This window comes from Symphalangus syndactylus, chromosome 6, assembly GCF_028878055.3.
Source record: "Symphalangus syndactylus isolate Jambi chromosome 6, NHGRI_mSymSyn1-v2.1_pri, whole genome shotgun sequence".
In the NCBI taxonomy this organism is placed as follows: domain Eukaryota; kingdom Metazoa; phylum Chordata; class Mammalia; order Primates; family Hylobatidae; genus Symphalangus; species Symphalangus syndactylus.
This window is the reverse complement of record NC_072428.2, coordinates 106,736,760-107,014,218: the sequence shown is the minus strand read 5'-3', so window position 1 is coordinate 107,014,218 and position 277,459 is coordinate 106,736,760. Positions and strand designations below refer to the sequence as shown.

At 39.2% G+C, this 277,459-nt stretch overlaps 1 protein-coding gene, 1 long non-coding RNA gene and 1 pseudogene across 2 annotated transcripts; 2 read left to right on the top strand and 1 right to left on the bottom strand.

Annotated features, from left to right (window-relative positions):
• Nucleotides 1–43,008: 43,008 nt before the first annotated feature.
• Nucleotides 43,009–143,261, bottom strand: MET (MET proto-oncogene, receptor tyrosine kinase). Its single transcript, XM_055283760.2, has 21 exons — nucleotides 143,216–143,261; nucleotides 138,708–139,921; nucleotides 113,405–113,596; nucleotides 101,886–102,020; nucleotides 100,945–101,118; nucleotides 86,417–86,577; nucleotides 84,384–84,486; nucleotides 84,148–84,284; nucleotides 83,303–83,464; nucleotides 82,433–82,586; nucleotides 78,662–78,880; nucleotides 72,172–72,318; nucleotides 70,324–70,480; nucleotides 69,989–70,129; nucleotides 66,861–67,091; nucleotides 64,508–64,588; nucleotides 63,020–63,201; nucleotides 59,481–59,590; nucleotides 58,111–58,276; nucleotides 45,591–45,727; nucleotides 43,009–45,495 (listed from the first exon to the last, which is right to left on the bottom strand). The coding sequence occupies exons 1-21, from the start codon at nucleotides 143,256–143,258 to the stop codon at nucleotides 45,258–45,260; spliced, it is 4,284 nt and encodes a 1,427-aa protein (XP_055139735.2). The 5' UTR covers nucleotides 143,259–143,261; the 3' UTR covers nucleotides 43,009–45,257.
• LOC129485547 (uncharacterized) lies at nucleotides 114,300–114,351 on the top strand (annotated as a pseudogene).
• A 7,700-nt stretch (nucleotides 143,262–150,961) lies between the features above and the next one.
• LOC129484918 (uncharacterized) lies at nucleotides 150,962–276,330 on the top strand. Its single transcript, XR_008658563.1, has 4 exons — nucleotides 150,962–151,047; nucleotides 175,012–175,314; nucleotides 268,708–268,817; nucleotides 275,759–276,330. It is a non-coding gene; the product is annotated as an uncharacterized lncRNA (long non-coding RNA).
• The last annotated feature ends 1,129 nt before the right edge of the window (nucleotides 276,331–277,459 follow it).

The following is a 277,459-nucleotide window of genomic DNA, read 5'->3' as shown; positions in this document are numbered from 1 at the left end:
TTTAAAAAAAGCTTCTCAGGTGATTCTAAAGTATAACTAGATTTGAGAACCAGAAGACTCAGCCTGTGAGCTTCTTGAGGGTAGAAATGGTGACTGCTTGTTAATACAGCTCAGGACTCAATGCTGGACACTGTGGTGCTTCATAATCACCGGGTGATTTTTGATGAATTTAGTTCATCTTTCCAAGATCATCTCAAATTCCATCTTTTCTATGAATCCTTCTTCACATTATTACCAATAGTCTTATTCTCAGAATATTTTGCCCTGTAAGTGTTTCTTAACTGCTGTATTAGTCCATTTTCACACTACTATAAAGAACTACCTGAGACTGGCTAAATTATAAAGAAAAGAGGTCTAATTGACTCACAGTTCCACCTGGCTGGGGAGGCCTCAGGAAACTCACAATCACGGCTGAAGTCAAAGGGGAAGCAAGACACGTCTCACATGGCACAGGAGAGAGAGTGCAAAGCGGGAGGTGCCACACACTTTTAAACCATCAGATCTCGTGAGAACTCACTCATGAGCCATCGCTAGGGAGATGGTACTAAACAATTAGAAACCACCCCCATGATCTAATCACTTCCCACCAGGCCCCACCTTCAACACGTGGGGATTACAGTTTGAGATGAGATTTGGGTGGGGAGACAGAGCCAAACCATATCAATTGCTTTAAGTATTTACACCTTCCCTCCCCAACCAATTTGCAAAACTGTTAGGATAAAGAATGTTTATGGGAAGCCCTTATTGTCTCTTTCTCCTGTTTCTATGAGGAGATTTGGCTCCAGTCTCTGGAAGGAACAGTATCTTTGTCCATTTGGACTACTATAACAAAGTACCATGAACTGGGTAGCTTATAAACAACAGAAATTTGTTTCTCACACAACTAGAGGATACGAAGTCCAAGATCAAGACACTTGCAGGTTTGGGTTTTGGCAAGGGCTTTCTGCTTCGTAGATAGTGTCTTCTTGCTGTGTCTTCACGCTGTGGAAGGGGCTATACAGCTCTCTGGGGTCTCTTCTATAAGGACATTAATCCCAGTCCGAAGTCTTCACCCTCATGATGTACTTTCCTCCCACAGGTCCCACCTCTTAAATATCATGCCTATGGGGTTAGGATTTTAACATACGAATTTTGGGGAAATGGAAACATTCACACCATAGTAAACCATTTTGAAATATTATTTCCACCTTCCCTCTCCATCCCCTCATCTTTCCTCTTCCTCATCCTCCCTCCCCTGAGAAGTAACTAACATGCTGGTAAGATGGAGAGAGAGTCCAGTGGGCCTCCCACTCCATGGAGAGTGAAAAACAGGATTCCTCTTATTCTCTCTCTTCCCCTACCTGCTGCACATATTACTAAGAGGATGCCAGGGCCCTCTTGGCCTCTTCTATGTAGTTAAAATATGAAATTTAGTTAGCCAATTAAACTTCTCTACCTGGATTTGGTTGGGGAGGTTATATTCATGCAGATTCTGAGGATCAGGGTATCAGAGTATGATGAGACTATCATCGCATATTAAAAATAAAAAAGACAAAATTGAATGGATTGTTAAGCATAGTAAAGGGGGCACAGTCTCTTGGAGCAGACTGCTAATTTATATAGAGTCTCACGGAAGTGTGAAGTTCAGTGATTGGTGAAGTTGCAGAGGCTTAAAGCTTCAACATCATCTGCAGAGGTGTGGGTACACAGATGAGGCTATTGCTAATTGGTTGTCACTATAGCGTATTTATTGAGGTGAGTCTGTGATTGGCTGGCTTTCAGAAGTAAGCAGCTAATGCTGGTTGTAAACAACTTGTAAAAGCTCTTCACCAAAGCAAATTGCTGTTGCAGGCTAGACCAGGTTCCAAACCGGTTCTGAGTGCCACTTAGTGATATGGCTGTAGGACAACCAGGCCTTTCCAAGGGGGTGGGACTTTATTTTCTTCCCCATTCAGCTTTACTGGTAGAAAAACTGGCACTGTCCTTTTATCACCTTCAGGCTCCTAGTGCACATTTCTCCAACCGGTTAGAAGCTGGAGAGAAGTGATTGATGCTGCCAAACTTCCCGAGGCCAGGAGGATTAGGGCTGAAATAGGCCACTTACATCAGGGAGGAACTTATGAGTTCATTCAATTTAGAGAGTTTTCAAACATTTCGAAACAATGCAAACACCTCTTTAAGAAGAAAACTTAATGTAACCTAAGAACTAGCACCCATCTCCCTTTTATCTAGGACACAGGGAGAAAGCAGATGTTTCTTTCACCCCCACTAAGGTGGTTACTTGGAAGCTGAAGGTAGGTGTCTCCCAATCTTCTGCATTGATTTTGGCTTCGCTGTGCGCCTCGGTCACTTTGCTGCTGGTCACCTCCTTGAAGCCCTGTGCACAGGCCCTTGTTGGGATGTGACCTCCTCAATCTGGGGCTAGATAGGGGAAGAGAATGTGGTACAATGCAGATTTTGATTCAGTAGGTCTTAGGTGGGGCTAGAGATGATGCATTTTTACCAAGTCTCCAGGTGATGCCCATCCTGTCAATCTGCCACCACAGTTTGAATAGAAAGGGATCACATTCATAGGCAAGGGATCATTGGGAAAAACAGGAGGCTGTGGACACAGCTAAGTCAACACATTGCACGGACTTGACACTTAAGGTGGAGTCTAAGCTGGGCTTGGTTTGCACAGCAGGTCCCCGTTGTGACCCTTTCACTGCAGTGAGTTGCAGTCATCAGGACAGATTTATGACTTTAGGGGGCTGTGGGCACTTTGCTTTCATAAACCCTATGACTACACTGGCCCAAAGAGGAGGGTAATCCAGGCTGAATTCATTATTATATGTAATTGTATACGTATATACATATATTTGGATTTTAATAGAAATGAAAGTTACAACATTTTTGTGGATCCCTAAAAGTGTCATGGGCCCTAGGCACCACGCCTAACAGAGAAGTCAACTGTAGTGAGTCTGCCTGCTGGACCAAACGTACACAACTGCCAGGAGAAAAGCACTTTTCAGAAGCAGTGCTGTCTAAATTACTAAGAAGCATAAAAATATTTTCTTAACTGCCTTAAATTTGCAAAGCATCTCCCTTTCTGTGGCACGATATTAATATTCAGCATAGAAATTAATTCAATTTGTTCATTCCCCTCCCTGCTGCTTTCCAAATTGTGCTCATTTGGATTTATCATGAATAAAAGAAAAGGGTGTAATATTTTAATGGCTGCGTCCTTAATTACAAAAAGAGGAGCTTTGAGACTCTTCTCCAGGAAGAGCTTGATTACATTTTTCATCAGGGGCCTGCTCCATTTCCATCTACAGGTATTTTATTCTTACAGTTACAATGTAGAAAACAGATGCAAGTGGAGCTGTTCTGGCTGAAGTGGGGGCTGGGGTCCTGCCTGCATGGCTTCCCCTCCATACGTCCTGGGAGGCCAGTACACCTTTGGGGAATACCAGGGCTCTGCAGAACCCAATTTGTGAGCCCCCAGTGGAATCCACAATCCCTACCACACTTTACACATAAGGAATCATAGGGCCAGAGAGTGTGATTGTGTCTTCTATTTTTAATTTTTATTACTTTATTTATTTATTTTGCTTTTTTAGAGACAAAGTGTTGCTTTGTTGCCCAGGCTGGAGTGCAATAGCACCATCATAGCTCATTGTAACTTTGAACTCCTGGGCTCAAGTGATCCTCCCACCTCAGCCTCCTGAGTAGCAGGTGTGTGCCACCAAGTCCGACTTCTTCTGTTTTTTAAACCATAAAGTTTGATGTATTTCCAGGTATACTTGCTTATTAGTGTAGATACTTGCCTTCCTTCTAGACAGAATGATGACTCACTGTTCTGTTACTCTGAATGATTTTGATCCCCGAACCACACCCTGACTTCCTGGAGGAAAAAAAGAAAGGCTGGGATGGAATTGTCAAGGTGAACAATGATGTCCTTCTACCTAGAAAGAAGTAGGGATTGCTAAAAATTATAGCACATAGGTACTTAAAACAGGTAAGGCCCTGTTCTAAACACTTGACAGGTGTTGCTGTATACACTTGGCGGCAGTGCTAGGAGGTGGGTGTCCATGCTAACGAAGGTACAGAGAGTTTCAGTAACTTTTCTAGGGTCACTCATTACCCAATTTTGGAGTTAGGTCATTGACCTAGCCAGTTTGCCTCCAGGGTCTGGCTGTTAATCCATCTTCAGTGGGAATAACCCTAAAAGTTCCCATCCTAGTGTTGACATTTTCTGCTTCAGAGAAGACATTTTTTCCTTTTGATTTTTCACTTAGCTTCTGTTGCCTCTCCAAGGAATTAAGAAACCTTCAGCATCCTTCCTTGTCTAGTGGTATTGCTCACCTCACTCTCAAAATCCATCTCCAGACAAGAACTTCAGGTCATGATTCTAGTTGATCCCCATATTTGTGCTCATGAGGAGTGAATTCCCATGTGGAACTGTCTTGGGGGTTTGGAGTGGAGATCCTGGGGGCTGCTTTGGAGTCAGAGCTGGAGCCACGTTAAGATTGTGTCCAGATCTCAGAGCCCTTGCTGTCTGTCCCCACCAGCATTCTCCCCACAGGCATGCCCTCCATGCCTGGACGCTACGTCTGCATCTCAGCACTGAGCCCTTCCTACTTGACCAGTAAGTCAAGCTGTATCCATGCCTAGAGAATTGTGCAACACATGCAGCTCTTGTCAAAACCGAGCTTGATGCCCTCCTATCTCTGGCAGGCAGTGAAGTGTTCAGACAAAAGATAGCCTCTGGGGCAGCCAGCCTACCAACAGTGCTGGTCTTATTACTTACTAGCTTGGAGACATTGAGTAAGCAATTGAAGCACATGCAATTGTACCTCCCATTTGTTATCAACACAATAGAAAATATTGATAGTATCCGTGTCATTTAGCTGTTGTAAAGAATGACTGAGATAACACAGGTAAAGCACTTAGGACAGTGCCTGATTCATAGCAAAGAATTAATAAACAGTAGCTTTTATTCCTATGAGATGGTTGGCAATGGGAAAGAAGACGAAGTGGCCTCCTATGATGATTTGAGTATATTTTAACACTAGAATTCTCAAGGTATCTTTCAGCACCCGAGTGGACCCTCTTCCATTGTATAATCAAAGAAACACACATCTCTCAGCCTGAGGATAAAAGTCTCCATCCACAGGCCAGGTGCAGTGGCTCATGCCTGTAATTCCAGCACTTTGGGAGACCGAGGCAGGTGGATCACCTGAGGCCAGGAATTTGAGACCAGCCTGGACAACATGGTGAAACCCCATCTCTACTAAAAGTACAAAAAAATTAGCCAGGCATGGTGGCACACACCAGTAATTCCAACTACTCGGGAGGCTGAGCCAGGAGAATCGCTTGAACCCAGGAGATGGAGGTTGCAGTGAACCAAGATCGCGCCATTGTGCTCCAGCCTGGGAGACAAGAGTAAAACTTCACCTCAAACAAACAAACAAAAAGTCTCTATCTACTTATGCTCCTTACAGTTGGGTGGGGACCAAGCAGAGGCCAGTTAGCAACATTAGTTTTCTGGGAGTTGTCAAACTAACTCACCCCAGTGAAGCTGACTCCACGATGTCTGTTAGTCATAGTCTGGGTTATATTACCGAATCACATCTGATTCACTGGTTTCACCTCCACCAGCGGAAAACCTGTGTACAACTCCATGGGCAGACACTCCCAACCCTGCACTCAGCTTTCTTCCACATCGGTATTCCTCCAGCTATGCTCTTGACTTCGTTTTGTCTGAGATTTTGTACCACTCCTAAAGGATGCCCTTTTATAGCTTGGCCTTCTTGCCTTAACCATTTTCTTTTTTTAAATAACAACTTTTATTGTGAAAAATATATAAATATATAAACCCGTGTTGTGGTGGACACTGTGAGGTGCTTCTCAATTCCTTTCAGGAACGAAGGACTTTGTCTCGGCTGCTGGGAACGTTGCCAGCAAAAAGCCTCTAGTTGTCAGCACCCTGTGTGGATGGCCTCAGCTGATGAGAGCTTCTTTTCCCAAGGTCAAGATCTTCTCCCAGGCGGGCTGCATGCAGTGACTGACTAACATGGTGCATAAAGAGCTGTCTCCCGTCACCAAATCAGGACAACTCCAAAGGGCCATCCGAGGTTCAAAACTCTCTATGTGGTTGACCAAGACCTCCACTGAGGCTGCTTTGCCGATCAACTTCTTCCCCTACTGGATTCTGCTTCCTTCAATTTCCTCCCACAGTTGTTGATTCCAAGAACACACCCTGATAAATCTCTTACATAATAATCTCCATCTCAGAGGCTGTTTCCTATAATCGCAACTTCCGATAGGTGTATAAAGCATTTACATTGTTTAAAGAAGAATAAACATTCATGCACCCTCCATCCATCCAGCTAATGACATATTTTACCAGTGCTTTGAAGCCACCATGTCCCCCTTCCCCCCATTGCATCCCCTTCCTGTCTGCACCTTCACCCCAGGTAACTACTATCCTGAGTTTTGTGTTAATCATTGTTTTGTTTTTCTTTATATTATTATCCTAAATAATAGGATAAATGTCCCAAAATATTTATCCCAAGAGGTAAGTGTTTATTTGGGGTAATAATATAAAAAAAGCAAAATAATGATATGTGTATATATATATATATATATATAAAATATACACACACATTTTATATATGCGTGTGTGTATATATATATATATATATATGTGTGTATGTGTGTATATTTCAGTCCTTTCCTTCAATATTATGTTTTTGAGCTTAGCATGGAAGCTTGCACAAAAGATGCTCCGTTACTGTTTATTATCATTTTTTTTCATAATTACAGATTATTTCTCATAGCCCTCCGCAGGAACTAACCCTATTGACTCTTTGATCTCAGGCTTCTGGCCTCTAGAACTATGGGAGAATCCATTTCTGTCGTGTAAGCAAACCCGTTGGTTTGTGGTACTTTTTTTTTTTTTTTTTTTTGAGACGGAGTCTCCCTCTGTTGCCCAGGCTGGAGTGCAATGTTGTGATCTTGGCTCACTGCAACCCCCACCTCCTGAGTTCAAGCGATTCTCCTGCCTCAGCCTCCTGAGTAGCTGGGATTACAGGTGCCTGCCACCACACCCGGATCATTTTTGTATTTTTAGTAGAGATGGGGTTTCACCATGTTGGTCAAGCTGGTCTCGAACTCCTGACCTCAGGTGATCCACCCACCTTGGCCTCCCAAATTACTGGGATTACAGGCGTGAGCCACCCTGCCTGGCCTGTTTGTGGTACTTTGTTATGGCAGTCCCAGGAAATTAATATACTCTCTCATCTTCTCTGCCTCCCTTCTGTCTGTATGTTCTACGGGCCCAATTGTGAGAGGAAAGCAGTCATACAGGGTATACATGTTTTGATAAGTCTGAGCTTCTGTCAAAGGAAGTAGTCTAAAAATGCTGGACAACTTTTCAAAGTAAATCCTTGTTAAAGTTGGGAAAATTGAGTACTGATTCAGCTTTTCGGTTTCTGGGGAAAAAAATAAGAAAGGCAGCAGACACTAAAAACAGAAGCATTCTGACACCAGAGCTAGGCTGAGAGGAGTGTTAAGAGACAGGTGCCGCTGAAATTGTTGATTCTGAGCTTCAGGAGCAGGAAGTGTGGCCGTCAGGTAGATGCTGGGCAACAGGAGCTGACAGGTAGAAAGGGGCTAATTCGCGCCCAGCTAGAGGGGAACTCAGGTGCTGGAGAAGCTGGAGGTCAGAACAATTAGACCCCAGGCAAGGTGCTGAGGGTGGAGCGAGGGGTTGCAGGGCAAGGACTTTGGCTGAGACAGTAGCTGAGCCTCCACTGAGCCTTCCTCTTCTGATTTATCTAAGTGGGTTTCATTAATCACAGCAGCATCCATGTTCCCTTGAAAAACAGTAATATGTATGAATGTATATCTGTATTCACATTATGTACCATGTATCAGGTGTTCAATCTATGAACAATACTTGGATTGTTCATGGCAGTGCTTCTCAAACTCTTATGCTGGAGTATTTTCAATGGCAAAAGAAGTGTAACCAGGAGCCTGAAAGTGTACTTCACTTTGAAATTTGTATTCTATGATGTATTTTTAAACCTAACCACTAACTCCTTCTCCTCGTGTGCTGAACCAATCTTCCAGTAAAATTGTCATGTGACTTCACTCATTTGCTGGTGTGTTGCCACTGACTCAAGGGTTATATGCACCTGGCTGAGAAACACAGGCACATAAATTGGGGATCCCTTACCATTACTTAGGGCCTTCTGAAGGATCTACAGACCACAAATTGATACTTGGGGTAATCAGATAAGAGAAATTTTATATAAATGAAACTATGCCAACATGTTACTTTCTCCAGTTTACATTTATTTTCCAATAAATATTTCACAAATGACCCTGAGTGATACAATGGTCAGGACAGGTCAGCAGGGGAAAAATACAGGTAGATACATTTAGTTTTTAAAAATAAACTTTTACTTTTAGAACAGTTTTAGATATACAAAAAAATATGGCCGGGTGTGATGGCTCATGCCTGTAATCCCAGAACTTTGTGAAGCCAAGGAGGGCAGATCACTTGAGACCAGGTGTTTGAGACCAGCCTGAGCATCATAGCAAGATCCCCATCTCTACAGATAATTTTAAAAATTAGCTGGGCATGGTGAGGGCACCTGTAATTCCAGCTACTCAAGAGGCGGAGGCAGGAGAATTGCTTGAACCTAGGAGGCAGAGGTTGCAGTGAGTCAAGATCGCGCCACTGCACTCCAGCCTGGGCGACACAGCGACACTCCGTCTCAAAAAAAAAAAAAAAAAATTGATGTACAGAAGAATGTGAAGATAGTACACAGTGTTTGCCCATACACCACACCTAGTTTCCCATACGCCACACCTAGTTTCCCATATTATTAACATAAGACATTAGTATGCTACATTTGTCACAACTGTTAAACCAAAATTGATATACTATTATTAACTGAAGCCTCTAGTTTATTCAGATTTCCTCAGTTTTTAGGTAATGTTCTTTTTTTTTCTTTTTTTCTTTTTGAAACAGGGTCTCACTCCGTCACTCAGGCTAGAGTGCGGTAGCACAATCACGGCTCACTGCAGCTGTGATCTCCTAGGCTCAGGTGATCCCCCTACCTCGGCCATCTGAGCAGCTGGGACCACAGGTACATGCCACCATGCTGGCTAATTTTTAAAATTATTTGTAGAGATGGGTATCTTGCTATGTTGCTCAGGCTGGTCTCGAACTCCTGGGCTTAAGTGATCTGCCTTCCTTGGCCTCCCAAAGTGCTGGGATTACAAGCGTGAGTCATCACAGCTGGCCACATTTTTCTGTATATCTAAAACTGTTCTAAAAGTAAAAGCTTATTTTTAAAAACAAAATGTATCTACCTATATTTTTTCCCTGCTGACCTGTCCTGACCATTATATCACTCAGGGTCATTTGTGAAATATTCATTGGAAAATAAATGCAAACTGGAGAAAGTAACATGTTGGCATAGTTTCATTTATATAAAATTTCTCTTATCTGATTACCCCAAGTCTCAATGCTAGGAGTACAGGCGGGAGCCACCATGCCATGCCATCATGTTCTTTTTCTGTTCTAAGATCTCATCTAGGACACTGCATTATAGTTAGACCTCACGTCTCCTTAGGTCCCCTCGGCTGTAACAGTCTTTCAGACTTTCATTGTTCTTGATGACCTTGGTAGTTTTGAGGAGCACTGGTTAGATATTTTGAAGACTGTCCCTCATTAGGGATTTATCTGACATTTTCCCCATGATTAGACTGGGGTTGTGTGTTTTCAGGAGGAAGACCACAGAGGTCAAGTGCTGTTTTCACCATATCATATTAAGGCTGCCTATGACCAACATGACTTAGCATTGTTGATGCTGATTTTGATCACCTGGCTGAGGTAGTGTCTGCCAGGTTTCTCTACCGTAAAATTCTCATTCTCTCCCCGTTTCCATAACTGTACTCTTTGGAAGGAAGTCACTATGCTCAGATCCTACTTAGGGAATGGGGGATTATGCTTGACTTTTTGAGGGAGGAGAGGCTATGTAAATTATCTGGAATTCTGCATGGGAGACTTTTCCCTTCTCCTCCATTTATTTATTCAATCATTTATATTACTACTGATTTATGAATATTTATTTTGTACTTTAGGTTATAATATGATATTTCGTTTTATTTATTTATTTATTTTTTATTTTTGTGACGGAGTCTCATTCTGTTGCCCAGGCTGGGGAGCAGTGGTGCGATCTTGGCTCACTGCAACCTCTGCCCTCTGGGTTCAAGCGATTCTCCTGCCTCAGCCTCCCAAGTAGCTGGGATCACAGGTGCCTGCCACCACGCTCGGCTAATTTTTGTGTTTTTAGTAGAGACAGGGTTTCACCATCTTGGACAGGCTGGTCTTGAACTCCTGACCTCGTGATCCACCCGCCTCGGCCTCTCAAAGTGCTGAGCCACCACACCAGGCCTATGATATTTCTTTATATTGTTGCTCAAATTGTACCAGCTTTGGCTACTGGGCACTCTTTCAGTTAGGTTTTATGTCCCCATCATTGTGTATCTTTACACAATGTATACATGTATCTTTATTTTAGGATTTTCTTACTTTTCTAGCACTGGAAAATGCTCCAGGATCATCTTGTTTGGTGGGTATTTTCAGGACTTACCAAAATAACATCAAGCATCTTTCTTTCTTTAGGGATTTGCCCAATTACTGTGTATTTCCAAAAGGACTATCTTATTTATTTCCTGCCCCAGTCTCAAATGCATGAGTTAATGACCTATAAAAATCCACAGTAGGCTGGGCGTGGTGGCTTACGCTTGTAATCCCAGCACTTTGGGAGGCGGAGGTGGCAGATAACCTGAGGTCAGGAGTATGAGACCGGCCTGGCCAACATGATGAAACCCCATCTCTACTAAAAAAATACAAAAATTAGCTGGGTGTGGTGGCAGGCTCCTGTAATCCCAGCTACTTGGGAGGCTGAGGCAGGAGAATTGCTTGAACCCAGGAGGCAAAGGTTGCAGTGAGGCAGAGGTTGCAGTGAGCCAAGGCTGTGCCATTGCACTCTAGCCTGGGCGACAAGATCAAAACTCCATCTCAAAGCAAAAAAACAAAAAACACCACAGTAATGAAATACTTTTCTTGTGACAAAGCAAGAAACAAGACAAAACAGAACTGCCGGTACATACTATACCACAGCAGAACAGACCCCCACAGCCAACAGATTCCAGAAAGAACAGCATGAAATCAATGGGAGATATTACAAGTTCAAAATGGTAGGTACATAGAACAGGCCACTGAAGACTGATCACCTTTGAGGTAGAAACGAGTGGCAATGTAGGAAGCAGGAAATGGAGAAATTAAAAAGCAGACCAGCCAAACTTGTTACAATAGGCAAAGTTGTCTTTGCCAGAAGCAGGATGGATTCTAATATTGTTATCAAGTACAATCATTTACTTAAACTTTCATTTTATAAAAGATACTGTGGATTTTCCTCCTAGTTCTGACATTTTAGGAAGAGTTCTTGGTTTTCTCAGACTTTCATTAAAAATGAAAATGTAGAGTGGTTTCATTTAGCCAGGTCTCATGGAAGGCTCTATAAGTGAAGCCCACCCCAAGCTAGGAATTCTGTTTATTGCTCTTAATCTTCAATGCTTTTGCAGACCATTAACTCAGGAGTCCTCACTTAGTTACTGAAGTAAGTAAGCACAAAACAAAGGTTGCATTTCTTTGGAGAACTGAGAATCATCTGGGGCCCAGAGACTCTTGAGGTTGAATCTGAAACTCTAATCAGAATATCTTTTTTTTTTTTTTTTTTTTTTGAGACGGAGTCTTGCTCTGTCACCCAGACTGGAGTGCAGTGGCACGATCTCAGCTCACTGCAAGCTCCGCCTCCTGGGTTCCCACCATTCTCCTGCCTCAGCCTCCCAAGTAGGTGGAACTACAGGCGTTCGCCGCCACACCCGGCTAATTTTTTGTATTTTTAGTAGAGACGAGGTTTCACCGTGTTAGCCAGGATGGTCTCGATCTCCTGACCTCGTGATCCGTTCACCTCAGCCTCCCAAAGTGCTGGGATTACAGGCGTGAGCCACCGCGCCCGGCCTAATCTGGGTATCTTTAGGAAGCGACAGCTTTGGTTTCTTGATATTCAGTTTTTAAAATCACCACATCTTTATGTAAAAACCGCTTTTGCCTTAGTCAAAAGCAGACAGAATTTTTGCCTCGTCTTATCCTTCTCTTTTCAGACTTCCTTTTCTAGCTCCAACTTCTTGTTTCTTACCATTCGTATCTCTTTGGGTTTTGCTGTCACTTTGAAAATCTGACAAACGAAGTGGCCAACACAGTAACGATAATTATTTTTTGCATGGGAGAAACTTTCCTAGGTACTTTTTAGCAGGGATTTTATAAAGACGATATGCTAATTTTAATGGTAGGAAGAACAGATCTTAAGAGGTAGGGAAGATTGTTTGGGGCAGACGAGGCCTAATGCTACAGTTGAGATGCATATCCTGCTTTCGTCTTTCAGATATTTTTAGGGAATAAAAGCCTCTCCACTCCCTGCAAAAAAGAGAGTTATATTAATAGCGCATTTTCACCATTAGTGGTGACTCTGCTATTTAACAGTTCTAGCAGTTATTAGTGTTCCCAGTGTTTTCAGGACCCACCAAAAGAATACCAAGCATCTCCCTTCCTTTTGGCATCTACTCAGATGCTCTGTGTTTCCAAGGACTATTAAAAGAACGGATTTATATGTTTGGTCCAGGAATTCCAAAATAACCTGGAACTGTCATAATAAACAGATTTCTGGGCTGGGAGCGGTGGCTCATGCCTGTAATCCCAGGACTTTGGGAAGTCTAGGTGGGCAGATCACCTGAGGTCAGGAATTTGAGACCAGCCTGGTCATCATGGAGAAACCCCGTCTCTACTAAAACAAACAAACAAAAAACAAAACAAAACAAAAAACAGAAATAAGCTGGACATGGTGGCACATACCTGTAGCCCCCACCTAGCTGCTTGGGAGGCTGAGGCAGGAGAATTGCTTAAACCTGGGAGGCAGAGGTTGCAGTGCTGAGATCGTGCCACTGTACTCCAGCCTGGGCAATAGAGTGGTAGAGTGAGACTCTGCCTCAAGAAAGAAAACAAAAAAACAGATGACTGGCTTTTTTTTTTTTTTTTTTTAACTAACTAATTATAAGATACATGCAAAGTAAAGAATGTTGTTAACTGGTCATTTTCAAAGTGGCAAACAGAGAAGACAGGAGGTGATGACTATCAGTTCTCAAACACCAGATTTCAAAGTGTTTGAGATTTAACCTAAATTATTAAGTAAGGGTTCCAGAATATATGATTTCTATTCTTCATCACTTTTTGAATTAGAAATACTAAAAAGTAACTATGTATGACTTATCTTCTGTGTATACTTCTAAAATGATAATTTGGAACCACAACTTCTTTATAATGCGTGTTTAATGAGTGGCTGTATGTATTTATCTTTAGTGTCTTTATTTTCTCCATCAACTAGTGTTTATTAGTAACATATTATTATATCCCAAGAAGACTGATAGAGATGCAAAAATAAAACATAAGCTCACAATATAGCAACAAGTTAATAAATAATTGTCATATAGCTTGAAAAGTAAAATTACAAACGTATGTATTAGGGAAAGTGGCAGCACAGAAAAATCAGGGCCAGTGTGGAATTTGGTAGATTGGGGAAGATTTTGCAGAAGAGGAGATCCTTGAGTTGGGTATTAAAGGAAGAGTGTGAGTTTAACATCTGCCAGACAGATGGGAGGGGTGGGGGGCTGATGGAAAGGCATTTACAGATGAAGGAACAGTCTGTATGAGAGCAAAGACAGGAAAATGGAGGACATGTAAAAGTCTTTTGGAGTGGCTGGAGCATAGGTGAATATGGAAGACCTGTGAACTGTGGTGCTCAGGGAGGCAGGGGCCTAATCACTGAGGTCCTTTTCAAACTTTACTTAGGACTGTGAGGTTAACTGAAAATGTGTGTATTAGAAAAATTGGAAATTGAATTTAGAGATGGTGAAACTGGAGGGAGAAAGACCAACTAGGAGACCATTTAAGAGGTTAAGGTAAAAGTTAACGAAAGCCTGAGGTAAGGCAGTAGAAAAACAAAAGAAGTCAAAGACATAAGAGATATTTAAGTGATAGAGTTTTAGGCAGGGCCTGGTGGCTCATACTTAGAATCTCAGTGCTTTGGGAGGGTGAGGTGGGAAGATCACTTGAGCCCAGGAGTTTGAGACCAGCCTGGGAAACATAGGGAGAGCCTGTGTCTACAAAAAATAATAATAATAAATTTAGCCAGGTGTGGTGGTGTGCATCTGTGGTCCCAGCTATTGAGGAGGCTGAGGTGGAAGGATGGCTTGAGCCTGGGAGGTTGAGGCTGCAGTGAGCCATGATTGTTCTACTACACACCAGCCTGGATGATAAAGTGAGACCCCATCACAAAAAAAGAAAAAAAAAAGATATAAAATTTTAATAACTACTTGAGCCTTGGGAAACACTAACATTTAAAGTGTGGGTGCTGTTGCTGCAGTGGTACTGCCCTTGCTGCCCTCTGACCAGGGAAGGATCAAAAACCCTGAGTGCTTTAGCCACGCCTCCAGCAAGCTGCAGTTGCCCTAAGGAGAGGCCAGTTTGTCTCCCCCAGGTGTCATCCACCCTGCTGCTTATTACCAGGCAGGGTCTTACCGGCTTGGGCCCACAGCACAGCCAACCCATTCTGGGCTGATCATACGATTGATAGCTGGTCTGCATCTTTCTGGGGTGGAGCCCCAAGAGACAAGTGAAAGCCCCTCTGCCACAACCACTGCTAAAGTCCCTTCCCCTGTTGCCTCCAAGCTGGGGAGGGAACATAAAGCCCAAGATAGCCCTGGAGCTGCAGTGTGCAACCTGTGGGTGCCAAGCTGAGATCTGTAGCCAGCAATCAAGTGGGAGAGGAACCTACACTTTCAGAGCACTGAAAGGTAGATGGCTGCAATTATGAGAAAATACAGAGGAGCCACATGACTGAGCAAGAGCCACCTACTTCCATTGTGTTTAAGTGCCACCTACTGAATCACAGCCCCAAACTTCAACACCAAAAATGCTTTGCCAATATATCCCTCTGTGAAACCAAGGACAATAATTCAGCTACAAATAAAGACTCTACACAAATTCTCGATCCTCTGAAAACATCCAGGAAATAAGTCTACTGACTATATTCAATTTATACCACAGTTAAAGGCCACCAGCTCACACAGATGAGAAACAACCAGAGCAAGAACTCTGGCAACTCAAAAAGCCACAGTGTCTTCTTTCCTCCAAATGACTAAACTTGTTTCCCAGTAAGGGTTCTTAACTGGACTGAAATGGCTGAAATGACAGAAATAGAATTCAGAATATGGATAGAAATTAAGTCCATTGAGATCCAGGAGAATGTCAAAATTCAATCCAAGGAAGCCAAGAATTACAATAAAATGATACAGGAGCTCATAAGCAAAATAGCCACTATAAAAAGAACCTAACGGACCTAATAGAGCTGAAAAATAGGTCAAACTGAGGAAAGAATCTCAGAACTCTCTGAAATAGTCAGACAAGAAAAAAGAATAAAAAATAGTGAACAAAACCTTTAAGAAATATGGGATTATGTAAATCTACAGCTCATTGGCATCCCTGAAAGAGATGGGCATAAAGCAAGCAATTTGGAAAATATATTTTAGTGTATTATCCATGAAAACTTCCCCAACTTCACTAGAGAGGCCAACATTCAAACTCAGGAAATGCAGAGAACTCCTGCAAGATATTACACAAGAAGACCATTCCCAAGACACATAATTATCAGATTCTCCAAGGTCAAAATGAAAGAAAAAATCTTAAAGACAGCTAGCAAGAAGGGGCAGATTACCTACAAAGGAAATTTCATCAGGCTAACAGCAGACCTGCCTTACAAAAGGTCCTGAAAGGAGCACTAAATATGGAAAGGAAAGACTGTTACCAACCACTACAAGAACACACTTAAGTACACAGACCAGTGACATTATAAACAACTATGCAAACAAGTCTCCATAAAAAATCAGCTAACAACATGATGATAGGATCAAATCCACACATATCAATACTAACCTTGAATGTAAGTGGGTTAAATGCTTCAATTAAAAGGCACAGAGTGGCAAGTTCGATGAAAAAGCAAGACCCAATGGTATGCTGTCTTTGAGAGACCCATCTTACATACAGTGACATCCATTGGATCAAAATAAAGGGTTGGAGAAAAATCTACCAAGCAAATGAAAAACAGAAAAAAGCAGGGGTTGCTATCTGAATTTCAGGCAAAACAGATTTTAAACTAAAAAAGACTTAAAAAAAAAAAAACATAAAGAAGGCCATTATATAATGGTAAAGGACTCTATTCAACAAGAAGACCTAACTATCCTAAATATACATGGACCCAACACAGGAGCACCCAGATTCATAAAGCAAGTTCTTAGAGACCTATGAAGAGACTTAGCTTCCCACATAATAATTCTGGGAGACTTCAACACCCCACTGACAGTATTAGAGAGATCATTGAGGCAGAAAATTAACAAAGATATTCAGGACATGAACTCAGCACTTGACCAAATGGACCTATTGTACATCTACAGAACTCTCCACCCCAAAATGCCAGAATATACATTCTTCCCATCAACACATTGCACATAATCTAAAGTTGACCACTCAATTGGACATAAAACAATCCTCAGCAAATGCAAAAAAGCCCGAAATCATACCAACCACACTCTCGGACCACAGTGTAATAAAAATAGAAGTCAAGACTAAAAATCACTCAAAACCATACGTGGAAATTACACAACCTGCTCCTGAATGACTTTTGAGTTAATAATGAAGTTAAGGGAGAAACCAGAAAGTTCTTTGAAACTAATGAGAACAAAGATAAAACATGAAGAATCTCTGGGATGTAGCTAAGGCAGTGTTAAGAGGGAAGCTTATAGCACTAAACACCCGCATCAAAAAGTTAGGAAGATCTCAAATCAACAACCTAACATCACAACTAGAAGAAATAGAGAAGCAAGAGTGTACCAACCCCAAAGCTAGCAGACGACCAGAAATAACCAAAATCAGAGGTGAACTGAAGGAGATTGAAATGTGAAAAACCCTACAAAAAATCAACAAATCCAGGAGTTGGTTATTGGAAAAAAATAATAAGATAGACTGCTAGCTAGGCTAATAAAAAAAGAGAGAAGATCCAAATAAACACAATTAGAAATGACAAAGGGGATGTTACCACTGACCCCACAGAACTACAAAAATTAATCAGAGACTACTATGTACACCTCTATGCACACAAACTAGAAAATCTAGAAGAAATGGATAAGTTTCTGGACACATACAACCTCCCAAGACTGAACCAGGAAGAAATTGAATCCCTGAACAGACCAATAATGAAACCGAATCAGTAATAAAAAGCCTCCCAACCAAAAGAAGTCCAGGACAGATGGATTCACAGCCAAATTCTACTAGATGTGTAAAGAAGAGCTGAGACTCTTTCAGAAAATTGAGGAGGAGGGACTCCTTCCCAACTCATTCTATGAGGCCAGCCAGCATCATCGTGATACTGAAACCTGGCAGAGACACCAAAAAAAGAAAACTTCAGGCCAATACCTTTGATGAACATAGATGCAAAAATCCTCCACAAAATACTAGCAAACTGGATCCAGCAGGACATCAAAAACCAATCCGCCATAATCAAGTAGGCTTTATCTCCAGGATGCAAAATTGGTTCAACATACGCAAATCAATAAATGTGATTCACCACATAAACAGAACTAAAAACAAAAACTACATGATTATCTCAATAGGTGCAGAAAAGGCTTTTGATAAAATTCAACATCTATTCACATTAAAAATTCTCAATAAACTAGGCATAGAAGGAACATGCTTCAAAACAATAAAAGCCATCTATGGCAAACCCACAGCCCACATCATATTGAATGGGCAAAAGCTGGAAGCATTCTCTTTGAAAACCAGCACAAGACAAGGATGCCCCCTCTCACCAATCCTGTTCAACATAGTATTGGAATTTCTGGCCAGAGCAATCAGGCAAGAGAAATAAATAAAAGGCATCTAAATAGGGAGAGAGGAAGTCAAAATATCCTTGTTTGCAAATGACATGATTCTATATTTAGAAAACTCCATAGCTTCTGCCCCAAAGCTCCTTGATCTGAGAAACAATTTCAACAAATTTTAAGAATACGAAATCAATGTACAAAAATCAGTAGCATTCCCACAAAGAGAATAAAATACCTAGGAATACAGCTAACCAGGGAGGTGAAATATCTGTACAATAAGAATTACAAAACACTGTCCAAAGAAATCAGAGATGACAAATGAAAAAACATTCCATGCTCATGGATAGGAAGAATCAATATAATTAAAATGGCCATACTACCCAAAGTGATTTACAGATTCAATGCTATTCCTATAAAACTACCAATGACATTCTTCACAGAATTAAAAAAAACTATTTTAAAACTCATATGGGACCAAAAAAAGGGTGCAAATAGCCAAGGCAATCCCAAGCAAAAGGAACAAAGCTGGAGGCATCATATTATCTGACTTCAAATCATACTACAGGGCTACAGTAACCAAAACAGAATGTTACTGTTACAAAAACAGAGACATAGACCAATGGAACAGAATAGAGAGCCCAGAAATAATGGCACACACCTACAACCATCTAATCTTTGACAAAACTGACAAAAAACAACAACAAGCAATGGGGAAAGGATTCCCCATTCAGTAAATGGTGCGTAGTAAAAGGTAGAGGCCAACCTATGGGGGGAAGGAGGATGGAAAAATGGGGCTCTAGGACTGAGCCAACCTCTACCTTACACCACATACAAGAGCTTCTGTATGTGGCTAGCCAGTACGCCAATGTTTACCTTACACCACATCCAAAAATCAACTCAAGATGGATTGAAAACTTAAATGTAAAACCTAAAACTATAAAAACCCTAGAAGCCCTTTGTCAGCAATTCAGAATCTACAAGGGACTTAAACAAATTTACAAGAAATATATAAACAACCCCATCAAAAAGTGGGTGAAGGGTATGAACAGACACTTCTCAAAAGAAGACATTTATGCTGCCAACAAACATGAAAAACAGCTCATCATCACTGGTCATTAGAGAAATGCAAATCAAAACTACAATGAGATACCATCTCATACCAGTTAGAATGGTGAGCATCAAAAAGTCAGAGAATAACAGATGCTGGAGAGGAGGTGGAGAAATAGGGAATGCTTTTACACTGTTGGTGGGAGTGTAAATTAGTTCAACCATTGTGGAAGACAGTGTGCCAATTCCTTAAGGATCTAGAACTAGAAATACTTTTGACCCAGCAATCCCATTACTGGGTATATACCCAAAGGATTATAAATCATTCTACTATAAAGACACATGCACATGTATGTTTACTGCAGCACTATTCACACCAGCAAATACTCGGAACCAACCCAAATGTCCATCAATGATAGACTGGATAAAGAAAATGTGGCACATATACACCATGGAATACTACGCAGCCATAAAAAAGAAAGAGTTCATGACCTTTGCGAGGACGTGGATGAAACTGGAAACCATAATTCTCAGCAAGCTAACATAGGAACAGAAAACCAAACACTGCATGTTTTCACTCATAAGTGAGAGTTGAACAATGAGAACATATGGGCACAGGGAGGGGTACATCACACACTGGGGCCTGTCATTTAGGGGTGGGGGCAAGGGGAGGGATAGCATTAGAAGAAATACCTAATGTAGATGACAGGTTGATGGGTGCAGCAACCATGGCACATGTATACCTATGTAACAAACCTGCACGTTCTGCACTTGTATCCCAGAACTTAAAGTATAATAAAAACATTAATTAATTAATTAAAAAAACCCTAGAAGATAACCTAGGAAATACCATGCTGTACATAGGACTTGGCAAAGATTTCATGATGAAGATGACAAAAGCAATTGCAACTGAAACAAAAATTGGAAAATGGAATCTAATTAAACTAAAGAGTTTCTGCACACCAAAACAAACTATCAACAGAATAAACAGACAACCTACAGAATGGGAGAAAATATTTGCAAACCATGCATCCAACAAAGGTCTAATATCCAGAATCTATAAGAAACTTAAGCAAATTTACAAGCAAAAAACATATGACTCCATTAATAAGTGGGCAAAAGACATGAACAATCACTTTTCAAAAGAAAACATACATGAGGCCAACAAGCATATAAAAATGCTCAACATTTTAAAAAATATTTATTTATTTATTTGTTTTTTGAGACGGAGTCTCGCTCTGTCGCCCAGGCTGGAGTGCAGTGGCGTGATCTCGGCTCACTGCAACCTTCGCCTCCCGGGTTCATGCCTTTCTCCTGCCTCGGCCTCCCGAGTAGCTGGGACTATAGGCTCCGGCCACCACGCCCGGCTGTTTTTGTATTTTTAGTAGAGATGGGGTTTCACAGTGTTAGCCAGGATGGTCTCGATCTCCTGACCTCGTGATCCACCTGCCTCGGCCTCCCAAAGTGCTGGGATTACAGTCAACATTATTAATTATTAGAGGAATGCAAATCAAAACCACAATGATATACCATTTCACACCAGTCAGATGGCTGTTATTAAAAAGTCAAAAAATAACAGATGCTGGCGAGACTGTGAAGAAAAGGGAATGATTATACACTGCTGGTGGGAGTGTAAATTAGTTCAGCCATTGTGGAAAGCAGTGTGTCGATTCCTCAAAGAACTTGAAACAGAATTACCATTCGATGTAGCAATCCCATTATTGGGCATATACCCAAAGGAGTATAAATCATTCTACCATAAAGACACATGCACACATATGTTCATTGCAGTATTATTCACAGTAGCAAAGACATGAAATCAACCTAAATGCCCATCAATGGTAGGCCGGATAAAGAAAATGTGGTACATCAACACCATGAAATGCTACACAGCTATAAAAAAGAACAAGATCATATCCTTTGCAGGAACATGGATGGAGCTGGAGGCCATTGTCCTTAGCAAACTAACACAGGAACAGAATACCAAATACTGCATGTTCTCACTTATAAGTAAGAGCTAAGTGATGAGAACACATGGATGTAAAGAGGGGAACAACAGATATTGGGGCCTACTGGAAGGTAAAGGGTGGGAGGAGGAAAGGGATCAGAAAAAATACCCATCAGGTACTATGCTTATTACCTGGGTGACAACATAATCTGTATGCTAAACCCTTGTGACATGTAGCTTACCTATATAACAAACCTGCACATATGCCACTGAACCTAAAATAGAAGTTAAAATAAATAAATAAATAAATAAATAAATAAATAAATAAATACAATGTGGGTGGAAGCAGATAGAGAGAAGAAAACACAGTTGGTTAAAGTGGAAGGAGCTGGCCAGGTGGCAAAAATGGAACCAAGTAGAGGGTGGTATTCCGTACCACCTGTGCCACAGATTTGTACATAGCAGGGCAATGACAACTACTGTGAATTCGTTCATTCACTCATTTGACAAATATTTTTGAATGTCTATTATATGTCAGCTCTGTGTAGGCGCTATACAGAGATGAGTGAGAAATCAGTTCCTGTTCTCCTGGAGCATATATTCTAGTGGAGGAGAGAGAGAACACAGATGTAAACACATAGATCAACAAAGTGATTTCAAGTAATTACACATAATAAAAAGAAAATAACACAGGGTTACATGACAGGGCATCACTAGAGAGTGAAAGCTATTTGAGACTGGATGGAGGGAAGGCCTCTCTGAGAATTATGAGAAGGGGCCAGCCAATGGAAAGATCTGGAGCAGAGAGTTCCAGGCAGAGGAAACAATTAGGGTAAGATCCTGAATTGGGGGAAGGCAGTGTGCTAGAGGGGGTGGTGAAAGGAGACGGCTCGGAGAGGAAGCTGAAGCCCCACCATGTAAGCCTTAATGAACTGTGGTAAACAACTTGGATTTCATTCTAAGTGCAACAGAAAGCCATGGAAAGATTTTAGATGGGAAAGTTACATGGCCTGATTTATGTTTTCAAAATATCACAATGTCTCATATGGAAGAATGGATTGAAGTGGAAGCCTGAAACCCTGAGAAATGATGGTGCCCTGATCTTGGGGTTTGGAAGCAGAGTTGAGACAGATTGTGGCTGTATTTTAGGAATGGAGCTAATAGTATGTACTTATAGGTAGGATTTTGACAGAGCACCATTGGATGGATAATGATGCCATTTGCTGAATGGTGGAAGACTTGAGGAACAGCTGTTGGTGGTCAAGAGTTCTATTTTTACTTGTTAAACTGGAGGTGCTTGTCACATGAAGATGCCAAAGAGACAATTAAATATATGAATTTAGAGTTCAGGGAAAGATGTGAATTTGGGATTTGATAGATGTTATTTAAACTATAGGACGGGATAATGTTATCTATGGGGGGAGGGAGGATGGAAAAAATGAGGCTCTAGGACAGCCTAAGTTCTCCAACATTTAGCATTTCTGCTTGGGAAAACGGTTGAGCAAAGGAGACTGAGAAGGATCTTTCTGTGACATACGTGGAAAATCCGGATGGTATGGTGTCACTGAAGCTGAGAAGAAAGCTAACCAAGGAAGAAGAAGTGATCAATTGGGTTAAATGCTGTTGAGAAGGAGTATAAAACTGAAGGCAAAATCAACACCATTGGTGACTTTGACCAGAGCAGATCCAGTGGAATGAGAGACGGGAAATGACTGGAGTGAATCCAGGAAAGAAGGAGGCCTCCAAGTAGAGGTTGTGTCTTTCAAGACATTTTACCGTGCAAAAAAAGAGAGAAATTTAATATTGCTACTACTTACTAATTCTAGCCTGTGCTAGACATTTTTGCAGATGTTATTTACATTGTTCACAACAACCCTCAAGGTATTTTTAAATTTCCATTGTATAGATAATTAAAAAGAGGATCAAACGGGTAAAGAAACTTTCATAAGGCTACATCATTAGCAATGGCAGAGCTGGAATTCAAGCCCATGTCCTTAGTTCAAGTCCTATCTCATTCTGTTACACCATTTTCTCACTGGAGCAGTGGGTTACTCCATTGGGATGATTTGCAGGGACCTAAGAATTCCCTCTTAATTTCTGGGTGGAAATATATTTTTTGAAACTTATTGCCTTCCTGAAATTTCACTATTTGGGATTAAAGAAAACCTGTTCTTGAAGGTTTTTCAGACTTGTTAAACAGAATATTTTTTTTTTTCTGAGATGGAGGTTTGCTCTTGTTGCCCAGGCTGGAGTGCAATGGCGCGATCTCAGCTCACTGCAACCTCTGCCTCCCAGGTTCAAGCAATTCTCCTGCCTCAGCCTCCCGAGTAGCTGGGATTACAGGCATGCGCCACCATGCCCAGCTAATTTTGTATTTTTAGTAGAGACAGGGTTTCTCCATGTTGGTCAGGCTGGCCTTGAACTCCCGACCTCAGGTGGTCCACCCACCTCAGCCTCCCAAAGTGCTGGGATTACAGGTGTGAGCCACCGTGCCTGGCCTAAACAGAATGTTAACATGATTTTAAATACTCTCTATAAGCTCATGACATCTCACCTTTTTCTCAATCCAGAACTTTCCTTTGGGTTCTGGGCTCATAAGTTCAATTTGACATTTGAATGTCTTACAGGCATTTGAAAAGTGACATATCCCAAATGGTATTATTGACTTCCACACCCCCCTCTTCCAATTGTCCACATATGAGTAAATGGTGACAGGGACCTTGTCCTTTAATTGCTTATTGCAGAAACCTAGTAGTCATCTCCTAATCCTCTCTTTCCTCATCCTCTACATCGGATCCATCAATAAGTATGTCCATTCTTCCTTTAAAAGATGCCTCAAATCTGTCTGTCCTTTTCCACCTTCAGCATTCCCATTCTTGCTACTGCCCACCTGAAGTGGGTCTTTCCCACACCAGCATCTCGCCTGTCAATGTTAATTTCCTTCTAGCACTTATCCCATGCTGTTATAACTTAGTTTCATGTGTTGTCTGTTACATGTCTCCCTCTCTAGAATGTAAGTTCTATGAGGATAGGGAATCTATTTTCATTACTGTTGTGTCCCCAGTGTTTAACATAATTAACACAATGCCAGGCACACGGTAGATGCACACCACATATTTTGGTACATGAATGAGAGGATGAATGAAAACATAATTTCCATGTGGAAGGTGGGGGCCGAAGTCAAGGAAATAGCCCCAGCCAACTGTGACTAAAACAACGCTTTCCCCCAAAATAACCCACCCAAAGTCAGCAAAGTCAGTCTCTCCACAGTCTTTGGGACACTGTGGACCCAGAGCTGGCTCCCTGCCCATGACATCCTTTCCTTCTCCTTCTCCTGGGTAAGTTGCGCATTATTCTTCTTTGACACGGCAATTTCAAAGTATAATAATGTTGTAAGGTCAATATTGTGTGATTTGCCTAAGCATAGAAACCTTTCTGTTGAAAATGGTCATCTACTTAAGAATTTTACTTAGGTTTCAGCTTGTTCATTTCTGAAAACTAGGAAATAAGCTAAAGATTGTAGTGATTTATAACTTACTGAGACTTTTTTTTTTTTTAAAAAAGAGACACGGTCTCACTCTGTTGCCCAGGGGCATGATCATAGCTCACTATAGCCTTGAACTCCTGTGCCCAAGCAATCCTCCTGCTTCAGCCTCCCGAGTAGCTGGGACTATAGGCATGCGACACCATGCCCTGCTAATTTTTTAATTTTAATTTTTGTAGAGATGGGGTCTCACTATGTTGCCCAGGCTGGTCTTGAACTCCTGGCATCAAGTGATTCTCTTGCCTCGGCTTCCCAAAGTGCTGGGATTACAGGCGTGGGTCATTGTGCCCAGCCTATTGAGACCTTTACATGCAATGATCTCACTTGTTCCTCAAAATAACCAAGGGAAATAGGTAGAATCGGTTTTATTATCCTCATGTTTGAGACAAGTTATCTGAGCCTTAGGAAGGAAAGGGCTTAAGGTTATCCGTTTACAGGACATTGATTAAAAGCATGAATTCCTAGAGGAACACTACCTGTGTTTGGTTTCTGGTAGTAATACAATCTTGGGTGAATTCTATAATCCTCTGTGGCCTAGTTTTTTTTAAAAATCAAAATGAGGATAATAATAGTATGTAGCTCATCAGATGGGGTAAAGATTATATTTGTTAATCAATGTAAAGCATTTTATGTAATGTTTGGCACATGGTAATCTCTCAATAAATGCTGACTATTAAAAAGTGACTAAGCCAGGCCTTGGACAAGTTCTTTGCTCTAACTTTGTGTCATTCCATTTGTCATATACTTATAAAATCAAGTGGCAACAAATTTCTTTTGAAATGCTCTTTTGGGGAGCATCTTAGGCCCAAGAATGTCTTGTTTAGATTTTTACTTAACTCGTACCTGAATTGCAGAACAAAGATAAAAATTTAATGTTGCTACATCTTATGAAATCACTGCATAGGAAGTAATTTTGGCAGAGAGTATGCTGAAGATCATGATATCAACATAAAAAGTTGTTCTTTTTCATTTTTAGTTTTCTCCCCAACCTTAAGAATGTGGCAAGGTCTTTTTATTATGACACATGATCAGACTTATTGTGTGTCAAAGGAGAAAAATTTTCTTTCAACATTGCATGTTTAACATATCAGAGGCTGCATCAATTATTTATCACTTTTTCTGTCTCTTTGATTTCTGTGCAGAATATGTTATTCCAAGACCCGGATTAATTTAATCAATATATTTGAAAAAAGAAAACCAATGGAGTGATACCAAGAACAGAAGCCATGGTCCTCAGAACCTGGGAACTTATAAATTATTATGACCGTGGTTACCTCCCCAGGAAAATTCACATAAAACAAATCAATATTATCTGTCCTTATTAACAGGTTACTTCATTCAAACAAAAGCTCTTATGGAGCAGATACTGCTTTCTTCAAATTCCCATGTTTGGCAAAATCGTAATCTTTGCCATGGGTGTTCAGTTTCTCAGAAGGAGAGAAATGACATTCCTTTCTCAAAGAAACTGCTTTGATCACCACTCTATTCTCCTTTTTGGTTTGTCTGCAATCTCTGTAGCTTGTCTGGCCACACATCTTTCTAAGGCTCTCCTATGCGAGCATGAAGCTGAAGGGCAGATCCTCAGTACTTGAGGTTGGCGCTGGTTAATTTTGAGTTTTCAGCCACTGCTACCTCCTTATCCCAAGAGAACTCCATGCCATTCCCATACTTCACACTGGAAAAGTCTTCCCTGATGTCCAGTGACAATTTTAATTTTGAGGTTAATACTGAATTGGATAGTAATCTTCATCTCTGACATGTGGAAAGTCTCATCTAGTTTTATATTTCTGTTTTTATTTTTTATTTTTTTGTTTTGAGACAGTCTTGCTCTTTCACCCAGGCTGGAGTACAGTGGCTTGATCTTGGCTCACTGCAACCTCCACCTCCTGGGTGCAGGCGATTCTCCTGCCTCAGTCTCCTGAGTAGCTGGAATCCCAGGCGCCTGCCGCCATGCCCAGCTAATTTTTGTATTTTTATTAGAGATGGAGTTTCACCATATTGGCCAGGCTGGTCTGGAATTCCTGACCTCAAGTGATCCACCCACCTCAGCCTCCCAAAGTGCTGGGATTACAGGCGTGAGCCACTGTGGCCGGCGGAGTTCTGCATTTCAAACAATGCTGGAGATGCCCTTTAAGATCTTTACAGTTCACTTTCTAAAAAGTGGGAAAATAAAGATGACCTTCTACTTTGGAATTTCATGAGAGTTATAGAATGATAAGGTTGGAAGAGCTACTCTTTAGAGCTGGAAAAACTGGGTTGAAATCTTGGCTCTCTTACTAGCTGGTTAATGTGGATAAATTTTTAATCCATCCTTAATTTCAGTTTTCTTACCTGTAAAATGATCATACTAACACTAAGTGGTAAGCTATTTTGAGGATTAAAAAAATGATGTATACGAGTTTCAATGCCCGATGCATAGTAAATCCTTGGCTTTTTTTTCTCTCATAGTGCAAGTACCACGAGTAACTAAGCTTTATATCAGGGGCTCACAGACACATTTGGTTTGGCCTGAGCAATTTTATTTTTTAAAAAATGGGTTGGCCGGGCACAGTGGCTAGCGCCTGTAATCCTAGCACTTTGGGAGGCCAAGGCAGGCCGATCATGTGGTCAGGAATTTGAGATCAGCCTGGCCAACATGGTGAAACCCCGTATCTATTAAAAATACAAAAATTAGCTGGGTGTGGTGGCGTGCACTTGTAATCCTAGCTACTTGGGAGACGGAGGCAGGAGAATGCTTGAACCCAAGAGGTGGAGGTTGCAGTGAGCCAAGATCAATGCCACTATACTCCAGCCTGGGCGACAGTGCAAGACTCAGTCTCAGGGGGATAAAAAATGGATTAAGGCCAGGCATGGTTGCTCATGCCTGTGAACCTAGCACTTTGGGAGGTCACAGCAGGAGGATACCTTGAGCCCGGGAGTTTGAGACCAGCCTGGGCAATATAGTGAAACTCCACCTCTACAAAAACGTTTAAAAAATGAGCCAAGTGTGGTGGCGTGTATTGGTGGTTCTAGCTACTCAGGAGGCTGAGGTGAGAGGGTCACTTGAGCCCAGTAAGTCAAGGCTGCAGTGAGCCATGATCGTGCCACTGCATTCCAGCCTGGGTGATAGAGTGAGACGCTGTTCCAAATAAATAAATAATAAAAAGGGCTAACATATATTTTAAAGTTGGGAAATTTTATATAAAATTCTGGTTAGCTGGCTTTTCTCAGAGAGAAAAATAAGATGTGGTAATATTTAGCCTGAATTACTCAAGGGCCAATCTTGACTGGAGTTTAGAACTATGAAAATAAATGTAACTTAGAAGCTGCTGGAGGCTGGGCGCAGTGGCTCACACCTGTAATTCCAGCACTTTGGGAGGCCAAGACAGGCAGATCACCTGAGATCAGGAGTTCAAAACCAGCCTGGCCAATATGGTGAAACCCCATCTCTACTAAAAGTACACAAAATTAGCTGGGTGTGGTGGTGGGCAATCCCAGCTACTTGGAAGGCTGAGGCAGAACAGCTTGAACCTGGGAGGTGGAAGTTGCAGTAAGCCAAGATCCCACCACTGCACTCCAGCCTGGGCAACAAGAGTGAAACTCCATCTAAAAAAAAAAAAAAAAAGCTGCTGGAATCCCTCAAACACTTTAAGTCTTGAAAGAGATGTGACTGTGATCTGAGTCACATGTAGTTACAACTTCTGTTTTTCAGATTATAGATTAACTTGCTATTTTATTTTTCTTGTTCTGTACAGTGACTGGAGAGAATTAAGTGATGTCAGGGACAAAAACCTCCTGCCTTCTTAGTTAATGGTCCTTATTACAGATTAACTTTCCCTTTATTGTCCTGCTTTGCTTAGAACACATGACAAAAATCCCATGACTCTTACACTGTCTGTAAAAAATGTTAAATGTATCTTCCCAAAAGAAATGCTGCCTGTAACATATTAAATTGCTGTAACTATGCATCAACCTTGTATGAAAAATGTCATAATCTTGCTAAAAACTCTCTAATTCTGTATGAATAAGTGAAACCTTAACTTCCGTATTTTGAAGCACTGATTCCTTCCTTTGGAGTTTGTGTTTCCATGTAGGCCATCCTCAAACTTTGCGCTCGAATAAACTCTCTTTAAATTAAACCCTGATCCTTTTGGTTATTTTAGGTTGACAGTACTGACTGTCTCCTTTAGATGGGGTGTACATGCTGTATTTTATCACAGCCCCCAGTATACCCTGTTTTTCTTATTGGTTGGGTATCATAACTTTCCATGACCTGCCAGACTTCTGTGGGGGTTTGTTTGAGATCCCTGGATTAAAAGTCCATCTTTAAGGTATGTATTTGAAATTGCTTTTCTACAATATTGGGTCTGGGAAGACTCTCCAAGACCTTTTAAGGGTGGAGGACATAATGCCAGAAAAGACAGATATATTGGATTACATATAAATTTAAAATTTTTGTATGGCAAAAGACATAAACATAGTCAAAGGACAAATGATTGTCGGGAAACTAATTTGTAATAAAGACAAAGGTAAAGACAAAGGGTTAATCTTTCTTTCTTTCATTCTTTTTTTTTTTTTTTGAGACAAAGTCTCACTCTGCTGCCCAGGCTGGGTTACAGTGGTGTGATCTCGGCTCACTGCAACCTCCACCTCCTGGATTCAAGCAATTCTCCTGCCTCAGCCTTCCGAGTAGCTGGGATTACAGGCGTGCACCACCACGCCCAGCTAACTTTTGTATTTTTAGTAATTACAGGGTTTCACCATGTTGGCCAGGCTGGTCCGAATCTCCTGACCTCAAGTGATCTGCCTGCCTCAGCCTCCCAAAGTGCTGGGATTACAAGCGTGAGCCACTGCGCCCAGCCAAAAGGTTAATATATCTATTTTACAAGAAGATTTTGCCACCTGCTGAAAGACAAACAATTGAATTAAAAAATGAGGAAAGAATAAATGGGGCAAAGGCTGTGGAAAGGCAATTTAAAGAAATGCAGATGGCTACAAAACACATAAACACAGGAAGTCAACTTCACTGTTAATCATGGAAAAGCAAATTATGACAACAGTAAGAAACCATTGTTTACTTAATTGGCAGTAATGAAAAAGAGTGCTGATGTCCCACGCTGGTACAAAATAGGGAAATAAGTATTTTCAAATATCGTTGGGAGTGTAAAAAAGTGCAGCCTTTGGGGAAAATAACTTGCCTTATATCTAATAAAATACAAACAGCGTTTGACTTAGTGACCACATTTTTGGGACTGTATCCTAGAATAAAAGGCCAATATATTAGATTATATGTAAAAGTTTGTTTTTTGTAGCATTGTTTGTAACAGTAAACAAAATAAACAAACAAACAAAAAACTGGAAACAGCCTGAGTGGATTGTAACATCCATTCTACAGATGGTCAGGTAGCAATGAGAAAGACCAAATTATAAACTGGAGGAATACCTGTGATATGCTGCAAAGTCAAAATAAACTGTTGCAAATTATGTATACAGCATGATCCTATTATTATTTAAAACTCTAAAATCAACATATGTGTATATCTTTCTATAAAAATGAGAGGCATGTAAATATGGAGGTGAGAGAATCTATGAGAACAGAGGGGATGCGGGAGGAGATTGTTAGGGTCTGCAAGAATGTTAGCTTTAAAAAAATCACATCTTATTTTGCACATAGAAGGCATACATTCCTTATGTAAAAAAAAGTCAAATAAAAACATTTAAAACATGTTTTTTTTTAGCAGTGGGCATCTTATATGTTCACTGTCCTAAAGCCCCTTGATCTTGAGGAAGCATAATGATAAAGTGCTTTCAGGCACCCAACAGTGAAGCTGTCTGTCCTGATTAGGCATCAAACCTTTGGCTTTAGTCTCCACAGCACAAAGTTCCAACTGAACAAATGCCCTCTGTTTACACATCATTATAGCAAACTCAGAGACTGCTTGCAAATTATGCAAATATACACTGATAGAGGATCACACACCTCCTTAGTCAACTATGCTTTTATTATATGTTAGGCCTTTTAGTTCATAAACAATTATGATACTGCATTTTAGTATAGTGTGAAGGTAAAAGTACACAGTCTTGGCTGCAGATATAATAAATGTAATTGTACTTTTTTTACTGATTTACCCAGTGTTCATTAAAATGTGGATTTGATGTCATGTAAGCCATATCTGCTATTGTCACAACCACCTATAGGTTTCAGATTAGTGAAGTCTTTGAAATATGACTCTCTTCAGCAGAAAGGGATCTGCAGCACTTGGCATAAAGATTATAATCTTTGGCCTTCCTGTGGTAAGATTTATAACTGTGACCTTAGGCTCTATTTCTTTTGGAGTGTAGTCACTTTAAGTTACCAGTGATGATTGCTGTGAGTTACTAGGTCAGCGTGAATTGCCTAATACAATGTCAGCTTCGTGCTTCCCAAGGGCTGGGCGGTATTAGGGACACGAAACAAAGTGAATTTTAATGTCCGCAGAAGGCAGTGCTCTGATATATGAGCCACCTCAGTAACAATGAATTTCCACGGCAGGAGATTTCAACACCAGTTGTTAACCTCTTCTATGTTCTCCATTCTTTAATTCATGAAATATTATGAGTTCATTTTTAATTAGGTGAAATAGTCTGAAACTAACTGGTAAAAGGGAGGAAAAGGAGGAGTTACATGCTAGCTTTACCTTAGGGCTAACTTTTTCCTGGAATGACAAAAAGAGTTGTGTGAGCTAAACTCAACGCCCTCCAATTCTGTTAACGCACCTTGACCTAGAAGCTGAAATGAAGGCTTCCTCCCACTGAAGTTCAAAAATGAAGATTCATGTTAATACCCGGGTGGCAAGCAACAAAGGCAGGGCAAGTTTGGTTTTTTACTATTCAAACATTACCTGCTTTCAACAATTAAGTCACCTACAATGTAAGAAACCAGACCCTTCTTTGATACACTACATTTAAATGTGTTGTCAACACTAGATGGCACTCAAGGGTTGCTTTTCTAGCATGTTCCTCCAGTTCCAAAGTCCTTTGCCATTAATTACCTCCTTTAAAAAGAGCAAACATGCTGTTTAAACAAGGGGTCCCTGTAGTTACTCTGTAGTTCTGTTTTTATATTTATAGTCATGTAATCAATATGTTGGAAGAGTAATTAATTTTTAACCTCAACCTATGGGGAGATCAAATGTTAGTGGAGTTAATGGATGGAACAGGCTTCATTATTCTAAAGTAATGCTAATGATAAAGCAGAGAAGAAAGTTGAGGGTTGCAAACAATCATGCCATCAAACACAATCATATAAAGCAACAGTGCAACGTGATCACGGGATGCTGACCTCTTGCCAGTCTTCTTCAATATGACTGTTGTTTCTGTTTTAGTTACCTAGACCCTCCTGTGTGATTGAAATAGTCTCCTAACTCATCTTTTAAGATATTTCCTCTTCCAATTAATGCTGTTGGAGTTACTATTCCAAATAATAGTTCTGATTTTGTTGCCCCGCTGTTTTGAAAGCCTCTCCTCATTCCCCATTTCCCAACACCTTAGAGTGATATTAAAGGTGCATCTTGATTTGGGCTCTCTCTACACTCCTGGAGCATGCACCCTAGTTTCTAGATTCTTCATCCACAATATTTCTGCAGTGCTTACTGTGCACCAGCCTGTGTGCTTGTGTTCTTCCAAGAGAGATAACCCAGTGCACAGCATTGCAGCATGTCCATGGGCATGAAGGGTTCTGGGCGGACTCGCTCCAGGAAAGGGGTGCATTGGCATGGCCAGAGCTGAGGGGCTGGAAGACCAAAAGAACAAAAAACTCATTCTCTTTATTCTGATTATATTTTCCTATTACTCCACCCCTGCCTTGAATTACCAAACCTACTTCCCCAGATCATGAGAAAATAAGAGAATTATTCTGTTATAGGTGGGGAGGCTTGTAGTCAATTTTACCCCAAGGCTCATCATCGATAGACACATTACTATTTTTCCCAAATATTATTATATTGAGATGAATCTTTCTTGTTCCTTAACCATACTTGTACTTTTCTGACTTCATTGCTGAAGTTATCCACTCTATGGAGGATGTCCTTTTCCTACCTGTCCATCTGGGCCCAACTCAGAAGCATCTTCCACACGACCTTCTATTATAAGGAAGGTTTGTAAAGTGTGTTGACTCAGGCTTTCCCTCCTCCTTCCTGAAGGACAGGAAGCCATCTGGACCACAAGGTGACCTTGAGGATAGAAGGCATGCCTTGGGATAGTGGAGTAGAAGGATGGGAGCCTGGGTTCCTGCTAACATCGTGCAGCTTCTACACCAGCCCCCAACTGCCCATCCTCCAACCTGTTTTGTGTAAGAGAAAAAGCTCATCTCCTGTAAGCCACAGTTGTTTTGGGATTTTCTGAACCTAATTCTGATATACACACTGTAGATTAATTGTGTGTCATTGCTTTTTTTGTTTTTAGGAAATTTCTCTAATTAAGATCAATGCTTTCATACAAGTGTAAGCAGGAGTTAAGATGTTTAAAGGGAACAGGTAAATGAGGAATGCACAATTTTCCCCTTTTAAAATAGAAGACAGTAGTGGATATAATTTGTGTAATTTAAGATGCAGACTTTGGAACAATTTCAATGAAAGGAAATTGAGAACAGAGGGGACCTGTCATTCGGGATTACTAGTTGTGATCTATAATGATTTGCTATTGTATAATCTTTGCTCACTATTACATTCAGTGGGGCCTAGATAAATTGAGCTAAAGGAAGTGTTAGTTTTTTATTCCTTTGGTATGCAGGGGCTCAGTTGTCTTTTTTTTAGAACCAGAGATTAATTATATTTGCATGGTGGGAGTTGGTGAGGAGGGAGAGGATTTAAAAAAAAAAAAAAAGGAAGAAATTAACATTTGTTGGGTATCTTTAATAGGCTAGTAGCAAAATGTACATAATTTTAAAAAAATCGGCCAGGCTCAGTGGCTCATGCTTGTAATCCCAGTACTTTGGGAGGCTGAGGTGGGCAGATCACTTGAAACCAGGAGTTTGAGACTAGCCTGGCCAACGTGGCAAAACACCGTCCCTACTAAAAATACAAAAATTAGCCGGGCATGGTGGCGTGCAACTGTAATCCCAGCTCCTCGGGAGGCTGAGGCACGAGAATTGCTTGAACCTGAGAGGCAGAGGTTGCAGTGAGCCGAGATTACACCACTGCACTCCAGCCTAGGCGATAGAGCAAGACTCAGTCTCAAAAAAAAAAAAAAAAAAAAATTAGCGGGGAATGGTGGTGCACACCTGTAATCCCAGCTCAGGAGGCTGAGGCAGGAGAATCGCTTGAACCCAGGAGGTGGAGGCTGCAGTGAGCTGAGATCAAGCCATTGCACTCCAGCCTGGGCCACATAGCAAGACCTTATCTCAAAAAAAAAAAAAAATCTTTGTAGGTGATAACCTAGCATTTTATGATGAGATAAGTAAGGCCTCTTCAATCTCACCTCCCTGACCTCTAAGCACTGTAGTGCCCTAAGGCTGCATCCTTGGCCCTCTCTGGTATGGATCCCTAGATAGTCTCATTCTGGTTCCATGGCTTCATACCACCAAATGTTGATAGTTTTGTTGTTTATCTGTCATCTTTCTCTTTTTTCTCTTTCATTCCTTTCCCCTTTTCTCCCTTCCTTCTTCCCTCCCCGTGCCTTTTGTCTTTCTTTCTCCCTGCTTTGGAATAAATGCCCCTTGGGAGCAACAGTCTTGGGTAGTATATTGCCTGCTGTATCTTCCTTCTTTGCAATAGCACCTATCATGTAGAAAGGTCTCAGTAATATTTTTAAATCAAATAAATGAAAAATCAAATTTGCTGTTGGGCAAATGATGAGTAGATGGCAGAGCTGAGATAGGCACCTGGCCCTAACTTGCTTCAAACCTTTGTTCTTTTGATACAACTCCTCACTAGCAGTCAACCAGGACTCAGGTCTTCTCTGGTATTAAAGCAAGAACAAGCAATTTTAGCTAAAAAAGTAAAGAATTTCAGTAGTGATTTGGTTAATTTGTGTTCCTTCTAAATGATTTTACCTGAACTCCACGGATGCTTTAGTTAAGTACACATTTTAAAATTGGAATTATTTAAATAATTGCCTAACTTGCATTTTTTGGCTCCCATTTATTATTCTTTCTATGTATGAAGAACCATTTCCTTTTAAAAATAATGTTACCCATACCCTTATGAACTAGTTAATTTTCTTTCCAACATTTTCTTTTGGGCCATGTAGATATGACCTAATAGTCACTGCAATAATGCTGTCGTTTCAAAGGGTAGAGACCTTTTTTCTTATACAAATTGAATGTGAAGAAAAAAAAACCCACTCATACAGTGTGAGAATGCCTGTTTTTCTTGGTAATATTTCATTTCCTTAGCGAGACTATTTTCTTCTGCTTTCCATTGTCAGCAGACAAAAAATATACAATTAAATCAAGGAAACCTGGCAGGGCCGATTTGGGAAAATCGAGTGAAATCAGTTTCTGATTTGAACAAAGAGCAGTTTATTATGTTGGAAAAACACTGCTCTGATGAGATTCACACTCAACATGTCTCATGTTAACACCGGACACCACCTCGGAGCTCCATTTGTGTTTATCTTTGAGAGGGGGTAGTGATTTTACCCCCAAACTTTGAACTCCAAAGAGGACATGGAGTTGTTTAAGGGTCAGCTAGCGACCAGCACCCAGAATGTTCAAGCAGAGGCCCAGGGCCAGATTCCCTGCCTTCTCCAGCCTTGAGCTCTTTGATTCTGAGTACAGATTTGTGTAAACAACGCCAGCAATTATATGGGAGCAAATGAAGTGCTGGGGTTGGTTAGAGGGAGTTTTGTGAATCAGATGAGTTCTATGGAGATTTTTAAAGTAAAAAAAAATACATTCTGATGAACCATAATAACACCTTGTACTTGTATAAAATCTTATACAATTTAATATTTACAATCAATGCTGTGAGGTATAATCTTAATTTTTTATAGACAAGAAAAGCACAACTTTTAAGTAATGTGGAAGGTCACATATAGCCAGTAAAGTCAGACTGGATCAGGACCCTGGTCCAGTTTCTATGAGGTTGATACTACCAAAAAGAATGAAGAAAATCAATGTCTGTTTTCACGATTTTTACCTTCAGACTTTTCTGAACTGTGCCAAACTTTGGACATCTGTGGAGGTAATTTTATTCTAGAGTCTTGAATAAAAATTAAAAAAGTAAAATCAAGGTCTCCAGCAATAATGACTGCCACCCTTTGAGAGCTTTGCACACATTGCTTCATTCAAACTTTGCACAATTTTATGAGGAAGCCACTGTTAGTATTTCTACTTTATGGATTCAGAAACTGAGGCTTAGGCGGGTTACACAATTGGTCCAAAATCGCACTACCGGTAAGTGGTGGAAATGAGTCTGACCTAGCGTGTCTGATTCCCAAGTGTGTCCAGCTAACCTCTGTACTATCATGAATACATCCAGAGTGAGAGTGGGGGGCGGGTGGGCCTGCCAGGCGGTCTCTGGGCGCTGAATTATGACTGGATTAAGTCAGTAATATGATGTCAGGCGACTCAGGTTTCCACATGTGGCTCTTTATGTAACAGGCAAAATTAGATTGGTGTGCTTCTGCCAAAAGGACAGTTGGACTGAAGGCAAGTAACTTGCTACAGTAAACAACCCATCTCTATGATGCATGTTTGCCACACTTAAGTACAGTTCAGCCTCCTAAAAGTTGTCAGTCAGCTGAGATTCTGAAATAATCTTTCACAGAGTGCTGCTTATCATAAATGGGTGATTTATTTTTATTACCTAAGTTTAAAACTTTTTATAACTTCCAAGCATCTGGAAACTTTCACTGCAAATTTCCATTGAAAAACAGAACTAAAATTTTAGAAAAGCATAATATTTTGTTGATTAAAAAGATATTTATTCTGCTTTGGCAAATAGAAACAAGTGAATCTGTTTCTTTAATTTTTTATTAAGAGAAAATCATTTAAATCTCCTCTCCATTTAAATAAAAGTTGGGCAAAACAAATGTAAAGGATACTGGTTTGAAGCAATATCAAATTATAAGTCAGTGGGGGAGGGGGCAGTTCACAGAGCTTGGTCTAGCCCTGTTTATATGGCTCATACCCCAAAGGGGGATATTTCTGTTGGAAGTTCAAAGTCACAGATGTAGAAGAACAATCTTCTTGACTGGGGAAGGGTGTGCTAAGTCATAGTTCGGTCAATAAGACAAAAGTTATTGAAAGATTACTAAAGTGTCTGGTTTAGTTCAGTTCCACTGATGCAGAGTGGAACATTTCTGAAAAAGTGCGTTAATATTAGCTACTCATGGGGAATGAGGATGGAGGGGGAGAGAAAGTGGTTGGAGGATATTTCCTGTTCACTTTACATCTTTTTGTCCAATTTAAATTTTTTTTCTCAAAAATATATTTTATAATAAAAATAAACAAAACGAAACAATAAAGGATCTGCGCAGAGAACATCTAGGAATGGGCATAGGTTTTTAAGCAGGAAAGTGAAGTGATCAGATATATAATTTTGGTAGCTGTTTTGGGGTTATAAGGAAGAGGCAATACGGAAAGGTAGAATCAAGAAATCAGCTGTTAGAATACTCTTGAAATAAGGTGTTGAGTAATAAGTTCTAAGTGAAGTATAATTTTGAGACACTATTCTAAAGCCCACGTGGAAGATCCACTTCTTTTTTGTTTTGTTTTGAGACAAAGTCTCGCTCTGTCGCCCAAGCTGGAGTGCAGCGGTGCAATCTCGGCTCACTGCAACCTCTGCCTCCCGGGTTCAAGTGATTCTCCTGCCTCAGCCTCCCGAGTAGCTGGGATTACAGGCACCTGCCACCACGCCCAGCCAATTTTGGTATTTTTAGTAGGAGACGGGGTTTCACCATGTTGGCCAGGCTAGTCTCAAACTCCTGACCTCAGGTGATCCACCCGCCTCAGCCTCCCAAAGGGCTGGAGTTACAGACGTGAGCCACTGAGCCTCGCCAAGGATCCACATTTTCTTCAGATCAGAGTATTTCAAATAAAACGATTTGAAGCAAACATAATGTTAGATCTTTGATATGCCTGCACTAGAGGGAGTTGCATTTTTATTAACAGATTACTTCTCTGTCAATAAAACAATGCATAAGTAAACATATCCTTAGAGTAAAAGTACAAAAGAACAAAAGTAAAAGTACATACAGATACATGAAAGAAAAAAATGATAAAGGATCTGTAATTTGTGAACAACAAACACATTTTAAAAATTGAGTAAGAACAAATGATCAAATGATGCATTTTTTTTTCTTTTTTGCTTTAGCTTCTCCCCCGACCCCCCTTTGAATCAACCAGGCTCCATAATGGCAGCCCTGATTTTTTACTTTCTGTCACTGTAAGCGTTCGTTTACTAAACCAATAGCAGTTCATTAAACAAGACTAATTCCTGAGAGCATTACCTTAGACCATTAGCTTTTAGGCAGTCATTAATTCCTGTGACATGTCCTGGGATTAGATCATTATTGTTATCATTATTATTTTTCTCAATTCAATTTGTTTTCAAAAATGCATCTATGTTTTTTTAACGCTGGATATTTCCTTTCTGAAATATGATTTTTAGTGACTTTGGGACAGTGATTTGCTGCTTCATCCAGGTGTTTCCATAGGCCCTTTCTCACAGCTTAACAAAAAATTAGAAACAATTTTGCAACAGTATCACACTAGGATATTTGAGTGTCTCTGTAATTTTTCTTTACTGAGACTTCTAAAAATCATTTGAGGACCACGTGACTGACTTTAGACATGTGGCCTCTTGGGGGCAGGATTTCACAAAGCCTTTGAATTCAGTGTTTCTTGTTTACAAGAATTGTTGCCACTGATGAATATGGTGGTTGTTTAGTCACAGTTCTGCAGAAGGAAAGCCCCAGTTTGTCTATAATGGAAAGAGCAGATGTCCCAGGAACAAAGTGGCCAACGTCAAAGTAAGGGTTTTGATTGGCAAAGAGCGGGCTGTCTATTACCACATCTCTACACTTAGGCTTAGAGACATAGAGAAGAAAACTCGTAAAAACAGCGGTGAAAATTATAAACCATCAAGAAAGGTAAATGAAATATGGTGCTTAAAAATTCCAGGCTGCCCAATAAAAGTAGGAACTGACATTACAGATCCCCTGGACCATAAATGAAGAACACAAATGGTTTGGAGAACCAGCGAAAAACAGTTCTGACATGTTTGGATGCCAAAGATTTTTAAAGTTGATCTCTTTTGGCCTGGTAAGATTTTATGCATTTTTGTCGTTCCAGCCAAGAGGTCTAAGGATTAGTGGATGTTTCTGCCAGCCTGGGACTCATGTGGTGAAAAGAATGTACTCATGTGACAGTGAAAAATTGAATGCACAAAGACAAAGGGCTTCTTTTCAAGAAAGGAATAAGAATTAATTCTCATTGTAATTTGGGCCCAGTGCTTCAAAAATAACGTTAAATTAGTAGTTAATTTAAATCAGAGATTTCTGTTTATGCATCCCAAATATGGCCATTTTCATCTCAGAATTGCTTCTCTAAGAGTACCTAGTTTTCCACCAGGTGTGGTGGCTCACACCTGTAATCCCAGCACTTTGGAAGGCTGAGGTGGGTGATCACTTGAGGCCAGGAACTGGAGATCAGCCTGGCCAACATGGCAAAACCCCATCTCTACTGAAAATACAAAAATTAACTGGGTGTGGTGATGCATGCCTGTAATTCCAGCTACTTGGGATGTTGAGGCAGGAGAATCACTTGAACCCAGGAGGTGGAGGTTGCAGTGAGCCGAGATCGAACCACTGCACTCCAGCCTGGCTGACAGAGAGAGACTCCATTTAAAAAAAAAAAAAAAAAAGTAACTAGTTTTCAGAATGCTTAACCAGGTAGGGTTTAACTAAGCAGGAGAATTGGACTTGAGCCGTATTCTAAACTGGTCTACATGAGGAGCTAACTCCTTATTAAAATAATGATAGTAATAATAAAGGAGTAGGAGCTATTTGAATATTTGGATGCTAATTTATATAGGCTAATAATTATAAATATATTCGCTTATTTTAACCTACATGTTTTATTGATAAGAACAAAAACACATTCATCAGAATAGCTCGGGAACATCAGTGGAAGATAAAAGGGAGAAGACAGAAGTGCTTTCTGTTTCAAATGTTTGTTAAATATTTGCCTTGAAGCCAACATAGTACTAGTTGGATGACAAGATAGTAAGTCCTATTAATGATGGGCTTTTCATTACAGTAGATATGCTTTTGCAGTTTTCCTAGATTTCTGCCCTGGGGTCACATGGTAAGTCAATAGTAGTTATAAACCTCTCAGCATTGTGATCAATATCTTTGGCTGACGTAATCTAGATCTCTGGAATAATTTACAACAAAGGACAGTTTGGGCAAGCATCCATTTTATTACCTTCAATTCACCAACTGAAATATTTCATTGGTTTATGACTGAAGTTCTTTCCAATTCTTTGATAGATAAGGAATTGAGATAGTCCTGAAAGAACCCCTCAAATATGAAAAAGAAAAACAGCAATAAGCATTTCTTCCTTTGGGGCATAACGTCTGCATACCTCTCTGTGTCTTGAAACTGTCTGAAGTGCTACAACAGTGAGTCATGTGTGCCTGTGTAACTTGCTATGTGTGTCTAGTCATGTATTCCTTGTCTTCAAACACATAGCACATAACTAAAACAATACTTAGTACTTAGTTTACTTTTTCTTCAACCTGAATGATCATTAACCATCCATTAACATTTGAGCAAAAATAAGGAATAATAGTAACTTCTAGACACCAATACTGAAGACTATGGCTCTTATTCTTGCACCTTCGTGCAACATGCCTGTTATTTAGACAGAATGTTCTCTTCCATGTCTGTTGTGTATTCCAAGTCTAAAGGCTAAAACAGAAAAAAGAAACCTGTCACAGGAGAAGTGATTAAAGTGATAGCGGGGAGTGTAGAGAAAGAAGTGAGGGAGTTCTCTTGCCAGTGCCACTGTCTTGCCACCTTTCTCCTCTCTCACCCTCACTGTCATATGCAGGATGAGGCAGAATCACAGCTGTTTCTACAGTATGTAAAGCAGGTGTGAGGTGAAGAATGGGGTAAGAAGTTGGCTGGGCATGGTGGCTCATGCCTGTAATCCCATAACTTTGGGAGGCTGAGGCGGGCAGATCACCTGAGGTCAGGAGTTCAAGACCAGCCTGGCCAACATGGTGAAACCCCGTTTCTACTAAAAATGCAAAAATTAGCTGTTGTGGTGGCGGACACCTCTAATCCCAGCTACTCAGGAGGCTGAGGCAGGAGAATCACTTGAACCCGGGAGGTGGAGGTTGCAGTGAGCAAAGATCATGCCACTGCACTCCAGCCTGGGCAACAGAGTGAGACTCTGTCTCAAAACAAAACAAAACAAAACAAACAAACAACAACAAAAAACAAAACAAAAAAACAAAAACAAAAAGAAAAGAATGGGGTAAGAATTTGGATTTAAACATCTGCAATGCCCCTCCAAGTCTCATTTCCCTTTAGCCAACTAAGGCTACCTATACATGGGCTTTTATTGTCTAAGACTAAAGATAATAATGATATTATGATTATTCAGCAACTATGGTGTACAAGGTGCCTTTATAATACACTTTTTTTTTAAAGTCCTCAAACAACTTTGTGGGGGTAACCGTGATTAACATATTTGACAGATGAGAACACAGGTTTAGAGAAGTCCAATATGTTGCCCAATCTGAGTTAGGGCTTGGTCTGTTGCCCAGGAGCCTGAACTTTGTGTATGTTTAAACTGTGATATCTCTTTAAGACAACTCACAAATCTAAGAAATGAATAATTTTAATATTCATTAATTATGTAATTTTGTCTGTCTGTTTCATCAAATTCTTTGGGGTGAGAGGGACTGTTTATTTTTATATCCCCATTACCTAGCAGTGTCTGACATGTATAGGTGCTTGATAAATATTCGTTGAATTAAATAAAATACTAATCAATATCTTTTATATAATGCTAACTGGTTTTCTGAACTAAATCAGGTAGATTAACAATGCCAGATGTCAGCATTCAAGCATTTGATGTATTTCTACACATTATATATCCCTTCTCCCTATTTCTTTAAAGATGGAATCCACTGTGTAAGTCAGAGAGCAAAAATGTAATTGATGCTTATATCGTGAAGCGCAAACCCTGTGATAATTAAAAATGCGTAGCACCAAGCCAAACTTCTTAAAGGTCTTTCTATTTCTCTTTCCCCAGAAAAGTCTGCATTCTCCATATCAGTGTTCTCCAAACATCATGGGAGCTACATAGGCAATAACTCTATCCATGGTGGTTTAAAGTAGGCTGAGTGTGGTGGCTCACGCCTGTAATCCCAGCACTTTGGGAGGCTGAGGCAGGTGGATCACTTGAGGGAGCAGTTTGAGACCAGCTTGGCCAACATGGCGAGACCCTGTCTCTACTAAAAATACAAAAATCAGCTGGGCGTGATGGCATGTGCCTGTAATTCCAGCTACTCAGGAGGCTGAGGCAGGAGAATGGCTTGAACCCAGGAGGTGGAGGTTGCAGTGAGCCAAGATCATGCCACTGCACTCCAGCTGGGGGAGTCAGAGTGGGACCCTGTCTCAAATATAAATAAATAAATAAATAAATAAAGTGATGGGGAATAAGAAAATGCTGTTTCGGTTCAGCAATTATTTGAGAATCTACTAAGTGCCGGATTCTAGAGATGTAAAGATGACAGGTTCTTCTCCTTATGGGAGAGAGTTGGATTGAACTTCCTGTGGAAATGCATCTTTTGAGTGGGAGAGTTTGGCTGTAAGTGGGGGGTTGAATTATCTCCCAGTAAAGGATCAGTGTCCATTGTATTTTGTAGGCATTATTTTAAATTGGGTTCTTTTAAAATTAGATTATCCCCAAAGTGTCACACAATTCTTAGATGGCTGAAATTACCACCTTTGAATTCCCTTACCATTACAAGAATATACATGGAGATAACCTGAAGGTAATTTCTCTGGTAACTGGGGGTAAAAGGGTGGGCACCTGTGTAGATAAAAAGTAGTTTTGATGGGGCAAGAAGGCCTCTCTCTCCAACCCATACCTAGGTATCTGTGTGCCAACGGTGTGGCTGCTGCTCCATTTTTGTGTCTTCTAGTCGAAGGACACACCTTGCTGGAGAATAGCACCATGCTAAAACAGGAACCAGATGCTCTAGCAGTTGAAAGATCGTCAGAAAAATCCAGGTAATCAGCAACTTAGACCAAACCCTTGGAAAGACAGAGACTTCCTGAGATTCAGGGATGCATGCTGTTTTACTGCTTCCTCAGCATTCACTTGACTAAGGCTCTCCTATATGGATGAGCTCTATGCAGCCAGGTGAAATCAATCTTAGGCTTCCTCTATCATTATGCAAATGTAGGTAATCAAGCATGACTGGCAATAACCAACTATCAGTATACAAGATGTTGCATCACTTTATTTTAATTGCATGATTTATCAGAACAACTATTAACATACAAAGTACCATTCAGTTCAGCTGCAGGTATAGGCAGTGACAAGTATCTAATTCTTAGAAGAATCACTTACTCCCACAATCTGTCCAGACACATTAATCTAAGGACAAGTTTATGAATAGCAAACGTGATTTTCACATTGCAGTGTTCTCAAGAATGTATATACAAGTGTGAGGTCCTGTTGATGGGATGTTTCCCCGAGTTCTTTCTATTGATGCGTTCATGCTCTTGACCCCGGTAGAGATAGTTCTTTCTTTCCACAGAGCAGATTTTCTTTTGTCATCCACCACTTACAATACTCTGTGAATTAGTATTACTTGTTACATTTATGAAACAGCAATATTTGGATTGTAATAGCTCTTCAGTACAATTCCTTGTGTCTTCTGGTAAGTCTCTGCACTATCAGAGAGCTTTTAGTTATAATCATTTTCCTGCAACAACAGCCAAACTCAACTATTGAGTTTCAGTGTGACACACCCTCTTTGCAGCTTGCTGGGTTAACCCTTGGCTTCAAGTCCTGGTGATGTAATGAGGGTGGGGTGTATTGGCAATCAGTACATTTCCTTATCGCAATTTACAGTCATTGAAAATCATGCTGTCATTAATCCCAGTCTGACATACCTTTTCTAAAATGTTCACAGTGCAGTGTTTTTGTGGCCTAACAAAATTTTTCTCATATCATTAAAAATAAACATTTTTATAAAAAATATAACACTTTGAATGTTTACATCGACAAAACCAGTTAGAGTAACCTACACCACATGCACTATACAGTAGTAAGCACAAAATTCCACAGAATGAAACATCACAAAGTCCTGCTCAGGGTGGCTATTCCATCCAGGTGAAATAGCCGGGATTTTCAATTGCCTTTTTCATTTGTTTCTAAAGTATGTTTTGCTTAACACAAAACACACCCTAATGCAAAATAAAACTCCCCAAAAGTTTTGTTTCCAATTGCTTGTGAGGTGGGAAGCTGCCACCGAGACAGAGGCTAATCTTTTCAATCCATCCACCCTTTCTTTGCTCTACCTATGAGCTTTGATTGGAACCAATGAACCTTTTAGTAAAATGTATCCTGCTTTACAAACATGCTGAGTTACCTTTAAAAATATTTATCAACAAATTACTTGTCTTATTTTGAGTTTTCATTTAAAAAAATACACACAAAACATCTACATGTTCACATTCATTAGATCAGAGTAGCATCATTCTCAGTGGGTTTTTATATGACAACTAAATATTTCATGATGACTAAATTATTTCATACAAATCTTCTTAATGTCATCTATGTACATTACATCCTGTTCATTTATAAACACATTTTGTGTGATGCTATTTTGAAACTTTGACTGTATTGCCTATAAATATTCTTCCAACCAAAGGAATGTCTATACAAAAATTTATAAGGGCTGGGCGCAGTGGCTCATGCCTGTAATCCTAGCACTTTGGGAGGCTGAGGTGGGTGGATTTCTTGAGTCCAGGAGTTTGAAACCAGCCTTGGCAACATGGCAAAACCCCGTCTCTACAAAAAATACAAAAATTAGCCGGGAATGATGGTGTGTGCCTATAGTCCCAGCTATTCGGGAGGCTTGAGCCTGGGAGGTGGAGGTTGCAGTGAGCTATGATAACGCCACTGCACTCCAGCCCTGGCAACAGAGTGAGACCCTGTCTCAAAAAACAAACAAGAATTTAAAAGGGAATGTTTACCTAATGGGTGAATGACACCATCAGTAATGAAAAATGTTATTGACCATACAACACACAAAAGTGTTTTGAAACACTAGAATTCTAAATGAGTGGCCTGTTCTGGGGCTGCCGCTCTTGTCCTGAACATTACTATTTCTTCTGAGTTTTCTGTGATCAAGAAGCCCTCAAAATTCCCTGCTTCAGTTTCCCATATGAAATGAAGTGGCACCTGATTTTTAAAAAATTCAACCCAGAATTCAAGTTTTGGACTCCAATATGACAGGAGTGTTGTCACGGCTGCAGGCCATTGGTCCGTGGCCTGTGGGACCAAGCCTCTGGTTCTGATGCTCTGTCAGATAAGAAATTCCTTAGAATCCAGTAATTTAAATAACAATACAAGTCCTGTAATAGTGCAATTTTGGCAAGAGCAAAGAATATCGATGGTCTTTTAAAGGTCAGGCAGTGAAAAAACCATTGGACAAAGTGTGGACTGTTGCTTTGACATAGTACTAGCACTATGATGTCTCCCAGAAGGAGGCTGGTCGTGTGTCCACCTCATTATCAGCGTTATCTTCTGATGACAACAGAGAAGGATATGGAGCAACACATTTTACATTCACATAAGTAGCGTTCACATGGACATAGTGCTCCCCAATGAAAGTAGAGAAGATCGCTGATATCCGGGACACCAGTTCAGAAAACGATGGGCGCATTTCGGCTTTAGGGTGCCAGCATTTTAGCATTACTTCATATCTGTTCCAAAAAGAAAGACATGTTGTAAGAGACCCTTTGAAGGCAGGCATTTCTGTAAAAGTAAAGAACGTAAGAGGTACAGAAAGACTACTTACAAGGGGTCTGGGCAGTATTCGGGTTGTAGGAGCCTTCTCCCTTGCAACAAGTAAACAGTTATATCAAAGGTGTTCACGTCAGGATAAGGTGGGGCTCCTCTTGTCATCAGCTCCCAGAGGAGCACGCCAAAGGACCACTAGTAAAACAAGAAACAGGACAGTCCGGGTGAGAGATATGACCATACAAATATGAAAGGAAATCAGTAGGTCTTGGTAACTAAACTTGGCTTTGCATACTCAATACGGTTTCTGTTTTGGGCAACAACTTTTTTAAAGGCAATTATTAAGCTATGTATTTCATGACTTGTTTAAACAGGTAAGGTTTAGATTGTAAGTAAATGTAAAGTTTTCTAAAAGAATATCTGGAGTCTACATGATGATGAAGATTCCATCTGTAGTTGGTAGAATATCTCTTCCAAATTCTCTCCCGCTGTGTCAAAGCACTAACATGTTTCTATCCTTTTCTTTTCCAATAGCTTCACTACAATTTTACATTACTTGTAAAAGAAGAAGAAAGCCTCCCAAAATTTAAATTTGTGTGGTTTCAAACTGAACATAAATACCCTTTAAGAAATGTAACCACATTGAAAGGTTAATATTAAATGGGAAGATCTAAATCAGCATAAGTAAAAATACATATTAAAAATCAGAAATAATAAAACTGCAAGGCAACAAGTCTCTCTATTGAAAATTAATTTCAATAAAACTGTCACATGAAGATGTTAAAGTACTAGATTCTTATAAAATAGCCGTATCAGTACTATATAGGAAGATCACAGGGACACGGAGAGGTTAAGTGACTTGCTAAAAATTCCCCAATACATCTGAGTCCACACTGGGATAAACATTTAAGAGTTCCCGACCCTTAGGTCTTGTTTGGTCTACTGAACTTCAATAAACATGCAATTTCTTGATTTAAAACACTGTGCTCAGGATAGACCAGGTCATACATATTATCTCCCCCTGGACATGTGCCCATGCAAGAATGACACGAGGAGAATCAGCATGGGCAGAGGCCGCCCCTGTGGACAGGACCCAGGGGGGCAGTTCTTGCCCAGCAACACTTCCAGGCCACTCTAAGAGCAGGAAGCATGAGGAGGAAGAAATGAAGGAAGCTTGGAGCAGAAGAAAAATCCACACCAGACAGCGGGAGTAGGAAGACATAAAACTGAGAGGCAAGTGTAGCTTGTAGTACCCAGCAAGAAGGAGAATAAAGCCTGCCTCTGAACACTGCAACTGAAAGAAAGAAATGAGGTAGATGCTGTAATTGCTGATACAAATTACCATTAATGACTTCTTTGCCCAAGTGCGAGAACCCTTGATGGCTGCTGACTGCCTTGATCCCAACAGAAAACTCAAACTCCTTGCCAGGAGGGAGCTACAGAACTTTGCTGTCTAATCCAGCTTTGCAAAATAGAAGTTTTCAAAGTCCAAAAATCTTAACAATCAATAGTCACTTCTGACAACATCATCGTGTTAACTTTCAAGCCCCAGAATATGCATTAATATTTAAAATCAATTTAACAAGTATCAATTGACCCTTGATCACATACGAGTAGGTTACTGTTCATGTTACTAGATAGGTCCCAGGGCTGAACGAACAGGGTTAAGAGAATTGAGCAGGTAACTGTCACACAGGACAATAAGATAACAGCTGTAATATAGAGCAGTAATATCAAAGAGATACAAAGGTTGCCAAAAGTCAAAGAGATAATAGTAGGGTACTGAGAAAGGCTGCAGGAAGAGAGTGACAGTAAGGTGGGTCTTGAGGAACAGGGAGACTTTGTTTTATAGGTGCAGGTAATATGAGGGCAGAGACAGAGTTTTGGGTGGAGCGGGTGGGGCCAGGAGTAACAGTACACATGTGTTCTTTCTTTCTTTTCTTTTCTTTCTCTTTCTTTTTCTTTCTCTCTCTCTCTTTCTTTCTTTCTTTCTTTCTTTCTTTCTTTCTTTCTTTCTTTCTTTCTTTCTCTCTTCCTTTCTTTCTCTTTCTTTCTTTCCTTCCTTCTTTCTTTTCCTTCCTTCCTTCTTTCTTTCTCTTTCTTTCTCTTTCTTTCTTTCTTTCTTTCTTTCTTTCTTTCTTTCTTTCTTTCTTCTCTTTCTCTCTCTCTTTCCCCTTCCTTCCTTCCTTCCTTCCTTCCTTCCTTCCTTCCTTCCTTCCTTCCTTCCTTCCTTCCTTTTTTGAGATGGAGTTTTGCTCTTTCGCCCAGGCTGGAGTGAAGCAGCGCAATCTTGGAGCACTGCAACCTCTTCCTCCCGGGTTCAAGTGATTCTCCTGCCTCAGCCTCCTGAGTAGCTGGGATTATAGGCACCTGCCACCATGCCTGGCTAATTTTTGTATATTTAGTAGAGACGGGGTTTCGCCATGTTGGCCAGGCTGGTCTCTAACTCCTGACCTCAGGTGATCCACCCTCCTCGGCCTCCCAAAGTGCTAGGATTACAGGCATGAGCCACCACGTCTGGCTGCATATGTGTTCTTATTAAACCATAAGTATAATAGTTCACGTTGCTTGACATGTTGGAGTAGGGGAAGAGATTAGGGACCCATAAGATTGAAATGGGTCTGTGCTGTGGAGGTTTTTAAATGTTGAAAGTGGGTTAGACAGGGCGGGACAAGGTGGTTCACATCTGTAATCCCAGCACTTTAGGAGGCTGAGGTTGTCAGATCACTTGAGGTCAGGAGTTCCGGACCAGCCTGGCCAACATGGTGAAACCCTGTCTCTACTAAAAATACAAAAATTAGCCAGGCATGGTGGTGCGCACCTGTAATCCCAGCTACTTGGGAGGCTGAAGCAGGACAGTCGCTTGAACCTGGGAGGTGGAAGTTGCAGTGAGCTGAGATCGCACCCCTGCACTCCAGCTTGGGCGACAGAGCGAGACTCTGTCTCAAAAAAAAAAAAAAAAAAAGTGCGTTAGACTGAAATCAATGGGACAAGGCTGAGTTGTGCTTAGGGAGATGGCATCTGTAAGCGCCATGCTTAGAACAGAAAGGAGAAACTGATTCACAATATGGAGGCCAGTTAGGAGGTTTCTGAATAAGAATAGGTGAGGGACACTACTGCATACCTACAACATGGAAGCCTATGAGGCTTTACTCTGGAATTAGGGTGGTGAAAGAGTGTATTTGTCATATAATGATTCATGCATAGGCATTATATCCTTTACAAAACATCTTATTTAATCCTTATAATGGATTGTACTTGGTTACAACCCTGTAATGTAATTGGTTTTATTTTAGGATGAGGAAGCCAAAGTTCTGTGATCAGGTCTCCCTATCTGACAGTCTAGGCTACATATAGATTTGTCTGGAGACAAAGTCCCATAAAAGGTGGATGGAGTTGGGTAATTTTCCAAGGAATGAAAGGACATGGACAATAACTGGGTATCAGAAGATAGCTGGAGGACTCATGGGACAGGGGTAAGAGGAAGAAGGTTTCCAGGAAGAGCATTGTATTATCTGCACTCCACACTCCCCTGAACGCATTGTGGGGCTGACAGCAGGGTGAGGGGAGGGACAGTGAAAGAGGAGGTGATGCTGATTAGGATGATGACCAAGAAGAGAGAAGCTGGGGTGTGTGTGTGTGTGTGTGTGTCGGTTAGGGGTGGGGCGGGGGTGAGGGGAGGGAGGTGTACAATTCATGTGCATTAGGAAACAAGTCAGTTTTAGTTTCAAGCCATGAGAGCGCTATCATCCATGCTTACTGTATGGCATTGGTCAAGCCATTTTGAACATCTGAGCACCAGCAATAAGCTCATCTGGAGAATATCTGGCCTAACTTTACTGAAGGTGATGATCAAAGAAATGATTAAATGCGAAAGATGGTTGTAAGCTATGAAAAGTGATAGAGAGGGTTGCTGCTGAGGTAAGTAAGCAAGGAATGATGATAGGCAAATCTGACCATTCAAGAGTAGATGCATGGAGATACAACATCGACACCAGGATTGATAAAATAATAAAAAAAAGAATAAATTGATAAAGGTTTATTAATTGATAAACTGATAAAAATTTCAACAAAATCAAACACTCTTGCTTTTTGAAGGATACCATTAAATAAACGAAAAGGTAATCCACAGACTAGAAAAATGCATTTGTGGGCCAGGCGTGGTGGCTCATGCCTGTAATCCCAGCACTTTGGGAGGCCAAGGCAGGCGGATCACTTGAAGTCAGGAGCCTGGCCAACATGGTAAAACCCTGTCTCTACTAAAAATACAAAAATTAGCTGGGCATGGTGGCTTATGCCTGCAATCCCAGCTACTGGCAAGGCTGAGGTACAAGAATCACTTGAACCCAAGAAGCAGAGGTAGCAGTGAGCCAAGATTGCACCACTGCACTCCAGGCTGGGTGACAGAGTGAGACTTCGTCCCAGAAGAAAAAAAAATGCATTTGCAAAAGTGTATCGCATAAGATATGCTTGTATCCAGAATATACAGAGAACTCGAACAATTCAATAATAAGAAACAAAAACAAGCCAATAAAATAACCCCTAACTAAATTAAGTATTAATAAATACATAGGCAAAAGATTTGAGTAGACACTTTACTAAAGGTGATATAAGGATGGCAAATAAGCTCATGAAAAGAGGCTCGACATCACTAGCCATTAGGGAAATAAACATTAAAAAGAAAATGAGACACCACTACAACCAATTAGAATGACTAACAATCAGAAAACTGACAATGTCAAGTGCGGGAGAGGATGCTGAAAAACTGGAACTCTTATGGATCGCTGGTGGGGACATAAAATGATACAGCCATTTTGAAAAATAGTTGGCAGTTTCTCATAAAGTTGAATGTACACTTACCTTACAACCCAGTTAGTTACTCTTACACCTAGATATTCACCCAAGAGAAATAAAAATTACGTTCACAGAAAAACCTTCAAGCAAATGTCATAGCCATTACAATTATGTATAAGTAATTGCCTGAAACTGGAAAGAACTCAAATGTTCTTTATTATTATTATTTTTGAGACGGGTCTCACTCTGTCATCCAGGCTGGAGTGCAGTGGCATGATCTCAGCTCACTGCAACCTAAGCCATCCAGGGTTCAAGCGACTGTCCCGCCGCAGCCTCCTGAATAGTTGGGATTACAGGCATGTGCCACCACTCCCGGCTAATTTTTTGTATTTTTAGTGGAGATGGGGTTTTACCATGTTGGCTAGGCTGGTCTCGAACTCCTAACATCAAGTGATCTGCCCTCCTCGGCCTCCCAACTTGCTAGGATTACAGGCATGAGCCAACTCTCCTGGCCCCAAATGTTCTTTAGCTGGTGAATGGATAAATAAAACGTGGCACATCTGTACAATGGAATACTACCCAAAAACAAAAAGGGATGAACTAGTCTGCTGTGGAAAACAGTAGAGAGGTCCCCAAAAAATTGAAAATAAAATTACCATATGATCCAGCAATCCTATCTCTGTGTGTATATACAAAAGAATTGAAAAAAAGGATCTCAAAGAGAATTTTTACATCCATGGCCACTGCAGCACTATTCACAATAGCCAAGAGGTATAAGAAACCTAAATGTCCATTGACAGATGAGCGGATAAAGAAAATGTGGCATATATATACAATGGAATATTATTCTGCCTTTAAAAAGAAGGAAATCTTGTCATATACCACAACATGGATGAAGATTGAGAATATTTTGCTAAATGAAATAAGTCGGTCCTAAAAAGACAAATACTGCATAATTCCACTTATATGAGGTGTCTGAAGTAGTCAAACTCTTAGACAATGTAGAATGGTGGTTGCCAGGGCCTGGGGGAGAGAGAGGAGAATTGTTGTTTAATGGATACAGAGTTTCAGTTTTTCTAAGATGAAAAAGTTCTAGAGATCTATTGCACAACAATGTTTGTATAGTTAATGATACTGTACTGTGTATTTAAAAATGGTTCTATGCAGCCATTAAAAGGAACAAGATCATGTCTTTTGCAGGGACATGGATGAAGCTGGAAGCTGTTATCCTTAGCAAACTAACGCAGGAACAGAAAACCAAACACCGCAAGTTCTCACTAAGTGGGAGCTGAACAATGAGAGCACATGAACACAGGGAGGGGAACAACACACAATGGGGCCTATCAAGGGAGGGGAGGAGCATCAGGAAAAACAGCTAATGCATGCCGAGCTTAATACCCAGGTGATGGGTTGATAGGTGCAGCAAACCACCATGGCACATGTTTACCTATGTAACAAATCTGCACATCTTGCACATGTACCCTGGAACTTAACATAAAATAAAAATGGTTCAGATGGTAAATTTTATGTATTTTTTTGACACAATAAGAAAGGAATGAATTACCGATACATTACTACTACTGATACAACAACATGGATGGCTCTCAAATGTAATATGCGAAGTAAAAGGAGACAGACTCATAAGACTACTGACTGCCTGATTCCATTTATATGACATTTTAGAAAAAGTAAAACTCTAGAGACAGAAAATAAATCCGATTTTCTGATTTCCAGGTCCTGGGGATAGGGTAGAAGTTGACTACAAAGGAGCATAAGGAAATTTTCTGAGATGATAGAACTGTTCTATGTCCTGATTGTTGGGGTGGTGGTTACACAATGGCATGCATTTGTCAAACACTGAAAAGAATGAGGAGTGGGTAAATTACACAATGGTGATGCCATTAATCAAAGCCAGGAGGTGAGAAATTGAGGGTTTGGTGGGAAAGAATTTGATTTTGGATGTGGTAAATTTGTGACACTGATGATGACATCCAGGTAGAGAGAATCAAAGGTGGTTATTGATGGGAATGGTTCCAACTGTTGGTGGAGGATGACCCCTAAAGACAAAGATCCTGGGAGACAGCTACATCTGAGAGAAGGAAGACAGAAGGAAGAGAAGCCATTGAGGATAAAGAAAACAACCTAGAAACAGGGGGAAAACTGGAAGTTTCAGTGTCCCAGAAACCAAAGGAAGAGGAAATTTCAAGAAAAATGAGGGTTACAATAATTTTAAACGCTTCAGAAAGATGAGGCAGATAAGGGCTGAGAACAAGAAAGTCAATACACAGTTTAATGGAAGAACTTGTATTAAGTGTGGAACAATGTATAATACAATTACAACACCCATTGCAAAAGGGTTCAGAGGAGGGTGTGAGTGATTTCCAGTGTAGTGACACTCCGATTTTGTTTGAATGGACTTAAAGAGTATTCAGACTTTAGCCAACCTCCATTTGGACATTTTCTAGAAAGAAAACCCAATCTACAAGCAGGCAAGTTTTTGGTCGTAGGTTTCAACATACACACAGCTCATTACATGCTTTTGGAAATGTTCCATGTCAACATTCAAGATTGTGCTGTCCTGGAAGTAAAACACTGTGCAAATTTATCCATGCAATCAGTAACCATTTCCCAAAGCAGCATTAAGTACAGATTATTCAGGTTCAGCCTTTATGTAGCACAAAATAGTGGCTTTCGACGAGAGTGAGAAAGAAATAGCACCATCCTATCTGCAGAAACCTACGTACATTTCCAGTCAAGTATCTGAGTGACTGTGGCTATGGGGGTAGCCTTGGCCTTTGTGCTGTCTGTGTGTGTTTGTTGGGGAGGTGGTGGTATTGCTGTGTGTGTGTGGCTGCCAAGAAGCTTAGAATCCCAACACTTGCCCTAAACATCCAAAATTTCATCAGGCTGTTTTTTATAAATCAGCTTTGTTGAGGTATAATTTATAGATCATAAAACTCACCAATTTTAAGTGATTGGTGAAGTTTAGTAAATTAAAGTGATTAAATGATGTTTAGTAAATTTACATAGACGTGCAGCTATCATATCATCACAGTCCAGTTTTAGATCATCTCAACATTCCAGAAAATTCCTTCATGCACATTTGTGGTTTATCCTCACTCCTTCTCTCAGCCCCAGGAAACCACTGATTTGTTTTCTGACTCTATAGTTCTGCCTCTTTCTAGAAATTTCATATAAATGGGACCATTCAACATGTAATTTTTTTATTTGCCTTTTTTCACTTTACATAATGTTTCTGAGGTTTATCATGCTGTAGTAGGCATCAGTAATTCCTTTATGTTGATGAATGTTTTAGTCCATTGTATGGACACACCACATTTTGTTTATCCACTCACCTGTTGATGGACATTAAGATTGCTTCTGGTTTTTGGCTATTATGAAGAAAACTACTGTGATCGTTCATGTACAAATCTTCATGTGAGCATATGTTTCATTTCACGTGCTCATTAGCTAGCTATTCATACGTCCCTTTGGTAAAATGTCTATTCAAATCTTCTGCTTACTTAAAAAAATTGAGTAATTTTGCCTTCGCTATGGTTTGAATGTGTCCCTGAAAGTTCATGTGTTGGACACTTAATCCCTTCCCAATGCAACAGTGCTCAGAGGAGGGACCTTTAAGAGGTAATTAGGTCATGAGGCTCTACTCTCACGAGTGGATTAATGTCATTATCTTGGGAGTTAGTTCATTATTGTGGAAGGGGGTTTGTTATAACAGAGAGTCTGGTCACCTCTTGCTCTCTCTTGCACTCTCTCACACCCATGTGATGCCTTCTACCATGTTATGACACAGCAAGAAGACCTTCAGCAGATGTGGCCCCTTGATCTTGGACTTCCTGGCCTCCAGAACTGTGGGCCAAATACATTTCTGTTCATTACAAATCCCCCAATTTGTGGTATTGTGTTATAGCAGCACAAAACAGACTAAGACAGTCTTATTACTGAGTTGTAAGAGTTGGCTCTGGCTTCTTAATGGCAGACTAACACTCAAGTCTGAATGAACAGTATGTTCTTGGAGGATGGGTTAATTCTCCCTATCTTTTGCCTTCACCTGCCACTGTCACTAACATGTCCCCAGTCTCCCTCTCTAGCACCCACTTCTTTCACCTCTTTCAGAATCTTTCAGGATCAAAATCTGAGACATTAAGCTCTACACGGCACTATCACTTTCTCTTACCAATCTCATGCATGCTGAAGTCCTGGTCCTCCACCATGACCTATGACCTACTTACTCATTGAAAACAAACTCCCAATCACCTCAACTTATTCTCTAATAGTTCCCCTACCTCCTCACAGGAACTGAAACTCAGCTTTCACTTGAAGTCACAATTTCTTTGAAACTCTTGCCAATAGGGGCCACACCTCTCCCTTTTGCTGATTCACAGAGAGGTCTTATTGCTTCCCATGCCACACACTCAGATCTCTGACCCATCATCTCTCAAAAGCTACCAACCCTTTCTCTTCAAGTGCATGTTCCCCGTGAACATTATTTTCTGACTACTTTGTTTGCACATTTTCCTTTTTTAGTTGTTAATCTCAAGGACTGAAACATCAAATGTTTCTCTATCTCCAGGCATCACAGTCCTCTGACTTACAACATGTGAATAGAATAAGTGTACTCTCCATTCCGTTCAACACCTGTGCTTCTCAGCACACTCTAGACCTCCAAATCACTCAAGCTACTCAGCTTCCAAGACCCTTCCGGTGTACTGAGTAGCAGTGGACTCTGTAGAGCACCCAATTTCTCCTTGAAACTTTCTCTTCCTCTGACTTTCATAGTGGTCTCTGCTTCTGGGTCCCTTACCTCACTGTTTTTCTCTTTCACTTTATATATGTAGGATCTATTGAATAATTGCTTTTGGACTCTCAAAAGCATATTCCCAGCCTTGACCCCTGCTATAGACTGAATTGTGTTCCCCAGAAATTCATATGTTGAAGCTCTAAGCCCCACTGTGACAGTGTTTAACGATGGGGCCATTTAGAGGTAATTCAGTTTAGACAAGGTCATGAGGGTGGGCCTTCATGCTGGGATTAGTGCCCTTCTAAGAAGAGATACTGGAGAACTGACTCTCATTCTTTTAGCCATGTGAGGACACAGCAAGAAGGTGGCCATCTACAGGCCAGGAAGAGAGCCCTCAACAGAGCCCAACCATGCTGGCACCCTGATCTTGGACTTCGAGCTTTCAGAATGGTTAGAAATAAATTTTTATTGTTTAAGCCAACCAGTCTGTGGTCTATTGTATGACAGCCCAGGCTGAATAATACATTTTTTACAAGTTGCAGATTCACATTTTGAATTGCCTGATGGACTTCTCTGCCTGAACATTCTACTCCCAAGGCAAACTCAGTGTGTTTAAGGCTCAACTTGTTATTTTTCTTCTGAGTCCAGCTTTTGCTTCTGTGCTTCACATATGTGTTATTGCACCAGCATATACCTTTGCTCATCTTTGACTTTTTATCAATTCCTTGGTAAATACTTTTGATTCTACCTCTGAGATGCTCCTCCTTTCATCTCTTCCTTTCCATTCTCATTGTGTCTGTATTATTTCAAGTTGCACCTCTCACTTCATCTTCCTGCTTCTACTCCTTTCAAGTTGTCTTAGAGAATGATTGATATGGTTTGGATTTGTGTCCCCATTCAAATCTCATGTTGAATTATAATCCCCAGTGTGGGAGCTGAGGCCTGGTGGGAGGCGACTGCATCATGGAAGTAGATTTCTCCCTTTGGTGCTGTTCTCATGATAGAATTCTAAGGAGATCTGGTTGTTTAAAAGTGTGTGGCACCTCTCCCCTTGGTGAAAGCTTGTCCCCACCTTGGTCCTGTTCTTGCCATGTAAGATGCCTGCTCCTGCTTTGCCTTCTGCCATGGGTAAAAAGCTCCCTGAGACCTCCCCTTAGTGCTGGGGCATTGCCAGGTGGGGCTGTGAGAAGAGGGCCACCATCCTCCAGACCCCAGAATGGTAGGTCCACTGACAGTTTGCACCGTGTGCCTGGAAAAGCTGCAGGCACTCAATGCCAGCTGATGAAAGCAGCCATGGGGCTGAGCCCTGCAGAGCCACATGAGCAGAGCTGCCCAAGGCCTTGGGAGCCCATCCCTTGCATCAGTGTGCCCTGGATATGAGACATGGAGTCAAAAAAATTATTTCGGAGCTTTAAGATTTAATAACTGCCTTAAGATTTAATAACTGCCTTGCTGGGTTTCAGACTTGCACAGGGCCTCGGACTTCCATAGGGCCTGGAGCCAATTTTGGCCAATTTCTCCCATTTGGAATGGGAGCATTCACCCAATGCCTGTACCCGCATTGTATCTTGTAAGCAACTAACTTGTTTTTGATTTTACAGGCTCATAGGCAGAAGGGACTTGCCTTGTCTCAGATGAGACTTTGGACTTGTACTTTTTAGCTGACGCTGCAATGAGTTAAGACTTTGGGGGACTGTTGGGAAGGCATGATTGTGTTTTGAAATGTGAGAAGGACGTGAGATTTGGGAGGAACCAGGGCGGAATGATATGGTTTGACTCTGTGTTCCCACCCAACTCTCATGTTAAATTGTAATCCCCAATGCTGAGGGAGGGGTGTGGCTGGAGGTGATTGGATCATGGGGGCAGATTTCTTCCTTTGGTGCTGTTCTTGTGATAGAGTTCTCAGGAGATCTGGTTGTTTAAAAGTGCATGGCACTTCCCACAGCCCCGTTGGTCCTGCTCCTGCCATGTAAAATGCCTGCTCCTATTTTGCCTTCTGCTATGGGTAAAAGCTCCCTGCGGCCTCCCCAGCTATGCTTCCTGTAGAGTCTGCAGAACTGTGAGCCAATTAAATCTGTTTTTATAAGTTACCCAGGCTCAGTATTTCTTTATAGCAGTGCGAGAACGGACTAATACAATGATGAAAGATTGCAGTCTAATCTGATTACGTTTTTGTTTCCACATTACCAGAGAATAAACTCCATACTCTCTAGTTCGGTTTTCAAGGAACTCTATGACCTAGTATAAGTATATTTTTCTCTGTTTATTCTCATAACTTCCCTCTGTGTGTTCTGTTCTTGACAAATAATCAACTAAGTACTGTTTCCGTATAACTTTACAGGTGCTTATACTTTCCTGCTTTTCTGCCACACCTGGATCGGTATTTCCATTGCCCAGCTGCCCAAGTCCAAACCTGCTATCTTTTAACCCAATTCAAATGCCACTTCTCCTTGGGTGGAAGGGGAATGTGGTGAATCTGGCTGCCCAGGTGAGTATTTCTCCCAGCCTCAGCACTCAGGTGCATGCCTTTTGAGGGCTTGTTCTGTGCAAGAAGGATGGCCTTTGCAGATAAGGGAAGGTACTTTACTAGCTACGCCCACGGATCATGCCCTCACTGCTAGACTGCCTCAGTTACAGCTTCCAGATTTCTTGATGTGGAATTCTTGCTCACCTGGGGCTATGAGAATCAGGGCTCATTCCAGGCCACCTGTGTCACAGTCATTGTTGACCATCTCATCTCTTCCCTTCTGAGCCAAAGTTCTTGGCCGACAGGGTTCATGCCTAGTTCAGCTCTGGGCTTCCTAAGGAGCTGCTATGTTGCACCATTCAACAAATATTTTTGAATAAATGAGTGAATTTATGAAAATATACAATGTGTACATATCAGACAAGTCCATTTTTACATATGAAGAAAACTGGAATTCGTGGTGTTGAATTTTTTTTTAAATTAAGTAGTGATAAAACTTCAAAAAAAGTTGGATATGAAAGTAAAAGAGGAGAAACTCAGAGATAACCAATACATTACCACATCTGACTTGGTGGTAAACTTTTGAGTTTGCAGACTTTCCAAAGCCATCCACTTCACTGGCAGCTTTGCACCTGTTTTGTTGTGTACACTATAGTATTCTTTATCATACATGTCTCTGGCAAGACCAAAATCAGCAACCTTGACTGTGAATTTTTCATCCAGCCTACAGAAAGGACAAAAATTATTACCCATGGCTGAAATAGAATAATTTACAATGATGCTGAATATCTACAGATTAAACAAGTGGCTTCAGTATTTGAAATCCATAAATTCTGAAGGAAATATTTCATTTGGCCTCTATTGACTAACGCTAAATTACAACAGAATTCTTGAATAAAAATGCTTGACATTGACATTGCCAATTCAACAGGCTGAGGAAAGAGATCATGAATTGTATGGCGTAAGAAAGTCCTTTTTGCTTTAATGTAGATCTGCAGTAGTAAGGCTGTCTCCCCTGTGGGTTTACTTTGGTTGCTAAATGAAGTATGCTAATTGACTACCCAAGCAATCACGAATCTTCACTTGTCAACTGATTAGTGATACTCAGTTTTATGGGAGAGCATGACAGGGGACTGATACTTTACTTTTTCATTCTTAAATGAGCTAGGTTAGCATACAAAACTCATGTATCCCACCACTGAGGTAATAGAGAACTAGGATACACAGTAAAGCATCTAAGAAAAACAGCGAAGTTCAACAAAAATCAATTTCTGCTATCTGGGGCTATGCATCCTCTGTTTAAGCTGGCTTTTATGTTGTTACATTGACCAAAACCAAGGTAGGAAATTAATAGCACAGCTCTTTCATTCACACATACCATAAGTCATGAATCAGTGCTATGCAAGGGAAAACATGAACTCAGTTACAAACTGTTGACTGTTGTATTATATAGCCAGGCAGCCAGACACAAATAAAGTTCTTTGTATATTCATTGCCAATACCATTTTTGGTAGGGCTTCAGCAGGCTGGCTTCAAATCCACTCTTGGGAAGTTGCAATATGTTGGTATTTGTGTTCCCAGCCCTCTCCTTTTCACTGTCAAATGCTGAAGATCAAATTCTCCCTCCCCAACACTAATGCAGTGTGAAACCACAACATTGAGAACTACTGGAGGGAAGGACTGAGAAAAGCAAAAGTACATAACAGCTGTTTAAGACCCCCTATGGAGAATCCTTTTAAATTCTCTGTTGGATAAAGTCTGAAAGTCCCACCCACATCCCCAGGGCTTACACATCGATTTAAGATTGTAACAGAAATAAAGGACTTTTGCATAAGAAGAGAAAACAGCCTAACTAGCATTGAACAGTGGGAAACAGATTCCTCCTTGTCACTTAATTTGGACTGTGGCACAGAGATTCTAATACTTACATACAGTTTCTTGCAGCCAAGTCTCTGTGGACAAACTTTTTGCTTGCAAGATATTTCATGCCTTTGGCTACTTGAAGACCAAAGCCAATAAGATCTTTTACAGTTGGATTCTGCAATCAAAGAGAGTTAGAAAAGCATAAACTAAGCATCTACTGTTCTAATTTTGACCTTAGAATTCTGAAATGTTTATTTATAAAAAATTATCTTGTCTCAAAAATTAGTTTGGTCTTAATGGCTCAAGCCTGTAATCCCAGAACTTTGAGAGGCCAAGGCGAGAGGATGGCTTGAGGCCAGGAGTTTGAGATCAGCCTGGGCAACACAGTGAGATCCTGTCTTTACTCCCATCCACCGACCACAAAAAAGTTAGCCTGGTGCGGTGGTGTGCACCTGTAGTCCCAGCTGCTTAGGAGTCTGAGGAAGGAGGATTGCTTGAGCCCAGGAGTTGGATACTGCAGTGCACTGTGACTGTGCCACTGCACTCCAGCCTGGGTGACAGAGACCTTGTCTCCAAAAACAAGAAACAAAACAACAACAACAAAAAATGTGCCCCATTGACAGATCAACCATTTGTTAAGTATTTATTGTATGCAAAACACCAGGCTAATTGTTTTCATAAATTACAGCTACTTCTACACTTCTGTCAGGCAGGTGTTACAGGCTCCATTTTCCAGATGGGAAAATGGAAGTGTTTTAAAACGTAGTTTTGTTATTTTCCGGGTATGATGAGGCCAACAGAACAGGAGACAACTGCCATTGAAAAGTTAGTTTGCTACTCACAGTTTGCAAGAGGAGGGGGCACACCCTGTCATGCAGGGTCACATGGGGGAAACCCCGGGGTCTGGAGGCAGAGAGAGTGAGGGGAAAAACATGAGCAAGAGCCTTCATTGCAGTTTCCCTGGGAAGAAACTGGTAAGGCAGGGTAAGCAGGTTTGGAGCTGGCCAATCTGGAGTATTTCAGCAGGCTCCAAGGATAGTTCTAGTTGTCTGGAACTGGGCCCTGGGGTGATTAGGGCAGGTGGACAGTGGCCCAAAGTGTAAGAGCCTGATAAAGGAGGAGGTTAGATAAGGGCTCTGGATTGGTAGGTTTGCACATGACAGGTATGCTTTGAAGGCAAGCTGTTTACTATTTGTAGGAATTAGCTAGCCTTGGGAGGGACAGTTCCTCCAGGGTCAGTAAGGCCCAAGATGTTAGAACATCAGAAGCAGAGTGAATAGAGGAGGCTCAGAAAGAAATCACCCCAAACCACTCAGCTGTCAAGTCTGGTGATGTCACTGGCTGGCAATCAGGAGCGGGGGAGTTTGTCAGTGCAAGATGTAGTCAGTGAGGACCCTGCAAAACTGGGACCCTGCAAAAGGGGACCCAGTGGGGACCCTGTTAAGTATTAAATAAATACTTAACAAAAGGGCTGTAGCCCCCCTCAGTGCACACAGCATAGAGAAAGGCCAGTTCCTGGTTTTAGGTTTCTCTTTAAGACACATCTGGGTTTGTGGTTGCTCTCAGTATCAGCTCCTTGGATTAAAAAAGGCCATGGCAGTGTTCTGTTCTGGATAACAGGAAATCTCTATCATGCTTTAATCCTGGGGTAACAGTACCCTAGAGAAGGTAGCACCTCCAGCCACATTAATCCATCAGGGTAATAACAAAAGTTGAAGTGGGAAAGTGGGGTCTGTCAGGGCAGCTGTGTGCTTTGTAAGGTCAATTCGCCTTATCTGCAAAAGTTCACTGCCAGGGAATGTTTTATTCCGTTGGCTGAGTAATATCTCATTACTCTCCTAGAGCTTATTTTCTCTGATAATTTGACCCCATATTTATAAAGTTGCTTTTGATCAACTTCATTACCTCCCACAGAGACCTGGAGAGCAGGAACCCCGACGGAGCCTGAGGCCATCTATGAATTCAGGTCTTGAGATTCTTATTCCCACCCTCCCTGGTCCTGGCTTGGTGACTTTTAGGTCCTGGCATAAATGTCAAGAAAAAAATCTACCACTTGCAAGAGCCTAAGAACCTTTTTTTGTAACCCTTAGCTGATTCATTCAACAATTATTTACTGAGAGTCTATGTGCTAAACACTGTTTTAGGTGTTGGAGCCACAGCAGTGAACAAAATACACAAAAATCCTACCCTCATGAGCTTCCATTCTAATGGGATGAGAGTGTGTGTACATATATATGCATACATATACATTTATATAGCTATTGTTTATTTGTTTATTATCTACTACAGTGCTATTCAATAGAAATATAAAGCAAGACACACATGTAATATAAAATTTTCTAGTAGCCATACTCAAAAGTAAAAAGAAACAGGTGAAATTAGTTTTCACAATATATTTTTCAACCCCCAAAATCCAAAATATTTCAGCATGTAATCAATATAAACAACTACTGGCTGGGCGCGGTGGCTCATGCTTGTAATCCCAGCACTTTGGGAGGCCGAGGCGGGTGGATCACGAGGTCAGGAGATCGAGACCACGGTGAAACCCCGTCTCTACTAAAAATACAAAAAATTAGCTGGGCGTGGTTGCGGGCGCCTGTAGTCCCAGCTACTCGGAGAGGCTGAGGCAGGAGAATGGCATGAACCCGGGAGGCGGAGCTTGCAGTGAGCCGAGATCGCGCCACCGCACTCCAGCCTGGGTGACAGTGAGAGACTCCGTCTCAGAAAAAAAAAAAAAAAAAAAAAAAAAAAAAAAAAAAAAAAAAAAATTATATATATATATATATATATATATATATATATATATATATAAACAATTACTAGTGAGATATTTCACCTTCTTTTTTTTTTATACTAAGTATTCAGAATCTCGGATGTATTCTACACCATGCAGCACATTTCAGTTTGAACTAGCCTCCTTTTTCACGTGGCTCATGGCCGTAGCATTGGACAGCTCAGGCCTCGTGTATCAGATGACGGTAAGTGTGATGGAGGAAAATAGAGCAGGGAAGAGGAGTCTGAAACCATGAGGGTGGGTGGTCAGTTGCAATTTTAAACAGATTAGGGAAGGCTTATGTTGAAGATGACATTACGGCCAAGAGCTGAAGAAGATGAGGAAGTGAGATATGTGGCTATTTGCGGGGAGAGTGTTCCAGGCTGAGGGAGCACAAGTGCAAAGTTCCTGAGGTGTGAGAGTGGATGGCAAGGGTGAGGAACAGCAAGGGACGCATCTGGAGCTAATTTTTCAATGCCTTCTAGAGTTAACATTCCATATGGGCTGAGGCTTGCTCTGCTTCCACTTCTCCTGTGCTGTGCACAGTTTCTGGCACATAGTAGACATGCAAAGATGACTAAATGTCCCTATCGGGGGAAGGTAGAGCAAGGTTGCTTGCAGAGCAAGTAAGAATCATTGCTCCAGGAAACCCTTCCAGGTGTCACTATTTCCCACCAGGATAGAAGACTTTGAGGTACATTTGAATGATGCTAACATTTTAAATGTGCATCTTTGACTACTAGCTTTTTAAAGACTCAGAGCAGGCCTATTTTGAAGGGATGGCTGGCTTACAGCTAGTTTGCCAGTTAGTAAGCTTGGCAGTCAACTTACATGAGTCTCATTTCGAATGAAATTTCGAAGATCTCCATGTTTCATGTATGGTAGGACCACCAGCGGAGACCCTTCACTTCGCAGGCAGATTCCCAGGAGCGAGAGGACATTGGGATGACTAAAATCTTTCATGATGATTCCCTCCGTCAGAAATTGGGAAACTTCTCCTATGTCAGTGATTCCTAAGAAATCCAGTGGTGGAGATATTAACTTCATTACAGAACAGTGAATACTTTTGTCAAATTTAGATAGGAAGAGCAATGAAATGGAAAACCACACAGTTAGCATCTTGTCCTGAGGGTTTGACTCTAGAGCGTTCTTTTTACAACACATCTGAGTGAATGATGCCACCCTGCACTATGCCTTCCAGTCACCACCTACACCCACTTTTGCAGGATAGAGTCCAGCCAGCCACCAGATTGCCTCCTATAAACTTAGTGCAAAGTTTGTACTTAGGTTTCATAAAGACTGTCCCTTTATTTCCCTCGTGGTCAGGCTTCCAACAAAATTAACCATGTAGAACACTGCTTGGCACGTTGATTTATATTTTAAAAAGACTGAAATAGTTGTGACAGTAAAGTGTCTTGCAGGAAAATCTTTCATTTGTGCACTTAAACCTTATTAAGTCCCATATAAAGTTTGTAGTAAAGCTGGTTAACATTTTTCAGGCTGCTGCAATTTGCAAGCAGAAAATGAGAAATGGGAGTAGAAAACGCAAGCATGTGAGACCTGTCAACACAGGCGGAGCCAGGAACACTATGTATGTGGAATACACTGTTTGTGTAATATAGTAATTTATGGCTGTAATTATGGCTTGGGGTCACCAATAAAGACTTAGTTTGTATTTGGAAGCATTCCCTTAAACAGAGTATGCATTTCATCTTAAAAAGATTTTCTCAATAACAGCTAAAATTTTAAGTAATGTCCCAGCATTAAAAAGGGGTAAGTTTCATTTATTTAGGAAGTTCATGTATGTGGAATGCCTCATTCTCCAAAAATGTGGATAAATGAGGTATTACCATACTTATGCTTTTTCAATTTTTGGCCAGCATAGTTTTCTCCTGTTTGTCTTATTTCATTTTTTATCTTTTTAATGGAAGTCATGGTTAAAAAATAATTACAGTAATGCCTCAGGGTAAAATGAGTCATTACTACTGTATGTGCCAACATGCTTCCAATAGTTTCCAGAAATGTCACTTGCAAAACAAATATTATAAACCAAACATAGTTATAGTTAAATGATACTCAGTTCATCCAAGAACCTCATTTCTCCTACCCTCTTACTAATGAGGGCTCTGAGGGATCATTTCAGAGGAAGTAGTTCAATAAAAGTCTAGAACAAAACAAATTTTCAGGATTAGGCCCATAATTTCAGTGGTAGCTGATTTTTCCACGAGGGGAAAGTGTAAATCAACATTTTATTATAAGCTATTTATTGGGTTGCAAACCACAAAAGTATACTCCACGGTTAAATAAAATGCCACTTACTGTTCAAGGATTTCACAGCACAGTGAATTTTCTTGCCATCATTGTCCAACAAAGTCCCATGATATACACAACCAAAATGCCCTGTGCAAAAGAAAGAACTTGGTTAGCACTGCATAACATTTAATTATGAAATAATTATTTATCAAGCCCTTATTAGCTTCATTTTATTCTTTCTTCTTTCTATACAGCAAAAGAGTACATTTAAAGAATACTTTTAACAGTACCACTGTAGGCATGTAGGTGTGTTTGTAAATACATATGTAGATGCAACACATTTCACCCAAGGATATAAGCAACGTGATTATTTAATTCATGAATAAGTAGTAGATGATATGACTCATAATAAAGCCTAATCTAATAAAATATTCAACCATAGTGGAACCACTGAAAAGGTCAGTAACATCTGCCTCATCAAATAAATTTTTTTAAAGGATGACATAGTATTTTAAAATATGAAAATAAAGTTAACCCACATGAAGAACTATAATAAGTTCTCTATATTCTAATAAACCAAAGTGAAATAAAAATGCTACCATTAAAAATAGGATTAGTATTATAGAATAAGGATTTCCCCATTAGTCACTGGTTAATACGTAATCCAGGTTGGCAGAAACTGAAAGGCAGTTGCCCAAATGAAGCAAATTCACCCTGACTCACTTCATCCAGTTCTCTCTGGCTTTAACCACATCATTTTCCCAATGGTAGCCTTTTATCCAGTGGCAGTAATTTTCCCCAGAGGTGCCAAATGTCTGATAGCTGTGTAAGTCATTCACTAATTAATTCATCCAGCTGGCCAAGACACCATGAGTGCCTAGTATGTGAGTGTCAGGCATTAGGCTACCCTCTAGTAATGCAAAGAAGAATAAAATAAAACTTATGTTTTTGAGTGCTCCTGTTCTCCTGGAGAAAGACATATAAATACATAGTAGCTAATATTTATAGAGCTGTTAATGATTATAACTTCAAAAGAGAAATAATTGCCATTTTAGTACCTTTCATGATAAAAAATTCTAGTTTTCCCAATGTGTAGAATTAGAACACAATTAGTGAGTCCACACACTCTAAAATTGATGCAATTACTGGGATTTATAGGCCTATGACAGAACTATATATTACTCTGAAGAGAAATGGAAAGATGTTAACAGTGAAGCCACTCTTGGGGAAGAAGGAGCACACGAACGATTACGCTCTGGGGTGTTTGACAGAAGAATGTGTGGATGCTACCACAGGAAAGTGAGAAGGCCTTGTGTTCATATAAGGGAAATCACGCCATCAGCTTCTCTTGTATCACACTGGCAGATGCCTGTACAACCTCTTGTAGCACATATAGAATAAAAGGGATCAGAGGCCATTCAGTATTAAGGGTAAAAGCTTTTTAGAAAAAAAAAAAAAAAAAAAAAAAAGAACAGTGAAGTTCGTTTCCCAGTTTTTGATTGGTTTCTTTTCCTGCTAAATATTTCCACAAATACTGTTTATGCTAGCTGTTATTGCTGCTTTGGCTAGCTTATTACAAATATTCATTTATCTTTGTATAAAGAAATTGGAGTGCATTGTAGAGATGATATATGTTGCTTTAGATCAGGGGAATGCTATAAATTCTCTGTCTTCTGATGCTGTCCAGCAGTGTACAAACTGCTATAAACCAGGCTTCATAGAGTTTGTCACTGTTCTCAGGGTAAAGAAAGACTGGAGAGAGATTGAATAAAAATATTCAAAATTAAAGGAGTGATATTTATTTATTTATAAGTATTTATTTTTTTGAGATGGAGTCTCGCTCTGTCACCCAGACTGGAGTGCTGTGGCACAACCTTGGTTCACTGCAACTTCCACCTCCTGGGTTCAAGCAATTCTCCTTGCCTCAGCCTCCCCAGTAGTTAGGATTAAAGGCACCTGCCACCACGCCTGGCTAATTTTTGTATTTTTTAGTAGAGATGGAGTTTTGCCATGTTGGCCAGGATGGTTTTGAACTCCTGACCTCAGGTGATCTGCCTGCCTCGGCCTCCCAAAGTGCTGGGATTACAGGTGTGAGCCACTGCACCCCGCCCTGATTTTTAGAAGAAAGTAAATGGCACCTTCGAAGAAACTATAGTTGCTAGTACACACAGGATGAGGATGAATTGTGATTTAGTTCTAATATGTTTGGGGGATTATCCAATTGCTTCCATGCACAAGGGCAAATCCCCACGGATATGATTTACAGGGCTGCATTTCTATAGAACAGAAATCAAGTACACTTGTTATCACTGCTCTGTCAGTTGCTTTCACCATTGTCTAAGTTCCTAATCTGCAAAGCCGAAGATAAAATGCTTACTGGAAAATTGTATTTAACAAAAAGCTGAGTGGAAATACTTACCTCTTCCTATGACTTCATTGAAATGCACAATCAGGCTACTGGGCCCAATCACTACATGCTGCACTGCCTGGACCAGCTCTGGATTTAGAGCACTGAGGTCAATGTGGACAGTATTTTGCAGTAATGGACTGGATATATCAGAGTCCCCACTAGTTAGGATGGGGGACATGTCTGTCAGAGGATACTGCACTTGTCGGCATGAACCGTTCTGAGATGAATTAGGAAACTGATCTGTAAGATGAAGGAAAATTATTAAAGAACAACAGTAAAACCTCATTTAATGGGGACTGAAACAGGAAGAGCTTTTATAATGGAATTAGTTTGATAAAAATGATAATAAGTTGGGAAAAGATACTAAGTTATATATACAAGCATTTCATAAAATGTTTACAGATTTTCATTTAAGTAGACTAAGTGCTAACTTTGAAAGCTTTTTACCCTCATTTCCTTAGACATTTCTCTTTTTATCAGTAGCAAAAAGCCATGCTTGTGGTTTATTTTTGAATATACTATGTCCTTAAGAATGGAAGCAGCAAAGATAGTTGAGCAATTGCCTGGTCTCACAAAAATCCAGCTCAAATATAAGAAAATGAAAAAGATGCCTTTTGAGAGACTACTATTTATTAATGGAATTAATTACTGTTGTGCAAAACCTATGGATTCCTGGCCAAGGGAAAAATACACATACGATTAGAAATAAATAATGGCTATATTCCCAGAACTGAAAGCTTTTCACATTAGTGGTAAATTCTCCACTGTGCAGTGATGGCACTGGATTTAGTGTTACTGTTGTTTAGAGAAGGCAGGTTAGATCTCAGTTAGTGGACCATCCTGGTTGTTTAGTTAAGGACACTATGAAAGGGGTAAGCATTCTTTATAAGTTGATCTTCATAATCAAAGCTCTGTAAGAACCTCAGGCAAAGTTCCCTTTTGCAAGGAGAAATTTTTTTCATTTCAGGGGAAGAAATTGTGCTGATAGTCAATTTCTTAATGCCAAATAGGGCATTTCCACTTTCCCTTTCTCTTTCCACTGGGAATTCACACATATCAAGGAGGGGGCATCATAGCCACAGCAACTGACGTGAAGATAAACTAGGCATAGTATTGAAATGTATTAGTATGTAACATAGAGGGTTATGTGGGGGTTCCTTATTGGCACCAAAACATATCATTTGTTTGCAAATAAGCAGGAGAATCAGAATCTGAGAGAAGGGCATAAAAAGAATGCTGTTAGTACCTTGACTATTCCTAATCCCACTTGAGCATTTTTAGTATTTTCTACAGTGGACAGTTTGATTAATAATAAATGAACTTGGCCAAAAGTGGTTCCAGAAAAGCTTTGGGCATCAATTACAGTTAAAGTAGACACTAGCCAGAAAAAAGACAGGAGCAACCTTTAAAAGAAGGATGTGGAACATCAGTGAAGTACCTGAAATGTTGGGCGAGTGAGGAAGGAAGGAGCCTAGTTGGGTACTTGCTCCCTTAATTCCAAGAAGTCAGGGTCTCTAAACCTTCCCCAGGGGATTGGGAATGCCAATCAGCCTCTCTAAACTCAGGTCTTTCATCCTCACTTCCCAAGCCTTTGCATCTGGAGATCAGAGCTCTAAATGCTTAAGGGTGCAGAGATTGAGGGAAATCCTTGGTGAGACACGGATAAAAGTCCTTTGACATGAAAACGTGACTCTTCAGCTAAATTCAAACATGTGCAGAAACCAGTTGAAACCATCAGTGTGCAACCCTGATGTCACACCGCATAGAACTCTAGGTCTTTGTGAAAAAGACTGATGAGAATGCTGTCCCCACCAGATGTAGAGAGGAAAGCTCTGCAGTTGCCTCTTCATTAGGTTTTGGCTGTACACCTATTTTCTCATTCTCTCTATATGACCCTCTTTTACCTGTTTTCTTTTCATATCTCCAAGGAGCAGGCTCAATGGAGAAAAGAGTGTGAAACTCAACCTTCTTAGCAGTGATGACGGAGCTTTGGTGAGTAAGGAGGTTCAAAGAAGATTAGGTAAGTTTTTTTTTTCAAAGAAAATTTGTAAATTTTAATGATCTCAGATTAGAACTATGAAATGTGCATATAAAATACTGAATGTGCATATAAAATACTAAATAGATGCACTAAACGTGCATATAAAATACTAAATAGATCTAAATTTCAAAACAATAAACTAGGTTTGATTTTTCAACATGGTTAAAGGAATGGATTTTTAAAGGGGAATGGAATCAGGGCAAAGACAATGTTTACTATGTGTATCTCCATAGAAATAACATAAACTTCAAAACATAAGAGGTAGTAAGTGTTGAAAATGTTAAAATGTTAAGTGCTTCATTGCTCTTGAACTTGTTTGGATGAGCAACTTCTAACTTTTCCAGTATCCTCAATGATCTGTGACTCATTTTATTTGTCCAATGGTAAATATTCAACCAAGGAAATGCTTGTACTTGACTCACATCCTGTAACTTCTAAAGATAATGGAGCTGATACAATACAGACCTTTTGCTTTTACCAGGAGATTTAAATAAAACAACATGAAAACTCTGGTTAACCTGAACATTACTAGGCATAGTGTTTTACAAAGCTGATGATATTGACCCCTCCTTTTTTTCATAGCATAATTGAAGGTTTTCCTTGGCTAAGTCTCAAAATACATTCAAGTCCTAGAATATTGTGGGAAAAAGCCTGTGTACTAACAGTTCATTGAGAACACTTCGAAGAATTACTAACAGTATAATTTCAATGTTTGGGCTTCAACAGGTAAAAAATGTAGCAGTTCCAACTTACATTTAAATAAGTATATTTTGTAACTTAACTCTTCCTGGATTGTAAAAGAGAGCTTCACAGTTTCTTACTATTGCACTTAGATGATAAACAAATTACTTTTGCTCAAATTAACCTTTTAGTGAGATGAGAGCTTATGGGCTCTAAAATCATAATGTAATATATACATGGGTTCTTTTAAAAATAAGAGCCATGTAATTTTGTGTCAAATACTTATTTGGCAGAGGTAAATACTTCCTTAAGGTTTTTATAAAAATATGAATGCAAAACCAAAAATAAACAACAATGTCACAACCCACTGAGGTATATGTATAGGTATTTCTCAGAACAATAAACTGAAATATACCTTCTGGAAAAGTAGCTCGGTAGTCTACAGATTCATTTGAAACCATTTCTGTAGTTGGGCTTACACTTCGGGCACTTACAAGCCTATCCAAATGAGGAGTGTGTACTCTTGCATCATAGCGAACTAATTCACTGCCCAGATCTTAAAACAGAGAGAAAGAAAGAGCTTGTTAAAGACGGCTATCATGGGCCCCAGGAGACTTTGACCCAGTGCCCAGAACTCATGGGTTTTATGGACTACATATAAGACAGCACACAAGAATCTATGACAATCTTAAACTGTAATGACTGTGCTCTTAAGGTAACTTCTAAAAACGAACAGTAACAAAAATGTACCTTTAATTTGTTTCCTCTTTTTCAGCCACAGGAAAAACCCAAGTAGTAATAACAGTGCTACTGATATTGAGACAACACCAGCAATCAATCCTGTGAAATTCTGATCTGGTTGAACTATTACTTTTCCAAGGACGGTTGAAGAAATTGCTTGCTTCCACTAAAAATGACAAATAAAGAAAAGTCAGCATTTAGCCATGATAGATATTTGTACTACACAGGTTGTAGCACTTTGGGCCCCAAATACCACCTGGTTATTGCCATTCTACCAATGGCATAACTGCCTTCAGGATAATAAGAGATTCCTCAATTTTGCTCCAGTGTTCAAATAATTAGGGGGCACTGATCCCTGAAGTACTTATATGGTACTTAGCTGTTTGTATTTGTAACTAGGTATTAGGGATAAAAAGATCTACAAAAAACAGGAACTGAAGTGTAGAAGGGGAGAGAGACATATAAATAAATGATTACAGTACAGTGTGGTATGTACCATAGAAGTATGACTAAACAATAATCAACAGAGACAATGGGACATTAATTCTGTCCTGGACGGTGGGGTGGAGGGCAGAGAAGACTTCCCATAAGAGGTAAATAATTGTACTGTTATGATGGAACAATTAAGTCTCAGAATATTTTTACTTCAGTTTCGATACACAGCAGAAATCTTTGAAGTCCCTTCTGGCTCTAACATTTTATGATTTTTAGGATTTATGGTCCTTCTGAAATTCCAACTCTGATCTCATGATTCAGCCTTTTATTTTCTAATTTTTGTGTGTTTTTACATTTCATAACTTTTCAGAAGACTTCAGGAACCCTTTAAAAATCACTTACTCTTGGATAAATGTGGGATATATACAATGGAATATTATTCATCCACAAAAAGGAATGAAGTACCGACACAGGCTACAACATGGATGAACCTTGAAAACATCATGTCAAGTAAAATAGGCCCCACATAAAGAGACAAATATTGTATAATTCCACTCACATGAAATATCTAGAATAGGCAAATTCGAGAGGGAAAGAGTAGATTAGAAGTTATGAGGAGCTGGGGAGAGAAGAGTATGTGGAGCTGCTGCTTATTGGTTATAGAGTATCTGTTTGGGGTGACGAAAAAGTTCTGGAATTAGGTAATGCTGATGGTTATACAACACTGTGAATGAAATTAATGCAACTGAATTGTACATTTAAAAATGGTTAAAATGGCAAACATTACATTACATATATTTTACCACAATTCAAAAAAATTGACAACATAATATACCAAAACCCATTGAACTGCGCACTTTCAATGGGTGAATTGCATGGTATGTGAATTACATCACAATAAAGCTGTTAAAAAAAGAATGAAAAAGATCACTCGCTTTGGTTCTAGGTTGTTTGATTCAGTTGTCTACACGGAAAAAGTTACTGTAAAGTAGTTTAATCCTTATTTTACTTTGTTCAATGCATGCATCTTCCTTTATTTATGGGACTCTATGCATTAGTGATCACTGTGGTTGGCAGTGGAACACCGGCTCTGGCCTCCTGGGGTGGTGGGAGGCCGTAGAAGGACACTCTTGGATGCATCCTTATTTCTTCTGAGAATTACAGCAAATTTTGGGAAGAGTGTGGCATGATGGAGAAGCAGTGTGGGTAGAAGGAACTTTTGAGATCTACCTCCCAAGCTTGGGGAAGGAGACAATGTGACAAAAAGCTCACTATTTCTAAAATAACAACTAGGGATGGAGGCTGAGTTGATGAGCCAAAACCCACACATAAATGAGCTTTAATGATTTATTTTAAGCCTGAGAATGACATAATTACACTGGCTTCCTTATTTACATCATGAGAGGAATGCAGGAATCCCACCTCTATATTTAGCTCGCTGTTCAATTTCAGCAGGTCATTGGGGACCGTGCATAAAACGGCTTCAGAATGTAAGTGTATATTCTCACAGCTCTTATTTCCAACTTTTAACACTTCACCTTTAACTGCTTCAGGGTCAATATCATTTCCCTGAAAGGAAAAAAAAAGAAGGTTGTTAACACTTCACAGTTCTGCAGGAATGCTAACAATGGCAAAGGAATATAAATATACTGCAAACACAGGCCATGTTGTTTGCCAAGGCACATGACTGTATGATACTAATTTTCATGGGAATTGGGATGGCTAAAGGGGAGCATGACCATTTCAGGGCACGTGTTAGTTAGGAATTATAGCATATAGCTTTTGCATCAAATCGTACCTTAGGGAAAAGTAAAGAGGTTCTTGCTTCACATCCTTAAATGTGGAATGATGTCTTACCTATCATCACCTCACCATTGTCTTCAGGGAGTATCAATGTTTGCCAAAAAAGACGCAATGTAGAGATTCAGTTGTTGCACTATCTAACACTGCCCAGTGCAGAGATTCTCAGCCTTGACTTTGCTTTTGGAATCACCGTGAGAACTTTAAAAATTACTGATGTCTGGGTCTCATCTCCAGAGATCTGATGTTAAATTGTTGTTAATGTATTAACACTGTATTATGTTATGTTAATATTAATACATTCTTTTTTTTGTTTGAGTTGGGTAGTTTACTTTCATCCTTCTTGCACACTTGAGTCCTATATATAAGTGAATTCATTTTTAAAGAAATTTATGTGAGATGCTGTATGACCAAAATTTGAGAGCACAATTCTATTATTTTGAACAATTACATAGTTACACAAAAATTTTTAAAAAATTAGTTAATGTGACATATTTAGTTAACTGAAGTTACCATCAGGCATTTTAAAAACATCAACGTTTTGTTTGAGAAACCAATAATTAGCCTTGCAAAAGAAGTGCAAACCTAGGTATAATTTCTCATATCAAGACCTAATGAGGACAGTTATTTATTGAGCAAGCTATTATTTTGAGGTGACATATATCAAAACATATTACTATTTTTCTTACTAACAAAGAGCAGCCTGTAATAGCTAAAATGCTTCTACTTTGTTTTATATAATCTTTAGTACTCAGCAAACTCCATTCACATACATGGTCTCATATGGATCTCAATAGATTGATTGGTCAGGCAGTTATTATTCTAGGAAAAGAAGTGGGAAGAAAATACTTCTTATAACCTGATGTTGGAGTTTCAGATAAAATGGATATAGACAAACCCTATCCTTATGATACTTCTAGAAGGAGTATGTGTAGTCCATTGAACCAGGTCAGCCACACAGGCCAACACAACACAGAAGCACATCAATCTAAGAGATGACTTCAGGGCTTCAAACAACAACTTGTTGGCTAGGTCTGAAGGGGGATAAAACCCTTATCCACATATTGGAGGGAATTCAGGGAATGACAAAGAAAAGAGATTAAAGAGCTGTAGGGTTTGATTTATGAGAAAATGTCTAAAATATGTCTTGCTTGCTTAGATAATAACTAAGGTTGGGGGAAGGGATGAATGTACAACATTTGCGTTTCCAATACTTATGGTTTCAGGCTTAGGATCTCCCTGGTTGTTGCATAAAGGCTTCTCTAAAACAAAAACAGATCACACATCCACTGTGTCTCATTTTATATGTAGATATCAAAGGACACATGGTAAGTAGTGACTTATATAAGCAACTACTATCAGATATATATATATATATATATATATATATATATATATACATATATATATATACACACATATGGAGTGTAAAATCCCAGATATTACAAAAGTGATACCGGTAGCTCACTTCTATATAAAAATGTGGCCCAAAAAAGGAAAAATTTTAAAAGGTGTAGGCTAATTTTTGTCATTTAAAATAAAAGAAAATAAACATAGCTTTTTTGAGATGCTAAAAAACATATTTAGAAATTTTACTATTAATTATATTAATATTTATTATTGAATATTAACTATTATTAAATAAAAGTCATTCAACTGCTTCAGGGTGATTTCAGTCACTAAAATGGTAATATGTGGGTTTAAAAATAAAGCAGCAAAAGAGAGAGAGCTTTCTGATCTTTAATCTCCAACAGACATAGAGCAATTTAGTTATAATCATCTCATATTATCCTGCAAAGATACTCCCCCTGAAGTAGGTATTATTGTCATTTCTGCTTTACATATGGAGAACTATTATCCAGAAAGGGGCTAGATCATGAAGCAAATCAAATTCCCTTTGACACAAAATCTACTTACCGTCTACTGTGTGTTAGACACAGTTCTAGTCATTGAGAATACAAGGATGAGTAAGGATTTCTTCCTCTCACTGCAATGTCAAAATGGATTCATTTCAAAAATGCAAACTAATTACTCCCAATGTGCTATATCAGGATGTACCATGTCTCTTTCCTCGCCAACTCTGGCCAGGTGTGACATGTTTCTATCCAGTATTCACGCCCGGGGACTCATGTCTGAGATGGCTACAGAACCGAGCAGATGGGAGTGGAAGTGGGTAGAATCTGAAAAATAACACTATGAGAGGAGGGGTCCTTCAAGTTTTCATACACCCAGGTGGCCACGGGCTGGGTCTGGGCAAGTCAGTACAGTTTGGTAGCAGGACCCAGCCAGGTGAGGGTCCAAAGTCCAGGGAGATCAGCAGTAGGAAATTAGTGAGGCGGTGGTGAAGGGGTGAGATTTACACTTCACATAGAGGACACAAGTCCCTCAACTGAGGAACCAAGCAATGAACCTCACAGACAGCTTCAGAACTGGGTTCCACCAGACATTAATAGGCATTTTGGGGAAAACTTCCCTGACCATTTGGGAAAAGCTGGGCAAACCAAAATTAAACTGGTGCCTTTGCTGGCTAGTTGGGGACCTTTACTACTAGGTACTATGAAACCAAAGGAATATATTTTTTACTATCTTTACTATTAGGTACTATGAAACTGCCCTGGAAAAAAATATATATATATTTTGCAGAATGCCTATTAACCTGGGCAGCACAAAGAAATACTAGTTTGAGTGTAAGCTATGAGCCCCATTAATAAGAACAGGTCTTGACACTGGGCCAAATAACCTCTGAGAAAAGAATCCTTCACTTTTATCCTGTCTGGACTCAGAACTGAGTTCATGGTGGTTTTGACTGAGATTGAGGGGGAGAGTTGCACATAAATTATTCAAAGGGAGAAGGACAACATCTGGCTGGCTCTGGGCAGCAGGTGGATTGGGATGGTTCAAAACCATGCTTCCTTTTTGATCCTTCCAATGCCCACACACTGATGCTTCACCTCCTCCTGAGCTCTCAGCATTTGTTCTTGTGATGACAGTGTCATAGACCAAGTCCCCGCTCCCTGCCCTGGCTCATCTTCCTGTGCTCCTTTTTCCTGTTTGACCTGACTTCTCCAGATTGAACGTTTGAAGCATCTTTATTCCCATATATTCCTATATGCTGCAGAATAAGATAAACCCTCAAGGCAATGTCAGGCAGTCCTTGTTCCAGCATGAAACAGAACACTTCTCTACTTTTCATAAGACATGCTCATGCATAAAAAGTCAGAAATAAGACACTCAGGGAGAAATACAGAGTTTCTTTAAACAGAATCAATTTTTAGATATTTACAAAAAGTTAAGAGCTATTCTCTTTCAAGAATTGCATAGATATATAAAGAGTATATGATAGAAAAGTGTCTCTATAATGGTATTTTAGTATACATTAAATGAGAGTTAATATAAGAAATACTGTAATTTAGTGTATGCAGTGACAGAAGACCAAATTTGGAATCAAGAAGCCTGAGTGTGGGCCCCAGTTCTGCTGTTTGCTCCCTGGGTAACCCAAGACAAATCAGCTAATCTTCCTAAACCTCCGTTACCTATCTATAAATGAGGATAATCATCACTGACCTCACAACCTCACGGGTCCACATGAGACTCAAATGAAATAAAATATGCCAAAGTACAGTGTCAACTGTAAAATTCCATACAAACATGAGCTGTCGTTGAGAGAGGCATTTGGGGAGTCATGTATACCCACAAAGAGGTGCCTACTTTTGATGACCACTGTCTACAACTGGTCTTGGGGGACTTGAAGCCTTGGCCAAAAACTTTCTTCTCCATCTATGGGGCTTAGGATTCATTCTGAGGGGTGGCTTATGATTGACCCCTATTGTGTTCTCTCATCCAGACTTGGCTCGCCCTTTTGCCCATGGTGTAGTCACTGGGCTTACTACGAATTGAGGGACTCTCACAACTAGGGCAGGAAATGATCACAATCTCTTTTCAGCCTAGGAACTCTTGCATGCATGGCTGCATGAGGAGCATGAACTTTTCCTGGCAATAAAGAGCATATCTCATTCTAAACACATGATTCTCTCCAGAGCACTTTCATTGATGAAGTACATGGTTTTTGTTTTGTTTTGTTTTGTTTTGTTTTTTTTTGCTCTGTTTCCCAGGCTGGAGTGCAGTGGTGCCATCCTGGCTCACTGCAACCTCTGCCTTCAGGACTCAGGTCACCTCCATCCCTCAGCCTCCTGAGTAGCTGGGATTACAGGCACCCACCACCATGCCCAGCTAATATTTGTATTTTTAGTGGAGATGGGGTTTTGCCATTTTGGCCAGGCTGGTCTTGAACTCCTGATCTCAAGTGATTCACCCGCCTCGGCCTCCCAAAGTACTGGGATTACAGGCATGAGCCACCGTGCCTGGCCGAGAGGTAGAAGTTTTAATGTGATCAACTTAACGTATTGATAGTTAGATTGCTGACACAACAAATATTCTCTTACGCCTTTGCTTTCCTCTCATAAATAAGAAAAATGAAGTATGAAAACATATTGAATCATGATACTAAAATAATCTCCCTGAATTGCCGCTGCTCCCACAAGATTACTATTCTGTCACGTAGCAGGTGCTATACACTTGTTAGAGAAAGAATTATTCTATATATAGGCAAGAAAATAAAGTGTTTTGTGCCAGTCTCTAGAAGACCCTCTTGCCATGTTGGGAACACCATTGACAGGCCGAAGATGATGCCAAATTATGTTTTTCTTGGTCCAACATTTTGTAGGATGTTGAATAAAGGGTATTTAATTTACGGAAAAAGAAGTTTTCTCTTCCATAAAGACTGTGCTTGGAAGGGTAGATAAAGAACTGTTTATCTCTAATCCCTTCATCATAGATACAGGAACAGAAAAATAGAGTTTCTCTGAATGTAAAGCTATTTGCACATAAACCTTTGTTATCATCAAGAAAAACCAAATGAAATCTTTCAAATGGCAAACACAGTAATTGTTGAAAGCAAAAGGTCACACTAGATTAGTTTTATTGGAAAAAAAAGAAGTGATAAAAGTTTGTTTCTCCCTTTCTAAAACTAATTAAAGAAGCAGATGAAAGAACTTTGCTGTTGTAAACACACTGTTCATTGAAGCGGGCTTCCATTCAATTTCATGCTGGGCTTGCTTAATTATTGTACAAAACACAATAATGAGGTTAGTAAACTTGTATGAGCGTGAACATATGCATAAGTTGTGCTGTAGTTAAATTTTTATTGAAAAAGTCAGAAAAATTTCAATGGAAACATATTATTACTTAGATGGAGATGACCCATGAAAGCCTGTATTACAACCAAATAAAGACTATCCTATTGCTTTATGTTTGTTCATATTTGCATTCAGATCATCTTTCAGGAAAAAAAATTCTAAATGTTTTAACAACATGTTGAAGGATAAATATTTTGCTGTTTCTAGTGACTGGAGCTATGAATAATTCAAGTCTTGAGCATTTTGCCTGTGTTATTATTTGACGTAGAAACAACTGAAGGGACATAAAAAAGCTGCACTCTAGTCTTTATTATTCTGCCACTATTTTGTCACTTGTCAATCACTTAACCTTTCTGGGTCTTAGTGTTCTTTGTTTGCAACAGGCTTGCTTTAGAAAAGATGATCTGTTATTCTCTATTAAATTACATTTAGAAGCCAGTATGTTCCTAAGGTGGCAGATATCTAGTTCCATTTACAAATTAGCTTAGAGATGACCATACCCAGACACAAAATTCCAAGTATTACAAGGAAGAACGGAGATACAATTGATGCATTTACTTTCACAGCTCTTATGTTTTATCTTATAATGAGCACATTTAGGTAAAATGTCCGGGGAAATGTATAACATCAGCAAGAGAACGCATCATGCGGATCCTCTTTAATGGATGATTTGTGTCCCACATTTGCTACGTTTTAATACATACACAAGAAAGGGTTTTTTAATGCTTCATTAAAATGCAGTCCACGGTTATTCTTATCTTTTAGTTTTATGCCAAAAAGATTTGTTTTTCAGAGCTTATATATTTGCTGGTTTTGTATAAGATACAATGGCCAAGTACAACAATTGTATTCACATAGCTATGAAGTCAATTAAGTTTGAGCTGATGATTTAAGACAGCGTTTAAAGCATTTCTTACCTTAATTTCCAGTACATTTTCATTGCCCATTGAGATCATCACTGGCTTTTCAAAAGGCTTAAACACAGGATTATGTACATAAATGAGATCAAAGTATTTGGAAAGGATCCCATCTAACATGAAAAAGGCTTTGGTTTTCAGGGGGAGTTGCAGATTCAGCTGTTGCAGGGAAGGAGTGGTACAGCAGATTATCTCTGAATTAGAGCGATGTTGACATGCCTAGAGAAAGACACAATTATCCACTGTAAACAGAATATGACTTGGCAACATCCATAGCAACTTTATAATTTACTACTCCAATCAATTGAAAATATATAATTGTTGAAAAGAATCTGTATTTAACTTCCTACTGCTAGACTACACATTTCTGGAAACACGATACATGCAAAATTATCCAAACAACCCAACCTTCAAAGAAACACAGAGCTCCACCTGCCCAGCATAAGCTATGCTGATCTATCTGAAGCTGGCCCTCATCCCATCATTTTATTTTCCTTAAGAAGACAGGACAGTCACCTGCAGGAACTGCCCCTTGTTGTGTGAGGCAGTCAGGCAGACTGGGAGCTCGGCTTTGTGGGGTTAGAAGGCCTCGGCTCATCTCCTAGCTTTAACCCAAGCTATGGGAAATAAGGTAGGGCCCACACTGAATAACTCAGTTTCCTCATTTAGGAATTAAGATGAAAATGCTATTTACCATGTTGGATACCACATGGTAAAGTGCTTTGTAAAGTACCAAGCACCATATGGTGAACATGATAATTAACTGTGCTGTTAGGTAATCTTATTAGTGTCTTTTAAGCTATTAATTATTGAATGCCAGGTTCTGTGCAAAATACTTTACAAAGTTGGTCTCATTTAATTCTCATGATAATCCTATAGGTGGGTATTATGATTACCCACAGTTTACAAATGAAGAAACTGAGCTTTGCAAACTCATGTCATTAGGCCAGGTCACACAGCTTGGAGTGGCAGAATAGTGAATATAAATCCTAGGCCATTAACTCCAAAATTCAATGTCTTCACTCCCATGCTATCTTTTTGTCTATGACATATTTTATATTGAAACCTTTTCCTATGCTCTCTATTTTACAAAGCCTTTGCTATTATTATTTCATGCTCTTTCATGTCTCATTTCAAATTTTCCTCTTTGGAATTCTGATTTATGGAATTTTGGAAAATGTAGCTTCCTCTTGATTGTACTTAGACTAAACCAGCAACACATAGTGGTACATCTAAGGTTAACGGTTGCATTTTTTTCCCCCAAGGAAAAGACAAACAAGCAACAACATCCCTTAGATTTCCTTTTCTTTGACAAGTATAGTTGGAGATAAAACAATTACTTGTGTCCACAATAGAAAAAGGACTCAGGATATACACAAAAAGGACAAACAGAATTTGTTATTTGCTGTTTTCTTTAAAAAATAATTTAAAAAATGATCTTACATTAAAAATGTACATCGGCAGCAGATAAAACTGACAGATATAATATGGATAAAATTATACTATTTAGTTTTATATAAAATTAATATTATAATGCTAAAAGTTATTTATTCCTAATGGACATGAACAATTTTACTGTCATCACAATAATTGTTTACATAACAAGAAATTTGAGAACTACACGATAAACTGCAGGCTTCTAGGTCATAATGCACACGTTAACAATTTAATATACATTTTGTTGTGAAGATGATTGTTTTTGTTTTGAAAGGATTCAAGTTTATTGGACTTAAAGTTATTGTAGCTGGACCTATATATCTAAATCAGACCTGACCAAGAGTTTTTATTTGTTAAATAATAAATGGGTTCAGTTCATCATGGTCAGCTTTAAATTCTGTAAGTGGCAGGGAACATGGAATGAATACATATCTCTTTATAAAGTAGTTTTCACAAACGACAGTAAAATAAATAGTAAATAGTAAAATAGATCCACTGAATTTTTCACTCTTGTCCGATTCTAATGCATAGTTCTACTGTACTAACATGTTTGTGGCTAAAACAACAGAAGTTTATATTTCCAGATATATAAACAAGATTTTTATCGTCTATCATTGTTTGAATCATCCTTGGGATATGTAACTGTCATGTGTGACAACTAAAAATTTTTAATAAATATTTGATTACAAATGAATGACTGAAGCTAAGAGGCATTCTGAGTGTCACTTTAATGCCAGTGAGGGAGAAGAAAGGAAATTCAGTCATTATCTTAATAATGTAGGCTCAGCATTAATTAGATAAACTAATAATTTCTCAGATTTCTACTTTAAAAGGTCTCATACCAACACCAAAGAGGGTTACTGTCATTCTTATTTGGTTAATGAAAAATTGTTATGCTTAGTTGTGGAGAACTGATGTCCTTTAAATTAATAGCAGTGGTACTCTAACTTTGTTTGTGGCCATGTGTGGGGATTGGTTTCAAAATCCTTTGCTTCATATGGTGACTCCCTAGAGTACAATCTCTCAGGAATATGATAAAAATCTAATAATACTCTTTAGAGGTGATGCAATGTGGCTGATTGAGAAGGCCAAGAAAAATCCTATTTGAAATGACCTTATTATTTGGTGATTTGGCTTGACATTTTTAGCCCCAAATTGGTTTTTGTAATTAAAGAACATTGTGGCTTTAGTCTTCAAGAAATATTGGATGGGGACTCTAAAAGGAAGTGCTGTAATTCAATCTATCACCTGACCAATCAAGACCTTGCTTGAGCAAGAGCACTTGGAACTTTCATTCTGAGTTGAGTGCTCAAGTCCTACGAGATTATGGTATTTTATATTAGAGAAAAACATCAACAAAATGTATGGAATCTTTGGAAATAACTCCAACCTTTCTAAGGTCTAAACTAAAACCACCACTTTAATGTGACCTATATCAAATAAGGATAGGTGGAGAAACAGCAAATAACATTCACAGTTTAGGACATAACATAAATATTCTAATACTCTTTCTTGTTACTTTATAATGTGCTAACAAAGGGACAAGAAGAATGGTAAGAAGAACAGGGGGCTGTAAGAAAGCATATGTCTGCTGCTTAGAAAGGCAAGAATACTGCTGCAAGATCAGCAACTTTTTCCAAGGATTTTATTAGAGCAAAAGGGTCCACGTTCTATGATGCATTAAAAAGGGACTAGGGAAATGCTGTGATTTCCATTTGTACTGACTGTCTGTAAAAACACTGCCTCAGGCCAGGCGCAGTAGCACCTGTAATCCCAGCACTTTGGGAGGCCGAGGTGGGCAGATCATTTGAGGTCAGGAGTTCGAGACCAGCCTGGCCAACGTGGTGAAACCTCATCTCTACCAAAAAATACAAAAATTAGCCAGGCATGATGGCTCGTGCCTGTAGTCCCAGCTATTCGGGAGGCTGAGGTGGAGAATCGCTTGAACCTGGGAGGGGGAAATTGCAGTGAGCCGAGATCGTGCCCTTGCACTCCAGCCTGGATGACAGGGTGAGATACTGTCTCAAAAAAACCCTCAAAACCAACCAACCAACCAACAAACATAAAAAAAACACTGTCTCAAATTGGTAATCTTCATTCTTGTCTAAACATTATATATGCATGTGTGTATGTGTATGTATTTTTTCCACATGGTTAGCCCAAGACTCTAGATAATTTCAGTTGTTAAATAAAAAATACTACTTGGCTACATTGCAAGGAAATTACCTAGCAAACCTAAAAGGTGAAACTGAGATGTCCCAGGTACCATGAAAGCCACGTGGTTAGAGGCAGAGATGCAGAGCTCTGAGTAGAACCATTGCTCAAAGCACTTACCACTGTAAAGTTCCTTCCTGCTTCGTGCACATTTATGACCATCCTCGGGACACTAACTGAATTCAGGTTTTTCCCAACACCTGTTATTGTGCTCCCACCACTGGCAAAGCAAAATAGAAAACTGACAATGTTGAGAGGTTCTTTCCACCAAGTACTGTAAGAGAGGGATTCAATTTAATCACCTGCATTGATTACAGGTTAGAGGCACAGTCAACATCAAATGGAAGTTCATGGGTAACTGTTCTTTGGAAACAACTTATTTAACTTGAAAATATTTTTAAAATTCATATTTCATAACTTAAGAAATGCATTTGTATTTTATTCACCGAATTACACAAAATAAATATTTCACCTCTGAAAAAAATACAAAGAAAACCGAACTTAACTATTGTTGCTAGACTGATAGAATTAATGGAAACAGGGCAGATTGAACTGGGTCCAATGAGATACCAATTCAAAGAGAGTCTGGCATAAAGAAAAGCTGTGTGTAAAGCAGGCAGGACAAAAAATACTCTAGAGAATGGAAGAAAAAAGGTGATTCCACTTCTGGGCACTAAGGTTAGTATAGAATTGATATGTACATAATGTAAGTGCATGTATACTACAACGCCACATTAAACAATTTTGCTATAATCTGTTTAAATATAATAGAACAGGATAAAATACTTCTTGGAATGAACTAGCATTGATAAGTTAAACTGTACTCAGAACCTGAATGTAGTTTTCTCTCCTGAATTGGAAAGGAAGCCTTCAAAAGCAACATAACAGCATCAAATCCAGAGATAAAACTGCAATTCCTCTTGACTATTCTACAGCAAAATCATCCTTGTATTCATTGTTTTCTTATACCCATCAGAAGCTTCTACTTACCTAATAAAAGATTTGGTTGGATGAATTTCATAGACAATGGGATCTTCCCGGTAACTGAAGATGTTAGTCTCTCGGTTGGCTAAGTCAATTTTCAATTTAACAGCAAACTCAGTTGAAATGGTTTGGGCTGGGGTATAACATTCAAGGATACTGTTTGACACACTGAACAAAAAAAATTAAGAAAATGAATCTTAGCTATTAGAGATACACATATTTTAGAATTATATCCATGAATCAAAAGGATATAACTCAATGGCTCCTAAGTGGGAATTTCCTGAGTGGAAGCATTTTCTAGAGTAGGCTGTTTAATCTGACTGGATCTCAAACTTAGCTTTGTTGTAGACAAGCTATCCTTGACTGGAAAACATTTGAGATTTAAAAAAAAACCTTTAAAGTACTTTTGGTACTCGATTAAACTGAGCTCTTCCAACTCTAAGAAGCAGAAACATAACTGTCTTCCAAACCCAATTTTCCCCATTTCTTCCTTCCCCAGAGTGACTTAGTCTAATTACAAATCTTGATGAAAATGTTTATTTTAAATTATTATCAATGACCAGACTCTCACAGCTCATAGTATAGCTAAGATCCTAAGCTATAACAATAAAGAGGGTAGATGGGAAGACAAAAGTGAAAAGTAGGATTGCTAAAAAACAAGAGAAAGGAAGAAAAATCAGCAAAAGGAGTAGATGAATTTTGGAAGGAGGAAGTTTTGTCAGCAGGAGTGTAAAGAAATAAACATCTTGATTTTTTTTCTTCACACACACATACAAAACAATCTACTTAATTTTTAAGGTACAGATATTAATTCAAATTGATAGATGCAAGAAAAAATAAATTTACAACACCTTTTTAAAGTACATGTTTTTCCACCAATTGAAATGTGTCTAGAATTCCCACTGTTTAGGTAATTTCCAGTTAAAGTAAGTAAAGTGCCACCAGCCATAGGACCGTATTTTGGCGAAATACTTGTTATTACAGGATCCTGGAGGGGAGATAAAAACAAAACAAAGTAACTTGTTCATCTTATAATTCTAAATAGATTAAGTAAAAATCAAACATGATAGGATAGAATTTTCCTTACCACATAGGAGAATGTACTGTATTGTGTTGTCCCATGGCCATTTGAAATAGTTATGGACATATTGAAATGCTTATTCATGGCAGGACCAACTGTGCATTTCAATCTGGAAGAAAATCCCGAAGTTTAATACATGACAAATCCAAGGCATTTTCTGGTTAGGTTGCTTTACAGGAAGTGACATTAACTGTAAATGGTGAGCTGACTGCTTTGAATAGCAAGCAGAGTTTCAAGAAAAGCATTAAGGCCAAAAATTATATAATTCTATTTCTATACTATGATAAACTTAATTTTTATTTTTATTTAAAAAGAGACAGGATCTTGCTCTGTCACCCAGGCTGGAGGGCAGTGGTATAGTCATAGCTCACTGCAGCCTTGAACTCCTGGGCTCAAGGGATCCTCTGGACTCAGGAGTTGGAACTAGAGGTGCGTGCCACGGCATCTGGTTAATTAAAAAAAATTTTTTTTTTTTTGGTAGAGATGGAGTCTCACTATGTTGCCCAGGCTGGTCTTGAATTCCTGGGCTCAGGTGATCCTCCTGCCTTGGTCTGCCAAAGTGCTGGGATCACAGGCATGAGCCACTGCACCCTGCCTATACTAAACTTCATATTAACGGTACTATAGTACTTATACAGACAAACAGGAAATATCAGACCTTATCCACGCAGACCTCACCAATTGAATGGTGCATAATAATCTAAGTTTGGATAATATTAATATTTAGGGATAATGTTTGGTCTACTTCAGATAGTATCTCAGTTGCATATGAAACAACGGGCTAACTACAAATAGGCCAATCTCTTCATTGAAGTATGTCAACAGGTACATTTCTGTGGTTATACTTGTACAAGCTTATTTAAATTACTTAAATGATAATGAAATTGTGATGGCGTTCCATAGAATTATTTCTGAATGAATAATCATATAGTTCTGAAAAAATTTAAATAAAATTTGATTTATTAAATAACTTTTTAAAGAAGAGAATGAATTATGCTTTACTTTTACAGGTCCTGATTTATATGCAGTGATTAAGAGTTTTGGAGATTTTACAAGGGAGATTTCTAGAAAAAATTTGTTTTGCCATTCAGCTAACAAATATTACCTTCATTAGTGTTTTGGTCTCAGTAAAATGGATAGATATGGACCTTTGTGTAACCCTGAAACGAATTCTATTAGATATAAAATAACCACCTGATAGAATGGGTTCAACCATAAAGATTCAGCCTTAAAACTTTAAATGTTTGGGTGTTGTTATTATGTGATAATGAACAATTTCTGGATTCTCTGATGATTATGGAATTCAAAGCTTGTAGAAGAGTGCATGTAGAATACAGTAGAACCAGCACGGGTCTTGGATCAGAAGCTGATCAGAGCTGAGCTGAAGGCTTGTTCAGCTCTTACTCTCTGGATTACCTCTGTGAAGCCACACTTCACCTCTCTGAACTTCGGGTACCTCCTTTGTATTATAGGAATGATACTGCTCCCTCCCAGGACCGTGGGGATGGTTCAGTGAGATACAGCCCATATATTGCAGTGCCAGTAAATATAAGCTGAATATAAATTTTAACTCATCTAAAAAAGTCTCAGACACGTGACTCAGCTGCCTCACTATATTTCTGAGGTTTAGAAAGTGAATTTAAAAGAGAGGATCCATGCTGAGCCGTTTACTGATTTCTGTAGAAAAAGCCTTTGGAGACTCTACCTTTGAAGACTCCAAGGATGAAGTGATCCTAACTAGTGCTACCCTTGCAAATCTACTCAGACAACACCTGAAGACTAGTCGCATAAATGGTTGCGATACTCCCATATCTGGCCTCTTCTCTTCACCTAGGCCATGTCACCTTTCTCTCTCTTCAAATCCAATGAGTAAATGGGATTGCAAGAACAAAACAGAACAGACCCACAAGGCATGTGATAGGCCAAGACCCTTTTTAATTCAAGAGATGAGCTTCTTGAGCAATTTTAAAACAAATATTCATTCAAAAACAAAACCTATTTTCCAAGCACACCCCAGCAAAGCATTTTAAGTTCCTTACGTATTCATCGTGCTCTCACTTAAAGTCAAGGTGCAGCTCTCATTTCCAAGGAGAACTCTAGTTTTCTTTAAATCAAATTTATTATTCCTCCGAAATCCAAAGTCCCAGCCACATATGGTCAGCCTTGTCCCTCCTTCAAGGGGTGCACTATTTGGGAAAACCTACAAGGACAACATAGAACTTAAAAAAAAATCCAATATATTATAATTTTTCACATATATGGAAAATGAACAAACAAAATGTGTATCCTTAGTCTGAAATTCTTTCATTTTCCCACAGTTTAGTAAAAATTTAATTTTCACTAAAGGAAAAAGGGTCACAAATTTCAGAGCATCTGGAACAAACATTAAAACTACATGACATGCTAATGTAACAAATTGTTTTCAGGAGATCCAGAGATGGGACAAAGAGCAGATGCAGCTTGGTAGGAATAAAGGGGCTTTTCGAGTCCTTCCGTTTTGTCTGTCTTTCTTTCCTTCCTTCCTTCCTTCCTTCCTTCCTTCCTTCCTTCCTTCCTTCCTTCCTTCCTCCTTCCCTCCCTTCCTTCCTTTCTTTTCTTTCTCTTCTTTCTTTCTTTCTTTCTTTCTTTCTTTCTTTCTTTCTTTCTTTCTTTCTTTCTTTCTTTCTTTCTTCTTTCTTTTTCTTTCTTTCTTCTTTCCTCTCTCTCTCTCTTTCTTTCTTTCTTTTTCTTTCTCTCCCTTCCTTCCTTCCTTCTTTCATTTCTTTTCTTTTCTTTTTCAGATACAGTCTGGCTCTGTTGTTCAGGCTGGAGTGCAGTGGCATGATCATGGCTCACTGCAGCCTCAACCTCTTGAGCTCAAGCAATCCTCCCGCATTAGCCTCCTGAGTAGCTGGGATCACAGGCGTGGGCCACCACGCTTGGCTATTTTTTTTTTTTTCTAGAGACAGGGTCTCACTACGTTGCCCAGCTGGTCTCAACCTCCTGGGCTCAAGTGATCCTCCTGCCTTGGCCTCCCAAAGTGCTAGGATTACAAGCACGAGCCATTGGACCTGGCCCTTTTTGGGCCATTCTGAAGTGAATTTATCTTCTAGGGCTCTTTAGGGCTGGAGTAGAAACACGTTGGGCCCAGACTTTTACTTGCTCATAACTCTGATTGTAACTCCTCATCAGCCTTCAGACTGAGCTCTGATCAAACTCCTTCATGTGCCCTATAAGCCAAGGTCCAGCCATTATATGCCTTGCTCTGTGCACTGGCTGCGTGCACTACATTTTGGTTGCTATGGTATTCCCCACCCAGAGACAAAAGTTGCACAGTAAAAATACTTCATTTGGTATCCAGTGTTTGCCCAGTTGCATTCAGCAGCTAGCATAATATGAAACTTGTAGATGGTTTTTGAACACATATCTGTCAATCATTCATTCATTCATTAATTATTTACTTATCTATTTTTAGAGATGGGGGTCTCACTCTTGCCCAGTCTGCAGTGCAGTGGCATAGTTCTAGCTCACTGCAGCCTCCAACTCCTGGGCTCAAGCAATCCTCCCGCCTCAGCCTCTCTAGTAGGCAGGACTACAGGTGTGCGCCACCTCACCCAGGTAATTTTTAAATTTTCTGTAGAGACGGGGTCTTGTTATGCTGCCCAGGTTTCATTAATTATTTCTTAATAAAGCACCTCCTATGCACCAGGCACTAACAAATGAAAAGTGACTCTACTTCTTAATACCTATTAGTTTACATTTTTTAATGATTGAAGACTTTTCCTTGTTCTTTAAACATGGTCACTATTTGATGTATACCAGGCTGGTTAGTTGACACACTCAGCCTTTTAAAAATTATGTAATATTGAATACATATGTTATGTTGTTTCTTTTAGAAATAGATAAAAACAGAACCAGAGAGGGCCCCAAATCAGCATTGTAACAATTTTTCCTAATTATCTTCATTGGTATTGTTTTAAATCTCATTTTTAGGATTAGATTTTTCCCCCTGATGGTTGATGTTAAGCAAATAACAGGCTCATTTTATTATTGCAGACTCATTTTTGGTGTGTTATCAATGGATTTATTGATAAAACTTGGTCAGTCATGATTTAAGACAGCATTAGGCACCTATAAAGTGTGTAAGATAATTGCTCTCAGGCTAAAACTATTAAAACAAAACACATTTCCAAGTTAAAAATAAGCTTCTTCTCAGCAGCTTTGTGACAATTGAGAAAGGAAATGCTCTTTTGGGGGTGGGGACATATTGTAAATTGTGCTGTAAAGTACAATGGTGGGAAAACTAAGATAGAGGCAACTCAAGAACCAGTAAAGGTATTTGCTAAAGCTCAGTTTGTGAACATCTAAAAGTGATTCTTTTACAATTAAGAAGGGCTTTTAGCCAAATTCAAACTTGCAAACATTTCCATCCTTCCTAAGTAAATAACTGCAAACCAAAGTCTTAACTTACCCTTGTTATCGAACCCCTTTAAAGTTTTAGCTTAAAGTTTTTATGATAGCCATTTTACCCATAAAAATCCATTACACTGTTGTGCCTTTCCTGAAAATTTACCTCATCCATGTCTAGCCAAATGAGAACTACTAGAAAAATAAACCTGTTTATTATTATTATGGTAGAAATCCAGTAGGAGAAAACAAGACATCCAACCCTCCCAGGACTCTCTTCAGCCTGAGGCAGTCACACAGCTACTGTGGGCTCTTCTAATGAGGAGGCTTCCCCACTGAAAACGCTGCCCAAGGCTGATGTTGGCCGGATCCCACTGCCTACCTCCCGTCTTTCTGTGTAAAAACTGAAGTCTGTCACTCTACGCACATCATCACCATCACTTTCTATAAAAGGCAAAGGGATTGGGTGATGATTTGAGAAAAGATGCAGAGAGCTGCGCAACTGGGGCACTGGCAATAGGAAGAGATATTATAAGCCCTCTGCTAGCCCCTCAGGATCCAAAAGGCTGGCTCTGCTTAGCTTTTCTCTCTGGGCTGGGCATTTTTCCCCTTAGCTTATGGAGTAACCTTTACCCTTCTAGGGAAAAAGGAAGGAAGCAGTTGTGAACTACACACCCTTGGATAGACCCAACAATGGCTGGCAAACTCTGAGTTATCCTGAAGGGCAGAGAAACTCTGTGGGCAGGAAATGAGCGTCCTGCATAAAGCCACAGAGGCTGGGTCTCCTACCTGTCTGGATAGGGGAGATATAGCCACAAAAGTAGCCCTTGTCTTTTCACAAGTGAAAGATCACATCACTGATGGGCCCATTCCAACAGTATTTTAAATGATCATGTTTTCAAAACCCATTAGGATAAAACATGAGAAAACTAAAAAACAAAAACAAAACAGAACAAAAAAACTCCAAAAGGGGTCTCCTTTCCTCTTTAGTAGAGGACACAAATATATTTACTGGTGGCAGTATACTGCCTGTCTACCCTCCTACCCCCATATAATACTGTTTCTCTGAGTATTCTGATCAATAAATAGTTCTGTTGTCTCACTGGGGTTGAATTTTCTTTCTTTCTTTTGTTTTTTTTTTATTGAGACGGAGTCTTGTTCTGTTGCCCAGGCTGGAGTGCAATGGAGCAATCTTGGCTCACTGCAATCTCCGCCTCCCAGGTTCACGCCATTCTCCTGCCTCAGCCTCTCCGAGTACCTGGGACTACAGGCGCCTGCCACCATGCCCGGCTAATTTTTCCTATTTTTAGTGAAGACAGGGTTTCACCATATTAGCCAGGATGGTCTTGATCTCCTGACCTTGTGATCTGCCCGCCTTGGCCTCCCAAAGGGCTGGGATTACAGGCATGAGCCACCGTGCCCGGCCTGAATTTTCAACCCTACAAGATATGATAACTTCATCCTAATACATTCAGAATATATTAAAAAGTGCTCTCCCTTTTCTGAAGCATTTCTCATTGCTCTTTAAGTATGAGATCAGATACCATGTTTGAAGCAAAATAATGGGCTTTCAATCCTGAAATCTCTCATATCTAGAACTGTAAAGAATTTTAGCCACTGAACATTATGTACCTTGAAAAGCAGGTTAACTTGCATGTATTAGAAAGTGAAACTCTATACATTAGCTGGATTTTGTGCCTGCAAAGTTTAAGACACATAAGATTATCTGTCATCTACATTAGGTATTTCTCCTAATGCTATCCCTCCCCTAGACCCCCGCCACCCAACAGGCCCCTCTGTGTGATGTTCCCCTCCTTGTGTCCATGTGTTCTCATGGTTCAACTCCCACTTATGAGTGAGAACATGCAGTGTCTGGTTTTCTTTTCCTGTGTTAGCTTGCTGGGAATTATGGTTTCCAGCTTCATCTATGTCCCTGCAAAGGACATGAACTCATCCTTTTTTATGGCTGCATAGCATTCCATGGCATATATGTGCCACATTTTCTTTATCCAGTCTATCATTGATGGGCATTTGGGTTGGTTCCAAGTCTTTGCTATTGTGAGTAGTGCTGCAGTAAACATACATGTGCATGTATCTTTATATTAGAATGACTTATAATCCTTTGGGTATATACCCAGTAACAGGATTGCTGGGTCAAATGGTATTTCTGGTTCTAGATCCTTGAGGAATCGCCATACTGTCTTCCACAATGGTTGAACTAATTTACACTCCCACCAACAGTGTAAAAGCAATCCCTATTTCTCCACATCGTCTCCAGCATCTGTTGTTTCCTGACTTTTTAATGATCACCATTCTAATTGGTGTGAGATGGGATCTCACTGTGGTTTTCATTTGCATTTTTCTAATAACCAGTGATGATGAGCTTTTTTTCACATGTTTGTTGGCCACCTAAATGTCTTCTTTTGAGAAGTGTCTGTTTATATCCTTGGCCCACTTTTTGATGTTTTTTTTTTCTTGTGAATTTGTTTAAGTTCCTTGTAGATTCTGGATATTAGCCCTTAGTCAGATGAATAGATTGCAACAATTTAATCCTGTTCTGTAGGTTGCCTGTTCACTCTGATGATAGTTTCTTTTGCTGTGAAGAAGCTCTTTAATTAGATCCCATTTGTCAATTTAGACTTTTGTTGCCATTGCTTTTGGTGTTTTAGTCATGAAGTCTTTGCCCATGCGTATGTCCTGAATGGTATTGCCTAGGTTTTCTTCCACGGTTTTTATGGTTTTTAGGTCTTATGTTTAAGTCTTTAATCTATCTTGAGTTAATTTTTGTATAAGGTGTAAGGAAGGGGTCCAGTTTCAGTTTTCTGCATATGGCTAGCCAGTTTTCCCAACATCATTTATTAAATAGGGAATCCTTTCCCCATTGCTTGTTTTTGTCAGGTTTGTAAAAGACCAGATGGTTGCAAATGTGTGGTGTTATTTCTGAGGCCTCTGTTCTGTTCCATTGGTCTATATCTCTGTTTTGGTACCAGTATCATGCTGTTTTGGTTACTGCAACCTTGTAGTATAGTTTGAAGTCAGGTAGTGTGATGCCACCAGCTTTGTTCTTTTTGCTTAGGATTGTCTTGGCTATGTGGGCTCTTTTTTGGTTCCATATGAAATTTAAAGTAGCTTTTTCTAATTCTGTGAAGAAAATCAATGGTAGCTTTATGGGGATAGCATGGAATGTATAAATTACTTTGGGCAATATGGCCATTTTCACAATATTGAGTCTTCCTACCCATGAGCATGGAATGTTTTTCCATTTGCTTGTGGTTTATAGTTCTTGAAGAGGTCCTTTACATCCCTTGTAAGTTGTATTCCTAGGTATTTTATTCTCTTTGTAGCAATTGTGAATGGGAGTTCACTCAGGATTTGGCTGTTTGTCTATTATTGGTATATAGGAATGCTTGTGATTTTTGCACATTGATTTTGTATCCTGAGAATTTGCCGAAGTTGCTTATCAGCTTAAGGAGATTTTGGGCTGAGACGATGGGGTTTTCTAAATATACAATCATGTCATCTGCAAACAGAGACAATTTGACTTCCTCTATTCCTATCTGAATATGCTTTATTTGTTTCCCCTGCCTGATTGCCCTGGCCAGAACTTCCAATGTTATGTTGAATAGGAGTGGTGAGAGAGGGCATCCTTGGCTTGTGCCGGTTTTCAAAGGGAATGTTTCCAGCTTTTGCCCATTCAATATGATATTGGCTGTGGGTTTATCATAAATAGCTCTTATTATTTTGAGATATGTTCCATTAATACCTAGTTTATTGAGAGTTTTTAGCACGAAGGGGTGTTGAATTTTATCAAAGGCCTTTTCTGCGTCTATTGCAATAATCATGTGGTTTTTGTCATTGGTTCTGTTTATGTGATGGATTATGTTTACTGATTTGCCTATGTTGAACCAGCCTTGCATCCCAGGGATGAAGCCAACTTGATTGTGGTGGATAAGCTTTTTGATGTGCTGCTGGATTTTGTTTGCCAGTATTTTATTGAGGATGTTCGCATTGATGTTCATCAGGGATATTGGCCTGAAATTTTCTTTTTTTGTGTTGTGTCTATGTCTGGTTTTGGTATCAGGATGATGCTGGCCTCATAAAATTAGGGAGGAGTCCCTTTTTTTTTTTCTATTGTTTGGAATAGTTTCAGAAGGAATGGTACCAGCTCCTCTTTGTACCTCTGGTAGAATTCGGCTGTGAATCTGTCTGGTCCTGGGCTTTTTTTGGTTGGTAGGCTGTTAATTACTGCCTCAATTGCAGAACTTGTTATTGGTCTATTCAGGGATTCGACTTCTTCCTAGTTTAGTCTTGGGAGGCTGTATGTGTCCAGGAATTTATCCATTTCTTCTAGATTTTCTAGTTATTTGCATGGAGATGTTTATAGTATTCTCTGATGGTAGTTTGTATTTCTGTGGGATCAGTGGTGATATCCCCTTTATCATTTTATACTGTGTCTATTTGATTCTTCTCTCTTTTCTTCTTGATGATTCTGGCTAGTGGTCTGTCAATTTTGTTGATCTTTTCAAAAAACCAGCTCCTGAGGTTTTTTGTGTCTCTATGTCCTTCAGTTCTGCTCTGATCTTAGTTATTTCTTGTCTTCTGTTAGCCTTTGAATTTGTTTGCTCTTGCTTCTCTAGTTCTTTTAATTGTGATGTTAGGGGTTGATTTTAGATCTTTCCCACTTTCTCCTGTGGGCATTTAGTGCCACAAATTTCCCTCTCAACACTGCTTTAGCTGTGTCCCAGAGATTCTGATATGTTGTGTCTTTGTCTTTGTTCTTATTGGTTTCAAAGAACTTATTTATTTCTGCCTTAATTTCGTTATTTAACTTGAAAAATAACAAATGTACCAGTTATTTACCCAGTAGTCATTCAGGAGCTGGTTGTTCAGTTTCCAGGTAGTTGTGTGGTTTTGAGCGAGTTTCTTTTTTTCTTTTTTTTTTTTTTTTTGTTGTTGTTTTTGTTTTTGACATGGAGTCTCGCTCTGTTGCCCAGGCTGGAGTGCAGTGGCACAATTGTGGCTCACTACAAGCTCTGCCTCCTGGGTTCACGCCATTCTCTTGCCTCAGCCTCCCGAGTAGCTGGGACTACAGGCACCTGCCACCACACCCAGCTAATTTTTAGTATTTTTCGTGGAGGTGGGGTTTCACCATGTTAGTCAGGATGGTCTCAATCTCCTGACCTTGTGATCCACCTGCCTCAGCCTCCCAAAGTGCTGGGATTACAGGGGTGAGCCACTGCACCTGGCCTTGAGTGAGTTTCTTAAACTTGAGTTCTAATTTGATTGTAATGTGGTCTGAGAGACTGTTTGTTTGCATTTGCTAAGGAGTGTTTTACTTCCAATTATGTGGTCAATTTTAGAATAAGTGCTATGTGGTGCTGAGAAGAACGTATATTCTATTGATTTGGAATGGAGAGTTCTGTAGATGTCTATTAGGTCTGCTTGGTCCAGAGCTGAGTTCAAGTCCTGGATATCCTTGTTAACTTTCTGTCTCGTTGATCTGTCTAATGTTGACAGTGGGGTGTTAAAGTCTTCCATTATTATTGTGTGGGAGTCTAAGTCTCTTTGTAGGTCTCTAAGGACTTGCTTTACGAATCTGGGTGCTCTTGTACTGGATGCATATACATTTAGGAGAGTTAGCTCTTCTGGTTGTGTTGATCCTTTTACCATCATGTAATGCCCTTCTTTGTCTTTTTTGATCTTTGTTGGTTTGAAGTCTGTTTTATCAGAGACTAGGATTGCAACCCCTGCTTTTTTTGCTTTCCATTTGCTTGGTAAATCTTCCTCCATCCCTTTATTTTGAGCGTATGTGTGTCTTTGCATGTGAGATGGGTCTCCTGAATACAGCACACCAATGGGTCTTGACTCTTTATCCAATTTGCCAGTCTGTGTCTTTTAATTGGGGCATTTAGCCTATTTACATTTAAGGTTAATAGTGCTATGTGTGAATTTGATCCTAGCTGGTTATTTTGCCCATTGGTTGATGTAGTTTCTTCATAGTGTCGATGGTCTTTACAATTTGGTATGTTTCTGCAGTAGGTGGTACCAGTTTTTTCTTTCTATATTTAGAGCTTCCTTCAGGAGCTCTTGTAAGACAGGCCTGATGGTGACAAAATCTCTCAGAATTTACTTGTCTGTAAAGGATTTTATTTCTCCTTCACTTATGAAGCTTAGTTTGGCTGGATATGAAATTCTGGGTAGGAAATTATTTTCTTTAAGAATGTTGAGTATTGGCCCCCACTCTCTTCTGGCTTGTAGGGTTTCTTTTTTTTATATATACTTTTTATTATACTTTAAGTTCTAGGGTACATGTGCACAACGTGCAGGTTTGTTACATATGTATATATGTGCCATGCTGGTGTGCTGCACCCATTAACTCGTCATTTACATTAGGTATATCTCCTAATGCTAACTCTCCCCCCTCCCCCCACCCCACAACAGGCCCTGGTGTGTGATATTCCCCTTCCTGTGTCCAAGTGTTCTCATTGTTCAATTCCCACCTGTGAGTGAGAACATGTGGTGCTTGGTTTTTTGTCCTTGCGATAGTTTGCTGAGAATGATGGTTTCCAGCTTCATCCATGTCCCTACAAAGGACATGAACTCATCCTTTTTTATGGCTGCATAGTATTCCATGGCGTACATGTGCCACATTTTCTTAATCCAGTCTATCATTGTTGGACATTTGGGCTGGTTCCAAGTCTTTGCTATTGTGAATAGTGCCGCAATAAACATACATGTGCATGTGTCTTTATGGCAGCATGATTTATAATCCTTTGGGTATATACCCAGTAATGGGATGGCTGGGTCAAACGGTATGTCTAGTTCTAGATCCCTGAGGAATGGCCACACTGTCTTCCACAATGGTTGAACTAGTTTACAGTCCCACCAACAGTGTAAAAGTGTTCCTATTTCTCCACATCCTCTCCAGCACATATTGTTTCCTGACTTTTTAATGATTGCCTTTCTAACTGGTGTGAGATGGTATCTCATTGTGGTTTTGATTTGCATTTCTCTGATGGCCAGTGATGATGAGCATTTTTTCATGTGTCTTTTGGCTGCATAAATGTCTTCTTTTGAGAAGTGTCTGTTCATATCCTTTGCCCACTTGTTGATGGGGTTGTTAGTTTTTTTCTTGTAAATTTGTTTGAGTTCATTGTAGATTCTGGATATTAGCCCTTTGTCAGATGAGTAGATTGCAAAAATTTTCTCCCATTCTGTAGGTTGCCTGTTCACTCTGATGGTAGTTTCTTTTGCTGTGCAGAAGCTCTTTAGTTTAATTAGATCCCATTTGTCAGTTTTGGCTTTTGTTGCCATTGCTTTTGGTGTTTTAGACATGAAGTCCTTGCCCATGACTATGTCCTTAATGGTATTGCCTAGGTTTTCTTCTAGGATTTTTATGGTTTTAGGTCTAACATTTACATCTTTAATCCATCTTGAATTAATTTTTGTATAAGGTGTAAGGAAGGGATCCAGTTTCAGTTTTCTACTTATGGCTAGCCAGTTTTTCCAGCACCATTTGTTAAATAGAGAATCATTTCCCCATTTCTTCTTTTGTCAGGTTTGTCAAAGATCAGATAGTTGTAGATGTGTGGTATTATTTCTGAGGGCTCTGTTCTGTTCCATTGGTTTATATCTCTGTTTTGGTACCAGTACCATGCTGTTTTGGTTACTGTAGCCTTGTAGTACAGTTTGAAGTCAGGTAGCGTGATGCCTCCAGCTTTGTTCTTTTGGCTTAGGATTGACTTGACAATGTGGGCTCTTTTTTGGTTCCATATGAACTTTAAAGTAGTTTTTTCCAATTCTGTGAAGAAAGTAATTGGTAGCTTGATGGGGATGGCATTGAATCTATAAATTACTTTGGGCAGAATGGCCATTTTCATGATATTGATTCTTCCTATCCATGAGCATGGAATGTTCTTCCATTTGTTTGTATCCTCTTTTATTTCGTTGAGCAGTGGTTTGTAGTTCTCCTTGAAGAGGTCCTTCACATCCCTTGTAAGTTGGATTCCTAGGTATTTTATTCTCTTTGAAGCAATTGTGAATGGGAGTTCACTCGTGATTTGGCTCTCTGTTTGTCTGTTATTGGTGTATAAGAATGCTTGTGATTTTTGCACATTGAATTTGTATCCTGAGACTTTGCTAAAGTTGCTTATCAGCTTAAGGAGATTTTGGGCTGAGACGATGGGGTTTTCTAGATATAAAATCATGTCATCTGCAAACAGAGACAATTTGACTTCCTCTTTTCGTAACTGAATACCCTTTATTTCTTTCTCCTGCCTGATTGTCCTGGCCAGAAATTCCAACACTATGTTGAATAGGAGTGGTGAGAGAGGGCATCCTTGTCTTGTGTCTGGCTTGTAGGGTTTCTGCAGAAACAGACTGTTAGTCTGATGGGCTTCCTTTTGTGGGTAACCCGACTTTTCTCTCCAGCTGCCCTTAACATTTTTTCCTTCATTGCAACCTTGGTGAATCTGACGATTATGTGTCTTGGGGTTGCTCTTCTTGAGGAGTATTTTCGTGGTGTTCTCTGTATTTCCTGAATTTGAATGTTGGACTGTCTTGCCAGGTTGGGGAAGTTCTCCTGGATAATATTCTGAAGAGTGTTTTCCAACTTGGTTCCATTCTCCCTGTAACTTTCAGGTACAACAATCAAATGTAGGTTTGGTCTTTTCACGTAGTCCCATATTTCTTGGAGGTTTTGTTCATTCCTTTTCATTCTTTTTTCTCTAATCTTGTCTTCACACTTTATTTCATTAAGGTGATATTCATTAAGTTGATCTTCAATCTCTGATATCCTTTCTTCCACTTGATTGATTTGGCTATTGATACTTGTGTATGCTTCATGAAGTTCTCATGCTGTGTTTTTCAGCTCCATCAGGTCATTTATGTTTTTCTCTAAACTGGTTATTCTAGTTAGCAATTCCTCTAAATTTTTTTTCAAGGTTCTTAGCCTCCTTGCATTGGGTTAGAACATGCTCCTTTAGCTTGGAGGAGTTTGTTATTACCCAACTTCTGAAGCCTGCTGATGTCAATTTGTCAAACTCATTCTCCATCCAATTTTGTTTCCTTGCTGGCAAGGAGTTGTGATCCTTTGGAGGAGAAGAGGTGTTCTGGTTTTTGGAATTTTCAGCCTTTTTGCGCTGGTTTTTCCTCATCTTCACGGATTTATCTACCTTTGGTCTTTGATGTTGGTGACCTTTGAATGGGGTTTTTGTGTGGATGTTCTCTTTGTTTATGTTGATGCTATTCCTTTCTGTTTGTTAGTTTTTCTTCTAACAGTCAGGCCTCACTGCTGCAGGTCTTCTGGAGTTTGCTGGAGGTCCACTCCAGACCCTGTTTGCCAGGGTATCACCAGCAGAGGCTGTAGAAAAGCAAACATTGCTGCCTATTCCTTCGTCTGGAAGCTTCATCCTAGAGGGGCACCTACCAGATGCCAGCTGGGGCTCTCCTGTGTGAGGTGTCTGTTGACCCCTGCTGGGAGGTGTCTCCCAGTCAGGAGGCACAGGGGTCAGGGACCCACTTGAGGAGGCAATCTGTCCCTTAGCAGAGCTAGAGCAGTGTGCTGGGAGATTTGCTACTCTCTTCAGAGCCAGCAGGCAGGAATGTTTAAGTCTGCTGAAGCTGTACCCTTTACAGTGCGAGGGGAAAATAGCCCATTCAAGCCTCAGTAATGGTGGACACCCCTCTCTGAACCAAGCTCCAGCATCCCAGGTCAACTTCAGACTCCTGTGCTGGCAGTGAGAATTTCAAGCCAGTGCATCTTAGCTTGCTGGTCTCTGTGGGAGTGGGATCCACTGAGCTAGACCACTTGGCTCCCTGGCTTCAACCCCCTTTCCAGGGGAGTGAATGGTTCTGTCCTGCTGGCATTCCAGGCGCCACTGTGGTATGAAAAAAATCTCCTGCAGCTAGCTCGGTGTCTGCCCAAATGGTCGCCCAGTTTTGTGTTTGAAACCCAGGGCCCTGGTGGTGTAGGCAAATGAGGGAATCTCCTGGTCTGTTAGTTGCCAAAACTGTAGGGAAAGTGTAGTATCTGGGCCAGAATACACTGTTCCTCACAACACAGTTCCTCAAGGATTCCCTTTGCTAGGAGAGGGAGTTCCCCAATCCCTTGCCCTTCCCAGGTGAGGCAACATCCCACCCTGCTTCAGCTCGACCTCCGTGGGCTGCACCCACTGTCTAACCAGTCCCAATGAGATGAGCTGTGTACCTCTGTTGGACATGCAGAAATCACCTGCCTTCTGCATTGATCTTGCTGGGAGCTGCAGACCGGAGCTGTTCCTACTCGGCCATCTTAACAGCCACCTCAAATCTGTCTTATTTTTTGCAGGAAGAATGCTAACTGTCACAGTCTAGTGCAGCATGAAATCTTCCTAACAACTATGAACCTGGAGGGATTTATGGACTCAGCTGCCCTACCTTCCCAACTGCAGCTTAAGCCTCACTGACTTGTGCATGGTAGCATGCAACCTTTGAGAATCATCAACTATAGAATGCTAGAGTTAGGAAGGGTGAGAGAGGAGGGAGATTTAAATATTGCAAGAGATTCTCTGCTTCCAGAAAATTCTGAAATATTTACTTTATTTTTAAGCATTTTAGTATAGCTTTTATGCTTAGTAAAAGGAAGCACATTAGTAAAAATTAAATGTTTCATTTGTGCAGGTTATCAAACCATTTTCTTTACTTAAAATACCAGCTTGGTTATTTCTGAAATGAAATTGTTGTGATTTAATTGCATGGGCACACACACATATATTTTCCATATCTATTTCATGGAATAGCAGAGTTCAGATTCCTAGTGTCTCAAATTTCTGAAGTTCTTTGTTTATAAAAGTATAAAATTGCACACGGTTCCAAAAGTATACTGAACAACAAAAAAGTGCACAAATACTACGGTATAGATTTAAATTGGTTTTGTTACTGTCTTTATTCTCTGGTCGATCAAGCTAAGTCTTAATAACTGTGTCACACCTAACAGAAAATAACTTGGTTTAAAACCAAGTCACCCACTACAAATCTTGCTCCAAACCGTAACTAAATGAAAACAGCCATGCACTTGGGGGTGGTTCTTGTTCTGACTTGCACATTTTGTTTACTTGGGCATGAACCAGGTGACCGAGACCTTTAACTTGAATCTTTCATAAGAACTATTTACTAAAGTCCAAGTTTTCTACATGCACACAGAGAAAAATACATACTGGGTTCTCACCAGGGAAGTGTTTTTAAGCAAGATGTTTTGGACTAAGAAATTTTTTAAAATTGCATGGAGATTTTCATAGTGCCGAATACATGCTTAAGCAAATAAGGCAACACAGTTAGCATGGCTGTGATGTTAGAGCTGATGTCCGTTGCCAGAAACTGAGTTCTCTATCAGCAAGAGATGTGCTTGTCTTGTTCTGGACTATATCTCCCCAGGGACTAGAGGGCAGCCTGCTAAATGGCATGCACTCAATAAATATTTTTGGAATGAATTAAAGAGTGGCATGGCTTACAGAAGTATAGATGTTAGTATAGTCATCCGTTGAGCCTTTGCTTTTTTTCTGGGAACACTGAAGGAAGACTCACAGCCACCCATGGGTGTTGACCCTCCACTTGCCTCCCACCTCACCCTGGGAAATAATCTTCAGTCTCATCTGTGAACAGACAAGGCCATCATCTATGCATCGGACAGGAAGAAAACTGTCCTGTGTGCCCCAGCATGGCAGGGATCACCAGTTTGCAGGATTCAGCTCAGGGTTCCAGGATATGCCATGAGCAGATCTGTTTCTGTGATGGAGGCTCATGTCTGGGCACTTGGCCGATATAGGAAGTGGCGAGGAATCACGAAGTGGGTGAGTCAGGAGGGAACAGGCCCCAGTGTGAGAAAATGGGGAGCACTGTTGCTTATTCGCCACCACTCTTTTATTCACACAGCACTAAAGGTGAGCAGCTGCCCAGGGAGAGAACCTAGACAATGTGAAGCAAGCACTTCAGGTGCAGGACTCGGGGGATGCCCAAACACCACCCCCTCCCCACCCAAGGGATAAAGCCAAGAGAGAGATGGTGCTTTAGCTGATGACTCACAGCTAAATGAGTAAATTGATTTTTAAATTTTTTTCATTAGTAGGATTTGTATCTAAAAAAACCAAAAACCAAAAAACAAAACAAAACAAAAACATGTATGCCAGCTGTTAGAGATTCCTACCTTGTAGATTGCAGGCAGACAGATCTGTTGAGTCCATGTCCCGCTCGGGCATTCCTCCGATCGCACACATTTGTCGTGGCACCAGCCACACTGAACAAAGGGCGGGGCAGAGAGGCACTGACTGCAGGACTGGAAATGTCTGCAGCCCAAGCCACTCAATGGGATCTTCGTGATCTGTGAAGAGAAGGGGTAGAAAGAGCTTCCAGAGGGGTATCTAGTTTATTCATTAATTATAAAGTAAGTACACAAAAGGTACATGTAAATATCATTTGATGGAATTTTCTAGACATAGCAACTATGTGTGCAAATCTTGTCATAACAGTGATTAAAATTTTAAAAATCTGATTCCTTCCTTTCCTTTATTGTTAGCAGGTATGTGAAAAAGTAACACTATTGTCCAGTGAGCATAGCATTGCCATGCAATGTTAGAGGTTCTACATAGTAGGGACATTGTGCCCTGTCTGAGATGATTTTAAAATAACAAGAGAGTATAATTTAAGTGGTGGGAAAACACACTTGAACCTCTGGAAAATTCTAAGTAAGGCTGCATATCATTCTGGCATGAAGATGCACTTTCTTCTCTAGGAGAAAAGGGATTATTGGTTGGAGTCGGATTCCAATGTACATTTCCAGGATTTATCTGCCTGCACTAGAGCTCTGTCATTAGGAATGTAATTCTCATTCTGTGTGTTTATTTTTCTTGTTGAGAAATATAGGACAAAAGGAGAAGTTTTGAAAAAGACCTCCCTTAGGTCTAGTCTTTCTTGAATAACAAATTAACTCGATCTCAGAAGATCTCTGGAATACTCACTAAAGAACTTAATAGAGGAGGGGTAAATTTAAGATGAAGAGAGACATTATAAAGGGCCAAGTGACACTGGTTGTAAATATCCATTTGGGAAAAACCACGTCTATGGAAATTCCCTGTGAGAACAGCTTACCTTCTTCCCAGTGACAACCAGTGTGTAGCCATTCTGGTTTAATGGATGCTCCACAATCACTTCTGGAGACACCGGATGGGAGTCCAGGAGAAAATTAACATGAGGGGTTGATGGTCCTGATCGAGAAACCACAACCTAAAAAGCAAAAAAGTTATAACACCCTTATTCCAACAAGCTCACTTTAAATATAAGTGGAAAATGTAGATGATAATGGCAATAGCAGATTAGCAGGGCTTGTGGGTGTTTGAACTGAAGACCCAACAGTTTCCCTCATTGTAAATCAATATGTCATCTTCTAATCTCTTGCCTTGAAGCCAAATTATCTGAACCCCCAAGACAGACTTTGCCTATGATCTTTTAATGGTTTCAAGGGAAAGAGATCTTTCAATCAATTGGCAGCACATACAGACAAATCCCTGCAATTGTATTGGGAAATGGAGGAACCAAAACTCTCTCCAGAAAGAAGACACCACACATGCTACAATGATTCTGGATTATTTTTTAAATATATCCTCTTAATCCTCCCCGCCAGGCAGTTTCCCTTGACGTAATGGTTAAGAGTAGTGGACGGGGAGTCTGGAATACTGGAGCCAGTTCCAGCTGTGCTACTCTTAAGCCATATTTATAGATCTTTTCAGGTCAAAACAGGCCCCCAGCTACTTTGAAATGATGTGTTGTATTTTTTTATAATCCACTGTCCCACAATATATTATTACTTGGATTATAAAACTCTGCTTCTTGGTCTGGCTTTAAAATAAGGCCTGATGGTTTTAACAATGCCTGGGAAATGAGGTTTGATGATTGATGTCATTTTTGCTTTCAGGTTTTTAAAATTTGGGATGTTTCCCACCTATCTAATTTCCATCTGTCCTGTTCCTAGAACCCAGTAATAATAAAGTTCAGAGCATAATTGACAACAGTTTGGATAAAATCCAAATTATTATCTTATATGAACACTTAGATTTTTAGGAGGGTGCTGGAGTTCTCAGAAAAACTTTCACTCTTAAGTAGGCCACTGGGTTGCATATACATGAAGGTGGAGGAGGCTTAGCACAGCCCTAGACTTGAAATCTACTTTGTGAAATTGTCCAACATCTCTAATAGTCTTTTACATTGCATTGAACACGCATTTACTCGCAATGGGTATGAAATCACAGGACAAACATGGACATCTGTGAGATTACGATTACATAGTCACTCCCTCTACCTCAGCTTTCTCATTCGTATAATGGGAATGAAAATTACAGGAATAATTAACTGCTTTGTACTCTAACAAACACATACAACATATAAATGTTCTGGGGAACAACTGTAAATTTTTTCTTCAGCATAATAAAGGAGCCAAGTATCCTGAAGCAATTTGGGAAGATTCTCAAAATACCTAATTTGTTCTCAGAGAGTGGATTGTTGATAGAGAAACTAATCAAGCTCACATACAGCCGTAAAAGTTAAACATCATGACATTTGTGCTCTTATGTTTGTTCTACCCTAAACACTCAACGCTTTCAAAACATCTCCATTAGAAAGGGTGGTTATATTTGCACAGAAGTTAAGTGATGGATCAAGGGTCACTTGGTCAGGATGGGAAAGGTTGGAAACTATTGCTATTTCCTAAAGTTAGGGCCCAATAGGTATTGGTGACCTTTGCAGGCAAAGTGAACAGAAATTCAATTACCAGTCCCACCTCCCTTTGGGTATTGGTTACAAGCAGAATATCAGATGTCAGACTTCCAAAGCTTCTATTTCAAATTCTCCAGATTTTGGTTACCCAATTTTGCAACCTTAACTCCCTTCGGGTGCTCACCACGTCTCATTTTTCCTATACTCCTGCCCAATATCACCTCAAACTGCAAAGGTAAAACAAAAAACAAAACAAAAACACAAAAGCAAAAAAACTCCTTTTCTCACACACAGGTCAAAAGTAACACAGAACACCAGTCTGTCTTAATACCCTGACTTTGTTTTCCATCTCATTCTATGCTTTGCACTTCACTGAAGATTATTCATCACTATGAACCTTGCAATGGACATCTGCATTTTGTGTCTGTCTCCCTGGTTTCCTCCGTTCTACTTAGACTGGCTACATAACAATCACCTCCTAGAGCCCTTTTTTTCTCCTATCTTCTTGCTCTCTTTAATACCATTTCCCAAATCCATAATAAGCAATCCCTTCTTAATTACTAGGTCATCATCTTTGACTTTATGAAATATCTGAAGCCCATCCAGGTAGTCCTTTCCCAGAAATAATTAACCTTTCTCTTTCTTTTCGGAAGCTCTTTGCACCTCTGGGCTTGGATTGATTGATATGTGTATCCTCTGTTAAAGAGCTTTGTCTGAAAAGCACCAAATGTATGGTACTTTCATAACAGGTAACTGGGTCACATATTGTGCTAAGTGCTTTAAATGGAGATTTTATTTACTCTTCACAATACTCCTATAAGGTAGGTACTATTGTTTTCCTTAAAAAAAAACACAACATAGAATTTCAGCTAGAAAGTACAAGAGTCAGATTTCCACAGAGCTTTATCTGAGGCCAGAATCCATGTGCTTGACCTCTTAAACACTCAACTGCTAGGCCTTTGGAGCACCAGAGTAAATACCATTGAAAAAGCTTCAACTCTGAGCTCCCAAGAGCCACTCGTGAGTAAAAGTACTAAAACAAATTTCACAATATATTTGCCTTGCCAGTTACTCCGTGTTTCAGTAATTTTTGCTGCACAAGTTAAGTGTGCCAAAGGAGAAAGTCTCTGCATCTAAATAGTTTCTGACGGCATAGAGAAAATGTTACTAGCACACTTCGCCAAGCTCTACTTTTGATCATGAATTAGCACGAATGTTGCTTGCTACAGAAAATGGGATGAAGATGAGAAGACACAAAGGCACATGGAAAAGTGAGGTGACTTGGAAGTGAGAATGCCATTTGGAATTTTGCGCAGAGGTTGTACCACAGATGCAAATGCCTTTTTAGTTGGTCATTAGCTCATTCTCTGCAGGGATACCTACTGCTATAAATGTTTTCCTACCCTTAATTCTTTTCTTTCTCTTATTGCTAGGATTCTAAATAATCGATTAAACACTTTAACTCTCAAAATACCCCTGAAGCAATGCGTGCCAGAAATTAGGAGTTCTTTTTGGTTGTCATGGAGATATTTCTAGGAACAGAACTAAATTTGGCATGTACATGTAATTTTTATGATAAATAACCTGGTAATCTTAGAAAAATTAGCATAAAATAGAAGACCAACAATTATCTTTGAGTTTCTACTGTTCAACAACTAATCTTTAGCATTTAGGTCACAGGATATTTTTTCTTTAATGGCCTTGAAAATACAGGACTAATACATTTGGGGCAGGGCAGAATCTGAATTTACTGGATGGTTGTGGTTTTGATCTCACATAGCCCCTTGTAGATAGGACATGGGGAAGAAATACATGTACAAATAAAACTGTTGTGGCTAAGCCTCCAAATCTGTAAACCTGAACAAAGTAACTCTGTGTGAGATATCCACAAATATGTAAAGGCCATATCTCCTTACCTCCCATATACAGTTTTATCTTTAATTAAACTGTTTTATTAATATAATTAAATTTTAAGAATGATGAATACAATTTAACATAAGATGTTTGTATGCAGTTTCTGTATACCTCCCCCATTGTTTTTAAAGTGGACAATTGAACAGTTTTAGATTTTTTTATTTTTTGAGACAGGGTTGTAGAATGCTTTCATTATCTCAAAAAGAAGCCCCACATCCCTTAGCTGTCATTCCCAGTCTCCCCATATTCTCTTAGTCCTTGACTACCACTAATCTACTTTCTATCTCTATAGGTTTTCCTATTCTAGATATTTCATATAAATGGAATCCTATAATATGTGGTCTTTCTGTGCCTGGCAACTTTCACTTAACACAAAGTTTTCTTTTTCTTTCTTTTTTCTTTAATTTATTTTAATTTATTTTTATTTTTTTGAGATGGAGTTTCATTCTGTTGCCCAGGCTGGAGTGCAGTGGTGCAATCTCAGTTCGCTGCAACCTCTGCCTCCTGGGTTCAAGTGATTCTCCTGCCTCAGCCTCCCGAGTAGCTAGGATTACATGCATGGGCCACCATGCCCAGCTAATTTTTGTATTTTTAGTAGAGACAGGGTATCCCCATATTAGCCAGGCTGGTCTTGAACTCCTGACCTCAAGCGATCTGCCTGCTTTGGCTTTCCAAGGTGCTGGGATTACAGGTGTGAGCCACCATGCCTGGCTTTAATATAATGTTTTCAAGGTTATTCATGCTCCTTTTTATCACCAAAATAATATTTCATTATATGGATATGCCACCTTTTATTTATCTATTCATCACTCAATGGACGTTTGGGTTTTCCACTTTTTGCCTATTGTGAATAATGCTGCTATGTATATTAATAACTTTTTGTATGAACATATATTTTCGCATCTCTTGGGTACCTAGAAGTGGAATTGCTGGGTCTTATGACAACTCTATTTAACCCTTTAAGGCAGGGCCAAGCCATTTTCTGTAGTGGCTGCCCCATTCTACATCCCCATCAGCAGGGTATGAAGGCTGCAATTTCTTGACATCCTCACTTATACTTGTTATTTTTTATTTTCTTGATTCTAGCCATTCTACCGGGTGTGAAGTGGTACTTCATTGTAGTTTTGGTTTATAGTTCTCTGCCAAAATGTTTTCTTAAATTAAGTAAGAGGGTTCACAGACTTCCTCCCATTCCTCCTGCCCAAGATAATACTTGGGCATCCCCTGCTTGATATGCCAGTCAGTGTTCTGAAGAACAGTCCTTCATGGTCAGACTAGTCTTCCATGAAACAGGGTCCCGGAGGGGCTGGAGGCAGGGGAGGGGTGGAAGGAACAAAAGTGGCTTCTCCTTAGGAAAAGCAGTCAGAGCAGGAGACGAGGCACTCCCCAGGCGCCTGTGCTTGGCAGAGGTGGTGAAGGGTTGGGGGCATATCCTATAGGTGGGTGCAGAGCAGAGGTGTTGGAGGCGGTGCATGGTGGGGCTGGAACAGTGTGTGTGAGAGTGGACCTCTTGAAGGAGAGGGAGAGACCACTGGAAGTTGAAGGTAGAACAAGACATGGGGTTTAATCAGAGTTGCTTCGGACTAAGAACATTTCATATCCTTTAATATTCTTGGAGAGATCTGAGTAACCACTGGAATGCTTGTTGGCATCGTACTACTTTCATCGAGACACTGACATCCAACTCTACAGGTATGGGTTCTACACGTGACATCTCGGTGGCCTTCAGTGCATCTGAACTGGATGGAAAGCACGTTAGAAAACATGCAACACGGCCCTTCTTCGCATAGTTATCCTGGGATCAAATAACAGTAGGGCCAGGTGTGGTGGCTCACACCTGTAATCTCAGCACTTTGGGAGGCTGAGGCAGCAGAATCGCTTGAGCCCAGGAGTTCAAGACCAGCCTGAGCAACATAGGGAAACCCCATCCCTATAACAAATCAAACAACTCTCCCCCCCAAAACACAGTAAATCTTATTGTAAATGATTCAGTCTTACAGAAATACAGATTAAAATGTAGCCAAGAAGCCTACATACAATCTTTTGGAGATTGAAGTTTCCTTTTATATGAACAGAAAACACCAATTTCTATTTTAAGGCCAATAAAACTGAACAGGAGCTTTGATATCATCTAGATTGATTCTAATTTAGAAGTTGAGAATAATAGAGGATTTCTGTTGGGGAATAAGAAAAGCTTCATTCTTAATGAAAGATGTTGCAAATTATTGGATTTTCTTTTCTTTTAAGAGACAGGGTCTTGCTCTGTCATTCAGGCTGGAATGTAGTGATATGATCATAGCTTACTGTAATCTCGAACTCCCGGGCTCAGGTGATCCTCCCACCTCAGCTTCCCAAATGGCTAGGACTACAGGCATGCACCACCACACATGCCTAAGTTTTTTATGTCTTGTAGAGACAGGGTCTTGCTGTGTTGCCCAGGCTTGTCTGGAACTCCTGGCCTCAAGCAATCCTCCATCCTCTACCTCCCAAAATGTTGGGATTACAGGCATAAGCCACCATGACTGGCCAATTATTGGAAATTGAGGCTCAACGAAAAAAATATGAGTGAAGAAGATGACACTATTCATAAATGGATCGGGTTATAGCAGGATGTGACCTATGAATTCAGGGAGTATATTTGTTTACCCCGGAGTTCCCAATACAGAATACAGACTCTGGTCCTCAAGACATATCTGTTGCCTTAATATACAAAAAGGCTGAAATAAGAAGCTTATTTAAGCCTTAATGAAGTCATGAGGTTTTTAAATGTTTCAGAATCTAGATTAACCTAAAAGAGTTTAATCTGCATTTTCAAGGTATTTCTGATGCTTCTTTCTGCTTTGCTGTTTCAGGTTTCCTATTTTCTTCAGTATGTGATAGAAATTGGTGTTTATTTAGAAAGAAATCAGAATATGAAGAGTAGAGTTATCTGTTTCAATTATGGTAAATATCTAGTTTTTTTGTAAAAAAAATAAAAAATAAGAAGTAGAAATTGCTGATTGGTACTGATAGCTCAGAAAATGGTAAGACAAAGTGCCAGGTAGCAAACGGTGAATTAAATGAAGTTTACTCTGTTCTTTCCTTTCTTCTTTTTGGTAAATGGGTATGAGTGCTTCTATACCAACTTGACATTTTAAAGGCCAGATACATCCAAAAGGCAAAACAATTTTCCTCTCTGTTACAATACTGATGTGTGTACTTCAACCTTCTGAGATAAGTCAAAATGAGTCAATACCAGATTGAGGCATTTGTAAAAAAAAATATTTTGAACATCTAAAAACCAAATAAGCTAGGAAATTTGTTAAAATTTTAAAATAACCATTTCTTTCAAATCAGTATTTCAAACATGTTGATTGTAGAATTAGCCAATTTATACACAGAGTATACCTGTTTCTGAAATTAAAAAGTCATAAAAGTTCAAGAAACTACTGAGACATATATATTTCATGTCTTAAAATGTCTCTCTGCTCTTTCCAAAAGCACCCATGCAAGAAATCTCATTTGTTCCTTGCTACCAAAAGCCAAAACAAAAGCTTCGCATTGTCCTATGATTTCAAATATTTATGATATTTTAAATTTCTATGCATGTAACAATGTATAAGGTATGTCTTTCAAGAGCATGTGTCAATTCATTTTGGGAGACTAAACATAAACTGGACTTGATTTTTAGTTATGGACATAACTGAAATTATTATTTATAAAAAGTTCTTTCTTACACAAAAGAAATTTCAGAACTCTTGAGTGTATTCTCCTCTAAAGAAATACACCAAATCTTCTGGGCACGGTGACTCATACCTGTAATCTCAGCATTTTGGGAGGCCAAGGCGGGCAGATCACTTGAGGCCAGGATTTCTAGATCAGCCTGGCCAACATGGCGAAAAACCCGTCTCTACTAAAAGTACAAAAATTAGCTGGGCATGGTGGTACGTGCCTGTAATCCCAGCTACTCAGGAGGCTAAGGCACAAGAATTGCTTGAATCCTGGAGGTGGGGGTTGCAGTGAAACAAAGATTGTGCCACCACACTCCAGCCTGGGCAACAAAGCGAGTCTCTGTGAAAAAAAAAAAAAAAAGCCAAAGCTAACTTTCTTTACGGTTAAAACTAAGTTAATGATGTACACACAAAAAAAGGCAGATAATATTTTTATCTGATCATTTTATAAAAGAGATGGGTAAGTTAGAAATCCCTAAAGAGAATCACTGTTCAAGTTGAAGCTTCCTTCAGTTGTGTCTCTGCCAGTGAATCTGCGTCTACATACTCTAAAATGGCAGTAATTCCAAACATGATGCATACTACAGGCTTCTCACAGACAGCGCTGACATGCCACGATGGGGGCACGGGAACTGAAGGAATTTGAAGACAGGAGGTCAATAGATAAACAAACTTTTCTTATTGGAAGTGAGTAATTATTCTTAGGTTCACTGATTACTAACACAATCCTTTAAGTAATGATCTTGAACACGGGACATCTTTTTAGGTGATCTTTACCTCCTTGGGTTTCTTACTTAAGATCCAACTAGTCCAGTTAAGAGGCAGAAGAGAACAGGAGTGATGAGTGGGTGGTAACAACATTTAGGAACTTGGAGAGGGGAAAGGGGCATGCGGGAAGAGCTAGGATGGAACCACGAAGCCCAGTAGCAGCAGTGACAGTGCCCAGGCCGTGGCCATTGGAAGCAGGCACAGTGTAGTGCACATAGTAGTTGCCCAGTGAATATCTGTGGAGCTGAACTTGAAATAATTCTTGAAAGGGCCTCCCCACCCCCTCCCGCATCCCTGATCCACTCACTCTCCCTGGCCTGACAGTCATGCACAGATATTTTAATAGCAATGCTTTGCATTTAGAGATTAAAAGCCTTATACAAGTGCTGTTTAAAAAAAATCAAGGAAGCATTGTTTTGGATGTAGATTAGACGAGGCGCTCAGAAGGGAGACGTGGACAATCCCTGTGATTAGTCCTGTGATCTTCATGAGAATCCCTCTTCCCTCTCCCACGTAGCTGTGTACACTGTGTTAATGTTCCCAAGTCTGGCTCTGTTCTACATCTCCTTCCCCAGTTTGTAAGAAGGCACGTTCTCATGGTTCACTTACACTATCTCAAACATTGCTTACCCTACTAATTTACTTCAAAGTATCAAGAGAGTGATCATGCAAATAAAAATTGTTTTTAAATCTTCACCTACATTGACATGGCTCTACAGATATTGAGACTTTATAAATATATGTATGCATCAGTATTTTCAGATATAGCTGCACCTGTACAAGATAAGTTACACATCATTAAATGTTAGGAACATGTCAAAAATGTCTTCCCTGCCATACACAAAATATTGTTAACTAAACAATGTAATTCTTTCTAATCAAATGACCACTGTGAAATAACTGATTCACTTTGCACCCAACAGCTGGGGCTGTAGCTTGTGTTCCCAGCCAGAGCTGAACACAAGCACAATAGGAAAGACAGAAACAGCTGCAAATGCTTGGGAGAAAAAAATTTGCAAAGCAACTTTGCCATTAGGCTTCAGGGTAGGAAGGAAGTAAAATCATTTTTCTGTTCCCTTTTGTGTAGGGCAGCTGTCTTTCGGAAAAAAAAAAAATGTCCATTCTATTTTGTAACAGAAACTTCATCGTATTTACTAAAACACGAGTTGTAGAAACTTAGGCCTAGCCATACATTTAGCACTGTGGTGCAGTCAAAACATTTACAGAACTTTGTAGGAAGTCACTGCTCTGACAGATTAAAGTGGGAGGTCGCCATATCTGTGCTCCACTTCTGACTCGTCCCCCACTATTATTTACTGTAAATATCTGGACTTCAGTGATGTTGATTGTTTGATCCTTCAAATGCCTCAGGTTTCTTTATAAAATTTAACGGAATGAAATTCTCTTAGGCAAGCGTCAGAGAAATAGATCCTCTGTGGTTTTGAATAGCCCTTTGTCTGTATGTACTATTATTATCAGGTAAATATGTTTATCTTTCCTACTAAAATTTAATTTCTTAAAGGTAGGTTCTGTGTCACTCTTTCCTTTGCTTCATTCGTTTGTCTAGTAAAGCAAAGTTAGGTAGTTCTTGATACTTATTTGATAAATTAAAAGCCACTTTTTAAAAAAAGTCAGTGATACCAGTACTTTTCATAAAATAAGCATTTATTTTTACCTTTTGTTTTGGATGAATAGTTACTGGGCAAAATATAGTTTCCTTTACACAAAGGCTGGGAGACAAGAATAAAACATTTGCTACAGCATTTCTATAATGAGACTGATGCATGACGTATCCCTCAGGCGATGGACTCTGTCACACAGCAGAATTTACTCAGTTAATAAAGCAACATATTTAAATAAGGAATTGTATTACAACTTTAGAATGTGGAAATAGGCCAGGGAACTTTTGATGTTAAAAAAAGTCGGAGCTAAAGTAATCATAAAAAGCTTATTCATACAAAACTGGATTGGTGAGGTAATGGATGATTTTGAAAAAACAAAAACAAAGAAAGCAGAAATAAAGATAAAAGGGGCAAATCAACATAATGAACACATGAGGAAATCAATAGATGCCAGCTTCTCTAGTCCTTCTTTGTATTTTTGCAATTCTATAGAATGCCACTGATGTAAATTAAAAACATGTATAAACACAGAATAATACTACATATTTTACGTATAATAGATATGACCATATTTCAAATACATTTGAGTGCATGTCTCTGTGGGAGGGGTGAGGCATCCCTCCTTCAGGTTTGAGAAGTTAAGGATAGAATTAAATGGTCAAGATGGATGAGTTGGATAAATAAGCACAGTGGAATGGACAGAGGAAAGGGGGAGAAAAGGCATAGTTCACTGTGAAGCAATAGAAGGGAGATTACTACGGGAATAATTAGATAACAGGAGCTGTATGATTAGTTTTGAGCTAGGAAGGTTTTATTTACATGGTTTTTGACCTTGAAAAAATTCCACCATGCCCATTAGTACCAGAAAAACACAGCTTACAGGTTTTAAAATATGGCAAGGATCAATAACCAGGCTGCTATAAAAAGAGTGGTAATTAAAAAAAGTTTTGTAGAAGAAAACACATATAGGATGTATAGATAGGCAAGTTATAGGAAAAGCTTATCATTCTCAGTTGGTTTACTAGAGGTTATTTTCTAATGAGGGTATTAACTACATCAGACAATTATGAAATCTCCCTTTAAAAGAAATTTCTAGTATTCATAGAAGTTCAAGATTTCCATAGATGCTATTGTCATTCTTCACTCAACAAGAATCTACTAACAACTCATGTTAAAAGCACCAATAACTAGAAAACAGCAAAAACTAACCCTACAAGAGAGTATTTTAATTTCTGCAAAGTGCTATGGTTCTTGTATCTGGGAAACACAGTAAGTTGAAATGGAAACTTTTGTTGTACAGAAGTACTGTTGCTATCCGTTACAACCATTTCTTAATAAAATCTGGATTTTTTTTTTTGTATTTGAACTTATTTGCATCCAACCCTACCATTTTACAGAATCAGGAGAGCTTGAGTTACAATGGGATTTTGATGATAATGTTGTCCCTTCCTAACTCCTGCCAATATTTCTCAATGATGTGAATGTTTCTTCTCATGGAGACGCATGGTTCACACAATAGCTCTCCTTTGATCTGTAGCTTCCCTTGAAATAAAAAAAAAATTGCCTAGAAGTGCTTTAATTGTTTCATTTTATTTTCCAATCATGTGACAGAAATTATGAATGGAAAAAAAAAACCCACACCATTCTGGACGAGAAAATTAAAGCAACCAGATTCAAACTGAAAGCTTTAAGAACTTAATGAAAAGAGACCACACATTTAACAGAAAGTGGACCAGGCTTCATTGTTTGGCTTTCAGTCTGTGTTCCAGTTTCTACTACGATTTGGACTTTACAGTATTTGCAAATACCTTACTGCAAAAACGAAAACAAATTAATTGCACAATACCAGATAGAACAGACACAGCTACTCTCAGAAAGCACTTACCTGCATGAAGCGACCCTCTGATGTCCCAAGATTAGCTATGGTGAGGTCTCCTTTAATGAAGGTGGATACAGATGTTAAGAGGACTTCGCTGAATTGACCCATGAATAAGTCAACGCGCTGCAAAGCTGTAGTAAACTCGGTTCGATATTCATCACGGCGCGCTTCACAGCCTGATGAATTTCTCAGAAGTGTCTGGAATAAAATATGGTCATAGAGTTAATGTGAGTCCAGACGTGAACAAGCTGGTAAGAAACCTTTCAGTGTGTCTTTTCAGAGCCTGGAGGAGAATGGCGAGGATAATCATGCAAATAGACAAACAGCCACAGATAGGCATAAATATTTCTAGTGACTGAATGGCTCCAGTTTCACTAGGCATTATTTATAGACTGTAAAACCTTACCATCGCAATTCACACTATGGTTCAATACGTGCATGCCCAAAGATGGAACTTAGTTGCTGTTATTATAAGAGAAACAAAACTTTTAAATGTCTCAGCCCTTGAAACAAAGGTAATGCTTCTAGCAGGCAAGTCTGATGAGATGAATTTCAACTGGAATAATAATAAATGTTACAGGCATGCTCTGACATTATATTTTTAAATGTGTGCCTTTGTGTGTTCTTGTGCAGAGAGATGGTAGGGAGTGGTGGTTAACGGATAACTCACTGGGAGGCCACAGGGCACTGACCCAAGTGCTTGCATCAAATCCTGGCCCCTAATGTTTACTTGCTTTATGTAATAATCTTTCCGTATTCAGAAAATCATGTAATTTCTGTGTTTTATACCCCCTCAATCTGTAAAATAGAGAGAACTAAAAAAATAGTACTTACCTTATAGAGCTTGTGTAGCTATTAAACAAGCTAGTTTATATAAATCTCTCACAACAGAACCCAGCATAAGTGTTATATTTCTTTTAGAATTTGTCTAGCAGGTTTTCTGGAAGACCTCCCATGCAATAAAAACAAAACAAACAAACAAAGAGCCCAGCACTTGTAGATAACATCACTTAAGTATCTCCATTCACATGTCTCAGAGACCTCAGATTCAACAACACGCCCATCTTAGAAAACACAATCTTCCCCCTGCCTGATCTTAGGGTACTACACACCTCAGTGAATGGCTCTACCATTCCTCCAGGTGCACAGTCCTGCACCTGGTGCAGAAATCTAAGTGTCATCCCCAATTCCTCCCTCTCCCTCCGTCCGTCCCCATATACAGTCCCCATACACAGTCCATCACCAATTCCCAACAATTTCATTTCTAAATGCCTCCTAGACCCATCCAGTCTTCTCCTTCATGCCCTTCCTCCCAGTTTTCATCCTGGCCACCTCACTCCTTCCTGAACTACTACAGTGGCTTCCTAACTAGCCCCACCACATCCACTGTTACCCTTGCCAGGTGATCTGTTCTTTACACTGCAGCAGGATTTTCTTTTTCAAACACAAATCTGACCATATCCCTCTCTATTTAAAACACTCAATGCTTCCCCATTGTTGTTAGGATAAAGAACAACATTTTTTAACATGGCCTGTATGGCTCCCTTCCCATCATCCGGCCCCACCCCAGCTTCTCCAGATCTGTGTTCTTAGCGCTCCAGCGAGCAGGCCTTCTTTCAGCTCTCCAAATATGTCACGTGTTCTCCCATTAAGGGCCTCTGCAGATGCTATTTCCCTGCTTGAAATGCTCCTTCCACCTTCATTCACCTTGTTAACTCCTACATCTCCTTCAGATCTTAGCTTATCACCATTTCTTCAGGAGGCCTGCCCTGACCCCACTATCTAAGTCAAATGCTTCTAGTATAGATTCTCATAATACCATTTACCTGTGTACCCATAGCAGAGCTGTAACATAGTTACAAGCTGCAACTTAACATTTGCTTGTGTGATTTATAAGGTAATGTGAAACTTCTCCCAAGTAGCTCGCTGCGATCAGGGACCCTACTCATTCACCATAGTATTGCTAGTAGTTGATTAACTATCATGCATAGTAGATGTTTAGTAAATATTAATTGAATGAATGAACAAGTGAATCAATTATAGGGAGATGGGGGATGAGTATGGAGATATAAAACTATACTATTAAAGCTTTTTTTTTTTTTTCCAGAAATTGGGGAAGTTAAAAGAGTTTATAAGGGACAAATGGGAGTATTTGGCTCTTGACTGTCCTGAGGAGATAGCTGGGAATTGGTAACTCTGGGGTAGACGATGGGGACAGGACAAGGTACTAAGGAAAATCATGTATACCTTGGAAGAAAAGGAGAGCAAATTTCATTACATCTTTGTATGTAACTATAAGTGTAGGAAAATGATTAGGAAGTAAGAAATTCTCTATTATCATCCCATATGATAATAATCACAAAATGATCAAAGTATATTTCAAATCATTTTATTATTTAAGAACAAACAAATAAAAGTTTAGTTATCCTTCTGTATAGCGACCTTATTCCTTAAGGTCAAATGTCTGCCACATGCAATGCAGAGTTTTTACATCTACTGACTTTTATGATTAAAAACCACCTAAAATGCTCTATTTTATATATCAACAACAATGTCTTCATTTTCAGTGGCAATAAATTAGCAAATAGAATCTTAGAGATGCTAAACCCACTGACTCTTGTAATTAATACAAATGTTTTAGGTCTAGTCATTTACTTTGATATATTAGTTAAGTGCTATTTCCCTGTTTAATTAGAAGCATTTCTTCACTAAAGTACTATGGATTACTCTGAGGAGTAGCAGATAACTGAGATGTACCAGCAATTCGATAGCAACCGATTAATTGATAATTAAGTTTCTATTGGTGATCAATCATCCATTTTGCAGAGATAGCTAGAGCTAAGGGAATCTGCTTAAAGGAGAAAAGACCAATTTTAAATCTAAGGCCATTTGAAGTATTCCATTACAGAGGTGGCAGCTCTTGAGGGTCAGGTTTTTGTGGTTGTCTTGTTTCTTCTTTTGTTAGTGTTTCTTCATCTCTAAGTCTAGGTGACATCCTGGGAACTTTAAAGCCTCAAACTTGACCTGGTGTGTCATGCTGCCAGAGATATAATGGATTCATTGGGATATAAAAACAATTTGGTGGGTGTGAATGAGAGTCTTTGACCATAAACTAGCTGCCTTCTATCAACAAGAGGACAGGAATTGTCTTATCATCTTTTATCCCCAGGACCCTGTATTATGCCTAACACACACTAGGCATTTAATGACAGCCTGCTGAAAAATTAGTGCATCTGCAAAGTCACCAGAGATAAAGCTCATTTGCCTACTCAGTTTGCTTTGTGGTTGGTCTTGCTGAATGGGGCCAGCAGAAGAATGAAGAGGAGATGACCATTAAGGGTCTCCTCAGAGAATCTGCAAGCTTGCAGGAACTCACTGATCTTTCGTAAATGGAGGGAGAGCAATACAACCAGAACTTTAGCCTCTGTGCACCTGTTTGCACACGTTAAGGCATAAATGTAGAACTCTGTATTCGAGTTAATGCAACATTTATATTGCACACTTCAAGTCTTCTCTTTCAGGACAGGAATTAGTGAGATCTCTAAACAGTATCTCCTCAAGAACTAATAGGATTAAATTATGTCTCTTTTGCCCCCCACCAAATAAAATTTGTAAATATAGAGACATTGCACAATGTTGGAATAGGATCTGCAGAACTTCTTGATCTTGTGTGATTTAGAGCTAAAAAATAAACATGTCAGGTTCAAGTGGCATTCAAATTTCATAAGCCAGGAGACTCTAACCTTTTTCTTTTTCATTTTCTCCATAGCTGAGATTTGCACAAGAGGTGTTGAGGCACTAGCTTCTAGGAAAAAGTAACACTCCAGCATTTACTGCAGGAGAGGTGCTCCTTGTCTCTTCCTGTGGAGAATCCTGATAAACCCAATGATTGGGATCAAGGCATCAGGGACTGGCTTACAGAGCTGCACCCTGTCTTTGAGCTCTAACAGTAGGACTTCAACTAACAGAGAAACCTTGGATTAAGCTTTCACTATCTCAGATGTAAAGCATTGTGCAAATATGACTAAATCTCAGTCTGATTCATTATGTCGCTCAAAGATAATCAGCAAATATGTTTGCTGCTCATTTGTGTGGAAAAGATGGGGTTGCTTTATCTCAGCACGGTAGACACAGTGCCTGGATGTGGCATTTAGGGTGGGACTGGGGCCTAGCTTGAAGAACAACTACACATTTCCTGCCAGGGGTCCCCTTGCTACCTGTGCTTCCCTCAAAGCCAGGAGTTATCGTGTCTTACGGTAAAACTGAGCATTGCTGGCAGAAAGCAGTTCTCTGGGACAGTAGCTGCTTTGGGGAACTGCAGAAGAGTCTAAAGAGCAGGTTTCACACCACCACCAGCAGGGAACCAGCCTGACTCTCTCCTATGGTAACAAAGGGAGGAAAAAGGAAGGAAGGAAGGAAGGGAGGGAGGAAATCAAACTTTTTCCTGCACCCAGAATGTGCCAGGCACTGAGGTGAGTATTTTCATGTACAATAAGACCCACAGCAGCCCTGTGAGGTTTTATCACACTCCTCAGGAGGAGACTCAGTGAGCCGAGGGCTCAGTCACAGTGACCAGTTCCCATTGGAACAGGCATCAGAAAACAGCTCTCTCTGATGTTCAAACTCCTGAATTTCTTTTGCTTCTGCTTACTATTCTGGGCAATGTTCTGAGGATTGCACAATTACAAAAATGGAAAGGGCTTCAAGATCATCTCATTTAAGTCCCTGACTTTCAGGCTGAAATTAATCTTTATTTTCTGGATAACAGCAGAGATAACCACTCGCATTCTGTACTAATCAGCTTGGCTCTCAAACTTAGCTCTCCTTGCTACCTATTTTGGTTATGAACATACCGTGCTTGCATTTAGGTAACTCTGAAATTTCAGTCATCACCACCTCCTCTTTCTCTGGCATTTCCTGTATCTAACCAGTCACTCAGTCCTGCTCAGCCTCGTCCACAGTGCTGCTTCCGGGCAGCCCTTCCAGCCGCACCTGCACCCCTGGCCCAGCCTAGGTGCTTCCTCACTGGCCTTCTGGTCTCCTATCTCTTCTGCCTTGAAGCAGTCTCAAGCTATCATTCCCTTCTTCAAAGCTTCAATTGCTTCCCAAAGGCCTGCAGGAAAAGTCCAAGCTCCTTAGTATAGCTTCCACATCTGCCTTATCTTTTTATCCTTTTCTCCCTTAAGGTGTAAGGCAAGGCAACCATCTAGGACATCCAATGAATCTCAGAGTGGTTATCCCGAGTCAAGACCTTCCCATTTCTTGGGTCCTTGCACTGCTTTGGCAGCGGTGCTCCACTTTCCACAGTCACCGACACCCATTCCTTGCTCAGGTGAACCTGAGGTGAACCAGCTCTTTTCTAAAATCTCTCTTTACGAGTTCATTTGAATGACAGAGGTAATGTGCTTTATTGGCTGGGAAAGGGAAATAGTGACAAAGAATAAAGTGGACACTATAAGTCCGCAGGAAGGTACACTGTAGCTTGAGATCTCTGAGTCAAGAAGGAAACCCCATGCATCCAGTAAAGAATATTCTCTGGGCACACACATGTGTAGCGCAACTACACGCAAAGGAAAGACAAACACACGACTTAGAATTGTTGTTTACCCACTTTTCCAGGAGGGGGAGGAATATTGCTAGGATGGGATATTCAGGGGACTTCAAAGGTAATATTCCCTTTTTGAGCCTGGTGGTAGAGATATGAGTATTTGTTTTATATCATATCATATATATATATATATACACACACACACACACACAACACATATGTATATGCTTGTGTGTGTGTATACATAGTGTGTATACATACATATATATACACATATATCTAGTCATGTGCTGCATAATGACATTTCAATCAATGATTGAATATATTATGGTGGTTCCATAAGATTCTATTTTTTTGTTTTAGTTTCTTTTTTGAGAGATAGGTTCTCCCTCTGTCACCCATGCTGGAGTGCAGTGATGTGATCGTAGCTCATTGTAACCTCAAACTCCAGGGCTCAAGTAATTCTCCCACCTTAGCCTCCCAAAGTGCTGGGATTACAGGCATGAGCTACCACACCCCGCTAATAATATCATATTTGTACTGTGCCTTTTCTAGTCTATAAATATACATACTAATACATCTATAGATATATTTATACATTTATATCTATAAATATATGCTAGTATATTTAAAGATATATTTATATCTTTAGATATATTTAGATACACAAATACTTACCATTGTGTTACAATTGCCTACAGTATTCAGCAGAGTAACATGCTGTACAGGTTTGTGGCCTAGGGGCAAAAGGCCATACCATACAGCCTAGGTGTGTAGTAGGCTATATCACCTAGGTTTGCATAAGTACACTCTATGATGTTCGTACAATGACAAAATTGCCTATTCACACATTTCTCAGAATGCAAGCAATGCATGACTGTACATAATTCTTTTGTATCTATGTATCTGTCTATCTATCTATCTATAAAAGTATATCATAAGAAAAATAAATTTTAAAACAATGAATACATGGAAAATGAGGATGTGGAGAGAGCCTATTAAGAATTTTCCCCACCCCAACTTCTTGATGTCCTAAGCAGTTTTGAAACATTCTCACAGCTTTGCTGAACTCAGAATTATAATGTTACATAACATTTGCAGAGTAGATTATGGTTTTCAAAGTACATTATCTCATTTGCTCCTCTGAACAAGTCTGTGACTTGGGCTTGTTATGATCATTATAATTTTACAGATGAAGAAACTAAGATTCAGAGAGTTGAGTCAATAAATATTAGCATTTGAATCCTAATTGTTGATTTTGAATCCTATATTCCTTACACTACATCATACTTCCTATGTATAGGCATAGGAAGGCCAACCCACACTCTAGAGATGCCTAAGAGCCTGGTCTAAAAGAAGAATGAGCATGCCCATGGGCCAGGGCTGGTTCTACCCCAGGGAGGCGTTGATGAGATGCATGACCTTAGCACTTGTTCCTAGTGTTTACAATGTGTTAGACACAGTTCTAAGCATTTTACATATATTAATTCATGGAATCTCAGAACAAGAAGCCTAGAATGAAACTGAGGCACTGAGTGTTCACATTACTTTCAGTGCAGGGCTAGGACTAAACCTAGGCTATCTGGCTCCAGGGTCTTCACCTCCAATCTAGCACATTTTCTGCCTGTAAAGGGAGGGGTTAAGCGAATTGATTTCGAAATTCTCTTCCAGCTCTACAGGGTGGCTTCCAAAAGCTTCCCTTGCTGATTTTTTTTCAACTCCAAGGAGTAAAAAAAACTGTTGTCAGTCTGCTGTCAGAACAAATCATTGCTTGGGATGTTTAGGTGACCAAATGAGTAAACAATCACGGTCCTCCAACCACTACAGGCTGCCCAAAAATCTAGATAGATTCTGGATTTTATAGGAAATTTTTAAAAAGTATTGAGCCTTTTAAAGCTTATCCACTTCTAAAATAATTGTATATCTCTGAGAAACAATGGTAAACAATGTGTTTTATTTTTTATTTTATTTATTTTTTAAAATTTTTATTTATTTATTTATTTTGAGATGGAGTCTAGCTCTGTCACCCAGGTTAGAGTGCAGTAGAGTGATCTCGGCTCACTACAACCTCCGCCTCCTGGGTTCAAGCAATTCTCTGCTTCAGCCTCCTGAGTAGCTGAGATTACAGGTGCCCACCACCACACCTGGCTAATTTTTCTGTATTTTTAGTAGAGACAGGGTTTCACCATTTTGGACAGGCTGGTCTTGAACTCCTGACCTTGTGATCCACCTGTCTCGGTCTCCCAAAGTGCTAGGATTACAGGCATGAGCCACCATGCCCTGCCTCCTGTTTTATTTTATTATTTTTTAAAAACTTGTTGCAAACTTGTTTCCTTAACCCAAAGTCTTATATACTATCATAGAGTTAAAGAATAAGAATTCCTCTACAATTTGTAAGCCTTGATGTGATACGTCAATTAATCTAGTCTTTCTTTACCTTTCTATGAGTACTTGCCAGATTTTTTTTACCTGACTCAGTTATATAGCTTTTTTTATAAAAAGAAAATTGAAGTGCTATATATCTCAATATATTTGATTCAAAATGTTTCCCCTAATTAACATTATGATGTATGCAGTGAATATGTAATTATGTTTAATTCAGTGTAATTAAGAATGTGATATATTTAAAATAGTGATTCATTTAATTGATCTATAGGACAGATTTAGCTCATCTATAGATAATTTAAATCAGTCTTGCAAATAAAATTTTTAAAAATGTATTATCTTGTAAAATCTTTGCCAGTTCACTTGTATCACCTTTCTCTCCTCTTTGACCATGACTAAATTACCAGAAGCATTTGAATATATACTTTATTCATAATCATTCTTTGTACAAATTCTAGCTAGATATAGTAATGGTTTTCTGGGAAATACATATTTCGAAATAGAAAGTACCTCTTTGTCTAGAGTTTTTCATGCAGTTGACTGAAAACTTAATTGCTTTAATTTCAGGAATTCTTATTTCCCTAAATTTCACTCGTGTTTTTTTTTATTAAGTAGAACTGGGAGAGAGGACAGTGTGGAACTGACTGCATGCAGGGAGGCACAGAGCTTTCAATTTCAGGGTCTGGCTCTGTTTCTTATAGACATATTTTAACTCTTTACTGTCTGTACTGAGATGTCTAAGATGTTGACATTGAATCCAGAATTGTCTGTAAAATACAGAAGAGTCAGTTCTCTGGCAAAGCAGATCCTTCTCTTTGGGGTCCTTAATGCATGGCCAGACTGTTAGGGTGCCGTGGTCAAACCCTAAGAATCTGACCAAGTTGTTTTGTGCTGTGAAGAGGACTCCGTCTGATGTGCGCAGGGCACAGTTGAAAAGAAAGAGGCTTCCTCAACACATCTGTTTCCACTAACTCCCCTTGAGGAAGTAATCCTGCCCTATGGCTTCAATAGTCATGGCCTGGAAGTCCTAGCAAGGGAGCAAAGCTGGGGCACAAAATTTAAGAGGCTTCAATTTCTTTCTGCCCTAGCCAGTGATGGCATGCTCTGCGGTTGTGTGTGCAGCCAGACAGCCGTGAGCACAGCATAAGCAGGCATCTGGCCAAGCAGCCACGGGCTGAGCACTTGTGATTCACAAGGTGATGGAAGCTACTGTGGCTCTGCCCTCACAGCCTCGTGGTGATGACCTAACTCTACACACCCCGTTGCCCTCTCTTCCGAGGACCAGCCCTGTCTCTGCAACTGCCTTCAAGCTATGTTTGAATATGCCATCGATGATGTTCAAAGTCATCACTTTTCTCTCCAAACTGATTTCCTCTTCCAGCTTCCTATTTCTCGATGCATCAATAGCTACCCTTTCTGTAAGTTTGAGATCTGAACCATCTTTGAGTCTTTCCTTTATTTTTCATATCTTCTTTCTCTTTCTTTCCCTTCCTTTCTTTCTTTCTCTTTCTTTTCTTTCTTTCTTTCTTTCTTTTTCTTTCTTTCTCTTTCTTTTTCTTTCTTTCTTTCTTTCTCTTTCTTTCTTTCTTTCTTTCTTTCTTTCTTTCTTTCTTTCTTTCTTTCTTTCTTTCTTCCTTCCTTCCTTCCTTCCTTCCTTCCTTCCTTCCTCTCTCTCTCTTTCTTTCTCTTTTTCCCTCCTTCCTTCCCTCCCTCCCTCTCTCTCCGTTTCTTTTCTTTCTCTCTCTCTTTCTCTCTCTCCCTCCCTCCCTCCTTCCCTCTTGCTTGCTTGCTTGAAAGGCTCTGGCTCTGTCACCCAGGCTGCAGTGCAGTGGCACAATCTTGGCTCACTGCAACCTCTTCCCTCCTGGGCTCAAGAGATCCTCCCTCCTCAACCTCCAGAGTAGCTGAGACTATAGGCATGTGCCACCATACCTGGCTAATTTTTGTATTTCTTTGTAGAGATGGGATTTTGCCATGTTGCCCAGGCTGGTCTTGAATTCACGGGCTCTAGCAATCTTTCGACCTCGACCTCCCAAAGTGTTAGGATTATAGGCATGAGCCACCATGCCTGGCTGATTCTTATACTCTCTTCTATTGAATTAAAGGAAATCGCCTACATGGCCTCCTACAATCTGATTCCTTTGATTTTAGAATCTTCTTCCTTAAGCCCACTTCTACAACTTTTTAGTGTAATGCTCCCTAAATACCTTCTCAGCATGTCCTGTGACAACCAAGCTAACCTGGCAGAGAACTTGGGTCAGGAGTGGCCCTGCCCTTCCTGGCTGTGCAGCTTTAGGATTCCTAGATCTCTAAACCTCGGTTCTTCACTTGTAAAGTGGGAAGACACATATCTATATAACAGATTTGTTTTGAGGCTTAAATGAAATGAATCCAGTGCCAGAAACAAATTAAATGGTCACTTCATTTAGAAGACCTACAGTAGGCCGAATAAGATCTTCCCAAAATTCATGTCCACCTGGAAAGTCAGACTGTGACCTTATTTGAAAATAAGCTCTTCGATATGGAATTAGTTAAGGATCTTGAGACGAAATCATCCTGGATTTAGAGTATGCCCTGAATTCAATGACTGTTGTCCTTATAAGAAGAGGGGACACAGAGAGACATGGTGGACTGCCACGTAAAGACGGAGGCAGAGATGGGAGTAAAGCTGTCACAACCTAAGATGCCTGGGACACCAGAATTGCAAGAGGCAAGGAAGGAGTCCTCCCTAGAGCATCCAGAGGGAGCATGGCCCTGGCTGATGCCTTGATTTCACACATCTGGCCTCCAGAACCATGTGAGGATAAATTTCTGTTGTTTTCAGCCGCCCAGTTTGTGGTAATTTGTTATGGGAGCTCTGGAAAATGAATACAATACCATACCATGTGACAGACTGTTCTAGGTGCTGAAGGATATGGCAGCAAATAAAAAAGACATAAATCCCTGCCTTGTGCAACTAAACAGTTATTATTATCACTATTGTTGGTCTAGTGAGTCCTCATAATGCCTATGAAGACAAAGTCCAGTTGTGTAGATCAATGAGCCTCAATTTTGTCATCTGTAAAATGGAAACACTCACACCTATTGAAGAGAATTACTTAAGTTCATAAGTAAGGTCATCCATGGCTCTCCAAAATTTGTGGACCTGTTATCTGTCCACTATTATTTTACACTATTCTCTAATGCAGGGGTTGGTGCATGTTTTTTGGGAAAGGGCTAGATAGAAAATGGGCTAGTCTTTGAGGGCCATAGGGCCCCTGTGGCCTGTGTGTGTGTGTGTGTGTGTGCGCGCACGTGTGTGTGTGTGTATGTGAGTGTTTAACTGTATAAAAAGGGAAAAAATGTAAACAAAATAAGTTTTCACTTGTTGAGAATATAAAAACAGGCTATTGTTTGTCAATCCTGGCAAATGCTTCTACCTTGGGTCTAGCCTCTACATAGGGAGACAAAAGATCGACACGTACAATAGCTAACTGATGCAAAGTATAAGAACTCAGTTGATAGTTACATTCTGAAAACACTATACTGGCAGTAAATCCTCTAAGACTAGGAAAAGAATAAGATTCTTGTGGGCTTAAACAGCTGGAGAAGGCTCACAGCAGAGGTCGAAGTTGAGCCAGTTCTTAATAGAAGCTGGATTAGTAAAGAGAAAAGAGAGATAAATACTTGGAGCAGAATATATTTTATGTATATATGTGTATGGGTTTATATACATATGTGTACAAACGCATTTAAATATAAACAAAATAAACAAATCCTTTCTTCTTGAGGTACCACCACAATTCAAAAGAATCAATTCTACAATGATATGGACTTTGGAATTCTAAGTGTTAAAACTTTTGCTTCTTTATCATCATTTCCTAAGGTGAATCAGATCTGAAACAGACAGTGTCCATGTGTTTTCGGTTAGCAGCCTTCATACTGCACTTCAATCATAGCCAGGAGTGACAGAGTGATTCATAAAGAAAATTGTTCCAAGCTAGGAAGGTTTTAATGCTTAGTGCAAAGAGGTTTTCTGCTTTCCTCTACTTAGTTAACAGAAACAATTTCAATGAACTTACTCATAGAAGTATAAGAGATTTTCAGAAGACACAACACCAATTACCCTGCGCTAACAAACAAAACAGAAGTAGCTCTTCTTGGAGGTGATAAGAGCCATGGTCTGTTTATGTGCCTAACAGTGTCACACTCAATAGAAACAGGTGATAAATGTCTTTACAGAGGGCCAGGAGAGATGAACGACGGATGAAACAAGAGTCCTTCAATTGTGCCCCAATATATCGTTCAAGCCCATGACTATATTCTAGCCTGCCATTAATCCAACTGTCATGACCTCTTATCCCTCCTTTCCATCTTGCCACCGTGGAGTGAGACTCTTTACTTATCTGCTCCCCTTGTTTCTGATAGGACCTGTTGATCAGAAACCTCCATCTGTGGGCTCCCCTTCTCAGCAGCCAAGGTCCCTGCCAGAGGCCCTTACTCAGTTCTCACTGCGTCTACACCAAGGCCAAGCTCAGGAAAGCTTCTCTCTGTACCAGGCACATACTTGGTGCCTTTGAAGGTTGCCACTGGGATTACGATCCTGTGGCCACAGGAAGGATGGTGTTGATAAAGACCTTTGCCCTTAACTTCTTTTCCTTAACCCATATATCATTTTCAACTTGAAATCATAGATTGGTGACCAATAGCGAAAATCTGTGGACTTCAAATGAAAGCTTCAAGGGGGTATCTCTACTGGTGTCACTGCTCAAGCCACGCCCACTAAAGCATTGCGTAAAGTCCCTCTTACAGATAGTATCAACCGCTCAAAGAGTGAATGCTGTTGAAAGGCTTGAGAAAACCTTACCGGAGCAGAGAAAGTATTCCCTCTTTCTCCTTTTAATGACTTTAATTCTGAGTTCCAAATTTTGATTACCAAACTCTGGAATTCCTATCTATTCACCTTCCCTAGCTTAATCTTTCCTTTTCCTTTCATTTTTCTCCTTCTTTGTTCTTTGATCAATCTTCATTGCAGACTGGTGAATAAAGGAGGGTGTGTGTGGTGGGGAGGGGAGGGGCATAGGTAATAGTGAAACTCCCCAGTTTTTCTTCAGTGCTAATTTAACTCTTGAAAACTCCCCAATTCTACAAATTAGTTTTTAGGGATTTAGGGGAGAGACTGAAAAACTGTTTTATCTAAATAATTATTTTTATGAATCAGCATTCTATTTATAGTAATAAATTTTACAAACAGGGCTCTGTCATACTTCCTTGCTCATGCGATAAATGTATATATTGTTCAAGCTATTGTATTAGGTGCTGGGACTGTGGAGATAAATGGCATAGTTCATCCCCTCTGGGGGCTAACGATGGAACTGTTGGACACATTACCACGGAGTGTGGTAAGAGACATGGTAGAAATAAGCAGAGTGCTACTGGTGTGCTCAGGAAAGGCCACAAATCCAGAATATGGGGGGCAGGGGATGAGTTGAAGGCTAAGGAAAATGTCCTGGGGAAGGAAATACCAGCGTGGAAGTTTTAAAGAATAGGGAAAAAGTGTTAACCTGACAAAATGAGTGTTAAAGGGAATCTGAAGCAGACCAAGCTACATGTGTTAAGGCAGGGTTGTGAGGGAGGCTGATGGATTCTGGGAACTACAAGAATGACAGGTTGCAGGTAGGACAGGGTGGCAGTGCTGTGCTTGAACCATCTCATAACAGTTCACAGAGCCAAGTGTGCACATCTCTTCCTCATTGTTGTTCAGTGACTAATGCTGTTTCAGTGGTACCTTGAAACTGGCTCAGTGGGGTATTTACACCATAGAAATTGGCAAATGCTACAAATTAGGGGCTTCTGCTGCCCCTGCCCCCAGAGTTTAACATTTACCAGCACATCACTGGGCGTGAAGGAGGACCAGGAAATAGTCAGGGCCAAGGACAGAAACTCCTTAAATATCATATTATTATCCCTCAGATTATCATCAGATACACAAATAGGTTTGCTCTTAACAAAGATTACTTACTCCAACAGCACTTTGGAGACAAATAGATTGGGTGGAGGTGAGGAGGAGCCACTGAGGTCGAGTTTTATCTTATTGGCATCATTGTCAGTACATGAAACAACAAAAAAACCTGTCTGGAATGATAATATACAATTTTCTCTTTCTGCTTTGTGTGTATAGAGAAGAAAAGAAGTAAACATTTTTAAGCTTCATATTTACTATGAATGAAACCAGGCTTTATTTTGAAGAAGGAATACAAGACTGAATTAGATTATGCTAATGAAGAAGTCTGAGATAGGATAAATGATTCCTTGGAAATATTAAATTTCTTGATTAAATAGGTGTTGTTACTTGTCACCAAACCAGCAGCTGGATAGAGTGCTTAAGAAACTCTTAAATGAGGCTAGAACACAAGAATGAGAAAGTCAACATGGGTTAATGACTGAGCAAGGTTGTGTAAACTATTACTTAATCCCAATTGATGGTTTTCTGAGCCACTGGGGAACTGAGTTCAGGTTGATAGACAAGAATAAGGGTAGCAGGAAACACAGCATTAAACAAACAACAGCTCAGTTTAATTTGTGATTTACCCGTACTTCAGAGTACAAAAGGAAAGCTTTGCTAATAGCAAGAAAGGTAAAATGAAGCCATGCCAACATCGTTATTAAAATAATTGGCCAGCCATTCACTGGAACAGAGATTTTATTACACATTGGCAGTGAAAATAGAAAATGTGACTGTTTCTTAACTAGTTCTGAACCACCAGCATATAGGGTATTAACTAAGGTGCTGGAAGTTTAACAGCTAGTTCCAAGAGCCAAGTGCATGCAGGGGAAGCTTTCATATCTAAAGATCACACAAATGCTTAATTAATATTTACTTATGAAAATTTAGGTGTTTACTTTCCAAATATTTCATAATCCTTCTTTTTTCATGAGTTCATCTGCATTCAATTGGATTGTTATCTTATCACCAGGGTTATAAGACATCAAATAGCATATAGTTAACACCATGGTTACCCTAGATCTCACAATAAGTTGGAGGGTTTGTTTTTAATAAGAAAACTTTCTTTTGTTAGGTGTGGTGAAGTCCTGTTGCACATTTTTTTTCTGTGATCTGTAACTGTGCCACAAATAGTGAACTCCAAAATTTCAATACCAAGGTCAACTTGTTTTTCTGTGCAGAATCTACTAAAAACAAATGGAGACAGGAGACAGGCATGAGGCAATTATGCTACCTACTCAGCCTAAAAAATGTAATTGCTACTCACGTCTCATGTTTTTTTCTTAAGCATTTGGTTTTAAAAAGAATCTAGACAGAAAATCTCAGAAGTAGTCACAATTTACCATACTATGGTATTACTTTTCAAAGCAGGCATATATAAAGCGGGTCCTCTTTGTACATGTCAATAATCTCTGCTTTGACCTTTTGAAATTAATTACAAGTTTTACCTACTTTGTTAAACTACTACTTATATATTACAAATCATTTTTCAAACACTGACTAATATCCTTAATATCAGGCCAGTAACAGAATTGATCTTGTGCTTTGCATGCCCAACTCTACTTGAATCAATATCTTTCCTATAACAGTTCTGAAAGTGAGAGTAAGTTTAGTTGAGAGTAAGAAATATTGCTCATTTATTTCCACATTGGCGCCAGATAAACCCAATGTAATTGGTGTTTTTCACATTAGAAATACTTCTCAATTACTCGTACTAATACATTTATTCATTCTTGTTTACCATGATGTTGGAGCCACAAATAAGTTTACATTTAACAAATCATCAGTTAGATTATGCCCTATTAGAAATTCCTCTTCTTTATTCATTTAATTCAGTTCCTTAAGCCCCAGGATCACCTAATTTGACCTCATATTCATCTCTATTATTGTACTTTAGAACATTTCCAGAGTCTTGGACCTTCTCATATGATTGAATACATAAAGAAAAATAGTCTCACTTTCCTATTATTTTTCCTGAGGTTGTGTGTAACCCCTATACACAGTGTACTCTTGTAAACAGTTTTTTACACTCAAGATTCTGGTCGCCTTACGGGAAAATAAATAGTCCTCTGCCTGTAATTACAGCCTTCAGGAAGGGGCAAGCCAGTGACCTCTCTGACTTGTAGGCACAGGAATAAGCCCTGAAGCCTCCTATTCCCTTGGAAAACACCCCTTCTTTCTTGGCCAAGCAAAAATAAAGAAAATGAACACAAAGAAAGGTGAATATTTCTTTTGATGCCTCACACATCTTTTTACACCTGTATTTCAAATCTTCCTGGTCTGCAGAGATGACTAAAACAATACTGCTTATGATTCAGTCGCACTTCAGCAATTCAGATGGTCTCTGTTTATTGTGTGAACACATAGATTTCTTTTGAGAATCCAAGTTTTTATATAAAATAAAATCAACACCATTGTTTATGATTTGCAAAGCATATGCTTAGGTACAAAGAAGCATGACAAAGTGCCTGCCCTACAAGACATAAACTTATTTAGATATTTGCATGATTAAATATATATAGATGAACTGGATTAAAATGAAAGAGAAGGGCAAAATGTGTCCGTAGGTAAAGATGAAGGCATTGCCTATAAACCGGAACAATATAAAGATGGCACTAACTGGAGAGCACTCATTCGTACATTCATAGGTGCTCATGATATCCTTGTGAGCACTTGTCTCTCCTTTGGCCTTCCATGCACATGATTCTCATGAGAAGGAAATGGTCTAAAAATGGATGTAATTGTGCAGAGTACAGTGCACAGAGGCAGAAAGACAATGTGACTTGGGATCACTTCAGCATCACATTCCCTTGAATTCTATTAATGTTTATAATTTTGACAGTTTCAAAAGAGCCTGTTTTCTGTGTTCTCAGATTCTTATGTTTCTTTTGGTCATAAAACTTATTGGTAATAGGACAATCCCCTCCTCCCGCAAGAGGAACATGTTCTTCTGACAAATGGGGTCCCAAGTGTTGGCCATAGAAGGAAGAAGAGGGAAACAAGGAAGAAACAACTTGGCCCATGTAAGAAATAGTGATTTTCAAAGAAGCCGATTAAGGTGACAGGCCAGGAAAGGCAGTGAGTGTGAGCATGATCTAAAGTATGTTCTTAGCTTCTAGTAATCTACATATTATTTTCTTCGTATGAAGAAGAACCACATAATAAAAAGTAACTTAATTCATTTAGAAATCAAAAGAATGTTTAAACACATTTACAGCTGTTTATTTTAAGGCAGGAAATGTTTTAAAAAGTTAAATTCTCCAGCATCGTACTACTCCTTGTGATGTTTTTCTAAGTGTAAGATAGTATGCACTAATGACCACAAACCACTTAAGAAAGCTGATTTAATGTTGCAGCTTGTAGTTAAGATGTAAGCTTGTGAAATAAGTAATGACTGTTAGTTTATATATTTGCCTCTGTACTAAAGACATATTGCTTTTTTAAAGTTTTAAGCTTTATATAAAAGTTAGCTTTCACCTCCTCAGGACAGCCTTTTGTGACTCAACTACAAAATTTAGATATTCCCTCTTATTTGCATTCACAGATGTTTATTTCCCTCACAGCATATTTCATAAATTATCATGATGTATTTCTTCATTGGTGTGATTGAATGTTTACTGTCATCTTCACTATTCTATCTGCTTGTTGAAGACAGGTACAGTCTAGCTCATTCTCCATTGTAATACTATCAGGTTTAGAGACTAAATAAATATCTGTTGAATTTCTGGTTGAATCTTGGTTACATGAATTAATCCTTTCCTCTGTCTCCTGCTGAAAACAATGATTACAAGGTTTTGGCCCTTTTATGCACTAAATAAAATGGTTAGGCTTCTAGCACTTGGCTTAAACTAATAAGATGAAAGAACAAGCAGGTAATGTAATTAGCTTAAGATAAATGGAAAATATTGCACATTTTATTGTCAAGATATTTTTTAGAGATATTCGTTTTCACTATTGACTGCTACTGCATTAGTGTTTGTAATCTCCTTAGTGCATTAGCACTAAATACTATTGATTCACTCAGAGCTAACAGACCAATTTAATCTGTGCATTTTCCCCATTTCCTGAGCATGACTTCACCTATAGTTAGTAGACTGGTTGCTAGATGCAAGTGTTAATCGGACATTTTAAATTTAAAACATTGTTAGAAAATTTAATATCATACAAATTTACTTCTTTGATACGCAGACACAAATTCTAGCTAATCATGAATAACTATATATTTTGAGATGATGACTCAGCAAACTTAATTTTTATAAAATCAGCCTTAGAAGAGAATGGTTTACAAATCAAAACTAACCTTAATTCACTCCTTTTATCTAGGGCATGATTTGAAGTATCATCTACCATTTTAATGTCCTCTGACTGATGAACATTTTGCTGATTTACCCAAATAAGACAAATGAAGTCAGACTTTACTCTGAATTCACAATGGTTTTTGTTTGTTTGTTTTACAGTTATACTGTTCATAAATCATTTTTCCCCATTTGTGATCACCAAGAATGGTTAAAACAAAGCTTTAGTCTAAATTAGCATGCAATTGCTAGACATTTTTCTTTCCTCTTGTGGGGAGACTGGAAAATATTTTTGAAGTATATATGGGTAGCTACACTTTGTCTGCTCCAACATTAGACTAGGTCTAGGGTGAAGTGCAGTAAACTGCTTCCCAAGGCAGAGTGAGGCTTTTAGAATAGGAAGTCAACATGGCTCAGCAAGTAATTCACATGCAAATGAACCCGCTTGGAACATTTTAGTTAGAAAAAAATATGTAATTAGCAGACTGGAATGTATCCAGGATCCTAGATTTGGTTACCACATATATTATTTAAAAAAAAAAAAAAATCAAGGGAAGGAGTTTTAATGATTTCAGGAGTAGCTGAGCCCTTGGTTTCATTTTCCTGATAACGAGCACTTTCCAGTCCTCCTTGGATGCTGGAGATGTGACTTAGGGCACATATCTGGGCTCTGAATCATTCTGAACTCCGTGTGCCCACTGAATCAGTGTCTGTGCCAACCCATGAATAAGCAGTGGCAGAAATTCCTGGAGGGTCTTCTATCCAAATTCTGACGGGTCCCCATTTTTCTTTTTAGACTGAGGAGATAAGAACATAGGGTGGAATGGCCACTGATAAGGCAGAAGTCTGAAGTAAGGATGTAACACCCAAAATGTGAAACAGTATTTGGAGTAAAAAAATCCATTATTACTCAAGTAAGTTCATCTCCTTATTAATGCAGCATCCCATATGCTTCCAGAAATCTCTAATCATGTTTATGTCAATGAAAATATCATGTATCAGAGTTGTGGATTCAAAGTTTTTAATTAACATTTGGGCTTTACAAAAATCAACTTTAAGATTTATTTCATTTTGTACAAACTCCTTCCCGTTTGCGATATCAGTTTTATCAGATGAATCTCCATGTAGAAATCAACTACCTAAATAAGACACGGGTTATAATGCCACCTGCTTGAAAGGACATTAAGAAGAATGTCAAATCAATTTAAAATGCATGTGGCATAGTTAACGCTTCATTCCCCACACAAGTGAGAGATATTATCAATCATATCACGAATAAATATAACCCACTGGTAAAACCTACCCACAGTTTTGGTGACAGTTTCAGCACTGTGTTCTCTTGCTATTAGGTTATAAAAACATCATGCCTTTGCTTTTTCATCTTTCCTGGGGTAGAGAGACCTGTGAATGAGCCACGTAATGGTTTAAAGAGCAGTCAGCAAGAGGAAGGGAAAAAGCAAAAGGAATTAGTGGTTCATTTTGTAACATGTTTTCTAACACTGCAAGGGTGTGCCCAGTGATCTCAGGGGGCGTTACAAAATTCTGGAAAGAAACTAATTTTAAATTTCTTTTAATAAAATAATGCAATATGCCACTTTTCGTGGAATGAGTAGCATGGATAATTAAAATAAAGAAGTTAGGAAGCAGTGACTCCCTGAGCCTAGAAGAGGATGAAGTAGTGTCTAGAGAAGAAAAAGAAATGAAATGTAAAATTAATAACCTTTTACTTACATTTTTTAAAAAGTACATTGAATCTTTATACCTCAAGGATTTTCTTTCTTGCAAGATTTTGCTTTGGTAGCTATTACATTTGGCATATGGCCAAGATATTTAATATTTAGGTTTGGAAGTCTGTCTAATATTAAGAATGAAGAATCCTTAACAACATTTTTCATATTGGATAACATTTTCTCATTTTCGAGCACAATAAGTAAAAAACTCTATAATCTGACTTCACATTTTTCATCCCTAATACAAAATACATTCTCTTGAGAGTGCTAGATTGTTTAAATAAGGCATGCCAAACCAGCATAATCACATGGACGTTATTTGTAACATTGACTCCACATTCACAGTTCAAGTGGTGTGGGAGATTATAGATATGTGGCCTATAAAAGTTATAAATCTTTGTTTATTTTATTAAATATTACGAGACATGCCCTGAGGATGACAGATCAATAACGGTCCTTGTGGTTTCCTGATGGAAGGCTGCAATTATTTTCTTCCATTACAACTTAAATGTAACTCGATTTTACTCATCTATCATCTTTATAATCATAATAAAGAAACATCACTGTATGTTTATTTTTCTTCCTATTCCTATTATTCTTTGTTTGCATCCTGTTTTGATTTTTGTCCTCCTTTAAAATTGTTCTCATCACTTTGCTTTCTTCCTTTGATGGCTCTGAGTAGTGACTCTTTAACTTTGGCATTCTGTGAAACGGATATGGAAAATTACTACCTTAAGTTTCCTTTATTTTGGGAAGCAGTTGGCTACTCTTTGAATTTGAGTATAAATGATATTTAAAAACAAGGAGGCCCAATACAAACAACCTATGAGGTTGACTTTTTCTAAAACTGCATTATCTGCAAATTCTTGAATGCAAGATATGACAAAGTACATAAGAGTAATATCTTATGTCATGGATAGTTAGGATTGAAAGTGAGAGGAAGGAGAACAACTTTTACCTTCTAACTTGACTATAGTACAATTTTGATTCAATTGTCTTCCTCCCCATCCTCTGCCCCCTCAAACTACCACCACTCCTCACCCCATCTTTTTTTTGGAACTATTAAATCTTAAGAACAACATAACACAAATTAAGCATTATGGAGGTAGGTCACTCATAACAGTTAGAGAAAGAAGTGAAAGACCCTTGTAAACAATAGAACCAGAACGTGCCTCTTCCAGAACATAATCCAATCATTTGAATTTGCCTTTCTTTACGCAAGTATTCCTTACAATAATAGCTGCTATTTATTTTGTGCCAAGGACCAAGTTGGGACCTTTTACAGACATTATTAATATACTTGTGCACACAATAGTCCTGCATGCAGGACGATGGGTTCAGAGTTTAAATAATGCTTTCATGGCCATCCAGGTAGAAGATGGTGGGCTTCAGATTTTAACCCACATTTCTGACTTTAGTCTCTTTCCATTAGCCCATGCTGTCTCCCAACAGGCTAAATTTATAGTCATCTTGTGCCAGGTACCTCATATACATTATCCCAAATTTTCACAAAATCCTGTGAAGTAGGTATTGTCATCTGCATGTTACCAATGAGACTCAGCCTCTAAGAAGTTAGGTAATGTGGCAGAAGTCAAATGGTTGGTATGCAGTAAACCAGGACTTCCACCCAGGTGTGTCTGGCACCAAATGCTTTTCCCCTTCACTTGATCCAACTTTGGTCATTAAGGTCATCAAGATGTTGGTGAAAATATTTGCTACAAGTCTTTCAAATGCTTATCTATAGAGCAAAACTTTGATAATAGAACTTCAAGAAAAACAGTGTTGCGTGTTAACTGTGTTTTCTGAGAGGCGAGAGCTATTTCAAGAACCCTTTTCTAATTTCAACTTTGATTAAAATTTTTTCTAAAATGCACTATTTCACTTGTTTTAATAAATATTCTATAACTTAGGGAACAGGATCTTTGCTGATTTGGGGATTTAAAAAATTCTCTTATTCTGTATTGATTCTCATTTGTAGGAGATTGGGCCAATGTGTACTGATTCTCGCTTTTTTTCCTGAAATTGTCACATTAATCAATCCCTTATATGTAAAAGACTGTTAGAGATTCCACAGTCTTAAAATTAAATTCCACTTAATTTTAAACAAGTTAATGAAATTTTTGCTACTGCTTATCCTCAAATAGAGATGAGGGTTTTTTCTCCCTACATATGGGTCTTTACAAAGGTTCCATCCATATTATGGGACAGTTTTCTCAATTATTTTATTTTGAATAATAATGGGCTATTTAGAGTATATGCCTTAGCCTAAAACAACTTCAATCAATACTAATTTAGGATGCTTATAGAGGTTGATTGATGAATGGGTAAAGGAGGAGGTAAAGATATTTAAACAGATTTAGTAATTATTTGTGGGTGTATAATCTCATAGTACTCAATGTTGGAAGTCACTGTAAACAAATTCTTTAGAATCACTTTCAAAAGCAACATAAAAAATGGACACATTATGAGGATCAAGAATATATTCTTATAGAACAACTGACATAATCAACAACATTGGTATTCTATAAGTGGGCATTTGTGGCTTGGGATAAGTTTCCAGAAACAGCATCGTATGTGGAGACAAAGAGTTCTGAAGCACAAATAGCTTATGGGTGAAGATGACGAGCACTGGGAATTATCAAATGACTCAAAAGAGGGCTTTTGTGATGTCATCAATATGAGAAGATGCATGTGAAGAGTTTGCATAGACGTATTTCATGAAATGTGAGACTGGGAAAAGCAACATAATATGTGATCCTAAATAAGCAAGTCAGGCCTGGTACACCTGCTGGACCCCTAAAATGTAAAAGGCCCATCCCTGGCACTCCCATTATCCGATCTTGTGATAGAAACGCTTTTTGCACATGGCGGAGAGCTCAAGGAGTGCCAGGAAATCCCTCTTTCAGCAATGTGTCAACACTGAGGACTGGGCAGAAGCATAAGTGGAAAGTTACTGCTGCAGCTCAGCTTTCTTAACCTTGTCCACAAGAGTCCCTTTATAAATGTATTAGAGATGTTAATAACAAAACTACAATATGTGTGTCTTTTCACCAAACTTGATGCCAAAGTAAAAACTCAGTTCCAAGAAATTATTAAAAGGGTCACTTGATTTCTGGCCAAGTAAATCTGCCAAGACAAAATGGAGTCATCTTATTGCTTGAGAGTCCTGCTAAACAGCTTTGATCTTGTAATCATTTTGTTTTTTTGTGTGTGATGAATGGCTCTAGGTGCCTTCATTTTGGCATTAAGCTAGGAAATGATTTTACGCTCATTATTGGAACAATCTGAGGTCTGGATGGGGTATATGAAGAGAGAGAATATGTGTAGTCTCAGTCTCAGAAGAAGTTTGATCTTTGTAACCAGAGAAGATAAACAGGCAAATAAATAGAGGAGGTTTGAAGGTATTTGTCTATGGAATTTGGCTAGTGTAAAAGTTGGCTTCCTTTGTAAGAAGACTATGTTGGCAAGTTCCATCTTGTTTCCCGCAAGAATTTTTGTGATGGGAGTGATAATGGTTTCAGGTGTGGCTAGTGCATTTTGGGAATTTTTCCTGGGCGATAAAACTGACCTGAATTTCATTGGATAATCCTGTCTCTTTGTCTCCCTTGAAACACTAAAAAAGTCAAAGGAATAGGATAAAATTCAGATGTGTTTTGAGAATTTCTAGAATTGATAAGTATTTTTACATCTAAGGATTGAAATGTACAAAATTTAAAAAATGAGATATCAATATACCTTTATGAATTCTCTTTTTGATTTTTTTCTTGCCCCACCCTTCTTTTTAATTTTTAACAAAGAAAGATTTAAATAGCAAATCCATGTGCTCTAGGAGCCCTGGAGGAATTCCTAATAGACTCTTTTATAACTTGTGTCTCAGAATCAACTTACTGGATGCAGAAAAATATCTTCTCTGTAATGCTATTAATATCATATTTTTATTTCCTTATCCCAGGTTTCTGAAAATCGTTTTGTTTCCTTTCACTCTTTTGTAGTTTCTAGTAAAGAAAAGGGGGAGCTTCATGAGGAATTCTACTGCTTCTTTGCAACATATATTAAATGTATGCAGGGGGAAATAAGTCTTAGTTGGAATGTATGTGCATTTATGTTATGTATATTCACAGACTTTGGAAGAGAGAGGAAGGAAGTTTTGTTTTTAGTTCACCAAAAGATGAACTGACTTTCCTGGAAGTATTTTCCTAGCATCATAAAAAGTTAACTACAGTTTCCATCTAGAGAAGTGTCCCAGACATTTCAGCAAAAGTCAACCAAATGTTTCTGAATTCATATGCCCTTACCCCTCAGCAAATTATATACTTTATGCTACCTGATTGCAATTATAACCTTTATATCTTAGATTGAAACTGCTAAAGTAAGTGAAACATACCATGCCAAAGTCAAACTGTCTTTAGAAAAGCTACAGTATTTGTTCATTCAATTATGGTCATAGTCAGGTCCGTATTCCAAATCTGGCCTAGATCAAGAAACTCAAAGCCACAATAAACACTCAGACCAGGTGATCAACTGACTAGCAGGATAAATCTCCAGGTATAGCTGATAGCTGTTACTATATTTAAATCACAGCACCAAGAATACCTCTAACAGCTCCTATGAAAATACCATTTCATATAAGTATAAATAATCATCAATCAAAATATTTATGCTTATAAATAACAAATACCAACCAGGTAAAGTGCCAAGCTAGAACTTGGTAGACACAAGTCTTTTCCAGAAGGAAGTCCGTGATTAAAGTCAAGCTCTAAAGGAAGGACTTGGGAGCAAACATTTCCTCTCTACTCTTACAGGTTATTTAGAGAAGTATACTAGCTCATTTAAAAATGTTTTGTTTACCAGCATTTCAGAAGAGATTTTTTAAAGTTAAGTTCCTTTAAGTAATGTCAAGAATATATATTAATCATTTTGTATCAGTGAGAGAATATAATCTCATAAGGAACAATTCTTTAAGGGGTACAAATTAGCTTGAGTATCTTGTAAATGTTGCAGAGATTATATAGAAATGTCAATAATTATGTTTTATGGGAATTACTGTTGTGATAAGATCTGTGTAAATCTGATCAGAACTACAAAAGCTTATATGGGAAATAACTTTAATATAATCTGAAATGTCACGAACATGCAAATCTGAATTGTGAAAATATTTTTCTTTTAGTTACCATATTACATTTTAAAGATATAATTTTAGGTGTAAATGAAGATTCAATTTCTCAATTTTCTTGGAAAAAATCTGCAACTATTTTGGATAAATACCATTTACCATGCACAAAAGAAGCCCTGGATATTCTTTTTGAGACTGATAGTTATTTCTAATTTATACCTCACAGTTTGTAAGTGGGGAACTGATGTGACTTACCCTATTAAAACAGTGCTCATGATTGGGTCCGTAAAAATGCTGGAGACATCTCACATTGTTTTTGTTGACGATCTTGTTGAAGAAGTCGTTGACATATTTGATAGGGAATGCACACATGGCAGATCGATCCATTGGTTCGGCAGAATCTGGCTTGCTTTGTGCGAACACCCCAAAGAGAATGTCATCATTCAGGCTGGCTCCTATTTGTCTAGCAAGTTGGGCCCCAGGCTTGCTGACATATGCAGCCTGAAGGATATTAAACACTTCCTTCTTTGTGGATCTCTTTTTTCTCTTTTCTGTGAGAATACACTCCAGAGGCATTTCCATGTAGGAATGCAATCCAGAGTTTATGGAACAGAACCTGATTATTCTTGTGTGAAAAGTCTGAGCATCTAGAGTTTCCCTTTGGACCGTCAAGAAGTAAATAAAATTGTTGCTTTCAAAGGCATGGACATACTTAATGGGGTAAGAATCTCTGAACTCAGGTAAAACATCAATGTAGGACTGGTCCGTCAAAAACATAAAACCATCTTTCGTTTCCTTTAGCCTTCTCACTGATATCGAATGCAACGGATGATCTGGGAAATAAGAGGAATTTATGGTATTGCCTACAAAGAAGTTGATGAACCGGTCCTTTACAGATGAAAGGACTTTGGCTCCCAGGGCGCTCACCACGCAGTCAGGACACTGGCTGGGCTCTTCTATCTGTGGGGAGAATATGCAGTGAACCTCCGACTGTATGTCAGCAGTATGATTGTGGGGAAAGACATGTCGCTGGCAGGTCCCTCTATTGATGCTGCCACAGCTAATGAGTTGATCATCATAGTAGGTGTCGACAACCAGAGCCATGTTGATGTTATCTTTCCAAACACCTCCTGATAAATTGGCTTTGCTGCTGCAGTCCTGACATGGGAAACAATCTGGGTGTTCCAGCACAGGCCCGGTCTTGTACTCAGCAACCTTCTGAAGGTCTTCCTCGTTTAAAACATAAATGTAGTTAGTGGCACCGAGGAAAATGTGATGCTCATGTAGAATGACATTCTGGATGGGTGTTTCCGCGGTGAAGTTGGGAAGCTGATACTTCATATTCACATTCATCTTGGACTTTGCTAGTGCCTCTTTACACTCCCCATTGCTCCTCTGCACCAAGGTAAACAAGAGCACGAGGATGCCAGGTGCAAGCACAGCGGGAGTCTTCATTATGAGAGGTTTATCTGCCAAAACAGGTTCAAGGCAAGAGCAGTTCAGTTGTCAGAAATGAAGAGAAAACTGAAAGACCTATACCATTTAAACTATCAGAAACAAAGCTTCCCAACTGGACTTTTACATAGAAGGAAAACAAAAACTCTAGCTAGTTTCACATAAAGATGCATTGTGCAGTTGGACATGACTCCACATAGTTTAATTTTAGAACTCAAGCCATGAACGAATAATTTTAGAGAACCATTGAGATGCAAACAATGTTCTGTATTAAGGTTGATACAGTAACTAAGTTAGACTCATTCAGCAATGAAAGAAAAAACATAGCAACTTTCTTTCTTAACCCCTTGCTGGTTGTTTAATGTGGTTTAATAACTGTGGTTAATGACTAGGTTGATATTTAAACTTTCTCTGTTAGTCAAGTAAAGGAACTGTGGTTCAGATTCATTTACTCTAGAAATCACAGCAGGCATTGTTTTCTTGGGAGCATGTAGAATTACTAGGCTAAATTTAGCTTCCTTTTGGAAGAAAACAATCATAAATTCTAGAAGCAATATGATCACATGCTGTTTATAGGATTTTGTGTGGAGAGGAATGGTATGGTTATAATTTGGCTATAGTTAACCTATTGTTTTAGACAGACAAATGTTTAATGTAAGATCACAGGGAACTGAAAAACAGGAGGCTGAAAATGTATAAAATAAAACATAATCTTCAGAACTAAAGTCCTAGAACTACTTCTCAGGGAAAAACAACATATTGTTCATTACCAAGTCAAAAAGCTATTTAGTAAAAAGAACATTATTTTAACATTTCATTGTATGTATATAGACAGTATTTCTATGAGGAAACATGAATGGGCTTGTTATTCAGTTTTTAAAACTTAAGGTGCACAAGTTATAAACATTGTGAGTTCTCCTTATAATAATTATAGGCAGGGTAGTAGGTTGGAAAGGAGAGGCCTTAGAATGAATATAAACTAAATAGGTATGACTTTTTTTTTAAATAGCATAATTCTGGTAGGACAAAGGGAGCCTCTAAAAACATACTAGGCATCATGACTGTGCCAAAGACTTAACGCTGGATCTACAAAAACCACATCAGAAATCACTGAGCAGCTGGTATGTGCACGGCACTGTGCTTGCACTATGGGAAATGGGACATAGCCCCTGCCCTTCAGTGAAGCTGCAATGTGGCTGAGTGATAACACATATATGCTGATTATTGTGGCACTGTACATGATATTATAATACCCTGCATAGCACAAACCAAAAGCTACAAGCATCAAGGGAAAAAAGCACAGCCTGTACTTAGGATTATTATGATCATAAGAAATAGAGACAAGTTCATTATGTTGTGAGGTCCAGGAGAGCAAGGACAAGGTCTGTTTGGCTCATCATTGTATCCCAAGTACCTAGTACAGAGCCTGAGATGCAGAAGGTGTTAAACAAATAGATACTGAATAAATGATGAATAAAAATTAAGGCAAAATTCGAAGTTACATAACAGTTAAGTGTAGTAGCCAAAATTTGCATCCAAAACTTTTTGACTCCAAATCAAAAATAATTTTACTCTACTAATCGTCTAAGAATTGGGGACTTTAAGAGGTGATTGATAATCATTAAGGAATTTTGAGCTAGAGAGTCATACAATGAAGGTTTTACTCTAGGAAGATTGATCTGGAGGCAGGGTGGCTTAGAACAGAGAGAACCTGGCAATGGAAAGACCAGTTGACAGGCTATTTTTATATCCCATAATGAGGTAACAAGGGCTAGAATAAATATGGTAGCCCCAAGGATAGAAGGAATGAATAAGGGACATATTTGAATAAGTAGGATTTGATACCCTAATATATCAAACACGGTGCAAAAAAGAAAGCAAAGACAAACAAAGATGATTAGCAGTTATCTGGAAAAAGTAGAACAAGTTATAAAACTAGGGTAGACTGCACTGGGAAGTTAGGCTGAATATATGGGAATGGTAGATTGGTTTTAACCATGTTGAGTCGGATGTGCTGCTGGGAAATGAGTGCATATTCTCCTATAAGGATGACTAGTAGGTTTTTCATTATTCACCAGGAAGCAGGTGCCTGGAACAAGTGAAGAATGAAAACTCTGAGCAGACACAGCATTAGTGCCAAAGAACAGAGGCGGAAATGAGAAGGATTCTAAGAAGCCTGCCTTGACTGGGAAAGTGGCATGATCAGTCTTGGGTGAAACAGTATCTGTCTTGAGTGAGACACATGAGTGTCAGATATTTGCCACTGCTGCACTAGAAGGAATAAAAATTTAGAATTTGATTGGCAAAGTAACAGAGACTCCACTCGGACTAGAAATAAACTTTGCACATTATCTGCATAGAGGTGATGGTTAAAACCAGGAATGGGTGTGTTCATGAATGGACTAGATGAAAGAAGAGAAGGCAAATGACCGAAATCTTAGGGGATACCCACAGTTGAGAAATCTGTGGAGGAGTCAAGGAAGGTTAAGGTCAGTGAGGCATCAAGAGAGCAAATATTGCACTGTGTCACAAAAGCCAGGCGAGGGTCTCAAGAAGGAAGACGTTGGTCCACATGGAACCTCTTTGTTGATCTTCAAGGCAGTAGTTTCTATAGTGGTATCAGATGTTAAATTGAGGGAATGGATGATGAAGAAGTAGAATGTTTGTCAAAGGGAAGACAAGCAAAAAGTAGTAACAGGGTGAAAAGGAGTTTATTCTTAAATTGTGAGAAAGACATATGATTATTGGCAGGACCCCCCTTTCTTCTACTAACATTTATTGGATGTCTACAAAGACACGATGCCCTTCCCCAGGAAGCTCAAGTCACCTGATGGAGGCAGTGGGTTAACAGTTATCAGAATGCAGAGGAAGGGAGACCAACTCGACTGGAAATGATGCTAGAGCCGAGTCTCAAAGGAGGATAAAGAATGAAAATTCCTGGCTGAGCGCGGTGGCTCATGCCTGTAATCCTAGCACTTTGGGAGGCTGAGGTGGGCGGATCACTTGAGGTCAGGAGTTTGAACTCAGGCTGATCAATACAGTGAAACCCCATCTCTACTACAAAAAAATTAGCTGGGTGTGGTGACAGGTGCCTGTAATCCTAGCTACTTGGGAGGCTGAGGCAGGAAAATTGCTTAAACTCGGGAAGCAGAGGTTGTAGTGAGCCAAGATCGTGCCACTGGGGGTAGAGGCTATGAAGGGATAAGCAAAGCTAGAGAACTGTAGTTGGACCAGAGGACAAGATGAAGCCTCAGTAAGGCAAAGCCATGTAATAATAAAAATAACAAGAACATGTATTGAGTGCTTACCATGTACGAGGCATTCTGCTAAACTCTTTGATTTACTCTTCATTACCACCCTGTGAAGAAGGAAGTATTATTATCCTTCTCTTCTAGATAAGCAAACTTGCTAAAATCATACAGTCAGAACCAAGATTCAATTCCACGTCTGGCTAATAAGAACCCATCCATGCTCTTAAGTGCTTCACTATACTGAAGCAACTTCCCAAGCGAGCCAGGAGCATGCACTAGAACAGAAGTCAGACAATCAGACCTCTGATTCTAGCCCTTTCCCTCTCTAGCTGTGTGACTCCAGGTAATCATCCACCTCTGAGTCCCAGGGTCGGATATTCTCACATAACCATTTTAAGGATCAAAAAGAGGTCTCATCTCTAAAAGCACTTTGATCAATATAGAGTATATATAAATGCTTGCTATTTTATCTGTAATTCTCATTGTTTTGCAATGTACTAGCAAATTTTTGGTGCTGGTAGAGGGAATAACAAGGAATAGAATAAAAGGATTAGGGACAATTTGTTGTGCTAGAGGGAAAATACAAACTGTAAACCAAACTGCAAATATGTATCTAAACCATCTAGAGCACAATGGGAAAAATAAATATTATGTGAAAAGTTAACTGCACTTATCCATATGGTATCAGTGTATCTAACAAAATTGAGCTTAATATATAATTTATTGCTGTATTTTCTGTAGAAATTATAATGAAAGAAAGGAAACAAATGAATTATTATTGCCAAAAGGGAGAAAAGTATTATAACCAATTTGCATGTTAGTTGATGTCCATTAATGCAGTGTGAAGTGTGAATGGCATTTTTTCTTCTAGGCTTTTTGAAGGAGCCTTCAAAATAATCTGTATTCCTAGCACTTTGGGAGGCAGAGGTGGGCGGATCACGTGGTCAGGAGATCGAGACCATCCTGGCCAATAGGGTGAAACCCCGTCTCTACTAAAAGTACAAAAATTAGCTGGGCGTGGTGGCACGTGCCTGTAATCCCAGCTACTTGGGAGGCTGAGGCAGGAGAATCTCTTGAACCAGGGAGTTGGAGGTTGCAGTGAGTTGAGATTGCACCACTGCACTCCAGCCTGGTGACACAGTGAGACTCCATCTAAAGAAAACAAAAACAAAAACAAAAAAATTAGAGATATTAAATTATGTTTTTAAAATAAGATTCATATCTTAAGGTTCGCACATAAGTCACACACTGTACTAAATCTCAGTGGACAAGAATCCAAGAAAATGTACACATGTAGAAATAGGCTTTTTGTTATTTCATTTGATGAGATGGAAAATCAGTGGGGAAGAAGAATATATTTTCTATTTAAAGAAAAACCCTCACAGAACACAGTTGGAGTTAGTACCTTAATCTCCTACACCTTCTTTACATTATCTGTTACCATATGGTGATGCCATTTTTCAAGTGAATACATCAAAAAAAGGTTAACTTTTTAATTAAAGAAAAAAATGGGACTAGGGCCTATTGTCGACAACAGAAATTTTAATTAAAATAGAGGTTTCTGTTTAAACCTCAGATGAGAAAACGTAATCACCAAAAACGCCCCATTTCCTTGATCATTCCCATTAATAAAGGCCCTTCCCCATTAACAAAGGTGTGTGTTGGTCAGATCAGATCCTTTCTGGGAAATGTTTTGTGTCCTTCCTAAGGAAAGGAGGGAGACCTTTTAGAAGTATTTGGTGCTGAGCTGGGCACTATGATAACTGCTAGTTAAATGAGTGACAGCTGAGAGGCCAAGTGCACAGGCACTGGCCAGATTTTAGGGTTTAAATCCAATCACTGTCTATGTTACCTTAGGCAAATAAGTCTAAGCCTCTATTTTCTCATCTAAAATATGGGCAGGATTATAGTACCTACCTCACTCGTGAGACTTATTCTAAGGATTCAATGAGTTAATACATGTAAACCACTAAGAACACTGCCTGGCACATAGTAGGTTAATGCATGTTCTCTATTGTTTGTACATGGCCCCCAACAAACACTTATAAGCATCTAAGTGTCAGATACTGTACAGAGTGCTGAAGACACAAAGGTAAATAAAACACTTTCCAAATGTCAGTGAGATCTCAGGCCAGTAGTGGAGATAGACAGACTATAGTTTAAACTCAATGTAGAAATGTCTACAGAGGGCCTTAAAGGGGAACTTAACTAGGACAGAAAGTCACGTGGGCTTACCAATCAATCAATCATGGTGCTTTCCTCATAATGCATTCACAATTCTGAGGTCAAACACTGGGACCTAGTTTTAGTTGTGGCAGTGCAGCTAATTATTTGTATGACCCAGGCAAGTCACCCAACTCCTCTGAAGTCAACTGCTTTCTTATTTGAAAATTATAATGCTAAACCAGCTAGCTGTGTGCTGGCTCATGACAGCCTACTATGTGCATCTCTTCCCAACTTGTGTTTCAGTGACCTCATCTTGGTAGCCTAAAATCAGCCATGGTGGCTGTATTGACACCATAAAGATTGGCAAACACTACAAATCAGGGCTTGTTATTAAAGCCCGCAGAGGGATGGTTATTAAATATTTAACGGTATACTCCTGGGTGGAACTAAAGAACTTCAAAGTGTTTTCCAATTCTAATAATTTTCAACTCTGAGATTGTTCCTCTATGATTACATTTTACACCAATGCCATTGACTTGGCATATTATTGCTTTCACTTCCTCATCTATATAACTTGCCAGATCTGGCTGTGTGAGCATTTTAATATTTATATTGGTAGTGAAATACTCCAGAAATACTTTCACTTTTCGTATATTTTTGTCCTGATATATTTATTCCCCCATGATGTGTCTGGATCAGGCTTTCAATATAGACTGTCTTTTCACTGTTTCTGTTATTTTTGCTTTCTGAAATAGAGCTAGCCGTTTAACCAACTTTGAGTTCCCTGCTAAAAGGAACACGTAAAGATGATTCAAACAGACTGACTAATTCCTTCTCTTAAAATGTTGTGCACATATCAGGTGAAAGTGAATCATCTATAAAACATTTCTTTATTTCTTTTCAGATGAAAGTTAAGGTAATATCACTGGCAAAACATTTCCTAGGAGTGATCATCTCAATGGCACCTTGGCCACTAAACTATTGATATTTAGGAGTACTTCCTTTAAAGAAGATGGCTGTTATTAATAGCTACAAATATCAGTTCAGCCTACCTTTAAAACCAGTGACTTGATCTGTCCACCATCTGCCCACCTCTAGTTTTCTCATTCAACTAGCTTACATTGGTCTTTTCATTTCCCAGAAATCTAGCGATACATTTAAATCTCTAAGTATTCATTGAGTAATTGTCAACGCTATCACTGTCCTCATCATAAAAACATTGCAGAGCCTACAAAAATGTATATTGCATTCAAACACTGATTCCTCAGGAAAAAACCCAACAGAGGCAATAGAATAAGTTTTTTCTTGAGAGAGAGACTTTCTAAACCGTGACATAGGTAATTTTGCTTTCTTTAGGGATTAATTTCTTAGCTGTCGTAATTTATAACTATGTAGATAGCACTTTATAGTACATAGATATGGTCAGTTCCATCATCTCTTCTAATAATGATTATCTTATAAGGTAAGCATTATCCTTTGTTTCCAGATGACAAAACTGAGGTTCAAAGAGGAGAAAATATTATCTGAAATCTACTAAACAAGCAATTCAGTTCTTCTGCATGTATTTCTAATTGTTTTAAAACATATGATGCTTATTTGAATTGTTTTAAATTATTTGCATTTCCTGGAAAAGATTTTTATTCCAAAGGCACAGTATTTTAATAAATACCTCTTTTTACCTTCCCAGAATCTACTGTCTCTTATACTGGCAACGCTTTTGAAAACTCTCCCTCTCCTGTCTGCTGGGACTGTCAATCACATGGTCTACATCTTTCAACACAGAATGAGTGTGCAAACCAGGCTGGCCTTTCAACGAACTCTATTCTCTTGACACGGAGCTTGCTCAGGGGTGAGTATGTGGCCAAAGCAAGACCAAACAGAATCTCTTTGGAGATGTAATATGGATGCTGGGAGAGGGCCTCTTTCCTTCTGACAGCATGAGCACTAAAGATGATGTTAACTTGGGATGTCTGATGCCCATCTTTGCTACTATGTGGAGAAAGCCAGCCTGAGCATGAAACTGACCCAAGAGGCCAGAGAGCCCAGACATGGAGGGAGGCAGGGTCCTGATGTGATTGTTTGAGCATCTGTATCCAGCCATGTCTTAAGCTAAGGGGAGCCAGTAAAATTTCTTCTTTTCTTCCTTATTTCTTTTTTTAAATAAGTTTAAAAATGATTCTTTTATTCCTTGCTCCTGAAAAAGTCCAGAGCTAACAATGTCCAGTAGACAATACTACAACCTTGAGTTTAAACACAAAGTCAAGTGCATAAAACCAACTTTATGTAAAATATTCAAGTAATTGGGATAAAGATGGTCTCTTTATTTACTTGAATAATTACTTTAAATATTTCACTTTGCATTTGAGAACATATCTATTAGCTAAGATTTCTGAGGTGGAATACTAGTTTTTTCTTATTATATAATTCCAAAATCTTCTACAATATTTACATAAGATAATCTCAAAATGGAAATAATGGATCTAAGTAAAGAGTTAAGATATAGAAACTGGAAAATATTTCAACATTGCTTTTAAGTGCGAGAAAGGGATTTATGATGATGGAATATGGCTGAGGCCCCATATTAAGGAAATTACAGTCATAAAAACAGCCATGGCTAAATCTCCAGGAAGACTTGCCAGAGTGAAATCTTAAGGAAAAATCTTAGCCCTGTCCACGTTTATATTATGTTTATTAACTTTAAAAGTAGGCCTATTAAAATAGAGTTAAGATTCCAATAGAAGATTCCTAATGACATTTAAAATACTGTATTTATAAACACTCACTGTTTATGAAGAATCATATTACATTATATCATATGATATTAATCAAGTATTTGGGAGCACTCATTGCATGCCATGTACTTGACTAGATACTAAGAGTTTCTTCCCTCAAAGAGTGTACAGTCCGTGGATTTGAAGATAACAGGATAAACTCTGAAATCTAAATGTGTAACCTAAATGGAAAAGTGGATAGATCCACTGGGCTGAAAGCAAATTTGTAAACATGCTTAGTTGAATGTTTGATTCTTATGCCTAAAGACTTAACAGTTAGTGTTATGATCATCAAAAGCACCTACATTGACTTTAAAAAGATAAAACAATAGGCTGTGTCAAAAATCCCTTCTATCATAGCCAGACACTACCTTGACAATGGTTTCCAACAGGGATTCAAAGGGACAGGAGGAATCTTCAGAATTTTTCAGCGCATTCAACTGCTCTTTGGTATAATCACATTTAAACACCCCAAAACAATCTGGAGACAAGGTGGAGTGTAGTGGAGAGAGTGTGGGCTTTAGTGTCAGACAGACTTAGATGGGATGTGAATATGGCCTTTTTCGCTGACATGCCTTCTGATTTGAGTGTCAGTTTCTTACATTCAAAACATGGGGATAATGATATACATCTCATGGGTTGGCCATGAGAGTTGGAGATAAACTGTGAGAAACACTGTCATTCAGTTATGCAGCACACCCTAGCATTTAATAATAGCTACTATGCTTATTATCCTAACTTGCGTTTTGGCCAGTTTTTGCCTGCCCTCATAAAAAATGAGGAAGTTGGCACAATCCCTTGGGTGAGACCACTCCAAATACCTGGTGACTGTTTCATCACTTTAGTCTTCTCATCTACAGTTTAAATAGTGTTATTTCTTCTTTTCCCATCCTTTAGCCATCTTGTGGTTTTCCTCTAACCTTGGTTCAAGTTCTTGAAGCCCTTCGAAAATTGCCCCCCAAGACAGAAGCCACAGTAACGGCCTCCCATACTAGAGAAGTAAAAACAAATAGGAACCAGTATTTTAACTCTTTAAAAAAGAGTTAGCCCAGGCCAGGCACTGTGACTCACGCCAGCAATCCCAGCACTTCAGGAGGCTGAGGCCAGACGATTGCTTGAGTTCAGGAGTTTGAGACCAGCCTGAGCAAACCCCATCTCTACAAAAAAGAAAAAAATTAGCCAGGCATGGTGGCTTGTGCCTGTAGTCCCAGCTACTGTGGAAGCTGAGGTGGGAGAATCACTTGAGCTAGGGAGGTTGAGGCTGCAGTGAGCTGTGATCACACCACTGCACTCCAGCCTGGATGACAGAGCCAGATTCTGTCTCAAAAAAAAAGAGTAAGCCCATATCCCAACTGAGATTTAGCAAGTAAAGATATAGGATGCTGAGTTAAATTTGAATTTCAGATAAACAGTGGACAATTTGTTTAGTATAAGCATGTCCCGTGAATGTATTTTATATGACAATCCTAGTTGTCAGCAAATGGGGAAAAATAAGGGAACAATAATCTTTTTTACCCACAAAACTCAGATTAAAAAGATTTGGGCCAAACCTATTTATCTGTTGGGGCAGAATGTTTTTTAAGCTTTCTGTGGTATATATGTATTGCAAAACTGCATAGCATTTTTTCATTCGGGTTTGCTTCTGTGCATCTAAAACATGTTTTAAAAGTTCCTGGCAGGTAGTTTTAAGTGTCATATGAAGGTGTAACTATGTGAAAGGGAGTAAAGAAACTTTTTCCTCCTACAGTTGTACTGTATGTGGCAGCCTGTCATTTACATGAAATTTCTGAAACAGAAAAGGTATTCCCAGATTGATTTACATGCTTTATTTATAATAAATGAGCTTATTAAAAAATTCAAATACAGGTGGCTATAGGAGATAAACAAGTTAAGCTTCGTACAGGAATGATTTGCATGTGTTATAATTAATGTTTCCAGGGGGTGCTCTAAACAGTTTCTTGATTATTACACAAATGTTGTTTCTTTGACAGATAGTGCTTTTATTCAGATTCTTATCTGCTTTTGCATCCCCTCTTAGTCCTATAATCATTTAAAAGGTTGAAAATGGCTGCCTCTTAGCATAAGAAAAAGCCAATTGTGCATTTTCTAGTTGTAACATATGATTGAGACCATTATCCAACTCTGATATAGCAAGAGTAAAGATAAAAAGAATAGAATGCCATTATATCCTCAAGATTATCCTTTATAAATTCATATTCTGTCAGCAAACATCTTTGTCCTTTTAAGAATGGTTGAAAGTACTCAACTTCTGGGAAAGAAGAATAAATGGACATTTGTTTTTACCATTGTGCATAATGTAAAAAATATTTTTCAGAAAATACATTGAACTCTCAGAGCCCTGATTGACAGATGGGCTTTTGTCCCATTAATAAATTGTAGGTCAGACAAAAATGTTTCATTGCCCTTGAAGGTGTGAAGGTTGAACTTCCCCAATGTAAAGAAAGTGCTAAAATGCATGAAAACTTACACAAGTATTTTTTTTCATATTTTTCAGCTAAATGGATGGACATAATTTTGTGATTCAGACTGTGTAGCGGTGTTACCAGTTTTTGTTCAATTAATCCAGGAACACTGAATAACATAAATCCACAAATCACATTTGAGAAACATCTTTCCAAGTCTATATATTAAAAAAAAAAATAAGCCAAGCAACCTTTGCCAGTTGCATTCAAATACAGGGTTTGGAATGGATAAACCCACTGAATAGTCAGAATGTGAACCACTGAAGGGAAACAAGTTGGAGAGGAAGCTGGTACATTACTCGCGAATGAATCAGACATTCCCTCTCTCCGTGTTTGAAAATGTCCTCGGCATAAAGCATGGTACAATTCCAAACGAGGAACTGTGCTCAGGATTGGATTTATATGACTGATCAGTTTCCTCTGGTGTTATCGAAAGCAGATATCAAATGGCTGTGGAGGAATGCAGGTGGTGAGTGGACCCCATTCTTTTCATAGTGGCTGTCACACAAAGAAAGAGAAATCAGCACCCAGGGACAGAGAGACAAAGGGGAGAGGTGTGAGGGTGCCAGAGGCCAGGCCCCCTCTAGCCTCAAAATGCAGAGCGTTTGAATGAGGTGGGCATTCTTTGTAATGCTATTTTCTCTTAGGTCTGAATTTATTTTGCTTATTTTGCTCACACCTGAGAAATTTTCTTGGAAATCAATGTTTGCAAGTAGACTCTGACACTGGAATGAACTAAGGTCTCTTTTTCATTATCAAAAGTGTCAGTTTATGACATTTTCTTATTTAGGCAAAGTAGACAAGAATTGTTAGAAATCATGAGAATACTGTGAATGTGAAGGAATAGCCAAACCTGGCCACATTTTGTACAGATGTGGATTCCTTGGGTGAACATAATGCAATCCTAACAGTGTTGAAAGAAGAATTAAAAGCATATAAATAGCATTATGTTGAGATCAATGTCACCAGAAAATAAAGAACCAAATAAAACTGTTTACAAAAATCTTAAACACTTTTGAAAGAATAGAGAATGCTGAGCAAATAGATTCTCGTAAAACTAGGATAGTACAGAAAAATAAGTACAGAATCCAATTTCTGAAACTCAGTAAACACTCTGGATCCTTGAAAAATCAATAAAGCAAAAGGTTAGGACAACCTGAAAACAACTGTGCTTAGGATTGCATTTACGTAATTCATCAATTCAAGGAAAACAATTCAGGGCAGGTTGTGTGTATATAGGCAGCATGTGTGTTTATGGGAGAGGAAAGAAATAGAAGAGAGAAGAGAGGGCAAGAAATTAAAACAAACAACTTTTCCAACCATACAGGTGTTGCCCCTTGACTGGGAATCTCCACCTTTCACCTGCAACACTCCCAGGCTGTGCTGTAAAGGTGTGCGCATGTCAGTGGAGTAGCAGGGGGGAGAAGAGCTAACTACGCAGACAGAAAGCGGGGCCAAGGAGTATTTCAGAGGGGATACTACTTGAGCTTTGTCTTGCAGGATAAGTTGGAGCTGCTCAGGTGCAGCTGAGGTAGGGGACAGACACTTCGGGTGGAGTGGACTCACACACAGGCACCTGGGGAGAAGATGCAGGGTTGTCCAGGAAGCTGCAATTAGCATAGAGGCCAGGTGGGCTGGGTTGACAGTGGAGGAAGGTATAAGGTTAGGCTGTGGCCACATTACAGAAAGTCTGATATGTTTTGTTGAAGGATCTCCAGAGAATTCCAAAATCCATCTCTCTGATATCACTTTTGTCTATGCAACAGCTATTTAAGATCAAATTTGACAAATATTTACTGGGGTCCTACTATGCATCAGATGCTTGGGATACATCAGTAAACAAAACCCAACACCCCTGCTCTTGTGGAACTTACTTTTTAGCTGGGGACAACAATTAATACCCATAACAAGCTGAAGATGTAGTGTTTCAGCAGTTGATGTGTGTTACAGGGAAAAACAAAAAGTAGGGCTGGGGCATCAGAACTGCCTGGAGGAGAGGTACAGGGATAGGTTTGTAGCTTGGAAATTGGGAAGATGGCTTTTGTGGACCCAGATGTCTGAGATGGGAAAAGAGATTTCTGGGCAGAGGCAAGAAGGAAGAACTAAGTGTGGCTGGTGTGTCTGAAGCACAGCAAGGGGGCCAGTAAGCCTGGACTTTGTTGACCGGGAGCTGAGATTAGAGAGGACAAAGAAGCAGAGCATCTAAGGCCTTGCAGGCCCCTGGGAGATTCAGGTTTTCATTGGAGCGAAAAGGGGGGTCATTGCAGGGTGTTGAACAAGGCGGGGATTATGTTGGAATGTAATCACCTCGATCATGTGGGAGATAAGACTGCTAGTGGCTTGGGGGCAGTTCAGGGCAAAGGTGGGTGGTGAGGCCAGGTGGGAGGCTCCTGTGGTGTTCCAGGAGGGGGACTCTGGTGGCCTGGGCCAGGAAGGAAGGGGACAGTGAGGAGATGTGGCCGAATTCTGGTTCTATTTTGAAGACAGAGCTATTTTGTCACATGCCTCAGATCGAACTCCATCCGGATTTACTGATGGAGTCAGATCTGAGGCATGTGAGAAAAAAAGAATATGCCAAGGATTTTGACTTTTTTTTAACAGAGAGAATGGCTTTGCCAGTTACCGACATGCAGACTCTGGTTGGTGAAGCATGTTTGTAGGATATGAGGAGACCAGGAATGTAGTTTTGCCCACAATGGAGGTTTTTTTATTTTTATTTTTTTGACATGGAGTCTCGCTCTGTTGCCCAGGCTGGAGTGCAGTGATGCGGTCTTGGCTCACTGCAACCTCTGCCTCCTAAGTTCAAGCGATTCTCCTGCCTCAGCCTCCTGAGTAGCTGGGATTACAGGCGCGCATCACCACATCCAGCTGAATTTTGTATTTTTAGTAGAAACGAGGTTTCACCATGTTGGCCAGGCTGGTCTTGAACTCCTGACCTCAAGTGATCCACCCGCCTCAGCCTCCCAAAGTGCTGGGATTACAGGCATGAGCCACTGCACTCAGCCTGACATATATTTTTTAGGCATCTAAGTGGAGATGCTGGGCATGCAGTTGGATGTTTGAGTCCCGGGGTTAAGGAGAAAGGTCTGGGCTAGAGATTTAAATTAAGAAGTTGTCAGCATGTAGACGTCATGAAAAGCCATGAGAGTGGATGGGACCTCCGAGGAGACGGACTGTAGAGAATGAAGAGAGGAGGACTGAGTGCCGGGGCCACCAAAGCTAATAGGCCGAGAGACAAAGACAGACGGGACAAGAGACCAAGAAGGAGCAGTTGGATATCCTTCTGGTATCTCCATCTACTCCCACAAAACCTGGTCTCCCTCTCTGGATCCTACCTCAGTGCTGAACATGTCCCATATTTCTAGGACATCATCTTTGACACCCACCTACGAGTATTTTAAACATGTCCATCTCCTTATTGGCTTCCATGCCCATGGTCAGGGCAGTGTCACTTCATACCTGGACAGCTTCCTTGCTGGTCTTCCCTCTCCATTCTCACCCTGATCATCTGCCCCCTAGCATACCAGAGATACCTTTCTAAACTGACAATTTGAATATGTCACTTCTTTGCTGAAAAAAAAGGTCAACCCCTTGGCAGAGCTTACAAACCACATATCATTTGTTTCTGCCCCACTCTCCAGTCTTGCCTCTTGTCATCACACCATTAGAAATCTAGGCTCTGGCCACTCTGCCCTCTTCCAGTTCTTGAAGCAAGCCATGTGCTCAGCCACTCTGAGTTTCAGCACGTGTGGATCCCTCTTTATGGATATTCTTGCCCTCAACTTCACATAGATAAGTTGTCCTCTCTCTTCAAGCCTCATCTTAGGGAACGGTTCTGGGAAGCCTTTTCTGATGCCTCTCTTACCCTCTAGTAAGGAATTAGGAACTCTCCTAAGTGCTCAAACATCAAACCTATCTTCCCCTTATCTAGCCTTTACCACGCTATATAGTAACTTATTTATCTGTGTCTCCCATCAGAGTGTAAGCTCCACTTTTAGCCCTTAGCATAGTGTCATTACATGGCACTTAGCATTTATTGAATGAATGGAAAACATAATCCATTAATATACGAAAGAATGTTCCTGAACAAAGTTTCTAGCATTATGGAAAGAAAGGAAGGACTAGATTACACAGATATTAAAGTGAGAAAAATTATGCGGGAATGATTCAATATGGATTTTGATTGTAGAGGAGACTGAAAAGCCAAGAATGGCTAAAAAAATGTCTATCTGGGTATCATAAACCAAGGTAAGGAAAATAGGGAGAGGAGACTTTGAAGGTAAAAGTAATTAGTTGAGTTAATCACCCTGACGTAGCTTCCGGTCATCTAAGTGGTGGAGTCTATAAGGTAGCTGACAACATGAAAGTGGTGGTCTAGAGAAAAGAGGAAGTAAGAAAGAGCGCTTTGTGAACCACTCGTCCATCGGTGTATTGGAAGTCACTGAAGTGAGATCACTTGTGAATGTGTTTTGTAAGTAGAAAGGAGGAATTCAGATGGAGCCTTAAAGAAGACTAGAATCTAACCTTTATGTTTTAAAGGGTAAAAAGAAAAATTGTAGGCAAAGAAAATGTGGAGAGGTAAGCTAAAGGAGAACTTTCGAGAAGGGAGAAATAAAATGTATAGTGTCAAATTCTACAGAGGGGTCAAAAGGGATAAAAACCAGTGTCCATCAGATCTGGCCACGAGGAGGGCACTGGTGATTAGAATGAGGACACTTTCTTGGGCATGTGGTACAGACTGCTTGAGTTGAATCACTTAAGAATGAATGGGAATGAAGAAAGTAGAGAAACTGAGTTAGACATTTATTTTCAAGAATTCTTTATTTAAAGGCTAAAATGAAAACAGGAGTGACTACTTAAGGAAATTGTGTATTCAAGATCCTATCAGGATGCCTGACGTGTGTGTTTTACTTCTTTCTAGAAGAATCAGTAAGTTGAGTAAGAGGTGAATGAAAAATAGAGAAGCCATGGAATACTATGCAGACATAAAAAAGAATGAGATTCTGTCTTTTGCAGAAACATAGATGGAGCTGGAGGCTGTTATCCTTAGCAAACTAACAAAGGAACAGAAAACCAAATACTGCATGTTCTCACTTATAAGTGGGAGCTAAACGATGAGAACCTATGAACACAAAGAAAGAAACAACGGACATTGGTGTCTACTTCAGGGGGGAGAGGAGGCAGAGGAGCAGAAAAGATAACTATTGGGTACTAGGCTTAATACCTGGGTGATGAAATAAACCCTGTGACACGAGTTTACCTATGTAACAAATCTGCGCATGTACCACTGAGCCTAAAATAGAATTTTTTTTAAAAAAGAAAAATGGTGAGGGAGATTTTAAAGATGGGAAGAGTTGTAAGGTGGGTAGGATAGATGGAGGAGGTGCTCAAAGGTGTGGGGAACAACAGGGTCAAGACTTAGGTAGAAAAGACTGTCTCATCCTTTGAGACAGAAAGAGGTAATAATGGGTGACATTGAAACCACTGGGCTTGTGTTTACTCTCTAAAATATAAGGAAAGATCTTATACTGAGAATAAGGAGAGCCCAAAGGATGCAAGAGCTTAAGAAATGGTGAGAGTTTGGAATCACTGCAGTGGGCATGGTGAAAAATTGGACTGGAGACATGCAAACAGACTTTCTGGTTAAGAGAAGCAGGTGCTATGAATTGGGCAAAATGGGAAAGAACCAAAACAAGAATGAAGGTTCACTCCAGGTCATCCTTAACCTAATGCACAATGCCCATTCTCATTGAATGTCTTCACTGTCAGTAGGTAGGTTTGGGCATTAAATGGTTACATAATTATGAACTCAGTGATAAATTCCTTGTAATGTTTATATAATTCATCAGGTCTATGGGCCCTTATTAAGAGAAAATGCCAGCATTTAATTATTTTTATTTCAAAACCAGTTTTATTGAATTCTGCAAGGAATAACTTCAGGGAAAAGAAAATACACTGAAACAGATACTCTCTTCTCTTTTCAATAAAGCCAACAGTCTAAAGATGTTAAAGAAATGAATCACATATAATGATCATCTAACTCTGAAAATTAAAACCCATTTAGGGATTAGGAAGGAACCTTGATCCTGGATACCAGTCTAAGTTATTCGTCTAGTATCTTTAATAATGTTTGGAAAGTAATTAATCAACTTATGACATAGATTCAAGGGCTGTCACCTTTCATTGTCATTAATGAAACTGTCTGGGATTTTATCTGCACTTTTCTGGTGATTTAAAGAGCAATTTTTTTCAGTAAGCTCTTTGAAGACCAAAAGAATGTTTAAAATCACTGGGCCTTGACGTACAGATTTCAATGAACAATAATCCAAGTATGTGTTAGTGAGACGGAAATAAAATTTAGAAATATCTTAATTTTGACAAGACAGAAAGGGAATTTTTGAAAAGTCCAAAATATGCATATTCATTTCTGTTAGGAGGAAGCTTTTTTTTTTTTTTTTGGTCAACAATCTCTGCTTTGGTTACTTCTTTACATAATACAAATTACAAATATCATACTATTTGATACTCATTAAAAACAACAACAGCTAGGGTAATATTTTAAGCCCAAAGGTTTGCCTAGGTCCTAAGTGATCATATTGGCTTGCTGTCTTTGTATTAACCAGATGGTTGTGAGACCACAGGCTCACTTCGGACAGTGTAGCCATTGGCTGGAGCCATATGAATTCTGCCTGAAGTGAGGGCAGAATCAGATGACAGTGGCTCACCTAAGACCCTCAGAGGAGCAAAAAGACAGGCAGTAAAGGCAGGCCTTGATAGAAGCTTTCCTTGAATCTTTATATCACTGTCTAAATTCGTGTTTAGAATAGAAAAATACAATTCCTACATCCATGCTAGTATGAACTTTGTATAGTCAAGAACCAAAGAAATGGTTTCAAGGTAGTATCCTCAAGGAAAGCTAATATATATCCCCACAGACAATATCCCAGTGGAAAAGGATTACAAATACAGGTTTTAGGGCCATAACTTTTGGTCCCAACAGGATTTATAGATTATAATGAGCTAGATATGCTAGAATATTTCAGTCATGAAAATGGTGTAAAACCTTTACAAATTTGCCTGAGTTTTCTTTTTATATTTTGATTTCCTCAGAGAAAATGGAATTTCATTTAGAGTGCATGGGAATAGATAACAGAGTGCTTAGGACATGCCTCTGACACTCAGAATAAAAGCTTTTTATACTTCTGTGACATATTCCTGCTATTCTTCCTGGTAACTGAGGGGAGGACAGACTAAGAGGCCCAATTTAGGACTGGATAGATGATAGTCTATCTTGCCCCAGAATCAAACCACATGTAACGCAAGTTGGCAGAAATTTAGACTTTGTAAAGCAGTCTAAATTTTCCCACCATTTCCCAAGGTGGGAAAATGGTAAAGGTACCATTTTCCCGTGAGCTTTACTTTATTCCACACCCTCCCTCCCCCACTTTTTCTGAGATAGGGTCTCTCTTTGTCACCCAGGCTGGAGTGCAGTGGTATGATCTCGGCTCACTGCAGCCTTGGCCTCCCAGGCTCAGGTGATCCTCCCACCTCAGCCTCCTGAGTAGCTGGGACTACAAGTGTGCACTGCCATGTCCAACTAATTTTTGTATTTTTTTAAGAGGGGGGTTTGCTATGCTGCCCAGGCTGATCTCAAACTCCTGAGCTCAAGCCATCCACCCACCTTGGCCTCCTAAAGTGCTGGGATTACAAGCGTGAGCCACTGTGCCTGGCCTATTCCCCATTTTGACCTGCCTCTTTCCTAAGAATTCAGGCAGCCTGATTCTTAATGGTGCACTCTCTTTATGACTTAGGGTGCACTCAAGCCCATGACCCTTCAGCATATCCGGCCCACCTTTCCCCTTCCTTTGCTCATTGATCCAATATCCCATCTAAACCTCCAGGTCTTCTCCTTTATTATCTATTTTCTATATATGGCATAACGATTGTCACAAAAAGTCTTTCTTAAATTGAACTACATTTTCCCAACTGTTCAAATACTCAGGCATTCATTCATTTTTCAAGTTGTGAAACCTTTACATTGGAATTTTAAAAGTCATAAATATGAATGCGTACAAAAACACTGATATATGATTTATTACTGATGGTTTGGTTCCACCAACAAAATAAAAATTAGGCATGTCTAAACAAAGCTGTATAAATAAGTCACTGCTGATACAGTGCTATCTACAATTAAATGTCAAAACAAGCTGTAATGATGATGTATTTAGTAAATCTTCAGGTTAACCTAAGAGAATCTCTATTTTAAGACCATATTAACACAATTTTCCTTTTACCCCCCTGCCCCCTCAAGATATAAGAAATTGCCAATTCCATCACTCCAAATGTGATACTAAAACAGCATGCTTTTCACCAGGAAAGGTTTTCTGAGGATAAAAATGTGATGAGCCATTAGAAATTCATAATATGGTATCAAGAAAGATCTCAATGCCTATATTTTAGCATGATAGTTTATTTGTTTAAGAGAGAAGGAGCTGCTGTCTCCAAAGCAGCCATTCTTTAATCATGTCATTTGAAATGCACTTAAAGCTATGTCAAATTCATATAGGAAGTCTAGTTATCAGAAAACACACATTCACAAACAGGAATTCTAACTACAGCAAGAAGGTGTTTTCCCCTACACAATAGAGTTCAAAGATGTGTCATGCATGTAATTTGGTGCAATACCCAACACCACTCTTATTGCTGAGTATTCCTCTCTCCCCTCTCCTATATTATGACAACTTGTGATTATAGCATTACGTTTTCTAAGCCTGTTTGGACTTGCTGCTCTTGCTTATACATACAAGCGACCTGCCCTTTTTCTGTGCATAGCTTTCAATCAGTAAGCATGTCAAGGTGGGAGAAAGGATGACAGGAATAGTAAAAGGGGGAAAATCAATTTTCAGAAAGCATATGGCAACAACTGAATATTTAATCAAATTAGTCTAGAAATTCCTTCCTATTTTCAGCACTCTTTGCAAGGCAGTTGCTTCATGGTGCAAAATGAATTTCAATAAATGTCATATATTTAGTTAGATGGCTTATTTTAAAAATTTGTCGAACGAGGTCACTGACTCAGAATAGATCTCATTCCAAGGTATGACAGATGGATATCAATATTGAATAGAAGAACTGACATTAGCTAGAAGTTTCTGGGCAGAAGAAAGAGTCATTCATTTAACACTCTACAAAATATTTACTGAGTACCTACTATGTGCCAGAATAAAATGATAAATATTTGGGCTTTGTATTTATATTACAAAACAGAGAGGAAATGTGTCAAAATAATTTCCTTGGGGTTAGTAAGGATTACAACTGAATATTCCTGGTAAACACGGACTTTAAAAAGTACTTAAAATTTTCATATTGCATCATTCAAACATCCATACTGTCATGGTTGCAAGATTTTAGACCTAATCAGATTTTTGAGGATGCTGTTTACTGACGCTTAGCAAAAACCAACTTCCTATTTTTTTCTGGAACAAAAAGGCCTTACACAATTTTAAAGATTTCTTGGACATCAAAGAGCTTAGAGGGATATACAGTTTGTGAGTAATGATTTAAGATTTAGTGACTCAAAAACACATGGATTAAGTTTCCCTTAAAAGACCCCTAGGTTTAAAATTTAATAGCTAAAATGCTGGTCTAAACACACTCTGGTCCCAAGCAAAGCCAAAATTTATTTTTAAAGCTAGGTTGAATTGTCTTATGGACCCAAACCTTGGCTGGGTTTTCCTTTCCCACATGATTAGGCATCAAAGGAGGCAACCTATCTCTAATAAATTTACCATTTTTCTTTTTCTCTGACTTGCAAAGACTATATTATTTCAAAGGTCTCAGCTTTGAATGCCTTTCTTTACATTTTTAATAAAATATTAAAAACTAGAAATCTTCCACGGTCTTATCAAACAGTTATTCCCCAAGTCATTCTTTTTTAAAAAAACATACAATTTCAAATTGGACCTGAGAGTCTAGGTGCTGCCTCAGAATTCCAACTATTAAGGAGTAGGAGTTGGAATTTCAACTCAAGGAATTTGAAATTTCATTTCAAATTCAGGAATAGGCCACCGATCTTAATATGTGCACTGTTCCATGATGTATTATTATATTTGCATTTAAAATAGTAGGAAGAAACACAGTACATAATCTCCATTTCTAATACAGTGGCCTTCTGGAGGGCTGCTAGCTTGGGCATTTCACTGAGATTTTAGGATTAAAGGAAACAAATTCGCGCACAACCTGTGAGCTTTTATTCCTTTGGAAAAATAGATTTTAACACCGATCTGGTTGCTTTTAAAGGGCACTGGAAACCAGGAGGGCAGTGCATGTTTTGAATTTCAATGACAGGGTAATAACAAGGGGTGAAGTTCAGTCATTTCCAGAGACAGAGAGAGAGAGAGAAAGAGAGACAATATTCCAAAGGAGGAGTTTATCCTGAATCAGAGAACTTGGAAATGAAATTGATGCATAAAGCCATGATGGATTCAGCTTTCAGAAAATGACTATGAATGAAATAACTAGATTATCCTTTAGTTTAGAAATGTACATAGTTTGATGTAAAGCATGTGGGCTGATGAGTTTAGAAAAATAACTACGTGCCAATAGGAACTGACATAAAATATTGGTTTTAAAAAATTTGTTTAGTTAATTTTCCAGAGAATTGCAGTTAATTTTCTGAGAATTTTAGAAAATAAAATATTTTGTAGAAGCAGTCCTGGGGCTCTCAGGCCATGCATGCTGCTGCAGTTGGGACCATCAGGAGCCCAATCTGGCTTGCAGACTTTCTGCCACTGTAAGCTGTATGGTGTTTTAAAGATACTGAGTCAACATTTTAAAATTGGGAGAGTCCTAGCTTCTCTTGAAAATCTGGAAGATACTACCACATGGGCCCATGCCATACACTGAGCCTCACAACAGCTCTAATCACGCCAAGCAGTGACTGCCCCTCTGCTTTTCCTAAGCAGTTTGTCAATCCCTAGTGAAACGGTTAGTTTTCCTCATTTAAGTTACCTATTTGCAAATCTTGATACAGGATATAAATGGGGGAATAAGAGAAAAGGAAGAAAAGAGGAAGAAAATCCAATGCAGGGACTTAATACTGGAAAGGAAAAGGAAGGAGAGTGAGGGGGAAAGAAAGAAGTGCATAGCAGACAGAAGCTGCACACCATCAGCAACTGCCTCTTGCTGTCTTTAGATTTACACTATGGAAGGGATCAGCGAAAAAAGCCATGGGTATCATTCTCAACAAATCCCACTGCGACAGGCTCACAGTGTGGAAAATAAGAAGGAAACTTGTCTGAATGGAGCATTATCTCTGATAGAGGATGGAGTATGGGATGGGACCAGGCAAACGCAAAAACAAACAAACAAACAAAAAAACCCAACACCCTGGGTCTGGGTCTTCTTCTTCCATGTCTCATAAACAAAGAGATGTGGGCCACTCCTGTATCTTCATCTTTAACATGGTAACTAATGATGGCAGGCACTGTCCAGGTATTTCCCTACAAAAACAGGGGCACTGTTCAGGTATCTCCCTCCAAAACCAGGGACTCTACGGACAGTTGTGCAGGCTGTGAACTGCACAATTTCAGGAAAAACAAGATGAGAATAGCACTCCTGAGAAGTGCTCCTGATGTGCACCTGGCTCACTTCCTCATCTCCTTCAGGCTTTAGCCCAAAGCCCACCTTAGAAGACAAGACTTCCCTGACCTCACTACTGAGTTTTTCAATTACCATCCCACTCCCTCTTACCCTTGACAGGCCCTATTCTCTTTTCCATTTTATTCTACCTTGAAGCTATTACGATCACCTGACATACAACACATTTTAGTTATGTATTTCTTTATTGTTTGCCAACTCAATAGAACAGAGTGCCATGAGGTTAGAGATTTTTGTCTGTTTTATACTCTGTGGAAATGCCAGATTTTAGAACTACGCCTGGTAGGTTGTCAAAAAATTATCCTGAATGAATGACTAAATCCTCATTCACATTCTTGGAGTACAGGAACCTGGCTTTCACTATAACTTGTGATTCTCTAAGCACATTTCATAATTGCTATCCTTCATTATATTAGGAGAAATACATTTTCAAATTCTGTTGCCCATTATATAATTGCCTATGGGCCCTATAGCTACATAATTTATTACAGAAATTAAAATCAATGGGAGTAACCTACATAAACATACTTGCACACATTTATGCAATCACAGAGAGAAGTACGTGTACCTGGGTATGTGATTACGAAGTTAACTGTTTTTTATTTCACGGTGCTCACACCTCCTGCTACAAATGCCACACATGATTTTTTCTCTCAATTAAGTTTTACAGCTTATAAAAGCAATTTCTTCATTTTGTCCCATGAAAAGCAAAGTAGTCAGATTTTACTGGATGTTTTTCTTGAAACAAATCCCAAGGGGAATATACTAAACTGTTTAACACAGCTGAAAAGATATCTGAGAATGGGCTTTCTGATAGAAGGATAGATTACAAAATTATTCACGGCTCTTAATCTGATAACAGGAGCAGAATGCCCCACACATATGAATGAAACCTTTTCTTGGTATGTCTCACTACAAAGAAAAAAAGAAAAGAAAAGAAATTTTTAAAAAAAAGAGAGAGAGAGAACTGGAGAAAGAGAAGGTGAGAAAAACTCCAGGGACTAGATATGTTATATTCATCATTTATCACTATCTTAAGCATCCCTAATTATGCCTCCATGGAAAATATTTCCAATAGTTGATGGCTGGGGAAAGGTGGTATAGTGCTATTGAAATAGCATGGAGCTAGTCTCAAGCTCAGTTTCCTTGTCTATAAGATGAGAATGTTAAGATGTTATCAGACTTGCCTATCTTGTAAGGTCGTTTTCGTATCAGAAAGATGATGTATGCGGAAGCAACTTGAAAATTTTAAAGTTTTTAAGTTCCAAACTTTGATTTTTTTTAAAAAAATTCTATTATTTCATAGCAAATAGGATGATTTTGAAAGTGTTTCTCATGTGATGTCCTCTTAATAATTATGAATTTGTGTCCATTTTATATGTGATATTTGTCTGTATATCTAGATTGTAAACTTCTTATGGGCAGATTCCATTTCTTTCTTTTAAAGAAAATGCTGTAGTACCTGGCACATATGATACTCAACCTATAGGTCCTAGCTATTTTTGGTCAGGCAAATGTGGATCTAGCAGCAACTAAGCGTCAGTTGAGAACACATCATCAAAGTGATTCTGAACTAACATTAGTCAGTGTATCTATCATTTATTACTGAGAAGTGACTATTTATTTTGCACTGAGCAAAACCCATGAAGAAACTCTGCCCTAGGGGCTTGGTGTCAAAAACACTAGTTTCAGCATACACTAACCAGGAAAAGAAGGCTCGCTTCCTGACACTTGAGTTTCTACATACGTTTTCTCCCCTTAAGAGGGCACAATGAGGAAATTGAGTATCCTATGAATAAACACAGCAGACCAAGGAAATCTTAGGGATTTAGACCACGGAAAAGAAAGCGTAGATGGCTCTGGTGAGAATCACTAAGCCTAATGCCTAAAGAAGAAAGCAGCAAACTGGCCTGGAGAAATGGGGGTACAGAAGGCCTTGAAAGGAGCTCTGACCAAACCAAGGGAAAGGGTTGAGGAGGAAGAGGACAGTGAAATGGGAGGTAATCCGAATATGTGAGGAACTGTGCTCACCATGGGGGTGACATTATGTCTTTGGTGCAGCCACTTGGAGAAAATGAGCCAGTTAGAGGATGTTAGCCCCTCTGAGTTATTCATGTTGTTTTGAGATGACCACATTTGAGAAAAAGTTTATTTGAGACTATTATGTAGATCTGCAGAAGGATAATACGACTAATGCTATTTCAAACACTATTTTAAAAACAGGTAAGGAAATTGATTTTTGAAATGTATTTCTTAGTCTAGCCCTCATTAAGAGAATTTTTTTTAAAGATTTCAAGATTAATGCAAGGCATATACTTACATAGTCTTAAAAGGAATTTATAAAATATGGATATTTCTCTTGCTTAGCAAAGGGTCATTTTTCTCTATTACAGGTTTAAAAGTAGTCAAAATATTAGTTATGAGCTTTCATATTGACTGGCTATGATTAATCTGGTACATTTTTATCATGAAGATAAACTCCATCCACTAATTTTGAAAGCACGTAGTATACATCTAATGTAAACCCCTATTGCCATGTATCAAGAACAAAGCAATTTTGAAAAAGCAGTAGTCGGCAGACCATCTTCTATATGCCACAAATTCCATCATGTTAAAAGCAATATATATTTAAGTTAATAACTATAGCTTATGCACCATTAAGTTTGAAAACTGAATAGAATTTTTAAAACACCAGTACATTTTATAGGCTATCAGACACATTTTTGGTACTACAAAAATTTCTTATGAATGATGTAAATTTTCCCTCTGTTATTCAGCAGTTCAAAAAGAATGAACATTGAATACACCACAGACTTGCAAATGATAGGAAGCAAAGTACCTCACTTATGTTCCATTATGGAAGTTTACATGTTCAAAACAAAGCTCAATTAGCTTAGAACAAGGAAGGAAAGCTATGTACCTGTAAATAATCCAAGCACCACTTACACTGTTTACATAAAAATGCAATTTATGTCCCTGTAGCAAAGAGAAACACGATGTACATCATTTTCAGATCATCTTCATGCAGCAAAAATTCATTAGTCAGCTATAATAGTTTAGCTGTAAGGGAATATAATGTTTTTCTGAATCCATTTGCATGGCAATGTGCATGTGTCTGGCTGATGGAAGCGACAGAATAAACCCCCACCCAAAGCTACAGAATGTGAACAGTCTTCTTAAAATTCAAGAGAGGGTCCAGATAGTCTATATTGCCTCCAACGTCAGTTTTTACAATCCTCTCACATTCATGGACCATCTTAACATAGCAATTAAAGTATCTTGATTATTTTGCCTAAGAGAGTTGACAATATTTCATTCTGCCCGAGGGCTCCTTTGAACATAAAACTGTGATAAGGTAAAATACACTGGGCAACTATTCATGCGTGAGCCATTGGAGCCCTCTCCAACTGCCAAATTAGCAAATGGCTCTTTTAAAACATGAAAGATATGAATGGGAAACCGTACTTCGGAGTAAATTCCGCATTGACAATAGTCAGGGAAAGTACTTTCACTGGTGCTTTAATTATCGGGTCAGCACTACGACTGGCCACATTGCCCAGCCTCTGGTTATAATCTGTTTCACCTAATAAGATAGATGTCCTCCACAAGCCCCAGAAAGAGATAAGGTACGATGGAAAATTGATGGATCACAAGCCCCGCGTGATTGCCAGAAATGAATTCAGACTTTCACAGAAACACCTGCCCCTTGGAAGGACCCCAACATAACACAGATAAAGCAAGGCTGGGAACAAGGAAACAGCTCGGCTCAAACCTTGCCGGCTGCATCACGGTGGGACGAGGATGACCGGATCCCTTTTGTAAGGGCTGAGTCAGATCCCAGCTTTAAAACTTGCTGGGCCGTAACAGTCACACATCACCCACTGTCCCAGCGCCCCTCTCCCTCCTAAGTCATACAGGTGGCCATGAGAAGCAACCCCCTAAAACGACAAGCCCCATTCTAGTTTCGTCCCCCCGCTGGCCACGTCTCTTCAGTTTCCGAAGCCCCTAAACTCTAGCCCACCTCCGTGGTTTTACCCCCTGGAACAAGCAGTCAGGTCTCTTAGGGGAACAAAGAAAGCAGAACCCCTGAGGCGAGGGATGGGGTACGGGATCTGAAAGGGGCTACAGTTTTACCTTTCGGTGCCCAGGAACCAGTGGAGAAGTCAGCGGCGCAAGGACCACCCGCGCGCTCCGCGCCTCCCCGCCTCCTCGCAGTAAGTCAGCTGTCGCCCCGCATCTGGCTCGCGCCCTCCACTCGGCTCCGCATCTGCTCACAAAGCGCTCGGGCCGCCGCCGGCGGCGAGGGCCTCAGGGTCACCTGCGGCCGGGCCGAGCCCAGCGCCCCGCCCGCCCGCCCGGCGGCCGCGCTCCCTCCGCCCCTTTCCACACGCGCGCTGCCCTGCCAGTGACTCAGCCGGGCATGGGCGCGCGCGGCCCGCGGCGGCCCAGGAGCGTTGGGGCCGGAGGCACCGCCAGGCGACCAGACCGAGGCGCTCGCCCGCCCGCCTCAGCACGTGTCTGTCTGCCTCGCGCGCTGTCCTTCCGCCTAGTCCGCGGGTTCGGAGGACCGCTGAGGTGGGAACTGGCACCACCCAGAGGGAAATCGGCCCCCGCCCTTCCTGCAGTCCGCGCCGCGCCTGGCCCCGCGGGGGTCGCGTTTCCTCCCGCCTCTGCCCCGCCCACGACAAGGTGAAACTTTCTAGGTGGAGAAGTTTTCTCGCCCTGGCTGCGCGCTCTCCTCCCCCAGCTCAGGCAGCCTGAAGTTAGCACAGCCGGAGATAAGCGGGACCGAGTCTCCCCCTCCTGGCGCTTGGGAGGCGAGTGTCACCCCGGGCTCAGAGGCAGGGCGCGCACCCTCCTGGCACCCCGCGCGCTGACCCCGGGAAGGGCGCGAGCTCTGCTCTCGGCCTCTCCCACGTCTCCGCCAACCGCCCCGCGCCCACCCGGGTATAGACAGATTTGGGCGCCGAAGAACAAGGAATTCATTGTTAGAGGCGGAGGTAGAAGTAGATGGACGAATTGTCCCAATGATTTCATTATGCAACGATTATCCTCTACTATAATAACTCAGATTTCTGCAAGGAAGAACAACAGAGGAGTTTAACCCTGAGGAGACTTCCATTTCTTTTTCTTTTTCTTTTTTTTTTTCATAGCCGGAAGCAGGCTGATTAAATAACTGGGCAAATAGCGATGAATAAGCAAAACAGAACAAAAGTTTAATTCTTGAATGTTGAAATCTTATGATGATTTAAAAAAAAGAGCTTTTGGGGCCTTGGTGAACTCTATTAGGAGTAATTGTGTTGGGATAACTTTATATTTCGCTATAAAAATTGACACCTACAAGAGTAAATGAACACTCAAAGGTGATAGGATCTAAGGAACGGGCATTGCCGGTTAGAACTTGAGTTGGTTCCGGCTCTCATACCGACTTGTTCAAGCATCTCATACGGGCTTGTTCAATCATGGCAATAGATAATGAGACATAGATATCTTCGTTATTGAAAGTCATGGGTTAAAATAACAGTTACTATGCGGGTTCAGGTCTTATTTATTACAGAATGAAACATAGAAAAATATAGTAAGAATAGTTATCATTTCCCAAGTGCCAGGCATTACCAGAGGTTACATAAGAGTGATTTCAATCCTCAAAAGAGATTACCTCGTGATTCCCCAGTTTTATGGAAAAGAAAAGTTCCCATTACGTTACTAAAGTCTTGCATTGAACCATTTTGCAGGTAAAGAAACTGAGTCCCTAAGAGTTCCCAGGAGAGTCACACAGCTGGTTAGTAAGAGGGGCAAGGTTAGAACTTAGCTCTCAGCCCAGTCAGGTGTCCTTCACACCATACCAAGAGGCCTCAGCAGGCTAAATAAACAACACGGCCTGACTGGAGATTTCCTGTTACTGCATGGCATAATTTATCAATGACTATAGCTCATTAAAAAAACACTAATTTACTGGTTATAAGGCACTGAGCCTATTTATGGACAGATCAATTACAGATTTTGGGTTCAGTAACAGCTTTCAATAAAAGGTGAATAAATTAATGAATTTAAAAAGTTTTACACACACACACACACACACACACACACACACAGAGCCATGGTTGTCTAAAGGAATGATTAGAGTGCTGTTTCTATTTCCTGGTTTCCATAGCAATATGTTAACTGGATTTTTAGATCACATTATGTAGTTGCCTTAACAGGTTTTCTGAGTTTGAGTGCCATGATAAAAATATAAAAGAAAAAATTTACAATTAAAGTTGTAGAAAGACCCAGAAAAGCCAATGCAAACTGGAAAATAAAATAGATGATAAACACAAACAACCTGTTATGTATTTTCAGCACTGAAGCTTCCTAGTTTCTAATAACTATCAAAATTTCAATCCAGTTTTGAAACTGTATTGAAAATCGTCATTTCACTTATCAACTGTAAATAAGGAGATAACATTTTATGAAATAACGTAACTAACAATAGCATAACTAAAAAGAATCTGGGTGTGTGAAGGTCAAGTAATTTTTACACACTACCTGGACAGATTTGATTGGGAAAAGGTTTACAGATAATTTCAGATTTTTGGAAATGAATGGAAACATATTTTAAAAGGTAATAAGAGTTCTATAATTCAATTTTGGTTTTGCAGCAAACTTTTAATTGTTGCTATTTAACTTCCCTTGGGTTCATGTCATGGGTGACACACTGTATGATGAAGTTCTGTTGGTATTTTCTTAACCAAACCAAATCTCTTGTGGTCCACACTGTTGGCTGGCTAAGCCAGCAGCTGTTCCCAACAAGATTTTCCTGTTCCTGCATCCACTCTTGGGGCTGGAAAAGAGAAATACTTGCTTTCCCAGACTCCTTTGCAGCTAGACATGGCCATGTGATATCATTCTGGTAATGAGGTATAAGCTGAAGTCTGATGGGGCCTTGCGGGAAAGGGTTTAAGGCTGGCGCCACCCCTTTTCCTTTCTTGCTTCTTGATTTCATATATGATGCCCAGTGAAGAACTAACCATCTTGTGACCAGCGTGCAGATGTTAGTGCTGACATTGCTGAGCTACAGCCCTACTGCCAGTAGATACGTGCTTCCAGATTTCTTGTTTTGTGGAAAAAAAAAAACAAAAACAAAACTTGTTCTAGACACTGGTAGCTGGGACGTCTATCACCTGCAGCTGAAAGCCATTAAAACTGATAGACCCCTCAAATTGGGAACAACATCTCCAAGACTGAGTTGAGCATAACAGTTAAAGAGTTTCAGAACCAGACAACCTGGATTTCAATCCCAGCTATGTCTCTTGCTAGCTGTGTAACTACAGGCCAGTGGATTAGACTCTCTTGTATCTCATCTGTGAAATGGGGATCATGATAGGGTTATTGTGAGGATAAAATGAGGAGCTACAAGTAGAGCACATGGAACAGTGTCTGGTAAAATATAAATGATCCAAAGGCATGAGCAGTTCTTATCCATCCACTTGTGGATAACATAATGTTGAACTATAAACAGGATCCCATCTCTTAACTTTGAGATGGGCCTAGTGGTAGCTGTAACAAAGAGACAGAGGAACAGCCACCTCCTGCTCTAATATGCTCTATCTTTTTTTCCCTCCCTTTAACACATTAAAATTTGGATCTTTGAAGGCACTCTTGAAGTTGGTGCTGTTTTTGAAATAAAAATGAAATCAGTCTCCTAAGAATAGGGGCTTCATGCTTGCAATGTGTGGTGAATAGGGCCCGCAGACATATACAGGTGCACAGAATGTTTTTAAAAGTGTGAATTGAGGTAGAAAGACCGTATGATCTGCTGTTTGCCATTGACCTACCATCTTCTCTTGGGTTGTGTCTGGCCCACCTCTGATCTTGATGTGACTTTCTCCTGTAGGCATTAGGATCTGTGATCCCTGCCTTAAAGAGTAGTTACTCTGGAACTCCTTCTCTCACTCTGTTTTTCCCTTCCTCCTGCCCCATCACCCCTATTATTGTGCCTATGGCAAATGTCTCTACAAAAAGACAGTAGAAGAATTCAGGTAATAGCACCCAATATCATTTCTGAGCACAAATAAAATTTGGAAATGTAGGACTCCTATTACCTTTTTAGAGCTATGTCATGTACATTCGAATGTTGAAGGTTTTGAAAATTCACATGATAAAACAAAACAGCAAAACCAAACCAAAAACCAAAAAAACCCTTCTTAACTTTGCTTACCCTGCCATCTCCCCAATTTAATTGACCACAGAATGCTTTGATTTTTCTTAATATCTTCAGTGTCAATTTTCTATAAAATTAGTTTTATAGATTATACACTTTAGGAAACTTCACCTTAAAAATGGAACTGCCAGCTACAGAGAGTTAAAACTGGGCACTTTGGATATGAACTGCTTTTATGTTGATTTGTATTGGTCATTTATGTGTGGCTGGGCTCTCTAAAAATAAATATACAATGTTAAGTTATCTAAAAATATGACTGAGTGTACTTAATACTGAGGACAAGAACAAGACTGCTAAGCTACAAGCTAAAGTATCACAATGTTAATTAGAAGACCTAGGAAATTGTAGGCAGAAAAATTAAAAATAAATTACCATCTCCAACAGGGTGCTGCAATTTTGTTAGCAATTTGGTTCATTTTCACATCTAGCTTATGACCTCTCTCCTAAAATCAGGCAAAGGTATAATGTATTTAGCTGTCATTTATTAAATGTGTACCATGTATTCATCATGAGTCTGGAGCTCTGCTTACATTCTCATTAAAAAAACTCCAGAATAGGTATCACCCTTCTCAGTTTACATTGAGGGAAATGAGGCTCAGAGAGATCATGTAACCTATCCAAAGTCACACAGCTGTCTTAAGTCTGTGTCTTTCCAGAATGACTGCACTTCCATTATAATTATTTATTTATTTATTTTAACTGAGATGGAGTTTTGCTTTGTGGCCCAGACTGGAGTGCGATGGTGTGATCTCAGCTCACTGCAACCTCTGCCTCCCAGGTTCAGGTGATTCTCCTGCCTCAGACTCCTGAGTAGCTGGGATTACGGGCTCCCGCCACCATGCTAATTTTTGTATTTTTAGTAGAGATGGGGTTTCACCATGTTGGCCAGGGTGGCCTTGAACTCCTGATCTGAAGTGATCCACCCGCCTCAACCTCCCAAAGTGCAGGGATTACGGGTGTGAGCCACTGTGTGCGGACTCCGTTATAATTATTTTAAATTGTGTCTGGTTCTGTAGTGAATGACACAGTCATTTAACTGGGAGCAGAAGACCTATTTTTTGTTTTAAGCTTTTGTTTTAGGCTTAGGGTAACATCTGCAGGTTTGTTATATAGGTAAACTCGTGTCATGGGGGTTTGTTGTACAGATTATTTCATTACCCAGGTATTAAGCCTAGTACCCAAAAGTTATTTTTTTTTTGAGAAGTAGAACTTAAGGCATTCTTTCATTTTCCTTCTCTGTCTGAAAGTCAGCCACAACCTAAGGCATGGCCACTTCTCTGCTGGCTTGATCGTTGGGGACTGATGTTACAGTGCAGGCCAAAGGTGCCATGCTGTCCATCTGTAGAACACCGCACAGGTCGGAGCCAGGGTCCTGGGCAGTCAAGTTGGTCTAAGTGGTGGGCTGTAGGTGCTTAGGACTCAGACCTGTGGGATGTGAAGAGGGACTGGAATGTTCCTTCTCTAGTGCCTCCGTTTTCACAATTTCTGATCTCTCCTTTGGGAACCTAGGGAATGTGAGAAATAAAGGAAAAACCAGATGACAGGCAGTGAGACGTCCTAAGAGAGGATATTTTGGAGAATCTCTGTCATCTTAGAAGATGAGAAATTAAGGCCAAGACTTCCATAAAGTCCTGGAAGGCTGCTTCCATAACTCTTTGACCTATCAATGCCTCTATCCCCAAAGTCATGTTCATTTATTTTTCTTTTCTTTCTCTTTTACCTTCTGGTAAATTTTGGGAAAGAAAATTTTCATTTTTATACAGCATACTATAGCATCATTTCCAAATTAACTTATCCAGTCCATCCGTTAATTTAAACTTTGGCACTAAAATAACCTATCTTGGAAAATAATGCGCCAAGAAAAATAAAGTGCTTTTTTTTTCATTGATCAGCATTTCATTAAGGATGGAGTTTTAAAAATGTGTCTGTGAGTGTGTGAGTTTGTGTAATTACTGCAATTCTAGGTTTTATGGCTAACTTGATGTGTACTTTGGTATTTAACCCCTGTGGATCAGTTTCTCCAGCTATGAAAACAGTTACAAAGTCTGATGAAAATAATTAAAAAATATTAAGTATCAACCAAAATTTTACTGAAGCCAGTCCATTTAAAGCCAATATACCAAACAATTTACTAATTGTAGTGTATGTGAGGGGACATTATATTACAAAGTACTTCAGTGTGTGGTTCTTATTAACTACTGCCTTGTCCAAATATGATTAAATTCTTTATTCTATTCCAATAGGAATGATTTAATAATCAACTTAGGGATCTTTTATCTGGTGAGTCCAAATTAGTAAATTAGACAATTTAAAAATGGCTACAAAATTTAACAGTTTAAGAGGGAATATATAGGTCTTACGGCATTGAAAAGGGATAGAATGTTTGGAGAGTTTGATTAGAATCACTGTAACTATTATACATGACTAACATATTTAGAAATATGATTAAGATAGTTGTATTAAAATGCTTTCCAACGATTTTGCACTGGCCAGGGTGTGAGCTAGCTTGCTTGCTTTCTTTCTTTTCTTTCTTTCTTTCTTTCTTTCTTTCTTTCTTTCTTTCTTTCTTTCTTTCTTTCTTTTCTTTCTTTCTTTCCTTCTTCTTTCTTTTTTTTAAACATCATTAGAGCCTGAACATAATTACTATTAATCTATGTCCAAAACATGTAGAAGAAATGGCAATAACTCTGGATTAACCTTGGCTAGCTGATGAAGAATTATTAAAAAAAAAAAAAAAAAAAAAGAACACAGACAAACTGATCAGCCAAGGGTCGCACTCAGAAAGTTGGCAGTGATGCAAACTGCTTAGGGCTTTCAGTTTGTTGACTTATTAGAAACATTCCTGCCTTTACTTACACAATCCAGTGAAATTCAACCAAACTATCCCCGAGAGGCAAATGCAAACTAACCTCTAGAAAAAAGCTGTCAGATCTGATAAAATCATCTGTAAACTTTCATGCTTATGTTGAAGGAACTTTCAAGGAGTGTATAACCTGAATTAGGAAAGACATCTTTTTAAAGCTTTCCCTGAAGTGTCTGGTCCATCTGTTGTGGGCTGAGCTCCCCGTGTTGGAGCTGTTATCAGGTTCTGTCAGCTCTCCTATTGCTACTGTTAACAAATGGATTTGTCTCCCCAAAGTTAAGAACAACCAGATGTTTCCTTTGTTGTTCTGTATTCCGATGGCAGGTCAAAAATATGTTTAAACATCACCGGTGAAATTGAGATTTAGAAATAATCTTATTAATCTGATCAATGAGATCATATGATTTAGGGCCATTTCAAGATTTAAACTGAATTTCAATATTTGGCCATGTACATGTATTGGATTACCCCCAAATTAATTTTTTTTTTTGGTAAATGTAAACCTATGTTTTATGGGAATCATAATTTGTATGGAAGCAGCTATAAATATGGAATAAAATATTTAAACATGTCAGATCTTGTAATTCATCAATTAATTTCTTAACCAAATGTTTATTGAGCCCCTACCATGCACCTGGGAAGTGTTAGTGTCTGGGACTACAAGGATGAATGAGATGTGGTCCTTAACACTGAGGAGCTTACAGCTAGCACAGAAGACAGACATGTAAATCGGCAGACCTGGTACAGCGTGGCACATGCTATCCACTATTAGGAGAATGTTATGGACTGACTTTGGGGATTGGGAGAAGGTGAGGAGACAAGGAAGACACCACAAAGGAGGTCGCGTTTGAGTCACATCCTATGGGATGAGAAGGAGTTTGTCAGGCAATTGTATTTGCAAGGGGATGAAGGCACACAGACTCCTGTGTTGACATAATCCTATATTCAGGGTTTTACAAATAGTTTAAAATAGTTGGGGCACAGTGCGTTTGGGATTAGGACAGGAGAGGAGGCTAAAAATGTAGGTGGGGGTCAGAATATATATGAGGGGTCTTGCATATCACACCAAGAAAGATGTATATGATAGGTGATAAGGAGTCACTAAAATAATTTAAGTAAAATAAGCAGAATTTTACATCTTAGAAAGATTCATGTAGTTTAATGGAAGGTTTGGAGCAGGGTGAGATTGGAGGCAGGGTGGCAAGAGAGAGGAGCACTTCATTAATGCGGGAAAGCAAAGAGGAAAGCTTGATAGAAGGCAGAGACTGCTGGGACACAGGGCAGTGAGGAAGGTCAGATGGACACTTAGGGTGTGGAATACACAGGATCACTTAGAGGTAGTGGTAACTGAGCAGTATTCAGAAAGATTGCTTTTTGTATACATGGATAGAAATGTCACGATGTACACCATAAATATATATACCATTTTTATTTGTTAGTTACGCATTAATAAAGCTGAGGGATAAAAGATTGCTTTTTGTTTGTTTTATTTATTTGTTTTTGTTTAATGGAAGCCTGGGACACTATGATGCATTCATTTTGGACTTGTTGCATTTGAGGTGAGATATTTACTTGCACCTGCCTACAATGAACTGTTGGTGATCTGGTGGTTATGTCAAAATACCAATCAATGTGCCAGATTGTTCTATTGTTTACTTGGTTATGTTGGGACTATGTTTTTCAGACTCTCCATTTCTACATAATTTCAGATTGGAGTTGGTCCAAAGGGAAGTTGTGAGTTCTGGGAGGCAGAAGGGAAGCAGCTGCCATGTTCCGAAGGTTATCGGCACCTGTCAGTGATAGAGACAGACACAGAGGTGTTAGCAGGTTCCTATTTGTCCTTGCACCCCACTACTTCCTGATGCTGATCTAGTCCCAGGTCTTCTACCAGGCCTTCTACCAGATGCTTTGCCGAGAACTCACAGAGGCCGTAGACCCGAAGAACCAACAACCTTCCGTAGGCTTTGAGGTCCCACTCCGGCAGCAGGATGTCCTGGCTCCCAGGAATCACTGCAAGTTCTGAGTCGTCTGTGGCTTTTCTCTACTGTTTTAACTCTACTTTTCAGAATTTTACCTTCCCTGCTCTTCCCACAATTGTGCAAGTTCCAATTCCTATAATAAATTTCTACTTCCACATCATGCATAGTGGTTTTTCTTCCCTGATCAAATCTTTTTAAAGTGACAGCCAAAGTGTATTTTTAAACAAAATCCCTTAAACACATATTTTATACCCAAAACCTTCATTACTTGAAATTGTTTTGATTTTGAGAGTCTGATTTTTTCCCTGACTTTTGGATAGTGATCACTAGTGCAGAATAATGATCTTAATATGTCCACACACGAGAAATTATCAGGAGAGCTAAAAAAAAAAAAAAACCTCAAGAAAATTCAACATTAGGTTCTTATGCTGTTGAAAGAAGTTGTGTGTGTGTATGAATGTTTTAATATATTCCAGTGTTCTAGAACTATCTAGGCTAGAGAGCCAGGCATGAAAGATTGCAGATGCAATCTTTTGTTGTGTATTCGGAAGGGACTGCCGCGCTGCAGATGCAAGCTGACCCAGCTCCGCATTTGCATGGTTAGGCAGGGCACCAGAAATTACACCCTTTCAATCAGTTTGCCTGTAAACCTTGATATCTATGTATATACAAAGTTTTCAAAATTCATAAGCAAGTCTAGAAATTGGACTGTGTCCTCTGCACACACTCTGCAGGCGTATCAGGAACTGGAGGCCGTGCTCGGGGAGCAGAGCCTTCATGTGCATGGCTTGTAGATTTGCTCAGCCTCCCACTGGTTAGTTTTCTGAGGTAAACCCCCTTTATGGGCCTGATGACCCCCTGACCTTCGCTGGGTAATTAATAATCTTCTCCTTCTCCTGGGAGACAAATAGGATTAACAAACTGTGACAGTGTCTGCTATTCTTAAGGAAGTCACACTTAGATTGGTGTCTCCTCCCAAAGGGTATGTTATACATCTTACACAAAAGCAAAGTCATGCAAAATGTGCAAAATTCTTGTGACAAGTCTCTTTGTCCAGATAACATGCCTGCTAGCTGTTTTCTACTAGACAATTTGAAGATATTCACAATTTAGTTTCTCAAATGAGGCAAGAAAATTGGGATTGGATACGTCCATTAAACGTGTCGCAGATGAGGTAAAGCGTGTGATTGGAGGATGCCAGTAAACCTATCTCACGGGTCTGAGGGAGGAGAATTGTGCCTGGATGTCACCCAGGACTTGAGTATACCTCTCCCCTTGGAGGGTTTGTTGATCATTCCCAGGGCCTTTGGCTCTAGGAGAGGGACTATCCCTTTTGCCACCCTGAGACCAAGTCAGCCATGCCTGCTAGGGCTCCTGGACTGCCCAGGCAGAAAAGACTTCACATCAGCCCGTGATTGCCCTTTGGGATTCTGCAATTACTTTCTCATAATGAAAAGAAGCTAAACAAGCCTGACCTAAGAAGGATCCCTAATTTTCGCAGTACTCTAAAACATGTAGCAAGGGCTTGGTTTTTGAAGGGCAGCATAATCTTTCTAGAGGAATGTTTATACTTAAAGTCATATGGTCATTCCAGGCAGAGGGAACAACAAGTGCAAAGGCCTTGAGACAGGACCATGTCTGGCATCTCTGAGGATCACAAAAGAGGCCAGCATGGACAAAGAAAATAAGTGAGGGAACCAGTTTCAAATATATTTGTCATAATATATATTTGTCATAATTATTCTAAATAAGTCAGGAGGTCTTAATTTAGTAAATGATCTTTGATAATAGAAGTAGAAAAAAACATCATGGTAAATTCAATAATTTTTATTTCTTGATCTGAAAATTACCTATTTTATCTCTAGCTCTGAAAATTTGCTAGTTAACTTGCTAGGTAACTTCTGGCAAGTTACTTAACCTGTGGGCTTTTATTTCCTGCATGTAAAATGAATAATTGGGTACATGTAATATTTCATATCATATTTGGCTTTAAAACCTGATCTTGCATTGGGTTATCTTAATACTAATTAGTACTTCCATTAGAAGACTTGGATCAGAGGAAGTCAAACTTAAATCAGTAAATACTGGTGCTCATTCAACGTCTCTAGAAGGGTTGGTTAGAAGAGACTCATACCTCTAAGGTTCATCTATAGATCCTAAAGTTCTTCCATGTTTATTATACTCATAGAGAAAAAGATCACAGGCTTTACCCAGGCGATGTGGTTCCCATTTGACAAAAATAAGTAAGGTTTTAATATACCTGTGGTCATCTCAAGTGCATAGTTAATAAAACTTTTGGAGCTTTTAACATACAATTATATGGCATAGCTTACCAAAAGTTGAATGAGCACTCTTAGCAATAAAGAGTTTATGGAACAACTTCTTAAGAATCATTCAACTTCAACTATGCTACAGGACTATAATAATCAAAACAGCATGGTACTTGTACAAAAACAGACACATAGACCAAGAGAACAGAATAGAGAGACCAGAAATAATGCCACACACCTACAATCATCTGATCTTCAACAAAGATGACAAAAACAAGTAATGGGGAAAAGGAGTCCCTATTCAATAAATGATGCTGGGATAACTGGCTAGCCATATGCAGAAGATTGAAACGGAATCCCTTCCTTAAACCTTATACAAAAATTAACTCAAGATGGATTAGACTTAAATGTAAAACCTAAAACTATAAAAACCCAGGAAGATAACCTGGGAAATACCATTCTGGACATAGGAACTGGCAAAGATTTCATTATGAAGATGCCAAAAGCAATTACTACAAAAACAAAAAATGACAAATGGTATCTAATTAAACTAAAAAGCTTCTGCACAGCAAAAGAAACTATCAACAGCGTAAATAGACAACCTATCAAATGAGAGAAAATATTTGCAAACTATACTTTTGACAGAGATCTAATATCCAGAATCTATAAGGAATTAAACAAATTTACAAGCAAAAAAAAAACCAAAACCCAAAAACTCCATTAAAAAGTGGGTAAAGGACAAGAACAGACACTCTTCAAAAGAAGACATACATGCAGCCAACAAGCATGTGAAAAACTTTCAGAACCATTAATTATTAGAGAAATGGAAATCAAAACCACAATGAGATACCATCTCAGACCAGTCAGAATGGCTATTATTAAAGAATAAAAAAATAACAGATGCTGGCAAGGTTGCAGAGAAAAGACAACACTTATACACTGCTGGCAGAAGTGTAAGTTAGTTCAGCCATTGTGGAAAGCAGTGTGGTGACTCCTCAAAGAACTTAAAACAGAATTATCATTCGACCTGGAAATCCCATTATTGGGTATAAACCCAAAGGACAATAAATTATTTTACCATAAAGACATATGCACGCATATGTTCATTGCAGCACTATTCACAATTGTGAAGATATGCAATCAACCTACATGCCCATAAATGGTAGACTGTATAAAGAAAATATGATATATATAACACCATGGAATACTATGCAGCCATAAAAAAGAATGAGATCATGTCCTTTGCAGCAACATGGATGGAGCTGGAGACCATTATCTTTAACAAACTAACACAGGAACAGAAAACCAAATACTGCATGTTCTCACTTCTAAGTGGGAGCTAAATAGCAAGAACACATGGACAGAAAGAGGAGAACAGACATTGGGGCCTACCTGAGGGTGGAGGGTAGGAGGAGGGACAGGATCAGAAGAAATACCTATTGAGTACTAGGCTTATTACCTGGGTGATGAAATAATCTGTACACCAAACTCCATGGCACAAGTTTACCTACATAACAAACCTGAACATGTACCCCTGAACCTAAAATAAAAGTTAAAAGAAGAAATAAAATAAAATCCACTCTCAGGAGTTTGTGTCCAACACCTTTGATGGATATGTTGCAAGCTGAAACAAAGAATAGCATTTACCTTAACCTATTATCTTTCCATTCTTATCTTCTATTACTTGGCACTCTGCTTTCTACCTATGCTACTCAGTGTGTTTTAGACTTTTATGTGTCCTCTGCCTTTTCTTTCTGTTACTTGGAATTCTTCCACCACTACCTCCAACTCCCACGTAACCAGACTTTAGTTGTCAAAATCATACCCATACATCAAGATCCATACCAAATATTTCCTTACTCATGTAACTTTTCCTCATTCTCCTGAGAAACTCAATCTTCTTCTCCTTTAAAACTCATAACATGTTATTTGTTCTTTCTTAGCTATGCTTATTTATATTTGGAAATATACCACCCCCCTTCTTTTTTTTACATTGCAAGCTTCTTGAGGGCAGGAACCACATCTTGCTCATTTTCATACCTCCTACTATAGGAGGATTCTTAGTAGCTGTTGTTAAAATGAATTTCATATAATAAATCTGCAGACAAAGGTCCGTAGTCTTATTAAAAAACAAACAAAACCTTTCTAATGTATATAGGAAAATGCATATATGCATTCTTCTTTAAAATACTTGCATTACTGGATGAAGCTATTTTCCACATTATCATAGATGACTATCATCCTTTCTATTTCATCTGTATTATTAGCAAAGAGACTTGCCACATTTATCACATTTTGATGACCAGAATTATTTTCTTTGTGTAAGTCATTAAAGTTAAATTTGATATTCCTTTGGAAAAGTCCTGCCCCTGGACCCTCTACAACCAAACAACATAACCCAGAAGGTTAGGCTATTAGCTTTGAAATGGCTTTGATTAGTTAGCTGGCTTACAATCCTCTCTAATGTTTTGAGCATGTCAGTCCACAAGAAAGGGTGAGCCAGGTGGAAGGAAGGCACAGTTTTTCTCTTTATGAGCCTTGCCAGGATAAATGTCCTAGGAGAAATTTTCCAAAAATTTATTTTAAGTTTCCTGTGATTTAAAAAAACCAGAAGTTTTAAAACAGTTTTTAGAATGTTGTCCTATATTAATTGCCCTTATTAAAGGGGTATAAAAAGTCTATTTAAGAAGATTTTTGGAAAGATTACGGATGAAAGTCTGAGCTAAAAGTCGTTGGTTCATATTTCATTACTCCTTATGCTGGTTGTCATCAGTAAACCTTACACTGGACACTTGTCCATTCCTACGAAAATAACACTCTTGCCGTTATTTCTATTTTTTAGCTTCCATTAAACCAAGGCTTAGACCTCAGTCTTTTTTAGACAAAGATCAGATTACCAGAATAAATGTAATGTTAAAACTCTCATTTAGCAGCTAAACTGAGTATATGTGCCTCTATAAGAGGCCAAGGTTATATCTCCTGGTTTATTTGGAAAATTCCTTTGAACATATGAAGTGCATATAATGAATTTCTCCAATTAATAACAGCAATGTAAAAAACCTTGGGATTTTAGATATTGTCGATATGTTTCATAGCATATAAAAAAGTTAGCTCTTTGAATAGTTCATTGACATCAGTTGTGTATCTTACCATCATCTTTATTATTTATTCATCACAATAACTCCAAGTTAGGTTCAGAAAATACACACAATATACATTCATATATAATTTCATTATTTCCTTCGAAGAAATCTGATATGCGCTTTCCTTTCCTGACACGTGGATTGAATAACTTTTTTTTAGCAGCTGCTTTTTTCAAATTTAATCTTGAAACAAACTGCATCAAGCTTGGTGTTAAAAGTCTATCTGATGAAAATCTTTCCAATTTTATTATTATCTTCAGATTTATAGCTAGATGACACATCAGTCATTTGTAAGTTGAAGTAGCATTTCAAAATAAGCCTTTCTTTTTGTTTTAGTAAAATGGCTTTCCTTGTATTGAACATAAGATAATAATAATTTAGCAGTCTAAAAGCAGCTAAATACTCAATTTTCAGATTAACGTTGAATTTCTGGTACTGCCTGTTTGATGTTTTTATACAGCTGAAACCAAGGAAGCTCCATATTGCTCCACCGTAATGTTCATCTGGCTTCCTGCCATGTAAATGGATGTATTAATACTCAGTTCTTGAGAGTGTTGTGAAGTTCAGTTAATTAACGTTTATAAAAGCTTCTTGAGATTTTCTGCAGAAAGATGTTACATGAGTTAAAGTTGAGAAAAAAGCAAACATATAGAGCACTCTAGAAATTGTTGCTTGCAAAAGATAAAATTGCCCTATCTATTAGCCATTTCTGTATCAACGACTTCTGGTTTCTTTAATTTATTACAGTGTTTTATGGCTAGTACCTAAAGATGACTTAAAGGTGTTATCTCTTCATAGTGCAGAAGTCTTTAGGAAATTTTGATCAGAGAGGTTTACGTAAAGGATTTTTCCAGTGCTTATTCAGGCAGAACGTTCAAATCAAGGGTCTCGTAAAAGTAAAATATTAGTTGGAAGATTCACTGGTGCTCCCAAGTGAGTTCACCTTGCAGTGGACACTCTAGTTGTTCTCTAGCATCTAATGTCCATTTCTGTCTTATAGCAATAGAATGTCTAATTTTTTGCTGGGCACATGGCCGTTCTGAAATAGTCTACGTTGTCCGCCTTCCTTACAGCTGAGTGTGGTCTGTGGTAACTAAGTTCTGATCAATAGGATTCAAGCAGAATTGGTTTGTGAAACTTCTAGGTGGCATCCTTAAAGAGAGGCTGTACCCTTCTTTCATCCTACTGCTTTGAAGGTAGATGTGGTGACAAGCCACATTAAATATACTGGTAGGAAAAACAACCTGAGGATGGAAGAGCAACGAGATAAAAGGAGCTGAGTTCCCGAACAACTCACAGAACAGAGCTGCCATAGCAGCCCTGTATTGCCTACCTGTGAAAGTGTTTAAGACACTATTATTTTGAATCTTGGTTATATACCACTGACTCTATCCTAACTTATGCCTATCAACAGGAAAAAAAGAAGCAATTCAGTTTTCAGATTTAATATCAAATTGCTCACTCATGGACCAAGTCTAATTGAAAAGCAACCATAAATTTTATTTATGTGCTGGGTACATTAAAAAGTTTTGATTTAGGGGTGTAACTCCTCAGGCAGAAATGGATAAAGAAAAATTTCTTTAGTTGCATTTCAAACAGGCTAGAGAGCTCTAGTTTGAAATGACTTTGTCCTCTGAAAGCCCTAAAACTTTATAAAAACATTAAAAATGCAGAAAAATATTTTGATTAAAATTATGAAATTCAAATATATTAGACAGATAAAGCATCCTGACCTACCATTGTACTCTGCCCTACTCTAACTCATTCCTGTCCTTGTCAGCTGAATGTCTTAGTGGCAGTAACTGATTTCTTTAAATGATAAGACCCAACAGAGCTAACGGTACATTTTTGTTTTTGTTTTTAAAGGTGACCTCTATTCTAAATTCCTTATGTGTTCAGAATTTATTCAGAGCTCAGGAAGGTGATACTACTGTAACAGATGCTCTTCAGGTATAGTTTTCATTTGCTTATTAAATATTTTTTGGTTTTATGTAAGTGGAGAATATACCTTTTTCAATTTTTTGGTCAAGGATTTGCATCAGTGGTTCTATGCATGCAGCTAGATAAACTACAAAGTCAAACATGAATAATAAATACATTGCTGACTTGTTGCACCAAATAAAGAAAAGTTGCATGTTCATGATGATACTTAAATTCTTCACAATTTGTGACCACTAGAAATGAACCTATTTACATAGCATTAAGGCATTATTAATTTCTTCTACTGAAAGTAATTACTTTGGTTATCTATTGCTGTGTATCAAACCCTCTCAAAACTTAATGGCTTGAAACCATAATAATTATTTATTTCCTCACAAATCTGAAATTTGGGCAGTTTTAAGAGGGGGACAGCTCATTTCTGCTCCAAAAGACATCAGCTAGTTCAGCTCAACGAGGCTGGAGGATCTACTTCTAAAATGGCTCACTACAATGGCTGCAAGTTGGTGCTAGCTCTGAGCTGGGATATAAACTAGTGGCTTTTGTTTATTCCCCACAATGCGCTGGAGCTTCTTCCCAACATGGCAGCTAATTTCCAAGAATATATATTTGAAAAGACAAAAACTGAAAGCTGCCAGTCTTTTAAGACCTGGGCCTGAAAACTGGCACGACACCATTTCTGCCATGTTCTGTTGGTCAAGCAGTGGCAGACCTCATCTAGATCCAAGAAAAGAGGACATAAAACTCACCTCTTGATGAGAACAATGTCAAAAATTTGTGTCTATCTTTAATCCACTTCAGTATTACACATTTTCCAACTAATATTGAAGACATAATAACAGAAAGAAAAGTAGTTAGAAAAATGAGCAGTAGCAGTCACTCTTCCTATGATTAAGTGATAGAACACCCTCCCCAAAAGAAATAATAGAATGGTTTGATGATTGTTTTAGAAATATTTGAAATCTTCTATTCCTGTGGTTCTCACCTTTTTGGACTCATCACATCCAGTTTAGTAGCAATTTTTTTTTTTTTTTGACAGTATATGTCAGACACTGATGGTTGCCTATCCAGTATTCACTCTCTCCTTCTTTCTTACTGGGAGAGCTTTGAAGTTATTTATGTCAGCAATGTGCATAGGAAAAAATTCTCACGTCTTTGCATTCCTTTGCATCTAATGATTGCCATAGGACACAGTTTTGGGCAATTCATCTTGTAAACAGAAATCATTAGGTACTGATTCTGGGGAAACACTTTAAGAGGACAAACTCAGGTGTGTTGTTGTTCTTCATTCTTCCTCTGTCGTCTTGTCTGGATTTCTAATATGGTATCTATGGTGCAGCAGTCTTGTGATTAACAAGTGATCACAAGGAAGAAAGCAACATGTCAAGAATCGATATGAGGAAAGGTAGAAGGCTGGGTTCTTGATAGTCTTGTGGAATCATCATAGCAGTCTTACACTGTCTATTCTAGATTTCTTGAAACATGATAATCCTGTATGTGGTTAAACTACAGGAATTTGGTTTCTGTTGCATAAAGTCAAATTAAGTTTTTAACTGAATTACTGTTCTAAAAAAGCAATAATTATAATCATGACCAGAGATTAAATATATATTATAGTAGCTGTAAGAGCATCTGCAGATTCTCCTCCGTTCACTATGCTTCTGTAAGAATAGAACTGGTACTTCTCTGACTGCCCTCTCTTCTATATTCATGAGGCAACGTTTTGTCATGTCCAGTAAGTGTGGGCTCTTTGTGCCAGCAGGATGTTACAACATGTTTCTTACCTCTTACCTGCAGCATATTGAGTCCTGCTCTATAATGGGCAACGTGGTCCACTTAGCTCAAGATTTCATCTAACAGACAGTAGTACACATGGTTATACCAAAAATAAATAAAAATAGAGTAGTTTACCAATGAAGTGCTTGCAGTGTATCAGTGATGGACCATTGTTATAACCCATGAAGTATGATTTTGACTAAGTTTTGGAAATATTTTATACTACATGGTTTTAACAGCTGCACCCAAGGGGTAGAGTTGTGTCAGTAAATGAACATATATTCTGAGTAAATGATATGGATCTGGCTGCTTTAATAGAGACCACATAACAGTGGCTTAAACATAATAGAGAGTTCATTTTTCTCTCATGTAAAAGTCTGAGTTGGGAGGTGGTCAGGGTGAGTTGAGGTGAGTGGATGAGTCAGTAGCTAGGCAGCTGTAGTTCACCAGGAAACCCAGATTCCTTCTGTGTCATTGCTAGGCCATTGCCTAGACTTGATTACGTCCTTATCCACATGATCAAAGCTGGCTCACAGCACCATGTCCTCATTCTAGAGTTTGGGAATAGAGAAATAAGCAATGATCAAGTAGCTTCCCATAAGAACGTGATCCAGAACTTGTCTACATTTTTTTTGCCTACATCTCATTGGCCACTTATTAACAGGCTATAATCACCTATTAGGAAATGCCTTTATTAGGAAATGTCTCTAGTTGGGACCCCATGTGCCTAGCTAAAAATGGGAAGGTTCTATCACTAAACAAGAAGGGGCAAATGATGCTAGGTGATAATTGTCTGCCTCTTTCACAACGAGTATCTCATCCACCTTCAGAGGAGGGATGGTGTGTCATGCTGGTGTTGTCATGTTTCTTGGCCCTTATAAGATATGTCAGACTCAACCATTGTTCATCTGGTAATGAAAGCCTGTGGAACTGCCCTTAATCAGTAGTGCTTTTTTCTCTCCAGTTCTCACGAATCGCAGATGGCTGACAATTACCTGCCTTTCTCTTCTTTGTTTCTGCATTCCTCACGTCTGTCACCATCTCACTTTGCTGCCATCTGATTGACACTTCTTTGCTTTCAATACCCACATTGAAATACCCAGAACAATTCCAAGTTTACCAAAAACTTTATTGAAGACGGAGAGGGTGGTGGTAGGGGATGAGGGATCACTCCACAGAGCCTTCTGCCTTCTCAGTGGCTTCTGCTCCCCTCATCTCCCTTCTCATCCAACCTCTTCACTCACTCTTCCAAATTGCCCTGTGGCCCTCCAGATTCCTTTTCCTCTGTTAGGCAGAACTGTTTTCCTGTTCCTCACAAGCTTTCATACCAGACCTAGAGGGTTCCACTTGTACCCTAAGTGTTATTACCAGCAAAAGTTGTTTTCTCCCTAGAAGGAATTCTAGCATCAGCTGTTGAATTAATAAATTTCCCCACCTCGTTGTTAAATGAAATCAACTTGTGCATTTGTTGTAAAAATGTTGTTGCAGACATTTTCCATTACATCACACAATTTATTCTCTATAAGCCTCCATATCAGAAAGCTATTTTAGATTTCAGTGCTAGAAAAAACTTCACTTCTCCTAAAGCATGCTTCCTCCTTTCTGATAATAAGAGCTATATTACTTATCATGATTTCTGAACTGTATAACTGGAAGCCAAATTTACAGTTCTCTCATTGCAATTATGTTAAACATACAATTAGCATATTTCTATTTTCCTGCACTTGCTTGAGTCATTTTATATGTCTATCATATTGATGTGCCTTTTGTTACAATTCATTTAAAAAAATTTTTTTTAAAAAGTCAAGATAAAACTAAGTTAATAAGTAAATAAGCAGCATAGAGGTCATTTAAGGCAAGAGTATAACAGTGTTTTTGACCTCCCAACTCCTTAGACAAAAGGCACACTGTATCATTTACTTTTCTCATTTCCACTTTCCAAGGAAAGAATAACTCAGTGAAGATGCTACCTTTTGATTAAGAATTAAACATTTTAAAAATTAGCTATCACTCACTTATTTGCTAGAAGCACCCACAACTTCTGTGCCATTTTGATCCTTTCAATGTTGCTTGCTTCTAAGAGTCTTTGGTCACTTGTTTCACTCCAGCCACCACTACAGTGACCATATTGGTGAAGGCTTCAATTGATTTTAAGAGAGCTAAACTCGACAGCACCGCTCCTTATGCCTGCACCACGCAGTACTTACTTTCTACCCTTTGACATCCTTGTTGATGGTGAGGAAGGAGACACTATGAGATCTGTTTGATGCCCATATATGTACAACCTAGAAATGAGGAGGAGCTAGCACCCTCTTGGGTGAGTCTTTGACTAGTGGGAGATGGAAATCAGTAAAGAAAATATTCCATGCCTCCCACCCCAAAAGACTTGCATTACTGTCTTGAGTTACAATCATTCATATAGATTCTTGGAAGATGGTCTTATGAGATTGAGTAATCAGTTGTACCTGATGCCAAATGGTAGCCGGATTGGAAACATGCCCTCATATTGGCTTTCCCATCTTCCCTGCTTCTTTATCTTCCTTTTCGCTATGATTTCCCTGAGATTTACTCTCTAATAAAGGAATAGCAGACCAGGTTTTAACCAAGTTTATGCTTTCTGGAGAATCTAGGCTAGGATACATGGTTATACTCATGGACATTCTACTTATAAGATACACTCATGGTGACATAAGTGGCCTAGAAAACAGAGCCTCAGGATGAGATTTTGGAGGTGAATTATTGCTATCTGAAAGCAATAGGGACCTCATTTCTGGTGGTGAGAGGGATGGGGATAACCCTTGGCATGCTGTGGCATCATAGTGACTGATACTCACCTGTGGTTAATTGGGATGAGGTACAGGTTGAAGGCGAACTACTGGGATATAAGAAGACTGTGGCTTAACCATTGTGGGAGCAATAATCATGGCAAGAATTGTGCAGTAGGTTAGCTTTTGTTAAGAGCATTGGGAGCCTCTCAAAAACACTCCTGGCCTCAGCATAGCCAACTAAAGACATGTTGTGAAGATAGAGGTCCTCGCTGTAGCTTTACAATACTGTCATTTTTTGTAACTGCAAGACAGAATATACTGAAAATAAATCCCAGGCTCTTATTTTAAGGGTGCCTGAGTTAGTGGCATGGTATTGGTCATAGGTTGAATTGTGTCCTTCCAAAACAAGTGTTGAAATCCTAACTCCTGGCACCTTGGACTGTTACCTCAATTGGAAATTGAGTCATTGCAGATGTAATTAAAGTCATACAGGAGTAGGGCAGGCCCCTAATCCAATATGACTGGTGTCCTTATAAGAAGAGGAGAAGGGACAGAGAGACAGAGACGCACAAGGAGAAAACCGTGTGATGATAAAGACAGAGATTAGAGTGGTGCAGCTATAAGCCAAGGAATGCCAAATATAGCCCACAAACACCAGAAGCTAGGAAAAGGCAAGGAAGGAAACCAATTCAGGTTTCAGAGGGATCCATGGTCCTACCAAGAGTTTCATTTCAGACTTTTAGACTCCAGAGCTGTGAGACAATAAATTTCTGTTGTTTTAAGTCACCTAATTTGTGGTACTTTGTTAGAGCAAACCTGTGGCAACAAATACAGAATCACACTACATTACCCCACCATCTTACGGCAAAGGAGTTGCAATAATGGGTATGTGGCAAGGAGATTCACTAGTATTACCATGTACCCCATCACCTAAAAGCAGTTGGCCTAACAGAATGGCAGAATAGCCTATTAAAAGCTTAGCTAAGGGGCTAACCATAGACAACATGCTAAGGATTATAACACTGCCCTCCAACTTGTGACATATGTGCCAAACCAATGGTTGGTATATGGTGCGGGCCCTTAACAACTAGAATACGTAGAGGCAGGGACCAACGAGTGCAAGTAGGATTGACTTCCTCTCATTATTGCTTCCAGCCAGACACTTGTGGAATTTATGCTTTCCAAACCCATACTGTTAGGCTCTGATAGATCAGAAGCCCTGGTTCCCAGGGAAATTCCTTTTATCAGACAACACAGTAAAGGTTTAGCTGAACTTGAAACTGCAACTGCCACTTTGTTACTTTGGGCAAAGAAAGGAGTGTCTTTATTGATGAGGCTGATCAACCCCGATTACCATGAGGATCTCAGAGTGCTACTAAGAGATAGGGGCAGGGAGGAGTATGTTGGGAAACATGGGATTTAATGGGACATTTCTTGGTGTTGTGTCCAGTGATCATGGTAAATGGGCAATTGTGGCAACCATGGATCACAAGATCCAGACAATGTAAGAACTTAGAATCGTAAGAGATAAAGGCCTGGGTCACTCACTACACAGGAAAACCAGATCAGCCAAAGTGCTGGCCAAGTATGAGGGAATCTAGAATGCATTGAAGGAGGAAGACAAAGTGGTGAATATTGATTACGGAAGCAGCAATAGACTCAGGAATTGAAGATGGCTTCACTAATTTTCTTGCCATAGGTGTCCTGCTTTGCTGGATTGCATGCTGTAGTAAGGTAGTAGCACATAAGCTTTTGCCTCTGTCTCTGCTTTCTGGAGAACCTGGCTAAGAGAGTAGGATTTACAAACTGGTTCTTAGTTACATATACAAATGAAAATTTATGAACACGCACTTCATTCTCCTGTAAAAGAGTGGGAAAGATATTTGTCTTAGGCCATGAAAAGAATCCTCATTGCCTACCCATCAGTCACCACACACCATCTTTGGGAAACAGTGAGGCATAAGATCCTATCAAGGATTGTCTTATAGAAATTGGGAGGCTTTAGAGCTGGAGTTCTTTGGGCAATTTATATAACTTATTTGTCTAACAACATCGGTTGATGATGCGTATTTAAAAGGTACTGCAGAAATATCTAAAATTTGTAGTAGAAATTCTGAGAAGGCAGACAGCTCTGGGCTGCTTGCTATACATATGTATTTGTATATATAAATTATTATATATATAAACATATATATATTTATTTATATTTTAGAGACAGGGTTTCACTCTGTCACACAGGCTGGAGTGCAGTGACAGGATCATTGCTCACTATAACCTTGAACTCTTGCACTCAATTTATCCTCCCACCTCATCCTCCTAAGTAGCTGGGACTACACGTGTACACCACCATGCCCAGCTAATTTTTTAAATTTTTTTTTGTAGAGACAGGGTCTCATTATGTTGCCCAGGCTGGTCTTGAACTCCCCACTTCAAGTGGTCCTCCTGCCTTGGCCCCACAAAGTGCTGGGATTACAGGCATGAGCCACCGTGCCTGGCCAGCATTTTATTTCTGTTTTTTGGGTGGTGCGGTTTGAGGGGGAGTTATCACATTGGAGTTGGGAATGACAATAGATCGGAAAGGTAGGGATAGAAGCCTGGGTTGAGTTAGTTAAGGCAAGACTGAGTGCAGCTAAGGGGAATGATCAGTATTAAGACATCATAGAAACTTGGGTGAGAACCTGACAGGTGCTCTACTCTGAGAGCAGCAGTCAGGGTCTAGGAGGTGTGCAGCAGGCAGGCAGGGATTAGAAGTGAGGAGTATGCAAATGCACTAGCTGAGCCCATGCACCTGGTCATGGCAACAGTAAAGACTGGGACACTGGGAAATTGAAGCACAATCTCTTTTGGAAAACCAGCCTTTTATATATGCTTCCTGGATCTCTCTAGACTTCCAGGTAATTAGAAGCCCAGGATCCAAGGATTAAAAACTGATAAAGGTCAGCAATTCCTTACATTAGGCAACATGAACATTTTAAAGAAAAAGAACTTCCTTATCTTCTGGAAAAATCGCAGCGACTTAGATTGCTATCAGAGAGATGCCAGTCAGAGTCAGTGCAGACAGAGGTCTTCTTTCTCACTTCTTCTTTGGAGGCTTTAGGTTTTTATTTCCAACTCAGTCTTTGAGGTACAGACACCCCTTTGGGTGGGGCACAACATAGACTTGAGCAATTGCTCAGCACTTTGTTAACTGACACAAACTAATTTAAGGTAAGACTGGTAACATTTTGCATTATTCTTGGTTGACGTTACAAACTGTCTCCATCTGCTCCCGACAACTCCTGTTGCTAGGAAGTAATTCAAGAGAATAAATGAGAAGCATGCTACTCTTTTAGTTGATAGACTGATCATATATAATATGTTAATTATTATTTCTTGTCAGAAACAAAAAATATGAACATCCTTAGAATAGAAAAATGAGCTAATGACAGTTCTGCTTTTCTTATCTTGCCTCCTTTACTTGCAAGAGCTAATAATTATTGTCCTCATTTGATAAATGAGAAAGATGAGGCTCAGAGAGTTAAGTAACTTGTAGAGTTAATAAGTTTAGATTTGAAGCCAGGTCTATTTGGCTCCAAAGCCTGACCTATGTCACACTATCAAGTGCCTTGATTATTTTCACAGACTGTCCACTCACAGATGACAAGAAAACCTTCATGGAGTTATCTTTTTGGAAAATCCACCTTTTAATCACCACTCTAAAATTAATGTGCACTTGATTTGGAAGTTCAGAAAACAGCAAAAAATTAACATGAGGAAATATTAGTGAAATGGTTTAAAAATACTTAGTAACATAGATTTAAATATTAATTGCATTTAGTGAAGAAAAATAAAGTCTCTTAAAAAGGAATTCGGTTTAACAGAAAGCCACATTGTGAAAAGCAAAGTCTAGCTAAAGAAATGTCTTTTTATATTGTGGGAATATTCATTAGAATAGAAAAAAGGAGCGAGCTACCTGTCCAGTTTAAGGGCAAAATCATGAAGTCTTGGCAACCAGGGGCCGGAAAAGTCTGAGGGACAGTACCATTGCTGCAAGCAACTTAAACTCTTGGAAATTAAATCACAAACAGGCACTATAATTAATGGAAGCTACCATATTAGACAGCCCTTGAAGGAAAGACCAAATCAACCTCTAGAGCTTCCTAAGAAAATCCAATTCTATTTTAGTATTAGAAATGTCTTAGTTAAAAGCAAAGCCTATCTGGATACTTTTTGCAGCATTCTTTCTGTTCCATTAATGTCACTGATTTACAAATATTTTTATGTTGTACTTAGTCTATCATAAAATAAGAAATAATTACATTAGATGTTTTTCAATCTAAAGAGATAGGGAATTAGAATAGCTAGGCAGCTGAATTTTAATGAAGTGAGGCATATTATAACAGCTGCCTCATTAATTACCTGTATCAGAAGAATATTCTTTCTGTACCTTTAAGAGGCATATAGACCTCTATGTATAACATAGTTCTCCCTTCATGGCTTAGTCATGCTATGTATCAAATCATATCTCCAGTCACTTAAACTCCATATAAAGATATTTAATATTACACAAACCAGCTGTAAAAAATATAAAAGGATATGTATATATTATATACATGTAGAGACAGAATCTCACTATGTTGCCCAGGCTAGATTTGAACTGCTAGACTCGAGAAATCCTCCTGTCTCATTCTCCTGAGTAGCTGTGAGTACAGGCGTGTGCTTCTATGCCTGGCTTTCAAAGACTTTTCAGCAGTACCCATCCTGATGCAGGTCACAATAAAAAGTCAACTTCAAAATTGCATTATTGATTTTTTTTTACTATGTCAAAAGGCAATATTTATTGCAGATTTTCACAAGGTGAATTAAGTTTATAATCTAGTTTTAAACATCTATGGAAAATAATTTCAGGAAACAGAAAAATTTTACTAATACTATACCTTAATAGAGATATTGTACAGAAATGCCTTAAGTAATGGCAATATTTGGTTAATATCTATTTTGTTTATTTTTTCTTTTTAACTTAATAAATGTTTCATTTTCAATTCTTACTAAAAATCTTTAAAAATGTATTCATAGTCTTTACTGTCACAGCACATACAGAAAGTCCATTAATCTTTCTTTGGCCAATGAGAATTTCTAGTGTCTGAGATTGATTTGTCTGAATGTCAATAACCATTGTACACTCAGAGATTGGGATGAATGTGTATGACATTAGCACATAACCAGATAATTGATTATTTGAACAAATCCTCGATAAAAACTTTCTCAAGATGTGCTTCTTTTCCCTTGTCTTCAAAATAGAGTTTTAGCAATGGTTTGGGATCAGAAAGGTTGAATTGGGGCTCTAGGTAGTTAGATATTTGTTTAGTATAATTTTACTATATTCTTGAGGACATTTCAGTGAGTATAGAAGGGTGGATTGTTGAGGTCTAGTCCATCAGCTAGCAGCGATTTGCTCCACAGTGTGTAGCTCATAGCTGGGGAATAGGTAGGCGGAAGTGACCTTTATATAGAGGTAGACATTCAGTGAGGGTCATCTCTTTAGCATTCCAACACTGTCACAACATCTGGCTTGACTTTGGAAGCAGGTCAAATATGGTAGGACTGCTCTAACCAAGAAATCTAACCAGGTGGACAGTGGTTGGTCAGTTTTGGAAGACTTTTGTATAGTGGTGCTTGGGACTGGAGGATTCAACCTGGAGAAGGAAGGATAGAAGGAGACATGAGGGCCTGTTGGTATTAGCTGGTTTTATACCAGGGTCACAGTTCTGAAGAGGGACTGGAAAATAAATAGGATGCCTGAACAAGATATGAACTACACAGCAGGAAATCAAAGCAGAGACTCCCTCTAAACATGATGAAAGGAGATGATGATGGATGAATCTATCTCTTGCTGCACTGCAGAAATGTTGGAAAGTATATCTATTTTTAATAGCAAGCAGCCAAACCTGAAAGAAGGAAAGTAAAAATTCCTGGTACCAGAAATAAAGAAAGAACAAAAGACCAGATCTGCAAGTGGAAGTTACAGCCATAGAGGCTCACAGAACTTTCCCAACCAGGCTGATTTGAGGGTTGAGATGGAGTCCAGATCAGAGACAGGAGATGAAGCCCCTGGGCAGGCCCAGGGTAGGTTGGATAAAGAAATCTGCAAGGAACTGGAAACCTAAGTCAGCACCGAGCAGGTGTGAGTCCTGAATTTACACCACTCCTGGGGTGCAGGAATCCCACACTGAGAAATTAACATCAGTGTTGCACTGGAACTTATAAACCTCACAGGCCCCGGAAGAAACAAGAGTGGAACAGCACTGAAAGGATTGTTCCAAAACACAGAGAACCGTGGAATTAAAAAAAAAAAAATTAGAAAACAAAACTCCACAAGGGAGAGACAGCAGCTGCAGCCACCAGGAGAATTTGTACCCCCAAAACTGGGGATTATAGGATACTCTGAAACATAATAGGCACATTTAAAAGGCTTAAAGAGATAAAGAATAAAAACTATAATAAAAAAATAAACAGAGTAGTATGGGGAGAAAGCTTAGTTATAAAGCACCTATAGCAAGTGAAATGAAAACTCAACAAACAACGTTAAATAGCAGATAGCCCCAGCCAACGAGAGGGTTAGTGATTTGGGAGCAATTCTGAAAAAAAAAAATCAATCAAAATATAGCATATAAAAATAAGGAGATATAAAGAAGTGATGAAGAGAGGTAGAGGATAGAATAGGAAGGTTCAGCCTCGGACTTCCAGAAGCATAAAACTGAGATAATGAGAAAGACATTGTATGGTTACAAACTTCCTAGACTCGAAGCAAGACAGGAGTCTTCAGTTTGACAGAATATACTATATGATCTGAGTGAGATAAATGGAAACAAATCCAAACCAAGCTTCCTCCAAAAGAAACAGAAAAAATCTTAAAAGCTGTCAGAGGGAAATGGAAGATAACCTGAAGGAAATGACAATTTGAGAGCAATTTTTTCACTCAAAAACTAGATGTCAGGAAACAATGGAATGCATTTTTAAATGTCGTAGTAAAGCAACCATGAATTTAGAACTTGATAATAGGTTAAAGCATCATTCAACAGACAGAAGTTGCTAAAAGAATAAATTTTAAGTGTTTTCGCCACAAAAAAAGATACATTATGTGAGGGGATGGATCTGTTAATTACTGTGACTTAATCATTCCACATTGTAAACATACATCAAAACACCACATTTTACCCATAAAAATATACAATTATTATTTGTTAATTAAAAACAAAAGTAAAAAGGCTGGTCATGGTGGCTCACACCTGTAATCCCAGCACTTTGGGAGGCCGAGATGGGCAGATCACTTGAGGTCAGGAGTTTGAGACCAGCCTGGTCAACATGGTGAAACCCCATCTCTTGTAAAAATACAAAAATTAGCCAGGCATGGTGGCACGCACCTGTAATCCCAGCTACTTGGGAGGCTGAGGCAGGAAAATCACTTGAACCCAGGAGGCAGAGGTTACAGTGAGCCGAGGTTGCACCATTGCACTCCAGCCTGGGTGACAGAGTGAGTCTCCATCTCAAAAACAAAAAAAAAATTAAAAATAGAATAAAAAAAGTTGGAGCCAGGTGCAGTGGCTCACACATGTAATCTTAGCACTTTGGGAGGCACTTGAGCCCAGGAGCTCAAGACCTGCCTGGCAACATGGCAAAACCCCATCTCTACTAAAAATATGGAAAAAAAAAAAAATAGCAGGTGTGGTTCTGTACACCTTGGGAGGTATACTTGGGAGGCTGAGGTGGGAGGATCACCTGAATCCCAGAGTTCAAGTGGCTTAAAACAACACACATTTATTATCTGACAATTCTGCAGTGAGCTGTGATTGTGCCACTGCACTCCAGCCTGGATGACAGAGGGAGACCCTGTCTCAAAAAATATATAAATAAATAAATGATAAAATAAAATGAAAGTTGGGGCACATTGCATTATTAGCCCCAAATTCTCCGCCCCTTTTGTGGGAGAACTGCCAAGTCCCATGCAATAACTCCCACAAAAATGGGTGGAGTGTTTTTCTCCACCTGTTGATTCTGGATTCAGCCACTTGACTTACCATGGCCAATAGAATGAAGTGGAAATGACAGTGTGTCAATTTCAAACCTAAATCTTGAGGGTGAGTGTTCACTTGCTCTCCTGTTCTGATACCATGGCCATGGGAAGAACATGCCTAGGTCACCCCACTGGTCCCACGAAGACGGTGAGAGACATGAAGAGCAGAGCCATCCCCAAATGAACATGCAGGAGATTAGCTGACCCACAGATCCAGATCCACAAGAGGAAATATTGTTTCTCAAGTCCTGGAGTTTTGTGTGCATTCTTGTATTAGTTTCCTATTACTACTGTAACAGATAACCACAATTTTAGTGGCTTAAACCAACACACATTTATTCTCTTACAATTCTGGAGGCCCGAAGTCTGAAGTCAGTCACCCAGAGTGAAAATCAAGGCATTGGTAGGGCATATTTTTCTGGACAGTTTAGGGAAGAACTTGTTTCTTTGACTTTTCTAGCCTCTGGGGACTGAACCCTTTCTTGTATCACTCCAATCTTAGGCTTGCACTGTGACATCTACTTCTGTAGTCCAATGTCTCCCTACCTCTCTTATAAGAACACTTGTGATTACATTTAAGGCTTACTTGGATAATCTAGGATAATCTCCTCATCTCAAAACCCTTGACTTAATCTCACCTTTACAGATCCCTTTGCGGAGTAAATGAACATTCACAGGTTCCAGGGATTAGGATGTGGACATCTTGGGAAGGGGACATTATTGAGCTGACCACAATTGGTAGGTAAAGTTTTATTTATTTATTTAAACAGCAATAGTTTTAGAAAAAAGAGAATCAAATTCCAATAGTATTACTAGGCACAGATCAATATTAAAAGAACTACTAAAGGATGAAGTTAATAGATAGCATGAATATAGTGATTAAACACATGGATTACTTAGCTGGACTGCTTTGATTTAAATATAAGCTCTGCTATTCTCTACCTGTCTGACATTGATCTCTGTGACTTAGTTTCTTCATCTGCAAAACGGGTATAATCATAATAGTAACTGCCTCATGGGTACCTTAAGAGGATTAGATAAATTAATATCAGTAAAGTGTCTGAACATTTATAAGGCACATGGTAACTCCTATATTTAAAATAATAAAATATATTAAGATATATTTTATTATTATACATCATTGATTATTTAAATATTTAATTTAATTTAAATTTAATTTTAAATATAGTTTATGTTTTTTATTTTATATTTTTATTTTGATGTAGTTTATTTTATTTATTTATTTTTTTTGAGACAGAGTCTCTGTTGCCCAGGCTGCAATGCAGTGGCACCATCTCAGCTCACTGCAACCTCCTCCTCCCAGGTTCAAGCAATTCTCCTGCCTCAGCCTCCCGAGTAGCTGGGATTACAGGCTCCCTTCACCATGCCTGGCTAAATTTTTGTATTTTCAGTAGAAACATGGTTTCACCATGTTGGCCATGCTGGTCTTGAACTCCTGACTTCAAGTGATCATCCTGCCTCAGCCTCCCAAAGTGCTGGGATTATAGGCGTGAGCCACTGTACTCGGCCTATTTTGATATATTTTAAATAAAGAGCCAACAACCCAGAACAAAGGATGGGATAGATGCATCATTTCACTCCCAACTTGTTAGCAAAATTTAAAGTATCTGACAAGTGCTGGAGATATGGTTGAGAAATGGTAACTCTCATGAAAGGAGAATAGTTGTGTAAATGGATATTACTCTAAAGCAATTTGGTAACATCTATCTGAATTGAAGTTAAGTCCATTTTACTAGGTAGCAGTTGGGGTATATACTCAAGAAACCCCCTGACACATCTGCTCAGGGATGAGCACAACATTTTATTTTATTTTTGAGACAGAGTCTCACTCTGTCACCCAGAATGGAGTGCAGTGGCACAATCATGGCTCACTGCAGCATCTACCTGCTAGGCTCAAGCCATCCTCCTGCCTTGGCCTTCTGAGTAGCTGAGACCACCATTAGCTTGGCTAATGCTTGGCTAATTTTTAAATTTTTTGTATAGACAAGATTTTGCTATGCTGCCCATGCTGGTCTCAAACTTCTGGGTTCAAATGATCCTCCTGTCTTAGCCTCCCAAAGTGTTGGGATTACAGATGTGTGCTACAGTGCCAGTCAACATTTTATAATAGTGTTAACACTAGTGGCCTTTTCTTAGGTTGAGTTCCTTAGGAGCAGAGTCTGAGATGATTCTGGTGTATACCACTTACTGACAATGCACTTTTCCGGAGAAACCTGTAAGGATCCTGCTGAGGGAAGAGGATTAGGATGAGAAATGCCAAGCGAGAGTATGGTCTCAGGTGAAGAAATCGTATTTTGGACGGATCCATGAGAAACTTTGAAATATAAATCCCATTCGAGGGTTTCTTCCTTGAGGCAAGGATTTTTTTGTATCTCATACCAGTCAGTCACTCACAATGGGTTGTAGGTTTCCTAAGGTGTGTGTGTGGGTTGGAGAGGTGTCATGTCCAGGGCAAGGAAGCTCCTGCCAGCCAAGGGCAGTGTCTGGATAAAGGGGCAGCTGTGAGCTGTCAGCAGCCATCACTCAGAGTGGCTGCTGATGGATGCTCTGTCTGGGGAAAAGAGATCTAGGTGGGGCATTTCTAAAAACCATAGCACAACAAAATCTAATGCTCAGCAATAGGAGACTGGGTTAAAAAACATGGTAACATTCATATGCATACAATCCTGAGAAGTTTAAGTGAACAAATTAGATTTACATGTGTTACACAGGTAAATCTTGAAAGCATAATGGTGAGCTTTAAGCAAGTACAGGAATGGTATATACAAGTGTTATCACTGTGCATATTAATAACACAACAAAAGGATATTTACCAACTGTGGGTGGCTGCACAATATATAGTAAAGATATTAACATGTGAATTCACATTGACTTCATTAGGATAGTGGTTACCTTTTAGAATGAGGAAATAGTAATGGGAGGGATACAAAGAGGACTTTGAGTATATCTGTAATATTTTATTAAGTATGGCACAATGTTAATATTTTGTTAGGCCATAAATTGAGCACATTTAAAAATTATCCTCTTATATTTTCTGTATATTTGAAATATTTTGTATGAGAGAAAGAAAGAAAGAAAGAGAGAAAGAAAGAAAGAAAAACTCAAGGAAGATAACCAGTTCTCTGATCTGTGCCAATACGAAAGGGGATTGGGTGAGTATAACTGAGGTCCTTGTATATACGTAATTCTGATTCCTGGTCAGAAGGTCTGGTTGTTTATCAAAAACCTTGTGAGCACTAGGAAGTTATGTTTGGGCCTCTAATCATATTTTGGCTCTGAAAACATTAAATAAGGAACTAGAAAGGTTCAGAATTAAATAGTCAATCAGTGAATCTAGATTCAGGGAGAAAAAAAGGAGAAAGTAAAACAAGACAGAAGCTTAATAACAAAATCTCGAATAGAGAAGTTTAGCAAATATTTATTGAGTCCTTAATATGCTTCAAACAATGTGTTAGGCTGAGGAGTCAATGATGAATGACACTGTCCTATCTTTAAGGAGCTGAGCATCAAGTAGAAATCTTATGAGGGAGGAGAGCCTAAAGAACTTGGGGACATATTTTCATCAGAGGCCAGTAAATATATTTGTGGCAAGAACCTCTTGTTTCTGATTCAAAAAGCTCCAAATGATTTCTGTGGAACTCAAGTCCCCCAAGATGTTCTGTGAAAAGGGGGTTTGATAGTCAAACATGTTACAAAATGCTTTATGCCATATTTCACTCTTAAAGATTCATAGACAATAAATGTATAAAAATTACCAAGGTGATTTACAGAAAAGAAACCTATAAGGAAGCCACATCTTTTCAAATTATTTGCTATTAAAATGAATTTGGGAAGAGAGAAGGAGTAATGCCTTTAACAGTCCTTTAGTATTTTGTGAAATTCATTTCTTCCTCTGTATTGTATTTACATGATTATTTTTCCTAACTTCTTTTAAGTATTTCTAAAATATTTTTTGTTTTCTTAATTAAATCTTCATTCTAGTGTTTCTACTTAGGTGTTTAAATTCCAACATTGTGCTGAAAATAGGAGTACAGTTATTTTAGTGAAGAGGTTTAGCAGTATTTTGTTTGACTTTGTAGGAAGAATTAATACCATGAGGTTTTAGACAAGTCATTTTAGCTCTCCAAAATAACAGTAAGGGGAAGCATTTGTGCTTGGCATATAGACCATTGCACTTTTTACAATCTGATTTTATGGTACCCCTTTTTTCATGTCTAGCATAACGCTCCATCTTCAGGCTATTGAACAAATGTGTCAGTAGCCTTAAATCAAGCTACCATGCTAAAATACATTACTGTGTCACGGCAATTTGCAACTATTCATTTAATTGCATCCTATAAAATGAACCAGGAGGTGTAAGTTTACAAACATAACATCTGAGGTGCTGGTAAGATTAGAGCTACATAACACATGTAGTTTAAATTCTCAATATAAAATCAGGAAGGGCTGTAATTTTAATATACTGCTGACAAGGGGCATCTGAGAATTAATGGGCATTCCCAATAGATATTTTCAGCATTAAAGGACATAATATAGCTTCAGTTTCATGCTTACTCCCTTACATGTATATATATATATATATATTCATCTTTAGCCAGAGCATTAGAATATTCAACTAGTATATTGTCTCAATTAAGGAAATAATAAAATATTTTACTCATTAGGGTCATTCTTGGCCCCATGACTGTTTATTTACTATGCCGTTGAAGTTTCTTTGTTTTTGATTACTCTAATCCCCTGCTCCCAGAAGTTTCAGTGAAGTTAATGAGATATGGCATGGCTAATTAAATATGAAGCCAACTTTCATTCAATGAAATATTTTGTTACTTGTTTTTTTAGTTGTACAATTATCGGTTTTCATAGGTCTTTCAAGCTAGTAAAAATTTCTCTTGTATGTGTGTGACCTTGAGACTGCCATTTATAAGCTGGATGACCTTGTTTTAATTTAACCTTTTAGTGTCTCTGTTTCCTTGTCTGTAAATCAGGGATGCTAATATAGCTATTGCGGCTACTCAGTTAATTTAATATATGTAAAGTGTTTAGAATACATGAAAGTGCATGGCACATAGAAGCACAGCATAGGGATTAGCTATTATTGTTATTAAATATTTGATTATATACTAGGAACACTATAAATTATTAGCAATATACAATTTCTTCCATCAAAAATCTACAATCTCACTTAAGCATGATCAGATATAATAGCCTAACAAAAATTAAAAGTTAGATCTTATCCACAGTTGTCTAATTCGCTTTTTTTAATAGTAAGGTTTATATAAAGAAATTGGGTAGGTGTTTAAGTTGGGAGGGTGGGAGAAGTGATTGTTGGGTAGGGAGTACAGGTGCTGAAAAATGCTTCAACTTTTGGTCTGCTTTAAAATCTGTGTGCTAATTTTCAGTTTGTATCAAGAGCACGAGGCGGGGCGTGGTGGCTCAACACCTGTAATTCCAGCAATTTGGGAGGACAAGGTGGGCAGATCACTTAAGGCCAGGAGATCGAGACCAGCCTGGCCACCATGGCGAAACCTCATCTCTACTAAAAATACAAGAATTAGCCAGGCATAGTGGCATATGCCTGTTATCCCAGCTACTTGGGAGGCTGGGGCATGAGAATTGCTTAAACCCAGGAGGTGGAGGTTGCTGTGAGCCAAAATTACACCACTGCACTCCAGCCTGGGTGATAGAGCAAGACCCTGTCTAAAGAGCATGAGAACTCACTTACTTACCACCCAAACTCACCTCACCTATCTAATTTTATGTCTTAGCCCTGTTTCCATCTCTCCTTAACAGACTTTCCCTGATTCTTCTTTACTCCCCACCTGCAGGTGGATCAGTAGGCAAAATCAGCAAGTGTGATACAGGCAAGGGCTGCACGAGTGGTATGTTAGGGCCAGAGTGGAGCGGGGAGAAAATAGGTTGCTCTCTTTCCATACTCCCACTTAAATTTATTAATTTTTAATTAATTAATTCATTTGAGACAGTGTCTTGCTCTGTTGCCCAGTTTAGAAGGCAATGGCTCCAGCTCAGGTCACTGTGACCTCTGCCTCCCAGGTTCTAGCGATTCTCATGCTTTAGCCTCCCAAGTAGCTGGGATTACAAGCTTGGGCTACTGCGCCTGGCTAACTTTTTGTATTTTTAGTAGAGACGGGGTTTTCTATGTTGAACAGGCTGGTTTCGAACCCCTGTCCTCAAGTGATCCACCCATCTTGGCCTTCCAAAGTGCTGGGATTACAAGCATGAGCCACTGTGCCTGGCCTCATACCCCCATTTAAATCATTGAACTTATCAAAATGTTTCTTCATATATTTTATAGTGATCTTAAATATATAACTTTTTTTTTCTGTATTTTCCAAGGCCTTACTCTTAGGGGGAAAAAAGGCAGAGAAATTACATAACTTTGCTTGCTAAACTTTAAAATACATTAATTAAGCAGAACTATCATTCGGAAAAGTAGAGAAATGAGTAGAAATAGCAATGGCTATTTAAAAGAAGTGTAGAAAAGCTTCCTGAATTAGGAAATGGGTTGCAATGTTCAAAAATATAAAATGAGCCATAAAAACTTTTCTTCTATATATTAGAACACATGTTCTTTCACTAAGCTGGGAAAGACGAACTACAAGTAGATTTCCACAATAGTATGTATTTGGATATATTTACATGTCAAACTGTGTCTCTATCATCATAAATACTGATATATTAACTTCAGGCCACTGTTCAAGGCACAATGCGAGTGTAGGAGGGAGCCTGGGACACAGATGAAAGGGCTGAAAAGATAAGCTGTCCTGATCCCTACATTTGCTTTCCACCTTCCATTCTAAACTCATGGAGGCAACTAGGGAAGGGCAGGAGGTATACATACTAGAAGGTAGAAAATCAAGGTGAGATTTGCAGGACCTGGTCTTAAACTCTTAAATAAAATAAAATATATTAAGATATTTAGGCTCTTTAGCAGTTTGATCAGTTAACTAAGTAATTGTAGTGACATAAGTTATCAGTTTTGAGGACAGGATAGGGAAGTTGTTGAGTGTGCACATACACATGTGCAATATTAGAGACATATTTTGCATTTAAAGGGGAAAGTATACATTAGCAAAAATATAAATCATGGAGAAATACACAAGCTATGCTATCAGCATAAGCAACACTGACCTAGATTCTTATTTTATTCTTTATATCCAAACAGCTGACATGAACACAAAATCCCATTCAAGGTCATTGGAAACTTTGAACTTGGGTTGGTTCTGGGAGGACATTAGAAAATGCAGTAATTGCCCCCCCCGAGTTCCAAAAATTTAGTGAGATTCAAAACTGATAAGTATTTTTTTTTAAATAAAACCTCAACTTATTATATCCTACCATTGGGCTATCCCAAAATTCATTTTTTATAAATTGAAACAATGACTTTACAAAAAAGAATGGAACAAAGAGGCCGCAAGTATGAGTTTGCTCTTTAAAACCCTTGAGAAGCTAATTTCCATGCCCAAGATAATGTTTCAAAGAGATTTCTTTTCAATGTGTTTTCTTAGGAGGGCAAGATTTCAAAGAAAATTAGCAAAGCAAGGTGACTGTGATGCTGCCATCTGGAGTTTTCAATTAGCATTTCTGACTAATACTTTGGCAAAATTACTCACAAATATTTCCAGAGTTGAGAAATAATCTTGCGGCACTTTCTGTTCTTATTTTTAGGACATCAAGGTGTGTAAAATAACACAAGAGGTTTGCAAAGTCCAGCTGAAGGGAGCTGGAGCGTCCTGTTTTTACCATCACGCTTCGTTGTTCACGTTGCTTGTGTGTAAAACAGGGTACAGTATTTAGAAATGGTGAAGGAAATGACTGGCCAAAAACTCTTGTGATTCAGTGACTCAAGGATGATTGACATTGTGTAAAAACCGGCACATTAGACCAGGAGATAATTTGAAACCTTATTATTGGGTATTGTTTTTAAAAATTAAACCTATAGACACGAATAAAATGAAAAACTTTAGAAGCACAGCTTGTGGATCTGAAAAGGGCCTTAGAGACCATCACTTCCAACGGCCTCATTTTACAGGAGAGAAATCTGAGGACCAGGGAAACCAAGTGACTTTTCTGGGGTCACATGGAATGTCAACAGCAGAGCTGTGAAGGTGTTCAGATCTGCTAACCTCCCGGCTATGCTCATTCATGGAGAGTGCTTCAAAGAGTGTTTGTAACATTTAGTCACAGTTTATCTTTGGTTAATTCCACATTTACTCCTATTTTTAATGCGTGCGAAGATGGCCCAGATTCACATGATTTGTTGCAGGTCAAACAGATATTAAGAAAAACTGCCAAGCTTGCACCGCTTGTGTATAGTTATTTGTTGTGTATGTGCAAGTGTTTGTATGTGTGTGAGCACATAAGCATAATCTCTTTATCTACCATTCCTACATCCAAAAAGCTCTGAAAATTAAGTTTTTTCATAAATTTGTGACAAATTCCAGTGGTGCAAAATCAAATCTAGTGTGAACTTATGTGAAGATATTTATAGACTTCACCTGCACTAGCCAGTGTAACCCCTCATAGATTTCATTTTAGAAATAGTAATATGTCTGGTTATAGGGTACTACCCTAGATTATCTGAATATGATATGTAACATATGATACTTAACATAGGTTCTATATAATTGATTACATTTTAAAATCCTGAATAATTCTGAATTCTGTTCCCAATAGTTTTGGATAAGTGATTGTAGACCTTCAATTTGTCCATAATGTAATTTCATTACATTAGTTTAGGCAGTTTTGGCTTATAACCATGCAACTCAGAAAATTCTTTACATATATGATTCCCTTGGTTTCAAAATATGTGAAATCAGGGGGATTAAATGAGATAAACAAAGTGCTGTCTATGTGGTTATAAATATATAAAAACGAGGAGCTTAGTTTCATCAGTACTATTTGTGGTCAGGAAGCCCAGGGTAAATTCAGTGTTTAGTTGTGACAAGTGCCTCATTCCAAGTTTCTGATAAAATCATCTGTCTCCTTTTCCTTTTCCTCCCCCTTTTTTATAACTTTTACTTTATAGCCTTCTTTTATGTTTTTTAAATTCTAAGCTGTATCAAATGTTAGCACATATGTGGGGAATGAATTAAAGATTTTCTACCCGAAGTCTCACAGTAACTCTGTGTTCTGTTATTTAATCCATGGTGAAATTGAGGACTAATCAGTCAACTAATGTTTATAGTTTACAGTTCAGAATGTGTATGCTGAGTAGGCTGAGTAGGTTAGAGTTTACATGGATTTGGCCAAATTTGACCTGATATATTCTTTCTTTTTATTGTAACCCTTATATTTAACCAAAGTCTAGATAAATGCAATGTCGTTATAATCTGTGTTCAGTCTCAACAACATTGACTGCTGAGCCCCACGGCACTGGATTTAGTCCCAGCTGGAGTTCCAGCTTGAAGGGCAAACTCATAACAGGGCCAGGTCTTTCTTTCTTTATAGGAAACTTCACCAATTGACAATTTTGATCTGTCATATACTGTCAGGATAAATACACACACACACACACACACACATATATATATATATATATATATACACACACATACCCCAGATGGGTGAGAATTGAACATCTTGAATTTTTCATTGTCCCTAGTCAGGATACTAAGAGTATATTTTGTAGATAAAAGTCATCCTTTTTGGTGTGCATTAGTTCCATCATAATATCACATGTGTTCCTAGTTATGGAAATTCAATTTTCAGATAATCAAGTTAAATGTAAGACATTTGCTTATTGCAATATATGCAGATCTCAGTGGAGGAGGGTGTTCCCTTCTTTTGTCAATAGTCCCTATAATATGGCAGTTACTTGGATTCTATCATTTAAAGGGCATGCATGATGTAATCCAACCCTGTCTTTTTACCACCAGATCAAACAGAAAATAGTAGGATCTAATGGGAAGATACAGGACTAAGAATCAGGTCTCATCTGGCTCTGTGACCTCAGACAAGCCAAAGCTTCTCTGGGCCCCGGTTTCTTCTTTTACAAAATGAAAGGGCTGTATTAGACTACCTTTAAACCTTGTTCAGCTCTAGAATGCTACAATTCTATGAGAATGACCATTAATAAGCTCACAGTCTGTTTTGGATCTTCACTAGGGGGAGAGCTCTAAGTATGGGACAGCTTTTCTTTGCTGGAGAATACACTTTTAAGCTTGAGACTCTGAAATGACTGGTGGAAAAGGGAGCGGCTTGAATCGGTTCAAGAGAGCGTTCTTTTCCCTAAGGACACGTGCTGTAGTCTTGTGACTGTTTAATGACCCAAGGAGAGGGGCGCGTCACAGCAGCTGAGCCTGTGGCTCTGACTTGGCAACTGACTCACTGGCGTCCTGGCTTCTGAACCTTGGAAGAGCCCATAGAAGTGGCAGTGCTGAGCCCAAGAGTATAGAGAAGTGGGCAGAGTGGACACTACCTGCTTTGTGGCAGAGCAAGCTCAGGTCTAGGAGAGGTGGTAATGGTGAGGCAGTGAGCATGGAGTCAGGTAAAAGAGGACCTTGTTAAGGAAGAGGATAATAAGCTTTGCATAAGCCATGCATGGAAAATGGACCCTGAATGATTAGAGAGTAGATGCCTTTAAGGAAAAACCCATTTTATGGATTACCTCAGATGTAATGGATATTCTTTATGTAATACATAAAGATGAACTGTTTGATCTGTTTATCTACTACAGTCAGAGCACTTAAGGTTTACTGAGTACTGTTGGCATATACTGTGGAAAGTGCTATATATTCATTAGATCTTTTAATCTTATAGCCATAGGAAGTAGTAATCATTATTCCCATTTTACTGATAAAGAGTCTGAGGTTTAGGGGACTTACATAATGCCCAGTGACACACAGCTAATAAATTGGTGGGGGGATCTGCAGTTTGAACCTAGACAACGTACTTCTGCTGTACGGTCTTCCCTTCTTTGTTTCAGAGTATTTGAAGCAGGCTGTGGAGTCTATTTCTTTTTCCTCTCCTCTCCTCTCCTTTCCTTTCCTTTCCTTTTCTCTTCTTTCTTTCCATTTTAATTAATCCCCCCTTCTTTCTCTTCCATCTTGTTCTTTAACAGCACATCATAGAGAAAGTTGTTGTTTCAGGCCAGCAAATTCTTATGTTTATTGGAGAAGATGATTAGCAGAAGTCTTCTTTCCTGGATATTCTTAATGAATGCTTCCAGTTATTCCTCTGGAAAATGTAAAATTGAAATGCAAAAGAATTAAAGTCAATTAATAGAAAGTTTATCCTTCATAAACTGTCCTCTGCTGCACCCATTAAGCAATTCTTGATCATTATTATCTGAAAGATGTTAAGAACGACGAACCAAGATTGGCCGAAATCACAATAATTACAATACTGTTAACTCATACTCTCCAGAAACAAAATAGAGATTTATTCTGTCGTTTATATAAATAAGAAAATACAATGAGTCCCTTTGTTCTCTTCATCAGAGGAGAAAGAGAATAACAAAGACTTTAAACGCCTTCTTCTTCTCTTCCTATCACAGAAGCCCTGCTCTGTTTGTTGGGTTTCAAGACAAGGTAGCTCTACCTCAAGTTTCTATATTGCCTGTAGAGAAAATATCCTTATGAAATAACTTGTAGAAGCTCCATTGCTTCATAATTGTGTCTGGGTTAGTTCCAGGTATTCGCATTAATGATGAAGGACACTACACTTGAAAGCAAGGGCAGCTGAACTGCCAGGCCAGATACCTGGGGTCACTGCCGATGCTCAGGAAATGAGGCAAGATCCTCAGCCACAAGCCTTATCTGAGATGATGGACTGAGGCTACAACTCTTGTAGGTGTCACTGCCACAGGTTCTGGTTCCGATCTTTCCTGAGACATTGTGCTTCTTCAAGATGCAGGGGGAAAATTCCCAGTTTTCTCTGCTTTCATTGCCCCCAACTCCCAGCCCATAGATTCATGTATAGAGCTACTACTTCTCTGAGGCACAAATCTGACCCCAAGAGGGTAGGTTTGGAAAGTGTGGCTTTAATCCCATCACAGACCCCAAACTATCATTCCCATTTGGCTCTCTGATCCAGCCCCAGGCCAGCTGACTGGGCTAAAGTTATCTCCACCTCTGCAGTAACTGTTTTAGAGGTCTGCTGCCTTTTCCCTTCTCTGGAAATTGGATGAAGCCATGTTGATCTGCCATGGCTTATTTTAATAATTTAGAATCTTAGGAAAGAGGATTGAGCATTGAATATTCCTTCTCAGGTGTCCTGCTCTCAGGCCCCGTCCCTCCTGTGGCTAAATGCTTTCCTGAGTGACACAGCAGCAATGTCAAGACATGTGGGGTGTGCCTGATTGTTCCCATTCACTTTCTCTTTCATCCCCTCTTCCATTCTTTAAAGGAGTCGAAGCACAGAGTTTTTCTTCTCTCTTGTGGAGATAGTTTGAATTATAGTGCAGTAAATGTCCCTTTCCTCCTACCGTGTTGAGGGCAGAGCGCACTTCCCTCTACCATTGATACAGGACTTGACTATGTGACTTGCTGCGGTAATGGAATATTAGTGGATATAACATGGGCAGAAGCTTTAACTATACTTGTGCAATGTGACTGGCCTCTTGCATTCTGGTGATCCACCATCAGAAGAACATGCAATAGCTTGCTGCTGCCCTATTAGCTTGGGACCCAGAGTGAGCAAATACAAACAAACTTGAATGGACGTTCAACCTGGAACATGGCCCAGCTGGGCCTCAGTCTGAAGGAGTCACCTAGCAAAGCCCAGGCCAGATCAGGCAAACTATAGCTGATTTACAGACTCCAACATGGGAGGACATTCTCATTGATGTAAACTACTGAGATTTGAGGTAGTTTGTTATTCAGCATTAATGTGGCAATCACTGACTAATACACATAGCAGGAACTTCCCTTTAGACATATCCTGAACTCTCTTTCTTTGGCTGAGTGAAACTGAAGGTAGCAGTCAGTGAAACCTGTCTCTTCATATGAGTGAAACCGAAGGTAGCAGACAGTCAGATCTGGCTCTTGAGATATATAGAGAAATTTAAATAATTTTTTAAAAAGTTTAACTCTCTCAGCTATGCTTGACTTCAATACTCTGGTCTCACTAGGAACTGAACATTTTTATTTTAGCAGTCAGTCACTAAACATTGATTGTTTCTCCCCATTTTCATTTCTGCTTAAGAATTCTAATCTACTCCCAAGGCAAATGGATATCTTTGGCCAATCAAAGAGAAGGTCAAGTAAAATGAAGTGTGCAATAAAGAAGCACATAAATATATTTCAGAAAAAAATGTAAGTTACAGTTTCTACTGTTGCTCGTCTGCTTTCTTCTGCCTTTTAACCCTTTCATGGCACAGTTATGAAGTCTCTTAGTTATTAAACTATGAACTTCAGGTCAAATTTGGCCAGTTTATTTTGTATGGCCCATGAGCTAAGAATAATTTTCACAAATAAATATTCGCAATTTATTTGATGATAGGGAACTCCTTTTATTTATTTTTTTGAGACAGGGTTTCACTCTGTTACCTAGGCTGTTGTCATGGTGTGATCATGGCTCACTGCAGCCTTGACCTCTTGGTGCTCAGGTGATCCTCCCAACTCAGCCTCCAGAATAGGTGGGACTATAGGTGTGTGCTCCCACACTCAGCTAATTTTTCTATTTTTATAGAGATAAGGTTTTGTCATGTTTCTCAGGCTGGTCTCAAACTCCTGGGCTCAAGCCATCCACCCACCTTGGCCCCGCAAAGTGCTGGGGCTACAGGTGTGAACCACTGGGCCCAGTTAGAACTGTAACTTTAAACTCTTGATTAAGTGAATTTCATTCTTTTCATTAGTAGACCTGTATTCCAAAAGAATGGTACCCAATTGTTATAATCACTATATTTTGAATTTTACCAATAAAAATTTTGTGAAAATATATTTTCTCTCTTTTTATGTAAGTGTCTAAGTACTATCCTTGATTTTGCTTCTTGGTCCACAAAGCCTAAAATATTAACCATCTGGCCCTTTAAAGAAAAAGTCTGTTGACCTTTCTCCTAAGGCATGAGGCTCCAATTGCCATAGTAAGAGATTTCTCTGTTCAAAAACATGCCCTGAAGAGGCAAACTCGGTAAGGTGAACAGAGGATACTTCCCTTCTCTTCCGATTATTGGCAAGAAACAGCCTTTGTTCCCAGAGAAATTTTAGAGAAACATGAAAACAAAACAGGTTTCAAAAGTCTCTTATGCTTTTTTACCTTTCTTTAAACAACTTTCTTCTAAAAAACCTAACCAAGATTGTACAGATAGACATTCACTGGGCCGGTGCTCACACTATGCTAAGGAAGTTAATGTGTGCCCAGGCTAAATCATAGTTAGAAACAAATGCAGCCAGCCAAGTCAGGCATGATTCACTTAAGTACAAATAGCTTAAAGGGCACCTGAACTAATTCACAGCTAATTAAACTCTTACATTTATTATCATCTAAATCTAAAACTTAGGTGATCTCTTCGGTGGGCTGTGATTTTTTTCTAATCACTATTAATATTTTTCACTTCAGTGAGCAATCATAATTACTAGATGTGCTTACTTTGATTTTTTAAAATAACTCATATTTCTTTTTATTACTCCAAATGGTGAAATATGTTTTGTTTTCACTTTTCACATCATACATTGATCCATTTAATATATAGGTGAGTATTTAATTGTGATAATAATTGGTCTTTACTTGATGAAGTAAATTTTTTTGTTTGTCCCTTTTAGGTATCATTATAATTGTTTCATGGTTAATATTGTATGGGTTGGTGGCACTGGTTTGGTGCATAAATAATAATGGAATTACTTCATCTTTAAATTTTTGAGATTTTTACTTAGTAAATACTTGGCAAAAGTTTGATTTTTTTTTTCCTGCTGGGATACTTATAAACCGCTTGTGATTTATATTTCATTTTCACTTTTTATTATTTTACTTTCTGAACCTCTGTTTGATAATAACAATAATGCTGTAATACCATGTCAGTCACTCCAGATTTAGCTAGTGCTCTAAAGCAGGTTGGGAATGCTTCCAATGCTGCAGAGAAATCTCCGTTAGAGGCGTGTCAGTGGATAAAGTTGTTAAGCCTGCTCTGACATTTCCCAAGAGCTCCTCAAGGTTCCGTGCTCCCAAACTACAGAGACTACAGTTTTGATCTAAGGGGAAAAATGGACTTAACTGGTACATTTACATTTTTATGATTGTGTCTCTAAAGCTTATTACCTTAATAATTCCTCCCATATGCCCACTGTTTTTCAGAGTCAGTGCAATGCCTATATTTTGTAATCAAGTTTTCCCTTTTAGATGCCTGTCATTTTTCATGGAATTCTGAAGCCTTCTACATTAGAGGAAGATTATGCATGAAAGGAACTGAGCACAGAGCATGACACATAATAAATGCTCATTAAATGGTAGCGGTTATTGCTTGACTTTATTTTGATTAAAATCCCTAGGTACTTTTATAGAAATCTGTGGTACTATTTTTACATTGAAATTCAAAAGCCTGGTTATAAGACTAAATGCCTATGGTTGAGAAAATGCTGTATTTCTTAGAATACCTGACTAGAGAAGTCATTCATATCACCCTAAGCATGAAAGAGAATTGTACTGATCACTGTATTGTTAAGTCCTTTGTGGAGATATTCTTGACTGGGTCTATTCTATAAAAAAAATTGGTTATTTTCAAAAGGCTACTTGATTAGAATACCTATTTTTGGTCCCAACGTTTAGCTGCTGTGATACTGTGCATTTATGCTGCATGGGTTACTGTGTATTTATGCAGTATTAATTTTAAGGCATCTCTGTGGTGCTCCTGAAAGCTGCACAGAAATGCCCAGAAGGAGGCGCATGCTTATTCTACATGAGAGAAACTTTTCTTAAATATTGGCTAACTATTGTGAAGTCAAGACTGGAATCCCCAAAAGCCTGAATCTCAGTTAACTTCTGTAAACCATGAGTTCTCTTGCCCTTTCATCAACGTCCTGGACTGTAGTTACAATGTTTAAAAAAATCACAAATTATATCACAATTTAAAAAATGTATCCTGATTAATAAAACTATTTCATTAACGAAGTTACAAGGTCAAATACAAAGTTACTTCCAAGGAGTATAAAGGGTTTGATGATCTCATAATTATCCTTGTGGTATTGTTGTAGGACTTGCTCCTTAGTTGAGCTAAAGATGGGGTCCTTGTCACATGGCCATGAAATATTAGGTTCACAGACACTTTGAAGGGTGAGAAAAATGGGATTTATTGGGGGAAAAGGAAAAAAAAGAGGAAACAGGGACCCTCAGCAGAGCGAGAGTCCGGCTAGTACATGCTTCCCGCCTCGGAGATCGAATCTGAGGCTCCACCCAGGAAGAGGAGGGGACACGCTCCTCCCCGCTGCAAACAGCTCAAGCTTCTGTGGCTCCACCGCAGTCTGCACTCCTCTCAGTGCACAGACCGGTTGGAGTTTTTCCAGGAACCCCTTTACACTTGGCTGTCTCAGTATCAAATGCCCCAGCAGATCAAACCCAAAGAATATTTGCTAAATTCATCTATTTTGGTAAATACTTGCTTCTCTTACTTGTCTTCCAAATGTGGTGTGGCTGGGTTTGGGTCCAGGGAATACCCAGCATGCAGTCAGGGTAGTCCTCAACAAAAATATTTCCAACAGGATCAGTTTTGTCTAGGTCCACATGAAACGCCCACAATCAGAGCAATTTACATGACAATAAAAAAGAATGAATGGCCATAAACATCATCAGGAAAGCGCCATTGGAAATTCCCTTTGAGATAAGATTTTCATTAGCCCAGCAATGATCCTGTTCAGTGAACAAGTGCTCTTCTGGTCTTTTTGGCCACTGGTTAACTGTTACAAGAACAAATAATACATGGGTGGCTTGGCACCCACCTCTGCCACATTACTGAATGCAAATTAGCTCAAGGCCTGTGGGTTTCATATATTTCCCAAACAGTGTTTTCCTTTGGGAAGTCATTTTGTTCATTGAGACAAGCACAGGACATCATTTATTTGTTTAGTAAATACTTAAAGTTTGCTCTGTGTCAGACGCTGTGGTAAGGGTTAAGACTACAGCAGTAAATAAGTCAGACAAAAATCCCTGTTTTCATGGAGCTTATACTCTAACTGGGGAGAGAGCCAATGGTGTGATAAGTGCTATGATTGGGGAGGTGGGGTTATCCTATGACCACATTTGTAATTGAAAAAAGGATGTGAGTGGCTGATGACTGGATCCACATGTTGGGTGGCTTGCTCTTATGGGCATTGAATTTTCCTAAGGTTGTGTTTCTGAGTGTGGACGGAGACAGACTGCCGAAGAGTTTGGTGAAAAGGGAGAAGTAATGGGAGGTTGGTAGATGATAGAAACCAGAAGAGGTAGCAAAATGCCACCGGTGTCATAAGAGCAGGGGAGGTTCCCAAGGACACTGACAGCACCTCCCAGCTCAGGTTGAGAGGGTGTATGGAGAAAGTTCTGTTCTTTTTTCATTTTTCTTTTTTTTTAGAGACAGGGTCTCACTCTGTTGCCCAGGCTGGAGTGCAGTGGTGTGATCATAGCTCACTGTAGCCTTGAACTTTTGGGCTCAAGGAGTCCTCCTGCTTCAGCCTCCAAAGTAGCTGAGACTACTTGTGTGCACCACCGCAGCTGGCTAGAAAGATGGCTTTTTGGGCAGGTCAGGAGTAAGAAGGAGTGTTTAGTGAGGAGGTTGGTAAAGTTTGTTAACCATTGAGAGGTATCCCAAGGGGGCCACCCATTGAAAGCATGGGAAAGAGAAGAGCAGTGGAAAGTTGGGTCAGTGTAGCAGCAGCAAAGAAGAGTTTGGGGTAAGTGTGCTGGGGTGGCAGATGACTAGAGGGGCTTACGTCTTGAAGTGGGGCTAAGGTTTGCAGGAATATAAAAGGCACAAGGACATGCAGACCTCTGGAATCACTGGGGAGTCCGTTGAATTGCACTGTTGAGGGACACTTAGCCTTATTTGGGAGACTCTCACTTCTTTAAAGGGTCAGCCAAGGACCAGATGAATTGTGTGTAGGCACCGTGCATGGCTAGTGGCCTCATCCATCTTACTTCATGTGATAAGGACTTTGAGAGCACTGAGGTTCCTCCGTAATAGTGTGAAGGGTGGGAATGAAAGTTCATCAAATAATGTCCAAGCCTTGCTGATGTGGTGAAGTTCAGTCTGAAAAGACCACCATGGCTTATGCTTTTCTTATTGTGCCTTTCTTCAAACTGGTTTAGGGGAATTTTACTAAATCACTTCAAGATTCTCTAAAATAATGATCTATTAAGAAATAATTAAGGGTGTAGGGGAGAGTCAGTAAAGCAAACATTGGAGCGAAGGAAGATATGGATAAAAGCTGTGAAGGGAATAAGAAAATACTGGCAAAATCACCGGAAAGCTTGGAGAGTAGCAAGCAAACTGCAGGCTACTGTGATCAGTCATCTCCTGTGAAAACGCACTTAAGGGTCTTCACATTGGTATCAAACTCCGGAGGAAACGGAGGATTAGGGCAAATCTGCTTAGTCCCAAAGCCTCCACACCCCTCCCTGACACTGCCTTTCAAGTTCATGTACCACGTTTTGCACTGTCTTTAGAACATCCCTGGGAGTGCTGTCGGCACAAGTAGAATCTCTCAGGATTGCTTCAGTCTCTCTGTCCTGAGCTGAATTTTTTATGTTTCCATCCTTTCTTTCTTAGGTTTTTGTGAAAGGGAAGAAAGCATTCCCTGATACTCAATTGCTGGTGCCAATATTAGCATCTTGAGGTGAGTGAAACCCTCCCTGGCACCGCTTTTCCCCTCCCCTCACCCCAGGACTTGACTTGGCTTGCAGTGGTCTGCAAACCTCTCATCCAGCAGCCATGGGTGTGGTAGGCTACAAAGAAGTGACTGGATTTCCTGGGCAATTGTTTAAGGTACGTGCATACTTACCAGTCAGCACATATTTCTGGGCACAGTATTGATAATACTGCTAATAGTGGTAATTACTTCTTACATGCTTCATGTGCAAGATGCTGTTCTAAGCATTTTACTACAATATAAGGCATATGAGGACAGTGCTTTTTGCCTGTTTTATTCACTGTTGTATCCCAAGTACTTAGAACTGTGCCTGGTACACAGAGGCAATCAATAAATCTTTTTTGAGTGAAATTATTTATTAAATTGTCACCACAATCGTCTTATGTAGGTACTATTATTGTCTCCATTTTGCAGATGAGAAAACTGAGTGTTTAAGTGATTTGCTACGATTGCACAGCTAGAAAGCAGCAGAGTCAAGTTTTGAACCAGTGCAACGGTTGTTTTGCAAAAATGGCAAAGCAGTTTACATAATAATAATGAAAAAAAATTTGGCTGAATGCAAAATGAAATGCACTTGTATAACCTCACTTTTGGATAACTGAGTATTGAATCATTTACCATATTCTTGGCACATAGTAAGTTAACAAAGAGCTGTAGTTCTTATTTTTTCTTTGTAGTAACTTACATTTTCTACACTAACATCTTATGAATTGTTAGCTATTTTTTGGCCCTTAAGAACACACCTCATTTTGTTGGTGCAGATGGCATTTCTTGAGGCTGCCAAAAAAACACAAACAATGTAAAAATATTAACATCTAAATTTTAAGGGAAAAATAATATCTCTTCTTCTGAAAACCAATAATTCAAATTCTGGAAGCCTAAAACTGCCAATCATCAGCAACATCACTTATTGGTCATCAGAGAGCTGTGTCCTTTTAAGGTATCGTATTCCAAAACACACACTTGATTTCCAAAAATGTAGAGAATGAGAAATTCTATGATTTTCCATATTTAGAAAATTCCAAAAAGTACATCCCAGCAGATGTTATAAGTAGCATTTAAAAGATGAAGTAATTAAATGGTCCTTCTTTGTAGCAGAAATTAAAGATGAGTTTACTATGATCTTAGAAAGATGAAAGACTGGCAACTCCTTTCTGGCATCTCAGGTAACAATGTATCTTTCTAGGCACTCTTGCTGTTAGATTTATTTGTAGCCACTTAAAGGAATTAGTAAAATGGTTTAAATGAACATGGAAATACTCAAGAACAACCTGCAATTCTTAGCTCTGGGATGTAGAGATGAGAAATACCTTCCTTGTCCTTCAAGTAACTTATAATATAGAAGGGAAAATGGAAAAGAAAGATGAACAGGAACATAAAACCCAAATTATTATAAAACACAATGCAGGCACTACAGCTGCAGCAGGCATGGGATATGCACTCCTTCACTGGGGAGCATGCCTGAAGGTTTCCTGGTGGAGTTGTCACTTGAACTGAGTTTTGAAAGACACATCTAGGTATTTCCAAGATGAGACAGCAAAAAGTACAAGGCAAGAGAGAAGAAAGTGGCCAGAACTCCGGTATGCCTATAACAAAGCCTGTGGAGGGAGTGAATCTGGAGAAGTCATCGGGACCCACATTGTGAAGGACCTTGCTTGGATGCAAGGAGATTACATTTTGTTCTAGGGAAAACTGATAAAGAATCAAAGGTGAGAAGCAGGGGAGTGACAAATTGAATTTGCATTTGTGGAGAGATAGTATATTGAACATCTGGCTGGATAATATCACATTGGTGCAAAAGTAATTGCGGTTTTTGTGATTACTTTCAGTGGCAAAACTGCAATTACTTTTGCACCAAACTGATAGTTTGAGATATTAGCTGATGTTGTTTCTTTCTTTCTTCTTGCAGTTCTCTTTCTCTATGGCTTGCTTGCCTCATGCTGCCAAATTCAGACTCCTGGCTCTGTGCTCATTGGCTTAGAGTTGTAGCAAGAAACAGGGTCCCCAAAACCAGAGAGATTGTGTCTCTGAAACCTAAACACTTTATGGAGAGTTTTTCCACCAAAACTGGTGGAAAAGTAAAAGAAGGGATTTAAGAGGATACAACAAATATTCAAAATGCTGTGGCCAGGAACATAAAGGGCTGAAGATTTCTTTCAGACTAGAGATTCTGACCCTGTATGAGGTAAGAATTTCTGTTTTGTGCTCTATGCATTTTCTCCCTTTCTCCCTTTCTAGAAGGTGGTCAGGATTTTGTGTTTCTTTGCCTAAGGGAGTTTGGGGTCTTAACATTTAAGAGCTGAGTTGCCAGAAGAAACAAATCTTTTCTGAGGGAGCCCTCATATTGTTAACGGAAGGGGAGAGAAGAGAGGCAAGAGATTTTCCAGCCTAGCCAAGGGAGTGTAACTCTTTAGGATGAATGCAGACCTCACTCCATTCCCTTATACAGTAGTCCCCCCCTTATCTGTGGGGGATAAGTTCCAAGGCCCCCAGTGGGTGTCTGAAACCATGGATAGTGCCAAACTCTGTCTACACTATGTTTTTTTTTTTCTATACATACCTACCTATGATAAAGTTTAATTTATAAATTAGGTACAGTAAGGGATGAACAACAGTAACTAATAAAATAGAAGAATTATAATGATATACTGTAATAAAAATTGTGTGCATGTGGCCTCTCTCTCTCAAAATATCTTGTTATACTATACTTAACCATTTTTCTTCTCGTGACTGTGCGAGGTGATAAAATGCTCACATGTTGAGAGGAAGTGAGCTGAATGACGTAGGCATTGTGACATAAATGGAAATTTTCAGAAATAAACAACTCTGAAGTTTTAAATTGCACACCATTCTGAGTACCAATGATGAAATCTTGCTCCACCCTGGTCTGTCCTGCCCGGATTGCCATTAGTCACTTAGTAGCCATCTTGGGTGTAGATTCACTGTCATGGTATCACAGTACCTGCATTCAAGTCAACCTTATTTTACTTAGTGATGCCCTCAAAGGGCAAGAGTAGTCACATAATATTTTCAGACCGCACTTGACTGCAGGTAACTGAAACTGCAAAAAACAAAACCATGGATAAGGGGGACTATTGCAGTGCCCCCGGAAGCTGGCACCATTTAGGCTAAGCTCATGCTTCTGGGTCTACCAGTCTCAGCAAAGATTTCTATGCTAAGGGAGAACTCACTGTGCCACCAACCTTCAAGAGATAGTGTTTTAATTGACATAAACCTTTTGAGGCTGTTATATTATCCTGGAGAAAGAGAGTTGGGGAGACTTGAAGAAACTCAATAATAACCAAGAATAAAAATTTCTGCTTAGAGTTAGATTTAACTAGGCTTTAGAAAAAAATGATTTGACTTTTCATCCATCCTCAAGTTAGTGGATCAAAATTCACACCCATTGCATATTGTAGAATCATTTATATGGTGTGTTGAGGAGGAAGTACTAGAAAACATTTGAACTGGAGATAGGCAATTGGTTAGGAGGCTTATACCAAAAGTCAAACTAAGAATGACAAGAGTCTAAACTCAGGCAGGAGCTATGGGACTGGGGCAAAGTTGGTGGACAGGAGAGATGCTCAGGAGGTGAAATTCAAAAGGGGAAGGGTATCAGTCAGGGCCTAGTCAGGAGACAGAAACCACACAGTGATTCAACAGGGAAAGTTTAATAATACAATCATATTAATCAGTAGCACAGGATTAAGTACTAAGAGGTAAAGAGAGCTAAAAAAAATACAGGCATAGAAGACATGAGAAGGAGCCATTGCCCCTGAGAATGAGACAGAACACTCAAGAAAGGAACACGTTTGGAAAAGCTCCTACCTGCAAGGCTGAGATATAGATCTTGATAGGGAGGATGTTTCTGTATCCACTGGTTGGTGAAGAAGTTTGCTGAGGTGTTGCAGCCTGAGGCTGGCAAGCAGGAAATCACCTGCTAGGATGCTGACCACACCTGCCATCAAGCTGGCCTCTGGGTTCTGGTGAAATTTGTTGGGAGGCTATCTGTAGGGGTGCTGCTGAACATGCCAGGAAGCCACTTTCCAGCCCACCTGGCTGGGAAGCTGGCTGTGGCACCAGTGGCACTGTCTGGGAAGCTGTCCATGGGGAGGCTGCTGAGCACCACTGTGTGTCCTTTACACTGGACAAGCACCACAGGAGCAAGAAGAGAGAAAAGAAAACTGGAACCAAGAAGAGAAGCCCCTTCCTTCTTCAGTGTCTCTCCACTTATCTTCACTGACAAAGCTTCACTTTGGGCTGGCTGGCAGAGGAGAAATATTTATAAGGTCCAGCTCCAGAATCATCAGCAGACAATGAAGGGTAGGTTTGGAGCTCAGAGGCAATAGATTGATAGCTGGTGTGGGATTGGGGGGCCTCTAAGGTGACTGCAGTGGTCTGAATGTTTATGTCCCTCCCAAATTCATAGGTTGAAATCCTAACCCTCAAAATCATGTTATCATGAAGCGAAGTTTTGGAAAGGTGATTATATCCCTCATGAATGAGATCACTGTCCATATAAAAGAGGCCCCAGGGAGCTCCCTGTTCCTTCCATCATGTGAGAACACAGCGAGAAGGAGCCATCTATGAACCAGGAAATAGACCCTCACCAGACATGGGATCGGTTGGCCTCTTGATTGTAGACTTCCCAGTCTACAGAACTGTGAGAAATAAATTTTTGTTGTTTTTACGCTACCTCATTTATTGTATTTTGTTATAGCAGCCAAAATGGACTAAAAATGATTTATAGGTTTTTAGCTTGAGTGATGGGATTTTGGGAAGAATTTGATGGATTTGGGTCACAGTTTTTGAGTCCATAAGATTGCATGTAGAATGAAAATGGGACATGACTGATAAGGGAAACATGGGAATATCAATATTTTAAGGGTAGGTAAAAAAGACACCTATGAAATAAATCAAGAGGAAGGAAAGTTCTAGGGGATAAAGTTAGGAAGGAGTGGTGTTATGGAAGCCAATAGAAGAGAGATTTAAAGAAAGAAAGGAGTAGTGAATAGTGCGAAGTGCTGCAGAGAGGCCAAGTAAAACTAGGAACTGAAATTGCAATACAATTTAGGAGCTGGGAGATCGCGTACAGAACCTTATTCCACAGAGCACAAGTGTTAAAAGTGAATAAAGGAGTAAGAGGATTGGACCATGCAGGTTTAGCAAGTTATTGCTCTAGAGTTTTGTAAGATGAAGTGAGGTATCAGGTGCTATGACTATTTTCAGGGTGGGGGGCTTGTTTTAGAGTTGGAAGAAAGACATGTAATACAAATAATTATAGTACAAGGTATACCGCAGTGAACGTTATACGAAACTACAAATGAAGTGTAATTGGAACATGAGGAAGGAAGAGCTTATCTCAGGCAGAGAGCATCATAAAAGGCTTGTGGTAGGAGGATGCATTGAAGTAGGGCTTTGCATGATAGGCAGAGTACAGGAGGCACAGAATGAAACAACTGAAAACACCAAGAGGGAACAGTATAGGACAGGTGGGATGATTGTGAAGTTTGACCTCTGTGTGATATGTCAAATGGCAAATATTCAGAGTACTACTGGAAGTGGAAGTGCAAAGAAAGGAATTTTTAGATAACTGTTGACAATTTAACAAGTACTTTATAGACAATGCCTAGAAAGTCCAATGTACGCTGTCAGGACTTGACTAGCACTGTGTCTAGTGAGAGTGCTGAGGACAGTTACATGGAGGACTGATTGGATGAATGAGAAACTGGGAAGAAATATGCCAAGTCAGGGGATTACTGAGGTGGTACTGGCCCAGCCCAGGAATCAAAAGCTTTAACTGGACAGTAGCTGAGAAAATGGCTCAGAGGGGAGGTAAAGGTGTTCTGCAAATTAAGTGACAGGAAATAGTATTGAGATGTTGAAATCTAGCGGACAGGGAAGTATAGGCCTTAGTTTACACAGATTGCTTTAGAGATGATGATGCCAATTAGCAGAGATGGAGAAGAATATGGATAGTTTTGGCTTGGGCAGAGTTTTAGTTCTGGACAAACTGAGTAATCTTAGGGAATTAGAAAATTTTGATTCTCATCTCTCCCATCTTTCACACAGTGGCTACAATATACTGGGTGCTCAATATATGTGAGTCACTATGTGAAGAACTTGAAGAATAGGCTCTCATCTGGGTCTCAAGACTACTTCTGAGGTTCTTTCTGTTTTACATGTAGGGAAGTAGAACCTCAAAGAAGAAGTCGTGTGATAGATATCCTATAGCCAGTAAGTGTCAGAGCCAGGACACAAGGCCAGGTTTCTCTGAATCCAGGCCCAGGCTTACCTATTACATATGGCTATACTTTTGTATATGTTGTTCCCTTAATCAACTAACTTGTAATTCCTGGTGACCAGGAGTCACATCTTGTACTGCTTGATGCAAATCACTAAGCTCTCAAATCACTAAGTACGAGACTGTCTGCATTTAAATATTCAATCAGAATCTGTTGAACAAGTGAATGCTGAAGTCCACTTAATGGTCTCTGAGGGGCTTGGAGAAGTTGAAACTCCAATATTTACCAAATAAATATGTTCTTGTACTTAAGAAAATACAGCTGCTTAACTCAGTTGGTTTGAGCGTGATATGAATGAGGCCAAGGTCATAGGTGTAATTCCCTTGTGGGCTGCTTCTCTTGGGACACTTTTTATGCTCTCAATCTTAAATAGACTTTCTGGCAAATGCAAATACATACAATTTTCCCCAAGGGAACCAGGGAAAAAAAGGAAGAAAGAATGAATGGGTGCCAATTCATCACTACTGCTGGAAAAACACCTTGAATAATATTACCTACTTCTGGTAGGTCACTGGTGTGGTTTATGTTTACATATGAAGAATTGTTCATAATTATGATGTGCTGTGCTTGAATTTGTTATACTAAAATACAAATTAGGACACACACATTAAATAGAAGAGCATATATTAATTTAAACAAAACATTAAAATTATTTCTTAAAGATTTTATAGCAGAATAAAATACCCTTGATTCTCTTAAAAATGAATTTGATTTATACATAAGAATACCTTTACTAAATTAAGTGATATATTCCTGAAGAATTCTGTAGTCATCGTGTTATAGGACATTTGCTTTTGGAAGAGAGAAAAGGAAGAAAGAATCTTAGCATATAATGTATTGTGCTAGAAAGGTTATGATGGTTCAGGACAGATGTTCCCTTAATATACAGCTTACTCTCTGTGTGATCCAGGATGATTTATTTAGTCTTTCTGTGCCTCAGTATTTTACCTGTTAGAAAATCCTGTGGACCCTACAGGGTTGTTCTGAGGGTCTAGTGAAATGATCTGAGTGAAGCACTTCACACACAGGTGGTCTTTTAAAAAAAAATTGCCTCCCCTCTTTATGTCTCAAAACACCTCTGAGTTTCTTTTTCTGAATTGTAAGTGGTGTGAATAATTAGGAAAATTTTGTGAAAAAGATGGTATCATTTAAAAAATACCTGTGTTATGTTAACATCGAATATATCTTTTAAATGGTTGACATTTTTTCCCAAGAAATTTTTATTTTGGTTGGTTCTCCATATGGGCAATTTTTGTTTTAGAAATAAGAAAGTATAACTTCCTGTAATGATTTTGCCTTTCCTTTTGGCAAAGGTGAATTTTAGTTTTTTTCTGATGTAATGTAAATGACATTGTAATGCGAACGGTAGGCTCTTTGAGGAACAATAACTTCTCAAAATGCGCTTTGGAATACAGAGGTTTTCAGGCACCAGCTGCTGGAACAATCATCTTTGTGAGTCATTCTACAGAGTAGAGTGTAGTTCATCTCCTTATCTGTAAAGAATAGGCTTCAATATCAGGCATTATGTGTCTGCTTGGGTCAACTACCCTCTATATAACACCAATATTGTTCTCTTCAGCAAACAGGCAAATTGGCATCTTTGGAAAATTAGATTAGTTGCAAACTCCAAAGGAAAACGGATTGACTAATGCAAGACTCAGTGCTTGCCAAATAAGGTATTTGGAAATGTTCATAGAAAAGAAGGACTCAGCCCACATCACCCTCTGGGCACCCATCTCTTTTGCTTTCCAATGTGATTCCATTCTTCAGCACAGAGCTTACATTGTGCTGAGCCCCGGGCCCTGAGTGGTATCTATTAATCTCTGTTACTCATATTCTCATTTTTCTGACTAATGTTGCTCTAAGAAAATTTAGCAGAGGAAAAAATAAAAATATAGCCTGTGAGGGGAGTGATAAGGACAAATATATGAAATAGATGGAAGAATCAGAAAAAAAATCAGAGTGGAAGCATTAAGATGAAGAATTTAGGCAGTACAATTTGTCATGAGTTGTATTAACCAATAAAGAAAATGAGAAGTTTGTGGATTAATATTTTAAACTCATACCCTGAATTAGAAGCCAGCAAATCAATGCCAGCAATGAGCACATGTACTCAGCAATTAGCAGGAGGGGGAAAAAAAGTGAGTTAGTTAATCTGCTTTAGAACCTACCTTGGTTCAATTTTGCATTCTGATGAAACCGTTTCAAACTAGTTGTCATTTACTCTTAAATTGCTGGTACAAGAGGTTTGCTGTAAATAGAAGTACTAATTGCACAGACTTGAGCCAAGCACACATACTGTATGCTGGGTATATTTGTCTTTTGCTGTATAGCTCTGCCAACGAACCTGCTCCTGCTGTTTCTACCCTTTCCATTCTTGGGCACAGCACACTCATTTACTAAGCTCTTTGGTGTGCATGTAGGTGTGAATGTATGTGTGTGTGTGCATGTGGTATGTGTGTGTGTAGATTCTTATAAATAAATAATAGCATGAGCATTCAAAACAATTACCTTTCATTTGTTCCTGGGACTTCAAATCCCATTTCTCCAAATGGGGAAGCCTACTGTGCTAGCCTAATGAGCCACGGATGTCCTGTTGTCATTTTCACTCTTTCAAGATGGCTTTTGTCTCTCTTCAGTTTCACTACTTTCCATAAAAAGTACAAAGGGATTGGCTATTATATTGTTCTCTATTCCCACCTCTCTCAAGCTACTGCTTGTCACTGAGTAATAACTGAGAGAACTCTTTATGTGAACTAGATGGAATTGTTGATAATTGGGGGTTAGAGGGTCAGGTCTCAGGTTGGGGCAAGACTCAAAGCTGTGCTGAAACTGAAAAGGGCATAACCATCTAAATCTAACTGCATACATCCTTCCAGGAAATTCTTGGAATGTAAATTTTATAACTTATGAAAAGAATTGTAAAGAAATGATTTACGCATGCCGTATACCAATTGGCAGGAGATGATGTAGTGTTCTTTTCTTATTTCTTAAAAAAATCCAGCTTACTAAAAATATTTTCATAATGTAGATTCATTGCAGATCATCAAGGATGAGCAAGTACATGGATGAATTGACACTGAACCCTGTTTTGACAATTTCCAGGGGGAGGCATCCTCATGCCCGTTCCCTCCATCAGGGGAGAGGTTAAACTTCCAAAGCCAGTGCATTAATGACTGTTTACTTCAAAAGTATTTTATTTTATTATGACATGTAGTATTCATCACCTAGACAACCAGCTCCTTGGGAAGGGTGTGCCAATCAAAGAAAGTCAAGATAAAGCTCAGAAGTCAATATCGAAAGTACAGGATTCAAATCAAATTAAAGAAACACTACTGAGATTGCTAACCATTTGACTTTTCTATTGTGTAGGTCTCAGACACCAGGAAACATGACTTTGCAGATATTTCCTCCTTAAATGAACCATCTGTGTATTTACTGGGTCCAGAATTAGCGTCTTTCCAAGTTGTTAATAAACTGAAATCTTCGACGCTACCTTCATGTAAATGTATTGTTTTCTGTAGTCAACTCTAAGGTCACAGAGGAGACTCCTAACAAATGAATCCTGTCTGGACACAAAGGAAAAATCGAAATTGGCAGATACTCTCTCAGTTACTCCCTGGTTGCAGTCAATGAGCAGCCTGTTCGCCTGCAGTCTTTAGACAGGGAACAAAGGGCACAACCTTTCCCACTTTATTGGTTACTGACTGGCAAAGAAGGATTCCACTAGCACTGCTTGGCTATCAAAGCTGGGCAATGTGATCCTCTAAGCCACACGTTTAGGCCAGTGCAATAGGGCTTTATACAATTTCCTTGTTTAATTGGAACTGTTTAGGTAATCCTTTTTCATGTCCCTTCTCTACTCTAAACAGAGATGATCTTAGAGAATCAGAACTCTCCCCATCTAAACTTCACATGAAATTTGAACATGAACTCAGTCACTAGACATGGAAGGGATGGATGGTATCTGTCCCATCAGAGGCATCACTATTTATTAAGGGTCTTCTGGCTTATGTATTTAGTTGCACTTGAGATGCCAGCATTTTGGGAAATTTGAAACTACAAAGTAGAAGGGCAGGGTTTTGTTTGTTTTTTTTGAGCAGGTATTTCAAGAATACTGTGTTTCGTGACTCAAATCAGAAGTTAACTTTGAAAAGTAAAGTTACTTTCCCCCCAGTCATTCACATTTGTGATCAATGGGTGCAGTTTTATCAGAAGTATCATCTCTTAAAGGGAAGACTCTGTATAGACAAACACTCAAGAGATCATCTGGGTTTCCCTTCATTTTGTAGAGTTGGTTTCACATTGATGTTCTTAAATGTCCAAACCCAGACTGTGTATAATTGAGTGAATTAGCAACCTGTACTTTTAACAAGTCAAAGCACTTAATTTTACTCCTTTTTATTCTTCCTTTCAAAGATTATAAGTAATAATTTTCTAAATTACCTAGTACATTTAAATAATCCCACTTAAAATCTTCATTCAGGTAGTAGTTCTTCCATTGCTCTCCATTAGCTTTTAATCCATATTTTTTGCTCATCACTATGTACTTACATATAGAAAATACTTAATAGTTAAAGTCTTTTCTACTTGCTCAGGTCCTATGACCTTTGTAGCATTTGACACAGTGGACACCCACCCTCTGCTTGTCCAACCATTATATTCTCCCTCCTGTGGTCAAGTACACACTTGGCTCTTTCCTTAGTCTTCCTTTGTAATTCTTTCATTATTTTTTTTCCATTTTGTTTATCTGCTGTACTTTCTTACTTGACACACAAGTCCACAGTGGAGGGGAGCAGTGAGGTGGAAGGTGCTGGATGGCCACAGAGCCTTATCAAAGTCCTTTCCATGGTAGAGTGATCATTGCCTAGAGCCTTTTGGGATTAGGAATCTGATAACATTAGCTTCAGAAATTGATCGTACATTCTTTATCCTTATGGAAAATTTTACCAGAAATGGATCCTTTTAGCTGGATTAAATTACATTCAATGGCAGTGTGATATTGAGGAGCTAAGGGAGCTGGATATTCCTGTCTTCTGGTCAATGCATTCTGTCTTTGAGGCAAGGATAGGGAAGCCACATTATACAATTAGCAGGCTGCATAGTGAGCACGCGACAGGAAAATGAGGAGCAGCCTATGCAATTTATTTTCACAATAAGGATGTGTATTCTTTTTTAATTTTAATTTTAATTTTTTATTTTTTGAGATGGAGTTTTGCTCTTGTTGCCCAGGATGGAGTGCAATGGCGCCACCTCGGCTCACTGCAACCTCCACCTCCCAGGTTCAAGCAATCTCCTGCCTCAGCCTCCCAAGTAGCTGGGATTATAGGCATGCACCATCATGCCTGGCTAATTTTTTGTATTTAGTAGAGATGGGGTTTCACCATGTTGGTCAGGCTGCTCTTGAACTCCTGACCTCAGGTGATCCACCCTTCTCAGCCTCCCAAAGTGCCGGGATTATAGGCATGACTCACCATGCCCAGCCAGGATGTGTATTCTTGATATGGATTGGAAAGGGTGAGTTTTGGGGCCCGTGTTTCTTCTACCCATGGGTAGTGCTTGGAGCTTGGATGAGCGCTGCCACTATTCATCTCTGCAATGTTCTTTCATCTCTGCTTCATTAGCTGATTCCCATGATGCCGTGTCCTACTTTATGCCCCCCTGGCACCTTGCTCATATCCCTACACCCTCATAATTCCTTACGAATAGTCTTTCTTTAGGGTGTAGTTGTATCTTAACAGATATAGGGACTCTTCTATCCTCTGAGTGATTAGAAGCAGATTACATAAAGGATAGCTGATTTAATTTATGTAACTCTCCTTTATATTTCCATGATTTCCAAAGAAAATAATGCTTACTGTAAGTACCCCTTTGCCTTCTTTCTTTGTGCTTTTTGTCAGGCAACGTTGTATGGTCAAAGGATTTTACAAAATTTCAGAGGTAGATCTCTCTGCCTCTGGATAGCTATAGATTTGGGGCAAGTTATTTTTACTAATTGAGCTTCAGTTTTTCATTAACAAAATAGATCATAATAATATCTATGCTTAAATGACTTCAGCAATGCGGCTCATTCCCAAGGTCTCATCTGTAGCCCACATTATTCTTCTCAGGTCCAGACTGGTTACCAGTTGCTTACTAGGAAACCTCACCTGATGTTTCACTAGCAAATTAAACTCAAAATGTTCTTAAAGTGAATCTTGTCTCCCTTTACCATCGTGATGCTTCTTCTCTGGAACAGAGTATTAGGTGTTGAGTGGGATTTATTTCAAAATCGTGATTTGGGCCCAAAGCTGTGAACAAAAAATGCTAAATATTACCCACATTTTATTTATTTATTTATTTGAGATGGGGTCTCGCTCCATTGTGCAGGCTGGAGTGAGTGCAATGGCGCTATCTTGGCTCACTGCAACCTCCACCTCCTGGGTTCAAGCAATTCTCCTGCATCAGCCTCCTGAGTAGCTGAGATTACAGGTGCGTGCCACCATGCCCAGATAATTTTTGTATTTTTAGTAGAGACGGGGTTTCGCCATGTTGGCCACGCTGGTGTGGAACTCCTGACTTCAGGCGATCCACCGTCCTCAGCCTCCCAAAGTGCTGGGATTACAGGCATGAGCCACTGCAGCCAGCCAATAACCCACATTTTAAATGCATGGAGCATACCATTAGGAGTTGGGCACTTTCCCTGAGGGTTTGATGAACTGTTTCAGTTGAGTCAGCTGTGTTCCAAGCCCTTCCCACCTCCCCAGTTTTTCACTTGCCTCCATCTCTCTCCACCTTTTTTGCCATCCTTGTCCCAGCAGCAACAGGAAATTGTAAAATTTGATTTGGAACCATCGAGTAAAAATACTTCTGCCTCCTCTGTCCTTCCTCCTCACCTTTAGACCAGAAGGGAAGCACTGGAAAAGGTGGGGTAGGTGTAGGAGTTGTGTGTGAAAGAGTTCAGGCCCCCAACCTCTACTCCAAGCTATTAGAACTGCAGGCCTAAGATGGGATGATGAGAAAAAGGTGTTTGAAAGAGAGATTTAAATTCATGTGATACTGAGATTTCTAAATTACCAGGACTGAATTTAAGGAGACAGAATGAGACTGTTCTGAGAAGAAAAAACATTAGAAGAAAGTCAGATACCAAATGGGAAAGAATGTGAAGCAACAGTGTCTTCAATACTTTGCTAGAGGGAAGTAAATTGATTAAGGATTTAGGAATTATTTTGTAATGTCGAAGATATTCAGACTCTATGAGCCAGCAATTCTACTCCTAGATATGTAGTCAAGATAAGCTCATAATTACATACACAGGCCACAGGTACAAAAATGTATCTAGCAACACTGTTTGTAGCAGTAAAAACAAAGAAAAAAACATGATAACGGAAATGTTCATGGAAAAAAAGAGAAAATAAATAAATAAATGGCTGTGGATCACAAAATGAAATATTATACAGTGGTGAAAAATGAATGAACCATAGCTATATTCAAAAATAGGGATGAATAGTAATAATATGATATTGAGTTTAAAAATCCATCCCTGGAAGTTTATACATAAGTTGATCATTTTGTCTTAAACCAACATTTGTGATCAATTATTATTTAAAATCAAGAGAATGATAAACATAATTTGGGGTAATTGTCATGGTAGGTAAGAGGAGGCCAAAGATAGAAGGGGGAGGCAAACATAGATAGATGTAAGCTTTTTTCACTATTCTAATTATTTGATTGGGTAATTGATTTATGGGCATTGATTATATTACTAATAAATGTAAAATAAATAAAAAGAGGGCCATGAATGACGCCAATATATAATGAAACATGTATACTGCTTTATCTAATGCTGTGCTCTTGAAGTTCATGAAGAAAGTAAATAGGAAAAAAAGTTATGAAATCAAATGGGGATGAGATGATTGATGGAGCATAGCTGAAGGCAGTTACTGGAAAAAATTAAGCTGTTGTCCCAACAAGTTGAGGCTTCTCAATGAAATATTTCCAAATGCATGAAACCGCCATTCTCTCAATTGCCCAGATTTAAAACTGAGTCATCTTCTTTATCGCATTATCCAGTCCAGTGTTTTTAAACCACAGGTCATGACCCAGTAGAGGAGGAAATTGGTTTAGTGGTTTAACCTCAGTTTTTAAGTAAAAAAAAGAAACGGAATTAAACAATAGAAAACATTAGCGTGCATTACACATAGTAACGGAAGCGTTTTTGTGAAATGTTTGTTTCAGTGATGTATGCAAATGTGTATGTGTTGAATTATAATGTAATTAGAGGTTTGCCTTAGTCCATTTAGTTTTGCTAAAAAGGAATACCTGAGTCTCAGTACTTTATAAAGAAAAGAGGGTTATTTGACTCACGTTTCTGTAGGCTGTACAAGAAGCATGGCACTCGTATCTGCTGGGCTTCTGGCGAGGACTTTTCTGCTGTGTCAAAACATGGTGGAGAAGGTCAAAGGCGAAGTGGGAATTTGGGAAGGGGGACTAAATAGCAGGAGGAAGTTTGCTTCATAACAATCCGCTCTCTTGGGAACTAATCCATTCTCTCAAGAACTAATTCCCTCTCGCCAGAAGGAGAACTCACTACTATAAGAACAGTGCTGAATCTTTATGAAGGATCTGCTCCCAGTTCTCAAAAACAAACACCTCCCACTAGGCCCAATCTGCCACTTTGGGGATCACATTTGAACATGAGTTTTGGCGGGCACAAACAATCCATATCCAAACCACATCCAGATTACTTGTAAGAAAGTAGTTTTTGGTCACGTATATAGGTCTGTCTGTATTGAACCTATTCCCTCCTTTCCTTCTTTCTGCCCCACCTGTAGGCAGGGGCTCCATTAATCCTCACCTGAGGATAATGGCCTTTTAACTGGCATCTTAATTCTAGCCTGACCTCTTTTCAAACTGCCACAATCTCTGGAAGAATCTAGCTAAAACACAGTTCTTATCATCACCTTTCTGCTCATAATCTTACATTTTCTATTGAAGTCAATAAAAACACCATCCCCCACTGTTAAAAACCCACTGCAATATAGTCTGCAATATTGTCCAAACTCACTTTTTAAAACTTATCTACTGACACTCTTTCTGAAGCCTCTTTAAATACTTCACAGTTTCATGTCATTCTTGCAGCACTTCTACATCTTACAGTAGTAATCTACATATATCTTGTCCTACCGTTGGATTTCAAGCTCCTTGACATCAATGCCTAGAATGGCGCTTTGCATATACTTGCTGTCCAATACATATTTGTTCATGTGAAGAATGGAACTTGCAATATGGTCTTGGACTTCTTTCTATTTATTTTTAATACAAGAGGTTTTTTTTTCCTTTTTTTAAGAAAGTATACTGTAAGTTCTGGGGTACATGTGCAGAACATGCAGTTTTGTTACATAGGTATACACGTGCCATGGTGGTTTGCTGCACCCATCAACCCATCATCTACATTAGGTATTTCTCCTAATGTTATCCCTCCCCTAACTCCCCACCCCCCAACAGGTCCCAGTGTGTGATGTTCCCCTCCCTGTGTCCATGTGTTCTCATTGTTCAACTCCCACTTATGAGTGAGAACATGCAGTGTTTGGTTTTCTGTTCTAATACAAGAACATTTATAGCAGCTTTAATAATAACCAAACATAAGCCAGATATCCATCAATAGGAGAGTGTATAAACAAACTGTGGTACATTCATACAATGAAATGCTTCTCACTAGCAAAATGGAGTAAACAATATATGCAACAACATGGATGAGTCTCAAATACATTATGCTGGATGAAAGAAGCCAGACACAAAGAGTCCATATGGTGGGATTCTATATTTATGAGTTTATTGAATAAGCAAAGCTAATCTATGGAGGAGAAGAAATCATATCAGTGGTTCTTCTTAGGGAGTGGTGAGACAAGGATTGACTGAGAAATAACTTGAGAGAACTCTGGGGTAATGTAAATATCCTATTGGTAAAGTTCAGGTCACACAGATGAATGCACTCATCAAAACTCATTGACTATTGTATTTAAGATTTGGTGATTTCATTGTATAAAATTATCCTCAAAAAGATCTATAAATGAATATTAAATTCTAATTAGTAATGCATATTCTGAAATACTTAGGAAGGAGGGTATTAATGTCAACAGTTGACTTTGAAATGCATCAAAAAGGCCAGGCACAGTGGCTCATGCCTGTAATTCCAGCACTTTGGCAGGCCAAGGCGGGCAGATCACCTGAGTTCGGGAGTTCGAGACCAGCCTGGCCAACCTGGAGAAACCCCGTCTCTACTAAAAATACAAAAGTAGCCAGGCGTGGTGGTGCATGCCTGTAATCTCAGCTACTCTGGAGGCTGAGGCAGGAGAATCGCCTGAACCTGGGAGGTGAAGGTTGCAGTGAGCCAAGATCACACCATTGCACTCCAGCCTGGGCGATAAGAGCAAAATTCCATCTCAAAAAAAAAAAAAAAAAAAAAAAAGCATCAAAAAGTAAGATGGCTGATAGATGAGTAGAAGGATACATGGGGTGAAAATAGAACAGATAAAGTACGTGTAAGAAAATGTTAATGACAGAATCTAGGTTATATGGGTGTTACCCCATAACAATTTTCAAATTTTCTGTAGTTTGAAAATTTTTATTATGAAATGTTGGGTGGAAGAAGACAGGTAGAACAATTTAAATTGCCTCCTGGTTTATGATTCCTGATTAGTAATTGATTTTTTCTCTCCCTGTGATGAAAAAGTCAGTCTTCCCTTATGGCTCCAGGGATGACTGGAGGATTGGATATAAGGAAAGTCCTTTCAGAGAGTTAGGGGGTAGCAGGAGTTTGACTAAGATAAAGAGGGGAATGGGAGGGTGGCAAATGGTGGGAGCATGGGGGAATATACCAGTCAGGTTCACCCAGAGATACAGAACCAGTAGGAGATATATAATAAGAGATTTACCACAAGGAGGCCGGGCACGGTGGCTCATGCTTGTAATCCCAGCATTTTGGGAGGCTGAGGCGGGCGGATCACGAGGTCAGGAGATGGAGACCCCGGTGAAACCCCGTCTCTACTAAAAATACAAAAAATTAGCCGGGAGTGGTGGTGGGTGCCTGTAGTCCCAGCTACTCTGGAGGCTGAGGCAGGAGAATGATGTGAACCCGGGAGGCGGAGAAAAAAAAAAAGAAAAAGAAAAAGAGATTTACCACAAGGAATTGACTCAGGCAATTATGGGGGCGGGTAGGCAAGTCTGAAATCAGTAGGGCAGGTCTTTGGAAAAGGAAGGCTGAAAGCTCTCAAGCAGGGGCTGAAACTGCAGTCTGTGGGCAGAATTTCTTTTTCTTTGCTCTTGGATTTCTTAATGACCCTAATTTTGAGTTATTTAATTATTGGGAGCAGTAGGAAATCTTTAAATGAGTTTGCACTATTATAAATTCTCAAATTTGCCTTTATAGAATTATATTACATGGCTTGAATGCAAATGTCATCTGACTTTTCCCAATTATTGATAATTCACATTATATATATCTAAAGTTATTAAAAGTGAGAAAAACTAAACATTTTTACAATTAAGGTTATAGTCACATAGGGAAAATATAGCATTAAGACACAATTAGAAAAAAATACAGGCACTAGAATATTTTAGGTGACATAGCATTTATATTGATGAATTTGTTTCTTTTTACCTTATCCTGGTTGATTATTTGATTAAGTTATTTAAAATTCACTTTCCTTCATTTTTCCTTAGGAAAATAGCTAAGATTTTCCATTTTACAGTTATTACAAATGACTCCAACTTTTTTTTTTTTCTCAGCAAACCATAATAAAATAGTGAAATCACATGAAATAGAGAATCTGGAACTCACGTTAGTCCATGGTTTGGACTTTTCCAATCAAACAACTAAGGAAAATTGAGCAGAATAATTTGAGCTAGATCTTCTCTTGCATGACTTACCCAAACTCAGTGGTTGAGGTGAAAAGCAGCAAAATGGCTGAAATGCAGCCAAAGGAAAAATATTTCAGAAAAACAAGGTCCTGGAAAAATCTATGATTTGGATTATCAATTCCTGAATCACCAAGAATTGGCTGTACTGAAACTCTATCAATTTTTAGTTTTAAAAAATTAACCATATTGTCTTCTTGTTTTTATAAATCAGTTCTAGTCATTTTAAGTAAGATTTTGCAGTTTACGTGGTGAAGTTTCAAAGGATTTTTATTTTGGTTTATATAAAAATTTTCTGAATGGTTTCTGGGCACCAGGTTTTTCAGTTAGATGAGAAATTGTTTAGCTACTCTTCATTGTGTCTTTGAAGAAAAATGAACATTATCGAAGTCTTTGGCTGGTATTTTTATACAGACATTAAAACTTTTTCCAATTCTGTTTTATAGGCCAGCTATAAGTCAAGCTATTTCACCTAATGAAATTTGCTTTGATCAGAGGAGGCCAATCATCCTTCAAAGCATTGTTGTGTTTTGAGATGCAAGCAAGCGCCTAATAAATTGTGGGTGCTGCAGTAGCAACAGATCAAAATAGAGGATGATGTTTCATTAGATCATAATACCTGACAAAGAATGACTGCAAATCAATGGGGGAGCGCCGTTACTACGTGGGTCAGAGTAGGCTGAAGGCCAACTTTCTCCTTTCTCTCCTTCATTCCCTTCCTCCTTCTCGCCTTTCTTCTATCCCTTTCTTCTTTTCTCCCCTCCTTAATTTGTTTCCCAGTTTTGCCAAAGTATTTTAGATTACAGAATAATGACTAAGGCCAAATATTCCTCATCTTTCACTAGGCTTTTACAGTGCTAAGTATTACAGGGGGTTATAGGACAATAAGTCAGTAAACAGAACACTTTAAAAATAAATAATACATTTTAAGGTTTATAGAAAGCCTTTCATAACAACCCCAAATAAATATGTATTTTTTTCTCTTGAGAAAAGGGTCTTCAAATAAGCTGTTTGAAAAGATGCAGATTCCTCATAGAAAATTTAAAATGTGGCTTTTGTAGTAAACTGTACAGATGGTACCTTAGAATGGTTTGACTTAACATTTTTTGACTTTACAAATGGAAGGAAAGCAGCATGCATTCAGTGGAAAGCGTTCTTTGAGTACCCATGCAACCATTCTGTTTTTCACTTTCGGTACAGTATTAAATCAATTACACGAGATATTCAACACTTTATTATAAAATAGGTTTTGTGTTAGATCATTTTGCCTGACTGTGGGCTAGTGTGTGTTCTGAGCAGGTTTAAGGTAGGCTAGGCTAAGCTATGATGTTACGTGGGTTAGGTGTATTACACGCATTTTCGACTTAATGATATTTTTAATTTACGATGGGTTTATTGGGATGCAAACCCACAGAGGAGCATATGTATATTTTCTCATTCCAAATAATGTCAAAGCCGGGTGTGGTGGCTCATGCTGTAATCTCAGCATGTTGGGAGGCCGTAGTGGGAGGATCACCTGAGGTCAAGAGTTCAAGACCAGCCTGACCAACATGATAAAACCCCAACATGGTAAAATTACAAAAATTAGCCAGGCATGGTGGCATGCACCTGTAATCCCAGCTACTCGGGAGGCTGAGGCAGGAGAATTGCTTGAACCTGAGGGGCAGAAGTTGCAGTGAGCCAAGATCGCATCACTGCACTCCAGCCTGGGAGACAGAGCTGGACTCTACCTCAAAAAAAAAAAAAAAAAACAAAAAACAAAAAACCCATAAAGAAAAACATAAGAAAAATTTTAAAAAGGTTAAATGATTGGGGCACACTCCTATTTTATATCATCAGTAGAAATTTCCTATGTTTCTTTTTTCTGATTACCAGAAATACAGATTACCTCACAAGTTACAGGCCAAGTTCCTACTTAGAGCTACCCATCTCTGCCTCTGAGCTTGATTCAGCCAATTAATTAGCCATTATTTTTTATTTCCAACAACCAATTCCTTTTCAACAACAACCAATTCTCTAACTCTCTGACACCAACTGGGTGTCCTACAATTCAATGCAATTCTGATGCTAACTACCTAGAGCTAGTACAGACCCCATAAGTTAAGCGCTCAGTCCCATGCTCAATCCCTCACTCTCCACACTAGCTGCAAATGGGGCCCCAGGCTACCTACACTTTTGCCTGACTCATTACAAATTTGAGTGTTCCCACGACCGCCCCTCTCAGGTTCTATAATTCACTAGGATGACTCATACAACTCAGGAAAGTACTATACGTATAATTACAGTTATAATCTAAAGGGTACAACTCAAGAACAGCCAAGTGGAAGAGATATACAGGGTGAGGTATGGAGGGTGGTGATGGTGGTGGTGGTGGTATATCTCTGCTGATGGTACCACCCTGTCAACACATTGGTCTGTTCCCTGAATCTCATTGTTCAACAGTTTTTGTCAATATTTCACTATGTAGGCATGGTTGATTAAATCACTGGTGTCTCTGATTGAACTCATCTCAGCCCCTTCCCTTCCCCGCAGGTGGAGAAGTGGGGCTGGAAGCTCCAACCTAATTATGTGCTTGGTAGTGCTTGATGATTCTGGAAACCATCTCCCATCCTAAGCTATCTAAGGACCCCAACACGAGTCACCTCATTGGCATAAACTCAAGTGTGGTAGAAAGGGGCTGTTTATGAGTGACAAAGGACACTCCTATCACCCAGGCAATTCCAAAGGTTTTAGGATCTCTGTGCCAGGAACTGGGGACAAAGATCAAAAATATATATTTTTTGTAATACCACAGACAGGCACTCTGATGTAGGGTCCTGGTGTTATTTTCTATCTTAAATGTTAAGGCCTATTCCCTTAACTGGCACCACTTGAGATCAATGCCATGTATTTACAGGAAACAAGGTTTTGAGACACAAGGTCACTGTGAGGAGCGGACGTGACACCAGTACCTTCCTCAAAGGGTTCTTCTGAGTATTAATGAGCTATACATGTGAATTGCTCAGAACAGTGCCTGGCAGATAGTGACTGCTATATGTGCAGGCTATTACTATTATGTTTGTTGTTATTAGTATCATCACCACTGTCTTCATTTTGCACAGGAGAAGACTGAAGCTTAGAGAGGTGAGGTGACTTCTGTAAGGCCTCCACAGCCCTTAAATACCTGAAGCCAAAGTATAAACTCTAATTCCTTATTGGACGTGACACTTTTAAGAGCCAGATTTGATTTGGGGGCCTCATTTTGGCCATGTTCTAAGCAGCCGTAGAAACCTACATTGCATAGCACTTATTAGGCACGACACGCAGAGAGCTATCTAATAAATGCCTCTTAATGATGGCCATGATGGGGTTTTACGGCTGCTCTCCATGCATACGATGCATTGAAGTAGCATAATCACTGTGTCTGTAGCTCGGAAATGGAACAAGAATTTTCCTGCATCACCTATTAGAGTCTTATAGTATAATGTAATTTGGACTGTGATGAAAATGAGTCTGTGGTGTAGTAATTTAATGGGATAGTTACACTGGAAGCCAAGTTCCCTTTCAGTTGCCTTAAATTTTACCTTTATTGTCTCATTGCTTTTTGCATCTGAGCTTGGCAGTTAATGGTCTCTGTAATAAATTCAAAGAGAGTTTAGAACAATGGAGGCTGAATTTTCCTTTTTTGTGTCTACCTAAGACATGACATTATTACTTAGGTTTTGCCCTAGCATTTTAAAAATCAACTTGATGATTTTATCTTTCTGGCTATATAATTAATAATTTATTAATTAAAATGTGGATTGGGTGCTGATAGCAGATAGCAATTTACACTTAAGAATTTGAACTGGGACAGATGCAGTGGCTCATGCCTGTAATCCCAGCACTTTGGGAGGCTGGGGTGGGCAGACCCCTTGAGGTCAGGAGTTTGAGACCAGCCTGGCCAACAGAGTGAATCCTCATATCTACTAAAAATACAAAATTTAGTTAGGCATGGTGGCAGGTGCCTGTAATCCCATTTACTCGGGAGGCTGAAGGGAGAATCGCTTGAACCCAGAAGGCAGAGGTTGCAGTGAGCCGAGATGACACCACTGCACTCCAGCCTGGGTGACAGAGCAAGACTCTGTCTCAAAAAATAAAAAATAAAAGAATTTGAACTGAAATCCCTTAGCTGTTTCCTGTTTTGTTGCTACTTCTCTTTACCAACTTGTTAAAATTAGAAAAATTCAAGTAAGTGAGAGACCCATATCTGCAACCTCTTATTTTGTTATGATTAAACTGAGCTTCAAGCTCACTGCAAGTGTTGAAAAATGGAAGTGGCCTTGGAAACTTTTTTGCCTGATTAAGAATGCTTTAAAACTACCACTCTGGTCAAGATAAATTGAAGAAAAGATACGCATTATGCTTGTGCTAAAAATCACACCAGAGCTGTGTTCAGCTTGCAGACTTCTACCTCTTGCTTCAGTCCTTTGCCTGATTTCTTTTATGCACTGTAGTACATAGAGTTGGAAGGAGCATCTTGATGGGTACAGCCTACTTCTGGCTGCTTTGATGCCATCTCCAGACCTCTGAGAAGATCTGGGTAGCGTCTTTCTAGTTTCTAGATCTAGATAACTTCAAATGCCCCTCCCACTTTCCTTACTCTCTCCCTTCTCTCCATCTTCTCTCTCTGTCACTCAGGGAAAATGCAGTAGACATTCCAGTTTTTCTTTTATCATCACCTCAAATATTGACAAAATAATAGTCCCAGTTAAAGAAAAAAGCTATGATACAATTTACCGAAAGTAAAGACAGTTGTAGTCTTTGTCTCAGGTTACCTTTAACGCACTCCATTCACAGTAAAATCACTGCAATGTTTTGTCTTTATTGGACTTCTACTTGTAAATAATTGATGAAAAATTACCTGCTAAGCATGAAACAAAGTGTCCAAAATATTTAGAATTCATTGGGAGAAAGATGCTCTATAAATCAAATCAGTCATTGCTACTACAGGTAACATAATTCTGAAACTGAAAGTTGGTCCAGCCACTGAAGGTGGCATTAAACCTCCATTACCTCAAGAGACAATTACTAAGCAGCCATCACACGCACGGGGGCCCTGGAAGTGTCACTGTGGGTGGCATGAGGAACCATAAACATAATCTCTGCTCTGAAGGGCTTAGCTGGGGAGACACAAGAAAGCTTTAATCATAACACATAAATCATGCAAGAATTAACATGAAGATGCCAAAAACGTTCTAAGTAGGGTACAAGATTTACTGAAGGCAGGCAGAGACTGAAGGCAGGCAGAGACCGGAAAATACCTTAAGCAAAAAATATTAGTGAGAACACGAGTTTCAAAAGGTACAATTTTTCTGTGTCAGCCAAGGTATATGGTTGCAAGCACCTCTGTTCACCATGAACAGAAGGAAGTTCACTGGATGAGAAGGGTGGGTGTTGTGAAATTTAAGATGTGTTTTTATGATGCCAATCTGTGTGGATAGTCTATAGCTTTTATCTTTAGAGCTATCATTTTGTCAATGTTCGAGGGATGTATCAACTTGCAGAATAACACAGGACTAAAGGGGCAGGCTTGGAGAGGAAGAAACATAGGAATTTGGAGGTCTGTGTTGAAAAAACCATAGTGTACCAAACAAGTTTATCTATCTATCTATCTATCTATCTATCTATCTATCTATCTATCTATCTATCTATTATCTATCTATCTATCTATCTATCTATCTATCTATCTATCTATTGATTTATTTTAAGGAATTGGCAAACAATTGTGGAGGTTGGCAATTCCAAAATCTGAGGAGTAGATAAACTGGAAGACTAGAGACCCTGGGAAGAGTTGATGTTGCAGCTTGAATCTGAAGGCAGCCTGCTGGAAGAATCCCCTCTTTCTTGTAGAAGGTGAGTCTTTTCTCTATTAAGGCCTTCAACGGGTTGGATGAAGCCCATCCACATTGTGGAGGGTAATCTGTGGTACTCAAAGTCTACTATCTTAAATGTTAATCTCATCTAAAAAATACGTTTACAGGCTGGGTGCGGCGGCTCACGCCTGTAATCTTAGCATTTTGCGAGACTGAGGTGGGTGGATTACCTGAGGTCAGGAGTTCAAGACCAGCCTGGCCAACATGGCAAAACCCTGTCTCTACTAAAAATACACACATACACACACACAAAATTAGCCAGGCATGGTGGCAGGCACCTGTAATCCTAGCTACTCAGGAGGCTGAGGTAGGAGAATTGCTAGAACCCTGGGGGTGGAGGTTGCAGTGAGCTGAGATCGCACCATTGCACTCTAGCCTGGGTGACAGACTGAGACTCTGTCTCAAAAAAAAAAAAATATTCACAGAAACATCTAGAATAATTTTTATCCAAATATCTGGGTACCATGGCCCAGCCAAGTTGACACATACAGTTAACCCTTACTCATCGCAAGGTCCTCTTTGCAGGCCTGGGCTAGTTAGCTTGCCATCATTGACACCTGTGGGGAATCTGTCCCTCAAGAATCAAAGTCCTGACTGGCCACATCTCAGTTATATGCCCACTTCCCCACTACAGCAGGGTGAGGAGACAGAGGCTCTGGTCCTGTGGTTTTCATAGTTGGAGACTGGCAATATCTCCATCAGGAGGCTTCCTCTGAAGGGAGACAAGTTTGCTCAGGGAAAAGAAGGTGGAGTCCTGGACAGATGAAAAGCAAATGTCCACGTCACTTCCTTTCTTTGTGACCATATATTGCAAAAGTTCCGTATGTCTAAGCTATTTCTTCATTGAATCCTCCAGGCTGCAGATCTTGTTACTTATTTACTTGTTTATCATTTAACTCTCTGTGCTAGAGGGTAAGTTTAATGCGGGTAAGGATCTTGTTTCTTTTGTTTATCGCCATTGTCTGCAGTTCCTAGAATCATGCCTCACACATAGTAGGTGTTCAGTATATATTTTCTTCATAGATAAGTACATGAATAAATGTTTGACTATGGGCAGTAGACAGTGTGTAAATAAATATATAGATTAAATTTCCTGCCAGACTTTAACTGCTTGCTACTATGATTTAAAAAATGATAAAAACGAGGCTATCAAAACATTTCATACTTAGGTTTTTACTCGACAGAACCAAGAGATCTAATAGTAGAAGTTCATTCATAACCATAAATACACACACACACAAACCACCTGTGACATATAATACACAGATACATGTTAAACAAACAAGAATTTTCTGGTTTTATTTTTAAAATGTAGGTCTTTATGATGAGAAAGTTATTCATGGGTCTTTGCTTACACTTTATAGATTAATCTTTTCCACTGTTTGGACAGTTTCTCATCTCTGCACTGTTATTCGTATAAAGGGGGCTATTTATTAAAAGTTCTGAATATAATCTAGACCTAAGAGAAAACTGTTTTGGCTTCGTAAGAAATGAAAAGCATCAGTGAGATACTGATAAAGCATTTTCCAGATGATCAGTGTTTTTCACTAAAGAAATGTTTTTCTATTTTCCATGGCAGAGAATTCCACATCTAAATGTTCCACTGTTGTCAGTAAAGGTTTCCCAGCCCAGAATGAACAATACTCAGTTAACAATAACCCAGTCATGTGTATATTGAGTCCTCAGCCAAAAATTATAATGTGAGAGACTCTTGCACTTGGATGATGTATGTGACAGAATGCATTTGCCAGCATTTTGATGCTGTTTGCTGAGAATGACCAAAACCCTTGCTTTCAGGGTTTTCAGTCTCCTGGCCCTCCTGATGAATTTCCCCAGGTTATGCGTTGCTGCATGACAAGTCACACCAAACCGACTGGGAGTGAAACAGCAGCCGTCTTATTGTGCTCACTGGTTCTGTGGGTCAGGAATTCAGACAGAGCACAAGCAGGGATGACTTCTCTTTTCTTAGGTTTCTGGGACCTCAGCTAGGAAGACTCAAAAAGCCAAAGGTGTCTGGAAGGCCTAGGGACTTGGAATCGTCTGGAGGATCCACGTCTAGGGCTGGTAACATCTGAAAGGTCCATAGCTGGGGCTAGAACCATCCAAAGCGTTCACTTTTGAGGACTGGAACCATCAGGGAGGCTCACGTCTGGGTTCATGGCTGGAATCCCCCAGACGGTCCACAAGTGGACCCTGGCCTAGGCTGACCGAGAGGCTGGACTGTGGACCACAGTGCCTCCTCGTGGCCTCTCCGTGTGCTTGGGCTTCTCACAGCATGTTGGCTGGGTTTCCAGAGTGTTCCACATTCTGAACCTCAGAGAATCATTTTCTTTGAGGAACATGACATAGTGGAATCAGACATGGGTTTGAATCTCCACTGTCCACTAATTAGTTTAAAGAACTGGTGTGTGTTTTTTCTTTTCTCCTTCTCCTCCTCTTCCTTCTTGGTTAAAAACTTCAGTGTACTTCCTTTTTCTTTCATGTGCATAAGGAGAATCTGGCAAAAAGGAAGGTAAACTTTTTTCCCCCACTGTAAGATGAACTATTAACTATTTGGGAATAGGGTAGGTAATTTTGCTTAAGGAGCCCAGAAAAGTTCTGGGAGGGCGGGGACCAAGAGTACTCATTGCCCCATGAAATTTCCATCTTCCTATGATTCTAAGTTAGAAAACCTATCAGGGTGGGCCAGTGTTGCCTTGAGAAAGGCCTAGGGACAGGCGTAAATGATATGACTCCTAAAATAACATAATGATGAGTGTAGAAATAGAGGAGCAGTGGGCTGCTCACAACAACTGGTTGGGGAGCATGTTTTTGCCTTGGCAAAATTTCTACATGAACCACTTGAACGGGCCGTAAGGTCGAGCCTGGGATACTTGGGCTTGGAGCCCCTTTGAGTAAACTTTATGCTAGGGGAGAGGAGAGCAGATACCTTCTGCTCTTCCTTGACAGAGCTTGAGGATGGGGTGTATAGTTGTGGCAGAAATATAACCATGGATAAAACAGGGCTGATGCCCTCTAGCCTTGGAAGAGCAGCTCTTCCAGCCGCCCGCTCTCTGGTTGTTCAGTGGCCTGCCACTTTCGAGGCACCACTAGGAGCACTGGCTAGCTCTGGAGCAACGTGCTTCTGGCATCAGTTATGAGATTTCCCCACATGCTTCTGGCATCAGTTATGAGATTTCCCAGCCTTGAAATGGCACTTCTAACTTGTAGTTTCAGGAAAATCAATAGGTCTGGACCTTTAAATATTTTAGATACTAGCAGAAAACTTTGAGCGTCTCAGGGAAGGGAGGCTGAGGGTGGATGGAAAGTGACAGGTGGTGTTAGAGTCACGTGCTGGGGACCCTCCAACTTCCATAGGAAACTACAGGGATGGAAAGCAGAACAAAAATACCAACCTTACCTATTGTTGTAAGGACTAAATAATACAAATAAATACATATGTAAAGCGCCTAGCATAGAACTTGGCCTGCGTAAGGATCTCAATTAATATTATGTTCCTTTTCCATCATGTTCCCTTTCTCATCTCTCCCTTCTTCCTTATGGGGGAAAGATCTCTGGGATCAGACAGACCTGGTTTTTCAACTCTGGTTCTTTTATTTGGTAGTTGTGAACTTGGGCCAGTCTCTTAACCTTTCTGAGGCTTAGTTTGGTCATTAGTAAATAGTTTAAAAATAGTTTTTTCATTTGTTCAGTAAAATTAAAATAAAGCCATAAAATGGAATAAAATAGCATTTCCATCACTTTTCTAAATCTTTCTCTTACCTTCCCTTTTCTACACACTCAACAAAAATCCATGGTCGTTTTGTAGTTCCAGTTTCCAGGGGAATTTCACATACATTCTCCTCTACCTTTCCTGATTGGCACTGTCCTTGACAAGCACTTCTTTGGGACACCTACGTTTCCTAGACTGAATTTCCCCAAATCTTCCTGACTGAACACCCAAGTGGCCATACTCACTTCCTTCCTTGATCCAGGAAAAAAATCAGCTCCTGTCAATTTTGGAATGCATCCATTTGAGGCCCACTCTGCCTTTATGTTCATCATTTAACTTCTACCTCAGAGGAACTAGATAAGCTACAGGATTAAACTTGGGTTTTTCACCTAGATGGTCAAGGTATATTACCTTCAGGGATACTAAAACGACTAGCTATCCTACATGAAGCACCCAAGTTCTCAGCATATGTCATGGTTTAGCGTTAATTGGGTGACCAGGAGCTGAGGGGGTCCCTGTGATGAAAGCACATAACCGCAAAGGCTCAGCCTAGCCTTAGTGTATACCTGGCCCCAAACCCAACACTCAAGCATTTCCTTGAACTAGGAGCAACTCCACTCCAGAATCAGTGCCCCATACTGGTAGAAATTCCACTCTGATGTTCAACTTCACTATCTGAAACCCTTGAATAGTTGCAGGGATTTCCATAGCTGCCATTGGATCAGGTTTGTTTCATATCATGTAATTGATACTAATGGGAATTCAACCTGGTGCCTTCATTCTAACTCCCTCCCGAATGCTACTCTCCTGAGATAGAGCAAATTACTGACTTTTCCAAGCAGTTCTTCTGCCTTTTATTTTGTTGTCGACCTCAAGGAAGAGTCTTCTAAGTATTTAAATGAAAAGTTGTGGTGCACAGAATATATTACAATGGCATTGATATGACAGACACTGCCTTGCATGTGAATAGATGATTTTATTATCTGATACTATTATCTAGATTCCTCTTATAATGACAGAGCTCAAATAAAGAAAAACTTTACACACACACACACACACACCCCTTGGACAGAAACCAGGTAGGAGGAAACCTGCCCACTCTCCCCAGTTCCTTCTTATTCTGCCATTATGAATTGAAGAAGGCTGTCCCACTGACACAAGGGGCACATGCTTTGAGGTCAATATCCCCACTTCAGGGTGTTCTGGAACTCCCATGTGTTAGTAATAATGATTAGCAGAACGTAATTTAGGACTAAATGGCTCTGTGATTTTTAACTCTCCAAAGGGAATTAGCACAATAATACCCAGGTGATATTGATTAATAGATTGCCAACCCCTGAAAGATAAGTTTCAGGCGGTATCTGCATATTTTGTCCTTTGTCTGGATCTCAGGAAAATAAACAGGGAGACATTGGACAACAGAATCAGGAATTTAAAAGGTACTGACAGCCCTGATGAGCCAAGTCTTGTCAGATTAAAGGAGATGGTCATAGATAGAAAAATCTGTACTTGGGCTCAAAAACCCAATTCTAAGGGGACTGAATTGGGAAGACGTAACTTAGCAATGGTGTGTGCGAGGAAGTCTTTTGTGTCAAAAGGATGATAAGGTTGCAGCTATGTAGAAAGTAAACAAGCAGAAGGGAATGGTTCTGATTTACCCTGAATTGAGGTCACATGATACCTGTGATACCCGTGATACTCATCACAAACTCAGAGAAGCATAGGGACAGGCAAGTTGCAGCCAGCTCGGAAGAGAGTGACTAAGATGTTGACAGGGCTTGGCATCATGTCATGAAAACAGTCAAATAAACTAATGTAGCTTGGGCTGGAAAGGGAACACACACACACGTTAGTGTCCCAGCTGAAAGGCTGTTAATGTGGAGGTTTGACTTGTTTTGCTTGGCCCCACATGGATGGTAATGAACAATGCATAGGGCTTCAGGGCAATAGATACTTGGTTTACTTTAAGAAAGAGTGTTTCCTAACGAGGTCATGAATGGTCTCAGATGTGGTCAATTTTCTGACATTGTCAAATTTTGTCTTGAAATTGGCCATAGTGGGAGTATTTACACCGGGAACCAGTGGCAAACACTACGTATCAGGGCTTTTTGCACTCTCTGGAGAGCTGGTTCTTAAACACTTACCAGTGGATCCATTTTAGAATATAGATATACTTTTATATGAACTGCAGTAAAACCAATTAAGCTGAAAAGCCAATTACAGTAGGCATTTAGGCCTAGAAAGTGTGGTAAGACTAATGAATTCTAAGCTTCCATTGAAGCTGGAAATCCTGAATATATGCTTCTAACATTTACATGTCTAATTTAATATTTGTTTGTTACTGGTAAGACACAATCATCATGATGAGGAAGGCCCAAACCCATTTTTTGCATATGAGATTTAAATGTAGATCGGGGTAATTTAGTAGTTTGGAATAGGTAATGGAATTGCATTTTACTGTGGTGGTTCTGAGTTCCAGTTCTTTCCATCCACTAAGGAGTGGTACAGGAGTGTGCTGGAACTCCTGACAAACGCAGGTGAGAGCTAAGAGTTGACTATGCACATCTTTTCCCAACTTTGCCTTTAGAGACTTCACATCGGCAGCTTGAAATTGGCCACAGTGGGCTGGGCGTGGTGGCTCACACCTGTAATCCCAGCACTTTGGGAGGCTGAAGGGAGCGGATCACCTGAGGTCAGGAGTTTAAGACCAGCCTGGCCAACATGGTGAAGCCCCATCTCTACTAAAAATACAGAAATTAGCCAGGCATGGTGGTGGGCTCCTGTAATCTCAGCTACTCAGGAGGCTGAGACAGAGAATCACTTGAACCCGGGAGGCGAGAGTTAAAATGAGCAGAGATCACACCACTGCACTCCAGCCTAGGTGACAGAATGAGACTCTGTCTCAAAAAAATAAATCAATAATAAAAAAAAGAAATTGGCCACAGTGGGAGGGAGTATTCGCACCACGAACTAGTGATAAACACTACAGATCAGGGCTTTTTGTACTCTCTGGAGAGCTGGTTGTTAAACATTTACCAGTGGAATCATTTTAAAATATAGATATACTTTAATATGAACTGCAGTATATAAAACAGATAGAAGAAGAATGAAGCTAGCAGAACGGGCCCTAAGCCATACTCACTTAGCTTCCTCCCTTGCCACTGCATGTCCTTGCCCCTTGAAAGGCTCTAAGGCACCTCTGTAGCACCCTGTAACACCATGGCATTTAAAACCTCCGGAAAAATAATCCTTTCAGCTCACGCCAGGACTGTATTCTTTTAACTGGTATTTCCCTTTTCCTAGATTTGGGAATACAGACATAAAACAGCAGGGTTTCCCTCAGTTTTATGAGATTGTTTTTCAATAGAATGCCAGAGGGATCAGTTTGAGAACATTGGAAATCTGATTCCTCTAAATACAAGAAAAAATGGTCATAGGAAACAGTGAGTTTCCTCACTTTGTCAATGCTCTTGAAGCAATTGTGAGTTTTCTCTTGTTGAGATGCAGGGCCAGCCCTGGGTGGAGCCAGAAGTTTATGTGTTAACCTTTCCATTAGCATATCACCTTTTTTTCTTGGTTAGACTAGGAACCTGATGCTCCGAGGGAATAAGATTTGGTGGAATGTTGTGAAGTATTCGGGGGTAGGAGGTATGAAAAGGAAGCTTTATATGATCCACAGATTTCTGAATAGTTCCCAAAAAAAGTGTGTTGGGGGGGATTAAAAAGTGGCTGCCTGAGAGGACACTTTGTCTACTTGCTTTTTTGAACTGCAAGGCCTGTTCCGTGAAGTGCCTGAAAATGGCTCTAGGAGGATCACAGAGGCTGTCAGGCAGCCGGAATGTAAGTCCAGGCAGCTTGTGTGAAAAGCTTGAGGTAACCCTGTTGTTTCCAGGGGCCCCCAGTGTTCCTAAGCTGGAGAATAGGAGCATGAATGCCATGATCGCTGCAAAACTTATCAAGCAAAATCGACGTTTGTCACTGCTTGTGGAATTCCCTTTCTTTTAAAAATGAAAGTGATTTCATGGGCACATATTTTGGTTTAATATTTTCATGGGAATTCTTCTTGTGCACTGAATTCTGATTTCTTTTAATCTTACCCTCCCCATTTTCCCCAGAATGACAATGGATTCATTTTCCCTTCAAGGTCTTCTAAATCTATCACCTCTTTCCTTGACTTTGTTGCCTGATTTCCCTTCTATAAAGTTCTCTTCTTCAGAGGGAGGGGCAGAGTCACGGCTGGCTAGATTGCGGTCCTTATCTCTGCCCACACTCCTTCCTGTTCCCTTCTCTTGCCAAGCTTCCCTCTTCACTCTGCCCTTAGCCCCAGACCTGGCTTTGGGCTATGAGCCTGTTCTGCCATGTGTCCCTCAAGCCAGTCCGGTCTCCTGATCAGTAGTGCCCCAGATTAGCTCTTTCCTCCGCCTAAACCCATCCCCTTATCTCCCTCCTCTTCAACCTGCTACGTTGTTTGACAATACGGGGGTTAAATCTTTATTTCTTGCCTTCCATTTGCATTCTTTCCTTAAATTATCTAAGGCAAAGACTTTTTAATACTTGTACTAGAGCTGTGTCACGGTAGCGATGTTAAGCACACATCAGAAGATGAAGTATAATGCCACTTTAAGTCTCTTTAAGAGACTTAAGAGGTTAAGGAGAATTGAACATTTTGGCTTCTTCTCAAATGCAGAGAACAATTAAAAGCATCCCCAAATAATTAACAAAAATTAATTTAGACTTATGAAAAATAAATATTATTCTCTTCTTAGAAGAAAATCAGAAGAGATCAGAAGCAGGGACTTAACTGATTATATAGCTTCCGTTCCCGAGGACGACCAAGTCAATCAAAATGATCATGCCATGTCATTTTGCAATGGATTTAATTATTTCTAATCAAATAATGGATTTGATTATTTGCAATGGATTTGATTTTTTTAATCAAACAGAAAATCTCCGAGTTCATCAGGTTTAACTTTACAAATCTGACGCTCTGACACCTAGTGTTAATTTTGAGTACTGCTAAATATTTCACATAAAGTATACAGTACATTGTGTCTCCGTTTTTTATTCCTTTTAGTTTCTTCATATAACTTGTGAGATGTATTCAGGTTACCATATAGTCTCAGGATAGATGTAGCTTACTTACTGGTGTTCAGAATGTGCAATGCGACCTGAAGGCAGGAAGCTGGGTCCTATCATTGTGGGCCAACTGTTCCTATGACCTTGGACAAGCTACTTTCCTCTTTTAGTCTGCGTGCCCTCAGTGGTAAGATGAGAATGACGGGACATATGGAATATATGATTTATCTCTATGTCTTTTCCAATTCTGGAGCCCTGTGCGTTATCTTTTTAAAGCAATAGTTATGTATGCCAGCTCTATTTTGAAGCTTGGAATATGTTCACCCAATAAACCAGAAAACGAAACAGTTGTTACTTGGAGGTGTATGGCTATTCTTTCACTATGTGAAATTCCTTCAAAACTTATGTTATAACAAAGAATTGAGATAAGATTTTGATGATTTTTAGTAACGCCATCTAATGGAGTTTTGGTTATCATAAAAATATTCTAGCTCTGTGCCATCCACTCCTTAACCACTAGCCTAAGCACTTGAAATGTAGCTGGTGAGGCTGAAGAACTAAATTTTAATTTCAAAATTTAAAATTTGTCTAATGAAAGATTCATTTAAATGTAAGTAGCCACATGTGTCTAGAGGCTGCAGTCTTAGATAATGTCGATTTATAGTGTATGGAAGCATGAGAATTTCGTGATGAATTTGGGGGTGGTATTCACTAATATACTTAATTTACTTTCTTTACTGATTGGCTGTATATTAATCTTGTTATTTCACATTGACCAGCTCCATTTTTGCCTGAATTCACCATACAAGTGCTTTGGGATTGATTCCATAATTGTGTTTTCTCTCTGGGTTTCAGCTGTGTAGGTCTGGTTTAATTGAATTTAAATAAAGATGCTTTTTCTAGTTCACAAACAAAGATTGAAACATGCAAAACATTGAGAACATGCTGTCATGCTTAGTAAGATAAATTTCAAAGCTTAACCCCTGCAGTTATTTTTCTAAGCTAATTCTCTGTATTTGAGAGTTCAGGTTTAATCAAAAGCTAGGAGTGTCACGAGATATAAAAATATGTTATTTTCTATTTGTTATGGTGTCTAAAAAAGATAAAATACTTAGACAATTTCCTTAAATTTTATTTAACTTAAAATTTAGCTTTCTTGTTAATGGGTACCCAAACACAGTTAGATAGGAAGAATAAGTTCTAGTGTTCAATAGCAGAGTACGGTGACTATAGTTAACAATAATTTATCATATGTTTCAAAATAGCTAGAAGATTTGGAATATTCCCAACACAGAGAAATAGTAAGTGTTTGAGTGATATATATCCCAATTGCCCTGATTTTATCATTACACATTGTATGCATTTATCAGTTTCACATGTACCCCAGAAATATGTATGGTCATTATGTATCAATAAAAAATTTAGCTTTCTTAAAATTCAGACTTCCTTTTTTTTTCTTTGTTAAAAGGGTAATGGTCTCATTCAAGGATTTTGAATAGAAGCCTCATCCCAGTTGACTAATTCCAAATTATTTATCATTCGCTGTGTTTTCTTGTGTGCTCTTGCAGCTAAAATAAACTCCAGTCATTTAACTCTTTCATTAGCATATAATCTGTCGTGATTTCTTCTGTTGGCTTCATTGAAGAGACTAATTCCTTCTGATAAACAACTTCTCTAACACATACACACACACACACACACACACACACACACACACACACACACACCCCTCTAAGACTTAAGGCTTAAGGTGACTGGGAGCAATTTATTACATTGTTGTTGTAAAGCATCTCTCTTAGTAAGATGCGTATGCATGGAAGGGAGGTCTGGCCTAAAATAAGTAAAATGACATGTGATTTATAAAGGTTGGGTGTAATATCTATAATTAACTTTATCCTTTTTACACCTAAGCCCACTCTGCCCCAAAACTTCTGCCTTATTATCAAATTACTGTGCAAAAAAAGAATATCACTCCCATATGTACGTCAAATATTCAGAACTAGTTACTTTGTACATTTTAAAATGCAAAATCCATATGGTTTTCTACCATCCAATTAAGGGATAACCCTTATGTATCCAGAAGAAAAACAGGTAGAAATGTCATCTAAGTAAGTGTTTAATAGTATTATACAAAAATAATTAATATGTTAAATAATGGCCACAACACACTATAAAACTCTGCACTGCCTTCTGAAATGAATATTAAATTTTATTTATGAGAAGTTCAGCATTGTGGATGTGATTGAGTTAAATATCTTAAAAACTGCTGAAGTTCTGTAACTGTACATGATAGTATGCTCATAATATTTTTTCAGAATATATGATTAGACAGAATATCCTAAGGGAAGTCTCATATACCAACTTTAATTTCACCACATGAAGGACAATATGAGTTGCCTCTTTTCTCTGGTCATATTAAGGAACCACAATTTGAAAATGATTTTATCAGCATGAATGCTGTGATTCTGCATTCACTAGAGTGACAAACATTACTCTGCAGGTGAAAATACAAATTCTTTAGTAACGAGAAATTCCAGACAGGAATATTGTTGTGCCTGCATGTTATACTTATTTATTCCATTAATCTATCCAGATACTTATCTTTCTTCTAAAAATTAATGTCATTTGTACTGTCTTCTACAGAGCCTTCAGTGATTAAATACACTTATTTCTACGCAGCTTAGTTTTATATCATAAATGTCCAGCAGATGGCAGTGCATGCACTAGAATTCACAGAATATCGTCTCAAACCCTAACCGAAGCTATTTTTTAAAATCTGCATTTTGGAAACATTGATAAGATCTCACACAATAAGATTAAAAGTCAGCATTAAGCTACTGGCTTCTTATTTTTAGCCTCAGACAACCAATGGAAATGAAACCTGTATCTACATGTTTTATTTCACTGTGTTTGAAAAAGATTTTGGCACAATAAAAAAAAAAAAAGGAAATCATTAACTTGAAACATCCTCAAACACTGGAATGACAAATGCAATAAACCAATTTTCTGTAAGTTTTCTTGATTTGTCAGAGGGGAGCAGACTGGAGGGTGTGATTTGCAGACAGGATGCTGCCCTTTAATATGAGCATTAAAGTCCTGGATGATGCTTGTCCTCCTAGAAACTGTCCTTGTGTGTTGAAGACATAACTTGTAGATGATGTAGGGACAGTTATTGTTAAATAATGAAAAGTGGCTGTCATACAGGCTTCCAGTCTGATTTGTCAATGTGAAAAACTTGGAGGGCAATGGGGAGGCTTCTGGAGGGAGGGAGGGAGGGAGAGAGAAAGAATTGATTTTGTTTTCCCCTAAAGGAGAGGAAGTGTCCAGGGAAGCTCTGCCTTTGTGGTTATTCTTGTGTGCCTCAAAAAACTTAGGCAAGATAAAGAAACTTTCTCACTCTACTGGGTAGCAGAGAGGAAGAATCATTGTTTCCAAGAGTCAATGCACTCAGAGCATCCACTGGGCATTTTGTCAGGCCAGAAATAAGAAAGTGCCAGGCTGCAGGATGTGGTGAGGCCACCGGGTCAGGAGAAGGTTGGGGAGAGCCTGCTCCTGATGAAATGACTGGGAATGTACCAGCTGAAGTCCCTGACTCTGTTTGAAACCAGGATGCATACAGCATGGTGTAGAAGAGCATGGAATACAAACACGGGGAGGGTGAGAGGAGATTAAGCAAGTGTAAGCCAAATCTTCACACCCACACTCGCTGGACCCTGAATGCTCTCCTCCTCCTCTAGTTTTCACTAGGCCATCATCTTCTTGGTCTTCAGGTCTCAGACTTACAGTAAATATTTCTCCAATAAGTGAATGAATGGATGATAATGCAGAGAAAATTAACATTCCAATCCCAAGAGTTTGAACGTACAAAAGAGGCAGGAACTACTGCCACGATAATGGTAGCAGGAGGAGGGAGCTCCTCTGTGGGGAGGGTGGCTCTGTGTCCCACTGTACAGAGGCAGGGTACTCAGGATAAGAACCTAAGAAGAGCTCAAGACAACCTTACTTCTGGGTGAAGACTCAAAAGAGTTGAATTCAGGGCCTTGAAGAGATATCTGTACCCTCGTGTTCATAGCAGCATTATTCACATAGCCAGAAGGAGAAAGCCACCCAAATGTCCATGGATGGATGAATGAATAAACAACATGCAGTATATACATAGAATGGAATATTAGCCTCTAAAAGGACATATGTATTAGTCTGTTTTCACGCTGCTGTTAAAGACATACCCAAGACTGGACTGGGTAATTTACAAAAGAAAGAGGTTTACTGCACCCATCAACCCGTCATCTAAGTTTTAAGCCCTGCATGCATTAGGTATTTGTCCTAATGCTCTCCCTCCTCTTGCCCCCCACCCCCCAACAGGCCCTGGTGTGTGATGTTCCCCTCCCTGTGTCCATGTGTTCTCACTGTTCAGCTCCCACTTATGAGTGAGAACATGCGTTGTTTGGTTTTCTGTTCCTGTGTTAGTTTGCAGAGAATTATGGTTTCCAGCTTCATCCATGTCTCCACAAAGGACATGAACTAATCTTTTTTATGGCTGCCTAGTATTCCATGGTACATATATGCCATATTTTCTTTATCCAGTCAATTATTGATGGGCATTTGGGTTGGTTCCAACTCTTTGCTATTGTAAATAGTGCTGCAATAAACATACATGTGCATGTATACCTATGTAACAAACCTGTACGTTCTGCACATGTATCCCAGAAGTTAAAGTAAAATAAAAAAAAAAAGAAAAGGCAATTAGAACAAAAAAAAAAAACAAAGAAAGAAAGAGGTTTAGTAGGCTTACAGTTCCATGTGGCTAGGGAGGCCTCATAATCATGGTGGAAGGTGAAAGGTACTTCTTACATGGCTGCGGCAAGAGCGAGCTTGTTTAAGAGAACTCCCCCTTATAGAACCATCAGATCTCATGAGACTTATTCGCTATCATGAGAATAGTACAGGAACGACCTGCCCCTATGATTTAATTGCCTCCCACTGGGCCCCTCCCACGACACATGGAAATTATGGGACTTACAATTCAAGATGAGATTTGGGTGGGGACAGAGCCAAACCATATCAATATATATTCTGATACATGCTACGACATGGGTGAACCTTGAGGATATTGTGCTAAGTGAAATAAGCCAGTCACAAAAAGACAAATACTGCATGATTCCACTTGTTTGAGGTATCTAGGGTAGATAAGCTTATAGAAACAGAAATTAGAATTGTGGCTGCTAGGGACTCAGAAGAAAGAAATGGGGAATTGTTCAATGAATAGAGTTTCAGTTTTGGAAGATAAAAAGGTTCTGGAAATTGCTTAATAATGTGAATATACTTTACTAACTGTACACTTAACATGGTTGAGAAGGTAAATATGTTATGTGTATATTTACCACAATTAAAAAAATGTTAAATAGAAAGGAAAAAATAGGTCAAGAGTACATCATGCAGGGCAGAGTGCTTTAGCCAGCATCTCTTTGGGGCTGAGGTTTCTTCTTATATAGTTCAGCTTTGTTTAACTCTTAGGGATTTATGCATTTTCAGCTCAACACTCATGCCACCAATGCTAATTGGGCCTTGACCTTATAATACTGCCATCTTGCCAGTTTTGTTAACGGAGATGCTGCATCTCTTAAAAGGCACTGGCCTGTTGCTTGTAGGGCTGGGGTCCTGCCTTGCTCTTGCAGTTCCTTTTCTTCTTTCACTTTATCCTTGTGTAGCGGTGGAGTCTAACCTCGAGACCCTGACTTCCTGCTCGTTGACTTTCCTAAAGATAACCCCTGCCTGCATTGATTTCCTGGACTATCTGTTCCAATTACAGTGACCAGCTGCCCTGGATTACTGGGGCTGTCCTGATTTTAGCTCTCCAAGTCCTGTATCCTGGGAAATACCTCAGTCCTGGGGCAGTTTAGGACAGTGGGTCACCCTCTCTGTTACCACCCTCTGTCAGTGTTTCCTCGGTGTTTGACCCTTCAAGTCCTGTCCAGGGGCCCTCAGTGGCAAGGGTGATCCTGGCCAGGGTGCCAACTACACAGCCTGGAGTACTAGGCTGTCCCCAGAGCATACCTAGAGCAACTGATACCGGACAGGGAGGATGAGGAAAAGCTAAGGATTTGGAAGGCATTGAAATTCAAAACTGGGAAGTCAAGAAGAGGAAACTGGGTGCTAAGAACTAACATTTAAGAACTGTGCTGATATTTTTATGTGAATGAACTCATTTAATCCTTGCAATCTTATAAATTAGAGACTATAATGATCACCATTTACAGGTGAGAAAACTGAGACAGAGAGGGAGAGAAGAGGTAATTGTTTATACTGGACTTCGAACTCAGACCATCTGATATTAACCCAGTGGCCCTGGGAGCTTGAGAACAGACTGACACCTGGTCCCACGCCTAGAAAACCTAATGTAGTTGGTTTAGGATATGGCCTGGGTATTGGGATTTTTATAAAATCCCCAGGTGATTTTACTGTGTTCCTAGGGTTTTCGAACCACCACAGTTTATAAACCTGGCTTTCTAATAGCTCCTCAATTCTACCTTCCATAAAGGTGAATGTTCAGAAGACAGGCAGAGCTGGGGAAGTCAGGAACTAAAGGTAGGGCTGGAAGCAATGAGAAAAAGTTCTCGAGTGGTTTCCGTGAATACAGCTGCATGCTGTTTCTTCCTTCTTTTGGCTACTGACCATGGGTAAATCAGACAGGTTTAGATATACCTGGTCAGGACAAATGCCACTGGACAGTCTGTTATCTCTTGACGTCTTTTCCAGTTGTTGTGTCCTACGTGCACATGAGGCCAGGTGTGCCTGACTTTGTACCTGCCCTTTGCATCTGGGCTAGATTAACATCAAGCCCTGGCCCCTTCCAGAATTCCTGTCTTCTAAAAGTTACCCTGCCTTAAGAAAAAGACCTTTCTCATCCAACTCCATGCCTTTACCCTGTGAAAAGAGCCAGAATCAGGACGTAGATTTTGAGGTTTTACTTGAGATTGGAAGAGTTTACCATGTCCTTGGAAAAATGTATTAGTTATTTATACATGCCTACATGAGTTATTTATAAGCCTGTGTACCATTCTTAAGTAGCTAATTCCTTTTGTTATTTATCCAGAGAACCTCTCCAAGGTACCAAGAAAGTAGAAACATCCACACTTTGGGTGGTTAACTCAACATTGACATTGATTTTTGAGACATTGACATTAACATTGATTTTTAGGCAAAATAATGGAAGCTACCAGGCCCCTAGTGCCACAGACTCTTCTCACAACCCTGGATTTGAGTACTGCCTGCAAACCAAATATTGTATAGTAGTCCTGGAACATGGCCTATCTATAATCAAGAAAACCAGGTGTTACAAAGGTCTAATTTCAGATACATTGACTAAGACTCCAATTCCTGTCAGTGGATGCAGGAGTTTCAAGAAACTTCATTCTTCTTTTGAGGTCAAACTTAAAAGAAGTTTGAAAATGCTATCAATTTCAGATTTCCAGTCACTTTGTTTCCTAAAAAGTTAGAGTTTGTTTTGATAATCCTTGTGGTACTGATAGAAATACAGGCATAGATTAATTTTTTTCTTTCTTGGTCCTTTTTGGCCAGGAGAAGATTTTTGAGACAGCTTGTTGGGATGGGGGTGGAGGTGGCTCTGGTCATAGGGCAGGGTGAAGCCCTGGGTGGTATTTGTGAGCCAGTATCAGCAACACTAGTACTGGCCATTAGTAAGTGAAATGTTAGCAAATCACAGTCACAGGCTAAATTCAGCCCACTGCCTATTTTTCCCCCAATAAAACAGTTTTATTGGAACACAGCCATGCCCATTCATTCACCTATTATCTCTGGTTGCTTTAGTTCCAAAATGGCAACGTTCACTCATTGTGACAAAGACCATATGACCTGCAAAGCCTAAAAAATATTTGCTATCTGGTCTAGAAAAAGTTTGTTAAACTCTGTAGTAAGCTATTCACAGAATCAGAAGAGAATTGGTTGAAAAATATTCAACATGTCTCTAACAACTTTTGGGAGTCAAGATCTAACTCAAAGAGGCCACCTGTTGGCTTGAATGTGGCACCCCTGCAATTTGGAGTCAGTTCCTCAAAGGCTAACTGCAGTAAGACACATGCTGGTCTCCAGTTAGCACTTAACAGTTTCAGTTTCAAAAACTCATTGTAAAAATAGGCTTATGTTTTTCGGAACTCAATGGAAATTATGAACTAGTATTTGGTACAATTCAGAATTTTGTGCTAGCAAAAAATTGCTCATTGGAGACCTCCTAGAAAATACTGGAGACCTCCTAGAAAATGTTTCCAGGACTGTTGTCTTTTTATTCAGCCTACAGGAATGCTTGACCCTTTCTTTCTCTTTCTTTCTTTTCTTTCTTTCTTTCTTTCTTTCTTTCTTTCTTTCTTTCTTTCTTTCTTTCTTTCTTCTTTCTTCCTTTCTTTTTCCTTCCTTCCTTCCTTCCTCCCTTTCTTTCTTCCTTTCTTTCTTCTTTGGAACTCTGTTGTCCCCTTGGGTCTCATTGTTCTCAGATTTTTTTTTTTAAAACTAGTGAGTCAGACCCCTGCTACAATGAGAAAAATGTTCAGTCTCACAGTCCCTTGCTACCGTGAGAGATGGCACTGAGGCACAAAGATGTCACTGGATGAACTAAATATAGTCCCAGCAATGCACTGGCTCCCAGGCCCATCCACTCTTTGTAGAGAAGGGCTGCCACATGTCACGAGCCTCCTCCTCTTTCTTTGCCCTGTGCTTTTTACATTGCTCTGAGGAATCTTTCCCCTCAGGGCAGGCCTGATGAAAGAAACATTCCTAAATTCTCTGAAGACATGCTAGACTCGGGAGCTGCATGAACCCTTTTCTGGAGGAAACTCACTGATTGTGGTGACCCAGCAGCATCGGGAGCCTCAAGAAGCTTAGTGTTAGAGCTTGTTTTCTTTCCTGTGTTTAACAAATTCGCTATGCATTTTGGTGGCCGCACTTAGCCCTGTGACACCACAGGGCGGAACTTTTCAATTTGCTTCTTGGTACCAATGAGTTGGGCAATGTAGTTTACAGGTTAAATGATGGGAATGGGCAGTTCTAACGACATAAAAAACATTGATGGCATAAAATCACGTGGGAGAGGGATGAAACAATTCTATATTTAAACCAAAAAAGGATTGTCCAGCTGACTTAAAATCTCCTCACTTGTGTGCGGCTGGTGTGCTTAGTCTTCTCAGTGGTTTCCATGAGAAGGTAGGATCCTGAGTTGATGACCCTTCTCCTTACTGACCCCCTTCTTCCTGGGAATGGAGCTTAGACCCCATCCTGCAGGAAGACAGCTGCCCCAGCAGAGGGAGGATGAAAATTACGGCTTTTCCTCTGACTCACTGTGCGACCATGGAAAATTCCTGATTACAAAACATGGAAGAGGCAAAGCTTTTCCCTTGAGAAACATCTCCTGTGTCTCCCACCCTTCTACTCACCCACATATCTCAAACTGTCTCCTTGGGCAGTATGGAGAGCTGGGACCTCTACAACTGTGAGAGGGGAGCAAGCTACAGACAGCTGGGGTGACTCACTTGGCTGGGAGCCTAGCCTTGGTCGTGGGTGACTGTGTTGGATAATGTAAGTCCAGCTGCTATGACAGATAAACCTTCAAATATTAGTGGCTCACACAATGGAAATTTCTTATGCATGCAAAAGTCCATTAGTGCTGGAGGGTGTGGTAGGCTGTGGGCTGTGGGGGATGGTACTTTCCTATGTGTAGTCTTTTTTTTTTTTTTTTCAGACAGGGTCTCGCTCTGTCCCCCAGGCTGGAGTATAGTGGCACAATCTTGGCTCACAACAGCCTATGCTTCCCAGGTTTAAGCGATCCTCGTTCCTCAGCCTACCGAGTAGCTGGAATTATAGGCATGAGCCACCATGCTCGGCCTCTGTATAGTCTTTTGAGGACCCAAGCTGAGAGATGTTGTGTCCTTTCAACAGGTGGTTTTCATGGATGCCCTTGGTCTAGATATCCAGCCGACACATAGAGGAAGAATGTAGAATCACACATTAGGTTTTTATGGTCCAGGTCCAGAAATGAAGCACAAAATTTCTGCTCAGATTCTAGTGCCAGATCTTAGGCACATGATCACTGCAAGAAAGGCTGGGATGTGTCGTCTAGCTGTGTGCCCAGGAGGAAAGGTAAAAGATTTTCATGCGTAAACTAGCTAGTCTCTGCCTCAGTGGCCAAAGTCCACTTCTCAGCCTGGCTGGTATTAATGTCAAGACCGTGGTAGGTCAAGCACAGGTGCTGGTCTTACAGGAATTGGGAGTCTTGAAGTCAGATAATGAGTTGTACCTGCTTCTAGGACAGTCTCTTTAGTTTGAAGAGGCCAGTGGCAGAGACATAGAGAATAGGGTTCAGTCTTCTGGGCATTACTTGGAAGAACCAGGCAGTGTTGCAGGAAAGTAAGGTCACAGCCAAATGATTTGGGCCAAAACAGGTTCCGATCCTGGGAGAAGCCAGAGTGATCTCAGCAACTCCAAGGCAGAAACTCAGTCATGATTCCTTGGCTAATAAAATCAACTGAGAGACAAGCTGTAGGCTGGGCTCTGGATAAGTGCTCAGGGACAAATGATCTGGATGTTATGTGTACAGTCAAATTCTAGGCCATACCACCTGATGGAGAGGAATCTCTGTGCTCTGCCAGACTTGGTGGAACTAACCTGGAGCTAAGCCTCCACTTTCTTCAACTGTTTGGGGTTGAGGAATGCAGAGTCATACACACCTGTTTTCTTTTTCCTTGAATCTGGTAGACATAGTGGTTGAGTCCCAAAGCCAGAAGTCAGAGAAATCTCGGGAACTTTGTGGCCTATTCCACCACAGAGCTAAACCTGTCTTCGTAATTCCATCACATTTGCTTGATGAGGTAACTTGGCAACCTGTGAGCCATGAGCCCCAGGTGAATCTGTAATTCTATGATTGTTAAGAAAGTGTGGCTCTACCAGTCCCCTGGCAGATCCCTGGAATTGCTCTGCATCTATAAGTAACATCTCCCTTAGGTGGGGCATTTCCCCACACAGGATGTGAAGATGCATTAGATTTGACCATCTCAGCTCAGTGAATCCAAGTAACCATAGATTTTTAGCAGATTTTCTTCCCTGTCATGGTGTCAGGGGCCCAGGGAGCAGGACTGATACAACTCAGTTTCCCTTCCCGGGGCAGGAGTGAGAGGAAGGGTCTAAAGCTGTGGGAACGGCAGTCAGCTGTCCCCTTCCCTTCAGCTTCAGGAAATATGAGGCCAGAAGAGGGAAAGTTCAGAAACTGTGCAGGCCCTCATGGCCCTGCAGAATTTCAGGCTCACTGCTAAATCTGGGAAAGACAAGAAGCAGGCAAAGTTGGATTATGTGGCTAAGAGCTTAGAGCCAGGGAAACTAGCATGAGGGGCTTCAAGTCTGCTAAAATTAGAATTTTCCTTTTAGATCTGTGCAGACTTTGTTCTTATTACAAAGTGGTGGACATTTTGGAACAACCAAGAAAATTTTATCTGCTCTTCACTTGCTACCAAAACTAGTAGTAAAACAATACCAACATTACTCATGCTGCTTTTCACCCTCAGATGCATCTGGGTCTTTAGTCCAGGAAAGAATCCCCTCCAAGGTGAGTGTGAGTGGACAAGGATGTAGAGGATGCCCCAGGCTTTTGGAGGAGTCTCTGTAGGATCAGGCCACCTGAACAGATGCCCTGAGTGCTCTGTTTATTACCTTTGTTCTTTTCAGTATCTGCATGGTGGGGCCCATAGTCTTTTTCCTCTCCGCAGAACAGTGAAAATTTCTCTGCCTTGCTCTGCCCAGGAGCAGGTAGGCCAGAAGTGCCAGAGAATTAACACTCACCATCTTCACCCCCTGTCCCGGCGCAGCCTTCAACCAACTTGCCACTTGGAAATAAATACTTGTTCTCTTGCCCCTTGGGTGGGATAATTCTGCAGCAGGTGCTGTTTCCCCAAGTTTTCCTACCAACATAACCTGACCATGGTAGCAGATTTAATAGTTACCTTATAGCTCCCTTCCCTTCCCTGTATTGCCTTCCTAGTTCCCAGCTGATGATACTCCCTATTCTTCTCAAATTAACTACTTGTGTGCCAATGAGATACCATCTCACACCAGTTAGAATGGCAATCTTTAAAAAGTCAGGAAACAACAGGTGCTGGAGAGGATGTGGAGAAATAGGAACACTTTTACACTGTTGGTGGGACCGTAAACTAGTTCAACCATTGTGGAAGTCAGTGTGGCAATTCCTCAGGGATCTAGAACTAGAAATACCATTTGACCCAGCCATCCCATTACTGGGTATATACCCAAAGGATTATAAAGCATGCTGCTATAAAGACACATGCACATGTATGTTTGTTGTGGCACTATTCACAATAGCAAAGACTTGGAACCAACCCAAGTGTCCAACAACGATAGACTGGATTAAGAAAATGTGGCACATATACACCACGGAATACTATGCAGCCATAAAAAATGATAAGTTCATGTCCTTTATAGGGACATGGATGAAACTGGAAAACATCATTCTCAGTAAACTATCGCAAGGACAAAAAACCAAACACCGCGTGTTCTCACTCATAGGTGGGAATTGAACAATGAGAACTCATGGACACAGGAAGGGGAACATCATACTCTGGGGACTGTTGTGGGTTGGGGGGAGGGGGGAGGGACAGCATTAGGAGATATATCTAATGCTAAATGACGACTTAATGGGTGCAGCAAACCAACACGGCCCATGGATACATATGTAACAAACCTGCACATTGTGCACATGTACCCTAAAACCTAAAGTATAATAATAATAATAAAAAAAACTACTTGTGTGCAAATCCTTGCCTTACGGTCTGCTTCTGTGACAAGGCTAACTAGGATGTCACTTTTCCAGAAAACAGCCTGGGCTGCATGAGGGAGTCATTCTGATACTTTAAACATAAGGTTTCCCCAGGCAAATGTTTTGGGATCATGATAACATTTACTCTCAACCTTCCTCCCAAGCTAATCTTGATAGACACATGGATATTTTCAGAAAATCAAATACCTCATGTTCTCACTTATATGTAGGAGCTAAATGATGAGAACACATGGACACATAAAGGGGAACAACACACACTGGGGCCTTTCGGAGGGTAGGGGGTGGGAGGAGGAAGAGGATCAGGAAAAATATACTAATGGGTACTAGGCTTAATACCTGGGTGATGAAATAACCTATAAAACAAACCTCCATGACACTAGTTTACCAATGTAACAAACCTGCAATTGTAACTGTGAACTTAAAATAAAAGTTAAAAAAAAAAGTTGCATTAAAACTTTCTTTTACTTTATTTGAGACCCAAAGAAAATTTATCTCCAAATAAATTGTGGTAGTGGTTTATACATTTTTAAAATATTACGTTTTACTAAGAAATACGCTTTACATTGCAACTCAGTATACATACTCTCGTAAACATGAGACGTCTTACTAAACTCATCTGATCACCCTTGCTCTCTGTGATCTATATGTTTATTTCGCCTCTCCTCTCTTTTCTTCTTTTCCATTCTATTCAGTTATATTTTTGTTAATAAATGAAAGCCAATTTCACAATTCTAGAATAGGTGCTATGATCAAAATGTTTATGTCCCCCTCAGATTCATATGTTGAACTCCTAACCCCCAAGGTGATGATATTAGGAGGTGGGGACTTTGTGAGAAGATTAGTCATGAGAGTAGAGCTCTCCCAAATGGGATTAGTGTCCTTATAAAAATGGCCTGAGAAAACTCTCTTGTACCCCTTTCTACCACATAAGGACACGGCAGAAAGACCACCTTCTATGAAGAGGCCCATCGCCAGCCACTGAATCTGCTGGTTCCTTGATGTTGGACTTTCCAGCCTCCAGGGCTGTGAGAAATGAAGGTCTGCTGTTTATAAGCCAACCAGCTTGTGATATTTTTGTTATAGTAGTTCAAACAGACTAAGACACTAGGTCAGCACTCACAGTTTGAGCAGCACTAGATGAAGGAGACACGTATTTCACAACAGGTCGGCAAAATAGGATTCTTAAGGAAAGAATGTTCAAAGAGGAGATTTGCAAAACTATTATTTGTTGTCCTTCACAGCTATCACTGCATAGGGCTGATAGCTATGCAGTGACCTTTGTTGTTAGAAACACAATTTATTATCATCCTCTGCTTCTAGAAGAAACAAAAAAATCAATACATTGCAGGTGCTAGGATGTTTAGGCTCTATGTGTGGATTTCTCCAGGTGTCCCCATTCCAGGGAGTAGAAACGCTGTGGGGTCAAATGGAGCAATGAGGTAACTAGAAGATGGGAGGATCTTAAAGGTTTGAAACAGCACTCCTGGGTTTGCACTTGCTGTTAAGAATGGCTCATGTATGTTTTGGCAGGCTGGGGAGACCAGGAGCAGGCTATGCATAAGCAGTGTGTGCACTACAATTTCACACATGTGTAGTTATCTGTAGCTGGCTCTGTGGGTTCACCAGAGGCTTATTTGTTTGGCAGACTTAGAGGAAAGACAATGAAGGAATACACTGGACTCTAAGGTTAAGCCCTATATCTGACAAAAGGCAAGAGTTTAAACCTCTCAGCCACTTAAAGGGAGAACTCTTCTGAAGAGAAAACAGTACTACTATATTTTCAAGTAAATTATTTCTTTTTTTTTTTTGAGACGGAGTCTCGCTCTGTCGCCCAGGCTGGAGTGCAGTGGCGCAATCTCGGCTCACTGCAAGCTCCGCCTTCCAGGTTCACGCCATTCTCCTGCCTCAGCCTCTCCGAGTAGCTGGGACTACAGGCGCCCGCCACCACGCCCGGCTAATTTTTTGTATTTTTAGTAGAGACGGGGTTTCACCGTGGTCTGGATCTCCTGACCTCGTGATCTGCCCGCCTCGGCCTCCCAAAGTGCTAGGATTACAAGCGTGAGCCACCGCGCCCAGCCTCAAGTAAGTTATTTCATATATTGTAACACTAATAGAGAAATGTGTGTTTGTGTTTTAGAGGACACCTTAGTGGTGCATAGTTAACTTCTGAAATAGTCGGCTAGAGAATTCATACTTAGGGATCCTCAGCTAGCATTTGAACGACCCAAATCAGCTGTCCTACTATAGCTTTATCTCCAATGAACACAAAAAAGCCTGTTAGTTAGCATAGGGGATGCTAAAATAAGTTTTCATGGGTGAAATGAGTGGTGATTAAGATATGTGAATACGCTGGAAATATTATGTAAGCAATTCATTCCTTCTGTAAACAACAGGGAGTAAGAATCTGGAGAGAGCTCCACAGCTTACCTTCTTCACAGGGCTGTTCTTGGACCAGGGCTTTATTCAATAGCTCAGCAGAGAATCCTGCGGCTCAACTTCTGATCAGAAGTTTAGCTGAACCTTTCACCAGAATACTGATACATCTGCCTTGAGTGGCCGTTTTGCGCGTTCTATTGCCTGGGATTTCATTGCGCTTATTGTGTCAGGTTAGCTAATTGATTTGAGTATTCGAACATGTGGCGTCGTTGGTCAAATGTGTTTTCAATATAACTCATCACCCAGTAATGAGATTGTCGGGGAGGCGGATTATCGTTCTCACCTGTTCCTAGCTGCTGGTGGTGATCAGTATCTGCTAGAGTAAACTAAAACTCGCGAACAGCCAAATTTGCTTAAGTCAGGTCCGTTCACTTGATCTGAGATAATTGCTTGAGGGTTAGTTAAGGAGAAACACTGGTTTTTGAACGCAGCTCTGTGAGTGTAACTGGACTTGTCTCCTACTCAGCCCTCACAGTTCTATGGGGGTTGGGGCTGTGACAAAGGGTGAGTCACAAAGTCACACAGACCTCCCTATGGTCTGTGTAAAAAATTTGGCGTGGAAGGCAGCCCTGCACAGTTATTAAGTGGGCAAGATGATTTTTCTTTCAAACGCAGGATGTGAGTAATATTACATTTCTTTCCTTTCTCTAAATAAATTTAATGTGCTCCAAGCCTCCAATCGGCCTCACTGGTGCAAAGGTCAAGCTTTGTCTGGATGGTTCTCCACTCGGTGCCGTGTGAATGCCCTGTTATTTGGTCCCCAAAGATCATAGCTGACATGCTCAGTGTTCAAAGCTGTACTATTCTTTAAGGATGGAGGCTCTGCTGGAGCTGCCATTGTGGTGCACTAGGGTCATTGCCAAGTCTAGGAGCCCAGTGCTCATGGTCCAGCCTCTTTAGGAACACTAGGTGGCTGTTTCTTGCTGAGATCCTATCATATCTTAGGGTGCTGCAAGGGATCAGAGCACAGGCTCCTAGTGCTGTGGAGCCCCCCTACTTTTGGTGTCTTATCAGTCTTGGATGTTCTCCAAATTACTTTGTGGTCTTGCTTTTTCCATTCCTCCTATTTCTGAAAGAATCCCATATAATCACTCTGCAGGAAGTGATTTAGAAACACGATGTGAACTCTTCTCCTTGGAGTGGTGGCTGGAAAAATAGCATGCCAACACTAGCTACAAACACAGTTCCTACAATGTAACCTACTTATGCTGACAGCCACATTCAGTGAGATAGGTGAGAGGAATCATTGTAGAATTGTCACCTGAAACTGCCCAGTAAGCGAGATGTGACCTTCTGAGATATGAAGTGGCAGAGAGAAAAAATGGAAATCTTCTTAGAGTAGAAGAAAATAATTTGCCTTTTGTGCAAAGAAACATATATTCAATTATTTGTTAATAACACAAGCACCATTACTATGATAATAGTTATTTAAAATAATTTGAAGTAACATTTTAATAATAATCTTTATTTGCTTAGCATTAGATATTTTCATGCCAGTTATCTCATTTGCTTTTGACAACATCCTGGTAAGGAGGCATGGCACATAGGATTTCCCAATTTTGCCACTAAGAAAAGTCAAGCACTTTGCATGTTAATTGAACCTCAAAGCCTATCAGTTAGTAGACAGCTGAGTGTAACTAGTACCCAAGTCCATTGCTTTTCCACTTGACTATTCTGCCCTAAGCAGTAAGATGTGGAGTGAAAATATGGCTTATGGATGACTTAATCTTAAGAGGTTACTTTGAAGTACATCTTTCAAATTAGCCATAGAAGACTTTCCTCGCAATATCCAATGAATGACCGAATTGCTTTTCCTGTAGACTACCTATTTAAACTCAACTTGGCCAAGTGCATATTGCATGCTTGCAGCACTCTGCAGCTGAGAGCAGTTTGGCGGGAAGTAGGTTTGTGGAGGGATTAGGTATGTGTAGTCATTCATTTGTTTATTCATTCATAAACATTCAAATAGCAACTACTGAAAGCCAAACATCAGCCTAGATTCCAGTGCTACTCTTTTTTTTTTTTTTTTTTTTGAGATGGGGTCTCACTCTGTTTCCCACACTGGAGTGCTGTGGTGCGATCGTGGCTCACTGTAGCTTCAACCTCCCAGACTCGGGTGATCGTCCACAGGCCTGTGCCATCACACCTGGATAATTTACTTGTATTTTTTTTGGTAGAAACTGGGTCTTTCTACATTGCCCAGGCTGGTCTTAAAATCTGGGGCTCAAGTGATCCTCCCATCTTGGTCTCCCAAAATGTTGGGATTATGGGTGTGAGCCACCACACTTGGCCTCCAGTGCTGCTCTGTCTGACATAGTAGCCATGAGCTACAAGGGGTGATTTTAATTGAAATTAAATCAGAAATGCATTTTTTCACCTCACTAGCCATATTTCAAGCACTCAATTGCTGCAAGTGGCCAGTGGCTCTTATTGAATAGTGTATACATAGATTCTTAAAGGAAGAACATTTCTTTAAGAACTTTCCTTTTCCTAGAACAGAAATAAAGCATTTCCCTTATTGCAGAAAGTTCTGTTAGATAGCAGAGCTGCAGAGTTACAAAGATACAGAAGGACTAGACTTGGTCCCTCCATTTTGAGAACTTACAATTATTGTATGCCTATGCAGAACTTAGAATACATCACAGAAATTCTATAACAGGGTATCAGTTTTAGTGTAGCAGATTTTTATTATGCCAGTCACTATGCTAAGCCCTATGGATACAATGAAAGCTAAAAATTGGTCTCTGAACCCCAGTAGTTTACAGTTCAATGGAGATAAGAAAAAAGTGCCTCAAGGCCTTAGGGACCAGAGTAATTCTGCCTGGGAAAGTTACAAGAGGAAAACACAGTTATACGTATTTCTTCTGTCTTCTCTACCAATGTACATGCCTTGTTTTTTTTGAACAACACAGAAAATACTTTAATAACTGTATCATGTAATAAGTAATTATTATAATTTTGCATTGACATTCTCAAAGCACTGGGCTCCCTTTGCTGTATTTTATAAATGAGCCTGAACCGTAGGGTGAGAACTGTGGCAACTTCTGAATTCAGCTGGCAACATTAATCATAGGGCAGGCAATTTGACCTCATGCCAGTGATGTTTCTCAGTGCAGCCTCACCCCCTACCATGGGTAAAGTGAAGGAGACATTTAAGTCTCCTAATGGTCCCACAGTTATAAGGGTGCCCAGCAGTGATCTTTTATTGAAACTTCTGGCAGCAGCTGTTTTGTATTGCTTCTACCTTTAGCATATTTCATTTAAATTGCAAAGATAATAAAATAGTTATGCTCTTTACAGTAAGATAACTCATTTAATTTGTGAGTAGTGGCTGTATATTAACTGTGTTTTTTGAAACTTCTATGAAAGGGACATCTATTTATTGACTGAATTATGGGAGTGGGGTTCTCTATTGCTATCTGGGGCTGGGGCCAAGGATTTAACCCTCAGGTTCCTTCCTTGCTGGCATTAATGTTACTGTATAGGCAGGAAGTTGCCCAGGAGTGAAAGCACAATGCTGCTGAGACAAAAGTCTATTTTAAGCTGGTTTATTTCCTCACTTGAGTGACCTTGGATATGTCTGCCTTCTCGCTGTGCCTCTGTCTTTGTCTCTACAATTGATTCAGATGCAGTATTTATTGTACTTGCAATATGGTTTGAAATTTTTGCAGTCTTAATTGTTAACAGGAGACCAGGCAGTCTAAGCTCTCAATTCGAATTTATTTCTTGTTCCACCAGTGGCTCATTAAGTGACCCTAATGGAGGGACCAGTATTCCTGGCACTTTATTCTTCCCATCTGTAAAATGGGGTTACGAGCATGCCTCCCTTCCTATCTCAGGGGAATACAAGAGCATACATATGTGGGAGAATTTGAGGGATTGGAATTTTATGAATATTTAGATTGTAAACAGACATGTTTGCTGGTCTGCCATCACAATCCTGTCTCAGATTAACTTCCTCTTCCTTTCACAGCCCCTTGACTGGGCAAACTTCAAACAAGGTGACTGAGCTCCCTTAGCTGCCACTGATTGGACCAGGATGGACAGCAAATGTAGGAGGAGTTAATCTGGATCTAGCCTGAGCCAGTCAGATGTCCCCTTTGAATCCATGCCTATAGAAATACAAAAAATGGAAGCCAGAGGATGATGAATCCTTGAAGCAATAGGTCAGGTAGATCTTGAAAATTTTTGACTCAATCCATATTGATGAACACAAGAATAATTCTGGTCTACAAAGAGAGGCAAGGGAAAGACTTGGGGTATATTAAGAAAAACAGGTAAGTGACCTTGGGCCACTAGAAAGAGTGACACAGGGTGATGGAATGAGTGGCTGCCTGAAACTTTCTAATGCATACAAGGTCTGGCTCTGTTTTAGGCATTCTTCACATTTTCATTTACACCACACTCTAATGAGGTAGGAAACGTTATACCTGCTCGTTTAGAGAATGCAGTCCAGCTATGGGACTTATCCAAGGTCACACAGCTGTTTTTAAGTTGGCTGAAGATTTGATTATAGATTTCTACTTCTAAGTTTAAAGTTTTTTCTGCTACACAATGGCCTATTATTTAAGGTTGAAGCTTGAAAGAGAAATAAGAAGATCTAAAGAAACTCTTCTAGTCCAATGAAGATACCGAAGGCTGATATTTTACTCGAATGTGACTGAGTAATATTTGACATCATCCCTGATATTTGTCCCAATGCCAGTAACCTCACCATTAAATTCATCTCTTCCTCTGGAATTTGAATGACACTACCACTTTTTTCCTACTCATCCCACTCAAGTAATTTTTCATTTCTGTTGGACCAAGAGTGGGAGAGTTTACAAGGCTATCATATATTTTAATTGGTATTTACTCATGGTTCTGATAGATATTTTCTGTGTTTGGTCATCTGCTCATCTGCTCTGTGAAGCCTGCATCTTCAAAAGTTATTATGAGAACACATTTTAGTGATAATTACAAAAGCAAGTACCAACATTTCATTTAAGATCTAAGTTGATATAAAGTATATGTTTATTTCATCAAGTCAATCAAAGGTTTTCAAATTTTCTTTGCGATAGAACTACTTAGTCAAACAAAATGTTATGCTGAAAATTAATATGAAAAGAAATTAAAACAGAACTTGTGTGTTTGAGGGAAAGTGGTAGACACCATTTCACTGACCCCTTTCCCTAGTCCACCTCTGTCATCTTAGGGGAGCTGGTCGATACCTTGGGATTCTATAAGACACAGTTTTAAAGCCACATATTAAACTGTACAATTGATTGTCAATTTTTATTTTACAAAAAGTTATTTTCTGAACAGAAAAAGAGCAAAATATTAATTTCATCTTGGAGTTGCCTTTGTAGGGGCTTCACTGAGCTTCTATGAAGACAAAGACCTTTGTCTTGCTTATCTTTTTAATCCATGCGATACCAAATAGTTGCTCCATAAATGCCTGTTGAAGGAATAACATGAACAAGTATTAACAGAAACTTAGACTAGAGAATACATTATTTGCATGGCTTTTAATCATTCACTCTTCTTTTTTTCCCATTGATGACAACCAATGCTATCATAATACTGTTAAATGGTGTCACACTTACGCACTTTCTCCCAAGCATGTAGTGAGTTTCTCTATAAAGAATAGCTTTGAAGCTAATAGTCATGGGTATTAAACTCATTGGGTGACCTGGAGTTGGTTATTTAACCATTCTAAGCTTCTATTTCTTGATCTCTAAAACAGAGCAATAGTATCTACTTGACCTAGATAATAACACATAGCACATAGGGCTGTTGTCAGTAATATTTGCAAAATGCTTAGCACATTGCCTTGTGTGTGGTATGTGCTCAATAAGTAAAGACTATTATTATTTAGCAGGCATTATGAAAGGCAACGAGGCAAACAACACAATCACTGTAAAAATGCAAAGTCACTCTGAAGCCAATTTATATTAATCAAAGTGCATATTGTGCTATGTACTTTACTGAGTGCTTACTTGTGTCATACAGTTAACAGAACTTTCTGTCTTAGAGTTGGCAGGTAATTAAATCTCACCTTTTCCAAGAGGTTGTGCAATATGATGGGGGATTTTAGAAACATCCTCTCAAAAGGATGTTGACTGGTGCCTGGGATAGTTATTATCTCATTAATGGATGGCATTATATTAATACAACTGAAGGAAAGGAGTAGATTTCTTTCTTGGCCATTTGTAGAGTGGCTCAAACTGGCAGCTGTTGCTTTTTTAAAAAAACGACTGCCTTTTTCCAGTTGCAAATACCCCATCCTTTATGCCAGTTTTCACATGCTTTTCAGTTGTGTTGTTAAAGTACTAGGCAAGTGTATAGTTTTATCTTTTTGACACGCAAATTACTCAACTTTCTATGGAATCAAATCTCTCATTCTAGTTGATTTTATTCACTTTCTCCCTGTCTAACTCTTCCCACTGCTCTCTCATCACAATAAAAAAATCCCTACTTCCTTACTTGCACCTTTCTTTTTTTCTTTTCTAGCTCTGTGGAAGTTTAAGTGACTCATTGCAGAGAATTGATGAAGTCAGCAGCTGCTGGAAAAACTTCTTTTTCCTTAATAGCTGTATCAACATGTGGTTGCTATTATTCGAGTAAGACAAATATGTATATCAAACATCCATGGTAGTCCTTGCTAAAAGTTTCATTAGAGACCCTCATGTTTTGACATTAAAAAAAGTTCAAATGGGTACCTTAGAGGATGTTTTGATGGAGAACAAAATCATGGAGAAATAAAGTCTAAAAAGAAAAACAAATGGCAAGCATGTTGTTAATAATGCTGTAATTTATTTCAGAGTGGGTTAGGTGATTTTCTTCATGGCATTACTAGTGGCACTGCAGAAATTTGGCACCTCATGCCTTCATAGTCTCCAGGATGGTCTGACCGTTCATCCAACAAATATTAATTGCTGTCATGGTAAAATCTCTGCCTCATGGAGTTTAAATCCTAAAAGTGATGAAAAACTAAACATTGTGAACAGCTAATTACTCAATATGATATCTACTGTGGAGGAAATAGGCAAGAGGCTAAGATAGAGATTAAGACAAAAGGACTTGCTTCACTTAGGGAAGACATGGGAGACCTCTCTGAGGGTTGACATTGAGGCTGAGACCTAAAGAATGAGAAGGAGGTAGCAAAGTAGAGAGAATGGTGTAAGATCATCTTGGTCAGAAGGAGCAGCTGTGCAAAGTCCTCTGACTTTGAGAGGGGCCATAGCACGTTCTTGGGACTGAAAGAACATCAGTGTGTCTGGAGCACAGATCATGAGGAGGTTGTGGTATGCAATTAGATTGGAGAGATAGGCAGGAGCTGAATCACGTAACTTTGTAGGCCTCGGTAAATAGATGTGATTTTATGAATGCATTTTACTGAATGCAGTGAGAAGATACTAGAGGATTTTAAGTTCTGTGTGTGTGTATGTGTGTCTACACCTGTGAAAATGTGTGTTGCTGTAGAGCAAAGTGGCCAAATGAGTTGAATGGGGTTAAGGGTGGAAACAGGTAGACTGCCTAAAGTAGACCAGGATTTAAATTATGGCTGCTCATCCTGAGGTTGTGGCAGTGGAATCGAGGCAGGGGTGCAAAAGCAAGATATATTTTGAAGAAGGAACTGACAGAATCTGGTAATGAATTGGCTATAGGTCTTGAGGAAAAAGAAAGGTCTATGGGGACTCCTAGGTTTTAAGCTTGGGTAGCTATGTGGATGATTGAACAATTAAACATGATGTAGAATACTTGGCAGGGTGGAGGAAGCATGAGTAGTACAGTTTGGAATAGCGTATGATAGAGATATCTATGAGACACCCACAGGAGATGAGAGAATCTGGAGAGAACATGCACAGAGAGACAAGAAGTGGGCTTAGGGTGGAGACTTGGGCTATTTCTTCATTTATGGGTTGGGTAGAGGACATCTGAGGAGTAAACGATCTCAAAAGCAGAATAACAAACTGGATGACAAACACCCCTGGGAGCAGATATATTAGAACAAAAGGACCAATAATTTATATCTTCTTAAATAAACATCCTAACTGAGAAAAAGAAATATATTAGCAACATGAAACAAGAAAACAAATTCCCCCCACAAAAAAAGCCGTGTAAAATATCAGGATAAAAGTGTAGATTTGAAGGAACCTAATAGGTGGGAAAAATAGTGACATAGATACAGCTAAAAAATGATGGAGTTGAAAGACCAGTTGGAAGAATGCTTCTAGAACGATAGAAAACGTAAAAGTTCATAGCCAGAGATAATAGAAGTACCAGGTTTTAGATACTTAGAGTCCCTGAAGGAAAAATTATAAAAATTAAAAGAGGAAAATATTTAAAGAAATATGGAGAACATTTTCAAAAGAAAGAACAGCTACAGACTGAAATGGTCTTTAGAGAAACATTTCATGGGAAATATATGTTAAAAATATTAAATAAATATATATTTAAAAAATTCACACACAGGTCCATTATATTGAGATTTAAGAATATCATAGGCAAAGAGAAAATGATAAATGACACAAATGACATGAGGGTTTTCAATAAACGCAGAATTCCAGAGGCAATGGAGTAATTTTTAAAAAATACTTAAGAAATTTGAAGGTAGAATTTTACAATTAATAAATTTGTCATTCAAACATGTGATGACAATAAAAATATTCTCAGGCATACAAGGCTTTACCATAAAAAGGACTCCCATTGAAAAGATGTTTTAACATAAGTGCTCAAAAAAGAAAGAAAGAGAAGAAAAAATATCAAGAAAAAAATGACTATAACCAAAATAACACAGAATTAACGCCCTGTATGGTGTCAATATGATTGGCAACCCTGGTGGGGTGATGGCCAAAAGTAATGAACATATACTAAAAATCTTGTCTAGTTAGAGCGTGTATATGCACAAACATATATATATATATAATATACCGTATATATATTAATTACTTTAAATAAGAAAGTATTAAAAATAAGCAAAAAATAGAATACTTGCAATAAAATGTAGGAAAGTAGAAGAAAAGAAAAATGTATCAACAATCACAATGGATATAAATAGACCCAATCTTCCAGTTAAAGAGTAGACTATCAGATTGGTTAAAAAACAAAATCCAACTCTGTGCTGTTTATAAAAGACTCACATAAAGCATAAGAACATGGGAACCTTATAGGCACACAGTCTAAGAGATACCATTCACATGACAGTCTCTCTAAATGGCATCCCCTAGAGCTGGGTAGTGTACTGCTGATATTGGTAGTGCATGACAGCCCTCAGAGTAAAAGATTGGACCTAAACACATTAGGAAAATGTTTATCTTTTATTTTATTTTATTTTTTTGAGATGGAATCTTGCGATATTGGCTCACTGCAACCTCTGCCTCCTGGGTTCAAGTGATTCTCTTGCCTCAGCTTTGCCAGTAGCTGGGATTACAGGTGCCCACCAGCACGTCCGGCTAATTTTTTAAGTTTTACTAGAGACAGGGTTTCACCATGTTGGCCAGGCTGGTCTCGAACTCCTGATCTCAGGTGATCCGCCTGCCTCGACCTCCCAAAGTGCTGGGATTACAGGCGTGAGCCACCATGCCCAGCCACGAAAATGCTTAAGTAAGCAGGTATGACTATGTAAGTTTTTAGCAAAATAAACTTTATGACAAAACAATAATTAAAGATAGGAAGACTCACTACCTAACCATAAAAGGTATGTAGAACCAACTCATCAGTAAGATAAAATATTTCTAAACAGGTATGCACTGAATAGAGTAGCTTGAAATGTATATAAAGCAAACAATTATAAATCCATTAGGAGGGACTGATAGTCTAGTCTTCTCATTTAAGAAATGGACTAGACAAAAAAGTCATCAAAATATTGAAAATCTGAACAACAAAACATAAGGCTGATACAATAGACATATATTGAATTCTGCATCTAAAAATTAGAGGATGCATATTCTTCTCAAGCATACATTAAATATTTATAAAAATTTATCATGGACCTGAACATAAAATGTCATAATACATTTCAAGAACAAGTATGTTTAGATCATATTTTTTCCCAAAATAGAGCTAGAAATTAAAACAAAAACTAATTTAAGAAATTTTATATATTTGGCAATTAAAAAACATAACATTTGTCAAAAGTCATTGAACTGTAGTTAGGAAATATGTATTTCACTTTAATGTTAATTATGCCTCAATATTAAGTCAATTGCATTTCTAAAGATAGTCAACAATTAGTAAATATGTTCTAAAATAGTCACTAGGCATAATAATTATCATACTTGGAATAGATAAATCATAAAACATGAAAAAACTCTACATAGAACATTATGAAACTTTACTGAAAATGCTTATAAAGAAACAAATGAAACTTTGCTTCCATGTTCAGAGCTAGGAAGCCTTGGTATCATACACATGCCAGTTTTCCAACTTGATCTAAAGATTCAATTCAATTCCAATTGATATTCCAAGTGAGTTTTTATTAGAAATGGATGAGACAATTTTAAGTTTTTCTGGAAAATTAAATGGCAAAAAAAAAAAACAAAAAAACCCCAAGGCCCTTAGAAAGTAAGGAGTAAAGAAAACAGGAAATTAAAACTTGTCTTACAAGATTTGGAGACTCATTTTAAAATGTTATATGAGTACAGGAAAAGCAAATTGACCAGTGGGCTAGAATAGAGAGTTCAGAAATCAATCCAAGTATGAATGGAACTTCAATAAATAACAGAGGTGGCATTATAGTTGAAAGGAGAAAGGAGGACATTTTCAATTAATGAAACTAGCATAAATGGTTGTCTCGTTCAGAAAAAAATGAAATTAGATTCCTACATCATGCAACACAAACAAATCAACTCCATGTAACTGGATTAAGGACTTAAATGTTAAAAGCAAATCTTTGATGTGATTGAACATATTGCAAAATATTTTTATGCTAGAAAAACCTAAGATATTTAAACTCTTAGACTACAATAATGCTAGTTAAAATACAATAAATATCTTACTGATCTTGGCAGGAAAATATCTCTTTGACATTATAAAAAGTACTAAAAATAAAAAATGGATAAATTTGAACACTAAAGTCAAAATACTTGTGTTCACTAACAGACATTTTAATAATGAAAGTGAAAATAAGGATACAAATTGAGAAAAATATTTGAAGCACATGTAAAAATAAAATGATAAACATTAAGAATCTGTAAGAATTCCTATGACTCAATGAAGAAAAATCCATGTTTTAAAAACCCTTGGTGAATGACATGTCATTTCACAGAAGAAGCCCACATGACCAAAAACCAGTGAAGAGACGCTTAACGTCATTGGTAATCAGAAAAGTATACATCAAGACTAAAATAAGATACTATTTCACACCCACTTGATTAACAAAATTGAAGAAGTTTGACAGTTCCAAATGCTGGTGGCAGTGTAAATTGCTATTATTACTTTGAAAAGCCATTGATCATATCTAGAAAAGCCGGGGGTGTATCATTTTTTAGTACTGAACAATTCAGTCCTAATGGTAATCCGTAGAGGAATTTATGCCCACAAACCCTCCCAGTGGACGTATAGAAGTATGATTATAGCAGCACCATTGGCATACCATGTCCCCCTCAAGAGGCAGCCAGATAAAAATGGATATGTTCCCACAACAGACAAATATATAGCACTGAAAATGAATGACTTAGAGCTATATTCAACAATATGAATGAATCTTAATATTAAGTGAAAAAAAAAATCAAATGCCAGAACGGTCCATTCTGCATGGTACTCCTTAGAAATATTTTAAAAAGAACTAAAACTAAGTAGGTTTTTTTTTCCCCCTGGGAGATTGTATTTAAAATATTTCTAATAGGCAAAAAGATAATAAATACAAAATTTAGGAGAATGGTTACCTCATATGGATGCAGGGGTACAGGTGGATGGGAAAGAGAAGGAACAAATGTGTAGTTGTGAGTTGTAGTTCTTTGATTTGGTGATGAATTCATAGGTGTTAATTAATGATCATTAAATAATAAAATAAATAGAATCAAATAGAAGAGAGCCCCACATGGACCAATGATGACATTGACTATTGAGCATGCCTATGCTTACATCTGGGTACCAGAAATAAAAATTGCTTAAAAAACCTGTTCAGCTGGGCGCCGTTGCATGTGCCTGTAGCTCCAGCTTCTCAGGAGGCTGAGGTGAGTGGATTGCTTGAACCTCTGTGTTCAAGACCAGATGGGGCAACTTATCAAGACTCAGGAAAAAAGAAGAAAAACCAAAAACCCCAAAACCTGTTTGGCTTAAAAGTATAATTATAGGTAGAGTAATTTAATAGTGTTTAGACAATGTATATAAATAATTCTTTTTTAAATTTTGGCTGTAAAAGAAAGGAGAAAAAACACTGATGGTTGGAGGAGATTATAAGGTTAAGGGAGGGAATGTGTTTTTTTTTTAATGATAAATTTATACGCGATGTTTAGAGGCTAATGAGAGCAATTCTGAACACAGGGAGAGATAGATAGTAAAAGAGTTAAACGAGATGACAAATGGAGCAAAGATCTTGTGAAAATAAGAAAGGATGAGATTCAGAGCACATGTGATGGGAATGGCTTTTGCTCAGAGTAGGGAATCATCCATTATAGTGGAAGGGAAAAATAAGATGAGAGCAAGCATCAGTAGGATTGGTGTGCATTGGGGAAGTGGAGAGAGTTTGCATTGATGGTGAGTTGGGTAATGCACAACATCTTGAGACATTCATTATTACTAAAGCAACTGGCAGATCTGAGAATGAATATGAAAGTCAAATAAATGAATGGAGAGTCCTAAAGAAAAAAATAGTTTTGAATCTTAATGGTAAAATGGTTCTATCGGTTACTTGAAAGAACCTAATCTGATTCCATGGAGATTATTTAATATTTGTCAAATAATATAAATATTAGAGTTTATTTCAAAAAGTGTGTTTCTTTCCATCATTAAAATCTCTGTCTTGGAGTCTGTACATCAACTTATCACTTAGTCATTTTATGGTCTTGAAAGTCACTAAACTATAATGTGACTGAATATACCCTATTATGAAACATTTTTTATGTCGTAAAAACTTACATGTAAATGCTTAAATAAAAGATTTTCTTAAATTTGTGAGAGCACTTTTAATTTTATATTTTAGACTCAAAATGTTTTAATTTGCATTTTAATTGGCTTCCATATTGTTGACCATTACTTGTTCTCAGTAGAGACACAACTTGCTTTCTGTTTTGTGGGATTCCCGCTAACTATATGATTTGGTGCCGTGATTTAGCTCCTAGATTCTGGAGCCAGACTCCATGGGTTCATAATCCTGACTTAGTTACTAGCTGTGTAACTCTGAGCGAGTTACTTGACTCTTCTGTGCCTCGATTTCTTACTCTGTAAAATTGGAATGATAATGATAATACATACCATATAGGGTTATTGCAAATATTACATAAACTAATACATTTATGAAGGATACAATTGACATGTGAAGTTGAATACAAGTTTTAACTATTACTTAACTTCTGCTAATGTTTACTCCAATTCTGCTCACATTACTTGCCTTCAGAGTGGATGAAATAATTCTGCAAGCCAGTGGGAACAGGAAGCTTCATGAAGAGGAGAAAGGCTTAGGGCTCGGAAACCGCACAGAGCAGGATAGATGAGTGTAAGGAGCAGAGCTTTGAGGACAGACACCCCTGGATTAGACAATAGCCCCAATACTTATTAGTGATGGTGAATGTGTGACTTTCTAAAACTCTTTAAACTTTATTTGTAAAATGGAGACATCAATATCTATTTTGAAATCTTGTATAAATTTGCAATAATGTCTGTAAAGTATCTGACAGGAGCTCAGAAATGACACAATTCTTTAAATCCACTCACACCCAAATTTTAAACAAAAAGTAGCAGTATATCCTACACACGATTTTTAAGTTTTACTATTTAAGTTAGTAACATGCTATGAACATATTTCCATGTCATTAAATATTCTATTCCATCCAATATTTAAAAGCTAACAGAAGTCTTTTAAATGCATATACCATAATTTATTTAACTAATTAGGTTGTTTTAATATTTATGTTGTTTCCAATGTATTATGCTCTTGACAATAAAATGATGATCATTTATGATGATGAACATTGGTATTGCCTCTATTATTTTTATTTAGTAAGAGGAATTGTGGGATATATCACGTGTACATTTAATTGTCTTCCAAATGGTTTATACCAGTTACCCTCACAGATGCAATAAATGAGTGTGCCCACTCACCTGCATCTTCACCAGCATGGACATTACTTTTGTTTACCGTCTCTGCAGACTTAGGTGAAAATGATGTCTCATTGCTTTAACTCTTACTACTTCTTTACTAATGAATATAAGTTTTTGTATGATTGTTGTGTACTTCTTTTTGTGAACTATCTTTGCTTATTATTCATCTTTTTCTTAATTTATGAAAGCTCTCTTTATTTTTAGGTATATTATAATGCTATGCATTCAAATGCTTTCTGTTATCAGTCTTTATCATTTGTTTGTATTTGTTTCTACTGTTTTTGATATGTAGAAGTTTGATATTTTGTGTGTTTATTGCCATCACCTTTTATTTTATGATTTCAGCCTTCTGTGTTATTTTATGGGTATCTCTCTTTACTTCTCCCCTCCACCCAATGTTAAAAATATGGATTATAAATTAAAACATAGAAGGCTTGACTATTAGCACCCACATCAGGGAAGGTATGAGACCTACCTTCCTTCCTTCCTTCCTTCCTTCCTTCCTTCCTTCCTTCATTCCTTTCTCTTCCTTCCTCTTTCTTTCTTTCTTCTTTCTTTCTTTCTTTCTTTCTTTCTTTCTTTCTTTCTTTCTTTCTTTCTTTCTCTCTTTCTTTCTTTCTTCTATTCCTTTCATTCCTTTCTTTCTTTCTGATGGTCTCACTATATTGTCAAGGCTGGTCTGAACTCCTGGCCTCAATTGATCCTCCAGTCTCAGCCTTGGGCTTCCAAACTGCTAGGACTACAGGCTAAATGTGTGATGTATGAAGCTATTTATTACCAATATGGAATAAAAGTTGTCCAAAGCCATATAGTTATTTTTGTAGATGGAACTGGATTGGAAGCTGTGATGATTGACTTTTTGTGTCAACTTGACTGGGTCATGGGGTGTCCATAATTTTGGTCACATATTATTCTGAATATTTCTTTGAGGGTGCTTTTGGATAAGATTAACATTTAAATTGATAGACGGAGTAAGGCAGATTGCCCTCTCTAATCT

What these genes read in the sequence shown, in the direction of transcription:
- MET (XM_055283760.2), bottom strand. Translation starts at nt 143,258, where the DNA reads ATGAAGAGTAAATCAAAGAGTTTAGCAGAATGCCTCGTACATG. An exon ending in GTCTGCCTGCAATCTACAAG is followed by an intron (nt 86,578 to 100,944) that starts GTAGGAATCTCT and finishes TTGTCCTTGTAG; the next exon opens with GTTTTCCCAAATAGTGCACC. An exon ending in TCATTCGAAATGAGACTCAT is followed by an intron (nt 59,591 to 63,019) that starts GTAAGTTGACTG and finishes CTTTGATTGCAG; the next exon opens with AATCCAACTGTAAAAGATCT.